The sequence below is a fragment of the Hydractinia symbiolongicarpus genome, chromosome 5 (assembly GCF_029227915.1).
Source record: "Hydractinia symbiolongicarpus strain clone_291-10 chromosome 5, HSymV2.1, whole genome shotgun sequence".
Taxonomy (NCBI): Eukaryota; Metazoa; Cnidaria; class Hydrozoa; order Anthoathecata; family Hydractiniidae; genus Hydractinia; species Hydractinia symbiolongicarpus.
The window spans coordinates 5586897-5871198 of NC_079879.1; the positions used below are offsets into that span (position 1 = coordinate 5586897).

A 284302-nucleotide genomic window follows, 5' to 3' on the forward strand; every position below is an offset into this window, starting at 1 on the left:
ATAAGGACTGGGGCGAGTTGCGCTTAAAAGTAAACAAATTTTAGGGTAGCTAGCACCAGGTTTAATAGGCATTTTAATCACATAAACCAACTTAAGGACTGGAAACTAAGTGGTTTAAATAAAATATAGTCCTATACCAATAAGATTAATTCAAATACAAAGCTATTCGCTTGTTGCCTAGCTAAAACAAAACAAAAACTTTCAACCTCCATTTTGAAGACTGTGGACACCATGCCAACTTAAAGCAAAATATTTTCAGATACGAAGTTATCCCACAGATAATTTTTATAAAAATCATTCCAAGATAGTTACGAGATACGAATAAAAAAAGAACTGTAGGTGTATCAGTACATTACGAATTGATATTGTATCAAACATTAGGTACTTTTTTTTCAAAATTTTTGTTAAAGTTCAAGATGGCTACTGGGGATTTACACCTAGCTCGGTTGAACAAGCTGTGTCGAATATGTGGAAACACTCTGCCTGGACGATCACATATTGTCCAAGAGCACATAAAGAACTTGGACAGTATTTTCAGAGCTGATTTTTATTCTGATCGGGCAGGCATTCACCCAAAAAAATTCTGTCACTCGTGCTTTGCTACAATAAGTAATGTCCTAAAACGTGACTCAGCTACCGCTATTGTGCCTGTTAAATGGTATACACATAAAGACACCGAGTGCAAAACATGCATATTAAGTGCACAAAAAAAGAGAGGTGGCAAACCTATGAAAAGAAGGGGCGGTGGTAACCCAACACACAAAGCTGTGGATTCCGCAGAAAAAACTTGGACACCCCTAGAACTTAATAAAATTTACAGAAAAACCTCTGAACTTTTTGACTATAGTGGAAACGTTCTCTCAGACATAAATATCAGTGAAGGCAACTGGGAACATCTGATTTGTGCTTTGTGTAGCAATATTTTAAAAAGGCCATTAATGATAAACCAATGTAACCACGTGTTTTGTGCCTTGTGTTTAACAAATTGGTTGGAAAATTCAAATAGATGTCCCACCTGCAGCATCCCAACAACACCCGGGGATGTCTCGCCTGGTTTGTGCATTTCCAGGATTTTAAACACACGAGTTGTCAAGGGAACATGTGGTTGTTCATTTAAACTGCTGTCTGCACAATCGCACACATGCTCTCCAGCATTGTCATTTACAACACTAGAGATGATGCAGTTGAGCCCTTCCAAGCCTGTACCGAAAAAGGTAGAAGAATGCATTGCTCATGTGGTTGGAATAAAAATGCAGCAGTCAAACTTGCCGAATAAAACTGTCCAATTGCCCAGTGGAAGTTCACAAGTAAGATTACTTATGTATGGAGTGGACTCAGTAAAAGTGATTTGACATTGACTTTTTTTAACAAGCAACTGATTTTCAAACGGCTGATAAAGCAAAAAATTTTGATCTTAGCAATTTTAAGGCTGAAATCAAAACTGAAAATAAGTTGCTTTTGTATATGTCTATATATGTGCATACCTAGGTTATCATTTTTTTACAATTCCAGTGAAATGTTTCTTATACACATTTTTTATACAAAAAACAAGCCATAATAAGAACAAGACAAATTTTAAAATGTTCAGAGTAAATAATTAAAAATAATAATAAATATAAGTAAGTGGCTAGAGGGGTCACAGAATATAGGAAGTTTTGGGGGTCAATAAAAACCATTCTATATATTAGGAGATTTACTAAAATTTTGATGTGCCCACCCTAAATGCTAAGGCGTCTACATCGTTAAGTGATCTTATATAAAAAATGTGTATAACTACTTTATACAAAAATACAAAACTATGCTATGTTATATTAAAAATAATGTACACATAATTGTCTGTAACAATATGATAATTTTAATAGTAATATTACATTTTACATAAAACAAATTAATAACATATGTTCCATATTTTAGCCATTGACAATAACACCCATTAGAATTCCTCGCAAGTCTTCTGATGAAACATGTGAAAGGAATGTGCGGAAAAGAGCAAATACAGCCAAGGAGTTAATCCATCTGATGTCTGGTGAAGAAACCCAATCTGTCACAAAACAGACCACAGCACTGCTAAAGTCTATGGAAGAAAGTGACAGAAATACTATCATTAAAAATTTGGGTACAGAAGTCATTATTCCAGCCAATCACATCACAGCAATGAAATCAAATTTAAACATGCCATGGAATCAACTACGTGAAATATCACGTTGGTTGAAAACATTCAACATAAAAATTGAATCAGAAAAAAAAGCAAGAAGTGTCGCTGCTGAATGGGTAGGCCAAGGACTGAGAGTTGAGCTGGCTCCTCTCACCAAATTATCAGTTGGAAACAGGGTATCCGTTATACCTAGGCCCTGAGAAGAAAATCACAGAATTAGAATTAGAAATCTCAACCTTGGGAAACAACAAAAGAATTTTAGTGGGTATGATCATTTTTATTACCTAAGTAATTTTTTGTGATATTCGCAAATGTTTTTTTGTCTGGAAATTCCAAGAAATTTAATTCCCGAAAAAAAACTTTCCAAAATTATAATTTTCATTCTGATCTTATGATGCAAGCCTTATATTCTCTCCAATCTAAAGCTATGTTTAATAGTTTGTTCATCTTATTTTAGGTGTTGGTCCTTGTGCTTCTTCAATAGATAAAACGCTGCAAAAAATGGGTGTTGAACGTCAGGCCTACCATGGCCAAAGTTTTATCGGCAACCATGTACATAAATTGCTAAAGGTTTGTTAATACTAACAATAATGTAGCAATTTAAAAATAACATATTTAAAGAAAATTAAAAAAACAATCTTGCTCTTATAGAAAGAAAACATCCAAAATTTAACATCCAGCATTAAAGAGATTGTTGCAGCACAAAAGCATGATGACCAGCTTATTCACAGTGTGAATTTAGAAATGGATAAGTACGACATGTTATTTACTTACTTTGCAGAAGTTCATAACATTTACAATTCGGCAAAATATCTGTCATGTGAGGAAATACTGGCTTTAGGTGAGAAACTTGTTCCTTTTTTTAATAATAAATAAGTTTTTTTTAAAATTTCATGTGCCAAAAACAAAACAAAAAGAAAGAATAATATACATATAGTACATAATTCTAGAAATTTCAATTAATAAATTCATGATGCATCTGCGAACTAACTGGCCAAAAGTTAATATTTCACCAAAACTGCATATGCTTGAAGATCATGTCACTGAGTTCATAGCAAAATGGAATGTTGGATTTGGGTTTTATGGCGAACAAGGTAAACAGCCACTTAAATTTGTAACCTGGTAACACCAAAATTTGTGTTTTTTACCAAAATGTGTTATTTTTCAGAAAATGTGTAGCTAGCTAGCTTAAATGTCAAATTATAACATTTTTAAGGTGGAGAAAGCTTGCATCATGAAATCAACAGGATGTCGAGCAGGTACAGCTGCATCAAAAACCCAGTCGAGCGGTTACGAAATACATTAAAGCAACATTTTGTTAATGTAAATCCTGAATCGAGCCAATTAAAACCAAAAATTAAAAAAAGAAAAATTGCACGTGAAGAATAACTTTTAGACTTACAGCTTAGATAGCTAGTTATATCTTTAACTGCATATTAGCATTACTTTGCAAGCTCCTTTAGTCTTTGCATTATTTCAAAGGTGGATCAGCTGGTCTAGAAAGAAAAAGAATTGAACAGTTAATTAGCTTACTACATGCATAGTTCATTTTTATTTGACTTTTTGTCGAGCTTACGTTAGTAGTGTATGAGACGCAGAAACCTTATTTAGAGTTACAGAATTGTTTATATAGAATGTTGTTTAGTGTTGTTATTCTGTGAAATATTAGCTTAGTAAACTACAACAGTTTTAATGCCTACAATAAATCATACAGTAGATTATGTCAAAGAGGGAGTTAAAATTTTCAGGTTTTACACTAACTTTTATTGCCAGAATTCAGCGCTCTAGCATTCTTTCAGAAGTACTGATACAGTTTTTTCGTTTTTCTTACCTTGTAGATGAGCCTTTCAGCTTTCCAAAAATATATAATACACCAGCCACATAACTTCGCAACGTCCACAAAACCAAAAATTAGTTGGAACAAGTTGCCATGTTAATTTTAACAAAAAAAAGTATGCCTTCAAAACTGCCACAGTATTACTCCAACAGCATGCTTGTCGCAAAGGTAAAAGAAAGATTTAGCTTCCAGCGTGTTGAAATGCTTTAAAAAACTAAATTAAATCCACTGAAATAGATTCTATCATGCAAAAGCGATTTCAAAAAGTTAGTTACTTATTTATCATGATTGTTTTTATTTGCGCCCGCCATCTTGCGCCTCAACGTGGCCGTAATTATTGACGCATGCGCAGTCTTAGTTTCCGCTCTGAAACAGCCGTGACAACAAAAGTCCTATGTTTTATCGTAGGAAATTTCCTAGTAAAAGGCCGTGGAACACCCAGCGATCAACACCGGCCTGTCCCTAATAATTTCAAGGTTTAAAAGAGTGAACAAGTGTTGGGGTTGTGTTGAATCTCTGTGAAATACTTTTTTAGGAAGTTCCAGGTGTGGCAGTTTGGGATAACAACAACAATAATATTTGTATAGATTGTAAAAAAAAAGTATGTTAATATTTATACATAAAATCCAAAAAAACTGGCAGTAATGAATTAGTAACACAATATTTAAGTGGCTAAACAGATGTGTACATCGTACATTACCGTTTTAAACATCTTAGGTCCTAGATTCCTGGATACGAGGAATGTTTTGTTTTAGATAATTTTGTTCAACGGTAATGCTTGCCACCAGGATTTTTTAATACATTATCAGGCTAAGATACTTTGAAAAGTGTTTAGGAATTCGTTTCAGTAAGGTAAGCGTTTTGTACTTTCTCTCTCTTACACCCCTGTTTGTAACTACCCATATTTCCTATAAAAACAGGAAAAATAGAACCAGGGTAACAAAAAAATAAAACGTGCTGGGCACGAAATGGCATTTAAAATTGTTTTCTGAAATAATAAAAAACTAACGCAAGAAAACCTTTCTGCTAAAATGTTTTTTGTAAATAAATCTAAATAAATCTAGCAAATAAACATAGCAAAAAAACTGCATAAGATTTTTTCTTGACATATTATATTAATCAAGAATATTTATAAAACGATCAATTCCCCCTACCTGTGCATTTTACATTTTCAGTGCGATTCATAAGCATTTTAAGCGTCATTATAAGTCATCATCATGCGATTTAGCTGTGTTTTAGTATTTTTAGTTGTTGCTATGGTTGCAGGTTCGTTGCACTTATTTTTTAGGATAAGAGTCTGTCATACTTTGAGAACGACTGGACAATTTATACAATATAATGATAAATTGTGAATTTGAGATGACATTAATTAAGTATAGAGAGTATTCGGAAACAGGTTTATAAAGGCTAATTCAGTGGTCTAAATACAGCTCTCGCTATCAAGTGATGTGTACTTAACATACGCGTGTATCAATCTTTTTAGTTTTTTTAGTTTATATAATTATTCTATATTTCTTTCTTTTATGTTATAGGCACTATGGCCGGTGGGTGTCCATCCGGTTGTCCATTTCATTACGCTCCTGTCTGTGCTTCCAATGGAGAAACATACACAAACCAATGTCTGATGGAGCTTGCAGCATGTGAACTCAAAGTCGAGTTATTTGTGATAAGAGATGAACCCTGTGGTAAGGTTTTTTTCATATTTACGGTTTTCATTTTTTACGCTTTTAGGAACCTTTAATTTTTTTTCAAAATTGCTTACTTTTAACCTATTTTTGTGCCCAAAGAATGCCGGTTGTGAAAATCCGTATTTACGTTTTTATTTTTAGAAAAAAAGAAGTGAGCTGGAACGAGTGAAAAGTTTATAACGAAACAAAACATTTTATGAAATATGTTGTTTTCTTTTGTTTAAATAGTTTTTTAGTTTTTTTCCCGCCAAACAAAACTAAGACAAACCAAGATTCCCTAAACATGGATTTAAAAGAGAGTTCACATAATATCTACAAGGGATCAAAACTAGCACATCACTTGCCATAAGTTATTGTTTGGCTGATTCTATCAAGAAATATAATCTGTGGGTCTATACATTTTGACATCTGAAATCGTAGACGAGAAATAAACCCATGTTTTGTAAACGTTCAAAAACTACAGCGCTAACAAGAGATAGACCCAGGTTGATTTTGATTTTTGGAAGTTTATTATCAACGGAGGGCCGGGTTTTTTTGTATGGACTTGAATTCTGGTGTACAGCTTCGGTGCTATTTTATATATGTTTTCGCGAAACCAAAACAGCGGTACACTTTGGGAGATCATTTTCACTTACTCGAGCATGTGTGTTTTAGATGATCAGCTCCAGTAGTCGCTACGTAGGGACGAGTTGTCGCCGATGGTGAATAGTTAGTATCGGCGAAAGTAATACGGTAGGGCAGGTCCACGCGCGTAGGTGATCGCACTGGTGTGTCATCACACTAGTTGTAGTTTACAAAAAACGCACAGGCCTTGAAAAAATGGCGTGATATCACAGTAGGATAAAATAAGGACCAGATGAGTCTGTGAACTCGCAATAATATGTAGATTTATATAGCGTTCAAAAACCCCGTCACAATAGTAAAAAAAGGTGGAATTGACCGTAATCATTCGAATGGATAAAACGCGTACTCGTGACACGTTATATTTTCTTTCCAACTTTGGTAACCAAGAAATGTGCAGATGAAACGTTCTAACGATCACGAGCAACGTCGATGACGTAAAAAAAGCCACTTGAATTTTCATCACCTGAATAAACAACTCTGTTAAAAAAAACTTCTTAAAAATTATGTAAACAACAATAAACAGTGAAAAATTGTTTTGTTGGAATATAATGAAGTGTTTTATCAAACTTCTCAAACGCGATTCTGTATTCGACATGAAGAAAATATATCTGTTTTGTATCTTTTTTTCTCTTGCTGGCTTTGCCATAGGTAAGGAGAAACTAATTTTTCACTACAATTGTTTTCAAATCACGCGTCTGCTTTCTTTCGCAGTGCGTTTTACAACAATCAAGTTGTAGTTTTGAACAAGCCTTAATACATCAAACTTTATCAAACTTTAACCCTTTTGAAAACCCACGAAAATAAACAGAACAAGAAGATTCTTTTTCACATTTATAATTGCAGGACGCAGCGACGAAAAATGTTCCAGAGGCTGTCCATTCAACTACGAGCTCGTCTGCGCCTCCAATGGCCAGAGTTACGACAATATATGTTTGATGGAGCTCGCTGCTTGTGAATCGAAAACAGAACTTCACGTGGTGAAACATGGAAAATGTGGTACGCCATTCTTTTCTTTAAAAGGAATGACCATTTTAAATATTTCAACCATAGATGAATTAAGAAAAGCCTCCTTAAGTTATGTAAGTTTTTAAAAAGTGCAGATGTTTGTGATAAAATTGCAAAAAACTCGAAGATAACTTCGACCTAACCATTGTCGGTCCTACGTAAAGAGATTTTGAAGTGACAAAAAGTCTGATAACGAGGATTTTGTGCAACTGCAACTGGTATAAACACATTTCTCTACTTTTAGATGGTGAATCATGATTCGTAATTGGTGACGGTTGAAAGAAAGGAAGATTATATGTACAAATAATATTTTTTTCATAAAATATTTTCGAAATAATCGGGTTTGTTTTATTTTTTTATTTGAACTAGTAAATAATCGTCAATTAGTTTCGACCATATCCTTGCTTGACAAACACTTCTGGCTGTGCGTAAAAAACAAAGAGAGAAAACTTAACATTTTGTAGCGTTTTATGTAATTCGATAAAACCAGATAAAAATACTCAACAATTCACACATTACTCTCTCACCGACTGTTTATAACCGAAATATTCCTAGTTTACCAAACACTTTATGACGCACTGCAAGTCTTTCCAATTCGAATAATTTGAAAGCTATGAAAAAGTAACAAAGTTCTCTTTAGCGACATGCAAACATAATTTTGATTCATCTCTCTTAAAAAACTTTTGGTTATAATTTGAAATAAAGCCTGATATATATAATCTCAATGGACTCAGTTTATGGCTTTTAGTTTCTTTTTCGGTTCCACTTCATGCTCGTATTCTATCTCAATCTTTTTCCTTCTCTTGCTCGAAGATGGAGTGTCTTTTTGAACTTCCTCTTTATCGCTTTCTTCCGTGGAATATTCGTAATCCTGAAAAAAAGACCATCGTACTTCATCTTTAAGCAGCCGTTGGAATATACAGACGGGGACGGTAAACTCATTTGTTCAATAATATAGATTGATAAGAAACTAAAAGAATCCAGAAAAATAGATGTACTCATACCTCCATATCACTTTCGCTCTCCTCAAGTTCGTCATCTTCAACAAATTCGGGTACATCTTCCTCCTAGTTGGAGTAAATAAAAAAATTGCAAGGACTCACAATATTTAAGAAATCAATCAATCAATCAACCAAAGGTAGCCATAGAGACAAAATTAAAATGGAAGCACTTATTTATCCGTGCTACTTCTAAGAAATGAATAAACAGACCTCGGATTCTTCTGGTTCTTCTAGCTCGTTCTATAACAAAATCATAAGCAAATACAAATACTCTAATTCTTAAAATAACGTTCCCAAACCCCTCGATTAAACGCCTCCTTTAAAACTTTATTCCAACAAACGCCCCCTTTCAAGACTTTGTCTCAAATAGCCGTGTGGACTATCTGTCGTGACAAAAATGTTGACGTTAAAGTTAAACTTTAACTTGCACGACTGGTGTCCATATCTTCATACGAACAAAACAATATATGTTTTGAAACACAAATATGACGTACGGTGCGTATTTTTCTGATTCTGATAAGTACAAAAAAAGTGGTACAGGCAGAAAATAGCAATAAGGAGTTTAAAACAGAATAAGATAAATAGTTATCAGAGAAATTGTTGCAAAGCAAAAAAAAAAAAAAACAGAGCATTGAACACTGCTTCAGTATATCAACACACCACCAAATACATGGAGATGGATAATAGTTATCCCAAAGATACATAATTTCGACTTTTTTGAACATCCTAAATTGGATCAAGTATTAAAAGGAAATTTAACACAAAAATAATATAAAATATAAAGTATTTGAGAGAAACTGTAGAAAGGGTTGCTTTAGAACCATATCATAAGTATATAACAAAAAAACAAACAAAGTAATTCTATAAAAGTCAACTGTCGACCCATACATTTCACAACTTTAAAAAACTAAAAAATAACAATTTAAAATTTATAACAACACAAACCTCTTCCTCCTCGTCCTCACCATGATCAGATTCAATTTCTTGGTCTTCTAAAACTTTATCGAAAGCTGTTTCTGGAAAGTTGTAGATATCCCCATACTAAAAAATCACAACGAATGTTTCAGACACTTTTGCAAATTAAACCCCTCTATCGTCGTAGTCTTAAATTTTAATGCGCTTGGTAACTTGAACTCTGTGTAGTAGTAAAGGTTTTCCCATATAATGGTTATTTAAATTGCAGCTCCATTCTATGAAGTGGCTGTACTATATTATATAAATCGTTATTCCTTACTGTTCCTTTCTTTAACCTTTCCAGCAATTCTTTTTCAATATTTTTTTCAATTTGCGCAGCTACAAGCGCTTTCGCCTAAACAAAAATGAGTAACAACATAGAACAATCAAACATGGCATTCTCAACACAAACACAAAACTAAAACCATTTACCTCTCTTCCTTTTTCTCTGCGTTCAATTTTTTTATTAACAGTCACCAATTTTTTCCTGAAAAAAGTAGTATATTATAAGACTACATCCCTATGTGATATATTTGTTTCAGGCCAGCTCTTATGGCTGTCCACAAACTTTGGAGAAGAATGAGTAAAGATAGATTGGCAGATAGCATACCACAATATCATACACGGATTGGTAGCTGACAAATAAATAACCCAACTTACTGTGTTTTAAGCTTTAGTTTTCTCATTCGAATTAAGTACTGTGTGATACGAGTAAATCTCTGTTTACATTTATGTATGATGTAGTTTGGCCAGTAAATTAAATGTCTATCAATTTGTTCTAGAGCTTTCTCATAATTTCTATTCAATTTAATTCTCTCCCATAATTTTGCTGGACTGTGAGCACGTTCTATTGTTTTCATATAGAGATAACATACACCTAAAAATGACAGTAACGCAGACAAGAATGAAATATTAATACCATATGCATGTGAATTTAAACCAGACTGGTGTTTGTAATGACAGTGCATCAATTTATTCTAATTCTCGTGGAAATGTCCATTAATGAACAAGCAATGCATCTAAACATCATTTAAGCATATACACAACATATTAAAATTATTACTTACCATCAATTTCTTTAATTGTCGCATATCTGCTGTTTGCGAGTGGGCATGATTGTCGGTTACATAATCCAGTTAAATTATATTCGTTTCTACATAACGCTTTCTGTTCGGTTCTATTGACCATAAAAAAAATTAGTAATCTCTGCCGACCAATAATAAATAGTAATTTTAAAACCAAAAGTTTTTCTTACTTTATTTTAAACGAGCAAAATCCTCGATTAATTAGTTGCCAAATTACCTAAAAAGAAGCCAATAATCACAGCTTTATTGTCACTAACGATATACTTATACATGGGTTTTTTCAAGTTAAAATAACCTCTAAATATGCACAAGTGCTTTTAAATAACCTAAGGCATATTGGGACATCATTTTTGGAGCTTCCTTTTTTTCCTGAAGCATGTACTTTCATCAAATCTTTGTATTTTTATAGAGATGATAAATAAAGATTTTCTGACTAAGAAAACCTACAAATATTATTTAAAAAACATCCTGTATAACTAATTAGGACAAATTTTATGAAATAGTAACTACTACAAGCAGTATACATTTTTTTATTATTATTCTTTAACACTATGAACCCATGTAGGTGTTGTGGAGGGTGGAGTCCATTTCCTTGTTTCCATGTATAGGAAAAGCTTCCCAACGGTATTTAAAATACCTTAAAAGACAGTTGTTAAGAAGAATATCTAAAACAATTTTTTCTTTAAAATTTCAAAAATTCTGGCTCATGAAAGGTTTAAAATATCATTTACACAAAAAATGATTTTCCTACCTCGTCATGTTGCATGTCTTTGCAGAATTACAAAGTAAAATTGTAGACTGTATATATATTAACCTACATAGAAAAGCTAAATATATATATATATATATATATATATATATATATATATATATATATATATATATATATATATATATATATATATATATATATATATATATATATATATATATATATATATATATATATATATATATATATATATATATATATATATAGTTGATTTTTTTCCAGTATTGGTAACGGCTGGAATTTCCTAACTGTTACTTTCAGACCTTAATTCATTTTCTTTGATCAAACTCAATGCAATCACAACTCAAATCAATTCGTATGCAAACCTCAATTCTATGGTGAACACATTCAGATCATTTTGAAAAGTATAAAGAATGAAATGCATTGCCTTCATGGAATATTTAAACATTCAATTTTGGTGTTTTATATGTTGGGTAATCAATTGGAGAGAAAGTAGTCACTTTGGAAAACACAGCTACATTTAAAAGGACTATGTTTCCTTAATAATTTGCTTTTAACTCAATTTGAACAAATACATAAAAAAGGTTTATGTCATATTTTTTTTAAAAAAAAATGATAGGTAGGTTACGTAATGGGGACAACACATTTTGGCATGACATGTGAAGCAGTTTAATTTTGTTAATAATACAGTAAAAAAGTAATGATCAGGGTTGGAATAAGTAACATTGCTAAATTTTTATCATCTTACCCCTATTTTTCATTCGAACACATTCTGAAGGCTAATGAGCAGAGTTCAAAATGTTAAAATGGACAGGTAAATTTTCAAGCAATGTCTATTTTTCCTCACTGAAAACAAATACCTTTTGTACAACACTCAAGGAAGTTTTTGACATCAGGGAAAACTGGTAAGCCTGTAACAAGAAAGTTACCTGATACAGGAAAATTATACCGTATATATATATTATTTGCTTAAATTACCACATTTTACTTTGATGTTGAGTCTTTTAATGTATTTCCATAACCTTAAGGTAGTGCATTGTTGTTTCAAAAGCAGTATAAATTGAAACAGTTAATTATACCATATACAGCTAATTATGTGGTAAAAGCTGCCATATTTGTTATGATGATGCTGAGGCCAAGTAGTGTTAAAAAATTCGCTTTTTTATATACAGCTAATTAGCCAGTATCAGTTTTGTTTTTTATTGAATCATAACATGGTGAAACTAGATAGGTGGCTATGATCGATATCGAAGAAAATTGTGGAATTTAAGCAAAAAAGATCTCTACAATAAACTAGCACTATAAGCAGCTAATTATACTGTATGTGCTGTATAATTATCCTGCATCGGTAACTATCCTGAGTTCTTCCTCTGAATATTAAGGCATGTCGAACAGGCTCTGAGGGAATGAGGCTGGTCTAAACGCATCTCTTGTCCGTCCCTTTTCTCTGTTTTATATAAGACATGGCAAACAGAGACAATAGGTAAGTAAGTTAGTAATTTTTATTTTTCATGATATAAAGCTATAGCTAGCTATAAATGAGTTTCAAAGTTTTACGTTCTTACTGTATTCTTGGGCATACAATGGTGCCGATAAGCGCATACGCCGTAGGAGTGCGGCCGTTTTTGACATGCCCAAAAAAAGCGCCTTCTTCCAACTGTCGACAGCATGGTATGTTATGAAGAATTGCATTTCGGAAAGGCTCCAGGCGATTTGGGCGGTTTCTGAGGAAAACCGCCAATTTAATTCAAAAAGTCGCCTGAACTCATCCTTTTATATGCAGGCATTTTCTCTTTCGCGCCCCATCTCTTTTGGGAATGCGCGGAAAAAATCAGAAATATCCACAGGCAAAAAATGCAGAAATTATGGTTAAAAACTGAGGCTACTAGCACCTTTTCACTGATATATGATCTAAATCTAAACTATATGCAGCAAGCTACAGTACAGTCCAGATGTAAGCGTACGCATACGCTCAAGTTTCACACCTTTTTCTCGGAGGCAGTAGTTGTTTGTCTTTTGTTCTTATTAATTATCTTGCGAGTCTTGTAAGTCATTAACTTGCGCGTAATAAACAAAAGATTATTGAAGAAAAAATAGCTTATTATAACTGCGCGTAGCTATTGTTAAATAGTGTTAACATAACTATTCCCAATAGCATAATTGCAAATGTTATCAACTCTATCAATGTGACACGAAGAGCCATTGTTTAATATTTTTATTACACAAATGTTGTGCCTGTAAACTAAATAAACTAGCGAGAAGGCATTGTTGGTTGCGCGGGTTAAATAAAGCTTTTAAGCGATAGAAATTATTATATTTTAACAAAGATTGAAACTTTAATTTTAATAGAAATGTTTTTTTAGATTGCATTTTAAAACTTTAAAAACGAAAAACAGCGATAGAAATGTTTTTCTAGATCGCATTTTAAAAGTTTAAAAACGGCGATAGAAATGTTTTTTTAGATCGCATTTTAAAAGTTTATAAAACGAAAAACGGCGATAGAAATGTTTTTAGATAGCATTTTAAAAGTTTTAAAACGGAAAACGCCGATAGAAATTTTTTTTTAGATCACATTTTAAAAGTTTAAAAACGAAAAACGGCGATAGAAATGTTTTTTAGATTGCATTTTGAAAGTAAGAGCTTGTGTTTCGTTGTTAAAAAAAATAAAATTCAATGGCCTTTGCGTTTAATTTATTCTCGCGCAGAGTATTGTTTTTAAACAATGTTTCTTGCTATGCTTTTGTTTTTAACACGAAGCAATTATTTTCGCGCAATTTGAAAGGAAGTTGCTATCCTATTGTTTTTTTAATGAAAGCAATTATTTTTGCAAGTTGAGCGTACGCGTACGCTTACATCTGGACTGTACTGTATATTCTAATTTCAAGATCAAAAGATGCCTCTAGCTACCTGAAAATAAAGTGTGGAATGGACTGGTCCATGGCTTACCGCCTGCATTATTGTGCTTGTGGCAAAATAATGCCTATATTTTAAGGCATGTAATAAAAGAGGTCTGGGGATTACAAACAACACACATCACACTGAAAGTCATCTATACCACGTTATAAATACATATGGGAAAATAACAAAAGCTAGTAAAGAAAACCACTGTCAACTGAGAAAAGTTTTGTCAGGTCAGCATTGTCAAATAGCTAGCTACATACTAAAATTTACTAAAAACATCAAAAGGAGAGGAGAGAAAATAAAGCACAGAACTTCAACTTAGTGATTCCTTAACTAGCTTGTGCTACTAGTATGCTGGCCAAAATCAGATATTATGTTGTGCTTCCATAAGCCTTGATTTACCGCCTGTACCTCCTCTATTTACTTTGTCAAAAGACCTCTTCTCTTTAACATCATAAACGTAGAACCATAGCCAATGTGGCTGCCATCTTTTAAAGAAAGCATGCACAAGGCCTGAACAATAGGATTAAATGACTGCAAAGCAAAGATGATATATGTGCATATTTAACATGGCCAGCCTCACAAATATTGAGGGATATACCCTGTCTATTATTTCCAGGAGGGGCCATGGCTTGGATGGAGAGTCCTAGAGTATTTAATGCTCTTTTTGAGCTACGCAAACCTAGCTAGCTATGTTGCAAAAAGATGGGATAAACACCCTAAATTTTCTCATTGTGCATATATTTTACATGGCTAGCTAATGGAATAATCCCTGAATACATGCACAAGTTGACAAACAGTTCTAGTTTACAATTGTTTAAATAAATATTTCTTTTGTTACAGTGCTCCTATTGAGAATTGAATCAATATATTAAGAGTTGCAGAGCAGGAACAGTTGGGTTGGATGCAGCACATTTTGCAACATTGTTTCCTCAGTGCCCCTCCTCAAGATCTCAAGATGTCTGTTCAGAATCTTTAAAACTTCCTCTTAAGTCTAGTACTATGAGCATTTATTTTCAGTGAGTAATAGGAGGCGCATACACATTGCAAGAAAATTGATTCTTTACAAAAGTGTACAAGTAATATGACAAGGAAAAATTATAGCTATACTTTGCATATTTTTACATAAAGAGAAAACTACTGTCTACATTTTCTTGTAGTCAGTACATCTGCCTAAAAAAACTCAACAAATTACTAAAAATACATCCACATCCAGGACACATGAAACATGTATAGCAAGGTCAAAATGTATCTGCTATCCTTGATTTTTTTTCAAAATTATTTAGTTCTAAACATGTTTAGTCTGCTTGAACATTTTATTGCTTATCCATTTTATGGTGTAAAGAAATAAAACAAACCACAATATAAATCAATAAGCAACTAAAACTAAAATTACTTCCTAAGTCCTGAAAGCATAGATAAAAAATTTAAAAGAAACCTGAATCCGGATGCAAGTATATAAATTACTTTGAATTAGAAGGGCTAGAAATACGCATTTCCTTCAATGTATATATATTTCCAAACTACATATAGCAATACACTAAGCAAACAATATATATGTAATGTGAACCAATCCAGTGTCAAACTGTTAAAATGGAAATGTGTCTATATTATATGTGATATTTATTTAGAAATTTATAAATATGAGTAATCATGGACAGAATCAAGGTATATATTATACATGTATATATTAATATTCCTCCAAAGCACCACCAAATGTATACTTTTTTCTTTTAGGAAGTCATATACGCTTTAACGACAATGTTTCTTTTGATCCCCATGCTGTCCACTGTGTGTTACATGACCCATCCTGTGGAGAAGTACACTTAGGCTTGTTACAAGCTTTACACACTTATATTGTATCATTTGATATGCCACATCAACTGGGCAACTTGGCTATACCACCACTTCAGACTCCAACTGTTACAGTTATGTCATTAAGACCTATTGGTATGTGTATATTTTTTCTAGTTGCAAAACCCTCTTTTATGAGAAGATTTTTTAACAACACACAAGCATTGAAGCTAACAGTTGAAACATAATAAAAAAACAAAGTAAGCAGCGTTTACACAATTCAACTTCGAGATTCAATTTTAAGTTGTAAGTTGCTTTAACTGATTAAATCTTGTAAACATACAGTTAAAAGCAAATTTCTTACATTGAAACCTGTTTCAACCGGTTAAAAAAGCTCAACTTTTTAACAATTTGAAAGGAAGTTCCTATTGTTTTTGGGTAGACCATTTGATATTATTGATATTAGAACTTGATGGTATATAGCAATTATGTAGTAAAAAATAGCATGTATATTTAAAAAATAAAAATAACGAAGGACTTATAGCTGCATGATGGTGGTCGTAGCGAAATGTAAAAAGTAAAAGTTTAAAATAAATTTGCGTTAAGGGTGTTCAACGATTTGTGGCATACACCTGCTCTATAAGATAGATAGATAGATGTGCATATTTTACATGGCTAGCCTCACTAATATCGAGGGATATACCCTGTCTATTATTTCCAGAAGGGGCCATTGCTTAGATGGAGAGTCCTAGAGTATTTAATGCTTGTTTTGAGCTAAGCAGACTCAATTAAGGCCCGCATTCTACTAGACAACTCCCAGCAACATCCAACGGCCCACACATAGAGCCATCTCCCCAATTTCCCTCACATGGCTTAGGTTAACCATGGTAACATTCACTCGCCCATGTTGAATCGCTGTCAAGAGGAATCGAACCCAGTCTCCTGCACAGAGCACAAGAGCTATAACCATTAATTTACGGTGCCACTATTTGTCACCTATTTGCCATCTATTATATGTACTTAAGGCTTCACCACATTCCCCTCTTCTTTCTTTCCACAAAACAAAACATGTTACGCTATTGTGAAAAAACTTAGTTTTCCTAGGTTTTTCCTTTGTTTCATAAGTTTTCCTTTAACAAATTTTACAAGTTACTACTTGTTGTAAAATAGTCTTTTTTAACTGCCTTAATTTGACCATTTTCCCCAAAGACTTATTATTGCGAGGTTGGAAAATATATATTTTGCAAATGAACCGTTTAAAGGTTTTTCTGAAGAATTATTTTCATAAATCTAAATCCAGTAATATCAGAAAAGTTTTTAGAAATCTTTGCCTAGACGAATTTTCATAAATGTGGATAAAAAACTATTCTTTACGAAAATTAATTAACTTAAGGTATAGCTGGCCTTTTGTTATAAACAATATTTTTCGTGAAAAAAGGTAAATTCGAGTGGATACTTCCATGACCCCAAAAATAATTCTGATTCAAACATCATCAAGATACAGATGCTCTCCTGCTGTGATGTTTATGCAAATATTTTAAGCACAACAACAGTAACATTCAATCATTCTGTTTTAGAAGATCAATGTGGCCACCATGTCACTTTGGAAGTGAAATGTAACGAAGACGGATTTCTGGATGAAGCAATCGTGTTTGAAAACAAAAGTGAGCAAACATTTACACTTAAGATACGTTCCAAATTAATGGGAAACCACATGGGTACACCGGCATTAAAATCTGGTGTGAAGTTGTTGCACAAAGCGCTGGATGTGTCGTCAGATGCTGCGTCAGACTGGCAGGGCTTTGAATGATCTTTTTAAGAATTTAGTATTTTGGCAATAAATAGGTTATATTTGAATTAAATATTAAAAAACAAAATATTGTGCACTTTAAGACGTAAAAGTTAATTTTGTATGAATCTTAGACATGTTTGTATTATGTTAGTTTAGAGTTGTAACGTATAGTTTCATTCTCACAACAATGTCATATTAATATGTACGATACTTAGGATTGTGTACATACAAACTGTTAGCATTGTGAAAGTTTATTTGGAACTTCTCATCATTTGCTGCGACTTTAGCTGACGTAATGTTTTTTATTATTATTTTTTATGTACATAACGTTGTGTAAATTTAAACACGTGAATATATAAGAGACCATAGTGGTTGTAATGTTATTTAGAGTTTCCACAGAAATCCGCAAAATCTCTAAAAATTAATTCGATAAGGATAGGTTGCATCAGTCACTATTTTATTTGCTTATTAAGTGTGGAAATTTCGTAAAGGAATAAGTTACGCTCAACCGAAAATAACTATTTATTTTCAATTTTCTAAGAAGTCTTCGCAACAATTTCGAGACTTCTTAGGTTATAGATTTTTCATAAAATCTCTTACTAGAATAGGCTCCATAAGAGATGAATCAACTTTTTGAACGCTTAAACAACAAGCAAAAAGGAGAACGTAAGAAACTGAAATTAAGTCTGAAAGATGTTGCACTGGTTGGAATCGACGTTGACAAGAGGCGGGGGAATGCAACCGATGCAATGTCAGTAATTTTTGGATAAGAACGAAATTTTTTGATGCGTTAGGCTGTTGCATTTATTACCCAATATGCGTTGCCACAAAATAACAAAACGTCTGATAATTTCGCTGAAGTCTCACTTTGCAGTAGCATTTTCTCGAACTGCTGCGAATAAACTTTAATACCGCTTCAGACAATTCAGAATGACCTTTGTTAAAGCTCCGAGGTTTACGACACCGCTTCGAATAGTGCGTTAAGTCAAACGTTTAACTGACACCAATACCCTTTAAATCGGTCAATCATTTACTGTTATCACTTCCAAGTCAGGGCTAGAGAAATTATGTTGCGCGTTTTTGTTCTTTTTGTTAAATAACAAATTTTGCGCATGCGCAGGCAACCTCCTTGAAATTGATAAAAATGAAAGTAACACTTTATAGATTGAATTTTCGAAAATACTTCTTAAATGTACAACTCACGTTGATATTCAACCGCAGCCACATACATCCATATATGGTAGTTAACAAGTAGTTTTATTTATAGCTTTGCATCTAATCACATTTGTGGTTACCATAATTATTGTAATTACTTGGAAGGAAATCGTTAACCATAAAATTGTAAAGGGAGTAATTCTTATTTCCTTCATCAGGAAATCTGATTTTTTCCTCGCATACTATATTTTGCACGCCTTGCCTTTCGCTCGTCTGCAATGCAATTTTTTTAACGTTTTGAATAAAAAGGTAAAGCAATGGTTTCTATGTGACAATCCGTGTGTAAACAAATGCTGAACAATATTTTAAATATTACTCATATTTATGAATGTGGGTAATCAATTGGAGAGAAAGTAGTCACTTTGGAAAACACAGCTACATTTAAAAGGACTATGTTTCCTTAATAATTTGCTTTTAACTCAATTTGAACAAATACATAAAAAAGGTTTATGTCATATTTTTTTTAAAAAAAAATGATAGGTAGGTTACGTAATGGGGACAACACATTTTGGCATGACATGTGAAGCAGTTTAATTTTGTTAATAATACAGTAAAAAAGTAATGATCAGGGTTGGAATAAGTAACATTGCTAAATTTTTATCATCTTACCCCTATTTTTCATTCGAACACATTCTGAAGGCTAATGAGCAGAGTTCAAAATGTTAAAATGGACAGGTAAATTTTCAAGCAATGTCTATTTTTCCTCACTGAAAACAAATACCTTTTGTACAACACTCAAGGAAGTTTTTGACATCAGGGAAAACTGGTAAGCCTGTAACAAGAAAGTTACCTGATACAGGAAAATTATACCGTATATATATATTATTTGCTTAAATTACCACATTTTACTTTGATGTTGAGTCTTTTAATGTATTTCCATAACCTTAAGGTAGTGCATTGTTGTTTCAAAAGCAGTATAAATTGAAACAGTTAATTATACCATATACAGCTAATTATGTGGTAAAAGCTGCCATATTTGTTATGATGATGCTGAGGCCAAGTAGTGTTAAAAAATTCGCTTTTTTATATACAGCTAATTAGCCAGTATCAGTTTTGTTTTTTATTGAATCATAACATGGTGAAACTAGATAGGTGGCTATGATCGATATCGAAGAAAATTGTGGAATTTAAGCAAAAAAGATCTCTACAATAAACTAGCACTATAAGCAGCTAATTATACTGTATGTGCTGTATAATTATCCTGCATCGGTAACTATCCTGAGTTCTTCCTCTGAATATTAAGGCATGTCGAACAGGCTCTGAGGGAATGAGGCTGGTCTAAACGCATCTCTTGTCCGTCCCTTTTCTCTGTTTTATATAAGACATGGCAAACAGAGACAATAGGTAAGTAAGTTAGTAATTTTTATTTTTCATGATATAAAGCTATAGCTAGCTATAAATGAGTTTCAAAGTTTTACGTTCTTACTGTATTCTTGGGCATACAATGGTGCCGATAAGCGCATACGCCGTAGGAGTGCGGCCGTTTTTGACATGCCCAAAAAAAGCGCCTTCTTCCAACTGTCGACAGCATGGTATGTTATGAAGAATTGCATTTCGGAAAGGCTCCAGGCGATTTGGGCGGTTTCTGAGGAAAACCGCCAATTTAATTCAAAAAGTCGCCTGAACTCATCCTTTTATATGCAGGCATTTTCTCTTTCGCGCCCCATCTCTTTTGGGAATGCGCGGAAAAAATCAGAAATATCCACAGGCAAAAAATGCAGAAATTATGGTTAAAAACTGAGGCTACTAGCACCTTTTCACTGATATATGATCTAAATCTAAACTATATGCAGCAAGCTACAGTACAGTCCAGATGTAAGCGTACGCATACGCTCAAGTTTCACACCTTTTTCTCGGAGGCAGTAGTTGTTTGTCTTTTGTTCTTATTAATTATCTTGCGAGTCTTGTAAGTCATTAACTTGCGCGTAATAAACAAAAGATTATTGAAGAAAAAATAGCTTATTATAACTGCGCGTAGCTATTGTTAAATAGCGTTAACATAACTATTCCCAATAGCATAATTGCAAATGTTATCAACTCTATCAATGTGACACGAAGAGCCATTGTTTAATATTTTTATTACACAAATGTTGTGCCTGTAAACTAAATAAACTAGCGAGAAGGCATTGTTGGTTGCGCGGGTTAAATAAAGCTTTTAAGCGATAGAAATTATTATATTTTAACAAAGATTGAAACTTTAATTTTAATAGAAATGTTTTTTTAGATTGCATTTTAAAACTTTAAAAACGAAAAACAGCGATAGAAATGTTTTTCTAGATCGCATTTTAAAAGTTTAAAAACGGCGATAGAAATGTTTTTTTAGATCGCATTTTAAAAGTTTATAAAACGAAAAACGGCGATAGAAATGTTTTTAGATAGCATTTTAAAAGTTTTAAAACGGAAAACGCCGATAGAAATTTTTTTTTAGATCACATTTTAAAAGTTTAAAAACGAAAAACGGCGATAGAAATGTTTTTTAGATTGCATTTTGAAAGTAAGAGCTTGTGTTTCGTTGTTAAAAAAAATAAAATTCAATGGCCTTTGCGTTTAATTTATTCTCGCGCAGAGTATTGTTTTTAAACAATGTTTCTTGCTATGCTTTTGTTTTTAACACGAAGCAATTATTTTCGCGCAATTTGAAAGGAAGTTGCTATCCTATTGTTTTTTTAATGAAAGCAATTATTTTTGCAAGTTGAGCGTACGCGTACGCTTACATCTGGACTGTACTGTATATTCTAATTTCAAGATCAAAAGATGCCTCTAGCTACCTGAAAATAAAGTGTGGAATGGACTGGTCCATGGCTTACCGCCTGCATTATTGTGCTTGTGGCAAAATAATGCCTATATTTTAAGGCATGTAATAAAAGAGGTCTGGGGATTACAAACAACACACATCACACTGAAAGTCATCTATACCACGTTATAAATACATATGGGAAAATAACAAAAGCTAGTAAAGAAAACCACTGTCAACTGAGAAAAGTTTTGTCAGGTCAGCATTGTCAAATAGCTAGCTACATACTAAAATTTACTAAAAACATCAAAAGGAGAGGAGAGAAAATAAAGCACAGAACTTCAACTTAGTGATTCCTTAACTAGCTTGTGCTACTAGTATGCTGGCCAAAATCAGATATTATGTTGTGCTTCCATAAGCCTTGATTTACCGCCTGTACCTCCTCTATTTACTTTGTCAAAAGACCTCTTCTCTTTAACATCATAAACGTAGAACCATAGCCAATGTGGCTGCCATCTTTTAAAGAAAGCATGCACAAGGCCTGAACAATAGGATTAAATGACTGCAAAGCAAAGATGATATATGTGCATATTTAACATGGCCAGCCTCACAAATATTGAGGGATATACCCTGTCTATTATTTCCAGGAGGGGCCATGGCTTGGATGGAGAGTCCTAGAGTATTTAATGCTCTTTTTGAGCTACGCAAACCTAGCTAGCTATGTTGCAAAAAGATGGGATAAACACCCTAAATTTTCTCATTGTGCATATATTTTACATGGCTAGCTAATGGAATAATCCCTGAATACATGCACAAGTTGACAAACAGTTCTAGTTTACAATTGTTTAAATAAATATTTCTTTTGTTACAGTGCTCCTATTGAGAATTGAATCAATATATTAAGAGTTGCAGAGCAGGAACAGTTGGGTTGGATGCAGCACATTTTGCAACATTGTTTCCTCAGTGCCCCTCCTCAAGATCTCAAGATGTCTGTTCAGAATCTTTAAAACTTCCTCTTAAGTCTAGTACTATGAGCATTTATTTTCAGTGAGTAATAGGAGGCGCATACACATTGCAAGAAAATTGATTCTTTACAAAAGTGTACAAGTAATATGACAAGGAAAAATTATAGCTATACTTTGCATATTTTTACATAAAGAGAAAACTACTGTCTACATTTTCTTGTAGTCAGTACATCTGCCTAAAAAAACTCAACAAATTACTAAAAATACATCCACATCCAGGACACATGAAACATGTATAGCAAGGTCAAAATGTATCTGCTATCCTTGATTTTTTTTCAAAATTATTTAGTTCTAAACATGTTTAGTCTGCTTGAACATTTTATTGCTTATCCATTTTATGGTGTAAAGAAATAAAACAAACCACAATATAAATCAATAAGCAACTAAAACTAAAATTACTTCCTAAGTCCTGAAAGCATAGATAAAAAATTTAAAAGAAACCTGAATCCGGATGCAAGTATATAAATTACTTTGAATTAGAAGGGCTAGAAATACGCATTTCCTTCAATGTATATATATTTCCAAACTACATATAGCAATACACTAAGCAAACAATATATATGTAATGTGAACCAATCCAGTGTCAAACTGTTAAAATGGAAATGTGTCTATATTATATGTGATATTTATTTAGAAATTTATAAATATGAGTAATCATGGACAGAATCAAGGTATATATTATACATGTATATATTAATATTCCTCCAAAGCACCACCAAATGTATACTTTTTTCTTTTAGGAAGTCATATACGCTTTAACGACAATGTTTCTTTTGATCCCCATGCTGTCCACTGTGTGTTACATGACCCATCCTGTGGAGAAGTACACTTAGGCTTGTTACAAGCTTTACACACTTATATTGTATCATTTGATATGCCACATCAACTGGGCAACTTGGCTATACCACCACTTCAGACTCCAACTGTTACAGTTATGTCATTAAGACCTATTGGTATGTGTATATTTTTTCTAGTTGCAAAACCCTCTTTTATGAGAAGATTTTTTAACAACACACAAGCATTGAAGCTAACAGTTGAAACATAATAAAAAAACAAAGTAAGCAGCGTTTACACAATTCAACTTCGAGATTCAATTTTAAGTTGTAAGTTGCTTTAACTGATTAAATCTTGTAAACATACAGTTAAAAGCAAATTTCTTACATTGAAACCTGTTTCAACCGGTTAAAAAAGCTCAACTTTTTAACAATTTGAAAGGAAGTTCCTATTGTTTTTGGGTAGACCATTTGATATTATTGATATTAGAACTTGATGGTATATAGCAATTATGTAGTAAAAAATAGCATGTATATTTAAAAAATAAAAATAACGAAGGACTTATAGCTGCATGATGGTGGTCGTAGCGAAATGTAAAAAGTAAAAGTTTAAAATAAATTTGCGTTAAGGGTGTTCAACGATTTGTGGCATACACCTGCTCTATAAGATAGATAGATAGATGTGCATATTTTACATGGCTAGCCTCACTAATATCGAGGGATATACCCTGTCTATTATTTCCAGAAGGGGCCATTGCTTAGATGGAGAGTCCTAGAGTATTTAATGCTTGTTTTGAGCTAAGCAGACTCAATTAAGGCCCGCATTCTACTAGACAACTCCCAGCAACATCCAACGGCCCACACATAGAGCCATCTCCCCAATTTCCCTCACATGGCTTAGGTTAACCATGGTAACATTCACTCGCCCATGTTGAATCGCTGTCAAGAGGAATCGAACCCAGTCTCCTGCACAGAGCACAAGAGCTATAACCATTAATTTACGGTGCCACTATTTGTCACCTATTTGCCATCTATTATATGTACTTAAGGCTTCACCACATTCCCCTCTTCTTTCTTTCCACAAAACAAAACATGTTACGCTATTGTGAAAAAACTTAGTTTTCCTAGGTTTTTCCTTTGTTTCATAAGTTTTCCTTTAACAAATTTTACAAGTTACTACTTGTTGTAAAATAGTCTTTTTTAACTGCCTTAATTTGACCATTTTCCCCAAAGACTTATTATTGCGAGGTTGGAAAATATATATTTTGCAAATGAACCGTTTAAAGGTTTTTCTGAAGAATTATTTTCATAAATCTAAATCCAGTAATATCAGAAAAGTTTTTAGAAATCTTTGCCTAGACGAATTTTCATAAATGTGGATAAAAAACTATTCTTTACGAAAATTAATTAACTTAAGGTATAGCTGGCCTTTTGTTATAAACAATATTTTTCGTGAAAAAAGGTAAATTCGAGTGGATACTTCCATGACCCCAAAAATAATTCTGATTCAAACATCATCAAGATACAGATGCTCTCCTGCTGTGATGTTTATGCAAATATTTTAAGCACAACAACAGTAACATTCAATCATTCTGTTTTAGAAGATCAATGTGGCCACCATGTCACTTTGGAAGTGAAATGTAACGAAGACGGATTTCTGGATGAAGCAATCGTGTTTGAAAACAAAAGTGAGCAAACATTTACACTTAAGATACGTTCCAAATTAATGGGAAACCACATGGGTACACCGGCATTAAAATCTGGTGTGAAGTTGTTGCACAAAGCGCTGGATGTGTCGTCAGATGCTGCGTCAGACTGGCAGGGCTTTGAATGATCTTTTTAAGAATTTAGTATTTTGGCAATAAATAGGTTATATTTGAATTAAATATTAAAAAACAAAATATTGTGCACTTTAAGACGTAAAAGTTAATTTTGTATGAATCTTAGACATGTTTGTATTATGTTAGTTTAGAGTTGTAACGTATAGTTTCATTCTCACAACAATGTCATATTAATATGTACGATACTTAGGATTGTGTACATACAAACTGTTAGCATTGTGAAAGTTTATTTGGAACTTCTCATCATTTGCTGCGACTTTAGCTGACGTAATGTTTTTTATTATTATTTTTTATGTACATAACGTTGTGTAAATTTAAACACGTGAATATATAAGAGACCATAGTGGTTGTAATGTTATTTAGAGTTTCCACAGAAATCCGCAAAATCTCTAAAAATTAATTCGATAAGGATAGGTTGCATCAGTCACTATTTTATTTGCTTATTAAGTGTGGAAATTTCGTAAAGGAATAAGTTACGCTCAACCGAAAATAACTATTTATTTTCAATTTTCTAAGAAGTCTTCGCAACAATTTCGAGACTTCTTAGGTTATAGATTTTTCATAAAATCTCTTACTAGAATAGGCTCCATAAGAGATGAATCAACTTTTTGAACGCTTAAACAACAAGCAAAAAGGAGAACGTAAGAAACTGAAATTAAGTCTGAAAGATGTTGCACTGGTTGGAATCGACGTTGACAAGAGGCGGGGGAATGCAACCGATGCAATGTCAGTAATTTTTGGATAAGAACGAAATTTTTTGATGCGTTAGGCTGTTGCATTTATTACCCAATATGCGTTGCCACAAAATAACAAAACGTCTGATAATTTCGCTGAAGTCTCACTTTGCAGTAGCATTTTCTCGAACTGCTGCGAATAAACTTTAATACCGCTTCAGACAATTCAGAATGACCTTTGTTAAAGCTCCGAGGTTTACGACACCGCTTCGAATAGTGCGTTAAGTCAAACGTTTAACTGACACCAATACCCTTTAAATCGGTCAATCATTTACTGTTATCACTTCCAAGTCAGGGCTAGAGAAATTATGTTGCGCGTTTTTGTTCTTTTTGTTAAATAACAAATTTTGCGCATGCGCAGGCAACCTCCTTGAAATTGATAAAAATGAAAGTAACACTTTATAGATTGAATTTTCGAAAATACTTCTTAAATGTACAACTCACGTTGATATTCAACCGCAGCCACATACATCCATATATGGTAGTTAACAAGTAGTTTTATTTATAGCTTTGCATCTAATCACATTTGTGGTTACCATAATTATTGTAATTACTTGGAAGGAAATCGTTAACCATAAAATTGTAAAGGGAGTAATTCTTATTTCCTTCATCAGGAAATCTGATTTTTTCCTCGCATACTATATTTTGCACGCCTTGCCTTTCGCTCGTCTGCAATGCAATTTTTTTAACGTTTTGAATAAAAAGGTAAAGCAATGGTTTCTATGTGACAATCCGTGTGTAAACAAATGCTGAACAATATTTTAAATATTACTCATATTATTTTATTTAGTCCGTTAGTCAGAGGGAAATCAACCTTCCTATCAGAGGTACAAACTCTTACCTGTAATAAAAGGTAAAAGTTTGATGACACCAAAAGTTTGCACATGTGTATGACTTTCTGGAATCTATTGTAGTCGTATGTTTTAAAGATCAAAATGAAAGTTAGCTTTATGTACTTTATTGTGATAAATATTCACGGAAGGCTACTTTTCAGATTACCGCGGGGGACTTAATTTCGCATATAAGGCTAAAATCCGTCGAAGTCCGCGAAATTTAATCCCCGCGAAAATTGATCCCAATTACTCTCTAAGTGAGATTTTGAATGTAACATTGAAAAACTACTTATACTTCTGCATAGAACGATATGTTGAATTTACTTATTGTTTTATAGAACTATAGGCCATAGTGCTCCAAAACAGTCTAAATCTTTGTGAAGATGTCATCATTTCTGGTAGAATGTTAAAAAATTTAATGCAGTGAAAGAGAACTATAAAGTGATTCTAAAATACACCAACCCGACGAGCTGGGCTACCATTTTGTATTGCGGCGCGGTCTTGAGACTGGGCACGAAGAAGGGGTGAAAAATTAGTTGAGAGAGGAGCAAACAGAGTGAAAAGAAAGAAGAAAATCAATATAGCCATAAACAAACTGTTATTTTATTAAGGAGATATGTCATGTTAAAAATAATGGTGAAATTAAAAGCAAATTATGTTGACTCTGCACATTTTTTAAATAGCACCTGTATTTAATACTTCGTTTATATTTTAATTATACAACCTCAAAAAAAGAATGAATATATTCTATATAAACACATATTATTAAAACTGGATTTTTTTCCCAATCAACGCATATTTATAATGTTCATATTGACAATCGTCAACACAGACTTGACGTCAGGACAACAAGTTTACAAATTGGATTCTTTTGCATCTGCTAGTAAGCTGTCAATCTCCTGAGGAGAGCAATTGAAAGATGTCAAAATCGTATCCTCATTAAAATAGCCATCAATCCCATCCAAGCTACCCATATCCATCAGCCCAGAATCTATCGTGGGCGAACTTCCTGATGTGATATTTTGAACAAGATTAAATGTGGGTTGAAGGAGATTAAGAATGACTGGAGGCTTTGCAGCATTTCTAGTACTTGAGACATCAGAGATGCGTCTCCCATTGATATCGTTAGCGATCGGTTTAGCGTTGCCATAACAATCAACATCACTTAGCGCATTTGTGACGCCACTGTGAGAGCGATATCGCATGATAGATGACATAGCAGTAGCTAATGACGCTTCTGGAGCATTTGCGTTGATATCGCGAACTTCTTTTTTGCTAATACATTTAAATAGAATTGATTTGAAGGCTTGCTTAAAATTGACGTTAAAGTAACCGTAGACAAATGGATTACAACAGCTGTTGAAATACTGCAACAACTTGACTACGCTATGCACGTGATCAAAACCACGTGAGTGGAAAAATTCACAGTTGAGACAATATTGATATAAAATTTGAATTACGTAAAATGGCGTCCAACACACAACAAATAACGAAATAACGATTAAAATTGTTCTTGCCAGCATCCACTCTTGCGATAACGCATTGCTCAATTTGCGTTTAGAATGCTCCTTTATTGTGATAAATATGACAATATAAGCGGCACTTATCAAGAATAAAGGCAACGCGAAACCAAACATAAAGTTAAATATAATATAGTGTCTGAAGTTAGGAATAAGTTTTACGACAGCCACGACGATGCTGTAAAACCAGACGGCAAGAATGGACGTCACCGCAATAGTCTCAGTCATTAAAGTTTTGTGTCTTAACGGCATGACAATTCCAAAATACCTGTCGATACTTATAGCAGTGAGATTGGCGATGGATGAAACGCAACAGATAATATCAATCACATCAATAAATTGATAGAGTTTGAACAAATCGATCCAAGCCGGTAAACTTGCCCAACCCGTTAATTCGTAAGCTAAGAACAAGGGCATCGATATTGTGGCCACAAGTAGATCACTCACCGCTAGTGAGAATACAAAATAGTTTGTAATGATTCTCAAGCGGCGAAACTGACAAAATGCAATGCAGACCAGTGCGTTTCCAATGAAAGTTGTTATAATCAGCACCACGAGGAAGAACGATGAAACGATTTTTCCTTTCGTGATCACATAATCCATCTCAAAGTATTCTTCTTCAAACCAATATGTGTCGTTCTCCATTTTGAATCTAAAAAGAAACCAACCTTTGAACAAACAAGTAAATAAAAACAACAACAACAGGAACAACAAGTTAACACAATTTGAATCTGCAGCCTTCGGTCTGTCACTAGAACATAAACTGACCTAATCAATACAGACTTTTATATTTGCATATTTCTATTTTTAGACTTCCTTTAATTTTAATTATATGTTGAATTTATTTATTTCCTTTCCTTAGAAATGGTATCCATAACTTTCTGTTTAACGACTTAACAAATTTCGTGTGGTGGTTTTGAAATTCTAATGTTCTGTGAAATTCGATTTCCGAAACAATCAAAGCTTGATAACCGCAACCTTTAGTTCTCGATCCAGCTCCTATCACTTGAGTAATTTTTAATCTACATGAGGACAAAACTGCACTTGGAACTTTACACAATGAAACAACTTTTCTAGTTTCCTTAATATCTTGTTGCGTGAAATAACTGAAAAATATAAAAATTTCTTTCCTCTTGAAACTTGTGTGTTTGAAATAATTTAAAATATAATTTCGCGTGAAAAATTTTCTTAAATTTAAAAATCCACTTGAAACGTTATCCACGTAGGGCAGGACAAGGGACATATTTAACTCTTATCGAGAAAATATTGACGTCATTGTCTCGTAGACTGATAAACAGAGCCAAATATCATTTTATCATTATTAATTCGTGTTAACATATTTAGGTGCAATATGGTTCAATCAAGCATGAAGATGGTTTAATGAAGGGATCGTTATGTACCTTACAAAACTTGGGTGTGAAGATTAGCCATGGATTTTTAATATATGCCAAACCTTCCTTTAATTGCGAAAATTATAACCGAAACATATATTTTACTTCAGTTGCTAAAAAAATTACCTTACATTTGATCAAAAAGTTAAGCAAGCGCATCCAACATCTTATCCGATATTTAATTTCTGTGTTGGATGAAATTTTGGATGAAAAATCAAACATTAGATGAAATCAAATTCAAACTTGTGGCGATCCAACAATAATGTTCGTTCTAAAATTCAAGATGGCGGATAAGTGTATGTCAACAGTGTTTGTTGTGATAAACGAACTAATAGAATTTGACAATGAAAAGAGAAATCCAATTCAGTCCTGCTCTCGTCACTTGTTAAAATGTTTTGCTTTTTGTGATATCTTGATCGAGTATTCGATTGTCCAAAACGTTCGAAAAAACGCTCCGTCTGATATGTTTTGCACTAACGTAGGGATAAAAAAACAAATGTTGAATTAAGCTACTATCCTCGCATCCAACATGAAAATCTTGTTGAATGGACCAGAGAGTGTTGGATGAAAAGTTGATTGAGAAGAAACTTAATCCAACTTCATCCAGCACGATGTTTTCATCCTTTTTCATTTTTAAAAATTTTTAAACCTCTTATTGAATCCAACATTTCATCTAACATTAAAATTATCCATGTTGGATGAAATGTTGGATGGGTTTGATTACTAAATGGGAAAAACTTTAAGAGCCTTTAATAAATAAATTATCGGTTTTGGGCCATTCTTAACAATATCAAAGCTAAGTAGTTATTTTGTTTACGAGAAAAAGACTGTTCCATGAATAAGTATAACCATTATCTTAGTGTATGAGAAAAAAAGCTTAACATTGTCAAATCGCATTTTCAAAACTGCGACCAAAACTTAAAGCGTTACTTGTATCTAATGTTGCTGATACTAAAGTTGCTTAGAAATCTTGTAGAATTTTTTACAAATTGTACAAAATTCGTGGTTGCTTATAAAAAATACAGTAATACAGTGTTACCAGGATTTGATCATGGTTGCCGAAATTAGGAGAATTACTAATGAAACCGCTACCACCTTATCCGGATATCATGTATCAACTGATGTAATATTACTCGTGGCTTATGTGTGTTGATAATTCTAGCTGAGGACGATTCATCCTGATCGGAACTCGTGTGAAATATTGGTTTGAGCCACGTGGTTCACTATCTTTGAAAGAAAAAACAACCAAAAGTTGCAGAGGAAGTACGATTTGAAGTCATTGACAATTGGGTAGAGAAGAAAAACCCAATAAGGAAAAATTAAATTTAATGATCAATTTTTTTATACTTGCTAAGCAGATAAAAAAATGTGGGATGGTGTCAACAAAACCAGTGTGATTTGATATTATGAAATAAGTCATTTTTTTTTTACAATAAAGTAATGGAAAAAAAAAACAGAAAATGGAGGTGTAGAATAATTAATTTGAATTCTCCTACTTTATTCTGCATTTTTTCTATCATTGTTTACATTAATTATTATATATTTGTTTAATTTTTTTCAACTTTATTCGCTATTCGCTTTCGTGATGCAATTTAAAATGTTTTATTTACATCATAATTTCTGTCATTTCATCCACTTATCAGCTAATTATTGCTCATAGTTTATTTTGGATTACTTCAAAACAAATAAGGTAGTGAACTATGGAGGGACCGAGAACTTTTTGCCTGCAATATTTTTTTCGTTTCTGTTAAAAAAGGGTTTTTGTACTTAAACTTTTGGAAATCTATGTAACTATTATTTATATCCGGCGGCCATTATGAATAACTTAGAATCAAAACTTTTTTTCTAAACAAACCATGTTGGGGCAATCAGGCTTTACATGGGACATCTTCGACTCTCTACTTTGAAAACTGTGCAACGACTAACAGTGACGATAATTATTAAGGTCGATACTGTGTGAAACAAGATTAGACGAAAAATGTAAAATACACTATGAGACGTTTGCTGATTGCAACCCGCTTATGAAGAATTTTTGTCGCATGTTAGATAATATATTTTTAGCAGTATCGCGAAAGTGTTGATATATTTTGGTAACCATTTTTTTTACTAACTTCATTCTGGCAACGAGGTTTTCAAAATGTTGTATTTATAAGGCGTTAAATCAACATAAAATACCGTATACAGAAGGTATGAATGCTGTGCCAAACTCAATATTCATGAAAATATATTTGATAATTTTGCATCAAAAGAACTAACAGTGAAGCAAAATTTAAACTCTGGACTGAATTTTTGAAATATTTTTGCCTGAGCTAAATAAAAAAAAACTAAAATAAAAAATACTGAGGAACATTAAAAATTATTTATACCAACCTTAGGTGTGTGTGTAACATCTGTCTGGCAAATGTGTTTTTTCTTCCAAAGGTGGTCTCTTAAAAGACGGTCTGTATTCAGATTTTGATTGCCACATTATTTGTTAATAACCTCATTAACCTTGTAATTAGGTACTCTGTTTAATTCTTGAACGGGTATTTAGGATTATGATGTTTCAAACAATGGATTTTGTTGATTACTTGAATTTCAAGTTTCCTGTTCCCAAAGACACAAACTTTTCTTCACAAACGGACAAACAAGCAAGTCATTAAATCATTAAAAACTTTCTTACCATTTTTTTTTTACTGAGTTATCTATTAAAAATAAAAAAGGGCCTGGTATCTACATTATTAACTTTTGAGCAATGATGTCATAAGAAAATGGGAGGTATTACAATAGCATGAGAAAAATGTGGAATGACTGAAACAAATCAATCAATACAAGCACCGCATGAACAGCAGAAGAAAAATATTTTGGAAAATTATGAAAATTCTACCTATACTTCACGGAATTTTATATTTTTCAGACTTGCTGTAAAGGCGCTGATTAGAGCTTGCACATTCCTTCAGCGCCCATATGGCGGTTACTTATTGTTTTATTTGCTTTATTTTTTACTACAATGCTGCAAATGCTTCTTCACGAAGAAACTTGTCCGACCTTTGAATTACAACTTTTTTTTCTTTTGGACGAATTTAAAATTTTTCGACCTACGCAATCTTTTTACCGCTGATGAATTAATTGTTTAACATTTTTAATGGATATAAACCATACAACATCCTTCCCATGTTGCTTGGAAAAAGGCGTTTTATTGCGCATGCGTAAAACAACTTACATCTTATCAGAAAATTGATGTCTACGTTAGACGGCGTTACTTTCCCATCTGTTTGATCTGTTTTTACCTAAGTGGATAATATTTGTTTACTGAGCTTAAACGAAAACAATTTGTCGGCTTATTAAGACGTCAGTCGGCGTTTGAACTCTCTTAAACTTATAAAGAATTGTATAATTGGTTGCGTAAAATTATATCACGAAGTGAAATTGTCTAAGCTAAAGCGCCAGACAGAGATAAGTCAATATAAAAACAAACTGAGTCAGCAGATATTTCCTAAGTAATTTATTGATTGTTTAAGTGATCAGTATTACTTTCACACGATACTAAATACTTATTGGTTACCATTATGAATGAGATATCGCAAGTGAAAGTAAATACGGTATAGACTCGACTCCTCCCTTACAATAAGCAGACATCAATGGGACCTCAAGGAAGCATTGCCCTACAAATAGGTTTTTCTTGTATTGGTTTAACTTCAAAAGCCTGATTTTGGGTATTAGAGTATAGTGAAATCGACCGCAAATTCTAAGAAGCCAGCTTTAGCAGAAGAAGAAACCTTGACGCAATATACTGTGAATGTTTTCTCCTTCATCCATAAAATAGTATAACAGACTGAAGACATTTTTACGAGTTTTCATTTGTATGGCTATAAAAAATCTACAAAATGGATAAAAAATTTAATGAAACTATAAAACATTGTCGTCTTTTTATAGTAACGCTTCTCTATCGCTGGCCGAGCAATGGTGAAACCCTTATAACAAAAATCTCCATAGCAGATACTTTATAACGAACATCTCGTTAGTAGTTCCATTTCAAGTTTCTAAATTACGATTCATCCTAGCGGCCACGCTCAACGATAAGTTATAAAAAACAAATCCAATCACAAGTTTATTTATACTTTACAAGACAATTAAAAGTTTTGTGCGTCTTAAATCTACTTTGCCCGACCTCGTAATAACGGCTCGGGGACAACATGACAATGGGAACGAGGTTGAATTTTACTCTTTGAATAAAAACTGGCATATTTACTACATATTTCCTTTAGGTTTTCTTTTTAATGCCAAAACTAGGCTCTTGTCACGTTATAGAGTCTATTATAGAGAAGTCTTACGGTGTTTAAAAAAGACTGTCTTCGACTGTATACTGTGAAATAAATTTAGATGATTTTATTTTCAAAGAAAAAGCATTATTCCAAATGTTTTCCAAACTTTCAATGTTCTGTCACCGCCTGCTTACCTATTTTCAGAAACCAATTTTCTTCATACAGATTTGGCATTCTAATCATTTTTTTCGTTTCCGCTTTGAAATTTTATGAGAATTTAAAGAATGTGTTATGCACAGAGAACTTGAAGTCTCGTGAACAAGCAAGCACATGTGAAGTTGCGCAAATGTTAGCTAAGGGAGATAATATATGAGGTACATTATTGCAGTCAGAAGTAAAAAAATCAAACACAAGTTGGCACAATGATAAAGAAAGTTTTTGTTTTCAAAATAAATTCTTCAGAAAACGTAAATAGTACGTCAAACTTGGTGTAAAAACTTGGCAGCCATGGAATCCCGAAATCTTTGAATCTGCAAGAAGGGTTTTTATTTTCTTAGTTCTTTAATTTAGTTTTTCAAAATGCGCTGTTGTAATGTTGATAAACATGAAAGTACAGCAAAGAGGAAATAAATAATTTTTATTTTGGCGTGTATAGCTTTGGACAAATTGATCTCAATTTAAAGATAATTGTTTTCCATCAAGCTTCTCTCTATGGTAGTGACTTTCTTAAAGAACATATCAAAAACAAACACAATTTATCATCCATCCAGCCTTGCTTGACAACTGGGACAATACACCAATGACATTCACGCCCGATTTTGAATTTAATGCGCGTTCAGGGGTCTAGGACAAAGATAGTGTACACAGGGATTTGTTTTGGTATACGCTGGAAGGCTGAAACAAGCCATTTTTGTTGTAATCAAAGTAATTTGGTGCATATACTTTGGTTTATTTTGTAGTTACATTTAGTATGGGTCCATCACAATGTGCTGGTGTAAAGTGTCTTAAAAATAAAAGAAAACTTGACAAGTTGGTGAATTTAGAATGCAATATACATGCTGGAAAAAGAAAAGCAGACTGCCTTTTTGTTTGTTTTCTTTTCCTGGGCCTAAATTGGACCAAGATCGAAGACAGAGGTGGGTTCAATTAATGAAAAGAACAACTGCCAAAAATGCTCCCTTGTTATCAAAGCTAAGTGATAGAGTTTGTTCACTTCATTTTTTTAATAACGAGCCCACACTTCCGCACCCTAATTCTTCTTCGCATCTTAGCTATAACACAGCTCCAGTGAATCTGAGACGAACACTATTCCGTCACCCTTGTCCAAAAAGAGAAGGTCGTCATTAACTGATTACGCCAATTCTTTGTTAGATGAATTTGGTAGCTCCACAGCACCCGGTGATTTCAGTAGCTTATTACCTCCCAGTGAACCATTTTCATCTCCTGTCTTGGCAGACCATGATTATTCGGAAAACAAAAAAGAATGCCCTGGTTGCAAAGACAAAGGTTATCTCCTCCAGTCTTTAAATAAGAAAATCAATTTGTTATCACTGGAAAACAAAGTTTTAAAAAGGAAGCTTGCATTTAATAAAGCCAAAGCATCTATTTTCACCTGAAGAAAGATTACAAGGGATAAAAGAATGAACTTTTACACCGGTATTACAACAATTGCTGGGTTTAATTCTCTGTTTTCCTTGGTCGAGCCTCACTTGTCAAAAGTTAAATACTGGAGGGGTGTTAAGTCTCGTTTCCAGTAAAGCGCTAGAAATTTGTGTACACTAACTTTCCCCCAGACCCCTTTTCCCGCACGGTCCCGGGAGATGTCGGATTGGTGTATAAAAGTTATGGTGCGTTAGTTCGCGCGCGTACTCATAATGCCTCGCGGAAATATTTTTCTTTTTTTATGCAACGCACCAACACTGACTAAAAATTATGTCTTTTGCTTCGTCTTTTCTATCCAATTAAAATACAAATGGGCCTTGTACACTACATGCGATATTGTACCAAATCTCTAGTCCAACAAACATAAAAAATAGCGATAGAATATTATCTTTTTGTACATTTATTAGCCGAAACAGGACATGAGATTATTGCACTTAAGAAAGTTTGCTGTGTGAATACCGTAAATCTCCAAATAAACGCCCTGGGCGTTTATTTAATTTTCCGAGTTTTGAGGGGGGCGTTTATTAGAGGGAGGCGTTTAAAAGAGGGAGGCGTTTATTTAATTTCAGTTATATTTCTTTTACACAACAGTTAAAAAATCATCTTCTTCATCTTCATCTGAAGATCATTTGCAACCTCGATGTCAGAATCGGTAGGTTCGAATGGGTTGACTTTATTAGCATCGGTATTATTTACCACCTTAGTTTGGTCTGATGCACCGGCAGAACAAGGTTGGGTACTTTTGAAGCAATGAATATTGTTGTCTTCACTCCCGTCGTTTTTTAGATTTAGGGCACAACCCTTAAATGAATCAATGATGAGATCTTTTTTCATCATTTCCCAAGCACGTAAAATCCATTCTACAACTGTGCGTCGGGGGGCTTGTTTCATGTTTCCTCCTACCGTATATTGGTGGACACCATTATCCAACCATTCATCGTACATATCAGAAATAAATCCTTTAAACGGTTTATTCCAGTACACATCTGGGGCCTGAATGTACTTTATACACTCACCTGGAATTAGAGCACTTTCGACTTTCATTTTTTTCAATGAAACTTTAACCTCGTCGGTCATATGAACTTCGAATGTATCCCACACAAGAAGCCTTTTACCGAAGGAGAAAGATCCAACAACTTGTTTGTACCACTGTAGCGTAAGTTCCTCGTTCATCTAACCATTTCCTGATGATGCAACGATACATTTTGCATCATTACATCTATTACACGCCCCTCTAGAGGCCTTAGTTTGGTCTGATGCACCGGCAGAACAAGGTTGGGTACTTTTGAAGCAATGAATATTGTTGTCTTCACTCCCGTCGTTTTTTAGATTTAGGGCACAACCCTTAAATGAATCAATGATGAGATCTTTTTTCATCATTTCCCAAGCACGTAAAATCCATTCTACAACTGTGCGTCGGGGGGCTTGTTTCATGTTTCCTCCTACCGTATATTGGTGGACACCATTATCCAACCATTCATCGTACATATCAGAAATAAATCCTTTAAACGGTTTATTCCAGTACACATCTGGGGCCTGAATGTACTTTATACACTCACCTGGAATTAGAGCACTTTCGACTTTCATTTTTTTCAATGAAACTTTAACCTCGTCGGTCATATGAACTTCGAATGTATCCCACACAAGAAGCCTTTTACCGAAGGAGAAAGATCCAACAACTTGTTTGTACCACTGTAGCGTAAGTTCCTCGTTCATCTAACCATTTCCTGATGATGCAACGATACATTTTGCATCATTACATCTATTACACGCCCCTCTAGAGGGAGGGGCGTTTAATAGAGGGGGCGTTTAAAAGAGGGAGGTTATAAAATATTTCGGTTAAGGGGGGCGTTTATTAGAGGGGGAGGCGTTTAAAAGATGGGGGGGTTATAAAATATTTCGGTTAAGGGGGGCGTTTATTAGAGGGGGAGGCGTTTAAAAGATGGGGGCGTTTATTTGGAGATTTACGGTAACTATTTTGCATGTTAGAAATTGTTGCAGCATGCATTCTCATATCAGAAAGGCAACGGGAGTGTTTGCAAAAAGAAAATTCCCATCTATAGTCCTACTGGTACTCAAAAATAATACAAATATAAAATAATACATTTCGCCAAAAATTTGTCCGCAAAATTTTTGATACGTAGACGTGCATCATTCGTCTTTAGCAAAACCTGCAAGTGTTGTTTTGGACGTAGCACATTGTAAAAAGTTTGGGAAGAGTATATTTCAGTAAAATAAACAATTACGCATTATGTACACAATTTCAGGTTGCAAGATATTTGCAACCTAAACTCCTTCTGAACACTACTATATTTACAATCTCTCGATCAGAAATTTTACATTAACACAAAATCAGAAATGCGATAGATAGTTTTTTAAAAAAATACAACATTTTAACTTATAATTTCGAAATTTCCCAAATTTCAGGTTTTTAAGGTCGCTGGTCAAAGGCAAGTTTTCTGTGAATAAAATAAAGTACCCTAAAAAAGTAAAAGATTTTTAGAAATAATTATCTATATTTACAACTTTAAAAATAACAGTTAAATAATGCTATAGATATGTTCTATGTGATCAACGAGAAAGACTATTTCATATGCATAAAATAACTTCTCATAATCTTACTTGTCAAAAGCTACACATATGTTTAATCTATTGCCAAGCTATTCTCTAGAACTATTGGAAGTTTTACGCAACATGAATATTGAAGTTTTCATTTTCAGCAAACTCGTATTTACCAAATAAAAACTCTTCTTCGGGTATATTAGCCAAACCATCATGGTAACCTCGCTGCGAATCCTCGTTTGAACTAGTTTGACTGCTGTTTTCAGAGTGACAGTCATCTGTTTCCATACTGTCATCAATGTGTCTCTTTTGGAAGACATCGTCAACAGGACTGTGTAGAAAAAAAATATTACTTTTGAACATTCTTGGTTAAAGTTACAAAAAATAAATACAAAATCAGCACCAAATACATGACATAAAACGAATACATCAATAAATAGAAATACCACATTGTACACATTAAACTACAGAACAAGGCAATGTCTACCTTGAGGGGATGTTGCAAAAACTGTTTTCGTTTTGTGCAACCAAACTTGGTGGATCCCAGAAATGAAGTTTTCGTCTCCAGATTCTCATTATTCCACTCCAAGATCTAGTACTACATACAGTGAACTTGTTTGGGGTCCAAGGATGATCTTTTGTCCTTTCTCTTCTAATAAATAGAAATCAAGGTGTTACTTAAATATATCCTTATATGCGATCCTTAAGAAAATAATAAATTGGTAAAATTCGAACGCATTACCTTGTTACCTCAGCGACATATTTTCTATAACCTTCAGTATTTTTTCCGATATCGATTTGTCTCTGTCTTGTGGATAATCTTTTCTCATCCGTTTCAATAGGTTTCGCAATAGCGCGTGATTTAACATGCTCGTAACGCTTAGGGAATTGATTCGAATTCACCTCAGACAGTGGCATTTTGCGTCTTGCCCTACTAAGAAAACAAAGAAACTATTTTGTTATGGAAATTTTTAATATGAAAATAAATTCCACAAAATAGTTGTATATTACTCTGATCTATTTCCTTGTGATCTGCTTCGTTCATTTTGCCGCCTGTCTTCATCCTCCATAATGTCACCCCATGATTTTGATGCACTGCTGGAGGGACTGCTGTTTTTCGGAGTATAGCTGTGACACGAAAAGTAATTTTATCTTAACTAGCTAGCTTTTTTATTGATTGGAAAAGAATTAATCACTACTTTAACGGAAATACTTTTCGCAGGTAGATGATTTAGTGGGTGAAAAGTTACATTTGGTGGGTGTTAATTTTTGTGACTGTTTGGAAAAATTTTTGCAGGTATTAATTTTTGCACTTTTTCTTTGCTATGCAAATAAAAATTATGATTTCTCAAAAAAAACTATAATTTCAAAAAATTTGTTGTTGTTTCCAAACTGCTCTATTTTGATAAGTTGACCCTTAAACTCAATATATATATATATTATCTTCCCATTATATATTTATATTTTTATAATGTATACTAGCCAAATTCCCGTGGAAGAATCCACTAAATCTCTTATTGAGTCCTTTTCAGGGGTGCCAAATAAAAACATAGAACTCAGTAATTTGAATTTTCAAAACTCACATTTCGACCTCGACCCCGGGCTCTTTGTCTCTTTTATAAAGGGGTGGCAAAAAGAGAAAAAAGCCCTGGGATCAAGGTTGCTCACAATCTGCATTATTCTCTGTTTATAACCGCAGATGTGCAACAAAAAAGAATTATGAAATAAAAATGGAAAATGTCCAAAAAAATCAAAGGCGTCTAACAACCGTTACGTAAAAAGCGAAGTACGCAAAAACTATACACTTGCTTTGCCATTCTAGAAATACACCAGGGGAAAAAAGGATACTAAACATAAAAAAAAATCCAACATTTTTCAAAGTCATACAAAATCAGCTTTTTAGTGTATTGCAAACGGCAAACCTTCCAAAATTATACTCAAAATATAAGAAATTAATAGTTGAAAACAAAAAGAGAAATATAAAAACTTGAATCATTTAGTATGTTGTACATCTATTGAAATATTTCAATCCGAAATATTAAAAGAACAGACCCAACTATAGTTAGGATCACGCTTAAAATCAAAGAAGATAACAATGCAGCGTTTTCGAATTTAAGAATCGAATATATTATCGAATATATTTATATATATAGAGAAAGGGCTGAAGGTAAACACAGCAAAGTCTAAAGTCATGATAAGTAGCATTGCAGCCAAGTGTGACCTTGTAGTTGGAAAGTGGCCTTGTGGAGTTTGCAGGAAAGGGGTTGGTAGTAACTCAATTTTTTGTCAGACTTGCAAGCATTGGGTACATAAGAAGTGCAGTAGTATTAGTGGAAGGTTAAGAGCTGGCATACAGTTTGTATGCAAGCGTTGCAAAGGTGAGATTATAGAGAATAAAGTATTTCCAGCTTTAATGATGTACAACAGTGGATCGTTAGAGATAGTTAAGCAGAAAGATCTTGACCGTTTAGAAAGGAATGATATGAGAATGGTTAGGTGGATGTGTAATGCCAGTCTGAGAGACAGAAAGAGTTCAGATGAGCTGAGAAGCAGGCTAAGTCTCCGTAGAATTAAAGATGTTATCCAGATAAGAAGATTGAATTGGCTGGGGCACTTGGAAAGAATGGAGGAGGATAATTGGGTAAGAAAGTGTAGAGACTTGATAATTCCTGGGGCAAAGCCCAGAGGCAGACCAAGAAAGACTTGGCAGGAGGTTATAAGGACAGACTTGATAGAGAGGAAGTTGAGTATAGATCTAACACAGTCTAGATCAGATTGGAAGAGGGTCATTAATATACCCCGTCCAACCCATGCTAGCATGGAAAACGGACGTTAAGCCGAGAATGATGATGATGATGATGATATATTTCAAACGGCAACGTAACAGATGTAAACATTGATTTAAGTTTAGGTTTTAGGTTTAGTTTAAATTTCTTTGACAAATGCTATCCTCATTATTCTCAATATGTTCTTAACATGACTATGGCCTGAAAACATCTAATGCCTTAATGAAAAAAAAGCATGCCATAAGTTACTATGGCTAGGTAATGTCAATTCTACTACATGTAGCGGCCCATTGCTTGGACAAAAAAAGTTCAGTTCGTTTGATATACAATAAAAAAAGTAAACTTCTAATCAATTTTGTGCGTCATACAAATCTTCATATTTAAAACAAACTATTAAGCTTACACATATTTTTAGGATATTCTAAACTTCTGACCCATTTTCAGAGTATGTACTTACAAAATAAGTGCTTAAAGAAAATATTTTCTAAACAACGAACCTGCTTTTCTTTTACTTCTCAGTAGGTAGCTTGCTAGCGTTCTCCTAATAAAACTCCAATCAGTTTTTTATACTAATACTTTTTAATACTAAACTTCGTTTCATCCCAAAGAGAACAAGTTGAAGATGCATACAATTGCCCGAAACATTTCCAATCAGTTCTCTTTGTGATGTTAAATCATCGTACGTTAGAAACATTTCTAACTACAAACACCAACTTCGTTTGACAACAACACAACGGTTTGTTTTTTACATTTCAGATTCGAATTACATTCATATTCGAATCCAATAGGATTTTTATAAAAGGAAGAAACCTCGGTTCCAAAACACACAAATGGAAAATATAGAAAAACAAATATAAGCTTTAATCTAACCTCATGATGAGTAAACAATGTTTGAAATAACTTTTTTTCAGGATTACTTTGAAAAACAGACAACCTTCTTTGCTCCGCTTTTCTTTTTTCAGTTTATAAACAACTTGTTTCCGCTAGATACGGCATGGACATTAATCCGGGGTTAAAATTAAACTATTATATTTATAACGACTCCGTGGGGCTTAAAATAAAAACAAAACAAATAAAAACGTTTAAAAATAAAAAAATTAGTTTCAATAAAATAAAGTTTTCAGTAAAATAGAGTTTTATTTTTTAAGAAAGAAGAATTAAATGATTATATAGTAACCCCTAATTTGCGTTGTTTTTTTAACTTGGTAAATTTTAGCGTAACGCCACATCATAAAAAAGTGACCTGTACTTTGCGTGTGTAACATGGCTACTCACACAAGTGTATTATTATATAGATAATGGATTTTGCCAGTGGCTCCTTGCTAAAATTTAAAAAGTTTAAAAACAAAGGCTGGATAATCTTACAAACAACCTGAACTGTATAAATTAAATGCATATCTGAAATTATATAAATTTCAAGATTATCTTTACCAACCATTAAGCAACTTAGGCCGAAGTAAAACTTTTCTCTAGCAATACAGGTTTCTTAAATAAAAAGTAAAGAGAACATGTACGCCAATTTATAGTGATAAAAAATGCTGGTCATACCTGGTGTAACTTTCAAAGTGTTCCACTGTATATTTTAGTTCTGGATATTCATCAATATTATAGGAGTATTTGTTGCCCCTGCTGGACTTCTTCCTACTATCACCAGCATATTCTTGCTTGCGTTTTTTATCACCAGTTTTATGACGAGAACTGCTAAAAAAATAATAAAAAAAGTTTAACGATTTAACACTGATTTAACAAAAAAAACAATGTGATAATTGTCATAATTGTTAATTCAGCAACCTGATCCAACTATATATGTAAAAATGTAAACCAAAGAAAGAAGCAAGAAAAGGAACATTTTTTAAAAAATATTTTTACATTTGCACATTGATTTAAATCATAATTGTGTATAAGCTGGAACTCAATCCATGTATCCATGTTATCTTCTTTTGTATAATGAAATGACTTGTTTACAAAACAACCTAAACCATTATTAACAAATTATTCTGCACTATTGTTACATCAACCTATTTTTTAAGCTTTTTAAATTTTTTTAAACAAAAACAGCATCCATACCAAGACACAAAATATATTTGATTGACTGATGTTTTTACTCTCGATAGGCAATATCAAAATGTGGCGAAGTAGCTATGAAGGCAATGAACAATGCGAACCTTTATAAAACAAGTTAAGGATTGTGTGGTTTAATGAAGGCTTTTGAGGTCAGGAAGGCCATAGTATATAATATGTGCATCCTGAATTCCTGTATGTGACTGGCCAGATATAAAAATATCACAATAGCATTAAGAAATGGCGCTAAGATTGAGTTTGGGAGGATTGTTGATAGTTATGGATCAATTATTTTTATTATGTAAATAGGTGTCTCAGAGGCTGCGAACATAGCGTATACCTACCAAATTATGTGTACGTCCTAATCCCGTGATTTCACCTTTCTCTGTAACTTTCTCTTTAAACTGGCAACAATAGATGGATATGACACGATATCCTGAGCCTTACGTCTATAACGTACTATTATTGCCATATTCACTGGCACCAAAACTTTACAGAACAGATACCCTAAACATTGCTGGAGTAGATCACAGATAAGAAAAGTTTTGTGGGTGGGGAAATGACATGCAATGATTCATTAAATACCAAACAAACCTATATTATTATTAAACTAGACAAGCTGGGAAATATTTTTAAGGAAAAAAAATTATTAACACATCTCCTCCACAATAATATGCTTCACCAAGTTTTCCTAATGTGACATTTGTTTTTGAGCATCAGAAAAAGGTACATGGCGATGTTTTAAGCAGCTATTAGCTCCATCTGAGACAAGTTGCCAAGTATTACACCCATTTTAATTATAAATGGACTTATAAATAATTCCAGTGGATCTCACATTGGAAAAAAACACATCACAAAATTAAAACGTAAATCACAGAAATAGGACATTTTATTCTTTTTTGCTCAACCCTGTGCCAACGCACACATTGTTCACCAGCATATTCATATTCATAGCATATCCAGCATACTCTGTACAACTCCGTTCACCATATGTGGTGAACGAAGTTGCAGGATCGTCACTCTAGAGCTCTTTGTTTAGGTATATAATCACGTAACTTAGGACGTCATAGAGTATATAGCTAAAGGTCCTTTTAGGTAGGGGGTGAATGACTTCTACAGGATGGGGGTTAATGATTTTTGACAATAAGTTGGTGAGGACGGTTGTTTTGAGGTCTGATTAATTGTAAATGGAAGAAAAAGTGGGGGAAAGACGCCTGTGAGTAGCTAGCTAGATAACTGTAAAAATAGATTAAAATAAATAAATATACTTGTAATTATCGCTCATTGTTTCGATGAAAATTTTTAACAGCTATGCTATCGTTCTGTCTCTTCCGTGAAGCTCTGTACTCCTGTCTTCTCGCTTCTTGTGCTACTTCACTTCACTTCACCAAACAAAAACTTTTGCGCCTGAATTTTCCCGCTTGTTCTATCAAAAACTGGCAATTAAACTACATAACATGCACTTTACGTTTAGATATACATTTTTGTATATACACATATACATTGTATTTTGACCACTCTTTCTTAACAGTTTTAATAATAAAAAGAAAAATTGATTAATTAAAAAAACAAATGGCCATTCGAATTTCTCAATATCGTCATAGACTCCTCCTAATAAAAAAGTGATCTACAAAAAATTATCGCTATTGTGTGGAGGCCAGCATGACTGTTTGTTATTGTTTTGGAAGACTAGTAATTTAAATATGGTGGATTTTTGAAGCGTGATTTTATTTTCTAAAATAACTATAGCCAAATTAAATGGACTATTTATGTGGCGTTGTTGAAGGTATTATTTGAGAAGTGTTATTATTTCTAGACAAGACTATAGCCAGATAGATATAAAGTAAAGCCATCCATGTTTGACAACAAACAGTTAATGTTATTTAGCTTCAGCTAAACAAAGCTAAACAAGATTTTTCATAAAATTCATCATCCTTTTGTGACAAATTTTAAATAAATAACTTTGCCGAAAAAGTTTATTCACTTTGTTCTTCCTTCAAAAGATGGATTAAAACCTGTAACAAATTTTTTTATCCAAGACAATAAGTGTGTGTTTTTCAGAAAAAAATATTTATCTTATCAATACTTTGCTATAGTTAAAATCGCCTTAAAGGTATAAAAATGAGCACCCTAGCCTGTTCACAATATTGATTCGCAGAATATGACTTGGTGGAGGAGTGTGTTTAAAAAATATGTGACACTAATCAATAAGGCCCGTGGAAAAATCCACTGAGCCAGGATAAAAATGAAAAAGAAGCGTTACAGGCCTTTTCATGAGTCGCGAGCAATTGCTCGCGCCTGCGTAGTGCTCACATAAATGCTTGTTACCAGAGCATTCTATTGCTCACGTAAATATTAACATTTGAGATAATTGTAAACGTTTTTCTTAAGAATTGATTGGTCTTTTAAGTGACATTCCTGCACGAACGCTCGACCTGAAACTGAAAAGATATTTGGTGTGATTATTTTCCACCCATTGTGCAAAAGTTCATTGGCCATTTTGAAAAACTCGTGCGATACAGGTATTAAGGTTAATCTTTGTTGTGCATTCATTTTTTAGTAGGAAAGTGGGGAACGTTTTAAATTGTGAACCCCAAACACGATGATCGAGCGTCTACTGGTATAGCGACTCTCTCAATCTTAACTTCCTTTTCTACATGTCCGAAATAGTATGCATGACTATACTGTCGTTTTCATAAATTTATTGTTTATTTTTCAGCAAATAGGAAAAAATATGTTTCGTTTTCAAATTAAAAAAATCTTTATCTGCACGGTTCAAATAAAACTTCCAAATTCATTCAAAAAGTTCAGGTACACGTCAGGTACATAAAATTTATACAGAAAAAAAAATTATACCGCATGTGGGTTTCGTTTTTAAAATTGTTTGAATAACAGTTGCGGCATAAAGAAAATAATCCATGAAATTTGGACTGCTATGGTTTCCAATTGTTTCGTCAAATGAAGAAATTATCTACAATTAAACCCATGATAAATTGTCTGTTCCGCCTCAAAGTGCAGTTTTGCAGACTTGCGTCATCCGTGCTCCGTCGGCTTTCACCTCCGCATTAGTTAAGAACCGCATGGCTGGATTTCTTGTGTACTAAGACTTGGTTACCAAAAGACGAATGGGCCAGGCAAAAGAGATTTATGTCTATGTAGTTCTTTTAACTAAGTCAGGAGTCGGTGAATTAGCTAGGATGGTCAGGTTGGCTATGAATAGGCTTGCTCGTGGATTTCAAGGACCAGGACTATTCAATAATTCTGAGATCTAAAAGTGTCCGACCAAGACGGAAATCTATCGGACGTTTTAACCGACGAAAGTTCTAAACGAGCCACGGACATGTCCGACCAAACTGGAAATGTGGCAGGCATTTTAATCACACACCTGAAACGATTTAGGTGTGTGCCAAGGCGCACGCTTCTCCTGAAAAAGATGGCCTGAGAGACTAAATGTAAAGTTTTTTTAGCGAAAAATATGGCGAGCAAAATTGCTCGTGTGGACACTCTGACGTGAGCAATTAATTGCTCGGGAGGTTATTTGCTCATGGCAAGGCCTGCGTTATTTGAATTTTAATGACGTCAACAACCCATCCACAAAAAAAATAATTCAGAAGCTTGTTTTACGTTGCGTCTATTGTGTAGAGGTTAAAGCGTTGATCAAGAAAATGTATAGAATCATGTACTTTTGATAAATGGTTGCAGAGATGTTAGGGTTTAAAGGTTTTTTCATGACGTTATCAACCCGTCCATTCCGAAACGGATTCGGGGATCCAGGTTTGTGAAACTTACCCAAATTGGTCCCAAGTGGTCCCTAGTTACCCATGCAGTGAAAAATTATTGACATCACCACCTCGTTTCCAAGTTATTCTCACACAAATTTTTTTTTTCAGAAATGTGTATGCCTGTTGCCTTCATTGTATAGATCTTGAAATGCTGATCAAGAAAATGTATAGGATCGTGTACTTTTGACAAACGGATGCAGAGATGTTAGGGTTAAAAAGTTCTTTGATGACTTTATTAACCTGTCCATTCCGAAACGGATTCGGTGACCCAGGTTTGGAAAACTTACCCAAATTGGTCACAGGTAGTCCCTAGTTACCCACACAGGAGATGACGTCAGTTATTCCCACCTGTTTCCAAGTTATTTACCCTTAAATTAAAAAGTGAAATGCAAAGGCTTCACTAATCATAATATACATTCCTTTGACGTCAATATTGCTCTAACGTCAAAGTTTGGTAATTTACAAAACAAATCTATAGGTGATGTTTTATAGACTTTATCCACTTCGCAAAAGTCACAGACAGAACTGGCGTATTATTATATAGATACAGACTTTTAAAATTTCATTTTTCAGTCTTTTACATAAAAGTGCATAAACAAGACTTACTTATATAGCTAGAGGTTAAAAAGTTTGTTAACAAGTCTTTTTAAATATTTTACTATGAAATAACTTTCAAAATACAACATCATATACCAAGTAGCTGGCAGTTGAAAATGTATACATCTTTTATTGCAGTCAATGAGTCTTTGAATTAATAAAATTAAAAAGTATTTATAAATTTTTCTAGCAAATTCAGTGAACTAATTAGATTAGTTTAGTAATTCTATTGTCGCACAAGCCAAGTGACACCACATTAAGCATGTTATAATAAAACGTTTGTTTGGCATACTCCCCTACAACACTTAAAAGTTCATTTCTATCTCTAGTATAAGTATGGATTTTTTGTACAAAAAGAATGTTATATTGTTAAAAATGAAACAAATGTTAAGTTGATTTAGATAAAATTGTTTTGTCATGGAAAGTAAACTTAAATATTTTTTGACAGGAAACATTGACACAATGGTGTGAGCTTTGCAAATTGAATTTTAAACGTGTGTAAGAGTGAAAATAACTGTCACATGCCAAATGTGAGAAGTGATCGTATAAAATGGATTTATGTTCAATTCTGAAAAATTACTATCCAATGTGTAGATGTAATTTTGTAAAAAAATAAATGAAGGTAATTGCAAAAAAGTCAAAACAATTGCTTTATTAGAAACAGACTTTATAACCATAATTTTAATGTTTTTTCTCTTTAGGTTTTTATGGAACACCATGGAGATGTTCAGAAAGAAAAGAACTGTTTGTCAGGTAAGCTTTTACCTCTTGCAATATATTATTGTATCCTCTGGATTTCACGAGATGTGTGTGATGAGCCACACATGCAGAAAAGTTATCAAGGCATGCAACTAATCTTACTATGCTCAAAGTGCTTTTTCTTAAGATAAAATGAAGACACAAATACAACGAAGGAAAATGAATTATTTTTCTGTAGAGTGTAGTTAGGTTGCCTTCCTTATACTGTAATGTACACAGATGCTATATAAAAAAATAAAAAAACAAAAAATCAAGTTTGGAAATCAACTTGAAATGAAAACTCAACTATAGTAATGAAACACAGTTGAGTTTCTAAAAAAATAGAACTAGCACACTTAACTTATTTTTATAAAAGTGTGTAGTTACTAATCATAAGAAATTGGAATTATGTCAAGCTGATAAAGAATTTGTATATATTTGATTTAACTTTTTTAAAGGTTGCAGTTGTTAGGCTTAAATACATACATGTACGCTCCCAAAGATGATGCCAAACATAGAAGGTTGTGGCGAGAAAAGTACACTAAAGCTGAAATAGGTAAATTTTAACATTGTGAAAGGCCTATGTGTCAAGCCCTTTAGATAATCCATTCACTCTGTCACATATAGGTATATAATTTTTTTTAACCCCTAGAAAATAACTTACATGAGAATAATACTTTTATTAATTATTAATTAACCCTCTTTTGGTCAGTGCATATACTGTTTATTTTTTAAAAAAACTACCTATTTACAAAAACTACACTTTTGAAATGACTGAAAAATTTAAAAAAAGATGATGAAGAACATAGCTGAATGTTTATCAGCATATATATTAATATTTAATAAAAATAATTTTTGTGTCATTAAGAAACCAAAATGTATTTAACACACTGATCCAATAGGGATTGTTGAGACTGTCTGTCCCGCATACGTGATCTGTATATATACATGCATATAGCAAAGTAGGCATGTCTCACATCTCCCTAATACAATAATACAAATAAATAACAAAATAAATGCTTAACCAATCTCTGGAATGCAATAGAACGTTTCAAATACAAATTGTTGATAACTATAAAAGTCAAATAAAGTTTCTTATAAATCTAATAGTTTGGGCTTCTTTGATAGTCGACCAGATTTTATTATGTAAACACTACTCTTCTCTTTTTCTTGTATGTTTTTGCTTGTCTCGTCTCACTACTTGTTAACTCGTTGCTTTTGTCTGTGTCGTATGAAATTGTACCTGAACTGTCACTGTCATTTTCGTGTTCAGGCAACAACCTAGGGACCTTTAATCAGGGCGCACAGGAGGCTGAGATTGTATACAACTTTCTATGGCTAATTTGGGTTTTGGCGTGTTATGTGTCTGTTTTCCATTTGGATGTATTAAAAGATAAATGTATGGAATAAATGTATGGAATAATCTGACCTCTTAATGTCCATTCTTTCATCTCGTTGTGCTGTACTGCTATTCATTGACCTGGTACAAAACGGTTAGTTGGCTTTAATGCTATGGTAGCATTTCGATCGTAGTAGCTTTTTTGAATGACTCGGTTTTTAATCAATTCACAGTGATGAGCTGTTTTGGCATTTTATGTACAGAACTTTGTTGGCAACATAAGTAAGTTATCATCTATCTCTCAGTAGGTGACCATATATAACCTCTGCTGGAGAAAGTCCAGTGGCAGTTGGTATATTTCGCAAAATTAGTAAGCCTTTGAGCACATCTTTAGTTTTTTTTATGAGCATCTTAACTTTTTTAACAGTTGCTTCCGCCAAGCCATTCGACTTGGGATAATATGGGCTACTGATTTTGTGCAAAAATTGCCATTTCTTTGAAAACATTTGAAATTTTAATGACTTATACTGAGGCACATTGTCACTTATCATTTCTTGTGGGATACTATGCTGGGAAAATGCATCTTTGCAAGCTGCAATAACTTTTTCTAAGGTAGCAGTTTGAAGCAGATATACCTCCGGCCACAGTGAAAAATAATCAACAACAATAAGGTAATCCTTTTTTCCATAGTGGAAAAAGTCAGTTAACTTTTGCTGTGGCCGTGTTGGTAACTCATGTGGTTTTAATGATTCTTTTTTCTTAGATGGCAGGTAGGTTAGACAGGTCTCACATCGATGTATCAAATTTGAATTGCTTCCACTTTTGAATGTAATGGTGTAATACCTTCTGTTGTGATGCAGTGTCCCAAAAATTTTACTTCTGTTTGGTAGAAAGAACATTTCTCTATGTTGAGGGTAACATTATTTTCTGCTAGTTTTGTTAATGTTTCTGACAAATTTTTATTGTATTTAGTGTCATCTTTTCCAAAAACCAGGAAATCATCCATGCTTTTTACGACCCCAGGTTATCCCTGTATAATGTTGTCGAGTTTTTTTGTGAACATTTATGGCAAAGAATTTACTCCAAAGGGACCTCGTGTTGGACAATATCTGCCGAAAGGTGTGGTGAATGTACACAACTGTTGAGATTCTTTGTTCAATGGCATCTGCCAATATCCTGAATTGGCATCGAGTTTTGTTATGATTTTACAGTTGTTACCAAGTTGTGCTAGTGTTTCGTCAACACTTGGTAGTTTATAACACTCTCTTTTTGTTCCTTTGTTTAACTGTGTGAGATCTATGCAAACACGTAATTTGACATTTGGTTTTTAAACTGTGACTATGGGATGGCACTAATCTGTTGGTTAGTCTACGGCTCTAATAACCCCCATTTGTTCCATTCTAATTAATTTTGCTTTCAGGGGTGCAAGCAACCGTATGGGGACTCGCCTAGGCGCGCCTAAATGGTATGGAATTGTTGATTACTTTAATTCAATATGAATAGGTTTTCCCTTTATTTTACCCAGTCCAATAAAAAGGTCAGGAAATATTTTCATTATCTTTTTTTGGTGGTATATAATTATCGATGCACATAAAAGTTAGCTGGGATTTCAACTTTCACAATATTGAGAGCTTCTTAAGCTGTCTTTGTAGTGTCTTGTAATTGTTTTTTGTGAATTTCAAACTTTTTGAGGTGGTTTTTGCCAATTACTGTAACTTTTGCGCCTGTGTCTTCTTTAAAGTTAATTTCGCCATGCTTTGCCAAAACTTTAATTTCGTACATATTTCCACCTATTCCCGCCTGAACCCTATTAAGCTACGCTGCATTCTCTGCCCCCACGCGTCCTAAAAATAGCGCCCCAAGGTGTCCCTGTTCATTCACACCCTGGTGTAAAATTTCGTCCACTTTTCGACAAACTACGCTTTTTGCAAAATGGTTGTGTAAACCGCACTCTCTACATTTCTGTCCCCATGCAGTACATGACTCTCACCCGAAAGATGTTTTCGTAAACAAAATTTGCACATAATCATTTTAGGATTCTTGCCTCTGCCGATCTGTTTATCATTTTTATATTTATTGCTGATGTAACAAACCTCTGTATTGTTCTTTAGCGCAGACATACCATCAGTAGCTTTTTCAGCCGATTTGCATATTTCCACTGCAGTCTCCAGTGTCAGTTTCTTTTCTGCCAATAACTTTTCTCTGGTTTGGTCGCTACTAAGTCCCCCGGCAACTCTCACGCTGTAAACTTTAGTAACATAATGCTGTTTGGCATAAATTACAGTTTTGTACTAATAATTTGATCTCTGTGAAAAAGTCATCGAAACCTTCTACCTCTTCCTGCCTTTTTTGGAAAAACTTATGTCTCTCTAACCTTTCAATAACAATACTCCTCCATTTTCTGTAAAATTATTACTGGATTCTTCTTTTTATCTGCATTAAAACTTAAGGACTCGTAAATATTTCTTGTCTCTGTTGAGAATGTATATCTCAACATAGCTGCCTGATATTCCTCGTCTTTGTCTGCAAGACTTGTTATAAGAACATAATCACTCTATTTCTCTTTCCAACTATGAAAAGCTGCAAATCTGTCCACTGAAGACAGATTTTCATTTGTCTCTCATTTTTAAAATCGCTATCTGATTCCTTAAATAATGAAAAATATCAGATTCTTCTTTTCAGCTTTTAAAACTTCTTCTTAAATTACTGCTCACAGCGCCATGTTATATTTGAGACTGTTAGTCCCCAATACCTGACCTGTTTATATACATTCATATAGCAAAGTAGACATGTCTCACAGGGATCAAAAAGCCAAACATTTGTTTTACACCTTTTTTGTGATATAAGTTAGATCATTATGAGGTGGCATGATGTGTAGAAAAAAAGGCTTAGGTTTGTGTTGTCACTTATGACCAAACACTTCTAAATTTTTTTTTATATATAATCAGACACACTTAAAGAATTGATTGCTGCTGCTCAATTAAATCACATAGATTTTGTTTATTCAATATCACCTGGATTGGATATCATATTTTCCAGTCCAGAAGATGTGAAACTATTGCACGAAAAGCTAAAACAGGTATGATTCTTCATTAAGTTAACCTAGATCATTATTAGAAGACAAGTTGGTGGCCCGTGGATAAATCCACAGGTTCGCCCATTCATTTTTACTGCATTTTGTATGTCTTGCTACTTGAGGTATCATCTTGCACAGAGACAAACAGAATATGGTTATTATTATAGATAAGGTCATTAATATACCAAACTCATGGTAGCATGTAAAACAGACGTAAAGTAAAAGATGGTAACGATGACCAGTTTAAAAATATTTTTGACCTTTTTAGGTGTATGGTATTGGTTGTCATTCATTTGCTATCCTCTTTGATGATATTGATCCTGAGTTGTGTCTCACTGATAAGTTAGAATTCGCTTCATCTGGTGATGCACAAGTTTACATTACAAACAAGTTGTACGAATGGTTTGACAACCTGAAAACTGTTTTATTTTGTCCAACAGGTGTGGTACAAAGTATAAATAATTATAAGCAAGAACTCACAAATGGATTTAATAATGTATAAATTTTGTTCTGTTTTCAGAATATTGTACAACTCGAGCTAAACCAAGTATCGAATTGTCAAAATACCTTGAAACATTGGGTTCTAAAATGCACTCAGGTGTGCATATATTATGGACAGGTAAAAGTTGTTGTATTTTTGGTTTATTGGTTTTTTGTTGAAACTTGTTGTCTTTTTAAAATATACTGTGACACTTTTCAATGGGAATGTTTTACAAGTTAAATTATTAGCAATAGTACCGTTTGGAAATTACTTAAGATTTTACTTATGTTTTTCGTGCAAACTATCGCCATGGAGATTTATCGAAAATGTATAAAAGAGAATTTTTGTAATCTTGTTTAACAATGTACCCATTTACTGTAAAACAAAGATAAATTACTGTAAAACAAAGATAAAACAAAGAGCATATTCAATATTTTCTTTGCTTCTGAAAAAACTTCAGAACAAGCAATGGTATAAACCTACTGCAAAATTATTTTATTAACAAAAACCTGGAAATATATATCCATAAAAATATACTCAGATTTTCTCATTTAATTATCCTACATTCGTCCTACTATAATTATTTATTTTGTCTATTGTGCAAAAGTGTTTTGGTTCTTATGGTATTTTGGAGCGGTCATAGACTCTCTATGCTATTGCCAAGACACTTTCCAAATTGATGTTGTGGTTGTTGTTTTTTGAATCCTTTACTTAAAATATTCTGCTAACTGAAATAACGTTGTTTTATGTTTAGGTCCCAAAGTTATTTCAGAAACAATATCCAGCAAGTCACTGGATGAACTTATGAATGTATTAAAACGAAAACCAGTCATTTGGGACAATATACATGCAAATGATTATGACCACAGACGCGTATTTCTTGGTCCATATAAAGGTCGACAAATGGAAATCTATAACAAAACTTCAGGAATATTAACCAATCCGAACTGTGAATATGAGTGTAATTATGTAGCCATCCATTCTTTAGGTAGTTGGCTCAAAAATGCCAAAGAGTTGCGTTCGTTGAATAAGGACTTACTAGAATTAAAAGAAGGCAATTTTGCGAAATCAGAGGAAAATATATTGGAGTATGACTCAAAGAAGGCAATGTTTGATGCAGTGTTGAGTTGGATGGACATGTTTAAACTCTCAAAAGATTCTTTTCAAGGATCACCATATGACAATAACAAACTTACGTTTAATGCTAATATGAACTCTTTAATTAATGAAATAAAAAAAGACGAACAAATTGAAAGGATAGAAGATGATGCACGCACAAAATCAGATGTTACAGTTGTGAACGGATGTGATACCGAATCAGGGGGTATGTTAGTAAGTTCTGTTTTTGTGCCACCTCACTACCTTCCTGTGTGGCGGTCCTTTTTTATGAGCACCTAAGTGTAAATTTGAAAAATACATTTAACATATTTTTTTATTGCCTTCTTGTAAAAGAAAGACTCTAGCTGAAATACAGTTTGCTAGTGTTAAAAGTGATTCATTTTTTCGATCGTATGTGAGCATTAGCAAAAAAGAACTTTAAATAATTATGTATCCTCACAGTAAATTTTTAGCGAGTTGATTCGAGTAACTTTTTTATCTTAGAAATTTCCTCACCACATAAAAAGGCAAAGTCTTCCATAATCACAGTTGATGACGTTTCATTGTTATGTGATCTTTTTCATCTACCCTACGAACATGGCGAGAAGGGGCAGAAAATTATCACGGAGTTTAAATGGTTGAAAGAAAATGCGATTGATTACAAAAACCCACCGCCTCAAAATGTGGTATGCAACCGGTTCACAGAGCCGTTTTCGTTAGCACAGGAAATAGTTAACATCAGTAGACTTGTGAATATTTACAAGTTGAAAAGTGAAACCTTCTTGACCATAGCGACTGACTAAAGTTAATTTTTTTACAATCTAGGTCCTTTTTTTCTTTATCCATGAATACAGAGTTTTCGTTTTGTGAGATCAGCAGCAGAGTATTTTCTTTATTTTAGATTGATATGTGGACAAAACAATGTGCTGAATTTCAAGATTTATGTAACAACGTTGAGATTTTGTTCGATCGTATGCAAGATATCTCCAACAAAAGATTACTGCAACAGCTGTATCCATACATTTATGACGTAAAAGAGGTCGTACATTTGCTGTCATCATTCGCCAAATGGCTTGGTAAGTTGTCAAGTTGAACTAATGAAAGAACTACAGAAGAGTTTCGAACCAAGTGTATCTACCCACGAGACCAATCTCACACATGACTACTTTTGTCAAATTTGTTCCAAACTGAACATAAGTTCGAATGTGTTTTTCTTTCCTTTACTAATTTCTTTAACAATACAGTCATGTGGCAAATAACCATTTAATACTTTATATTGCTGAAACTCGTTAGAGGTCTTTCAAGATTTTTGTATTCTTTTTTTTTTTCAGGGTCAGAGAAACGTCAGAAAGGGGAAAGTTTTATTTCAAAAGACCCAGAAGCTTGGATGTTTAGAGGAGGCATTGCAGCAGAAATGGAGGTAGGACATGTGTTGCAATAGCTAGATAATTAACTAATAGCCATTGTTAACATATCTAGTGTGAAATCCTTTTGAAAGCAATGTAATCTTAAGTTATGGTGGTGCTACGTGAAAAGATAATACTGAAAACAGTAAATTAAGGGCCCTGTGTGTTTATTAAAAATAGCATCTCGATTGTGGCAGTTACTTTCGAGATGAACTTACCAAAGAAATCATTTTCTCAATTCAATTTTATTAACATTAAAAGTCATATTAATTAACATATCTTTTTTACTACTGAGTCCTGATTTATAACGGCGTGGCGCGTGGCCTTGTGGTTATAGAGTTTGTTTCGTAAATACAAGGTCTGCGGTTTAGTCCACAGCGCGGGCATGTTTCCCATGCCATGTGAGGGAAATTGGGTAGGCAATGCCGATGTATAGTTTTTATATACATTCAGAACACAGGACCCACATTGATAACAGTGTTTCCAACACTGAAGTGGCTATATCCTGTATAAATATTCGGAATACTATTAATAATAAAATGACGTCTCACGAACACAAGAATCGGATAACTTGCTCTCTGTACAGCATTCGCTTTTAAATCACGATGTCTCTGGTTAAAATCAGCGCGTAAGTAAGAAACTGGGAAATTGCGGTAGGTGTGGTGCAAACAAAAAGAAAATAGATTCCCTCGCTGTTTAGTCGATACCACAATTACTCATTTGCTTATAAATTCAAGCTAGAATCATTTAGGTTAAAATCTAAATAAAAAAGAAATTAGTATCCGTCCTTGTAAATTCAAATCTCTCTGTGTATGCTGTGGATTTCTTGTTGATAACGCGAAACAGCAGTGGGTATATGTGTGGGACAGGAGGCTGGTCTGATTAGTTATTCAAAAGAAATATCCGTACGCGTTCTCAAATCACTAAAAGTTGTTTTCTTGTTTTAGAGTTTGCTTCCTTCGAAGGAGAATGTGAGTGACAACAGTGGTAAAAATCTAAAAGTGCAAACAATTCGCCCGTATCTTCCACAAGACAAGGTTATTTATTTATTTATTTATTTATTTTAAATACTATTTCTTTTTTAAACCTCCCTTCTAACTGCATGCGACGGTGTGTTTTCTAAGAAAATCAATTAATGGTTTAACATGGTGCAGATGCGACCTAGATAAATCAAAAAATGAACGTGGTAATTTATCTACTCATTTTTGTGTGCATTCTGAAAGAGATGTGTTTTATTTTTTAGCAATGCCTTTACAAGTTCTGTCGAGAGTTATTGGAAAACCCAGATGAATTTAAAGACTCCCCTGATCTGCCTGGAGATAGGTATGTTTAACAACATGAAATGTCAAAAAGTCATGACGTCTCAAAACTGATCCATAGGTATTTATGTAATTTTTTCTTTCAGTTTGTTGGGTGCTTATTTGGAATTTTCACCCTCTTATGTGTTTGTGGTGGAGAAGAATGATGATATTTGCGGATTCGTCGCCGCTCATAGCAACGCCAAGATTTTTCACGAACAAATCAAAGAAAAGTTTATACCTTTAGTGAGTTTGACCACGCACTTATGTCATCCTTTATACTGTAGCTACAAATCTGTTGTGTCGTTTTGTTTTTTGGTTACTCAGGTTTAAAACTTTTCACTCAGATTTTGCGAAGAAAAAAAACGCAAACTTTTAGGGGTTTGCTTTCGCGAAAAAAACTTTCGCGTTTAACTTAAAGAGTGAATTGCGAGTGGGATAATCTTTCGCGATGTTCGTTTTTGTACAATTTTTTTCATTACATATTTTGAATTTTTAACAAATAAAACAGAGATTTGTTTACATCAAACATAGATTTTTTAAAATCAGGTTGCTTGCTTGTTTGTTCGTTTACTTTTTAACATAGTCTTGGAATTTTCGCCTAGGATCCTTAAAATATGCGGATCGTCATTGTTAGTATAAGCGAGTATGTTAATATTGCTACAAAATTATTTTTGGTACCGAAAATATGATTAATTTGTTTGAATGTTATACTTTAAGATAAAATGAAGTAGGGTAGATCTACTTTAAGTTTACATCCTGTTTTAAGAAGTTTTATGCAACTAGGTTTTTACTGGAATAGTTTGTATGAATGATTTTAATTGTTTTCGCCTTAGATGCAATCAAAGTATAAACAGCCAGCCAGCACAGCTCATTGTTTAACATCTGCGGAGGAGCTTATTAATAGATTTTATCATCACGAGATGAATGTACCAGACGAAGTGTTGGATACTTACGCAGCAGTTTTGACGACGAGAATACAAGAATCAACTGAAGTAAAACAAAATATTTACTTCTTTTTATTATGATGTTCGATGTATGATTTTGAAGTCGTTGTCAGAGAAAAGTGTATTTTCTTTTTAACACTACATTAAGAAGCAAAATCTTCGGCGGAAAAACTTTCGGACACTATTTTTTTATTTTAGCGGAAAAAATTTCGTACAAGTCTTTTGAGCGAATTTTAACCAAATTTCAAAAATAATGATTACGGGCAATGACACAAAAAGAAGGCTAGAAGCATTTATAGTGTACATATATTTAATCAAGATCTAAAAAAGAGTCTTCAGGATCCAACTCTAAAGATAGAGCGTCAGAAATGCAGGCTTCGTCGAAACCATTGCAAATTATGGCTGTATTATTCCGTAAATGGTAGTGTAATAGCCCAATTAGCGTGGATGGGTTTCAAAATTGACAACTTGAGCGATATATCGATAAAATTAGACGATAAAATTAAAAAAATAAAATTTCGGACAGAAAAGCATTGGCAGGCACAAATTTCAGACGGAAAAATTTCCGGACAAAAAAAATCCGAAAGTTTTTCCGTCCATAAATGTTCGTTCCTTTGTCTACGTGTTTAAACATTTCATAAAGAATGATTTGATAGCTATGTTAGACATTTGCACCTATATTACTTTTGGAGTTCTTCGTTGTTCACAATAAGTACTGAAAAATGCCAATTATTTTATGCCTCAAGACCTACCATACGTGAACAGGTTATCATAGTAAAAAAGAGTTTGTTTTTCTTTCTAGGTTTCGCTAACAGCCGATCGCTTATTGAAATGCATCTTCTCGCTCCTTAAAACCAACGTATACTGTGAACTAACACCTGCGATGAAAGAAAGTTATAAAGAATTTTTAAAGCAGGCTGGTTTCTTTGAAATCTTACTAACCACACCGTGTGTTGGAGTATACTATGGTCACACAATCTAAATAATATGCTGAAGCAGTCAGCCTTATAATAAATATTGTACCATAAAGAATGAGTTTTTGTAAAAGTTTGTATTTCATGTAAGATATAACCCAGGGTTGTCATCAAACCTGAAAAATAGAAAATAGCCTAACGAAATACTCGCAGACGTTTAAAATGTTTGTTTTTTTCCATGTTGTTTTTTTTTTGTTCTTTTTCTGCCTGAAATCTCAGCGTATTACTTGGTTCATATATTCGTTATTTCCCAACGTATTATTACTAATAAAAAAAAGTTCATCGCAAGAAAAAAAATTTTGAAAGTAAAATTTGATTTTCTTAAAAGTATTTTACCAACCAGGTCGTGGCAGATGTATGCCACGAAAATAAAAATATCCTCCATGAAGCCCTGCGCTGCATGTTATACATAGATGAATTAAACCTGAAAAAGTATTATTGCATCTAGGTAGAGCCATTATCATTTTTTTTATATCAAAGCTTTGGTGGTTTTTATAATTTCCAAGAAAAGAACAAGCTAGGTACTTGTACTTCTACGTTCTTTGTCTTTCTTTACTATGCTTTTCTGCGTGCGCATACGAATTACATAATGTTATGACATGTGCGCGCAGTATTTTTTTGAAACTGTGAGCCCGTGTATTAATCGCTTATAACCTTATATTTTTCTTGTAAAAAGCTTGAACAACAGCAGCTATAGGAATTTTAATTTCGCGGCGTCTTTAAATGTTTCTCCTTCAATTCTAAAAGTGTTGCGTGGGTCCGGATTTAGCTTGGTTAGTCAGTTTTAGGAGTGGTCATGAAACTAGTTACAGAAGAATTAATAACAGCATGTAAAAAACATTTTTACACACGGGACTTAGATAACAAAAAATCCAAATTTAGATATTACGCTCGTCTTCAGCCTTTTTTTTGTTCGTTTATGTTTAATTTTGCCAGAAACATCATATTTAGCACTGCACCAAAATTTGTTAAAACCAAGGTAATTTTAATTTTTTGGCGATTTTTGATCTGAATGGTATGGCAAAAAAATACCTTTTTTTTGTTCATCGTTCTAAATTTAATCACGAAGGAAGCATAACACTATCCACCGTATATCAAAAGGAAACAGTCATCGTGGAATGGAGTCATTTGACTGACACAGTCACAAAAGCTATCTTAATATGGCAGGATAAGGTTGTTTCAAAAATGTCTCTTTTATTTCATTCCGTCCCATAAAAGATTACGACAGACTTTTCATTTTTTACCATAAATATTGCTTCCTAAGAAAACTACAAAAAGCCGGTTTTATTTTTAAAATATTTGCCCAAACTCGACCCCCAGCACCCTTTACTTTAACGGAGATTCCGCTAGAGCTATCAGTAAGCGCAACACCGTGAAGAAGCAAATAGTCCCGGAGGCGAGTTATTGTCTTGATATTTCTCATTAACGCGAAGATAAAATATTCTTAAAATATTATAGCATGTAAATTCTCTCCAAACTCGTTCTTAGCGCTCCTTAGGTTTTTTTCATTGGGCCAATGAAAAAAAAAACTTTGACCGCGAGCAACTTCCGCTTAAAAAGTGCTTTTTAAGCGAAAGTTACTCGCTCGCACTTACGTGACAAAAAATAATTGTGGATTGTTTAATAGTTTGTCCAATAATGTGAATACGTCAACACGTTGAACATGATTATAAATAATAATGAAACAGCAAGATTTTTAAAAACAGTAAGTATTACAATGCAATACGAATAATAATTTTATCAATACATTCTTTCCCTCCTACGCTTGTACAGATGCTAAAGCTGCAGCGCTTAGTTTGATATCAAAGCGCCGTTTGCTTTATTATATGCCAAATAGCAACAACTATTCGTTTATCGTCGAAGATTCAGGAGATTCAATAAAGGATCGATTGTTGTAAACTCTTGGTGTGCCTACAGTCTTGTAATCTAAACCTTCTAATGTACTGTCGAATGTCATCGTGTGGCGACGTTCACTCTGCGTACTTTCAGTTTGAAACCAAATGACCCATACCTTGTATCCAAACATAACACTTAGAAGAAAGAAGTTCGTGGAGAAAATAAAAATAAATCTCACGAACGTCTTTGTAGTTGCGTCCTGTGCATACTGTGTGAGAAAAATAATTAAAACCATGTTTACACTAGATACAAACACAGCATACATGATAAAGCTCCCTTCGTTAAATATATCCGGTAATTTTCGCGCTCGGAAGGCTTGAAAGCCACATATTAAGGACAACAGTATTAAGTAAATCACTGTGGCTGACAAATGCATGTCAAAGTCACATGTGATTTCTTTGCGTTTATTTGCGAAATCAAAAATTTCTTTAACTACGATAGGTCGTTCTTGGTATAAAATAATCTGAATTAAAGAGAATGTTAAAGTTGCACATGCTACTATTCCAAATTCCATTGACGTTGTAACACGTGCGTGAGTTTTATTAATTCGAAATTTTGCGTTAAATATTCGTAGTAATAACTCCGCTTTGATGAGTATGATGGAGAATGTGATAACAAGTAGTAAACCATTTAAGTACAATTTTATTGCACATATTGCGTCTGTTATCTCCGCAAAGACAAGCAGAAGTGAGCAAAACAACAGTAACTGCATGACAATCTGGATGATGGAGAACCTTGTGTTTCCAGACCGTATGATAACTCTATTTCTGTATTTTAAAAATGTAAACAATACAAAACAACTTGAAATCATGCCGAATACTGATAGAGACAGCATAATCACTCCATTATTAGATGCTATTCTGTGGTTATAAAGTTCTAATTTTACGCATTTTTTGCCATTATCAGCCACACTGTTTTTCGGACAGGAAGTACAATTTCCATGGCCGTGACCAATTTTTACTAAGCCTTTTTGACATTTTACACAGTCCCAACAACATGGTTTGCTTTTGTCGTACAGCGTATAAAATCCCGGTTTGCATGTATCAGAACATTGTGATCTTGGTTTAACATGGGTTGCCCATACCACACGTTGTACATCGATTGTTAATCCTTTCTTCTGCGTCCATTCTGCTATTGGATGTAAAACAAAACTATTGTCTTTCCGTTGCATATTTTGTATTTTGTACACTGCTGTGGTGATATCTCCATTCTCATCAAAGGTCACCGTCTCTCCAAGCAATCCGGTAAAGGCTACTGGCTGGACATACTTTTCATTAAACAACTCTCGATTTGATAGAGAAGGTAAAGATGTGCAATTTTCGAATTCGCATTGATCTTTTATGAATTCTTCTAGCGCCACTATATATGCTACAATGGCGTTACGAGTGTTTCCTATTTTATCTCCTTTAAACTTCGATTTAAAATCTTTTAAAGTTACGTTTTCTGAATTCGTTGAATTAATTCCATGAATGTTAAAGAATATCTTCAGGTACGGATTTTCATCTGCTTCAGCGTAAGATAAGTTCCAAAAATAATTTTCAAACCCGTTGTCACTACCAGTGTATGGTGTAATGGCAAAAGCTCCGGTCAGAACATTTGGTTCGATCTCATCGCTCCATATTTTTCGACCGGTTACTCCTTCAGTCAAAATCCAAGTTTTTTTAAATAATTTTAAATTCGAAGCGTGATCAAAAAGCATTTTACTTGGGGTTGATAATGCAAACAAAACAATCACTTCGGCTGCCGTAGAACTATCCAGTAAGGTTTTAACAACCTTTTTAATTTCAACGTCGCTATACGGGACACCAAAGAATATTTGCACGCCAACACAGATGTTGTGTTTTTTAAAAAGCTCAAGAAGTTTATCTGTACCGTCTCGTCCGTAAGAATTATCAGAAGCTACGATAGATATATATGTCCAGTTAAAATGTAAAATTAGATCGATTATGACTTGCACTTGAAAGGTATCACTTGGTATAGTTCTCATGAAGTTAGGATAGTCAATTTTATCGCTAAGAGTTGGGCTTGTTGAACCATAGCTAATAATCTGCAACTTTTCATTAGACAAAAAGTTGCTAGTTTTTCTCGAAACTGATGATGACGCCGGTCCCACTATACCAAGATGGCGGCTTCCGTACGATTCTGATTGGCAGTAGCACGTACCTTCTTTATTTGAACGCATGTCAATTTCTGATGTTGTGTTTTTTTGCCAGAAATAAAACGAATCTCCGAGCAGCATATCTGTTATGATTTCAGTGGTAATATCTAGCTGCGCTTCCCCACACGTGTCGTAAAACACATAACCAATTTTATATGAGGAATTTTTGTTTGCTAAGTTTAACGTATATTTTATAACTTCAGAGTATTGTAATCCGTTTGAATTATATCTGGAAGGGGCTGTGTTGTACATCGGGAACAAACCTGTCACGTAATAATCAGACTTCCCACTCCTAATTCTGCTGACGTAGTTACATTTTTCTACTCCTTCAACTTCCACTAATAAAGTTAGCGATAAGAAGCAAAGTGAGATCACAAATCCAACCATTGCATCTCATTTCTGTAACCAAAATAACACTAAAAACAAAATAATTTTTGTTTTTGCACAGTTGTTCTTTCAAAATTCTTTTTATATACGACAAAAAAAGTATAAAGTAAATTGGCAGTGATCGTTAACGATTAAATTGTTTTGATCATTAATCCAATTTGATGATTTTAATTAACCTAGAAAATATTTAGTTTCTGGACGGTGATATGTGTCTTATGAAAATAACTGCAAGGATGGGGGAGAGAGGCTAGTGGTGGCAGTGTCAGAAAGGTCTCATAACCGGGAGGGAATTTTGTTTACATTTGTCTCTCTAATTATGAGACACGTGCAAAAAATCTGTCCGCTAATTAAAGGTGTCTGCATTTTAGAAAGTTGATATGTTGAAGCTTATTTTCGATAAATAGAGTACATCTTAAGTTGTTTTGAAGTGTTTAGGGGGTTGCCTGATTGTTCCAGGCAAAAAAAGATAACAAAAAAACAGAAAAGGAGTTAAATTGTATTGTTTCTAGATGTTTAGAATAGCAAAAAAATGAATATCCTAATATTGTTTCTTCGTTCATTATTTTTTCACAGAAACAATTCAAAGAGCAGATGCATGTTTTTTTCAGGTGCCTGCTTATTAGAAGGAAAAAAATTCTAAATATACAAATATCGCGTATAAAATATGTCCGTTAATTACTTGTCTGGTGTAACGAAATGCACACACGAAATACATGCATGTAGTAATACCGTTTGTAGACTAATTATTCTGTTTATATATTACGTACAGGTCTTATAGGTACGCAATAGTCCACAAGGATCCACAATAGAATTGGTAGACGTATCAAGAGAGTAATCCCATCTTGTGTGGTGAATAGAATTCGTAGAGAATATCCTGCACCCGATGGTATTTACGTGGGTTACAAAGATGAACAAGGAGATCCAGATGCTATTAGCGAGGTCAATTTGATCTGGGCTTTTAAAGATTATATATTTATGCTTTTTTTACGTTTATTTTTTCATACGCCTATTTTTATTGGATTACAAAATAGTTTCCTCTCGACGAGGTCGTTTCTATGATATAGGTGATAAAAGCAAACGTCGTTTTCTCAATAGTCGCCTTTCTTTCAATGTTTTATCACTATCAACAGCTCTAAAGTAAAGAGATGTTATAATGTCGCATGAAAGTGTAGTTTGTAAAGTTTTTTATAGGACCAGGGGGTAAATTCAAAAATCCGTACTATGTGTGGTTTAGCGTAGTTGCACTTGTCCGCTAGCATGTGCTGCATACTCATTACGTCAGTGTAAATTTTTGTTTTTTTTTAATGGCGGCGGTCGAAGCTCTGAGAGACTGAATAAATGGTCATAGCTATACTTAATTATGTGTACAAGTTTTAAAAAACTATTGCTGGATTGTTTTATAGTAATGTATTTCGAGTTGATATAGGCATATTTATTTTTCTTCTGGAGGTAACCTTAAAGGCGCTACGAAACGATTCAATAAGGTCAATCCCCGCAATTTCCGAAGAATGGCGTGTAATAAACGGACCGCTCAAAAGGTCAAGGTGCAAGTAATTATATACACTTTAGAACCATATATTTAGAACCGCCTAGACCACCTGTTTATCAATAGTTATTTCATTTTTTATGCTAAGAAAAAAAATCAGTATTCTTTTTAGCGGTAAAATAAGCCACGGTCTGCAAAATATATTAAATATCAGTAAATCCAAAGTTTGCTTTGACAGGGACAAGACGAGGAGCTGTGTTTCTATCCATATGCAAAATTCGAAGGATATAGCTAGCCCAAGCTAGTTTAAGGTTTGAAAGAAGTTTATTAATTAGTAAGTTTGAGTTCAAAGCAAGGTAAGTACTGGCAATCCAATATATGTAGGGAACTTATCTATCATTTTAAGTTATATTTGGTTGCTCAATATAATATTTAGGATGATTTAAGTTGTTGTTTTTGTCCTCAGTGATTATAAATTTTTCCATCTCCATTAGCTCAACAGTCGTGTAAGTCTCTAAATTTTAAAACTAACAGCCGTTTCGTAGCCCCTTTAACGAATAATGATAGCTTAATACAGTTCGTGGTTGAACCCTAGATGACAGGATATCTCCGTGGGGACTGACCTTTTTTGGAACATTGTACTACAGATAGTAATCCCACCTGTTCTAACTATTATTTTTAATTGTTCGGATCTTTTTATATTTGCGTGATTGGTCTTTAATATGTTAAGTACGAGTATAACGCTTCGTTGTATTAAAAAAAATAATTTACAAAAGATGTTCAACCAGCACTTTTGTTCATAGTAACGCAGGAATACAACTTTCTAAAGATGATAAATTATTCGTTAAAGTTACTAAATATGGTGACAGAAAAATATTGTAATAATTTAATTTACGTTCAAATACACTATGAGTTATTCAATAAATTATTTCTCATCTGTTAAGTTTCATACGTCATAGCTTCATTCATTTTCACTAAATTCATTTGAAAATATCATTTAGCCGAGATCACGGTAAACGGGCTGGCCCTGTAAACGGACTAGCTCGGCTTCCTTATAAACAGCTTTTTGTTGAAAGTTTGTCGAAAACCGAGCAACATTTGATCAAACGATGAATAATGAATGATATTAGATGAGCTTATTCACGCCGTTTGCACATGGAATGCAACAAGCTAAATTGAACAAATGTCCAATCATTCGTTTATTCTTATCCAAACAAATGTCGACTGACACGATGCTACCGATATTGCTCTCAGAGCTAATTGACTCTGATAATGAAAAGAATCATAAGGGCAAAGCACGTGATTGGATTAAGGCATGAGCTAGGTGCGTACCAAAACATAAATAAAGAACTTATGAATTTGCCTTTGATTCAGAACTCTGCTTCGTCTTCACTGCCCATTTTGTTTCTCAATGCGAAAAAAGTTCCTTTTGCGAAGTCTGTTGTAAATGTTTTGAAATTGAAAGATGAATTTTGTGATGATTCGAATTCGAAAAGACGTTCGAAACCTTATTAATGAATAATGAAAAAGGTGCACAAACGGATCTTAACAAGTAAAATTGTCTTGGATGAAAGTTTATCCGCAATCAAACTTCATCCAACACGTTTTTTTCTTCTTTTTACGTGTTTTGTACTTGCGCAAACTGGTCCAGCATTTTATCCTAAAATTTAGCATGAATATTGGATGAAATATTGGATCAGTTCTGTTCACAACATTTACAAAAAATGTCGTACCAATACACTTGGAGTAGTACCACTCAGTCCTAGTCTCAGTATTAGAAATGTCGGCGACAAAAATTTTTTTTCATAGATTACAGAAGCCAGGCATTTATACACGTTTTATATGAATATAAGCAAATCTGAGCGGGCAGGTTTGCCTTGACAATTTTGTCATTTTGTGTTTTACTGCAGAGGTTTTTCAAGTTTATAGAATATCATTTTACCTTTTGAAGTTAAAACATGCTTAACATATCGAATGACTGTCCTAATGATTTCTTGATTTGGTAAAGAAGTAACTCTTATTTTTAAAAGTTTGGTGCAAATTTCCTCTTATTATAAAGATAAATAAATATATAAACATACCTGTCGCAATCGATAGCAACTTACTGGACTGCAAAAATTTCTAACTATTTCGTTCCATCTAAGAGGAAACCACTTTAAATTTTGATTTCAATGTAACGAGGGTGGTATAAAATCTAACAACGATTCACAACTTTTAAAATGCGGTTAAAAAGAAATTAATTTAAATCAATAATATGAATTATATAAACAAACCTATTGGGTTCCTATAGCTACATACCAAACATGTAATAATTTATCAAGGAGGTTTTTTTTATCAATCCAGTAGTGAATAAACTCTTTTATATATACTATTTCACAACATAAAGAAATACAACGAAAATCAGAAAAGGTTACAAAACTTGCCAATTGGAGATACAGTGCCGCTAGTTAGTGATCAAGCGATATACTTTAAATCACGTTATAGCCTGCTATCACCACCTCGTTCCCATGGCAATTTTTCGCTTTTTTGATATCCCAGCGAGATTGCCAAAAAGGGAAAAATGGGCCTGGGGACGAGGTTGACTGCTAGCACATAACCACAATATGCTAGCAGGTTTATTTCAATTTCGTGAACCAATCAATCTAGGTCAAGTGTATATTTAATCACTCAGAACATCTAAAAGTGAAAAGAATCAGGGAAAAGAAATCTTTTTGATTATCGCCAGGATAATTATGTTACAGATTTTACCTCCCCCGTGTCTCTTTTTGTTTTGTTTTGTTTTGGTTGTTTTTTTTAATTTAATTAATAATGAAGTGATAACGTACACGCGAATCACAAAGGTATACAATTGAATTAAAAAATTGAATAAACATATACTAAGTTGGATGTTGCAGTCCTATGTTGCTTTTTGTTTGCTGATATCAGCAGCGAGAAAATCTTGAAATGTGAATAATTGTCGCGAAAAAGAAAATTTAAAAATGGCGGAAACAAAGGATGAAAACAAAAAATGTGCGAACACGGTAGTCTCGATGGCGACGGGTTTCTGCAAAGATTGACAGTTGTATCCAAAAATGTTTCCTTGCTTTTCTGCCTGGGTTAAATCTAATGATATATCAACTTTGAATAAAACATCAGATATACGATTTTCTGCGATTCGTCTGCTGTGTTTATCTAATTTTGTCAATTTTTCGTTTACATAAGTTGCACAGTTTAAAATCTTTTGAGCCAGTGGTTCTAAAGGAGAAACTGCTTTGAATGTGAGTGCATCTGCACATTTAGACAACAAGTCTAGCTTCTTTTTCCGATGGACTTTTTTTAAGTAAGTTTTTTTTAGTCTCCCCCTATTTCTCTGTTGCCTTCTCAGCTAAACATTTTCTTTTTAAAGTGTCTCTAGCACCGATAACTGGTATAAAAAAAAACAGTTTATCGTAATGGATCCGGTTGCTTTTGCATAACTCGTCCGTACTTTGACCGCCTTTTCTTTAGTCATCTTCCGTCCTAACCGTTCCTTTAAGCCGTTTATCTTCGTTTTTACGGAAGTATTCTTCGTTTTCAACTCTGTGGCAATCTTTCTGTACCCTATCTCCTTCATGTCTTGTCTTAGATAATCAGGATGGTATATGTCCCATAAACAGGGTTTAGATTCTAGCATATCAATCAGCAGGATCAACTCGTCGTCGTTCCATTTTTTGGTTGCTTTTCTTCTACTTTTGAGTTCATTTTTTCTTTCTTTCTTAAAGCTGCCATTCTGTCCTCCTCCTATGCCGACTGTTCAAGAAATTCTTACTACGGATTTTTGTTCCAGAAATGTTCCAGAAAAAAACATCCCATTGTCAAAAAAAATTTGTGTTGGATGTATGAAAAAATGTTCGATGAAATATTTAGAGTTCAAACTTTATCCAACAATATCCAAAACGATTTTTTTTCTTCTTTTTTTATTTTGTAGAAAAACTTAAAGCCTCTCAAATACATCCAACATGCGACATCTTCGATGTTGGATGAAATGTTGAATGTATTATTTGCCCCAACCTCTACGTAAGGTTTTTTTCACATGTACGTAAGTCAGTTACGTAACTCACTTAATTTTACTTGTTTTTTAGTGCTGCTATGTTTTTAACATGGCAGCACTCAACAAATATCTCGTTTTACATACTGTTTCTGTTGCGTTGAGATGAATACGTCACGATCTTCAAAAAAAGCAAGTGAAGCATATCTTGAAAAAAGATCATGGGTTGGATCTACAAATCTTGATAGAACTCGCAGTGTTGTCTTTGTCTTAACGTTTCTTTCTGCAACACAAAGCTCTTCCTCGTTATGCAAAGACAATTTTTTTATATCTTGCTTTCGTGTTAATTGAAGTTCTTAAATTGCAGACCTTTAAAAATAGAATCAGAGCACTCTTTTTCTTCTTTGTCATTTTTTGGCTTATGTGCAGTTTCCTACGAACAAAAGTTTTTGTTCGTAAGAAAATCTACCTAAGCACTTACTAAACTCCGTAGAGGTTGATGTACATCCTGATAAAAATGTCACAGTACGTAAATATTTTACGTAACGTAAGAGAATAAATGAACACCAGTCATTCCGTACGTACATGTGAATGCGGCAGTATGAGTAGTATCACAATTAGCCAGAAACCCGTTGCTGAAGCGCCTAGTTAAACCCGCGTTTCGGTCGCCGTATGTATTGTTGTATCGATAGTCAATCTGCAGATATAATGCGGATAATACATTCTGGTCAACCTATTATAAAACTAGCAACAATATTGACGATCATCATCTACCTGTAAGCAAATTGATCTGTCGAATAATTTTAGATATTCATTTGGAAAGCACTCTATTGTTTTGAATAACTTCAAAGGAGTATAAAGAAGGGAAAAACTTGTATTATAAATTTAATATCAAACATTCTGTGCTAATTCGTCGAAATATTCTATCTTAAAATGGATGATAAAACAGATACCTTAAGGGAACTTATTTTGGCGGGAACTAATTTTGGCGGACGAAGGAAATCTAAAAAAAATTTAATTTTGGCGGGAACTAATTTTGGCGGATCAACGAAATTTTTAATTTTGGCGGGAACTTATTTTGGCGGGTGGCGGTTTTTTTTAATTTTGGCGGGAACTTATTTTGGCGGGTCAGCGGATTTTTTAATTTTGGCGGGAACTAATTTTGGCGAGTGAAGGATTTTTTCAAATTTCAACGAAAATTTTCTTTGGTAAAGATGTAGAAATAAGCATTACAAAGCAAAGAATTTTAAAACAAATACTAAAAATCTACTCTTCTTCATCGTCTATGATAATGTCAAATGCATTCCGACTAAAGTCTATGTCATCCTCGTCACGCGTGTACTCCTCTTTTTTTCTTCCGCACCACCATGAATCGCAACATATTTTCCGATATCAAATCTTTCTTTTTCTGACCAACGGTTGTATGATTTTTTGCCACTGGATTTAACATTTTCAGTCGCGTCTGTAACAGCTTCGTAGTCTAACGAACCAAGGGATGATTCTTGCTGGAAGTCAGTTGGTTGTGGGCCTAAAATGAATAAAACGAACCACTATGTAATTGCGAATTTTGACCAAAAATTAAAAATTTTCAAACAAAGAAAGAAACTTCTTCGCAGGTAGGTATAACAAAAAAAAACATCAAAGAGAAATACTTACTTTGTTCCCTAGAACTGTTTGAAGGTGTTTCGTCTGAAGTTTTTTCCTTTTCAGCGGCCCTTTGTTGAGCTTCTTTCTCTTGTAATTTAGCTAACTTCCTGATGTAAGACATTTTGAAAGCCGGGAGATAAAAAAGGAAACGTAAGTTATCTGTATCCTGTATATTTACTCGAACATAAACATTCCATTCACTTGGCCTATATTTACACTAAAAATCGAACAAAAACATTCTTTTTTTCTTGGCTAAGGCCCGTTTAGACTACCCAATCGAACAAAAACATTCTTTTTTTCTTCGCTAAGGCCCGTTTAGACTAACCAATCGAACAAAAACATTCTATTTAATTGGGAAAGTTCGGTCTACACTGACAAATAGAACAAAAACGTTCTATTTTCATGCTAGGCAATTAAAAAATCGATCGATTGACATTTTTGTTTTTCATCAGAGCTAGAAAAGAAAAGACGTCCATATGGCTTACAACAAGACGTTCGAGTTTACAGCTGCTGTCAGAGGATTCCATTATTATAAAACTTATTGGAAACCTGAGGAAAATCAATCACTGGACTGCTTTCATGAGAACAACAATGTTTTCGATAGATTTGCAATCAAAGTTTGTGAATTCGGAAATGACAAACCAGTTGGCCATTTACCCAAAGAAATCTCAAGGGTTACAAAATTTCTTCTGGACAGAGGAGCGTCTATGAAATCCACGTTGACAAGTGTACACTATCGAAGATCACCTCTCGTTCAAGGAGGCTTGGAGATCCCCTGTAAAATAACTGTTACTTTACCAGGGACAGTAAACAATCTTTTGGTTCTTGCAAGATACCAACAACTTGTAGAAGCCTTGTATACAGAGCCGAAAGAGGAATTGATTCTTGGTTCGTTCTTACATATTGCAGTTATTTTAGATGTCGTGGTTCCAACCGAAGAGAGACCAAAGCGTAAAAAAAATACAGCCAAAAGCCAAAGCAAAGAGACGAAAAAGCAAAAAGATATTCGAAACTTTTTTGGAAACACCTCAGCTGCACCAGCCCCAAAAAGGCAAAAAGTTAACAACAAACCTAAAAAGTCGTCACCATCGTCAAGCAAGGACTTAGAAATCATAAATATTGATTAAAAATTATCTTGTATTAGAGGTTTATTATGACATAATATTTCTAGCGCAAAGGTATATTTCTAAAAGATATAAAAAATTGAAAAAAAGTTGATTTTTGTCGATTTTTTAAGGGGAACTTATTTTGGCGGATCAACGAAATTTTTAATTTTGGCGGGAACTAATTTTGGCGGGTGAGTAAAATATTTAATTTTGGCGGGAACTAATTTTGGCGGATTTTGCCCCAATCCGCCAAATCCGCCAAAATTAGTTCCCGCCAAAATAAGTTCCCTTAAGGTATTGATTTCCTGTGAAAACAGATAAAGGAATTATTTAGTCTCGCTTTGATGATATTCAACTCAGCTGCGCCTTGTCGAATATCACAAGCTCGACTGAATAATTTTCCATATTCGAATCTACCTCATCTAATAGCAGCTGCAAAATATTTTTTGCTAATTTCGAATGTTGAAAATTCGAATTTTGCATTGAAAGCTAGGCGCAAACTGATCCAACATTTCATCCAACATGCCCAATTTTACATATTGAATGAAATTTGATCACGATCAAACTTTTCATCCAGCATTTATTGCTCATCCAACACGATTTTACTTGTTGGATCCGTTTGCGCACTCTTTCATTCAACATTCGAATATGATTACGTAATTATTAGTTTTCGAGCGTCTTTTCAGATTCGCATCATCGCAAATTTATTTTTCACTTTCAAAACATTCACAACAGACTTTGAAAAACAAACATTTTTTTGCACGGAAAAACAAAATAGGAAGCGAAGACAAGCAAGCAGAATTCCAAGTCAAAAGCAACGCCGAAACATGTGTTTGAAACCAAAACTATTTTTGACCATTAGTTCTTTGATTATGCTTTGCTTTTTTGATGCTTTTCGTCATCAGAGTCAAATAGCTCTGAGAGCAATATCAGTAGCATCATGTCAAAATCATGTTTAAAATTGAAAATTGAAATCAACTAGGGGAAAGACAAGGAGCTGGGTAAAATGAAGAAAAGGGATATTTTAGGAATATAATTTAAGAACTCAGGATGTTTCCTACTCTGCAGATTTGTTTACAAAATGTTCAATAAAAAACGTTCGATTGTCTTCGAAAATTCGAAAATTACAAAACGCACTGAGAAAATTATGAAATGTTGGATGAAATTTAACTTTATCCAACATAAAAGTGTGTTGGATGAGGGAGAAAATGTGGGATAAGTTTAAACGATGTCCAGCTTTATCCAACCCGATTTTTTTCTTGTTTTTTTATTTTTTAAAAAATATAAGTCAACCCAAATGAATCCAACATTTCATCCAACATGTAAAATGTGGCACGTTGGATGCATTTGAACCCACCTTAAAGGCAGAGGCAAACCAGTCCAGCATTTCATCCAACACGCTTCTCCCATGTTAGGTAAGATTTTAGGTTTGTGGGGCAAAAAATATTTTTTGTCTTCCTTATTTTTCTTGTAACTGGCCTCTTTTCCTTCTTTTGAACTTTTCTTCGATATAACAACCTTCAACATTCCGTTAATAAATTCAAATGTTTTCGAACGACGTTTCGAACATTTAAACGTTCGAAATTCACAGAGTTTGTAGATGCTGGACATAACATACCACCAAACCTACCCAACATGAAAAATGACGTATTCCAAAGACTTTCTTTGATCTTGCCGAAATTGTTAAATAAAATGTTTTGACAGCGATCAAGCTTCATCCAACATCATCCAACACAATTTTTTCCTTTTTTTAAAAAAATGCGCAAAAACCAACACTGGTTTGCCTCGGCCTTAATGAGCAACTGATATAACATTTGAGAAGCAGTGCAGGCCAGCGTGAATAGGCCATTTTTAATATTCTGAATCCGGCTAGCTATCTATTATATTTCAACATGTTGACCTAGACCTTGAAGACAAGCCTACAGACATCAGATTTATTTATAACATATTATAAAAGTTTAAGTGTAAAAAACACATAAAATACATACATCGGATTGCTCATGACAATAAAACATTATACAGTGACCTTGTTCCAAGGGCATTTTGCCTTGTTGATAGCGGCGAAGAGATCACTGAAATAAACTACAATAAACCCAACAATCAAACGGTTTACGATAAAAACATTTGCGGATTTTTTTGCGATACGATAAAACGGTATCATAATAAATGTTAATTTGTTTGACGATAGAAAAAGGTGATTTGAAATTAATTTTTTTCTGATGTTATCCCAACATAATTGAAGATAAGAAAAATCCATTCTTGAGTGATCTTATAACTAGATCGTGCTTTCCAGGCTGTACACGTGTGGCTACTGCGGCTACAATGCTTCCATAAGCATATTTCTCCGTCTCGATGACACGACTGTATTTACTATCCAAAAAGAATACCGCACCACCAAAGTTGGAATATGAACCAATTAAAATCATCCAATCTTTCAACGAGCTTTCCACGTGGTTCGGTACGTTTATTTGTAAATGCAACTCTACGTTGGGGTTTTTAGTTCTTAGTCCTTCAGTCTTGTCCTTACGTACCAAGAAACCGTGAGCGGTAGAAATGACGAAACCATCGTTACGAATTACGCGTAACATTTTTTTACGATTATGAGGCATTTGACCACTACTGGGTAAATTAAACGTGAAACAAATTGAGTCTTCAGCAACAAGTTGTGTTTTAATAAAAACTGGTTTCGGTATCGGTTCAACGGTTATTTCAAGTAAATTTAAATCTGTTGAATCGGTAAACTTTTCTGACGTTGTAAGAATTATATCATCGATAACACGCAAAAACATTTTACGAAACAAATGAATCAATAGATACCCCATTTGCGCATGGCCAAGAACACTAGGATGGGATGAGTCTCGAGCGAAAAGCTTTTTAAAACTCAACCTCTCGGTTGCAACGAGTCTTCTACAAACTAGCTGTCTCCAGCTAACAGAGGGGAGTTTATAATACATCGATAAATAATTTGCTCCGTCTGATTCCAAGTTATTACACTCCAATTCTTTCTTATAATCCTTTCCGCGAAAAAAATGAGCGTATATTACACCTGGTTGTTTTTCTAATCGCAAAATACTTCGTGTTAACAATTCTAGAGGTAAAGTTGGTGGAACGTCTCGGTTGTCAAATCGGTGGTAATCATTGGCAGACAATTCCCATATCACTAAATCTGTTTCATTTCCTTGAACATAATTTTCTAAACAATACGAGTAAAAATCACTTCCAATTGCACCAATTGCAATATTTCGCATCAACATCTTTGAACCAGTAATTGGAAACACAACGTCGTTCCAGAATTTTTTCAACGCGTAAAAAAATATTTTATCTTCGTTATTATCCTTATATAATGTCGCCCCAGCAGATATCGAACCCCCTAGCACAGCTACTGTTATGTTTTCGCCATTCACAGCACGATAAAATACGTTCTTGATACGATTAGCTAACTGGTGCGGGCTATGCACTGAACGGTTAACAGCGGCGTAGTGAATTCCTAACTCAGGTAAGGACCTATAAAGATCTTTATACAACCATTCATGCATTGCATTGTTAACCAACTTGTCTTTTAATTTATACAATGTGTTTATAGAAGAACAACCGAAGAATGGCAAGAACAACAAAAGAAGCAGGGGGTATCGTTCTTCTCCCTTCATAATGGTGCAAACATATTCCAATGAAACACTTCGCTATCGATTTATGTTTATGTAATTTTTCGTAAGCACAAATTTTTTTGCTCCAACCCTACAAACAAGATTCGGTATGAAAACTTGTTCGTTAAACAAATTACTAAAAATCTATTTTCACATATCTTCACAGCTTGTTCTACCATCTTTTACGCTGGGTTAACACCTTGTCTTCATTTCAGAATTAAGATTATGCGGAAGAAATGTCTTTTTCGTCGCCATTGATATGCTTCACAGCATGTGTAATGGGACGTGAAATGTTTGATAGCAGCTTTTTATGTTGGAAGGTAATCAACCGAGAAATTTAGTTTTATATTTTAAATAAGAAACGCACCTTTAAAGTGAATTCAGATTTAAAGAAAAATCTGACGCTATTTTTTGAAAAAAAAATACGAAACGAAAGAGAAAAGCTAAATTGATTTTAGAAAGAGAATTTAATATTTTTTTTACACATTGTTTTTCATAACAAAGTTCGTATTAAGAAATCGGATTTTCTCGAACATCTGTAAAAACATCCCCAAATTCTGAATCCATCTTTTCCCCCTTGTACGCACCCAAATGATTTTACTCTGAATTTAAAAAAAGAAGTCTAGATCTCTGTCAAATCGGACCAGATACAAACCTGTCCGAAAAGCATTTTTGCACGATGACAGCTACTAACATAAATGAAATATGCAACATCGGTGACTTTTTTTACGTTTTTATCAAAATACATGTCAACTACGAGTCCATCCATGTTCACATCTGCTAATAAAATGTAAATTGTTTTACTTGACTTGTTATTGTTTCGTCAACTAAACTGATGTTATATGGGAAAACTGCAAAATGTATTTTACTTTAAAAATATTACCACTCATCTGTTTAGTCATTTTCATTGAATATATGGTCAAAGTTAGTTTAGGCTACGTTTCGACATCTACAGCTGCCATCGACTGGAAATGATCGAAATTATATTTGTCAATATTAGTTGAAGAGATAATCAAAGGATTGAAATCAACCAATCAGATTACAGCAGTTAAAGTAATTTACTTTTTTACGGACCCGGATAAAAACAATATATTGATTAAAATCTTTGCTTTAGCTAAAAGTTCGCTTAATGTTACGTTCCTATTTCTAAAGGTTTGCTTTATGCTAAGTTTTTCTCGAAGCGTTTTATATTCTCTTTCCGAAGTGTGGATAACAATATTTCATTTGATAGTGATATGAGTGTTTTTTTCTACACTATTTATGATTTCTTTCACCTTTTGTTGCTGGTCAACCGAACTCTTGGTCATGATCTTTTTATTATCTCAGTAAATATGATCATTCTTCCAGCTATAGTCCACAATCTCATTATTTGTCTGTTTTTGCAATGCGTACACGTTGCTTAAACATTCGTATGGTTATTGTCTCTGGTATATATAACATACACACTGTAGCTCTTGGATCATTTTCTGCATTCTCTCCGTTAACGTTCCTATCAGTTCTGTTCCTGAGTTCTCTTTCAAGTAAGGCATTGTTTTTGAGCATAACTCTTTCTTTCAGTAAGGTCTGTTCAGTCATGAGTACACTAAACTTTCCTTGCAGAACATTTGATAAGAAATTGTAAAGAAATATTCCTGCCTCTCCAAAATTTGCATCCAGAATTGCTGTATATTTTATCAACAGTAACTTACTGTAAGGGGACGAATTATCTGCAAAAGAAATTTTTGTGGAACTTTTTTTTGCGGAACTTATTCAAATCCGAAAAAAAAATTCCACATCTGCAAAAATTTATTTAGCAAAATGTTCTATTCCTGGTATGTGCAACAATTTCTTCCACAAAATTTTTCATTTTTTTATACTTTGATTTTCTTCAAAAACTCGTCATTTCTTTATGCCTTTATTTGTGAAAGCTATGTCAGACAAAATACCGATTTTGCCTGTACCAAAATTACTATGGGAAAATATTGTCATCTGCACAAATATATTCCATAAAATCCATACAAACTATAAATTTTTTCAAAAACATTTTATGTTTATCACAAGCCCCAATAAAAGTTAAGAAAAGTCACAAAATTCCGGCATTAAATTGCATGCGTAACCAAAGTTAAGAACTTGATACCCCTTTCCTCGTGCTAATTGAGATATGCATGCAAATTCCTTATTCTGATTGAGTAGTAATTATTCTCACTGAACGAACAAATTCGGCCAACCAATCACATTTAACCTTATTCTGCAACCTCGTCCCCAGGGTATTTTGTCTTTTTGACACCGTGGTCGTTAGCCGTCAAGTAAACGCTTCTGGATAATGCACATTGCAAAAATTATTATATCGCAATTTTTCGCATTTTTTGCTGACGTTTGTAAAGTTTTTTGGCAATCAGGCAGTTCCTACAGTAGACATGTCACTCTTGTCCTCTTTGCTTCCTACGGATCTGATCTTTTATTTAATAGCAGGAAGCAGGCTAATTTTCGTAACTATGGTGACGGGACAGCATAAGACGAAGCGACAAGGTGTAATGCTGATATTTAAATTATATAAAAACTTAGAAATTATATTTATGAAATATGCAATTAAAAACCTAAAAAATATATATACATGTTTTAACGAGGTTTTATAAAATATTTTATTTTGCAAAAATATTACTAAATCAAAATTATGTAGTATTTTAAACAACAATAGATAGAACTTAGCAATAGATAGAACTTAAAGAGAGGATGAAAGAAATGGTATGAAATGTCAAATTTAATTGTCGTATTAGACTTGCTATGCCAGTAGCTATGTCTGTTAAAATTTGTAAAAAAAATAAATGCAATCACTTGGAAGTGGAAAAAAACATTTCAAAAAATTGTTTTTCTATTTTATGACTTTCCGTTAAAAAGATAAAATGTCAAAAAGCAAAGAAAACTACACGAAAATATACTTTACGAACGTATGTCAAATGTTTACACATGTTTACACATTTTTTTTTGCAAAAAAATATTACTAAATCAAATATAATCTATGTACAATTTTAATCTATTTTTGCGCCATTTCAAGCGACAGTCGTAAAAAGTATTTTCATTAGAAGCCATAATAGAGAGCTTACAAAACAACAACGGTGACGTCGTGACGCCAAATTATTCTACTGCGCAAGCGCTGGGCTGGGTAAATCTACAACCGTTTTCTTTATGGCGGACTGACTTGAAAAGCTTTATTCTCACGAGAGAACGTGACTTTTGCGTTGTTGTATATGGGCTTAAAAACTTAATTTATAAAGATATACCAGAATTTTTAAGATGATTTGTACATGTGTTTTGTTGTATATCAACATATTGTTTGCATATTTATATTTTTGGAAATTATGTAGCTCCGTCTTTCCGACTAAATCCTTATCTACAAATGTTATTTATGTTATATATTTTGTGATTTTAAAATGTCCCCTGTTTAGTTACCACTTAAGAGGTCGCTGTTGTCGTTGTTAACTCGTAAGCTCCGTAATTTATTTTAGATACAACTTATTAAATCTTTGTTTTTTTCATCGCCTTTTTCAATGCTTCAAAATCCTACTTTTAATAACGTTTCAACATAATATGATATGAAAAAAAAAACAGAAAAAGCTACGTACCTGTCCTTTATCCTGAAACAATACAGTGCTAGTTTATTCGAACTAGATCATACTGCAGCCTTTTCTATACTGCAAATTACATTTTAAATTTTAATCATGCAAACTCCTAGCGCAAAATTGATCGCAAAAAACTAATTTCTCCAACTTTTGTTTTCAAAATTTTTTAAAAAACAAATTGTACATGAAAAAAATACACAAAAATTCAGAATAAAACTCGTTTGTCTTAACTTCTTTTTGACCGTGTAAAAGAAGTGTTATTCAAAAAGTTTTTGTTGCACAACTTGTTGCAATATATGGAATTGGTCTGTCAGATTATACATTGACCGGAGAATGTATAATAAAAGGATTTAAACATTACTAGCCTCAAGTTCAAATCTTTATATAATTTACAATGAAAATAAATTCGTACTTTTCTTTACTCGGTTTCGTCATCTGTACAAACGCAAGCTTCAAGAAGAGCTGAAACAAGAAACAAGAAACGATTAATTCTTCCATAAAAAAAACACTTCGAAAACTGCATATTTTATTTTTTTTGGCGAATTCCGCACATTGTAATCACGTATGTGGGTTTTAAAAAAATGACGTATGAATTTTATATAAAAATTAAAAAAATCACAATCATTCGCTTTATACAGTCGTTGTTTTTGTTTATGCTCTATGAAAAATTTGACGTAGTTATACTTTCTAGGAGCAAATATCCTATATTCATCACAACCTTTGTGGTAAGTTGTTCTTGACAGGTCAAGCTTTTCACGCGTTTTTCGTAACAAGCTTCCACAATGTTCCCTTCTTTTTGTATGTAGTACCATCATGGAGAAAACGTGAACAAACGCAAGTGTGCCGAAATCTGTGCATATCTGGTAAACTTTGCACCTCGCATAGTTTCAAAGGATACCACTTTTGATAGAAATTTGAATAAAATATAAAATGGACGGTTCGTGAGTTGTATCTCCTGTCCTTTTATACCTCCATGGCTTTATCTGTAGGTTTACAGATCGTATTCCTAAGGTCCTTTTCTTTTTACAATGCTTTGTTATAATTATTCTAAGGTTCTCATTCAGAAAATTTATTTGCAAGCTTTAGAGCTTTTGACACTAGAAACTCTTTTGTTTTATTTAAAGTGGCTTAGTCTTTTTGACATTACGTACAAACATTACTTAAACTAAGATATTAAAATCCTGTCTGCCATTGAAAATTTGGAACCTGCGAGTTTTCAAGAGCTTTTTTTTTGTGTAAATTGACATATACGGACATACTGCAAAGAATCAAAAAAAAAAATAAAAAAATATAATGCATAACTTTCAAAAAATGTTAACAAAAACTCTGAAGTGCTAGCTTTCGAAACTGCGCATTTGGAGAAAAACATCATCGCAATATGACTGGTAGGATGTTATATCAAAATTACAAGTAATAAACAAAAGAAATATTTTTATGCTAGAATAGTTCTAAAGGCAATGAAGTAATGCTTCTGATGATAGGAGGCTTTTAACGGTAATAAGTAAGCTCTCCTCCAGGCTTGACTTAAAATTATTACTGTCACTGCAAGACACAGTAAAATTACAAAGTGAAGGAGCATAACCACGGTGTCCATTAAGCAAGCTCAGAAAGTGAAAAATAACCGTAAGAAAACGGATATAACGCGACATACCTGGACGTCTATCTTTCGGTACTCTCCTTCTTATCAATTTCCATGCAAGAAAAATAAAAAAGAGGACCAAGGGTGGCCACATCAACACTTGCATCACATCATGCAGAATTTCGTCCATTGGATCGAAGGTATAGAGGCTTCGTTTACCATTGCTAAGTAAAGCTATCGCTGATAAATTCACCAACACAAACATGTCAAAATTATTGATGCGATTTTTTTTGTATGGCTTAAGGACTGAAAAGATAGCTAACACAAAAATGCAAATAACAGCCAATCGTGTCAGTTGGGCCTGATCTTTGGGAGATAATATGGAAACAGCAAGTAAAATACAACGACATACAAAATAGTAGGACGGAAAAAGCTGACTAATAAACGTATCCTTGAAGCAATAATTAAACAAGTCAAAAATTGGCTTGAAGTGTACGAATTTGCAGGAGAGTATTAAGTTTGCGAACATCAGTAATAACGGAAATCCAATCACAACAACAACAAGAAATACAATGGCAATTGATCCAATGTAAAGATGCTCATCTTTAAAAAACCTAACATCGCCATAAATGTACAATCGTGTGGAGTTTTCAGATGTATCTACAACACCTTTATGTAACAAGCTGAATGTAATCCGTGTAATGTCGCTATATGCCCAGGTCATCACAAACACGAAGGCACGAAGACACTTTGTTTTATTGAAATAAAAATCTCTTTTGCAGGTTCCGATTAGGGTTATTACACCCAACCAAACTATCATTATAAACGGTATGATATAATTAAAAGCCATTTTTTGCATGTCGTTGAAGCCGTCCCAAACACATATTGATGAATCCTCTGACACGTGAAGTCCATCTAAGTTTATTATTCCACTAAAGAAACGCATGACAGGATCATATTTCTGCGTTGGTGTTCTCGTTAAATGGGCAACTTGGTAGAAAAAAAATATAACGCTTATATAGTTGTCATAAATGTCAAAATTTGCTAACAACACAAATACAATGATAATGCCAAAAAATATTACCAAGGAGGGTACCAGCCAAATAATAAACCACCATTTTGCTCTGCAATCTGCACATCTTTCTGATCCAAAGGTGACAGAGTAGTTTATTCTACATTTTCCACACAGAGTAGAATTTTGATCGCGACCGTTTTTACATTGGTTATATTTTTGATAAAGACATTCTACTTTATTGATAGAATTATTTGGTGGTTTGCAGTCATCATTACAATAACCCTGGGGACAATATAATATTTTCTCCGCATCATGCTGTTGAGCCTCCTGATGAGGTTTCGCCCACATGTTATCAAACAAATATACATTTTCCCCGATACACTGGGAAATACCTCTCTCCAAATTTTGACTGCAAACACATTCTCTTTTGGAAAAGGAGTATCCAAATGGACAAGATAACAATTGAATATTCTTGATTGTTCGCGCTTGAGCTTTCCCGGAAGAACTATGAATTGTGACATTAAAAATCTGCCTTCGACTATTAGACAAAACAGTCAATTTGATTTCTTCATTAGTAACAACAAACCGTGTAAAATCATTCCTAAGAGACATACCACTGGGTGACAACCTTATATCAACAGTTGCTAATACTGACTTCAGCGTTTCATCAATCACCTTCATTTTTGGTTTAAACAGTTTTCCAGGCCAAATGTTTTCCCAGTATTGATCGTATAGAATAATGTCTAAGGGGTCAGTAGCAATGGATTGATGCGATGTAAAATTAAAATGTCTCCATGCTGTAAAAACAGCGGATGCATTTTTTTCATTATTGCGTAAACAATCTTGCAATGTTGTGGCATGTATTGCATTTCCGTCTTCTTTAGACGCTACGTTGTCAATAAAAGTTACGTTTCCATTGAATGTATCCGCAGATGTGTTTTTAAATAATAAGAAGCAGTTATAAAGATGTAGGTTTTGTTGGTACTTGAACTTTATCTTTGGACCTGACTGCTTCATATAAATTGCACCTCCTTTGTTCGCTGTATTTCCTTGGAATAAAAGTTCCGTTAAATCTGTGAGATAAATTTTAGAATGCTCATACAAAGCTATAGCACCACCTGTGTCACCATTGTTGCTTACAAATGTAAATTTTCCATCTACAGTTAAGGTACTATAATCCAATACAAGAACTGTTTTATAATTGCGCAAGGCTTCATTGTTACCACCAACAGCGATCTTGCTTCTATATGAATATAAGACACCAACGGCAGTTTCATTCACAACAGCCTCTCTTGTTGGATAGTTGTTCTCCTTAAACTTTAAATTTATAAAAGAAGCAGCAGATTGCTCCAAATACATTGCTGCCCCTAACCGCGCTTGATTTACTGAAAAAATGCATTCTGTGAAGGTTAAATCGACTGATTGCTTAAAGAAACCATCTGAAGATAAAACACGACCACGGTATTGACTAAACCCACCTCCAACCCTAGCATAATTTGCCTGAAAATCAGTTTCCGTTAACTTTACAACATTATTGGAGAACAATTTATTATCATTATCATCAACAATTCTCATTCCTCCTCCAGATAAAGACGCATTGTTTTTAGCAAATAGGGTGCCTTCTGTAACATTAATTACGTTGTTATTCGAATATTTTCCAAAACTAACATATAAGCCAGCCCCCCATGAAGCCCTATTTACTTCAAAAGTACCTGTTCTAATAGTGACAGAATTATTGTTGGCTGATCCCATAAAAAAGATGGACATGCCAGCTCCGCGACCAAAAGGTGTATAGTTCTCAGTATCAGCTGAATAGCTCTCTCCCACATTACGAACATAATAGCATTCATGAAAATCAATCATGTTATTTGACGCTTCTGCATGACTGCTAGATGTATATTCTAAATAAACTCCGCCTCCAGATGTATAACCATCATAAACTTTACCATCCGAAGTAACGAACGGAACAGGAGTGTTTGACTCGAAGTGTGATTTTTGAAACCTTATAGGTCCTCCGCAGTCGTACATTGTAACTGCATAACCCATACTTCCAATAATGTGTGTTTCAGAAAATAATATATTGTTTGACTGTTTAAAATGCAAAGCCGTTGATATATAAGGTATGTGATTGGTCCCGTCTGGTGGTGCAGATGTTGATGGAAATTTACCTCCGCATCCAGTAAATATTATATTGGTAATAGAAATAGAGGAGGAGTTTTCAAATGACAATCCAACAGAAGCATTCTCATGATTGCAGCAACAATTAAAGTTATTCCCAATCAAAATAAAGTTATGTACATTAAGTAATGGGATAGTTTGATATAAAGTTTGTGATTCAAGCAATTTTATACAAGTGCCATTTAAATTTTTTTCTGATAAAGCTGAAGTTAGATTGGGGCATATCATATGTCCTTTGTCTTGTTCGCACTGTACTGCACCAGCCTTGCTAGTGACAATGATGACACGAGTTGACGAGTTACATGACATCTTATCCAAGCAATGACATGTGTGAACGAATAGTATGAACAGCAATAACTTTGTCGCCAGCATGATTGAAATATTTACACAGTCCTAAATGACCAAAAAAAATTTTACCATGCAGCATGTACCAGAAAGGATAAAACCGCATACTAAACACCTGTCATGTGCAGCAACTCCTTATTTCAAGGAGTTGCTGCACATGACAGGCAACAACACAAGAGAATAAAATTTGCGAGAAATAACTGTCAAAAAAAAAGAATTTTCACGAGAAATATTTTTCGCAAAGTTTCCTAATTTAAAACGTTTTAAATAACTTTTTTATTACAAGCCATAAAAATACCTATATTATGTATAATGCTGTGCAGATTAGAAGAAAGCGTTAAATGTTTTTTTTTTCAAGTAAAGAAATCCAAATTTTTGCCAAAGCAATTTTGCTGCTAATTTTTGCGGAAATTAATTTTCACAAAATTAATTCCCGAAGGTACATAATTTCTAACTAATTAAAAAATCTAAAACACCTTAAGATGTAAGTGGAAAGTTACATTATTTAAAGTAACCGCTAATGCAGTTGTTTCTCCTAACTGATAATTTCCCATTTAAAGAAACACTCCACTAAATTTTACGGATGCCGAACAAGTAGTACTTTAAATAAAATAGATTTTTACCAAGATAAGGAAACAATCGGAAAAATAGATGCCAGTCTTTAAACTATAAACATAACATACAAATAATAGGAATATAAAAATAAGTAAAATACATATTAGAAATACATCTGTCTATCGGGAAAGCTACCCTTGTGTGACAATACTATTAACATAAAATAACAAGATCGTGATTTAAATTTTCACAAATTCGAGAAGCTGTTACACAAGAAGTTATGATGTAATTAACATTGCATCAAATACACTTTTTTTTAAAAAATTCCTCTGATTTGCAGTGATGTATAAAAACACGTTATTGTTTCACACATGAACAAAAAGCAGATAAAGCTATTTAAATAAATTCAGAACCGATCAAACGAATGTAGCTTTCCACATTCACATCAACTGCCTGCTTAGCTTTTATCAAGCATAGTCTTCTTAAATAAGTTTAAGAAAATGCATAGTAAACCAAAATAAATTCATTTACCATAAAAATACAATAAAAAATACAATTCTATTTATGGAATCGCATATTAAAGTCACCAAACACTAAACTTCATTAACATCAGCCTGAATCACACGACCGAATAAAATAATAAGTCTAAATAATAATAATAATAAATTAATCTAAATCTGGTGAATCTGGGTAATTACGGTGAATTCATTACACCTCTAATATTGAATCTGGAAATGATTAATCTGTGTGACTTCAGCAAACTATTTCTTTATTGAATTTATTAGAAAATTAAGATTAGTTACTCCTTGCAGTGAATCTTGTTTCATTACATGGATTCATCAGATGAAAATTAATTAATTGAACACATTAATTAATTAATTCCATGTGAAGGCTGTTGTTGACATTATATGAAATAAAAATCCCAGTGTCCAAATAAAATTTTGCCACAAATTTACGCAACGGTGTGAGAAATACTTTAATGTTTGCACCTTCATCAATAGCAAACAAACTGCATCTGATTCGCAAGAAAGTATGAAGTAAAGTATTTAAACTGAACCCCGTATCCTCGATTTAGCGCTTGGGGACAGAGGTATGATTTTTTGAAAACAGGCACTTCTATAGAATCCAAGGTAATAATGAAAAAATAAAAATAAATAAAAAACGCATTAAAACGGAGCATAAATTTTGTTTATTTCTATATTTTTTTGGTTACCTTATTTACCATCCTTCCTGAGACAAAACATACATGAAAAAAAAAATCTTACAAGTCGTTTTGACTAAAGTTCGTAAATACATCTGTTTCTTCAAGTGTTGTTTCACCATTGCACCGTCAATCAGTAATAAGGACCTTTATAAAAGTCTTTAACATTAAAAAAAATTTTTTGGGATACGGGAAAAAAACAAACAATAAAACAATGAAATTTTTTACGCGAGCTTGAAGAGTACAGAAATATTTTTCTTTCTTATTTATATAAATTTTTATTTCTAGTTTTAAAGAAGGAAACGCGTAGCTTTAGATGAAATGTTTAAAAATGTAGCGTGTGATCTGTACCTCATAAGATAAGATATATTCGTACAGTTTTTTTTACCTTTACGATAAGTTTTATTTATTCCTGGAAAAGAATGTCAATAACTCACAGCAAACAATAATAGGACAGACACATAATGGGGATCAAGATTTCCTGAAATTCTGTTAAAAATGCGTCAAAACTAAAAAGCTAAAAAACGTAAACAAACACACAAGTTCTAAAAAATGTGTGTATAGCCAGTGAAGCATCGGGCATAGTTTTAAATAACACCACTTCCAATAGAAGTTTGAATAAATTTAAATGATCTCTTTGCGTGTTGTATCTCCTTCTGTTTTGTTTCTATGTGCAGTATTACAATTTTAATAGTTAAATATGTAAATACAAAATATTCTAACAAAAATTATTATGTAAAAAAAATAATTTCAAAATTAAAATTCACTATAAAAATAAACATTTAAAACTTCAACATGGTAAATTAAATGCTTATAATAAATAAAAACTTTTAAAAATAAATACTAAAACTAACAACTACAAAGTTGAAAATAACCATAACCAATAAAAAGGATATCTAACGTGTTTATATACAACGGTTAATATTCATGTCTAACATTCATCACTCACTACCACCATATACATCTCTGACAGCTTTAATTCTATAAAAAACAAACAAAAACAAATTAAACCAGAAGTAAAAGCGAAAAAACAGAAATTTGAAAATTATGTGAAATGAAGAATAGCCACGGAAAAAGTGCAGTTGAAATGTTGTCAAATATAAACCATGTAATCGACAAAAAAAGTGCAAATTGTAATTTTGTTAAAAGTTTATGTTCTACGAACAACTGTGCATATGTGAGATATATTGGTATAGGTGCTCGCATGCCGAGCGATAACTCTTCTAGCCACCGACAAAAAAACATGTTGAAATAATGTTGTCAAATGTTGAATTTTTAGTTATTAAAAAAATAAATTCTGGTAGCAATTTTGTCAAATGTTTTATTTTCTAGTCACCGAAAAGAAATCCATGTTGAAATGTTGTCAAATGTTCATTTTTTAGTTATCCAAAAATAAATTCTAGATACAACCGTGTCAAATGTTGTATCTTCTAGCCACCGAAAAATTCCATGTTGAAATGTTGTCAAATAAAAAACCTTTAAAATTTTTTTTGTTAAATGTTGATCTTTAGTCAATAAAATGAGAGAAAATTGTGTCAGCAAGGACTTTTTATCATTTAAATTAGTGTTGGTATAGCATTCAAATGTCAGAATAATAAGCATAAAGTAAAAACCTATCTGCCTTCGTCTTAACAAAAGCTTATAAATTAACATGCACACAATTTGGGATCACAGCTCTTACGTGTAAAAGAATCTATTATTCTGGAATGTTATCAGAAGAATTCTTTTTATCACTATACCTTACCAACATATACGTTTTAGTTTAATGATTTTATTCTGGCCTGATATTTTTTTGCTGCAGTCACTACACATAAATGAAAATAAAAACTCACACTATAAAGCTTCATAGCCTTTTCTTTGTTCCATCTCAAACGTCTCTGAAAGTGTTAAAATTTCTATAAAAATAAACATTGATAGTATCACGAAACAGAAAGCTGTGATTATTAAATGCTGTACTCACAAAAAGACAGGGCTATTTAAAGGTATATCAGTAAATCCAATGCCATAAAAATCTTATATTAGAAGAGATTAATTCCTTAAGGTAAAGTCAAGTGTAATTTCCTACGCCTTCCTCATTCATCTATTTGTTTACGTTTTCTTGCAATTCGATTGCCTAGCGTGAACTTCTTGCGTTTTTGTCAAAACTTTGAACATTGAGTGTATATGCTGCTCGCCTTTGCGTGGCAACTATGAGCAAGGTTGTTAATACGAAACCTTAAAAATTAACATATTGTAGCCAGACTCCCATCAGTCAAAACTAAAAATGCAATCTACCAATAAAACATATATAATATAAATATATAATTCTAATGCGTGATTTTAAAGGAAATATGTACTACTTACTTGACTTTAGACTCGAACACTTAATCTTCCTTTGTACCAAGCAAATTAAAAAACATACCAGCGGTGGCCACATTAGGAACTGAATTAAATGATATAACAATTTATCACTTGGATCAAAAACACTTAACTTTCTTCTGCCGTTAGTTAGCACACCAATTGCAGCTAAATTGCATAGCACAATCATGTCAAAATAATTCAATCGTTCTTCCTTGTACGGTTGCACTAATGAAAATATCAATAACACGTGAATACATATTACTGCAAGTACTAGTAACTGCTTGTGATCAGTATCTGTCATTACGTATACTGCCAACATAACACAACGACAAACAAAATAATACGATGTGAACAACTGACAAACCAAAGTTTCTTTGAAAGGATAACTGAATGAATCATATATAGGTTTGAACTTAACACAGCAAGATGTCGATAAAAGTAATGATGAAAACATCAGCAATAATGGGAATCCAATGACAACAATAACAAGAACAAGTATTGCAAATATTGCAACAGGATAATGATCACCGTTGAAAAATCGAGCTTCGCCATAAATATACAACCGTGTTGTATATTCATTGTCGAAACTATCTATATCTGCTTTATTTAACAAGTTAAAAGTGACTCTGGTAATATTCCCATAAGATAACATTGTTAAAAATGCTACAGCTCTAAAACAGCGCACTCTGTTAAAGTAGAAATCTCTCTTGAAATTCCCAATTGCTACAACTATCACTAAAATCGTTATTCCAACAAAGGGATAGAAATAATTAAAAAGCATCTTGTACATGTCATTAAACCCATCGAAGAAGCAAATTCCTTTAAAGTTGTATATTTGAATAATATTTAAATTGATAATTCCGGAAATCGCTTTCATAACTACATCATATTCTTGTGTTGGTGTTTTTAGCAAGTGAGCTACTTGATAGAAATATAATGTACTGTTTAGATAATTATCAAACAAATCGAAGTTTAGCCACAGCACAATAAACACAAATCCAGCAACAAAAATGGTTATTCCCAACAGAATAAAAAAAGCAATATACTGTTTGTTTGAGCAGTCTAGACAATTACTGGAACCAAATGCAACTGATGTTTTGCCTTTACAACGTCCACATAATATTGAATACTGATCACGTCCACTTCTGCACTGGTGACTTTTATTGTAGAGAGCGTCCATATCATCAAACAGAGTGTCTTTTTTACTACATTTTCTATCACAAAAATCAAATGGACATATTAAAGGTCTTTCAAGTCCAGCAGGACTCACCCAAATATGCCTAAGTACGTAGATACGGTCATGAATACATCCTGTTACCACTCGATCTGTGGATTTATAAGAATAGCAGACACATCTTTTAGTAGAATTTTTGAAGAAATAACCAAAGGGACATTTGGCAAGCTTAACATTTATTTTTATTGGAGGGGCTGTACCAGTTTGGGTACCAATGTTAATATTAAAATTTGGGATTTGTGCAATTGCTAAAATAGTTAATTCAATTTTTCCTATTTCCTTTGTAACAACAAACCGTTTGAAATCATTGGCTAATGATATTACACCTTCTGGTTCAATATCGATATCAACAATGCCGCTTACATAATTGTTTGTTTCATCTATCAGTTGGATTGTCGGTGTTATTTCTTTACCAGGCCAAACATTGTGCCACATTTCTTCATTTAAATTCACAACAATTCTAACTGGGTCAGTTGATATAACCTGATCATCGTCAAAATTCATGTTTGGCCAATTTTTAATTCTGTGTATAGTATCATTACTTTTTTCACTGGGACAGTAGGATATAGTAGTAGCAAATATGGCATTGCCATTCTCCTTTGCAGTGTTGTTTACAAATCGAACTGCCCCATTCAATTTAGTAGGTCTTGCAACATTGTTGATGAAGCAGTGATATTCTTGCAAAGAAGCTATTTCAGGTGATAGTAACCAAGGTCCAGATACAAATATGGCACCACCTGTTTTTGCAGTATTTTCACGATATACAAGTCTTGTTGATTCATAGAGAAATATCCTAGAATGCTGATACATTGCCATTGCTCCTCCATTTTCACCACTATTAGCAACAAAGGTTAATGTTCCGTTAACAATTAAAAAAGAATAGTCAAGTATAACGCCTGTGTAAAAATTGTTTGATATATTGTTTGTGCCACAAAATATAATGTGACTTCTATATGCATACAAAGTACCAAGGGCCTGAAATGCTTTTTGAAAATACCTTCTATGAGTAGTATGGTGTGTCAAACTTACATTACAGAAAGACACCTCAGTACTGTCTATATAGCATGCTGATCCAAGTAGAGCCATATTTCCAGAAAAATTGCACGATACAAAAAATGATTCCGGGTTTTGTAGTACAGTAGAAGTAAATAATGCTCTATGAAACTGATAAAAAGCTCCTCCAATAATTGCACTGTTTTTAATAAAACTTGTTTTTATAAAACGAATAATGTTAAATTGTAAACTTTCTCCCAGACTAACAACACGAACTGCACCACCGGAATAAACAGCATGATTTTTAGTGAAACTACAGTTCTTAATTATAAAGCTATTAAAACAAGATGATTTTTCAAATGTTATGTGTAATGCAGCACCATATAATCCTTTGTTAGATAAAAATATTGTATTAAGAATTTTTATTTTATTGTTACTGCTCCCAACTAAGAAAGTAAATGTAATTCCAGCCCCTTGACCATTGGATGTGTCACCCCCTTCAGCATTCAATGAAAAATTGCATCTTTCAAATTTGATGATACTTGTTAAATTTATGATTGTGTCTTTGTGTGATTTTTGCTCAATGTATACGCCTCCACCATGTTTGACACCCTTCTCAACAAAATAATTAATTTTACCACTATGCATTACCTTGACTTCAAAGAAATTTAAAAACTTCCCACAATCATACAATGTAATGCCATAACCAAAACTATTAAGAATCTTTACACCAATAAAAGATATCTGAGTGGTTCTTTTAAAATGCAAAGCTGTTGATATATAAGGTATTTGATTGGTCTCTTCTGGTGATAAAGATGTTGATGGGAATATTCCTCCGCATCCAGTAAATATTATATTGGTAATAGAAATAGAGGAGGAGTTTTCAAATGACAATCCAACAGAAGCATTCTCATGATTGCAGGAACAATTAAAGTTGTTTCCAATTAAAACAAAGTTATGTACATTAAGTAATGGGATAGTTTGATTTAAAGTTTGTGATTCAAGTAAGTTTATACAAGTGCCATTTAAATTCTTTTGTAATAAGGCTGATGTTAGATTGGGACATGTGATAGTTCTGTTTCCTTGGTTGCACTGTACTGCACCAGCCTCTACATTAATGACACGAGTTGACGAGTTACATGACACTTCATCCAAGCAATCATAGATGTTAAAGAATGCTATGAACAGTAACACATTTGCTTCCAACATGACTTAATTTATTCAGAGAGAGAGGTATACTATTTCTATAATGACAAATGCCAAATTGAAACAAAGAAGGACAAAATCATACTTTATTAACTGATAGTTATTTGCAAACAGTTTATACGAGAAATCTCCTGTACTGATGGCCTTACAGCCTTCACCACTGGCTTACAACTTCACCAGAGAATGGTAACATAACTGGCTACATACAGACTAAAAAATCAACTTACAGTAAATCCAAATCCGGGTATTACTCTGCCAAAAGAACAACAAGGAATCTTGATGATTTTAAATTCACTGCAAGCAAAATAGCCTCAATTTGTGTGATAGATTTTGACAAATAATAAACTTCAGAAAACGCTTACAAATATATATATATGGATATACCAATATTTTGTTTTCTCCTTTATTATTACAATAATTATTACAATGAACGTTGAATTGAATGTTTTCTTTCTTTATGAACACCTGATTTTCATGACCTTTTCACAATTACAAACTCAAACAAAGAAGCTATCAGTTAATAAATACTATATAAACTGTTTATCTATCCCTTTCAAGAAATATTACACTCGGTCAGCTTTTTGACCTTGCAAGCTCGGTCCATATTTTTCACCTTAGGTAATATTGCTAGGTATAGATAGACAAAACAGTTTATTTCTATAATAATACGACAGTTCTGTCTATCTGTGACTTTTGCAAAGTGGATAAAATTTCTTTGATAAAGTCTATAAAACATCGCCTATAAATTTGTTCTGTAAATTAGCAAACTTTGACGTTAAAGCAATATCGACGTCAAAGGAAAGTATATTAAGATTAAATTTAAGGCTAAATAAATTGGAAACGAGTGGAAATAACTGACATCACCTCCTGTGTGGGTAACTAGGGACTACCTGGGACCAATTTGGGTAAGTTTCCTAAACCTAGGTCCCCAAATCCAGTTCGGAATGGATGGGTTGATGACGTCATAAAAAAAACCTTCAAACCCTAATATCTTTGCAACCGTTTGCAAAGATATTAGGGTTTGAAGGATGATGCATAATCCTATACATTTTTTTCATCAGCGTTTCAAGATCTATACAATAAAGGTAACGGGTATACAAATCTTTTTGTTGTCTTTTCGCAGGTCTTTGCTGACGTATTGCTTAAACCCTTATATAGTCAGATGATGTAATCATTACGCACATGCAATCATTACGCAGTTACTTAAAGGCCAATTTTCTCCTTATAAAAGTTCTGAAACAAAGAAAAAAACAATACAATAAATACTACAATTTTAGCCCTATATCATTCTGAAATATAACAAATAATTATTTAACAGAAGCACAAAAAACTACAAATCTCTTAGAGTGCTTCATATACCACCAATATCAACTTCACTGCGCCATGTTTGAATTTTCAGCTACAGCTTCATGTAAGCATGTGAGTACAATCAGAATACGGCTTGCTATTGGCTAGTTCGTAAAGCCGTGGGTTTAACACTATGTTTTGGATTATATTTCCCGGGGTAGTGAAAATAGTATGCGTAATGAATTGTGCCGATAATGAATGTTACTATTTTAATCATTACGCATGTTTTAAATGATGAAGAAGAGCTAGTTCGAAAGCTTAAAACAAAAAACCTAACTCTTTTTTGGCCGAAACTAAAACCTAAATTTAGACATCCAATCATAGGGCTTAAAGAGCACATGTTTCTTAGGCGCTTAAAAAACTTTTTCTTTTTCAAGTAGCAGTCAAACAGATTGGTTATCTCAGCTTCTTCAGCAAAATTTTAAACAAAAAAATGAGACGTGGAGGTAGTCGTAAGGTGCAAAAGAAGGTGGCTAATGCTTGGTCAGAGGAAGATGTACAAAATGCCCTTCATGAGCTTGATTCTGTACCAGGTGAAAATGGTTTGCTTCTATTTATTTATACATAACATTGCTACTCTTGCTTAACTTATTGCAATTTGATTCTTCTTCTTGTTAGGGTGGATGGATGCTGGTGTTTTTGTGGAATGGTTTAACTATTTTGCCGATACTGTCCCCGAAAAACCTCTTTTGCTTCTGCTAGATAGCCATCTCACCCACATATTCATTCAAGTGATCTATCGTGCCCTAGAAAAAAATATAGTTATTATCAAATTTCCACCTCACGTAACAGACCTGATGCAGCCTTTGGATGTGGCATGTTTTGGTGTGCTTAAACGACGCTGGGAGAAAGTGTTACAAGAGAGAGTAAACACATTTGGCCCAAAACAACAGTTATCACAATCTGATTTTGTAAATCAACTTTGCTTTATTTGGAAAGATCAACTGGTATAAAGATTAATCTCCTATTGGATGTTTTGACAAAAAACTAAATACAGTCCTTGCTGATTTGAACATGCGCCTTATTTGTTTATAGGTATTTGGCCAATCAATCGAACGAAATACCCGAAACACCGGTTGGAGTTGTTTCTAAATACGAGGAGTGGAAAAATACCGGAAAAGAATTGGACTGGGATCACCTAGCAGAAGAGTGAGTTTATTTCAAACTAAAACCATAAATCAGAGTTTAACATACTATGACATTGTAGATTAAATTTGCATTAAAGTTGTATTTTTTGACGTGCGTAACAATTAATATCTACTGCGTAGGCCAGATTTTTATAGATTGCGCACAACAATTTTTTTTATTACGCACCTGTGCAACGGATAAAAAAAATGCGTAATGATTGAAGATCTTTCGATTTAATCCTTACGCACTCAAAAACCTGTGATATTGACCGTTTAGTTGCTTAAAAGGTTAGGATTTAACATTTTCTGGTGTAAAAAAAAAGGTTGAGTAGTATAAACGCAGCAACTCAGCATTTATCGCGCGCCGATGTAAGTTAAAAGGAAAAGTTGCTGAGATGCGTAATGATTACATCGTCTGATTAATTTCATTAAGCGCTCATTAGAAACACATTTCATTTTCTTGATCAGCAGTTAAGCTTTACACAATAGAGGCAACGTGAAAACAAGGTTATTAAAATTTCTTTTGGAGATGTCATCATCTCATCATCATTTTGCGGATGTCATCAAAATTTAAGTGATGGTCCTTTTTTTCCGTTGTTCTCCTGCCTAAGTGGATTTTCCCACGGGTTTTATCGACTAGTGTTGTAATAATAGTGCTAAACCAGCATAGTCTACAGCTAAAATATCCAGTAACCAATAATAATGATAAAATTGTCTCAGACTAGTTACAAGTTCAGTTCTCTGAATAAAAAAAATAGCAGTAGAAAAAAGCTAGTTTTTAGTTATTTGGCTATAAAGTTATAACTGCATTGTAATGACTTTGCTAATTTGAATAAAGTTATTAAGTGTTCTTAAAATTTATGTTAAATTAATGTTATTAAGTGTTTAATTTAACTTCTCTAAAAAAAGTTAAAAAAGATATTGTATAAAGTTAGCTAGTTTGTGTTTTTTACTGTTGTGTACTGTATTTTTCAGTATATAACCAGCGGATAAGTTAATTCTTACGACTTTCACTGTTGGTGCGGGTTATATGATTAGTTCTATACTTTCTGTCATTTATTGTAACATTTAAAGTTTATACATTTACTGGTGCAAGCAAGTAACAGTTTCCTTTTTTTAAACAGAACCTTTGTGTATTGTTTTCTGTTTATTTGTAGTACTAACAATCTTATATAATAGCGCAGAATAAAAGAAAGCAGACATTGCACAACTCGGACAGGAAATGGTCGAACAATTCAAAATGGCTGCAAAGAAAACGGTCATGCTCTTGCAGCTGGCTATAAATATCTTAACTATAACTGCGATAGGTATAATATCATTAGGGATAAAGAAGAAATAAATGCTACACTTCTTCTTATATTCTGGGCTTAAATTTTGATACTGTAAATATAGTAGAGAAAAGAGAGAATTTCTTTACGTTAACTTTATGACTTCACAGCAGAAAGTTCAGATACAAGTCTCGCTCAAGATATTTATACTTTGATATACTACTTTTACTTTGTGGAGATATTGAGCAGTGCCCGAGACCTGGTAATCTCCGATCGAACCCTGACCTAGAAAGAATTACATCACTGAAAGGACTGCACTTATTTCGTCATAACGTAAGAGGATTATGGAATAATATAAACATTACAGACCTTTGTTCAAGTTTTAAAAATATTGATGTGCTGACCCTCAGTGAAACAAACATACAAACATCACCGAACTGGCAGAGCTGTTTAAATTAAATAATTATTCTTTTGTAAGAAGAGATCGAACTAAAGGTATTGGTGGCGCTGTTGCAGCATACATCCCAATTAATTTTGTTAATCGAGAACACTGGAAAAGAAGAGAAGATCTTAAAAATAATGAAATTGAAGCTCTGTAGCTGGAAATAATGCCTCCAAAGTCAAAATCATTTTTGATTTGTATTGTTTACTGACCCCAGGATAACTTAACATACTTACATCACAACTTTTGTGAAATATTTTACGAGACGTTATCAAATGCAAACACACACTGCAATGAGATGATTGTTATGGGAGATTTTAATGTTAATTGAAGAGTGGTAATCATTACGACATAAAAGCTACGCTACAAGTCTTTGGTCTCAAACAGCTCATAAAAAGCGCTACTCGTATAGACACTAATTGACATAATAGCATCAAATAATCCATTATCTATTAGAGAATCAATATTAATACCTACATCATACAGTGATCATGACATGGTTGGCTGCACCCGGAAAATTAATCATATCAAATATAAACACAAAACAATAAAATGCAGGAACATGAACCCTAAAAAACTCTGTAGTGACTTAGATAAAGGTTATAATTCAACGAGCGCTGACAAAGCATGGAGTATCATGAAAAAGTTTATGCAAATATCTATTGATCCAATGATTCCAAATACAACCAAAAAAGTACAAGGGAAGCCAAGCCCTTGGTTAACTGACACCATAAAACGTAAAATGGACAAAAGAGATCAACTGTATCGGAAATCAAGGAAAAGTCAATCCAAGAATAATTAATGTGACTTTATTAAAATGCGTAACCATGTGAATAACGTTGTCAGGAAAGCTAAAGCTGACTGCCATCATAACTTAATGAAAGAAAACGAAAATAATCCAGATAACTTAAAATGGCTCAACATCCGAACCTGAGCAAATCTGGAATGCTTTTAGTCAATTTTTCTCATTGAATTTCCACGCCCAAAGGCGTAGAAAATTCTTTAAAACCGTCGTTTTTTTCTTTCTGAGCTTTTTTTAAGAAAAAATCGACACTGGGTTTTCACGCTCCTCTGAGAGGAGGATAGTATTGGTATAACTGACTAACTAACTCACCCTGACCCAAATGGTCAATTGCAACGTCACAGATTTAAACTTCCTACCCAAGCTCCCTAAGTACTGGGAAGTCATCTAAATGACGTTTCAGGCCAAAATTGGTATTTGTTTTCGACAAAATTTGGCACAGTTAACAAAAAAGTATGCTGAACATAATGGTGACATCATAATTTTGATTTTTGTCACCTAAATGTCATTTTAGGCCAAAATTGGTCCAAAAATTAAAACTACTTTATTTTTGACAAAATGTGGCACAGTTAACCAAAAAAGTATGCAGAACATGATGGTGACATCAAAATTTTGGTTTTTTGTCAACTAAATGCAGTTGAAGACCATAAAGGTTTCAATCGCAAGACTTTCAACCATGAATGATAGGCTGTATTTTGTGTTAGCAATTTCTTTTAAAATGTGAGTTTATTATGACACGATTCGTTTTGTTTGCGTTTGTTGTAAGATATGTCATTTGTGTGCTTTATCTTCAAAGCTTTATGCACCAAACCTCTTCGAATGTTTGGCACGATAACACAACGAATTAGCAGGTTTCATCAAATATTTTGGTAACAAGTGGAAATTCTTAGAGCCCCCAAGGCTTCTTGTTCATTATTAAGACGCTAAAATGTTTATCAATGCCGTTACATAACTTTGCCTGGCAATGTCACTTTAGAATTAAAAGTTGCACGACTAATTGTTTCAAGCTATAACTAGTATCCGTCGAGACTGTAATGAAAATTATGAAATCTTTATATAAACGTATACACATATAAACTCCATTAACGTACGTGATAAACTGGTTCCATTATTGAAGATATTATTTCGGTTTGTCTGTTCAGTATTTATATTACTGTGGAAAGTTTATCATTTCTTGAACATGATAGTTTAGTAGGCGACGTTTCGGGAGATCCTTCTCCCATCATCGGGCAAAGTAAAATGATGTTGCGCATGTATTTATATAATTGCAGAGGATCGAAATTCATAAAAATTAACCAATCAGAAACGAGCTGATAATTACAGTTAATTACGGTAATTAACATTTTCGGACCTGGATGTAGGTAACTACTTCTTCTGTAGGGCTGGTAACCAAATCTCAGGAAGTTGATACGAGATGCTGTTTATGTGTTTGTTACGTTCTACACTGTTGATGGTTTCTTTAATCTTCCTGGCCGTTGTTCTGGATTCTCTGTCAATGATTTTCTTCTCATCCCAATTAAACTGATGACTTCTGCTCCAGCTGTGGTCCGCAATTTCGTTTTTCTTCACATCTCCGTTTCTCACTGCGCGCATATGTTCTTGTACTCGTTGCTTAAACTTTCTTTTTGTTTCGCCTATATACACTGCATCACAATCTTTACACGGGATTTCGTAAACAACATTGTTTTGCTCTTCCAGGTTTATTTTGTCTTTTGGTTTAGACAAAGTGCTTCTTAGGGTGTCTTTAGAGGTAAGAATGCATTTGATGTTGTGTTGCCTTAAAACTCGACGAAGGATCTCGCTGGTACCTGGTACGAAGGGTAGGAATGCTGATGCGATAAATTCCTCTGATGTTTCCTTGTTGTCTCCGTTGCATCTTCTCTTCATTTTATTTTTTCTACTTGCGTGATGACTTTATGACTGTATCCATTTGTGATACAGTCATGGTTCCATTAGCTTGGAAAACAGCGAAAATCATACAAAAGTGGACCAAACTGTAATTTTGACAACTATCGACATAATTCTGTAAAACCAGCGATAGCAAAAATCATTGAGAAAATAGTTCATGGTCAATTGATTAATTATCTTGAAATGAACAACCTTCATCATAATCAATATGGTTTCAGAGCAGGAAGATCCACCAATCTGGCAACCATGTCTTTCACTGATAGTATAAGACATCATGTAGATAGAGAAATTGTTGGAGCGGTTCACATAGATTTAAGTAAAGCATTCGATATGTTAAGCCATAGCAAACTCTTGTCAAAGCTTACTGCTTATGGTATATATGGGAAAGTGATCTTTTATGGTTCACTGACTACTTGTTTAGATATGAACAGTCTGTTGTCTATAATGGTGTACTTTCAGGAAGGAGCACCTCACTGTTGGTGTACCCCAGGGAACAATTTTAGGTCCGCTGTTGTTTTTGTTGTATTTTAACGATCTTGCTGACAACTTGAAACATTCTGAAATAATCAAATACGCCGATGATACTGTTTTGTACCATCCATGAACATTTGTTTGACGAGAATGCTATAAAAAGAACTGTTGTCTTCTAGTATGAAAAAGTATAGAAAGTATATATGTGAGAACCTTAATGACTATTTTGTATTAATGAATCACAGCCATAGCACCAGAAATGCGAATACAATGCTATTCCTGCATATGCCACAGAATATGGCTGTCATGCATTTAAGTTTATGGCAAGTAAAATATATAACACCTTGCCAAAAGACATTTCAAACGATAGTAATACAACTAGTTTCAGAAAATTATCTTAGCATTTTAAGTAATTTATTTTTTCCAAACTTTTTTTGACATGTTCTACTCAGTGTTTAATCCATGGCTGTCTAGGCTTTCCTTTATTTTCAGTGGTTCTTTTTGATTTTTAACATACATACATTAACTTATTTGTTTTTACAATTTATAACTGTTTTCATATCCTTGTCATTTGCTTTCACTTTTTATCAGAATTTATTGTGGTTTTAGTTTTTTCTTACCCACTTTAACGACTTCTATGGCATGCATACTTTCTCTTTTTCCCTTCAGTCAGTTAGTTCATTTTTAGCTTCTTTTTTTAAAGTGTTGATATTTATATATAATCATATATATTTTTATTTCTTATTTTTTCCAAACAAGACCCTAATCGATAGCAGTAAAAAATGTATTTTTATAATGGAGCTAAACTGCAAGTTTTGCTCATGTTAATTGTGGTGACATAAGTACATTTTTTTAGCATTGTGGTTGATATACATTAGGTTCACCTTAGTCACTGAGAATGTCATGTAGAGCCTGGCACAGTGGAGGTTTCTACCTATAGACCTGATCTTAAATGTTGCCAGGGATATTAGTCTCACTTGCTGTAAAAGAACTGGACCCTACCCAGGTCTTGATTATTAATGGTTGCATATAAGAACCCAAAACCCACACTGCACAAGTTCTTCAGATGTACCTGACAGTTATGAGCAGTTGGGAAGCCAAATCTATCTATCTAGTCATCATCTTTCTATCTACATATTGGATTATATTGCACAAGAGGCATCAGATAAAAAGCTTTGGATATTTATCTTGAGAACAAAAAGAGCTTTTTAATAAATTTAAAAAGACTTCTTAGGTAACTTTTCAAGCTCTATAATATAAGTCCAACATCATTTTATACCTTGGGTTCCCTTTAAGAAACATTTAAGAAACATTACCAGGCTGAATTGTTAAGGAACACAAAAGACACAATTCTCACAAAAATGAGTATCTGCAAACAAGTCAAAGATCCTGCCATTGTGAAGGGTTCTTAAGTTAAAAAGGCTGTTAAAAAGGAGTTTAGCTTTCAAGATGACTTAATCTAAACAATAAATAGGGTAACATTAACAAACATCAATGTTAAATGCAAATTTTGTGTATAAAACTAGACAGGCTTTCCTTGTAATTCTATTTGTATTAGCAAACATCCATGGTTGCAAGTAGGTTTTCTTCAAAATTAAGGGAATGCATATTAACTTTATCATGCTTTTGCTATGACTTTATAACGTTCACTCGTTTTAAGAATAATAAATACACATTTTTTTTTGCAATCATCACACAATTTTGTTACAATCATATAAATAAGATCACCAAGTGTTTGGAAATCAGGAAATAAATTTTTAAACACGGTTCTAGATGTAAGTAAGTGAAGGTATAAATATGGTCAGGCTTTCCATTTACGTGAATCCTATATTGGGAAACATCCATAGTGACAAGGGGGGGTCTTTAAAAGAAAAGGAAATGTATATTAAACATTTTATTATGTTGGTATTTCACCTTTGGTGCTTATTTTAACAAAATTGTATGTAAGTATTGATAATAAGTCGTGTGACAAAAAGATGGAATGATATGGTTCAGCAATTGTCAATCTCCTGTTTATAATTAGACTGTAAAATTAAACTTGAGAAGAGTTGTACCGTATTTTCCGGTATAAAACCTGCTGGTTATAAGTTAATTTTTACGACTTCCAGCGTTGGTGCGAGGTATAATGTGGTGCAAGTTATGTGATAAGTTTTATATTTTCTGTCATTTATTGTGAAATTTAAAGTTTATACATTCAATGAAGAAAATAGTACCAACTGGATAAAATGCATACATTAATATAACTGCATGCGCGATCCTATATCTATGTAATCTTACTTCAACTACGTGATTTAATTTTTTTCAAACAGTAAAATTTCTTTAACTTTCTATTGCTCTATTGCTCGCCAGTGCTAATATTACGAGCTCTCTCTGAAACACAATTCTTGAGATCATTTTTCTTTTGTGTTGAATGTAATTCTAACCTATTTATATCTTTGCAATCAAATTGAGCACATTAAAATGATTTGCTTCTGGTAATAGAGCAATATAGCAGGTATCACTTTTAGGTTTAATTGACAGGTATTTCACAACTTAGTGCCCAGGAGTTCATTATCCATTCCTGTTAAAAATATTGAAAAATGTGAAAATTAAAGTATAGATAATAATTTTCTTTTTCATCTTCGCTACCTTTGAGCAACAGGTGGCCACTGAAAATATCAAAAATAAATATAAAATACAATTAATAAGACACATGCAACTATCTCCGCCTCATTGCCACCATTCATTTTATCATGCACACTGTGATTGCTGAGATATAAATAGATAATAAAATTCTATAAACATTAGAAAAGAATGTTCCGTACATCGCTGTTACAGACAATAATGTGATAATTATTATGTTGTTTATTTTTATGCGAAAAAAACTTAAATATACATAAAAAACAGAGATTTTACTTTAGGTTTATAACCTGATAGAATGGTTTTTTTTGTTTTTTTGTTTAATCGCAGGGAACAACAATTATTGGCTGAAACTAATGTCTACAAATAAAAAGAAAACAGTGTTGTCTGATTTAGTACTGTCGGCATTAGCAGAAGATTGACCTCTCAAATAAATTTTAATTCATTATTATTTCGGCAATCGGAGACAAGGAAGTTAAGACTGAGAGAGTGGCTAGTTTAGATACTCGGTTCTCGTGTTTTGGGTTCACAAGTTTAAACGTCCTTCACTTGTCTACAGCATGAAAAAAACAGAACACACGCACATGCTCATAAAATGATTAGGTTAAGTAAAAATACGCTGAATTTTTTTCTTAACATGATGCGGGTTATGTAAAGGTGCAGGTAAGTAAAACACATTGACTGAAATTTTATGCGGGTTATATGAAGGTGTGGGCTATCTGATAGCATCTAGTTTATAACTCCCTAAAAAAGCTAAGCTGCGGGTTATACAATGTGTGGGTTATATACCAGAAAATATGGTATGGGTGTTAAATTTGGGTGTGTTGGGCCTCCTTCGTCAGCCGTTTAGGCAAGTAATGTGTTGATACAAGTCATTGTAGAAACATTGTAGAATACACCAGTAATTAGCATGTGCCTGACGCTCAGGACATGTCGATGCAGCTGACGCTCAGGGCATCTCTAGTGTAGTCATCATGTGAATAAGAAACATAGGACTGACACTAAGGGCATGATGAAGCCCCTGACGCTCAGGGCATCTTTCATACACCTGACGCTCAGGGTATGAATAAAAACAGCAGTAATTAGCATGTTAAAGCCTCTGACGCTCAGGACATGTTGAAGCCCCTGACTTTTAGGGCATGTTGAAGCCCCTGACATTCAGGGCATGTTGAAGCCCCCGACACTCAGGGCATCTATCATAGACCTGACACTCAGGGTATGGAAGAAAACACCATGATTAGTATGTGCCTGACGCTCAGGACATGTCGATGCATCTGACGCTCAGTGCATCTCATCTGTCTCGTGCACATGACGCTCAGGGCATAAAGACACCTATAATGCATATCCTGACACTCAGGGTATGCATTATATATTTGTACATATGACGAAGCACAAAGGAGGCACCTTCATACCTACCCATTCCACCAAAATCTCCATAAATAGTCTACGAATACTGAACGTGTTGTATCTACTCATTCCAATAGAAAGACATTGTTTCTATCAATTTGTGTTATTATTCTGGAACCCAAAGAAATTAATGTTATACTGAATAGTTCATCCTGTAAAAACATTATTTTAAATAAATAACTAAAAAAAACTTTATTTCGTCGTCCAGAATAAACTTAGATGTGTCAAGAAAGACCTCTACAAATCTGCACTGGTTATAACATTTACCGTCTACAATTGTTCCTACATTGAATGCACAATAAGTCAGGAAGTTTAAATATGATAGCATCAAATGTGAACAAGAAGCCCTGGGGGCTCTAAGAATTTCCGCTCACTACCAAAATATTTGATGACAACCTGCTAATTTGTTGTGTCATGCCAAATCATGCCAAACATTCGAAGAGGTTTGGTGCATGAAGCTCTGAAATAAAGCACACAAGTGACATTATATCTTACAACAAACGCAAACAAAACGAAACGTGTCATAATAAACTCACATTTTAAAAGAAATTGCTAACAAAAAATACAGCCTATCATTTATGGTTGAAAGTCTTTTGATTGAAACGTTTATGGTCTTAAACGGCATTTAGTTGACAAAACATCAAAATTTTGATGTGACCATCATTTTCAGCATACTTATTTATTAACTGTGCCAATTTTTGTCGAAAATAAAGTAGTTTTAATTTTTGGACAACTTTTGGCCTGAAATGACATTTAGGTGACAAAAAATCACATTTTTCTATAATCGTCATTTTCAGCATAATTTATTTGTTAACTGTGCCAAATTTGGTCGAAAATGAAGTGGTTTTAATTTTTGGACCAATTTTGGCCTATAATGGCATTTAGGTGACAAAAATCAAAATTTTGATGTCACCATCATGTTCAGAATACGTTAACTGTGTCAAATTTTGTTGAAAATAAAGTAGTTTTAATTTTTGGACCAATTTTGGCCTAAAATGACATTTAGGTGACAAAAACCAAAATTATGATGTCACCATTATGTTCAGCATACTTTTTTTGTTAACTGTGCCAAATTTTGTCAAAAACAAATACCAATATTGGCCTGAAACGTCATTTAGATGACTTCCCAGTACTTTGGGAGCTTGGGTACGAAGTTTAAATCTGTGACGTTGCAATTGACCATTTAGGACATGGTTAGTTTGTTAGTCAGTTATCTATCCTCCTCTCAGAGGAACGTGAAATCCCAGGGTCGATTTTTTCTCAAAAAATGCTCCGAAAGAAAAAAACGACGGTTTTAAAGAATTTCCTACGCCTTCGGGCGCAGAAATTCAATAAACACAGAAAAAAAGTAAACAAAATGTGAAACAGAAGTAAAACTTACTTTTATCTTTCAAAGAATTCTATGTTGTAACTACAATAAAAACCTGTAATGTTTACACAATATTTAATTTAAAAAAAAAAAATTAGTACAAATGTACGTTTCATATGGGAATAGTTTCTATAAAGACATTGTTTCTACATCCTGCTTTTCATGTTACTTTTTTTGTCGTAAAATAAAAGTTCCCAGATAATAATCTATATATGATAACTGATTATGATGACAATACCAGAGAATATTGACAGACTTCAAAGTATTGCCCAAGCTTGCGAGGGCAATGTGTGACAGAGGTCAATATTCAATATTTAGGGTTATTATCGTGCTTTACTTTATTATATTAATTGTGGGCACAATGGGTTCCGAGAGTTAGCTTAGAACCGCACATGGAAACTCTATTTAAACGAGATGTGAAACTGATCATAAAATCTTGGCATGCATTGGCATTTTCATTTATGTGTTTTTATTTGCAGACTGAACAATCCTACTTTTGGCACTCAAATGACTCTCACATTAGATATTTGTGGTGTTTGCCTTACAGAAAATTTTTATTTGAAGAACAGCTTATCTAGTATCCACAACACAGTAAAGTCCACTAATTTGACCAATTTTTTGTTGTTGCCAGCCTGGGCACAGATACAAAAGCTATGATATGGAAGTAGGGGATTTTTTTAATGTTGGTTGTTCTTGGATCGGGGTTATTAACATCAAATTTTAAAAGAGTAAATAAAAAACTTTACAGGGACATGAGTGGCAATGAGTGCTGAATTCAAATATGAGCAGAAAATTTTGTTAACCTGAATCCAAGATTAGGATGCTATCATTTAACCTAGATGTTAGAGGGACTCTTTTTGACAAATCTATCTAGCTAAAGTGACAGAATTATTTACGCAGCTTTATACACTAGGAAAAATATACACGAGTACATCATTTACAGATGACTAAGAAGTAAAAAAAAATAGATATGAACTGCCTGACATACCTGTCTTCTTTGTAGCTATTTCATTTGATCTTGTTTGTCCTGTCTGCGAAATCGAAAGTAGACCGTGTGACTGCGGAGAGGACCACACTTTTAAAACAATTAGTATATGGGTGCTTTTAAAACTGAATTTATAATTTTTAATTTTGTGAAAAACTTAGTTAATCACAAGTTTGTTCTTTACTTACTTTAGCTACATTTCAAAATATCACTAATTTCTTTTATGTGATTAAATTTGCTCTCACATTTTTCATTTTTCAATCACATTGTTAATTTAACCCCCGGGGACTATTTACTGCTTAAGTGGCCTTACGCTCTATAATAAAAATACACAAAAGTTATTATTTGATTGTTTTAGTTGTTGACCGCGGCTAGTATTTTTTTTTACTCTCAGACGAAAATTCAAAACAAAAATGGTGTTATTTCCTGAAGTGAAGTATGGCTGACGATACGGACGCTATTTTTCTGTAGCTATAGCTATATGTTTTTAATCTATATAGAAGTTTAATATTTATAAATAGCTACGTAACATAGGAGTTACTCTTTTTTTCTCTGCAACTCACACTACCAAATGCCCCTTGGCTATAAAAGTGTCTCATTTCTGTAAATAGCACCAAAAGTACAAACCTAAACATAAGGATAAAAGGATAGAGGGTTCGATAACTTTCATGAAATATGCATCTCGCTAGCTATCTTAAAGGCCATTATGTCATGCAGGCAGGAAAAATTTTTAAATATGCTATCAAAGTATAAATAAACTACAACTCCTAAAGCAGATGTCGGTTACAAGCAGCATAATATCCTAAATTCGCACACTACACTTTTGAAATTCCGTCTTTGTTTAGTTCTGAAAAGCAAGTATGTTTAGCCAAATACTAATTCAAAATAATAAAAAATTGACAAACTTTAATTATTTTTAATTATTGACACTTTAAATATTTATTATTATTATTATTAGGTAACACGCGTTTCTGCACAAAAACTTCCCTCGTTAAATATGAAACAACATTGAATCAATGTTTCCATCATTTTTTTTTATTGTAGCTAGGCGACCCTCAAACTGCGCTGCCCTACTCAGTGATATATTTTCCTGCTTCGCATTTTATACGGCAATACAAGCGAAAACCATGGGAATGACATTGACTGACAAAAATCGAACTTGAAACGGAGCTAAAAATACAGCTGGCGTACATTTTAAACAAATAACAAAATATGGCTGCGAAATACTGTATTTTTGTAATTTTTTGGGAATGTGTATTCAAACTTTATCAATGCATAGATATTATAAAGGTGAACTGATTAGTATAAAATTTTATGCCAAAATGACACTTGTTTGCTTGTCCCAGACCTCTCATTTTTTTTGCTGATAACACCATATTCTGGGATCTGTATGTCAGTTTGCAATTAAATTTTGTGAGTAAACATACAGGGCCTATACAAGCTTACCCAGAAGTTTTATTGCAAACCAACTTGCAGGTCCCAAGTCTGTAATAGAACTGTAAAAGGTCAACTCTAATTTCAGAAACTCTTTTTGTGTAAAACACTAGTTGTACCGAGGGTTGCTGTCACTATTGATTTGGGTCATTATGTGAGACTTAATGTTCATTTCTAATGTTCATTTCTTTGTAATATCCTATTTTCTGTTTTTTTTATCCGTGTTAAGGATACTGTAAGGGTATAGACACATATTCAGTATATTTATTGTTTCTCAAAAATTATGTTTTTTTTCTTTAAAATTGTTTATTGCATATAAAAGCAAATTAAATTGTCTATAGGATAATATAAATATAAAATATAATTTTTTTTCCAGGTAGCCATAAATCCACATCTTTGTTTTTCACTAAAACGTCCGAAACTCCCCTCCGTATTATTTTTTTTCTGCGTCATATTTATCAACTTTAGCATTACCATAGCGACAATACTTTGTCACATTTTTTCGAAAAAGTGTGTCGTTCATTTTTTATTTAAAAATTAGTGAAAAAATGAATTTTTGCTTGCTCTTTTGTGTTTTAACCTGTCTTTTTCTTTAAATAATCAAAATGTACATAAAATATGACAAAGTTATTTGCAGCAGGTATTGATGAGTTTTGTTGAGTTTCTCCATCGTGGAGGGGAGTTTCAGACATTTTAAGTCATGTATACATCGTGAAAAACGAAAATCTAAAATTCCTCGTAAGAGTTATTCGCAACCTGATCTTTACAACAATAGCCTATTCAAAGATGTGCAGAAGGTGTTAAGCGAACTGCCAACAACTCATTAAATATTTATATTATGTTTTAGAGAATACCAATCTCCACATATTTAAAAAAAAATTTCTTGTAAAAAAATTATTTTTATACCATTACAGTATCCTTAAATGGTCCAGTGGAAGTGTTAATTTAGAACAGCTAAATCTAGAAAGGCCATTCTTTGTAAGGCACCTAACCTCATTCTATGCAGTGTTTTTAAGTTTCATTGTTAATGCTTGAGCCTTGCCTGCTTGTCGGGACTAACATATCCTGTAATTACAGCAGTTTTTTTGCAAATTGTGATCTGGTTCTTCAGTAGTCAGTAATAATGCCACTAAACAATTTATCATTTTATGTTTTTTTTTTTTTTTCATCATTTATTCAGTTATTGAAATTAATGAGTTCTTTTAAACTCATTTTAGTTACAGCTAATAAAAAATCTTCAAACATGCACAAGCCCTTCTGTGCATAACGCAACAAAATATGGGAGGTTGTGTCAGTAACTCTAATAATAGTGATGGTTCATCTGGTATGTCATCTTCCAGACAATCAGGAAACTCTGGCCCACAAACAGGTGTGTATGCATGTTCTTATTAGTGATTTTGGTTTAATTAATTGGATTTGTACACAGAGCATCTTTATAACATCAAGCTTCTCTATAAGGTCAAAAAAAGTTATCTGTTTTATGGTAGCCTTAAAAACATATGGCTAGTGTGTTTTATTTTTCTTAAAATTGCAATTGCACCCTCATAATATAAACTAAAAAAAATAAAGATCACAGTTCCTAACATATAAAAACGTTAAGTGTGTTCCATGTACAACGAAAGAATAACTTAAATTCAAAGAAAATATTTAAATAAAAATAGTATTGGTAAATTTATTATAGTAAGATTGACAAACAGGGAATTAAATTTTAGTCTGATGAAATATAAAATAGCAAAAATACGCTGTTATAGTATAAAATCAACAAAAAAACGTAGAAGCGTGTGGTTACGTAAGTCAGAACAAACTTTCCTTGGCTTGACAAGGAAGTATAAATAGTTTTTTTATAGTTTTGTTATAAATCTCTATCTCATCAATCTCTTGTGTACAATAAAAAAAATTGTAGCAATAGGTAAGAAATAGGCACATGTCCCTTATTATTTCAACTGATCGTTCCAGCACAGTGAAACATTCTTCGACACATCTTCAGCTTTTTTCAGGAAAGGCGTTGGCACATGCCTAAATCATTTCAGGCGTGTGATTAATTGCACACCTAAAAAATAAATATTGAGTTTTCAAAATCAACCTAAAAATCCATTTTGTAGAATGCAATGGCAGCCCTCGAAATAATTTTCGGAGATACGTCAGACAAAATGTCTGATAGATTTCCATCTTGGTCGGTCACTTTCAGATCTCAGAATTATTGAATAGTCCCGATCTTTTTAATCCACAAGCAAGCCTACTCATAGCCAACCTGACCATCCTAGCTAATTCACTGAATGAAGCAAGTCTGCAAAACTGCACTTACAGGCGGAATAGACATTTTATCTGGGATTTAATTGCAGATAATTTCTTCATTTGACAAAACAATTGGAAACCATAGCAGGTCCGAATTTAATGGATTTTTTCTTTATGCCTTTAAAAACGAAACCCACCCATGCGGTATAATTCTTTTTTCTGTATAAACTTTGTTAAAATGTAGCTGAACTTTGTGAATGAATTTTGAAGTTTTATTTAAGCCACGTGGATACAGATTTTTTAATTTAAAAACAAAGCATATTTTCCCTATTTACTTGTGATGACCTGAAAAATAAACAATAAATATAAAAATGACAGTATAGTCATGCATGCTATTTCGGACATGTAGAAAAGGTAGTAAAGATTGAGAGAGTTGCTATACCAGTGTATGCTCGATTATCGTGTTTGGGTTCACGATTTAAAACGTCCCCCACTTTTCTGCCGCAAAATGAATGCGCATCAAAAATTAACCTTGGACCCCATATCGCACCCGTAACATCCTTTGCATGCACGTTTTACGTTGCACGCGTTACTTGATTTATTCATGCGAATCATCGCACACCTACTCATATATTCCAATTTTATCAATTTGCTGAATAACATTGGGAAAATGTAAATTTTGTTGGAATTAGAAAAAATGGGAAATATTTTGGGAAGGTTTTCTTCTACTTCTAAAGACTGGCACAATTATAGAGCAAGAATGATACTACGTGTAAAAATTTCTTTTATTATTAGAATATGTTTTTTCTTGTTTTCTTTTGCTTTTATTTTTATACATTGAGTTTTCAACTATTTTTTTCAACTATTCTTATTTAATATTTTGGCTTATTAAAGAGTGGGCACTTATGCTTCAGTCTCGTGTAATGAAGTTGTGGATCGCAAGGTAATAAAAAGACGTACATTAAGAAAGCACTTTACGTACACAGTTCTGCAAAAGCAGAACTGTACAGGGGGCTCAATAAATATAGAATAATAGAGCCTTCTCAATAGAACCGCTCCTTTCAAAACTAACGGCAGGTCTTACTTGTTGCCTTCTGTGTCGTGAAACAAAAAAATATGTCATGTTGGGCCTCTTTTGATACAATGTACAATATACAGTACAGTAATGGCCTAACATACCTAATATCAGGCTGATATATCTTTCGATAAACCTACTAAGTGTATTTAATTTAGTTACTGCAGTGTACACAGTATATTAAATGAGCACATTTTTTTTTTCACCATCTTTATACGAACCGCTAAAACTAAATTTCAAATGGACCGAACGAGCGTTAAGAAAAATATTAGGTATGGTACGGTTAAGATATGACTGTGTACATAGTATGGCACACTTTGTTCTAGCAAGAAAATATATTTTGCACATTAATTTTGTCTCATTCTGTCAGACTTAATTTTCTAGAAGGGAAACATCCAAAATTATTTCAAACTAGTAATTACCACGGGTTAAGTTACAATGGTATATTTCGTTTATTTTGCTTCTAACATGTCGTCATTTTACTTAGTTTTTATAAATTACAACTACATGTGTACTACATTTTGAAAGGTGTATGTAAAAAGAAATTTTACTATTTTGTTTTTTTTCAAGTATGAAAAGCCAGTATTATTCAAAATATTCTTTAATTGTGCTAATATGCGTTTTAGTAACCGTTGGTAAAAACAAACCACTTTCAAGTGACAAGCCAAAATGGAAATCGGAAACTCCTCTGACGATGGGACAGTTACGAAGCAAGCGCGATGAATACTGGGAAACACAACCTGCATTTGGTGGAAGAAGAGAAATTTGGGATGCACTCCGTGCAGCTTGCGAAACAGAAGACAATGGGTTAGCTCAAGCAATTGTGAATGGTGCTAACATTACATTACCTACTGGTTCGTCTTTTGTTATGCAAATCTTTTTTTAAACACCTTTCTCTTTTGTCGCTCCTCCTAAGTAACGAGATCCTCCCATTATAAATTGAAAATATATACTTCCTCCCCCAAATCTCCTAAAATTGTTTATATCTTTTAACGTAGTTATTCTTCGTTATCAAGTTTAAAACATTAACCAGTTTTTTTGCTAGTAATTACTATAGTATTATATGTCTCAGCACTTATTATACTTGAGAGGTATGCAACACCCCAATGCTAATCAGCATGGGGAAAAATAATCAACATCTCTCATTTAGGGAGCAAAGGGTTTGATTATTACTAGCTCTTTATTTCCTCCTAAAATTTTGCAAAAAGTTCGTAAAATATGGAATAACTTTTATACTTTTTCGCGTTTTCTAAAATTTAGACGTCAATACCTCCTAAAATTATCCAGATAGTAGTATTCTACTTTCTACCTTCTGAATCCATGCCCACAGAAATAGTTATAAACACCTAAACGCATGGTCTGAAAATCTTTTAAATGAAAATATTAGGGCGACTTGTTTGTGTTGAATTTTAGTCACACACTCTTTCAGTTTATCCTTATTTTAGTTTATTTTCAGCCACTTCTAATTTACCGACTGGTAGCCTTGTGGTAGAGCGTTCGTTTCAAGTGCGGGAGGTCTTGGGTTCAAACCCCGGCCGAGTCATGCCAGAGACTATAAAAGTGTGAATCTTTCTTTTCTGCTTAGCACTCAACATAAGAATAGGATTGATATTGTTAAGCGATTGCTGTGCTTTCACGACTTTCGTAGCTCAAATGGGAGGTTTAAATGCACTGGGACACCGTTCGCAGGACCCGTTTGGAAAGCAGCACCAATAGTAACTGAAGAGGCTATCCTGGGTAAATAATTTCAATAATAATAATAACCTAAATCTCTAATTTAGGTCTCTCAAAAGCTTACAGCGCGTGCCTTTAAAATATAAAAGGAGAAAAAAATGAGGAAACCCACAAATACATTTTCAATATATATAAAACATCAAAATAATGCATTTAAAAGAGTTGACTTCAATTAGAGAAAAAAACGATCGTGTTGGTTTAAAATTTGGATTTAAGGGCTTTATGTCTGGTCGTTACGTTCAATCAAGTTCAAAATAGCATATTGTACATTATTGTATAGCCTCAAAATTAATTTCTAAAACCTACTGACTTTTTAATAATTTATTTTACAAGTTTACAAGTTTTTACAAGTCCTGTTATGTTCTTCAATAAATCCATTTTAGGATCTCTGACTGATGCTTATGATGAGTTAGGGAACCACTATAACATACCGGTGTATTGTATAAGTTTACCGGCCAATTTAATCCAAACAGATGAGGCGTCGAATACATCCAGTGGATCAAAGGATAATCTTCCCGAACAAGCATCCGGGGAGGAAATGGTAATTAAAACCCGGCTATCGACGTCAAATAAGGACGAGAAACTGACTGTTCGAACCGGCGAGACAATAGGTAATATAAAACGCCGAATCCAAAAAGAACATGGTGTACATCCATCAAAACAAAGATGTTTTTATGCCGGCAAGTTATTGTACGACAAACTAACGATCTCAGACACGAAGATATCAAAAGGTTACGTCATTCAAATTATAGTTGCTCCTCAAGACGATTAATTATTCTGTAACACTGTGCTAACTGCATTTTTGAAAATATACAAGAGAGGCTACGAAAGCTAACACTCGAATTGCGAACGCCAAGCAGAGATGTACATACGTTACTTTTACAGTTCGCATTTAAAAGTTTTTGCACATAATTTTGCAAGCCATATTGATTTATGATGGTTTGTCTTCATGTCTGAGCAAGTTAAATGTCAAAAAGATTGTTTCCTTGCAACTACTATGACTTAAGCAGTTTTTTTTAAAAAATTTAGAATGAGTATACCTTGTTGACGACTTTGCGTGAAGAAATTAAACGAAATTTATTGTATGCAGAACATTTTTTCGTCTTCATACTTGAAACAAGTAGTACTCCTCTGTCGTTCTGCGTCACAGATAGTTCGTAAATTCGAAATAAAAGAACACAACCATAAAGCATGCCTACACTAGTCTATTAATGGCGTCAGCCTTTGTTCTTTGTTTTGGATTTAATTTCAATGCTTCTTTTCAAACGAGTATTACAACTTCAGCAAAGGTCTCCTTTTTGCTATCTTAAAACGTGTTATCGCTTGTATTTATTACTTGAATTCTTAGTCTGTTGCAACGTTGCTTCTCGGCTCAAAATCATTTTTAATAATAACCTTTTCTCCCCTTTTTTATTACGTAACATTGAAAGAGTTTACCTGATTGAAGAAGCATTGGGAATTTGTCTTCAGGTAAAACGTTACTTTCTACATTCTAGTTTCTTTTTGTTTCCTCAATCCTATTTACATTGAATCGAAGACATTCGTATCCTTATTATTTTTTGATTTGTGTCATTTTTGTTGTTTGTAGCATTTACTAACGAAATTGCTGCAGAGACTTCATAATAAAATGCAGATGATCAACCAGCATTCCAAATGTGATTCCTTTTCCAAACAAATACTAATATTCTTTCCTATCAGCATTTTACATTATTAATATGTTCTAGATTGGAAATTATTTGAAACAGATGTAATTATTATTTATTTGTTTTTTAAGTTTACTGCTACTACTTTAGAAGGCATTTTTTATAGCTATTATAATTCATTCTCACAATTTGAAATTAAATATATATATATACGTACTGAATTGATACGTTTGTAAATTACTTTCAAAGTGAACACTGGATTTCAAACATGTATAATTTTTTAAGTTTGATTCACTTCCAATAACAAAATGGACTGCAGAATACTGCGCTGAAAAAAAGGATAGTATTATTTTCATACAAAGAAACCGTCCTTCCACCTAAGAATTATTTACTAGTGTTAAAATTGATGGGGTCAAACATTTGTCTTCTTCGTTGCTGTTGCTGCTTTCTTTGAAGCCTTTTTTTTTGTGGATGAGGGTTTTTATTAGGGTGAAAATAAAATAAGGAAAAAGCGGAGGGGACATGAATAAAACGTTTTTGCTAAAATTCGTGCAATTGCTATGCTAAGAGCCCTTAAAATGTATTGATTTTTATTCATTATAGAATTCCCTTACTTAATTTTAATGTCCGCTTATACACGTAAGATAACACGACAGGCGATCTAAAAATTTCAGCAATATTTTACCATTATTGTTAATGGAAACTAATTACACTAAAAAATTTAAAGAGAAATTTAGCGCATAGATCTAACAGAAAATGAGGGGTTGTCTTTGCATATTCGAAGGCTTAATTATTATCTTTTTCTGTTGTGAAAAATGTAAAACCAGATAGGCTTGTTAGTTTATATTCGTTAGCGTAGTCATCTAAATCAAAGTTTCCTCTCTCGGTTATTGGTATGTATTCTTTTTGCTTTTCGAACTGCTTTAACAGCAGGAATATATAACGATGCTTTCCAGATCCTGCTGGTGGCGTGGGCGGATTATATTCTAGAAACAAAAACATGAATTACTGCTTTTCGCATATGACGAGCGTTGCGTTTACCAGTTGATGTAAATGAGATATATAAGATCTTAAAAAAGATCTTAAACGAAAAGGCAAATACAAACTACCCACCAACTGCGGTGAAACTGTTTTCTATGTCTGCGTCCTGTAAAAAAGAAAATCAAATATTGATAGATTGAAAAGAGAGGACTATTTATTTCATGCAAGGAAAGGTAAGAAAGCGTTAAATACAGGACAAGAAATTGGCGGAGAATTTAAACGTCATTAATTGTTTTATTTTAATTAATTGTTTTATTTTATTTTTGTGTACGTGTGCTTTTGAACCTTAAAGACAATTAATTCTGATATATATAACAACCAAATCTCGGTATAGGTTACGGGAAATAGCAAAGCATGGTTTTCCTTTGTTATGTGGCGTCATTCGTAAAGAGTGAGCCAATGACATAAATTTTTAGGACTTACGTACAGGGCACTTTGGTTACACTCATAAGCGCACGAAATGAACACATAAAATTTGGTACTTATTACAAAATTAACAATGGGTTTGTATACAAAAGAGAACAACCTCGATGTTGTTTGATGTTGTTCTTACAGGTAGCTTAGCTACTATAGTTACATTTAGGATTAAACTAGCATTTATTACTTAATACTCAGTAAAATAGGTCAAGTTTGATTATTAAACTTTTTCGCTATAGCTAGCTAGACTAAGCATGAAAGGACAAGGCTGGGCTTTTTAGCTGGGTTAAAAGTCAAAACTTAAAGAAGAAAATTACATCACATTTTTTAAGATTATACTAGCTACACATATTTTAGAACACCTGCAGGAAAATGCATTGTTCATCAAGTTATCCCATATGGCTAATATGGAAGATTTCTTCATAAAAAGCATCAGAAACTTTTTTCATGTGGATTACTTTTACATTAACAAAAATTAAAAATTTGAAGATAAACTTTTACGATTTTGTCATTCATTAGTTTTCAAATTTCTCGCTGGAAATTTTTAAGCTTTAAAACCGGTGTCTCAAGGTAACTTTTTCGTTCTTATCCTAATGCTAATACATAAGCTATGCAAGAACTTTTGCAGGAAAATAAAAACACATCAAGAGAAAAAGTTTGTTATTAAAATATTATAAATAATTTCAAACCGATTAGTCCCTGCAGTCATTTTGGTGTCAGCGGTATGAAAAACTATGCTAAAACTATACTAAGTAAAAGTCCTATTACTTCAGTAAAAATTGAAATAATGACTTGAAACTTAGTATTACATGTTTTTAGACCAGTTTAATGAAATGAACCCAAAAATTTTTTTTACTACTATTATAGTTTCTGAGTTCTTAATTTTGGCCATTTTTTGAGACGCCGATAAACTTTTTTTGACAGCATATCAGTTTTGACAAGCCATGTGTACAGATAACATTCTAAGTGATTCTCAGGATTAAAAATAATTCAAACAAATAAAATGTGTCCCAGGTTTAGGACCAAATGCCTTATCCAGCTCAGAGAAAGTGGAAATGTGCTTCTGAAGCACAGTGCTAAATACATAATCTAAATTTTATGCCGTATAAATACAAAGTGGTTAGAAAGTTATTTTTTTGTCCACCTGGATCTGCAACACGTTTACTTTGCACTAATCGCCCAGTCTGCTGCCACTCACAATTAATTTTTGAATATCCACAGGAACTTTTTATGCAAAATGAAAAAAGCTAAACAACTGTATTTGCTTTGCAGAAGTAACAATAGGCTTATCTTTATCATAAGTCCTGTGAATGTTGGTTTATGAAAAAGATATTCTTAATGCTACAAGTGCTCCACTGGATTTGTAACACATTACACTAAGTGTCCTCCTTGTGAAACAGTTTACACCTTACTAAGTCTTAACATGAAGACTTTAGGTCTTCCCACTTCAAGCGAATATTACTTCTGGCTATACTTTCCCAAATTTTGTTATTTCATAAAAGAAAACTGAAAATCTACATAATTTATTTATGGAATATAGGTTTCAGTTTGTCGTGGAAACATGTTTACCAACATGTAATGTCTTGCATACCTAACTAGCTATATACTCAAGTCTTGAATGTTCACTGCTATGGGAGGTCCAAATAACTACCTAGCTATTTTTATTTAAAATGACAGAATGCTTTGAAAAATCTTTTGTGCAGCTAGCTACATTAAAGTAATATATTTAGCTCTTGAACTTTATCACTTATTTATTTAATAACAAATGTGCCCTGGGGTGCTGGCATGGTACTGGCTAGAGGTAGCTTAAAATCACAAAATAAATATTATCCAGATGTGACCATCCCTCATCATCAGACATCGGAAAGGCGTTTCTGTTCTTTACTTCTCATTGTGGGGTACCTCAAATTCTGTAAATCCAATGAAAAAAAATTACTTAAGAATTCCTCTTCTTTCCCTTGCACTACTCATGGCATTTCTTTGCATGCCTTCAGTTTCAAGCCATGATCCCTGAGCTTCCAACCCCGTCTTAGTCACAAGTTTCAGCGCTAGCCAAAGTGACGGACAACGTTGAGGAACTCTGGGTAATTTTGAAAAATGTGGTTCTGCCTTATGATTTTCAAATATTTGCTGCTGATATCAGCATATTTTGGCCCTCAGGTGCCACACCTCCGTACATATAGGAGTTAATTATCTTTAAAATATCACAAAAATCTTATTAACCCTGAACAACACCCCAAAAACCTTGAAATTGTAAAAAAAATTTGCTGATACCCTGTATCGCTCCAAACATCCAATATATTGCAAAAAAGGTAGGGAGACATTTTGTTATATTCGCAACCTCGTCCCTAGGACTTACCAGGGTTTTTATATTTAGCCGTCCAAACAACAACAAGCCAGTCTAACAAGTTCTAGGGACGAGGTTGTAAATTATCAGGAATAAAATGTGATATTTCGGTACCATACCTGAATGTTAACAACTAACCAGTGCAGCCAACTTCGTTGAGTTGGATTATCGCGGCTTGGGGCGTCGGGATCTAACATAATCATTGTGTAATACTGATTCTAAAAAAGAAGTTAACAAATTAGATTTATGAAAACATAAAATTAACCGTACTTACTGGCACAAACAGTATAGTTTATGCCAAAAAGCTTTACGCGAAAACTGTCGCAATTCCAGATAAATATATCTATCTGAGTATGCGCATCATTTTACTAACGTTTTTGCATTAACAAGATGCAAAAGTTGCATAAACTATCTTGCTTTTCCTTTTCAGACAGTGCTTGGCGCATAGACTCGTTTTATTGCAGTATGTGCAGCCATACCTTTATCTGCCCCACGATAAATGTAATCTGAATTGTGCATATACTTATTTTTTCACGATGAATAAAATCTGCTTTGCGCTAGGACTCTTTTTTTGCACAATGTGCAACTGGTTCTTTTATTAGCTGGCGATAAATGCATCTCTCCTCTTTTCAAATTGTGGGGTATTTTGTTGTGACGGTATAATGCTTTTTGCTCGTTATTGATAGTCGCTAATCTAGCGTAGTTTCCTTCAGTCCTGACAGTAGAATCGTATAGCTGCCAGAAAACGAAATAAGAGTATAAAGTGAATAAGAGTCAAAGTAAAAAATAACAAAATTTTGGTATCGAAGAGGGCGTTGAGTGGTAGAATAGGAGAGATTACCACAGAAAGAACTTTGAATGGCGAATTCGACGGCGAGTTGAGTACCAAACGTCAGCATGCGGCGAACCTAAAATACTGAATGTAAGCACTCTTTTGGGGATTAAAAATCGTTTTAAATTCTTTTAAGTAATGAGTTTTTCTGGAAATAAACAATGAATACTGCGTTCTGATTGGTTAACAGTTTACAGGTAAATATTGCGCCGCTAAATAGAAGTAGGAACTGTTTCTACTTTTCGGCGAAACGAATTGTTTGAAGCGCAAAATGGAAACAAATTAAACTGATGCATGCTCGAATACATTTCCCCGGCAAATTTCCGTCCAATTCGCTATGTGAAAATCCCCCTAGATAAAATATACTTAATTAATGTCAATTTCTGTATATGTGGTAATATTCATTGTTTGCCCTTAAAAACTCGTTACTGAAAAGAACTCAAAATAACTGTCTGGTTTTTTAATACCCAAAAGAGTGCTTACATTCAGTATTTTAATTTCGCCACATGTTTTTTGTTTTACGAGAAAATGAAAAAGTAGTTCGCAGCTAATTCGCTTCGTGAAAATCCCCTTTAATTACCCAAGTCATAACAAAAATCTCTCTTCTGTGCGGTGCGAGATAGTAAAAAGCTCGTAGAGACGAGTCTCTCACTTTTATTATATCGCTAAAAAGATGTATTATGTAATTTCTAAACATACCACGTTAGCTCGATCAAGCACGACACTCGGCGGGTATGTAAATTTACTGATATTATAATTTTTCCCGCATTCTATTGCTTTTTCACCATATTTTACACTCATTTTTTTATCTACAGTACACATGTCGGTATTAACTGTTTCTACTTTTAACGAAATTGGAGTCCATTCAGCTCTCCTTTCCTTTTTCTGATAATCTTCTGCGCCAGTAAATGACAAATATAAGAACAAAAGACATAAATACAAGTAATTATGTATCCTGCTCCGATAATTATTTAATTGCGTCATATTTTAATTTCGAAGGGTTAACCCCGAGCTCCGATTTGTTCCTTCCTTTGAAGTTTCTCTGTAAAGTTTGTTTACATGCCACGAGAAGGTCTCTTGATTTTGTTTTAGATCTTGATCAAAGTTTGTTAAAAAAACATAATCGAGCAAAATGACGTAACCCACCCAAGATGCAATGCCACATTTGCGATACTAATCTTTTGCGCATGCGTATCTTTACGTCATCTGGGATTTTCACTGCAGTCAAAACAAACACAAAACGCGACGAAAGTTTTAAAACTGAATTAAAATTACTTTTGGGTTATTTAGTGCTAGTCAAAAACCATGTGTTAAGGTGAGTGTAGAATTTCAACATTACAGGGGTAAGGAGAAATGCTCTTGTCTTTACCATGTTGATAAGTTGGATATTTTTTTTGTTTTAGCTATAGCTAGCTAGCTAGTTGTACGACGCAGTGTTTTTTATATTCTATGTGGTTAGCTAGTCTCACTTATTTTTCTAGGAATATACCCTGATTTGTTTCCAGAAGGGGCCATAAAGATATTTTAAGCTCTCATTTGTAGGGATCAAATCTACAACTGTGTGACTATCGACTGAGCTACTGATCCCCAATGAGCTGGATAGGCTAATGGTAAAATGATCATTTTAAAAGTGTTAGCTATACAAAAGTTCGCAATTTCAGTTTTTAGGTCTTTTCTTTGTTGTATATACATGCTATTATTAAGTTTGAAAAGAGTAAAGTGTTGTATATCTAGTGATAAAGAGAAGTGAAAAAAATTACATGTTAAAGAAAAAGTATCTAGCTATAGCTAGCTATATATATTTAAAAAATACTGTAAAAACAAAAAATCTCACCCAATGTCAAAAGTTGTATTTTCAACTAACCTTTTAATCAGGTATGTAAAATGAATATGAAGAGGCCAAATTGTGTATTTTATGACTGCCAAAACACCTTTCTTATGGCTAATTTTGCTTTCAATTCAAGCAATTTCCCTCTATATTTTGCTTCTGGGGAGGTACAAGCATTCCATGGTCAAACTATAACAAAAAAGAATCCTTAATAAATAAACAATATCTATGAACTGTGTAAAATCCATTTTTATCCTTAAGCCAAACTCTGAAAATAACGACCTGTGTTTTGTTGATAAGCATCGTGATATTTTGCCAGGATGGTACAAGCAATTCTCTCCTTCGCACACATACTTCTCTATTATATTTCTACGCCATATATATTTCTTTACTGCACTTAACATATTTCTGCCTGTGATGACTTGTTTATATATATGCCACACCAGTTTCCATTGTCATTAACAAACTTTTTGCAGGTATTAACGGGCATGAATTCAACATTAAATGTAAGTTTGTGAGTGTAACTGTAAATGTAAGTTTGACTTCATTTTTCACTTAAATAGAAATAGAAAAATGACTGCTGACTAAACATAAAAACATGGTCCCAAGTTTTTTGGAATTTTTTTTAATTTTTACATGTATATTTAAAAACTTGAATAACTTTAGAAGATTTGAAAAAAAATTCGAAAGGAATTGATAAAAAATTTCTACAACATAAAAAATATCATTTTCAGCACAGGAACCCTTTAAATCACTGCAAAAAATAAGGCTATTATTATTTTTATATATCTAGCAAAACATATCCTTTGTTTACAGCAGCCAAGTGAAGGGTCTCTTTAAGAGACAAGAGAGGAGTTGAACGTCCTCCAGCATACCTTAGTTTAAAGGGGCGATTGTGGAAGTCCCATGAAATGCCACATAGTGATAGTGTCACTTTAAAATACACCCAGTCCGGTCTGTGAACGGTTAGCACTAGGAAGCGCATCCGGCTGTAAAACAATGCCAAAACTCTTTATTAATGGCTGTAAGAACAGTTGATCAGACAAACTGCGTAAACGGGACTGGAACTCTAAGGAGTGAAGGTGTTGCGCACGCTAGGACAGATGTCATGTGTGAGCAGATGTCATGTGTGGTAGTAACTCAATTTTTTGTCAGACTTGCAAGCATTGGGTACATAAAAAGTGCAGTAGTATTGGTGGAAGTTTACGAGCTGACATTCAGTTTGTATGCAAGCGTTGCAAAGGTGAGATTATAGAGAATGAAGTATTTCCAGCTTCAATAATGTACAACAGTGGCTTGTTAGAGATAGTTCAGAACTTCTGTTAAGTAGGTGATATGTTGGGCAGTGAAGGGGGTATTGGAAGAACTGTTATTGCAGGATAGGTTCTGCTTGGAAAAGGTTCAGAGAGTTACTTCCTTTGTTGACTAGCAGAGTCTTGTCAATTGAGTTAAAAGGTAGGTTGTATGAGGCCTGTGTAAGAAGTGTTATGTTGTATGGTAGTGAGACATGGGCAGTGAAGCAGGAAGATCTTGGCCGTTTAGAAAGGAATGATATGAGAATGGTTAGGTGGATGTGCAACGCCAGTCTGAGAGACAGAAAGATTTCAGATAAGCTAAGAAGCAGGCTAAGTATCCGTAGAATTAAAAATGTTATCCGGATAAGAAGATTGAATTGCTGGGGCACTTGGAAAGAATGAAGGGGGATAATTGGGTAAGAAAGTGTAGAGACTTGATAGTTTCTTGGGCAAAACCCAGAGGCAGACCGAGAAAGACTTGACAGGAGGTTATAAGGACAGATTTGCTACAGAAGAAGTTGAGTTTAGATCTAACACAGTCTAGATCAGATTGGAAGAAGGTCATTAATGTACAACGTCCAACCCATGCTAGGATGGAAAACGGATGTTAAGCCGAGAATGATGAGAATGATGATGAGCCATTATTCTGAACATCTTTTCTCCCATGCAGGAAATTGATTCCCACTATATTCAAACTTGAGGAAAAAATACTGCTGAACTTTTTCAGCTGGCGTGGAAAATATCTACCATTAAGGTAAAATTATGGTTACCTTCAATTACAAATGCACTTTCAATTCTTAATTTGAACCTAGTCATATATCTAGGTACTTTTTTATTCTGCTTTTTTTATTTAGTCATCAAAGTTACTTAGTCTTACCTGGTCGGGAAAATCCTGCTTATTGATGTCTTTACAGGTCTTAAATTGTATTTCATTTTTTCTTTGACAATTAATAATAGAAAAGTTGAAGATCCGCTATTTAGTATATTTCAAAAGACAATGTCACTTTCCCTCCTACTGCGGACAGCGTAATAGAAAACAAACGAAATTGCTATAGCCAAAATAAAATAGATCATAAAAAAGCTGAACATTGAATGTATGCTGAACGTAAATAAAAAAGTGCTGGACCTACATGGCAATAGCTAAACCAATATTTTCCAATATTTGCTACAAAAAAAACAGCCTTAACTTAGTACTGCTAAATGAGACACTTTAAGATATTTTAAAGTTGTTATACAGTTATTTAACCATTGTTTTATACCTGGAGTCCTCAGCTAAAATAAGTTAAGAAGCTTGGGATGTAATTTTGGCAAAAAAATGACCTTTATTATATCTATGCATTGATAAAGTTTAAATGCACATCCCTTAACAGGTCAAAAATTGCAGATGACAAAAAATGTCCAAATTTGCTATTAGTTAAATATGACATCATAATGTGAATAATTTAAAAACGAAAAGAAAAAAATAATTAAAAAGACTTGTTAACCAACTTTTAAAACTCTATAATATAATTTTAACATCATTTATACCTCGAGTTCCCTTCAAGTTTATAAATTTCCGGAAAGACTTATTTTTGTGTGGTCAAAAAAATGCATTTTGTGTTGCAATATAATAAAATGTAATAGTACCTTGTAACAACATTCTTTGTTTTTACTGTACAAAAGGGATTTTGAAACTAAACTATATATATTTAACTTTTAGATATTTGAACCTTTTATTCATTCATCTACTTCATTTTTTACTTCTACTTATTTTTTTTAGAAATAATGTCCTTTTTGCCAAGGCGATCATCTCGTTCCCGACCCAATTCCAGAAGCACAACACCAAATCTTGAAATTGCTTCTCCTGTTAGAAAAAGAAAAGTGAAAAACCTGAAGACTTTATATGGGAAAATGAGTGGCAAAACCATTGAAGCCCTGTCTAAAATGACAGAAAGTGCAAACAAAAAAGCAACAGACAAGTCAAGCAGTAAACAGTTTGGTGGTATAAAAAATATGAAATTATCTGACTTTTCCTTAAATGAAGATGAAATAAACGTAACAAAATCGCCTGGGACTTCAAAGTCAATATATACAGGAGCTGGTATCAAATTAGATGCATTTGACTGCTTTCATCGAGTATTAAATGAATGCGTTTATGATTACACGTTCAGCATTGCAGATGCAGCGCTCATATTAAAACAGCTTACGCCTGACATTATTAAAAAAATAGTACCGTTAATGTCTCAACAACAGTCACCAAGGAAAATTCCCCCAAAGCAAGAAGATAAAACTGAATATTATGAAGGCGCTATTGATTTAGAAGTAAGTGAAATAAACACTGAAAATAAAGAACAATTGCATAGCAGTACAAAGTATTCTATGAAGCGACCAGATGCATCTAGACCTACTAGAATGTTGTCACCAGGCAGCAACTCTTGCAGTCCAGTGTCAGCAGCGGTTCAAGCATTAATTAGCATTAGTGCACCTGTTATGGAGGATACTGTCACCCAAACAGACGTTCAATGTAAATTGGACAGTGGAGTTGCTTCCACGTCACAAACTGCGTTAAAAACTATTAATACTGAGATGACAGAGAATGCTAGCAAATTTGTTCCCTTATCGAAACCTTCATCAACATCGAATGAATATTCAGATCCAGTTTTTGCACCTATTCCAAAACCTGCAGTTGTATGCAGCACATATGCGAAGGAAGCAACTTCAAACACGAGTGCATCAAGCGAAATAGCTGAAGTTTTAATTGTGTCTAAAATGAACACAACTCAGTGCGAAACGAGCACTGTTGTCACGACTCATCAGCAAATTCTTCCTGAAATCCAGTCTGACCTGTCAAACGGCAACTTTCTTGACACAACATCAACTGTAAGTGCTTCAGTGACTTCGATGCACCATCTCAATAACCTGACAAGTCATACGCAGAAGGTCTTTGACATTAGTAATAATTTAATATCAAAAAGTTTAACACAAGACGACCCCTTGCCTCATTTTAACTTATTACTTGGCACGTCTGGTTTGCCCGTGGAATTAACCTGCGGTTTACCATCACCATACACCAATCAGTTGACAGCCTCACCAATGGCTACAGTATATGGCAGCCAACAGGATAACAGCAGTCAATCTACCGCTCAGCAAGATGTTGTTACAACTGGAGCTCTAACAAACACAAATATTCTCAACGTTGCATCAATCTCCCACACAATGTCGTATCCCGAGCAGATATCTTCCGAAGAGCAGGTGTCGCTGGCTAACAACCTTCGTTTTCCAAACCAGTTACGTCCGATTTTGCCAAAACCGTACATGGAAAACTCTGCAGCAAATTTAACTGTTGTCTCAGTTATCCCTTCGTCTGGTGTTGTGTCAGCCAACACTGTTTCCCAGTTTTCTCCTTTGGTTAAATACGATGAAAGAAAAGCCATGCAATATAGTGTACCGCCAAGTCAAATATTTACAAAATTAAACCAAGCTGGCAACACAAATCAAATATCACCTTTGCAATTTGCTGCTATGTCACCACAGCACAGAGCATTTCTCAATCCAGCTTGTATTTTACCTGGTCAGAATTTAGATGCATTATTTTACACGCAACACAAAGATTTCAAATCGTTCAGTAATAGTATTACTTTACCCGTACAAAGCGAAAATCATTTAAAAACAAAAGTTGCTATAAATCCAGGATTGTTTTTACCGTCGCAAGAAAAAAGAAGGATGTCCAATCCTGCTAAAAAAACTGAGAATAATGGAAGAGGTCATCTAGAAGTCGCGTCTGCTTTATTAAGCATGGGTACTGAGAGTGGACAAACAAATGACAACTCAAAAAGCAATGATGAAACTCAAAGTATGGAAGAAATAATTCACGACAGCCTAAAGAACGAATTCTGTCCTGTTACAGTGCAGTATACCGAGCAAGGTACCGTCAAAATTGATGATGTCGATATAGATCCAAAAAAGCACGTGATCACAAAAGGTGAGCCTACTAATTATTATGCAGACCTTGACCGTGTGCTGTACTGCTTGTATTAATTATAAAATGTTTTATCTGGAATTCAGGGTATGAGTTAAAATTTTAACTATATATTATTTGTTTTTTCAATGTTTGTATATTAGTTAAGAATCAATGCGATTGTGCTTTTTTAGATAACTTTTCTTGTGGTAAGTGTAACCGCGTATTCACGTCTGTGCTTTACCTTGCTCGTCACATCAAACGAGTGTGTCCAGACATGAGCCAACGGAAGTGGAAATGCGACCGATGCTCCAAAGCGTTTCGTCACCCATTCGGCTTGCAACAACATATTTACACACATACTGGTGAAAGACCTCATAAATGTGTGCAGTGTGCGAAGGCTTTTTATAGTGCAAACGATCTCCGCAGACATGAAAGGACACACTCAGGTTTGTTATTATTTATTGCAACTTTATTGCGATTTCAATCTTGGCCATAAAAAAGAGAAGCTCTGGTTAATTAACTATCGGAGAATTATATTTTGATTTCTGGTGACAGGAAAGTTTTTAATTTATTAATTGGCAACGGGTAAGTTCGAAGTTGGTAACATTTCGGGAATCTTTTATTGTTTTACCATACTTTAAAATTTAACCATCTTACTCTACACGGACTCTACTGGATACGTTACTTCTCTTGGTTCAGAGTTTAATGAAGTTTCTGAGTATGCAATGTCATGCAAAACACTGTTTAATGTTATAGACGCTTAAAACACTTACAATGAAGGATAAACAAACGCATGCTTGTTAGTCCTGATTAAATTCCCGCTTAAGTTATGAAAATTATGAAAACGACGATTTTAATAGTCACTAAAATTTGCAGAATTGTCCCAAGACAAATTACATTTTAGTTAAACTAAAAAAATTTGTAGTCCCATAAATTAAAGAAAATTCGTAGCCCGTTAAATTTAATTTGTGCCAAATATGTCAACCGCTTAATTATAACTCCATTAAAATTCCATTTTTCAAGTGTTTAGTTTTTCAAATTTGCTTTTCAAACTAAGGTAAAAATCTCGAAATCGAAACTTTTTGTCGTAAAATAAAACACAAAAATTTAAGAAAAGATTTTTGTGCAACGTTGGTTTTAATTTTCTTTTGAGTAAATGTTTATGATGTACTTTTCAGAAGTGTTCTTTATCTTGAAAGCAACATAAAACGTTCTATTTGCTCTTCGATTCAGGTGAACGTCCCTATCAGTGCAGCCATTGCGACAAGAGATTTTCAACTACGATCTCCTTGAGAACTCACACCTATATACACACTGGTGAGAGGCCACACAAGTGCCCACATTGCACGAAAACATTCGCAACATCATCCAAGTTAAGTCGACATATTGTAACTCATTCTGATAAGAGACCTTTTTCCTGCGACCAATGTGTAAAGACATTTAATCGATCAGGTATTATACACGTGATTGTTAGTTTATTTTTTTGTGAAACTGTTGAAAAAAGGGCAAGCTTCTTAAACTAAGCGAAGGGAAAACAAATAGCTACAGTGCTTTAAAGGAACAATTATCTGCTAAAGAAAATTTTGCGATTTTTTTTTTAACTTTTAAAAATATGTTATACGCCAAAAAAATTCTTGTTTTGTCAAAAATGACAATTTGTTTTGAAACCATTATAGGCGATCTCCGTCGTCATTATATTCAGCAGCATGGTAAAGCCCACGAACTTCTTGATTGCGACCAGTGCAATAAAGTATTTGCCACGCAGAAATGTCTACAGCATCACAAGACCACTCACAACAGAGATCATGCTCCTGTAGTCGCAAATCAACTAGTCAACACTGACCAAGAAACTTATAATTCACCTTCACAGTTTTAATCAGATCTCGCCATCGTTTCTGTTCCGGTTATTTATAAAATAATTTACATGTTACAAAAAAATCGGCAGAAAAACAGAGGATTAGTGTGCACTCTTTTCAGGGAGTTGAAACATTCGTAATCAGGTTCCTTTAATTTGTAAATACTGTTGATTTGGCGTTCCGTCCGCATTTTGTTTTTTCTTCGTTGTTATAAATCGCGCAGCATTTTTCCCCGTAAATCTTTTATTCTTATATTTTTATTAAACCAAAATATCAGTAATTTATATATTTATTTTTCTTATTATAAATGTATGTTATGTATATAACATTTTATATAGATTAATTAACAAAATTTGTAACACTGTCTAAAAGATGGGACTTTCTAAAGATATAAACTTTGTTTCAAATTTTCTTTTGAAACTTCAAATAAACCAATTATAAATTAAATTTCCGACACTTTAGTCTACTCTTATCACCTCTACTTGCAATTTTTTCGACCACAACTTTTAAACTAAATCTGCCCTGGTTATTGGTCTTTTAATCTGATTTCAAAAACATGTCCGATTAAAAAAATACATTGCCTTGTTTCGTTGCGTTATCAGAAATTCGTGCGCTGGCGTGAGAGGAAAACTAGGGAGGAGGGTGCTTTGTGTTTTTTTCCAGTCACGTAATACAAATCTTTTTCTAAGACCTTAAGCAAAGATCAAGTAGATTATCTTTTCTATCATAAACCAAAGCGTTTTCGGTGGTACAAACATATTTTCCCTGCTTTGGAGGTGTTTATTCTTTTTTCACACAATAACCAATATTAAAAAATTAACTAAAAAGTGGTTACGAATGGTGAATCCGATTTGACAAAATGTAGCCTCTATAATTTTTGATGTAACTAAATTACCCACTTTTCTTACTTCACGCTTTTGCGAAAGAAACCGTTACAACTTAGCCTTCGAAAAGATTTTGCATTCTGCAAGAAAAACGTTTGCGGTTATACGAAAACAAATTATCTTGCGGTTGATCGAAATACTGGAAAACCTTTTCCAGGATATTGCTACTACTACACGTAGTGCATACTCCGGCGCACTTTAAATGAATCGGCTTGTTACAGACGGATTTGAGGAGGAGCTGCGACCTGCATTTAAAACGTACACTTTATCATACCACCAATCTGTTAATAGTGGCAGAGAAAAGTATATTGCTTTTAAAAATATATTTCTAATATTTTTACAAAAATTTTCACATGTAAAAAGTTTTAAAACTTCAACTACTAAATTAGTTCTTCGCAGCTTAGTTTGAAAATTTCGATCCCAATTCCAGTTACTCCGACATAAATGCACCGCCTACAAATAAAGAACAAGATGCTGAAGTTGAAATTATTTCAATGTTTAAACTTTCGTAGTTTTTTTGGCAAAATCGCGAAATTAATTCTCGCACTGTCTGTCTGTCTGTCTGTTTGTCGTCTGTCTGTCTGTCTGTCTGTCTGTCTGTCTGTCTGTCTGTCTGTCTGTCTGTCTGTCTGTCTGTCTGTCTGTCTGTCTGTCTGTCTGTCTGTCTGTCTGACTACCGCCTAGTATAAAAATATAACTTTATCCTGGAAGTTTTATTCTAGCTGCATTCTAGAGAGTTTAAAAATATCACCTGTCGCTCCAAATTTCCAAATTGCTGATATCGGCAACATCTGATAGGATTTCACGAACCAGAACGAATCGAGATGGCGTCATTTTCCAAAATTTGATTCGCTGATCAATGCTGGTGGATACACATAGCTTATCGTTAATGATTTTCACAGCTAAAATCAAATTGTTTTTTTTTTACGTTAATAGACTTTACAATGAGAGTTACGTCAACTTCAAGTTTGTTGAAAATAAGTAGCAAAGAGACTTAGTTATTGGACGACCAGAAATGATAATTTTGCTATAGGAAGCTTTTATGAAAAATAAAAAAGTAGTAATAAAAATTGATTGGGAATTTTATAAGAAATTTGATAATAACAGAAGGTGGTCAATTTAAAAAATTCCAGAATTAATTCCAGAACATTTTCACAATTTAAAGAACATGATTCACGGTAGCATTATATTGATGGCAATATTAACAATATGCAAACATACATCATATGAAGTATACACCATGATAATACACAGTTTCGACGCCCATCTCTACCCACGTTCGACGGCTCCATCTTTCTCCAAAGTTTCGACGGCCCATCTCTTCCTGCATTCGACGGCCTAATCTTCCCCCACAGTTTTAAAGCCCCTTCTTTTCTAACAGTTTCGACAGCTCCACCTTTCCCCACACTTTCGACGGTCTTTCTTTTCCCACCGTTTCGACGGCCCATCTTTTCCCACCGTTTCGACGGTTCATCTTTTCCCACTTTTAACGACCCTATCTTTTCCCAGTGTCGACGATCTCATTTTCTCCCATTTAATTTTATAAACACTTATACGTCACACAAGCATTTTACAGTGAGGTTGTCCTTATGAAAGATCAAAACAATATGGTGATGAAATACTAAAGTAACAATTTCTTTAAGATTCCTACCTGATATAGATGATATATGTGCATGTATTTGAGAAAACTTTGTCTCTTCATGTAAGTCACATTCAATTTTACACATGTGTAATGCGTTATCGTCCCCACCAGACAGTAACAAGAACCCTTAAGTACGCAAGAAACAGAATCATGAAACTGATAAACATTAAACTAACCAACGTATAAACAATGTATACCTGTTGAAGTTTCAAAAACGTCCAATGCGTTTACCCCAGATTGATGTACTTTAATGGAGCAGCTAGGTTGTGTAAGACTGAATACCGGTGTATTAATGTCATGGAATTTAAATTTGTTTTGGTTCACATGATTAACGGTAGTTACATTTTCATGTCCAAATGTAGAAGTTGCAACTTCACGCTCCAGTAAGTTATCGAGGTATTCTCGCAACACTTTCGTAACATCCCAGATCGCAATCCTACCATCTGCAGCTGTCGTAAAAACGACACATCGCTCATTAGTGTTACAATGAGCGACAGTTTGCACGCAATGTTTATGAAAGTCCAACGTCGCTAATAGTTCGAATGTAGCATTGTAAAACGTGTATATCCTAGCGAATAAATATAAAGTTCAGCTGAGGCTAAGTCTAACAACAAACAAGTTCTTGTAAAAAAAAAAACTCACAACGAAGAAAACAATTATGTAGAGAAATAGTTAACATACTAGAGTGCCGATATCTTCCAATAGATTATTAAAACTTTAAGCTACTCCACACACACCCTTTACTTTAAAGCACCACGTTAGTAAAAAAGGCTACTTACCTGGCAAAACCGTCCGAGCATGCGCAAACACAGCACATCACACCTGACGTCCACATATCGGAAAAAACATCCGACAACATGAAAGCAGTACAACATAAAAATCTCATGTCATCCACCAAGTCATGATTTTTTAACTTCACTTTCTTCATGGTCGTTTCAGGATTGAAAATTTCCGCAACAAGACCACACGTTATATTACTTTGAAAATTATCAACACTACGGTTTTCTTTCTGAAAATCATTATTCCATCTTTCTAAATGTATAGTACTTTGGAAGTTATTTTGTAAAATAGCGTCATTGGTTCCATTTTGTACATCGCCCTGGTTTTTATCAAGCATGCATGTTTTATTATTTCTTAGTAAAGGACTATTGCTGTGAGCAAGCACGAATGAAGAAACCATGTAATCTTTCAAAAACCAAACTTTCAAAGATGTTCGACTTCCACAAGAAATAAAAAAACCTTCCAGTGTGTTTGTAGCTTGCTTTGATGTGGGTAAAAAGAATATATCTTTTATACCTCCAATGTGACCGGTGGCGGTGTGTATGCCGGTCAGGGATAGGCTGTCCGGATTATCTAATAACTTGTCAAGAATGCAAAGATGTAAATAGTGTACAAACATAAAGATTTGATATTTCTGTAAGAAGAGAAACCGCAGTAACTTTTGTTACATTCACTTCTCCTTTTAAACCTCTTTGTTCTGTGTAAAATGATATTGTGAAAAGGATACACAACATAAAATTGATGGTCGTATCTTCACTGCAAGTTGCTATCAAGTAATGATTTTCATTCTCTACAAGCAGAATAGAAATAAATGTGCACAGAGGTTTGACATCATGACAGTCACCTGACGTTCTGTTGTTGCTGTAACAAGTTTGGCATGCATCATGCACTTAACAGATAAAAATATCATTGATCAAATTCATCAAACTTAATTAAAAAGTTTGAACCAAAATTTATAAAAAAAAGCTGCATTATTTAAAGTTTCTCCCTTACACACATCAACGCAATTATTCTGGCGATTCTAACTGTCCAATTTTTCTTTTACGCATCTCAATAAAAAATAAATAAAAACGAAGAAACTAATAATAGAAATCAATTATAATTTGATCTACAAGCGAAAACCTACCAACTGATGTGCATCCTATTATTTTCATACACAACACTTCACGACCATGTAGATTTTCCTACAAGAAAAGGCGATAGTACAAAATTCAATTTTACTAAATAAAATCAAAAACGAATCGAACAATAGCAACAACAATGGCAACAATAAAAAAAATACCTGGATAGTTCGACCATGACTTTTCGTGTTCCAAGTACATGAAACTGCATTGATGATGGCACCTTTTAAGTAGGCAAATGATAAAATTCTATAATCCTAAAATCAAAAGTAAACTTCTAACGCACAATCAAAATTTGCAGAGCCAGTAAAATTTCGTCGTATAAATCAAACATTTTTCCCAGAGAATTTACCCAGTTCACTGTCACTGACAACTACAAGATCAGTATATAGTATTTATTTATTTATTCACTTCATTATTTACCGCATTCCACTCATACTAAACTAACCCAACGGATTGGAAACTTACGGCGGTAGGGAAGAGAACATCCCAAGATCGATACCCTCCTCCGCATTTGATTTTAAATAGCAGTTCGTTTGATTGATTGCTCCAAGCCGCGAAATAAGATTGCTAAAATGACAAAAAGCCAAACAAATTTTTATTCCACGCACAGGAGGCAGTACAACGTCGCACGTGCCGAAGAACAAACAGATCTATTTTTCTGTGAATGATAAAACAATACAGAAACTAATATACCATGTAAAAACCATAGACAATCACATCATCCTCATTGAGCCAAATACCTTCAATCCAATCCATTCCTTTGCAAGCCTGAAACATAAATATTAACGTAATAATAACTGGTAATTGTAGTTCTTGAGAGAGACTCAACTGATAATGGAACCTCGATAGTTGACACTTAATTCCTGAGAGAGACTCAACTGATAATGGAACCTGGATAAGTTGACACTTCTTTGTAATTTTTATGTTTCGTAAGATGTGTCAAAAAATCTCTATAATGTGCTGTGCAACATCTTCCTGTGAAGTTTTATTGTACAACATGTTTTTTTCAATAAAATCATTAATTTTACAGTTTGAAACAGTTTGCTCAAGATTTTTTAACTTATTAAAAAACAAACTATATGCTTGACTGTGGCCTGACCAAATCCATATGCAGTCACAACTCAGAAGCTTAAAAGAACTCTAAGCGTAAATAACATTATGATTTCAGGATTATCACTCTTAAACAAAGTGAAATTTTGTCTCGGGGTGTGACAAGGATCTCCAGAAATATTGCCGACTGAGCTTCCGTGTCCAAGAATGATAAAGCTTAATATGAATACTTCACAAATAACCCAAAAAAACAATTTCACCAAACATTCGCAACTTGCCTTTTGCTTATCAAGCAACACCATAGATTTCTTGATCGGATCTACTTCATATTTCTGATAAACACCATTCCGTCCTGTTGTATACACGCAACCATCCACAGATATAACTTGTGTAACACCAGTTTTTCCATGTACTCCCAATATTGATTGTATGGGGTCCTACAAACAACATTTTTTGTGTTTTTAGTGCCATGATTAATCTACTTAATAACGATATATGGACTCGATTAATCTGCTTGAAAACAACTTTTGTTTTAAAACCAACCTGAGAAGTCTGCTCATAAAGATGGAGAGAACCTCTCCTGTCCCCACACACTAACAAAAAATCATCCCCCAAATTTTTTTCTCTGTATTTCACCAGGCTGGCTGCAGAAACCCATCTTTGTCGCGAATGGGGTAATGAAAATGAAACTTTGATGTCGATGGTTACGGAGGTGGACGTTTTCTTGACAGCAAGCAGCTTTATTTCACCTTCAGGTCCAGTGAGAAGCAGAAAAACAGCTGTATTATGTAGGAGCCACGTTAAACTAAAGATTTTTCCACTGCATATCTTTTTAACACAGAAAATGTTAGCATTATCTATAACAAAAGATTGATGGTACAATTTTATGGCTAATTATGTTCAATTAAAGAAGGAGGCCAGCGTTTTGCAGCCAAAACGTTCATATGTGTTCTTAAACTCACCAATAAAAAAAACAACCACGACACCATTAAGATTCCCCATGGCAACCAAATTACTAGAAATATCGAAACAGCAATAGGATTGAAATTTTTTATCATCATATATTTTTGTCCATGTTTTTGATGAAAGAACATACTTCCACACGACACTAAAAGAAATGGTAATAAAGATAAATAACCATTAACTCATATATTATTTGATTCTTAGACCAATCCTTCCAATCTCTATAATAATACGCTAGGTGTGTCTGTCTGTGTGTCTGTGACAGGCAAAGTGGATGTCTTCATTTTCCTTTGATGTTGCCGAAAAATGCATGTCTAATATGTTAAATTTTCTGACGTTATGACGCGACGAAAATAACAATACTTTAACGTCAATATCCTATATTAAATTAGTGAAGCCATTACAGTGCACCTAAAACTTTTAGGCCAAATAACTTGGAAACGAGGTGGTGACGTCAATGATTTTTCACCGCGTGGGTAACTAGGGACCAACTAGGACCAATTTGGGTAATTTTCCCAAACCTGGGTCCCCGAATCCGTTTCGGAATGGACGGGTTGATAACGTCATCGAAAAACCTTCAAATCCTAATATCTCTGCAACCGTTTGTCAAAAATACGCGATCCTATACATTTTCTTGATAAGTGTTTCAAGACCTATACAATGAAGGCAGCAGGTATACAAATTTCTAAAAAAAAAATTTAGGGGGGTTGACTGGCCATTGCTGACATCAGCAAAATGTTAAAACCCTTATGTCTCATTAACTGCTTATCAAAAAGATATGATCATATACATTTTCTTGGTCAGCGTTTTAACATCTGCAAAAACCTTCAAATCCTAATATCTCTGCAACCGTTTGTCAAAAATACGCGATCCTATACATTTTCTTGATAAGTGTTTCAAGACCTATACAATGAAGGCAGCAGGTATACAAATTTCTAAAAAAAAAATTTGGCGGGTTTGACTGGCCATTGCTGACATCAGCAAAATGTTAAAACCCTTATGTCTCATTAACTGCTTATCAAAAAGATATGATCATATACATTTTCTTGGTCAGCGTTTTAACATTTGCATAGTACAGGCAACGAATAAACTAAATTTCGCCAAATATTTTTGTAATTGCACTGCTGACGTCAGCAAAAAATCTAAAACAACCTACTTTTCCATTGTCCTTCTGCCTAAGTGGATTTTTCCACGGGCCTTATCGACTAGTCTATATAATAATACGCCAGTTCCGTGTCTCTGTGACAGGCAAAGTGGATGTCTTCATTTTCCTTTGATGTTGCCGAAAAATGCATGTCTAATATGTTAAATTTTCTGACGTTACGGCGCGACGTCAATAGCACTACTTTAACGTCAATATCCTATATTAAATTAATGAAGCCATTACAGTGCACCTAAAATTTAGAGGCCAAATAACTTGGAAACGAGGTGGTGACGTCAATGATTTTTCACCGCGTGGGTAACTAGGGACCACCTATGACTAATTTGGGTAATATTTCCAAACCCGGGTCCCCAAATCCGTTTCGGAATGGACGGGTTGATGACGTCATCAAAAAACCTTCAAACCTTAATATCTCTGCAACCGTTTGTCAAAAGTACATAATCCTATACATTTTCTTGATCAGCGTTTCCAGATTTATACGATGTAGGCAACAGGTATACAAATTTCTAAAATAAATTTTTTAAGGTTTTGACGGGCCATTGCTGACGTCAGCAAAATATTTAAACCTTTATATCTTCTTAACCGTTCGTCAATAGCACATGATCATATACATTTTTTTGATCAGCAGTTTAAGCTGTACACAATGGAGGCAACGTGAAAACAAGGTTCTTTTTTTGTGGATCGGTTGCTGACTTCATTAAAATTCGAATGACGCTTCTTTTTCATATTTATCCTGCCTCAGTGGATTTTTCCACGGGCTTTATCGACTAGTGAATAAATAAATGAATGAGTGAATAAGTGAATAAATGAGTTAATGGGTCAATGAGAGAGTAACTAATTTAATGAATGAATGACCAAATGATTAAACCTCCATATAAGTTGACTAAATAAGAAACTTAAAATATAAGCCTTGAGATAATGATAACTTGACACTGGGAACTTTAATGAATGCATTACTAAAGCAAATTTAATGAGGCAAAAGGACGTGTTGAAGGATTTATAATAATACGCAAAAACAACCAATGATATTTTATCTTTTCTCATATTGTGCATACTTAACTTGATTTCACTGATTTTTTAAATAAATGTGTTTTAATCTTAGCTGGTTTCATAGACAAGAGTGAATAGTGGAGCAGAAAATATCTTTTATGGTTTCAACATACAAACATTTTTCCTTAGCTGAACTTGGAAAAGTGATGAGCAAAGTTAAATTTGGGTTGAAAGAATACTTACACCATGAAATAACATCACCTATTTGAGTGTTGCACGATTTTGTTACAAGTATGCGAACAGGTTCATTTTGTTTCATACAATAACAGTATATCCTGACAACTGGCCAACCCAAAAGGAATTTCTTCGAAGAAGGCCAACCATATGTTTAACTTATTCGGTAAAACCTCTCGTTGCATGACAAATAAAAAATAAACATTGATATAGTTGGGCATAAATACAATAATTTTTTTACCCTTCATTTGTACACGTCATAATCGCATCATGTCCACACAACTTGATAGAGCGTGGAAAATCGTCAGATTCAGTTGGTATAGAAAGCTCTAACGAAGGTCCTAGAAAAAAGTAATATACAAAACAAAATAAGATAATTTTTTGTATTGCAAGCCCCAACAAAATTTCAGTATTCAATTACATACCAAACAAAAGGTATGCCCTGTCAAAAAGACTGCAGGTGCTTTGTGCCAATCCCACTCCCCAGGTGCTAATAGGATTAAATGTTTGCTTCCTTAAACAAAGTGGATTTTTTGAAGGCTTAATCACCTAGTTTCAATAATAACAAGTTACCGTTACGTATGACGAGTTCTTCCAATGTGTCCCACCTTCTAATACCACCATCACCACCACCCGTAACAATAGTGTTTTTTGATACATCCAAACTCCAAATGCTTTTGCCTGTTGAAAGAAAATTTCTAATGATGTAACTAAAATTCCAAATTTCAAAGTAATGTTTATGAGAAAAGAATTCCAATATTAGCGAATTATGTAAAACAAGAAATCTGACCATAAGTATTTTCTTTTAACTCTTCGCTATACCTTACCTTTGTGACCACTGTATTTTTTGACTACTTGACCATCAAGGTTCCACACAAGACATACTGAATCTTCACCAACACTAACAATACCACTATCACAATATCTTGCATCCCAAACACGGGCAGCGTGACCATAGAGAACCCTTATACATGTTTCATCTTGAATGGACCATAATCGAATGCTGCGGTCATCAGATACGGACATAATTTGCTGACATGTTGAATGAAACTGAATTCCAAATATTACACCCTGGACGAAAAAAACATAATTCAAAATACATCAAGTTGAACTTCTAACCTTTATTATTCATGTCATTATTTAGCAATTATCAATGACATGCAAATGTAATCCCTGAAATTTTAAACTTTCCTGTTTCAATTTCATTAAGAACTTTCTTAAAAAGCTTAAACATTGCCGTTTTTCTTCATGACTGGAAACTTTGTTTAGTTGTTAAATTTGTCCTTCAAGAAAAGTACTATATAATCAATTTTTGTTTTGCTTCTTTAAGAATTTTGAAACATTTTGTCGGTTAGTCACTTTATTACAATTTAGGGCAGATAATGTCACGCAATTTGTCCCAACCAGCCTGACGAGAATTTAGTGATACATTTTAAAATAAACTTTAACCCTAGTACCTCATGACCAACAAACTTCTTATAAATCGGTACAAAGCTGTGCTCCTTTATGTAATCTTTAAGTTTAGGTTTCCAAAGCAAAACCTGATTGAAAACAGTCCCGGCTGCCACTACTGTATTACTATTCACGGTACCAAAAGTAGCAGAGTATCTTTGGATATGTATTAAATTAAGAAATATAAGAATGTCATTGGACATGCAAGGCAAATAGAATTGCTACGATTTAAGAATACTTAAAGTCGATATTTACCGGGAGAATCAAACAAGAAAATGCTTAACTTTGCACAAAAATAATTTATTTTTTTTTGAAAACTCTTATTGTGATTTTCAAAGTTCCACTAATTATGCATGATATCGTTAAGCAGTTTTAAGTGAGGTGCTGCATTTAACAGTCTTACTAAAGCATATATGATTACAAACGTGTTATGAAACAATTTTCATTGAAAAAGTGTTAACACAAATAAAATATTAAACTTATTGAACAAACAGACAGTGGCGAAAAGGATACAATATACATTGCTGAGTACAGCTAGAAACTAATGTGTTTTTACCAGAAAAAGGATGCCATATAAATGTTGTGTTGTGAGCAGAAATAAACAAAATGGTATCATCGCTACACCATACACCATCCCATATCCATGCTTTAAAAATATTTTCTTCACTTAAAACAGATACACTAAAAGGAAAAAGATATTTCACATAGCTATAACAAAAATAATGTTAAAGAGGAAAATTAACTATACAGAAAGTACACCAATAAGAAGACACTGATACAAGCTACCAGGTACATTATGACACAATGACCATAAACTTTATCTTTTAAACAACTGAAGCAATACATGGTTCCATATTGTTAAAAACTAGTCGGTGGCCCATGGAAAAATACACAGGATCGCAAATTTTTTTTATACTGAATTGCATGTTTCGCTATGTGTTTGTCATTTTGCGTGACAGACAGACATATGCAGATATTATAATATAGACAAGATAAGTTGCAGACAATAAAACCAATACATTTTTTAGGTAACATCAGGTTAAATGAGAGGCACACTCCCACACCCCAAATTTTTTAATAAGTTAAACACCAACGTAGCACACGTAAAAGCATTTCCAAAGTACTTAATGTGTTTTTTGCTACACTTACTCCTGAAAATGCTGTGTTTCAATTTTTTACCTGGCTTTATCCTCAGTAAATGAGATTCTCACACATCGAGCACTTCTGGCCCCCAAGATTACAAAGTTTGTTGAAAGTTTCTTTTCATCTAGAACAACAAAACAACGTTTTATGCAACAAAAACGTTTACATCTATCATTTTTTAACATACTCTTTTTCATTTTATTTCTTTCTGTTAAACACATATATGGTTAAATTGTTGTTTTAAAATCTTTTCCTACATTTATTAGAAAAAAGTCTAAAAAAGTAACTTGCTCTACCACTTTACTGAAAAAAAAGCTGAATATATATTTTATATATTTTTTATGTATTTTTATAAACCAAACCTCTAACAGGCAGGTGGTCGTCCTAAAAAACACCTCTGTAACACAGCCAGCCTCTGATATGGCCATTTCAGATAGTTTTTTCCTTTTAGTCTTCACGAACGCAATGAATTATTTGAAATTATGAAAGTACTGTGATCTGCAAGTTATGCCTACAATACTTTACTGTGAAACAGCGGGGGATGTTTTCTGTTTTGAAAAAGAAAAATAAAGTTTGCCTTACACACATTATCCTTGCCAAAAGATATATCTGGCTGTGTTACAGGTGGTATTATAGAGAAGTGTAGCAGGTTTGACTGTATATTCTGCCTAAAATCTTTTAAAATGGCTTGATATAAATTAAAATTGTAAACAGATGTAAAGGTTATAGCAAAACTATTTAAAGACGGCTAAATATTTTTACGCCTTTTTCATATTTATTTTTAGCCTAAAAGATTTAGCTGGTATGCAAAATACTTACTTTTAAAAGATGATTTGAAATGACTGTGCAATATTATGATAATTCAAAAGTAACTGCCTACTTTCTTACTTGGTGAAAAAAATAACAACAAACATAAAAACTTACTTTCACCACATATTTTGTGAACACGACTGCTTCTAAATATCTTTGTACTACTTAACTTCTTATTTGAACTTAAGGAATATATAACCAGTTTTGAACCTTGACCTAAAAAGATGTAACTATACAAGATTTTGAGCTTTCCATAAAATAATCTTTATTTTCTGTTAACTGTTCGGATTATGCAAACAGGTAATTATATTTTATATTTCCATACATGGTATATGAAACACCTTTAAGGTGCCTAATTTCCTGGCCACAAAATTTTGTGTGTGCATAGTTACCAGCTATATCATGGCTAAATTTTATAGGCCTAAACTTCACATTTAAAAAACAAATTGAATTTTTGATACAATTTTAGTATAACAATAAACCTACATATAGGTATATATTGTGAGAAAAAAAAACCGAAAAAAATTAAGGTACCAAGTTTCATGAATTTAATCAAAATTTGCAAAAATGATAAATTTGTTAATATCCATAAAATTTTATACCTTAGGGTAAACAAGTAAGTTTTTTGACACAATGAATAATAACAAAAATAGTAAAACATTTAAAGGAAACATGCATTTGTTTGTTATAGAATAACACAACTGTACTGCATTTTTATGGTTAAATCAAGGCCCAAATATTTTAGAGCTACATAATACCAACACAATTCGCTAACATACCTGTTAATAGTAAATTATTAAATATTTTTAAAGATGTAACAGGCAGTTTTGAACAAGATTCCATTCTAAACAAAAATACTTGCTGTATATATTTCTTGAAAATAATTCTACAAAAAAAATCTAATGATTAGAACTAGTCCGAAAACTTTTGGATGAGGGCCCTTCTTGACAATATAAATTTAAATAATTTTGTTTGTTTTTTCAAACTTATAGGAATGTTGTTGTTTTTACCATCAACAAATGTATGATGAATAAAAACTATGTGTAATGACACTACACAGGGTAAAAACAATTTGTCAACTCCTGAGATATTATGGTGGTTTTACTAGTGACATGAGGATAAAGCAATGGTGTCTAAATGATAATAATTAAATGATAATTAATAAAACAAAGAAATACTTACACAACTTTTATTTTCTTGGTTTACTTCCTTCTTTAATATGTTCAATCCACTCATTGGCTATTAGTTTTATGTTTGGAAGTTCCTTATAATTTTGTTCTGCAAACATTCCACCAAGTGTCCCAATAAGTGCACCAATGACAAATCTTTTGTTTATATGTGAAAACAAAACTCCAGCAATAAAACCTTTCAATAATGATGAATTTAATGGTTGCTTTTTGTTTTTTTCATCATCAGACATATCTCTCCTGTAAATAAAAATTTGAAAGAAAAAAAATTCAATCTTGATTATTAACTTCTTATGTGCACAATTAAGCATGTGAAAAGAAAAAAAGAATGCAGAGCATTCAGGTGGCTGGGAAAATCTAATTAATAATTAGTTTTTATTCTTGATTATTTACAATAAATGTGACAATAGGAAGGAAGTATTAGTAGCAGCAAATTTGCCAGGGTCCTATAAAACCAAAAGTTGTTAAACACACAAAATGGAAATCAATCAATTAAATTAAATGTAATTGATTGATTTATACTTTATATGACAAACTAAAAAAATAGTTGCCTGTTGACATGAAATAATAAGATTTTCTTTGAAAGGGGTTATTGATTAAAGGTGTGATTATTATGGTGTTTTTGGTTACAAAACCCCTGTTTTTAAATACAGGAATTAGCAGTCATATTTCATTTTTCTGCAAGTAGAGCAAGTAAAAGTAGGAACCAGCAGTATTTCAAAGTAACCACCGAAGAACCACCAGTTCTACTTTTTGGTTCCTACTTTTAGTAAAAGTCAGTTAGAATGTTAAGTTCGTGTTAAGAGGCACAACAACTTTGATTTCCTTTGTATCATATGCGTTAGTGTAGTGTTGCTATATATACATCTTGTTCTTTTAAAGACTCTAGTTATACAAACTCATTTTACCTGTCTTCCACATATACTACAGTTAAAAGGCTCTCATAAGCATCCTTGACAGTTTCATGCCAACAGAATGCCTAATTTAAAAAAAAAAAATGCTATAAAAAATTTACCAATTTTTTCACTGTAACAATCTTAGCAAGTACAAAATTCCCAGTAGCTATTTACATACATTTTTCATTCGGCAATACTTAGCTAGAGGGAACCTGAGGTATAAAATAATGTTGGAATCATATTATAGAACTTAAAATGTTGGTTAACAAGTCCTTTGAAATTAAGCTCTTTTTGCTCCCAAATAATTATTTAAAGAACTTCCGATTTAATTATCAGAAAAAATTATGATGTCCTATTTAAGTAATCTTTCTGCCTGCCACCTAGTTCATAAAGCTGAAAGAGTGTACTGTGGAAAATGTAAACATTAAAAAAGGTCTAGCTTTAGGGGACCTGCACCATAGTTTAGTGGTTATATAACTCTTGCACTTTGTGTGGGACACCGGTGTCCGATTCCCCTTTGCGGCAATTCAACATATAAACATTCAACATATCAGACCCTGTGTCTCCATAGCTTAAAATGAGCATTACTGTAGGAATTTCCATCTAAGCATGGCCCCTCCTGCTGGAAATAATGGACAGGGTATATCCCTCCAGGGTCAATATTTGTGAGGCTAGCCATGTAAAAAATATGCACATCTAACTGTTCCTGATGCTACCCCCTAACCCTTTTATATTGACGCTGATTTAGCTTTATTTTATTTTACATTCTTATAGTTCTTGGTTAACCAAAGTTGCTTCTGTGAGAGTTTGGCCGTGAACATCCGTGTTTTCCTCAACCGAAAGTTATACCACGTGGTGGGGGAGACCAGAGCGAAGCATCGAAGCATTATCAAAGCAAAATTGTGAACTATATGTTTATATCCTTCTTGTATATAATTGTAATTGTACACTAGTTACTATAATAAATTGTACAATTTTGCGTACAATATATTGTAGCAGTGGAAACTACACCCTTATAAGAGCAGACATTTCCAATTTTAGCGTTATAGTTGCTTTTGATCAACAAAACAACATTAGCCAACAAAACAAAGCTACCATATTTAGTGACAGATGGGTAAAAAACTGACGAGGATAAAATGACGATCAATAAGCCCCCAAAATACGCCCTAAATTTCAGACCGTAATGATCCGAACAAGCGCTTATTAAATTTTTGGGAAGCACTTCATGGAAGGATCCATATAGTCTGTGAATATGTCGTATACTTGAACCTCTAACACAACCTCACCTTTACCCGACATTGTCGTATTCCTTTCCTCACGACAGCTCAACTGCATCCGACACGCGACATTAAACAATTTATCAACGTCGTGATGTTGTTAATACATACTACTGCCTAATGTAATATCTTTGTAATATACAGTAATACACTGTAGTACTTAGTAATATGCCGTATTGTATACTGTAGTACTTAGTAATATGCCGTATTACTTTGTAGTATCCAGTAATACACTGTAATACCTTGTAGTATTCAGTAATACCCTGTAATACCTTGTAGTATTTAGTAATACACTGTAATACCTTGTAGTATTCGGTAATACACTGTAATACCTTGTAGTATTCAGTAATACACTGTAATGCTTAGTAATATACTGTAATATTTTGTAGTATTCAGTAATACACTGTAGTAGTATTCAGTAATATACTGTAATGCCTTGTAGTATTCGGTAATACACTGTAATACCTTGTAGTATTCAGTAATACACTGTAATACCTTGTAGTATTCGGTAATACACTGTAATACTTTGTAGTATTCAGTAGTACACTGTAATACCTTGTAGTATTCGGTAATACACTGTAATACTTTGTAGTATTCAGTAATACACTGTAATACCTTGTAGTATTCAGTAATATACTGTAATACCTTGTAGTATTCGGTAATACACTGTAATACCTTGTAGTATTCAGTAATACACTGTAATACTTTGTAGTATTCAGTAATACTTTGTAGTATTTAGTAATACACTGTAATACCTTGTAGTATTCGGTAATATACTGTAATGCCTTGTAGTATTCGGTAATACACTGTAATACCTTGTAGTATTCAGTAATACACTGTAATACCTTGTAGTATTCGGTAATACACTGTAATACTTTGTAGTATTTAGTAGTACACTGTAATACCTTGTAGTATTCAGTAATATACTGTAATGCCTTGTAGTATTCGGTAATACACTGTAATACCTTGTAGTATTCAGTAATATACTGTAATACCTTGTAGTATTCGGTAATACACTGTAATACTTTGTAGTATTCAGTAATACACTGTAATACTTTGTAGTATTCAGTAATACTTTGTAGTATTTAGTAATACACTGTAATACCTTGTAGTATTCGGTAATATACTGTAATGCCTTGTAGTATTCGGTAATACACTGTAATACCTTGTAGTATTCAGTAATACACTGTAATACCTTGTAGTATTCAGTAATATACTGTAATGCCTTGTAGTATTCGGTAATACACTGTAATACCTTGTAGTATTCGGTAATACACTGTAATACTTTGTAGTATTCAGTAATACACTGTAATACCTTGTAGTATTCGGTAATACACTGTAATACTTTGTAGTATTCAGTAGTACACTGTAATACCTTGTAGTATTCAGTAATATACTGTAATGCCTTGTAGTATTCGGTAATACACTGTAATACCTTGTAGTATTCAGTAATATACTGTAATACCTTGTAGTATTCGGTAATACACTGTAATACCTTGTAGTATTCAGTAATACACTGTAATACTTTGTAGTATTCAGTAATACTTTGTAGTATTTAGTAATACACTGTAATACCTTGTAGTATTCGGTAATATACTGTAATGCCTTGTAGTATTCGGTGATACACTGTAATACCTTGTAGTATTCAGTAATACACTGTAATACCTTGTAGTATTCAGTAATATACTGCAATGCTTTGTAGTATTCGGTAATACACTGTAATACCTTGTAGTATTCAGTAATATACTGTAATACCTTGTAGTATTCGGTAATACAATAATAGTAATACGTTGTTATATGGATTATTAAAACTTTAAACACGGTTGCTATTGCCCGCTATGACGTAAGTTGTAACCAATGACATGCCGCCCTTTACCTGGGTAATAAAGCTATATATGGGACTTTTCTGTCATTTGTATTTGGATGTCCAGTGTGATATTTAAGATGATTTAAGTTTGATGTTTTTGTCCTCAGTGATCATACATTTTCCCCCGCCATTAGCTTGACTTTCGTGTAAGTCACTAGTCAAAAACCAACAACCGTTGCAAAGAGGCTACAATAAACACTCGACGACAGCATGTTGAATAAACAGTGGTACTCTGTAGTTTGACAAATCATTAGTATTATCCCTATTGTTTTTGTTTGATTTTTTATATTTTCAAATATCTATACGCCAATAAGATGAACACTATTGCGTTACCTAAATTAGACCAAAGCTAAGTTGTTTATTTTTGAGCTTCAAAGATTATCTTTAATTTTGTAAACTTTGAGACGACAATATTTCTAATTGGGAATTTTTAACATCGATATGCGTGTGGCGTGGTGGAATGCAGAGGCAAGGGGGGATTGCGGGATTCCTACAATTTCGTATCCTGATACTATAATATGCACTAATCATTGCTCCCCATGTTAGGATATATATAACTTGCTTCAGAGGTCCTGCAGTGTTTAATACTGGCTCTAATATTCCTTGACGGTGTTCTTGTAAGTCGAAATATCAAAGTTTTTTTCGTGCATTCTTATCACCCTAATTTTTTAAAAAATGTTGCAGATTAAAACAAAATAATACCAATACACCAATTCATAACAAAACAATTACATTTCCCGTTGTAAAAACCGGCGTATAAAAAAAAATCCGACGAAATAGAATCTCTTTAGAAAATTTTTAGGCGATGTTTTATAGAACTGGAGTGTTGCACTAACTAATCGTTCATAATCTACACTTTGTGCTAAAAATGCATGAAGTATAAACTAGTATATAAATAACTAGCTGTATTATACTTCGTTTAGAAAGCGTTATACTATTTGACAGCCTGAGCGCTAATGAGAGGGTGGAAGGGAAGCGGAAAAGAAAATGAGATAAAAGACGTGCTGAATTACCTCCTTTTTTTTACTGCGTTATATTAAAATAGCAAGTGGTAACAAACTATAAAATGTCGTGCTTCTTTGTTTTGTTTAATAACTTTTTGTGTCTAGTAGCATGATTCGGACAAATACGTTTTTAAGCGTTTTAATAAATGTAGTTTACATCTTATGTAATTTTGGAGAAATCGTAGATATATATTACGTTAATTATGCTGAACCTTATTTAGTGCACAATTTGTCAAGGCTGTTATTGGTCGAAAAACAAAAAGGACATATATAAAATCACTGTTTTGTCTAGAAAGTGTTTAAAATTTAGAACGATATCTTTTTTATTTGAACTTACTTTTGTTTTGTAGTGTTGAAGTGTTTTATTTTCTTTCTATTTTGCTTATTTACATAGGTTTATTATTTTTTTTATTTTACTAAACATTTTTTACAATTACTTGGCAGAAATATTTCACAGTCCTAAAGGTTCTGGACTGATATGTAGCTCTGCCAAAATTGTTTAAAAGCACAATGTATATATGTTAGAAATCAGATTATATTTGTATCAGTTATTTTTCTGTTTATGTCTTTCTCCATGAAGTATTAACGAAAGTTCAAGAGACTCGAGAAAGTGATTTGATAAAATGAATGCTGGAGTTATCAACTGTATTGTTAACAGGCCCCAGAATAATCTGAGGCGTTTTGTACGTTAAATGACTTGGGACTGGGTCAATTTTAGCAAAAAATGGGAAAATAAAAATATCTTTTTCTCTCAGTACTTTCAGAAATGTTAACAACGTGTATGAGCTGGTCCTACCTACACCATATTTTATAACCAAAAACGTCGCCTAAGATTGTAGGTTTGGCATAGTCATGACTATTGATTGAGCGTTGTTCAAGTCAGTTCAGCCAGTTTTAATATCAATTCTCTAGTTAACTGACGTCAAAGATTAAATCTTTTTAAAACAAAATTAAGCCTGCAAAGGAATAGCGGCGGAGTGGCTTATTTCAATGCTAAGAAAGCAGAAAGGTTTAAAGCCAGTCAACTTTCAGGAACAAAAAATTTTAAAAACAAAATAATTAGCAGATATTTAATCAAATTTCAGTATTTTTATTGCTTTTTTCCGATTTGTTTGATTTTAAGTGGAAATCCACCTTAACGGAAATGGTTTTTATATTCTTATGTGGTTAAGTTTTTCTGTGATTGGTTAATGTGCACGAAATATACTTTGGAAAAACGAGTGTTTTTTCAATGCCATACTCCAGAAAGGTTACACTTTATAATTTGCTGAATATCGAGCAAAATGACAATTTGTAGAGAAATTCATTCCAAAATTTTTTACTCAAAACATTATTTTTATAAAACAGACAAACGTTCGCGGTAATGGGAAACAAAGGTCAAACTTTTTTTTTTATTTTCTTCACTTAAAATGAAGTATGATGTGACATGACAGACATGTTTTTATTATTTATTTTTACTCTAATGTTGACTAGAAGCAATTTAAAGTTTCAATGGTTATGATGTCATAGTTGCGTTAGGCTATACTCATAGTTAGTATGTAGGTCAGATCAAACAAAATTCAGTAAACCTAACAGATTATTGGAAACTTTGATATCTTACCCTGAGGCATATTTATACATAATAAATTGCTAAAATACATGTAACAGTAGAAACCTCTGTTCTCCTATAAAGAGCCTTTGAGACTCCTATAGTGAGATTTTTTAGTTCACAAAGAAACACATTAAAAGAGACCTACGTTTATCAAGATCTATGTTTAGATTCAGGATCTTTTTCAGACCATTCGCGTTTTTCTTCTCCCTTTTTATTAACTTATTTTTAGGGGATTACCGTAACATAGCCCATCATCAACCCCGCGCACACGATCCCCGAAATGTAAAGGAATGTCAAGAACCGTAATAATTTAATATTTGGATTGAAACATTTAATAACTTATGAAATATTTATAGCCATTTTTTGCTAAGGGCTGGCTTTCTTTTAGGGCTCATTTTGAGAGCGCGCTACAATGAAATTGATTACCCTTAGTAAATAATTAACGTATAGCGTCAGAAAGATTTTACACAAACAGAAAAACCTCTTCAAAATTTGTTATTGTTAACCTGACATATCCAACTTCAAGAAATAACCAGGAAGGAGATCTGGAAATAAAAAAGAAAAGTTGTTTTTTCTAAAAATACTAAATTAGAGTTTTTAACTCTAAATTTAAGTTTTTAATTTTAATACCTTTTTTAATTGCGATAGCGCGATGGTTTGGTTTCGGCTCAGCCCTACGGCATTCAAAAGTCACATTAATAAAGTTATTTTAAGATAACAAGTGCTATCTTAAGATAACTCTATTAATGTGATTTCGGAATGCGTGTATATTCACATAAATGTCTTGATTGTAAGATAACTCGAGTTATTTTAAGATAACATAAATGTGATAATTCTATCTTTTCTAATGCGCATATGTGTAAATGAACGTTGCTTAGGGTGCGGATACGTAAAGTAGCTCACAAAACAACAGCCTACATGAATTTCCGGCCGTATTGACATTTATTTTGATACGTCATTTGTATTGTCCTTGTGGTGTCGCGTATGTGCTCTGCTGTAGAGTTCGCTCTGCGGTGGAGAACAAGATGCATTTTGTTAGTTTTGTGTTGTGATGTATTGTCCCGTGTTAATTATGTAAAGAGAATAATTGTAATTTTCGTACTATTTTTAGTTAAATTTTCTGCACATCTTGCACATCTTTTTTCTGCGCATTCAGTCTTCAACATGTAATGACAGAGTCGAACATACATTTTTGTATTAAATTTGCTGTTGAGTGAAATTTTTCTTTCATACATCACAGGAGTTGTCCTGTATCTCAGCATCTGTTTTAGTTGTTTTCTCTCACATGTAGTTGGCTTGGCTTACGCCACTATATATCTAGTAAGTGTTTATTTCTTATTATATTTTATGTCATCTTACATGTGTAATTTGTTGCTTAAATTTCGTCTTGTAATTTTGTCGTTTAGCGAGTAAAAATAGTTAACTCAGTTGAAATCGTGTAAGCACCTACACTAGTCGATAAGGCCCGCAGAAAAATCTACTTAGTGAATACACAAAAAAAAAATTTTCCCCGTGTTTCCCCGTCGCCTTTATTGAGTAGAGCTTAAAACGCTGCTGAAAATAAATGTATACAGTATTCTCTTCAATTAGCGGACACTTAATTAACGGACACTCGAGCGGAAAAATTTTTTTGCACGAAATGGCAACTATAGGCTTTTTTTCTCTCCAATTAGCGTACAATCCAAAAAATTAGAGATAAGCATTTAATTTTAAAATATCTATTTTAAACACTTTAAAACTTTACAGAAAATGTCTGCTTTTACAGTCTCAATCTTCTTCGCAAACCAGTCAATCAATTTTTCTTGTCCATAAAACTTATACACAACTGGTATTTCCAGACCATATCCACCTCCACGATTAACTCTCTTTCCACAAACCTAAGCTGTAATCGAAGTGTTCGAGACTTTCAAGAACATGAAAAATATTTTTGATATGTTTTGTGGCATGTGTACAACAATGCTTTCGTTTTGTAAAGAATCAGTTCTTATTATTGCTATTGCATTTCCGTCCACTTCGTTAGATGGCTCATGCCTGAATTGTAACAGCTCCCTGTAATAGTACTCATTCCAATCCTTTTCGATGAGTATGGGTATGTTGACCTCAAAATCTATGTTAAACGACAGTTTGAGCGTTAAATGCAGTTAAACCCTGCCATTCATCTAGTGATTAGTGCAGATATACGTTATACTAAAACTCTGTTGAGTTGTTATAGAAAGAAGTTTTCTGCAAGTGCGATTCAAATAAAATTGAGTTATTTATAAGACATTGAATGCCAGTTGGATCACTTAAACCGTCACACATCATGGCGGAGTGCTTTATTCAGATGTACTGTACCCCCTACCTGAACATATATTTTAAAATCTCACAAGTAGCGGTGAAAAAAGCACGAAATAACTACACCATATTAAAACCTTTTCCAGCAGGATTAGCCACCAAACATTTTCTATTTTGCAAAACGTTGTCACGATGGCTCAAGACACATAAAAATTAGTCTGTTAACTATAAACCCAACATACATTTTAAAAATCAGGGAACATTTTTTTGTTTTTTTTAAGAAAAAATACAGAATTTATGTCAATATTTCTTTGTGTATCAAAGCTACATTGGCCAAACATGCGTTTCCTACTGATCACAGTGTTTGTATTCCGTGAATTATGTTTAGCATGGGTAAAATTCATGGTATTGTTGTTTAAAAAAATTGTCAAATTAAGTCCACTTGAGATATTTGAACTAAGTCTGTCTACAAAAAACAGTTATTCACATTAATTAATCAGCTCAAAAAAAATCTGCAAACTAATTACAGACGATGTGGCATCCACAAAAAAAAATAGTCCACATGGAATTTAATTCATGTGAAACATAATTCAGTGGTTCTATATTGTTATCCATTAACATCTTAGCTTTAACTGATTAACTGTACAGAGTCAAGCATGGTATTCCAATATTCCCGCATATACTTAATGAAAATCATACTATATATCACAAAACTTTGTTAAAATTTAATTGAAATGGAGTTCTCTAATAGTCTGGATGTAATACAATTTTCTCAATGAATGTGTAGTCTACGAAGTCTGTTATTTCTATTTGTCTTTTTGTGACCATGTCAACAGAATTGAAAACATTGTTTGGATTTTTATAAAGCAATAAGGAAAAAAGAATCAACAAGCATTGCAGTTAGTGAGTGACATACATCGCTACTTTTTGGCCACAATGGACCAGTGTCAGTGTTGCAAGTGTTTGATTGTGCGTCAAAACTAATACATATGTGTTCAGGCTGAAAATATAATCAACAAGTCACCAAGCCCAAAAAATACCGTCAATGAAGAAACTTTATGAAGTTCCTGAAACTTGTACTTGAAAAGAGCAATTGGCTTTTAAAAATTGATTCTGGACCTATTTGTATTCATGAAAACGGCACACAGTTATAACCTATGGTATAAAGCCAATAGCACTAGTGGAACAAATACTCCACATAAATGTTTTTCTTTTTGATTCAGCCTAAAAAACAGCAAAAATGCAATGTGTACCAACTAGGATTTTTCTATAAAAAAAATTTTTTTCAATTAAGAACAACGAGTTTCCATTCATTACTATCTGCATGCATGAATAGATGGGTTTTTTTATTTATATATTTCCAGCATTAAAAAATAATTATTTGAGGAAACTTCTTAAATGTTTCCATTCATTACTATTTGCATATATATAAATGTTTTTATATTTCTTATTTTTGCAACGTTAAAAATAATTATTTGAGGAAATTTCTTAAATGTTTGTTAAACTTTCACACAACTGTTTAAAAAGTTATGCAGACTTTTACTTTGGACTAAAACGTTCTTTTACTTTATATTTTTATTGTACATGAAGCAGAGACCAGTGTCCTTCTAGGGTTATTAAAAAATATTTACGTTATATTTAGGTTAAATCTTGGCATTCATTTTTTTGCTTTGCTAAATTGTATTTTTGGTAATATAGAACAGACAGCCAATTACTGATATGAAAAATCGTAAGAATAATATTAAACGAAGATCCATACAATGTAAATGTAAGTCCTTGCTTTTTTATTGCTTTAGACTCCTCAAATAGAAATATGTGAACACATCTTTTAGAGTACTATTAGACCTCTATGTATTGTCTGCAAATTCCGGAGAATTGCTTCAATATTTTATTGTTTTGTGTTTTGTTTTTTAGTGGAGAAACTGATTACATTACAACGAACGAGTGAATGATCAGTGAAAAACAATCTAAGAAATGTATGGATGCTGAGTCGTTTACAACACATGTAAAAAAGTGCGCCAAATATAATTTTTTTAAAAAAATCTGCCGAATTTATGGATACTGTGTCGTTGATAGCAAGCACAAACTGTGTATTTGCTTTCCCCTCTTGAAAATTTTAGCGAATGTGTGCATGAGAGTTCTGTAACCATGGAACCAATATACGTCTTATGTGCCTTTAACAGAACACTGTGTGGTGAAAATCAATATAAGAATTGCGTCAATGCTGTGGCGGTTTCACGCGCTGTTAGTAAAAGTATGGATGCTGTTTCTAACAAAACCTTATAATCAATGCAAAATGTTATTTTTACATTTGTTAATGCTCGGGAACTGCAATCTTTCTAAAAAGAGTATGAATGTCATGTCAAGCAAAAAAGGTGTACTAAGCTATGTTGTGGAAATCATTGCAGCAAATATAAGGTCGTGTTCCCATAAGTTCTTAAAAAGATGATGGATTTAGTGCAGCTCTGTCGGTAGAGCGTTTGAATCATCTCCTCTACTTGAGATTATAAGTTCAATGTCCCCCCATTGTCTAGTTAGTTTGTCATTTCATAAAGATTTTTGTAGCAATGGGAGCTAAACACTGGAAACCTGGTCCATCCTGAAATCCATTGAGCACAGACGACATTAAATATAAATCACCATCAGTGGTTTGAGGCAGAATTGTAAGAGAATTTACATACTGGATGGTTCTTTTGTTATGAAAGTTTTTTTGCAGTAACTTTAATGACTAAGGTGTCTTTTTATGCCACTACCTGTACACATGATAGAGCTTAAAAGTACTGCCAAACTCTTTTTCCATGTATTGGAATAAAATGTTAGTGTTGATCATGTTGTTGTTATTTGTTTCTTTACAATACATATTATGACTGCTAGGTGATATATTTCTCTGTTTGCTATTACTTTTCCTAAAATTCATAGTTTCCAAATTAATTGTATTCATTTCCAAAGTTTTTTCGTGTAACATTTCTGTGATCTAATAGCAAGATTCTTAAAGATTAATTGTTTTTAGTGAAGAAGCTGATTATTGAAATCCACTAGCTGTTACTGTTTTGCCAATTTATATAACCAAAAATTGCAGCAAGCTCAACTGACATCCAGTTATACAATGGCAAGTGCCTTAGCACAAGCAGATCGATATTAACAAATATGTTCTTGCTTAATTAGTCTTATATATTAATTCGGTATATAACTTCACAATAAAAATAAATACGAGAAGTTTGATTGATGATGACATTTTTTATTTTATTTTAACGGATATTTCGTCTTGTTACTACAAGACAATTATCAACGTAAATTGTTACAATTATCTCAAAAGTTTTTTAAATATAATTTTCAACAACTACGCAATACACAGAGGACGTATAAAACAATACTTAACGAAACATATAACACATAACGGCATACCCAAAGGTATATAAACTATATACCGTTGGTGAGGGTAACGTCCACCGCGCGGTGCACAAATGCACTCCTCCCCTTGTTGACTATAAATAATATTTATCTTAAAACAATTTTAATGGAACAGATAATCCCTGTACATTAAGCGTGGGACTGTTATCACAAATATACATGGCCTCAGCTATTTTTTTCTTTTTAAAGTGGTGAACATTATCTATCAAAATACTGAAGTTCTTTTGTTCACCAAGTTGGTAATTCTCAATGACTGAATGTTTTAGTATGTGAGAGTTCTTATCGCGTTTTTGGTGGTCTATCTTTCATTAAGCCTCCTGGCTGTTTCACCAATGTATGTAGCATCGCACTATTCCACCGGACAAGTATATTTGTACACAACACCATGTTGTGTTCATCCTTGGTTCTATTTCACAGAAAATAGCAAACATAACATTTTACATTGATCAGCAATGCGTGGCTTGACATTGGCTGATAGAAACTGTTTAAAAGTGTTAGACGCTTTACTAAGCAGTTACCATTATTTTCTAATTCGCTTTTCTTAAACGAAATTAACCTTATTTATTTTCCCGTAGCCAGACTTGACAGAATAAAAACCATGAAAGGTGTTATTGGAGATTCATTGGTGTCTTCTTCAGAAACAGTGTCGGCATTTTGAATGTTGAAATTTCGCTGTGTGTTATTAATTACATTAGATACAACTGCTTCGGGATAAGTTTTTTATAAACACATTTTTTAAGTGATTTAGTTGGTATTTCAGATCTTGTGATTAAGAGCATATATTAAACGCTCTCAACACCAACCATTTAACCGTTTCAACTTTCCATGGGCGTGATGCAGATGAATTCTAGTGTATTTATATGTCAGTGTTCGTGTCTCTTCGATAAATAGATGTGTTTTTACATCAAGAAAGGCTATGTAGTTATCGTTTTTAACTTCATATGTTCACTGGATATTCGAATGGTAACTATTAAGTGTGATCAGCACATTGTTTATCTGGTTTTCATTAACAGTGTCATCTACATATTTCTTCCAAAATTTTACTGAATTTTCTAATTTTGGGACTATTTCATTCTCCAACTCAACCATGAAGATATGCTAGGACTGGTCCTAGAGGCGAGCCCATTGCTACACCATCTACCTGAATATAAGTTGGTTGTTAAAACTGAAATGTACATGTTTTGTACATGAGATTAATAGATGTTTCATTTCCTCTCGCTTAATTTTTGTTTCTATAACTTTTTCAGCATATATCTTTTGCAATATTATGTCTATCTTTTGTTCCAACGGAACGTTGGTGAATAAACTAGTGACGTCAAAAGGTACTAGTTTGTAATTATGAGGTATCTTTTCTCCTTTCAATGATAATATAAAATCTAAAGAGCTTTCAGTAGTATATGTTGACTTTGTCAGCGGTGTTAAAGATTTCGCGAGGTAGTTTGATGTGTTGTAAGTAGCAGATCCGATATTCGATATGATGGGTCGTGATGGTAAATCGTCAGCTACTGTAGAATTAGGTGGTATCTTGTGAACCTTGGCGGTACCATAAAACTGAGCAGGGCTGGAACCTTGTGGATACAACTTTTTGTATTCGTTTTCTGTGCTCTCTGAACTTGATTAATTTGTTTTCTTATTGACATTTGGTGTTATATACATAGTGGTTGTATTATAAGATGGAGCGTAAATATCTACGCAAATGTTTATCGTCGTCTTGTGTTTAATCCCCTTCTAAACTGCCTTATCCCAAAAGAGCCAAAGCTCTTTTGTTAAAATTATTCTTCTATTTGATTTTTAATATTAATTGTTAATCAACCGCATTTGATGTGGTACTTTAATATCAGATTTTTATTTCCTTAAAGGGCGGAAGAAATTTACATCTGTAAGGCTTTAACAAAAAAGTTAGGAAAGAATTGGCAAGTCAGGAGCAATCCATACACATAAAGTTGGCTAACATTTGCGAAATTGCCTTCACAAAATATTCAGGTGAGAATTCCCGATTTTAAAAGCAATCCATACAACACATTCGGTTATGTTGGTAAATCGAGCCTCTGATAAGTAAGAGATACAGTTATTTCCGCAAATTAGACCTTTGATAATCATTCAGGAAAGAGCTCCTGTTTCTAGAAGCAATCCATACATCACAGATTCGGTTATTTCGGTAAATTGAGCCATTGGTAAACATTCAGAAAAAGGATCCTGTTTCTAAAAGGAATCCGTACATAATAGATTTGATTGTTTCGGTGAGCTAGGTCGTTGAAAAAAAATTTAGGAAAATGGTCCTGTTTCTAGAAGCAATCCATACATAGCAGGTTCCGTTGTTTTGGTGAATTGGGCCTTTCATAACACCGAAGTCGGCACTTGTCTATGGCATTATCAGTTAAGCCCTGCAGATTTCTCTCGTTTCGCTTAATTTTGGCCGGAAATGAATTGTGTCTAATGTATTATCACATATACGAACTCTACTTGTCTTGTTTCGATGAATTGAGGCCTGAATACTTTTGTATATAGCGATTATCTCGTGGTTGAACGAAACCTTTTTTTGATTCACAGCATTAAAACTTGTTAACATATACTGGAATGAACTTTAGGCAAACGTGTATCACGTCGTCTTCGTTAAGGATTAATCTGTTATGCTTTCGAATATAGAAGAATCCGTTTTTTTTGTGAAACAATTGTTAATATATATTGAACGATTGTAGTTTGTAGTTGTAGTTTCTTGATGAAATGTGTTTGTGTATTTCATAGACTGAAGTTATGAATTATACTTTCAGGTTTATTGAATGGTTTTATGATGGTTCTCATAATGTATATAAATGTACTGACAGTAACTCAATTTTTCTTTGTAGTTTCCTCAAATAATTATTTTTTTCAAAAAATATGCTCATGCTCTACGAAAGTCAAAACCATTAGCATCTGTGGCATCACAGAATGTTTCACAAGAAGATTACTACTTCTTTATATATTGCTTTTTGTTAATATAGAAAGTTTTTTATGTGATTACTTCAAAAAAAATATGATCAAGCTTGTGGCCATCCTTTTTAATATATTACATAGCATGCCCGGAATGATATTTTGAAACATTCACTTTCTGTTTGATAGCCCATTGTGATTGATTTCAATTTATTTCCACAAATGAATATATATAATACAGTGCCACGTATGAGGTGAGCTAGTTTTACGTATACTATACATCTTGTATTATTATAAGAAGCAAATAAGTACTTGTTAAAAAAATATATTCTACAAATAGTTGAAATAGTATACAGCTAATAGTTTTGATTGAAGTAGAATGAAATGAATGCGGGCTAAAAGACTTTGGAACAAACTCAATTTCTTTATTCCCTTTATAGTTCAGAAACATATTTTAATGACTTGACACAAGTTGATAATATAAATTGATTACAAACAATAGAACATGCTGCGTGGAGTGAGTGAGGAGGAGAAGAAAACTGTTTTCAACATAAACGATGAAGATCCGTCTCGGAGATGGAGACCCGTCACGTCACATTAATTTTAATTGGGTTTTTATAGTTTTTTCGCGCACTTTCACATTGTCTTCTAATCTCCGTACAAATAGGACAAGCGTGTGGTAAAAGTGAGAATCGAAAATATCGTAGTTCTTGATTGAAATCTTAACGTAAAGAGTTTCTTCAAGCAGCAAAAAGGAAGCAAGTAGCTAGACATTTCTTTTTTGAGTATGCCGACTTCTTCTTCACATCTTTTCAACAGCTCTAATTCAATCAGAACAACTCTTTTAAATTTCATCAACAATCCTTTAAAAAATACGATGTAGTATATATTGGGAGATATTTTTGTGTAACAATATTTTCGTTGTTGCCACTATTTTTTGAGCCCTACAGTACCTCTATCCGAATGTTTTCACAATAAATTTAAAATCGTGATATACGAAGTGTCAAGAAATGTAACAACAATTCTACTTACCATCAATTCCGGTATTTTCCATCCATTGGGATGACACTTCATGAAGTCTACCCATAGTTGAGAACTGTTTTGTGATGGCGGCATTGTAGCCAATAAATCCAATGCTAATTGAATGTGTTCCTTCAAATATGAAAAAGTAGAAAATAAAGTATGATGACACAACATGTATCAACAAAAATGTATTGGAGTTTGTTTCACTATCCAAAATTCAAAACAACAGACAAAATGTTTTTGAATATCAAGCCAAAAAAATCTGTATATTTTGAGATAAAAATATAGTATGTTCCCTAATTCTAATAACCATATCCTAATACTGTATATATTTAGAAATAAAAACACATTGAGCAAAATATTTCAGCATCAAGCATTCGTTGTAAAATTTAAAAACTTTAAAAATTGTAAAATTTAAACCCTCTACTTCTATTTTATACATAAACAGTATTGGCTCTCAAGTTTTACTACCATACAATATAATTTTCAACATTTATAATTTTTATCAGAGTCTCCACAGATTTACATACTATGTAATTCAATTCTCCTTTTATTATCTGCCTTCTTTGTTTCTTGTTTGTCCTTATATGCATTGCTTCTGCCCATGAAATAAGGTGTCGTTGTCCTTTTCGCTAGCTGTTGTTATTTTTAAATTTTTCACGGAGCAACTTTCCCATTTTGCTAGATCTTTTTCAGAGAGAAGATATATTCAGATGATAGAATATATCTTACCTACTTTAATCATAGAAACTTTGCAAGATTGAATTGAATTGAACAAGAATTTCGAAAAGTGAAATTAAATTTCGTGAGATAAATTTTCGCCATGGCACCATTATGCGATTGTTTCATGAAAAGTACATACACATTTTCAATGTGTTTATTGAAATTTCAACACGTTCTTGTTTCAATTATTCCTTTTGAAATTCACTATATTGGTCAGGAAGGAATCATTTTTAGCTCGAAATATAATTTTTCTGCACTTCACTCACAAGCTACCTAGATATACAACCACCTTCAATCTACATTCGCTCGGCGTTCATTTTTTTTAAATAATGAAACAATATTCAGCAACCTTTCCCAACAAACTATCTGATGCTGATTAATTAAGTCTCAAATGATCCTCCATTATAGAAAACTTCATAGATTGTTATTAAACAATTGATATTTTATACTCTTAGCCTTTTACTTTGTGTTTAGTACTCTACTGTGAGTTCCTGTGTTATGATAGTTATCCTTTTTAACTCACCGCTGAAGGCAAAAAAGAAGGTGAGATAACTCTTGTACACGCCTAACTGGCTGGCCATCTCCAAAGGCTTTCAGTCTGTCTAGCCATAAATTTGGCCAGGAGACCCAGCGTTGTCCTTTCAAACCACCCTTATAATCATTTTTTCTTTCTCTATAAAAGAAAGCTTAAATAACTAGGCCAGCCATAAATTATAATATGAAATGTTGTGGAAGGTTGAGCTGGGTATCCTGGCTACAGCCTCTGCTGTCTAGTGTAAGTGGCGGCTTCTCAAGTTTGTAGATACCGATGATGGCGTAAATAAATAAATCTTAGTGTTATATTTCCTTGTCTGAAAACAGGGTAGAGGGTGGGGAACAAGGATGCAGTAGTCCGTAAACCGCGGAGCGCCCTGCAGTGCAGCGGATAGACGCAGAAGCGATGCGCTCCGCCCTGACATGGTCACCAGGTCTCTACATTATATGGATTCTTGGATCTCCTGAAAAAATCATCATTATATCCATTTTTTATACATATGGTCAATATATCAATATTTAGAAGCCCGTTCATTCCAGTGCATATGGACATAATATCCATTCTACATTATCGATATATTGTCCGTTTTTTATAGTGAGGATGTTGTAAAAACAAAGCCCTTGGAAGTCAAAAAAGTCATAACGAGGACATTTTAAACCTTGTCAAAACCCAACCCAACAACTTTACTATTTAAATCTGACTGTTCAAATCTTCGTTGTCGAACCATTAACTTTTGATTAATCACGATAGAAAATTCGAAGAGCTTAAATTTCTGATTTGTTTCCATTTTAAAAAAGCTGCAAAAGATAAATAAGAATTTCATCCATATCGTTACTTATCGGTACTGGCATGGATAGAACTTGATGATGTGGTTACAAAAGATTGCGTAACAAAAGGGTATAACTGTATGAATTTTAAATTTTGAATTGATTTGGATTATTGTTTGTTGCAGTATGAAACTAATTACTGCACACCATGTTGTTCTTCCATTTGAACTACCACCTTCAAAGATGGATTGGATTCGAACCAATAACTTTCATGGTTTTACAACAATAGACATTTGCTTGGAATTCACAAAATTCAATGTCACTTCAAATAAAAACACATCATAAAGCTTGTTGTTACAAAATTAATTGTGAGTTAAAAACCCTAGCTAAGTATTACAGGTTTATTGAAACTGTTGTCTCCTTGAATTAACAAACTTTAGACTTCGCCAAAGTTTTTATTAAAGTAAAGGGTGTAGCCAGCTATTTGAAAACTTTTGTTGCAGCCAACTGGTATTCGGCTATTTTTGCTTTTTAGGCAAATTTTTTAAAAAATTCACGTTAATTTAAATACAACCTAGACCCGGGACGAGGTTGTATTATTATAACCTCGCTACGGACGACGTTGTACTTATGAAACATAATACAAGTTAACCTGGGAAGAGGTCAGGGAAGGGCAACAAAAAGTTAGTATGTATCACCATGCTCGACAGCATGACTACATGTATTAATGTAACTGTTTCTCTTTTATTACTTGCAGAGTAATGAATTACCCAATGGGTTATAGCATATGCTTGCCATTTATAAAACAACGCCTCCATCCATGATCGTACGCATTTAATATTTTGCAACGTGAAATTCATCCTTGAACAAAATTTAAAATTTTAGGCTTACTAAATATCTTGAATTAACATTTAAGGTCGATTTTGATCACATGAAACGTGTACAACTGTTCTAAATTTTAACGAGCTTGTTCGAAAACGCATGCTGTACAAAAAAGCAAGGGGAAACTTCATTCTAGTCAATACACAAGCAAGCGAACTGAATTAAGTAATAGGGGAAGATGTCCTATTAGGGTAAATATTTAGGCAAGTAGCCAGGCCCATCCATACCTACACATACAATACTAAAAACAAAATTTAGGAAACTATTCCCGCAATAAATACGATATTGAATGTATTGTGAAGCTAAACAAGGAGAAGCTTATTCTGATTAAAAAATAATTAGACAAGTAGCGAAACCTATCAATTCATCATTAAAAAAGTATTTTGGGGAATAACCTTACGCAATATAAAAAAAGAACAGAATAAAAAAACGTCAAACGATCACTTTTTTCTATTCAAAAATCGAAAGGGCGAGTAGCACACGCGTGCGTATATCATTGCATGTGCATACATCAAAGATTTTGTTAAAGCTCTCTCGCACCAAATGAAATGTTCAATGTTCTAGCAAGCAAATAAAAAAACTTTTCTTCTACTCTGTAAACAGGCAAGGGAGCAAAAGATCCTGCAATACAACCTAACAAAGAGATCTGATAAAAACGACATCGCGAAAGGTGAAGTATTAAATCTCTTGGTCGGCCAATTCGAGACTTTATTTCACTCAGAAAACAGGCACGAGAGTGTGAGACCCATCCATACATCATTTAAAATGAGAATTTTGGAAGTTGCTTTTCACGCTGAATAAAAAGTTAGATATCCATCCATACACTACTAAAAAGGAGATTTAGATAATATCAGATGTCCTAACATGTGAATTCACAGGAAGACTTTATCCCACTCAGTAAGAAGCAGGAACGGGGGAGACTGATTCATACCACCATACAATATTAAAAGGATATTTTGCAAAATACCTTCAGGCGGAAAAAACATACAGCATGTCGTAGCAGACCTGTGTATACAACATTAGTTCTCCTCAGTAAACAACCAAGAAAATGAGAGATCCATCCATACCTTATAAAAATAGAGATTCTATCGATATACATGCATCATTTAAAAAACGCATTTTTTTAATTTACCCTTCTCGCGAATTAAAATATTCAGCACGCCAACCTGGTAGAAAACTTTATGCTAGACACTAAACAAGGAGTGATGTTTGATGCCCATCCATACACCACTAAGAAGGAGATTTTGGAAAAAAGTCGCAAATACGCTTGTACGAAATAATAAATTAGATGTTCTAACAGCTCAATTCATGGAATACTTTATTTTTTATCTTAACACAGTAAGTTTGCTGGAATGTGGGACACCTATACATACATTTATCAAAGGAGAGATATTAAAACAAACAGTAGATTTGGATAACTATCCATACACAAATAAAAACGATATTTTAGAAAAATAATTGTGTGTCATGTTTTTTTTGCTGTTTATAGGAAGCAGTGTAATTTGATTTTGAACTTTTAATATTTTTAAAACTAAAACCTCATGACAACAATGATAAAAAAGTATATGGACTTTTTTTGTTCGTAGCTGTTAGAAAAACTAATATTACTAATATTTATAGGACACATTTTAATTGCAGACGATGTTTTATACTGTATAAATATTCATTATAAATGAATGAATAAAAAATGAATAAATAAATAAATAAACTATTCGGAGGAACATAGTTATTAATATAGTGTAACTAGCTATATAAAATTGAGTTATGACTGCATCTTTCACGTTTTACCGGCAATGTTACTTGTCTACATTTATAACGACGATATGGTTGCTACGAAGTTAAGTTATATTGCGCTGTACAAGGCCCGTTCTTAAAGCTCTCTAGCCATTGAACGCTACGACTTTCTCATAACCGGTTGAAAATAGCTATTAGTTAATAATGACGATGTTTTATACTGTATAAATATTCATTATAAATAAATGAATGAATAAAAAATGAATAAATAAATAAATAAACTATTCGGAGGAACATAGTTATTAATATAGTGTAACTAGCTATATAAAATTGAGTTATGACTGCATCTTTCACATTTTACCGGCAATGTTAATTGTCTACATTTATAACGGCGATATGGTTGCTACGAAGTTAAGTTATATTGCGCTGTACAAGGCCCGTTCTTAAAGCTCTCTAGCCATTGAACGCTACGACTTTCTCATAACCGGTTGAAAATAGCTATTAGTTAATAATAGGGTAAATAGAATTTGATTTAGCTAATATTGCGTGTATTTCGACTCCTAAAAAGAAATAGTACTGTAGCATTTTTTTTGCAAAACAGGAAAATTTGTTGAGTTATTTCTAAAAGGTTTTTTAGTAACACTAATTGACCAAGGCAGTTCACAAGATAGCGTATAGCTCTGAATAGACCATTTCGGAGATTATGCGCCATTATGAATTTGCGGAACTCGGTGGTGCAAGTTGAACTTTGGACTTCACGTTTATTCAGTCATTTGCCTTGCGAAACTGCTGGCGGCAGGAAAGTTTTGATTTTTGATATCTGTTTTTATCTTTGTGATACTAATTTTATGATATATATTTTGAAAAAAACTTTTATTAGGCACTTTGTACTTTTAATTTCTTTTTGTACAATAAAGGCAACTTAATATATCCTAAAAGCCTTTAAACTAGCTAGCTAGCTAGAGGTCTCCCAAAAATGCTTTTAGGACACTGTACTGTAGCTAGCTATAAGGCTGTAATTAGTAATTAATGCTTGGTTAAAGGTAACTTCATTTTATATTTAGATATTTAAAATTGTGTAGCTACTTTGTGCATTATAAACATATTGGCATTGGATTTTAAACTTGGATTATACTTTACTTCAGAGAGAAATTTTTGATTTTGGAAATACCTTACTGGATTTGGACTTGAACTATGTTTTTGGATTTGTAAAGAAATGTTTAGGTTGTAATATTTGTAAAGATATAGAGAGTTATAATCCATTGTCAAAATACTTGTCAAAACTCTATAGTGTTATTTATTCCTAAAGTGAAACTTAAGCTCGCAAAATAATCTGGCTTCTTTTCTATAACGGATGTAAAAATTTTCAATACACTGCCCATAGAAATACGGTAACAGGTTCAGTCGCAGATTTTAGGAATAGAGTCATGAGTCATTTTAATTGCAAATAATTTTTATTATTTTGATATTTTTATAATTTTGTTTCTCGGTGTATGTTTGACCCTTGATTCGTCTACTTAAACACTCCTATCTTTGAGTCTTTCAAGAGTGGTATTAGAAAGAATACCTGTCTTTCTTCCCTGCTTCCATAGCAGAAAAAGCTATTAATTATTAATATGAGGGGTGGTAATAAATTGAAATGGGTCATAAAATTTTTCGAAATTTGGCGTTGCTTGTTCAATTTTTCAACACAAGTCAATAATAAAAAAAGGTAGGAAATTAGCTCACTGAAGAGAGAGGGGTATTTCAACTGGCAATATTACCTGTACATATAATGTGACCCTCCTGAAAGTCAATATACTGAATAAAAATTTGACTACTTATTTGAATAATTATGGTATCAAGTTAGCAATATCTCTACACTGTCTCAACTTAACAAGGATTGTCCAGATTTCAGACATTTCTAGCCTAGTTAACTAAGTTTTCTTCGAGATATTAAAATTGAGTTTCTTATTTAATAATTTTCCAGTGCAAAACCGAATTAAAATCAACCAATAAACATAAAGCCAGCATGACCACATCTAACATTAAAGATTTCTCAATACTGATCACGTGAGCAAAAAACAATAGAATTTCTTGCCTTAAAGTATTCACAAATTTCTTTCATACAAGACAAAAAATATCTTCTGAGCAATTGTATTTCAATTGGCATAACTGGTATTTTATTTAATAAAGCATGTTAACATCAAAGATAAATGTATCATAAATGTAAAAAACAACTTTTTAAGACAAAGCATTCTTACTACTAAGTGAGCACACAACACTATTCTTCTTGCTTTAAAAAATAAGATTAAAATAATTCGTTAACAAAATTCAATCTAGCTCAGGCTACAAAAAGTTAATTATATGCTTAACTCAGATATCTTTGAAAAGATGCCATACACTGCCTCTTTTTTCAACAATAAATGCAAATGCACTAGCTCTTTTGGAACATGTATTCAGTATGGAATTAGCTACCTTTCATGTTGATAGAAAATATATTTAAAAAAAGTATTCTGTTTATATAAAAAATCAACTCTGGCCTACTTTTCACCACATCAGATTTTAAAAACTAACGTTTTTCTCAAAAAAATATTTTAATTTTTTTATAAAATTATTATTCAACAGATAACCGAAAAAAACATATCAATTTAAACTTTTTAATAGCAAATTTCCAGAGTTAATGTATACTATTAATAGCATGGCTTTATTACGTATTATGACGTTTAACAGTTAAAAATTTATTGTTGCCAGAAATTGTATCCTGGAAGAATCAATTTTTATATGAAAATTATAACAATAATCATAATTTTCCTCAAAAAGTTACTTTTTGGCCTTATAACAGCAGATCACTGAGAATTTACACAACTAAAAATCTTGTGGTAACATTTTTAAAATTAAAAATCTTGATTTTGTAAACATTATATGCACAAATTTTAAAAATTATAAAAAAAAATTAAAAGTAATTGGAAATATCATCTTTTTTAAAACATCTATGGACACGCTGCGTACAAAAAAAGAATTGTATGGAGCAAAAGATCAAAATGGAACTGAAGTTTAAAAAAAATGTCTTTTAGTAAAAAACACAATCGTTACGGAGAAAATATCACTTGCCGTAAAAATATAGTCTGCGGCCATGTGGAGGGGCGGATGGACATAGCAAACAAAATAGTAGATGATCGCAGTGAATACAACATGGTATGACATAGCCCTCCCTTTGTCATGTATTCCTGCAGTATATATTTGCTATAGGTTACTTCTAACGACAAAGCAATGTGTTTCGTTAATATATTAACACTTTTAAACCACTCCATAAGTGAATAATAAAAAATAAAAAATTGCATGCGCAAATTAACAAATATAGGTTCATTCGTGTTGTTTTTTTCATGGAATTCCTGGTACAATGTGCATATGTTATACAGTGACAGTCTTATCTCTAGTTCTGATTCACTGGTGGGACTGTCAAGATTGAGGCCCTAGACGCCTCTTTAGTTTTGATCTTTAATAAATCCCAGTTAAATAAGATGTTCCAAGGGTACAATCTTAACGGCCCCATCACTGCTTCTCTGCTATCGTAATAACTCCAGTTTAAAATGGTGCCAGGAGTAATTCTTGTAAGTAGATGTTTTTTATCTTCTCTTTTTTTCTCATTTTCTGTGATCGCTTTTACTTTCGATTTTTTGTCGATTTATTATTTGTTACTTTTTCTGTTTAAAGTGTAAATGATACAGTTTCCCTGTAGTGTGTGTGGAAAACCAGTTAAAAACAACAGACATGCAATTTTAAGCAATTATTGTGATAAGTGGTCCCACTGTAATTGCAATGAAATCTATACTTTTGAATACCTATTTCATTAAACAAGGTCCAATGATCCTTGGCTATGCCTAAGTTATGTAAATCATGCCATGCCCTTTTTTTATTCCTCAGATACAAATGTCGTAAAAATATGGACAATGCTCCCACTTCCGTAATAACGAAAACAGGTAACGACTAGTCTCCGCAGAACCACCACAGAACAAGCAGCGAACCACCAGTCTCCGTAGAACAACCAGAGAACCAGCAGCGAACCGGCAGTACTATGACAGAACGAGTAGTCTTGGTTGAGAACCACCAGAAAATGTTGATGAGAAAAAACAATAGTTGAAGGAATCATCAGAATAGCGATCGCTGTAAATGCTCCATGCCTTATAAAAAAAAAAAAAAAAAACCTGCAAAATTTCGGTAGAATTTACTATCCCGCCCCTTATTTCTGGGAATATTGAGAATAAATTAGTAGTATATGTCATTATGTTCATTATATCTTTTAGGTTTATATGTACGGCTTTATGCCATAATTAAGAATAAAGATCTATTCACATTCTGGTAGCAGAGGCTAGTTAAGAAGATGGCAACTGAAACAATCATGATGGCACCAAAAGTATGGATTGCCCCAATTTTCTGAAGATGGGGATTTTATGGGAAGTAGTTACAGAACTTCCAAAGAAGAAACAAGGACCAGTTGTTTATTTGAGTTTAAATTCAGAAGTACGTCAGCCTTAACGAAAGAAGAATTGAATGAAGAAGATGGTTTAAATAAACTTGTTAATAAAATAAAAGAACTATATGGCATTACTGAAGATCAAGCAATGTTCAATGCTTACGAAAAATTTGAGACCTTTCACCGTTCCAAGACAATGTCGATTGGTGATTATGTAAATGAATTTGAACAGCTGAATCAAAAACTTAAGAGTTTTAAAATTGAGTTACCAACTGCAGTTCTTGCATATCAACTACTAAAGAATGCACATGTACCGAAAGCTACACGTGAACTAACACGTGCTACGGTTCCTTCCCTCACATACGACTCTATGAAAAAACAGATGAAAGCCATTTATGATCAACGTGCTCAAAGTGAAAGTAGTAGAGACAGTAATGATATTGGTGTTGAGCAAGAAGTATTATATGGTCAAAAGTTTGACAGACGACGTTTTAACAATTGGAACACTCGTGGACGTGGCAGAGGTGGTAAATATTTCAGTGCTAAAAGAAGCCAGTACAACCCTAATGGTCCTGATGGACATCCATTGCAATGTCACCATTGCAAATCTATAATGCATTTCATGAATGACTGTACTGATAAGAATAAAGGAAGCAAAGGGCAGGATAAAGTACATGTGCAGTTTTTCGCAAAGGGTGTGGAACAATGCTTTATGGAGCAAGTTGTGTCTGAGTCTTTGAATTGTGCTTTACTAAACTCAGGATGTTCATCGACAGTTTGTGGTAAAAATTGGCTTGACTGTTACATAGACACTATGCCAGAAGGGACAGCTTTAGCTGAAAGTAAGAGTAACAAGTCCTTTAAATTTGGGCCAGGTGGAAGCTTCCCCTCAGTTGAAAAAGTTAACATCCCTGTTAATATGGCTGGAATGCAAGCCCATATTCTTACTGATGTTGTCGATTGTGAATTACCATTATTGTTATCAAAAAAGAGTCTGAAAGCAGCTAATAGCCAACTTGATTTTGTTAATGATAAAGTCACTATGTTTGGAAGAGACATTCCTTTACAACACACGTCAAATGGCCATTACTGTATACCTCTTACACCTAAGCAAGTTGCTGTTAACAAAACATCTCCGGGTGTAAATGCCACCAGAGTTATATTCACAGTCAACGATCTCACTGTAAAATCACCTGAAGAAAAATGCAAAATAGCTACAAAGCTTCACAAACAGTTTGGACATCCCATAGACAGCAGCAAACTGAAAACTCTTCTCCAAGATGAAAATGTTGAAGATAAAGAGTTATTTCAGCAAATTGACAATGTTACAAACTCTTGTGACACATGCAGTAGATATATGAAGGCTCGATCAAGGGCCAATTGTCTCACTACCAATGGCCTCAGATGTCAATGAATGCCTTGCCATGGACCTAAAATTCCTGACAGTTAATCATAAAAAGTTAACCATACTTCATATGATTGATGTGTTCTGTAGATACAGTGCATCAACAATTATCAAATCCAAGAATAAGGAAATTATCGTAGACACAATTCTCAAGCACTGGGTTGCTATTTTTGGCACACCAAACTCGATTTTTTCAGACAACGGAGGGGAGTTCAACAATGAGCTCTTAAAAGGGCACTCCAGTGAAAAAAAATATTTGAAAAAAATGTTATTTTAAGAAGACAATACATAAATATGTCAGAATAAACCTTTTACAATCGTTAAAAATCTTTATTTATACCTTAATGGGGTCTGTAAACATCTTCAATTTTAAATAAATTTGCAAGGTTGCGTAAAGTTGAGAGGACTAGGTCCGAATAAATAGGCATACGTCACATCGTGCAGACAGTCCGTGAGCTCAGCAGCACACCTTCTAAAAGTTTGTTTACTTAGTGTTTACATTGTTCGTTGATAAAACGTCTTGTAATAATGACGAAGATTTTAACTTAGAAAACATAGAATAGGATAATTAGGATAAACATAGAATAGGATAATCTCTTCATGAAAAAGACTTTACAAAGCTACAGCCACACGACTTCGAACCTCTTGTGTCTCACAAGGGAGAAATTAATAATGATGCAAAGTGATGAGGTGTCTTCTACTAACTCAAAATAACGTTCTGAGCAAAATATTTTTTAAAGAAATAGAAAATATATTTAATTGGCTTTTTTTTAACATTCTTTTCATCACAAAAACTTTATCATTTGTTTCAGTAAAAAAACTTTCTTACTTTACAAGCCAATTTTTTTATTTCACAATTCAGCAATATTTTTCATCCGCACGTGCTTTTTTGCACACAAATGCAAACAAATTTTATGTAACGTTGAAATTTTCACCATGATGGAGGACCATTCAAATGCGTGATCGAAAGATCGAATAATGTTCGGGTCGTGATAAGTTGGTAAAACATGAGTATTAATATTGTACAAATAAAAATCATTCTTATGATTATGGTAGGTCATAAATGCGTTGCAGAAGCTACTGACTTATAAGTAGTTGTTTTGACAAAGCTGTTTTAGAAACTGCATTATCAGCATCACATGCAGACTTAAACATTACAAAGATTGAAGAAAATGAGTACATTTACCCCCTGAAAATATTCGGCATGTCCTTCCATAAAAAAAGCTTCTTTTTTGAAAAACAAAGAATAGAAACTTGATCGCTACGAAAGATGTGTAACTACTTTCTGAGTACGTATATAGCAAAAAAGAAAAAAGTGATTTTTACTGGAGTTCCCCTTTAAGAGATGTAGCAGAACTGTTAAACACAAGAGTGTATACAACAGCAGCAGAAGCTCCATGGTCAAATGGTGTATGTGAGCATCATAATTTCATCCTGGAAAATATGATTATGAAAATTGTTGACAACACTAGTTGTTCTGTTGAAAATGCACTTACATGAGCCAATTGTGCCAAGAATGCGTTGCATAATAACCGTGGATTCAGTCTCAATCAGCTTGTATTTGGACGCAATCCAAATCTCCCATCTGTGCTTACAGCCAAGCCTCCTGTTCTTCAAACAGTTACACCCAGTCAATTAATTGCGAATCATCTGAATGCCCTGCATGTTGCTCGCAAAGCATTCATTGAAAGTGAATCTTAAAACAGCACTCAGTCATCAAACACGGACATCTACCAGCAAAGATTTTTATAATGGTGAATTGGTATACATAAGCGACGTGGAGAGAAAGAGTGGAGAGGACCTCGTGTAGTCCTTGGCATTGATGGAAAACAGGTCCTTGTTAAACATGGAGGAACTTACGTTCGAGTGTCACTTGCAATCAGTGAAGGGACACCGTAGTTGTCAGGAAAGCACAAGTGGAAACCCTCAAGTGAAGAAAACTACAACCAAAGAAGAAGATTGCTTTGATGAGATTTCAAACAGCGTAGCGAATGGGTTGCTTGAAAGCGTAAACGATTTTGATATCAACACATCGTCAGAAGTTGTACTTGATGACATTCCTAGTGATCATGCCGTAAATACAAATGAGATCCCTGCTATTTCCCATGCTCAGGTTGAAACAACACATCAATCAAGCATTGAGCAAGAAGTTTCTAACACACCTCGCAATGAACAGTCATTGACAGTGACCCTTCCAAAAGTCAGGGAGAGGGTTAGGTTTATTGATCCTGATACTAATAAACTTGCTGAATTTATGGTTGTTAGTCATGCTGGTAAAGTAGGAAAATCTGGAGTTGGAGCATATAAGAATTGGTTGAATGTCAAAGATGTTAAAACCAAAGCCATGAAATCAATTGACTTTGAAAACATTTTGGATTGGGAAAAGGTAAACACAGAGTCAGTATATAATGTAGAAACGTCATGTGATGTTAGTGAAGCTCAACATAGAGAATTAACTAAATGGCGTGATTACAATGTTTATGATGAAGTTGAAGACAAAGGGCAAGACATAACCACAACCCACTGGGCGATATCTGAGAAAAGTCATGATGGTAAAACAGAAATTAAAGCACGATTAGTGGCACAAGGTTTTGAGGAGGACACTATTGGTATACGAACAGACTCGCCAACTGTAAACAAGGAAAACTTTCGTCTTGTGTGTAATATTGGTGCAACCCATGGATGGAAAATTTTACAGTCTTGATATTAAAGCTGGGTTTCTTCAAGGTGCCAAGATTGATAGAGTCTAACATCTTCTTCCACCACCAGAAGCTAACACAGACAAGTTGTGCAAACTAAAAACACCTGTTTATGGCTTGTGCGACGCTTCACGCGCTTGGTATGAGACATTATCTAACGAATTCGATAAAGTTGGAGCTACAAGAAGCATTTATGACAATGCATTATTTTTCTGGAGAAAAGAAACTCTCAAAGGTGTAATTTGCTGTCATGTTGACGATTGCTTCTTCGTTGGAAGTGATTTGTTTCATGACACTATCATTGCACATTTACGTAAGACATTCTCACTTAGTAAAGAGAATTCAAAGTCGTTTAACTGGGATTAGAAATTGAACAAGAGTGTGGTGCAGTAATTATTCATCAGCATAATTACATTAGTAACATTTCACCAATTAATTTGACCAATAGTACGTCTACAATTCCACTTACAAAATATGAAGCACGTCAAATTCAATGGGCAGCAAAACAAACTAGACCTGATGCTGCTTACGTTGCCTGTGATTTAAGCACTCGCATAAGACATGGAACAGTTGCTGATGCTCGTAGAGCTAACAAGCAGCTGAAACATCTGCAGCAAACTGAAGTAAAGATTGTTATTTCAAACACTGGAGATGTTAAAGCATCATTGCTCATACTTTTCAGTGATGCATCACATGGAAATTTAATTAATGGCGGCTCACAAGGTGGATTTGTTCTGCTACTGCATGGTGAAAGCAAAATTCTGCCAATTATTTGGAGATCTCACAAGTTAAAATGGGCTGTTAAAAGCGCCATGGGTGCGGAAACCATGGCTCTCTTAGAAGGTGCGGAACATGCTATGTTGATCAGATCCCTAATTAAAGAGATTTTTTCAGTTGATATACCAATTATCTGTATATCAGAAACTAAGTCACTTGCGGAAGCAGTCAAAAATACCAACGTCATAGAAGATAAACGATTGTATATTGATATTTGTGCACTTCGTGAGATGGTCGAAAAAGGAGAAATGAGGGAACTCATTCTTACGAAATCAAGTGATCAGATTGCTGACTGTCTTACGAAAGGCACTGCTTCAGCTGAAAACCTGCTACGTATACTATCCGGTAGAGAACAGTTGAAATACCGTTAAGTTTTGGTTAATTAAAACAAATATAACAGTATGCCAAATGACACTTTAAAAGCATTCTTACATTGTGTTCCTGCGTCTTGCAGTTTCTTTTCTTGAACATACTTTATGATTTTGTTTTATTGAGAGAGAATGTAGTGGCAAGATTGTCATTATGTTCATTATATCTTTTAGGTTTAGATGTATGGCTTTATGCTATAATAAAGAATACAGATCTATTCGCAGTATACACTATATTAGTGAAATATTATCCAAATTATACCGTTCTGGGATTAAAAAATCAAGACTCATTCTGTTTCCTTGCAATTTACTCTTCAACGCAATAAATAACAAACCAACATTTCAATCTTTTTCAGTAATTTCAATCAGGAATGCTAATGATTACCATGATAACAACAATAGCTAGAACATAGAACTCGGTAATACGACGACCATCTTTTTTTAACGAGCGTCTAAAATACATATGTTACCTCCAGCAAAACAACACTTTTCTTGCTGATTCAAATCGTGAATTTTTATGAAATGAATAACAAAAGATCGACTTTTTGTATTGTGATTATTTTTTTTTACGTAGAATGAAGTTTATAACACTTTGAGAGTCATTTTTAAAATTCACCTGCACGAGGACCGTTAGTTTGTGTACGAGGGACACGAAATAGCCAGTGGAAAGTAGGGTCTTCGACTGTTATGTATTTAATTAGCTTCGTTGCGCTCACTTTGGTGTGGAAGTTTAATAATGGAACTATTTATTCATTGGTGGTTCTGTGATGATACTGCTGGTTCGCTGTTGGTTTTCTGGTCGTTCTACAGGGACTGCTGGTTCTGTGGAGACTGGTAGTTACCTGTTTTAGTTATTACATCCCACTTCAACTAATTTACAAACCTTTGTTCAACCGATTTGGAGAGGTGAACGCAAAATGCCCTTTCTCGAAACGAAAAAAAACAGGTCATGGTCCTGGACGCGAGATGAAGAGGGATTGCGAGGATGATGTTGAAGGAAGCAATGAGGCACTATGCATGTACTGTAAAAGGTCATCTATGCATTAACCAACGTGCTGGATCACTAGCCATGTGCAAGCAATGGAGTTGGTCAAATGCGTAGACAGAAAAAAAACTTATATTGATTGGCAAACTAAGTTACAAAGTGTTGTAATACATCGAAAAATACACAAGGCTAAAAGAGCATTAAGCATAGGAGAAGAAGCAGGTCAAAGTTAACATACTAGCACTTCTTAATTATTTCCACGTCCCTTTTGGGCACAGGATGGGTAGGCGGAATAAAGGGAAAAAAGTGCGCAAAGCATCAACATTGCCATTACAGCAAAACCGAAAGGAGAATGGCAGCTGAAGTTGTGTCAGTAACAGTTGAGGGCAATATTTGTGTTCTTGTGGCCGAAATACAATCAGAGTTTCCTAATTGAGCCCTAAGGGGCCTTCAAAAATTTTTTGGGGCCCTGTTAGCGGGATATTGGCGCTAAGGGAGGGAGGGGGGTTCAAGTTTGAAAAAAGAATCCGCGAACGATTGAGAAATTTCAAAAATTTGTTTGTGGCCTGAAAATTCTTCGTTCGCGAGCATAATGTCTCATGTCATCAATTCCGATAACTTTTATCTACAAAACACGCCCCTGAGCCTTCTAAGATTTATCCAAATGTATGTATTTCACGGACAGAAATCTGCTAAAAGAGGGGGGAGGGGGTCCAAATCTTAGCGGCGATATCCCGCTAACGAGGACCAAAAAATTTTTTGAAGGCCCCTAATTTTGTCTCTAGGGAATTGCACTGGATTGCTTTTAAATCCAACTTTATCAAAATTTAAGGTTACAGACTTAGCTTTACTCTTTCTCGCAGCCAAAGTTTTGTTTTAAAGGAACATTTTTAGCTTTTTGCGGAGAGAAGCGGAGCCTATTTCCTCATTATATAAGCCAAATATAAAGGAAATGTAAGTACGGTGGAGAGTATATAGGATTTCGTCCCTATACATCCAAATTATCATGGTTACTATGGAAATATTAAAATTTCGTCCAAAGGATCACAGTAATCCAGCAATTTAATATGGTCATTCTCTAGTACATTTTTTAGTAAGCGAGACAATATGTTTTAGCACGGCGATGGAGTTTTTGTTGTTTTTTAACCAAGCGTAAATAGTGCTGTTTCCAGTTGAGATTAAGTTTGCTTACAATTTTTAGTCACGTGATACACATATTAATTTCACTAATATCACATGACTTTTTTCTCGGACACATAGCGCCTCAAACTCAAACTTTCGTTCATCTAAGCTATATCGCAGCTGACGGAAGGGCTTGTTCAAGAAAACGAAGAAAGGGTATGTTTTTAGCTAGCTAGTATATCACTATTCCTTTACATGTAATGAACTCTTTCTTATTCTCACTCACACTTAAGGCTAGCTAGCATAAAACTACTGACTGAGCTGGCTGGCATAAAATAGAGCAATAGAACAAACATATAACATATACAGCTAGCATAAAACTGGCTACAGAGCTAGCATAAATTTAACTACTTAGCTGGCATAAAATTAGCTAATTAGGCTAGCATAAAATTATCTACATAGCTAGCATAGAAAAATTCTTTTGGACAGATTTTCAATGAGATAGGCCACCTAGCTTATACTTATGACACAGTATATAAGTGATATAATTCTACTCTGATTAGGAATGTCCCATTACATAGCTTGTTCTAGCGACAATCCACAATGGTCCAATTTTAGACCAAAGTTCAAGGGCAAAAAATGTTTAGCGAAATCAGCAAAAGTACATACCTATATATAATTCTACAGATACTTCCCTTCCCACTTACGAGGTCAAGTTGGGTATTTTATAACATTGAATTTTATAGAGGGGGTGAGAGCCATATGTTCAGCTAGATATTTTGCAGATAGTAAATGTTTATATACAGGTATGTCACGTGTAATTGTTTACGTTGCTTAGCCACAAATTGGCAGTTCTTAACATTAAGGGGGAATAGAGAGCTATATTTTCGTGGACGGTTGTAGCTAGCTATATATATATTGTACACACGTCAGGAAATAAACTTTTTTAACCCTGCCGCTGAGCATACATCAGTGCGGCTTAAGTTGCAGAAGCGAAAATTATTTCAATATATATATATAAATAGATAGATAGATGTAGATGTAGATAGATATCTCGTTCAATCGTCAACATGTATTGAAAATCTCCAAGTGTATTCATTATTTTTTACCTAATTTCACGATATGTATACAAATAATGTCCCAATAATTTCTGTTTTTGTAACTTGACCCGATCCTTACACATGTGGCTCTAATGATGTTTTTGTTCAGTCTGGAATAAGAGATTTTTATCCTACTGTCATAAAAACTTGTTTGCAAACAAAACATATACTGCTATTTGATTTTTAGCTGCACAGGCTAACAACAGGCTGTTTCCGCTGTGTTTTTTTAAACCGAAGTTGCAGTAAAGGTTTTTTTAAAAATGTATTACGGCTGTTCGATTTTATGATTAATTTTTGATCTAGCACAAACTTTTCCCATAAAATATTGCAGGATTCTTTAGGAGCATAAAAACAGGTTTTAAGCAGTGTTTTTATTTTTAAATGTTACAAAAACTTTTCCGCAAAATAAAAGTGCTGCATGATTGTTTTAGCTGTGTAGGATAACAACAGGGTGTTTACTGTCTGTTTATTTGAACCAAAGTTTTTCGGATGTGCCCCACAGTATATTTGTACTAATCACTCAGCCTAGTGTTAACGACAAGCTATTACCTGTGTTTCTATTTAACAGAAGTTGTGCTAAAGTTTTTTTGAAAGGGTTTGTTTACCTATACTAATGGCGTACCACAGATTAAAGTACATATATATTTTACGTTTTACCGGGAACATTTTGTGAAACAGTTTTCGCTATGACATGGCACAATATGTAAATTGTGTTTCTATTCAAGCTAAAGTTGAAGGAAATATATATTTTGTGAATCTGAAAAATATAATTACACACCCGACACACCTTAAATGTTGTGTGTTTCACTCGATTTATGATTGTGTGGTACAGTTTAAAATTTGTATTAATTGTTCCATAAAGCGTTTAACACCAGGTAACACAGTTAATTGTGGCTTAACCAGCGTAAATTCCTAAGTGTATATAATACTCACCTGTAAAGTTTTGTATATATATTTATGTTTATGCCCTGCTGGTCTAATGGCTATGACACTCATGCAAATGAGAGATCCAGGTTCAAATCCTGGACAGGGCTAGGAAAACATAATTATCTTGCACCTACAACAACCAGGTTTTCATATAATAGGTAATCTTTAAGTAAGACTTCTCTGATTATTTCTATATCTTGACTTTTTAATGTTGTTGTCATTGGAACCAAGTTAATCTCAGATTTATCAAAAAATGATATGTCGTTATGACCGATTGTTTAAATACTTGTAATGGCTATGATTCACTGTATATTGACCTGAGATAAATTTGATAATATTGAGTATACGCAATCTTTGAGTTGTAAGGTGGAGATTTTCTATTAAAGTCATGCACCCCTGCCTTGCCGTTCCATTGCCTTGCCAGCACTGACCGTGCCTTTCTTTGCCTACCCTTCCTATGCCTTTTCTGGTGCCTGCCTACTATGTCCTTGCCTGTGGCTCCCATGCCTTGCCTACCCCTGCCTTCCTGATTCCTCTTCCTATTTCCTTGCCTGCCTTTGCCCTTTCCTTGCCGTGCTTAATGCCTTTGCCTTGGCAACCTCTCCGCAACACTTTCTATATTGATTTGTTGTAGTTGTCAGAGGGATTTTCTCCTCCTGGAGGTCAAAGTTATTGCACATGCTCCAAGGTCTGACAAATGGCTTTGTATTTTACAGGGCAGGATCAAAACCAGTCAGTAGCCATTTTATTACCTGGATTCTATTCTCGTCTTAGCAATAATCAAATTTTGCACATGATAGAATACCAATGACAAATTTCCCTCCACAACTACTTAAATTAGAATATACAGTTCGAATTTCGAAGGAAAAAAAAACATTCGAAATTACATAAGAAACGAACCAACCAAATAAGGGTATTTGTTTCATTTATTTTAAACGGACTTACCCTTCCAAACATTCCAAGTCAGCGCATCGTCTGATTCAAATGTCTTTTCGCATGTTACGCAGAAGCAAATTGTATATTCAGCAGTGGCTTTTACTTTTACTTTTTGCTCATGAGCAATCAGAGCTCTTGCAGTATTGAAGTTTGTACAAATTTTTTTGCATAGGGTCCTACTCGCATCTTTTAACTGGCCTTAGGGCTGTTTTGAGAGGTCCCCTGCTGGTTGTGATAGTTTGTTAATACTTCCTTGTATTTATTCAGTTCAATTTTTGTAAACTTTCATTCCCAGAAAAGATTATCTGTATCTGTATCTATATCTGTATCTGCAGCCAACGTTCCATGTGATATGTGAACCAGCACACAGCCCACGCTGGGAAGAAAAAATACCCAGAATGCTTTGCGCAACCGTCAAAGATCTATTACATGTATTACAGTATATTACTAAGTATTACAGTGTATTACCAAATACTACAAAATATTACAGTTAGATGTTACAAGTACTACAGTGTATTACCGAATACTACAAGGTATTACAGTGTATTACTGAATACTACAAAATATTACAGTATATTACTAAGTACTACAGTGTATTACTGAATACTACAAAGTATTACAGTGTATTACCGAATACTACAAGGTATTACAGTATATTACTAAGTACTACAGTGTATTACTGAATACTACAAAGTATTACAGTGTATTACCGAATACTACAAAGTATTACAGTGTATTACTGAATACTACAAGGTATTACAGTGTATTACTAAATACTACAAGGTATTACAGTATACTACCGAATATTACAAGGTATTACAGTGTACTACAAGGTATTACAGTGTATTACCGAATACTACAAGGTATTACAGTGTATTACTGAATACTACAAGGTATTACAGTGTATTACTGAATACTACAAAGTATTACAGTATACTACCGAATATTACAAGGTATTACAGTGTACTACAAGGTATTACAGTGTATTACCGAATACTACAAGGTATTACAGTGTATTACTGAATACTACAAGGTATTACAGTGTATTACCGAATACTACAAGGTATTACAGTATATTACCGAATACTACAAAGTATTACAGTGTATTACTAAATACTACAAGGTATTACAGTGTATTACTGTATACTACACAATATTACAGTATATTACTAAGTACTACAGTGTATTACTGAATACTACAAGGTATTACAAGGTATTACAGTGTACTACAAGGTATTACAGTGTATTACCGAATACTACAAGGTATTACAGTGTATTACTGAATACTACAAGGTATTACAGTGTATTACTGAATACTACAAAGTATTACAGTATACTACCGAATATTACAAGGTATTACAGTGTACTACAAGGTATTACAGTGTATTACCGAATACTACAAGGTATTACAGTGTATTACTGAATACTACAAGGTATTACAGTGTATTACCGAATACTACAAGGTATTACAGTATATTACCGAATACTACAAAGTATTACAGTGTATTACTAAATACTACAAGGTATTACAGTGTATTACTGTATACTACACAATATTACAGTATATTACTAAGTACTACAGTGTATTACTGAATACTACAAGGTATTACAGTGTATTACCGAATACTACAAGGTATTACAGTGTATTACTGAATACTACAAGGTATTACAGTATATTACCGAATACTACAAAGTATTACAGTATATTACTGAATACTACAAGGTATTACAGTGTAATTCTGAATATACTACAAAGTAATACAGTGTAAAATACGGGATATTACTATGTACTACACTGTATTACTGTATATTACAAAGATATTATGCTAGGCACTAGTATGTATACTAGGCAGTATTATGTGTTAACAACATTACGACGTTGGTAAATTGCTTAACGTCGTGTGTCGGATGTCGTGGGAAGAATACGACAATGTCGGATACGACATATTCACAGACTAAATGGATCCTTCCATGAAGTGCTTCCCAAATTTTTGGACTTTTTGCATGGCACCTAATCGAGGGCAAGGGGGGGGGGGCGCTTAAAAAATGCTGGGCGATTATAAATTATTCCTAATAGTGTAGCAACAAACAGTAATTTTCAATTTTGTTTTTTTTTCTGAAAAATAAAACTGAACAAATGATGTAACAAAATAAACTTTAGTTTTTCTAGGGTTCTCAATATAAAAAAGTAAAATTTTTAAATAAGCGCTCAGTTTCTCAAGGTAGTTTTCGTGTAAGCGCCCCCTTTTATGAGGTGGGCGCTTATTAAACTTTGAGGGAATTACCTGGGCGCTTATTCGAGGGGGGGAGGCGCTTAAAAAATACTGCGCGCTTAATCGGATCAATACGGTACACCAGTCCTACACAATATTTTAAATGGTTTAAAATGGAGTCATTAATTACGGCAGTTAGAACTTCTCATAGTTTAAGTTCACGAAAAAAACTCTGCATGGCAAAATAATCAGCTGCACAGCTTCAAAAACAAAATCACTGGCTGCTTTGGTTACAGGCCTAGTTTTTCTGGGGGCAAGACAAAAATACAGTCCTTTTCTGGGGCCAGACAAATTCCTTTGTACCGGCACAAAATTTTCTAAATAAGAAACAGTCAATTAAAAGACACTCTAATTAGCAGAAAATTTTATTTGCACGAGAAATGAACTTCCCCCCTAAAATTTCTATCTAACTACGGACAGCGTAAAAAACAAACAAAGAGACGTTAATTCATTTTAAACACTTTTTTCATATCATTGTTTAATTTGAGTTCTCGATTTACGGCCTTCTTTACCCACTCGATTGCTTTCTGTGGTCCTCGAGGCGTGTAGGTATCCAATCCATATCTTGCCCCTTTGTTCACACGCTTCCCCAGTGACACACGTGTTGTGGAATTTGGGAAGTTGTAAGAACTTACAAACTGCCTTGGAGAAATGAAGTGGAATATGTCCAACTACTTTTTTATTCACGAGGGCATAGCGATAAACTTCTACTGAAAACAGATCATGTTCATTTTTTTCCTTGTGCTTACAGTTCAAACCGTCTTCGCCAATTATAGGCATGAAATCTGCCCACATAATAGTCTAATAATAAATTCACACAACATGTTCTCAAAATCAGCTACAGGTAAATGGCAAATGTTTAAAATTGAAAAAACTCAAATATAAACAAAATATAAAAATAGAGCCAAATATAAAAACTTCCAAGGGAACGGTTTTAAGTACCTTCGACGAGAAAACCACAAGAAATATAAAGCGAGTCAAAACAAAATACTCTACGCTTGTTACGAGAAATGCAAGGCTTCAGCAGGCATTTATATCACTGGACATCTACTGAAAGAATAAGGCAATCGTCACCTGGAGATGCAAACCTTACTCAAGTTCCTTTTTTTTTCGAACCTAAAGTTATCAAATTTTAGGAAAGCTTAATCGTCAAATGATACATCAGAGGAGAAATGCGATATTGTTCCTAGATAACCCAACATAGTGTACCCAGAGAGCTTGATTGGTTACAGCAACAGTAAAAATTGTGTTCCTTCCTCACCCCTGTAAACCCCTTTGAATGCTGGCATAATCCACAGCTCCAGCGCAAAAAACAATCTGTGATTAAAGATCTCTTTAATAAGGTATAAGAAAGAAATCTTTGTGTTGTATTCCATTTGTCCATAAATGAATGGCAATATCTACCAGGAGCTCTTATTTCAAAATCTTTCAGTAAATAATTTCCCTAAAAAAACACTAACAATTGCGTTCTGATTGGTTTTAAATTTACAGCAAAATGCTATAAATAATTTTAAATAAAAATCCTGCGTTTTACTAATATAAAGACCTTCCTTTGAAAACACCTTTCTCTACTACCAAACGCCCTTTTTTACGGAAGCGTTTCACTGTGGGAATCGTCCCGGACAAATATTTTCAATATTTACATCACGTGATCAATTGGCGGCAAAAAAGTTTAACAACCACCACCGAAAACCGAAACACGTTCATTCCTTCAAGGATGTTTCTAACTTTTCCCAATCCTATAATTCCCAAAATAAATCAATTATATTATTTTATATTTATATTTTAAATTATTCATATTTAATGTGTTATTAACTGTCGAAAGAAGAGGTCTTCTGTCCCTGTCCTGCCTTATCCTTACAGTCAGGGTAAACACTTAATTAGGCGACACATTGTAGACTAGTTAGGCCATATGTTGCCTGGTTAAGACATTACAATATTTAATGGCTTTTCACTCATTCCCTAAGAAAAAATCGCAAACAATCTTTGTTCAACATGGATAGTCTACGCGACCATGATTCCAAAATTGTCACTTGTGCCTCAATATGTTCGCGCAAGTAAGGATTATGTTAAAATAAAATATATAACCTAATTAGGTTAAGTGTCGCCTATTTAGGTGACGATATAGTAAAATGCGCAATAATTAATAAAGATACTCTTTCACAAACAGTCAGGGTTAACACTTAATTAGGCGACGGTAGGCTAATTAGGACATACCACCTATGTAGGCGACTCATTGTGGCCTAGTTAGCCCATATGTAACCTAGTTAAGACATTACAATATTTAATGGCTTTTCACACATTCCTAAGAAAAAATCGCAAAAAATCTTTGTTCAGAATGGATAGTCTACGTGACCATAATTCCAAAATTATCACCTGTGCCTCGATATGTTCGCGCACAAGTAAGAATTATGTTAAAATAAATTATATAACCTAATTAGGTTAAGTGTCGCTTATTTAGGTGAACACTGCTACGTTTTTGTCCGCCATATTTATTTTTTCCCTGCGGTGTGAATGGCTGAAATCCATTATTTAAAGGTTTGGGCCATAAGTTACCAATGCGCCATGCAAATAAGACGATAATTGGTCAAAATTATCTGCAAAGTGGACAGATTTAATTCACATAAATATTGTATTGCGAAACGCAATGATTTCGACATATTTACAACAGAAAGTTTATGTTCCCCTAGTTAGACTACGGGTAGCCTAATTAAACTACATCATGTGGCCTAACTAAACGACTCACCTAATTAGATCATGCCGCCTAATTAGGTGTTTACCCTGACTGTCCTATGACGACCCGCTTAAAAAATTAGATACAAGCTCGTAAACATCACCTGGCATGCACCTAAAGTTTGCTTAAGGAGCACAAAAAACAGTGCACGTAGCTACAGTCTATTTTGTAACACAAAGGCATTCTTAGTACTTTTTTAAATGAATTCAAATAAATCAGAAGGCATCAATCTACACTCGAAAATTTTAACCTCTACAATCTTTTTGTGAGAAGATATCCACATAAAAAGACTTCTCTTCACCAAATCCTAGCATCTGTTTTCCTAACATGCAAATGCCAGAGCAAAGAGCTTACCGCTAAATCCCAATCACAAACCTGACATATTGTTTTTATTCATCTAGAGACCATAAATTATTAAAAATAATACATTTGGTTAAACAGTGTTTTCTTTATAACTGATTATAACTCAAACCATTTGTTCTATCCTATCCAATAACACGGATAACAGTGAAATTATATTTTCTTTCCTTATTGTGCCTACGTGCACCATATTTGAATGCTGCCGTTGTGAGATTTTTCAATTACAAGAAAATTGTGTAAACTGAATGGCACAGTCTTGGCACAGTGTGTGGCCATGCATTTTCTCCTTTGTGAATACGAAGCAACACTGTGTGTGGAAAACAGGCTTACAATCCAAGATGAGAAAAAAAAAATACCAAAATTCACTAAGAAATTTTTTGGAAGCTGCTTGACTCATGTAGCAGCTCAGAAGAAAAACATGTTCTCTTTTACAAACACTACATTTTAAAGTTTCTCTTGACTTGCAACTTCGTATCATTAAGCATATACAGCTCTCTATTACCTTGTTGTTTTGATTAATTGATGTCCATGTTGCTCCTTGAAGAAAAGAAAAGAATCTTGTTTCTACAAATTTTCTCTTAGCAAGCTATTTTTGGAGAAACATTTAACACTGATAAGGTTAGAATTAGCAGGTTGCTATTTGCAATTTACATATCAAAATGCTGTCTTTGCGAATTATGTTATGAAAAAAATGTTAAAATTGCGAATCCCATTCATCAATCATTTGTATAACCTATTTTTATATTGGTTGTTGCAACTAAATAACCATTAAGTGGCCTACAGACCTTCCCGGCCATAGCTACAAGGAGGTCTTCTCTACAATCAGCACATTTTTGTGAATTGACTTTTTTAAATCAATTTCTAAATTGAACCCTGACTAAATGACGCAATCTTCAGTTTCAGACTACATAGATCACAAAAGTCATTTTAACACATCAAGATCTTTCACATCACATAATAGCAAAAATTTAGGCCCCTTAACTTACTTACCACGCCCCAAGACCCCCTGCTCTTTCTCCCTTGGTATGCTCACTCATTATACTTGCATTGCAAATATTTATGATTGACAAAGGATTTTTTTCTTATTTCAACGCCTGCTATTAACAGTCAATTAGAACTGATAATTATCTGATGTGTAACTACACAATAGGTAGCTGATACCACATTTTTTAAGTAAACCTTCACTCTGTGACATTACTGTGCAATGTCTTTATTTCAATGTAGTTACCAAAGTCTGTCTTAGGCCAAGAGAAATTCAATGGAAAGCGATTAAGGATTGCTGTATGATCTCTTCAAAAAAAACTGTTTCAATTCGCTTAATATTTTTTTTGAAACGATTTTTATACGATTTTAAAACAAATTAAAAAAAAATACCTAAAAAATCGTTTTAAATTTGTGTCAATTCGATTCAAAATAGTTTCAAATTGCTTGGTGAATTTAAAAATCGTTTCGTAATCATTTCCAAATAGTTTCTCATTCGTTTCCCAATCGTTTCAAAAAAAATTAAAATTGATTCGTTTCAACAATTCGTTAAATTTGTTTCAGTATAATTTGTTTCAAAATCGCTTCTAATATAACACCCTAATCACACATCGCCAATCTCTAAAAAAGTTAACTTTCAAATTATGTAAATGTCTGCATTCCTTCGTCATAAAAATAACAAATCAAGATTGTAGAAAGTTAAAAGATCGCCATGGATGGTTAAAAACAATCCAACTGGATCTTAGATACCGAAAAGATCGCTGTAGATGGTTTAAAAAAATCATAAAAACAGCATCGTAGAAAGCGTAAAAGATTGACGTAGATTGTGTAGATTCAAAGAAATTAACCTTGCGTAAATTTTTTGTGACATCTGTCAAAGTGAGAAAGGAATGTCTGAAAATGTTTCCACGTTCATGTTTTTAATTGCTTTGGGGAAACTATTCGTATCAGAATTCATTTCTTAATTCGTTTTGAATTTTATTACTAGATTTGTTTTAAAATAGTTTCAAAATTGTTTCCCAATCGCTTCCACTTCGTATAATTTTTGAGCTTATCAAACAAAATAATTTACAATCGTTCCCAATTTTTTCCAACGACATGGTTGCTTCTTGCCAATGGAAAAAAATATGTGGCTTTTAAAGGGTGAAGTAACCTTTTCAAGTACTGTAAACATTTTTTTAAATAAACTATTAAACTGCATTATGTTTAAGAATAAAGAAAATCATGACGGACACACCTGGCAGTTTTCATACTCCTCCAACAAGAAGTAAGCGGAAAAAAGCAGTTAATTCACCTGCTTTGTCAGTTTCTTTTGCATTACTCCGAGAAAATGACGATGCTGAGGAAAAAAGGCTACGAAGGAAATCAAAATTGCTTACTAACAACATATTAAGTCCTGGTGGTATACAAAGCTCTCCAGGCAGGATCTTAACCGCAGAGAAAGATAAGTGAGTATCGCTTTTGAATATTAACTAGACCATGAAAACACAACTAGATGGTATCTTACTTTATTGTATTATTATTCAGCATTGTTGTTTTAGTGAATGTCTGGAAATTTTCAGTACGTGTGCTGGCAGTTACACATGTGTAACAGTCTTTGTTGCACATACTTTAATAGCACATGAAATATAGGGAGTTAACCAATGCAGCAAGCTTTTCCGAAATGTGCTTCTAAAAATCATCTAATATCACCTGACGTCAAATATATGAAAGTTGCTTTCTGCAATGCACCAGAATGTTCTTAAAAAGGGTGTTATAAGGGTGTTTTAAATTGAAGCCATTACCCTGGTGACATAAAATGGAATCTTTAAATTTAAAGTTCTTAGATGCCTCAAAAAGGCAAATTGCATGTTACATTGAAGACTAAAATTATTTACTTTTAAGGTCAAGGAAAGTTGGTTATCTCTTTCCATTTTTAAAAAACAATATAAAGCTTTAGCCTTTCATTTTTTAAATTTATAAAGTGCAGGGTTTTTGGCATTTTTAAGCAGTAAGCAGAACAAAACATACTTTGTTTATTGTTGCAGCAATGTCTAGGGCTTTCAAATATGAAAATGATGGAAATAATTTCTAGGTTAACACAAAAAAGGAAAATATGTTGGAAATAAATGCTAGCACAAAAATTTAAGCATGGAAAACGGACGTTAAGCCGAGAATGATGTACATTAGAAAAAAATGTTCTTTAATTTTGTTGTCTAAAAATGTTTTTTCTATTCTAATCTGCAAGTTCGATTATTTTGACTGCACTATTTACAGGCGAAGATCAGTTAACTTGAGCCATGCTGGAATGACAAATGTGCAGCTCAAGGAGCATTATGCCAGTTGTATCAAATTGTCTTCAGAAAATGTAAGTACCAATCTTTCTTTTGTATAACTGAAGCAAAAATGTATTTGCTTTAGTTAAAAAAAGTTGTTTCATTCTTTTCATAAAATTATTTACATCATAACCATCATCAACATTACCTTAACCCCCCTAACACCACCTTATCCTAAATTTCGGATGTAACTTCTCATAAAACATAATCCTTTTATTAATAACACTGTAGTTTGTGTGCATAGACATTGTCGGAAGCAAACTTTTGAGTGATAACAACTCTGGGTGACCATTTAGAAAAAAAATATAACTTCTGTGTTGAAAGATCATAATTTGCTACATCAGCAGTTTTATGGATATTTTTTTTTAAATTTGGATTTAACACAAAGTTATAAGTATTTTCTTTATTTCTCAGTATCAATACCGACTGGTAGCCTTGTTGTGACAGACCGATTCATGACATACTATAGAAGTATAAAGTGCTTTAGTGAATAGCATTGATATCTTAGAGGTTTTCTAGTTGAGTGAAAGTCATGCTTGTTTGCATTTCGTAACTCAAATGGGATCTTTAAATGCACTAGAATCCCTTTTACAGGACCCTAATTAATAACAGTACATCAGGAACTAAAGAGGCTATCCTGGGTGCATGTAAGTAATTATAATACAATTTAAGAATGGTATATTGTTTTAGCAAATGGTTTGGACATGATACTTAGCCTTTTCAAAATTTATGAAATAATATTTTTCTGCCCGTAAAACTGCTGGTTCCAGCAAATTTAATCTTTCAATGCAAAACCCCAGTAAGATTGTTTCTTACATGCCACACACTAAGTTTAAAAATGTTGCAATTGAATTTCACATAATCATAAACCTAGCTCTTAAAATTTGTTGCTTTAGAAAATTAATGCAAAGAATGCATTTGGTCTTCACCTGATTGATTACATGAAGGATTTACTAAAGCAAAGTCAAAAGGAAGAAACTGGGACAAATTTCCAAGTTGCTAGTTGTACCCTGGATGCTGGAGTTAAAATTTATGCTTATCGTGTTGATTCAGTTCATACAGAAGCATATAAAGTTCTTGGCAGTTTAGGAAGAGCAGTAGATAATCAGGAGAATGGTAAGTATAGCAAGTTATATTTGGTATTAAAATAGAAATAACAGGTATAGAAATAGAAAGAAAAACAGGTCCTCATCTTTTTGTATAATTATTTGTCTCAGCATGATATATAGTGTTATGACAAATCATTCTGTTTATTTGTCCCATCCTGTATTTTTCTCTTTAAAAGCTTAAAAATTTACCAAAATGCAACTTTTCTCTTTCTTATTATTATAATTGATCAATATTGAAAAGAAATCTTGAATCTATAAGTTGGTTCAGTTAACTTCTGCCAATACTGAACAACTTGTTTCACAATTTATTGTTTATACTTTGTTTTGTTTTTAGACCAAAATGCAGATGGTGAAATGATGGAAGAAGGTTCACAACAACAACAAACTAAAAAACAGCGCAAGGTAAATCCAAGCATGATTTAGCTTTCTGGTCATTAACAATGAAAAGAATTTGTTTATAAGTCATGTGAGATTATTTTTTATTTAGAAAACAGCTGGTAAAACCATTGAGAATAACTTAAAAAATATCAATTGTGAGCAGTTTGATTTGGATTTTGAAGTGAGTACCAGATTTATGTGACTCAGCAAGTACTTCTAATCATGTGCAACTGATTCTTTAGTTCTTAATTATTCAGAACGAGAAATCACAAGTAATTTTTGATGTTTTGTTGTACATTTTAGGTTGATCCATTTTTCCATAAGACATCTGCAGCATTTGATGAGGGAGGAACATCTGGACTCCTATCATTTCAGTTGAAGTCTAAATCTGATAGGAATGATTTAATGATGGATTCTTTAGCAAATGTTAATGATATCCCAACTGCAACTGTTGGTGAAAGTACACAAGATAATGAAATGGTGGATTTATCGATACTAAGGGGTACAAAATATTTTTACCTATATCAAATTTCTTTATTACTGTCTTCTTGTTTGCCCACGAATTAAATTTGTTTATGTTTTGAGTTTATCAAATTTTCTTCTAGATATGTATGGAAAGCTTTCTCTTGACACAATGGAAATCTGCCCACCATTTAGTTCTTTCACATTCAGCGGATGGGATAAGGACTCACAGGTATTGTTATCTGCTTTTAGATTTTGTAATCTTATATACTAATACTCTAATTGTGTCTGTGACAAGGGGATATGTTGCTGAAAAAACTTATGTCTTATTTCTGAACTTTTCTGACATTACGGCACCACCTCATGTATTAGACTAATGTAAATAGCATTTTTGTGATTAGTGAAGCCAATGCCTTGCACATAATAACTATGAGGTAAAATAACTCCGAAACGAGGTGTTGACGTCAGTTATTTTTCACTGTTAAGGTTACTAGGCACCACCTGACACCAACATTGTGCTAATTCCCAAAAGCTGTGCTAATTTACCTGATTCGGAATGGATGGGTAATACATCATTACAAACCATTTAAACCTAATATCTCAATAACCATCCAGAAACACATGATCCTATACATTTTCCTGATAAGAGTAACTGCTAAACAAATTTCTGGGTCTTAACTGACATCATTTTTTTTTATACTTATTTATTTTAGGACGTTGGGGGAAACCTTAATTTACCAGATGATAGTTTTACTGAAAACATTCATAGATTTGATGTGAATGCACCAGGTACAGTTATTTTTTTACAGAGCTATAAATAGGTAAGCTTTCATCCTATTCGGTATGCCATTTCCCTCAAGTAGCAGTGGTGCATTATCCAAAAATAACCAGGTTTAACTTACAAAAAAATAGAGTACCCTTGTTGTCATGCTTCCGATTTTTGTATTGTCAACATACCTGTCATGCTATGCCATGTTATCATGTCATGTCATTATTTCCAAGCTATTGTTAGCAAATTAACTTTAAAAAAGTGCTTCAATAAAATATGTAGAACCTGGTAAGTTTTAAAGTCCTACTTTTGTGATACGGTTTTGTTTATTTTCTGTCTAATTAATAGTTGTATCAGACAACATGGAAAGTTTTGATGTTGGGGGTGGTACAGATTTTGATGGTGGCTCAGATAATGAGGTAATGCCCATGTTGAAATCCTTGATGTCTCTTTTTCGTCTCATATTATATTATGATTTTGAGCTAAGTTAAAGTAATGTGCTATAACATGCAAGGAAATCTGCTATTGCAACATTGTCAATTCAAAATTTTAGTAAATTTCATTTATTTGCTTGTCTAGTTGTTGCTGGTCTTGATAAATTAATATATTTCTTCATTCAGGACGAACCATTAAACAGTTTAGGTCCAATTCAATTTGATGGACGTGCTGCAGAAGTATTGTCAAATGGCTTGTCATCACGGTAAACTTTTTAATGGTGACCTGTTGTTTTTGATTAAATGTATATTTGTTTAAATTGAAAATGAAGGATTGTACACCTATAATCTTAAAGGGCTCAAGTAAGATCATTGTCATAGAAAGTTTATTTTGATGTGGAAGCAAACACAACACAATGGGCTGTCTTATGTTAAAAATGCTATACTAAACAGCCTAAGAAGGTAATTAATACCTCTAAAAAGATTTCAAAATCATTGTTGTTGCTTCGACTAGCTTTATATGCAATGATTCGGTATGTGCAGAATTTAGCGTAAAATTGCTATCAAGCTAGGTCAAAAAAGTTTCTTTTACCAGAAAACTTGATTTACAAGTAAGGTAAGAATAAATTGTGAATATGAAAGATTTGTGGGGACTTTATTTTGGAAGGTACTTTAATGTCGTTTAAGTTTATATTTGAGTCTCAAGTATGTTATTTAAGTTGGATTTTTTTGTTCTCATTGCTCACAATTGCCCCTATCTACCAGCTTGGCTTTCGTGAAAAATTTACAGCTCTTTTTGTAACCCCTTTAATGATTTGCTGAAAAAGGACTACTATTGTTGATCAAAGAACAACTAATTAGTATGGATCAATGTCTTAATTTTAATTGTAAATAGCCTTTATTTAAACACATGATGTTTTATAACCACAGAAAGAGTATACGTTTTATATTGGGAAGGTGTAGTCTACATTAGTTTTTTACTACTATTCATCATCAGTATTTTTTTTCTTCATAGCACAATCTTTGACAGTACTGGATCAACTCACCTAGCCTTATCTCTTCAGCCCAGTGAATACTCTTACTTTAGTCAAGAGTTATTGTCAACCTGGGCGGGTCCATTGCACTGGAAAGTTAAACCAAAATCCAAAGGTAATAATCTATCTATTATATTAATTCTAAAGCCGTCTGTGACCAGCAAAATCGATTATATTTTCTACGATTTTTTTAAAAAGCAGCTTTTTAACATCACCAAAAAACTATCTTTGGTATTTTATAAAACTTTTATTTACATTTTTAATTGACTGGAATAAATCATGTGATAAAACAATTTCATTATCTAAGAATATTGTTATTCTGTTTTAATTTGCTGTGACAAGTATTAAAACGACAGGGTCAATTTAGAATTGTTACATGTTTTTTGTTATAACCATTGCGCCTATAAGCATAAGGATTTGAGGGGAAATTCTAAGCATATGCCAAGCATTATGCCGAGCCTTCAAAAATTCTTTACAATAATCTTTTTCCTGTATGTTTTTGACTTAAAAAGAAGAAAAGAGGAATATAGTACTGTACTTTATAAGCTTGACCTTGTTCATTCATTAAAATATTGTGACAAACATTCGAATTTCAAATATATAAGCATGTTTTCAGCCTGATTGGACTGTTTTTCATAAGCATATCCCATTAATTTTTTTTTTGTGATAAGGCGACTCCAACTTAATTAATTGTTCTACGGGACCGACCGACCCTAATTTTCTCGAAAACAAAAAAAATTAAAAAAGTTTTAAATAAATAAATAAAACAAACATTTTCTCATCTCATCTCGTGAAAATATTATGAGCATAGAAGATAATCAATGCTGTTATTTTTTGTTGGTTAAATGTCAATCTACAATTATAAGAAACAAGGTTAATTAATAACCTTAATTTAGGACCACCATCTGCCTCTGATATTGATAATTTCTATGTTAGGTATTCATTATGCAATTTTGTTGAAGTAAATTTCTGTGCTATAAAGTATGCTTAGTGTTTTTTATTTTGGGGGAATATTGACCTTACGTATGCTTATAAACGTTATGCTTAAAAAATCATTGTATTGTAAATCCAGCTATATGGATTTAGTTTCCCCTGTCTTTTCCTAGCCTTTCCGAAGCCTATTTCGTTTCCGTTTTTTTATCAACCTGTTTTAGAATGCTATCTTCTATTAGGAAACGTTTCAGGCATACAATTTTTTGACCATGCTCTTATGTTAATGTTTTAGACAAAAGTGCTACAACTTCAGAAGGTTCTAAAACTGTCAACAAAAAATTACCACTTCGAATCAACTATGATGACGAAATCGACTTAAAGAAATACTTTACAACTGGCAGAGTATGTATTGCTTTTATAAGAAGTTTTTTCTGTGACTTGAATCCAAACTCTCTTTTTGTCTTTTATTGTCTCTCTTGTTTTAGTCTTCAACGCATTTAAAAGAATGCACACTAGAGAAATACGCAGCTCAGATGACGGTGTTACCACCAGATTTGCACTACAAAGCAGAAAGTCTTTTCAAACTTTTCCTGCGAGATTTCATTACGGTTAGATGTTTATAGATTCATTAAACAAGTTACTGTAAATGCCGTTCTTGTTACCCTCTTATGTAAACTCTCTGTAAAGTCAGTATTTTCGTCCTGCATTTCAATCTTCTTTCCAAATCACATGAAACTTTTTAACACCGTTTTGTTTTGTTTCTGAAGTATAAACATACTTAAAGGTCGGCTTAAAGAATGGTTCCAGTATTGAATTATTTATGTTTTTTTAGATAAAGCGGCAAATGGATGCTAAACAATTAGAAAATGAAGGTACAGAATGTTTTTGTAGCAAAATAAAAAGTCTTATCAGGCTAAAAGATTTCATTTTTGGAAAATTTATTACATGCTCCCCTTTAATTTTCCTCTAAAATCATGAAAATAGCAACTTCTATTTCTTACATATCTGAATTGAAAGTTACGTACGTATTATTGTTTGTTCCTATGTAGATATTAGTAAAACTATTTTGTTGTTGTTGTCAAATAGTATTATTTGTTAAACGCACGAAGTTTTTATTCAGACCTTATTCACCATAGTTTACTTATTTACTCACTGTTGTTTAGATGATGACTGGTATGATTATAATAATAAAAATGACAGAGAGGGTTTCTGTCCTGCACTTGACGTATGTACCTCTCCGCATTTATTTATTTATTTATTTTTGCATACAATGCAATAAAGACACCATACTATTTTCTTAGATTATACCTTGAATTTAATTTTTTGCTCAAATGAATGGGCATGACATGCAGATTTCGAAAAACGACACTGATTTGTGTTTCTATAGACTTTGAATTTTTTAAAATGCCTTGAATGGAGTTCTTATATGTTGAGCTTGAACTTGTTAATTGCAGGATGGCGATGATGGTTACGATGATGATGACGCGGGTCCGGCGGACATGTCATATATTGACATGGCATCACAACAACCAGCTGATACATCTTGTTTAACTGGAGATAACCTCATCGCGCCACCGAATAAGGTATCCCCTCACAGTAGAAATAGTTAAGGTTAACTTCTGTGGCTGGTAAAATAAGAAACTTGAGCTATAACCTTGTTGATAGGTCATAATTTTTGTTGTAAACATACGATATTGGCAGCTAGAAAAAACTTTAAAAACAAAAGTATTTCTCTGCTACTGTAAGAGGAACAATATTAATCTGAACATCCGATAATATATTTTCATGTGGGTTTTGTCATTTAAAAAAATTCATTGCAAAGTGTTGAAGTTCAATCATTTCATCTAACAAAAGTATGGTGCTATCTTCAACCTTAAAAAGCTATCAGACGAGAGTTAACGTTTGATAAAAAAAGTGTTAACCCATTTTTTTCTAACTCTAAAGGTTCGGGTATTGGATATAAATTATGCTAAGTCAGCGAAACGTATCGACATAAAGAAATTAAAATCGACCATGTGGAAAATGTTGTGCAAAGATAAACCCTCTGAGAAGGTATGCATGTTTTGATTGTCGTTGTTTCTGATGAATTAAAACTCCTTAGACCTCTTTTTTTTTACTGGATAAGAAATATAAGAAATTGTTACAAAACATTTTGCGGAACTTAATGTTGCTAATTTGGCCTCAATCCGCAAAATTAAGTTCCGAAAAAACTTCATCTGTAAAATTTTTTAAAATTTTGTTGCATTTTTTATTATAAGTCTTTCTATACATGTCCCCGTAAAAATAAATAATACATACAGGCAACAGCGTAAATTGTAGTATTCACTCAACTCAAATGTTGATTTAACATGAATGTTACGGCATACATACACTAATTTTGTATATCTGCTTTAATACTCCATAAATTGATGTCGGTTTAAAAGCTTTTAGACCTTAATGTTGTTCCAAAATTGTATAATATGAGGTTTAGTTTGAAGAATTTTGTCAATACTAGTCGTTAGCCCGTGGAAAATCCACGGGTTCGCCCGTCCTTTTTATACCGCATTGCGTGCGTCTTGCTATTCGCGCGGCTAAGCTACCATTTCGCGTGACAGGACGTATACGGGTATATAATATAGATGCGCATAAAGCCTTAGTTATCCCATAATTGGAACAGTATTCGCATAAGTTGCATCATGGGAACAGTATTCGCATAATTTGCATCATGGGAACAGTAATCGCATAAGTTGCATCATGGGAACAGTATTCGCATAAGTTGCATGGTGGTAAAAGTAATTATAAAGTTGCATCATGGGTAGAGTAATGAATACCATGGTTTAATTCTTATGTACTTATAATTTTCACTTAAAACTTTTTAGGAAAATAATGAAAACAACAACCTTCCTAAGCCTTCGATAGAGATGGAAGAAAAGGAACCAACTGAAGTTCAGGGGTCTTTCTCTTTTAAATCCATGTACGACGCTCTACCTTCCAAAGTGTCGTCAAACATGGCAAAGAATCTGTCTGGACCAATCGCATTTGTTTGTTTATTATATCTTGCTAATGAAAAGGTAAAGTTAATTTATGCAGTATTTTAATTTTAATTTATGCCATCAAAACAAAGACGACGGAATTCCGAAATATTTCACGATAAATTCGATTTTCAAAACTCATTTTAGTTTAATGAAAGATTCAAATTACTGATTAGATATGTGATTTAATTTATTTATTTATTTTTTAAAAAAACTTTCGTTATAAATAGTGACTTGTCTAATTTTTGTTTAGACTTTGAAGTTGACTGGAAAAGATGATATGAGTGACATCACGATCGAGGAAGGAATATAAAGACAGTTATGTGTATAGATGGATGCTTTTTTTAAATTCTACCGAAAATCAAATGATTTTTTTATGTCCCCGGTTGCGTACTCAGTCATAAAGATTAAAGTCATTTGAGAGCATTGACGGAAAAATGATAAAAAATATATCATTCCCCTAAAATTTCGTGGATCCCCTCAAGTTTCGTGAACACACTAAAATTTTGTGGATCTACTGGAATTTCTTAGGTCCACTGGAATCTTATTGAGCCGCAGAAATTTTGTGAGTCCCCTAAAGTAATGTTAAAATTATAATTGTTTTTCCACCGTAATTTCAATGTTAATAATTTCAATCGCTATACAACCAAACTTTATAAGACAGAGTGACGCGCTAGCCAATGTTTTTAATGTATTTGTGGGCTTGTTTTGAATTAATGAAACATGTAATTATAATTTCTTTGTCAATATATTTTAGTCATAATGGAACAGGTTCTCTTTTTTCACCCATTGTGCTGCTAAGGCACGATTCACACGCCTCCTAAAAATGATAGAAAATAAAATCCTAAAAATTCTTTGTCAAAACTCCTAAAAAATGTTAGGGAACATTCCATCCTCGTCCCCAGAGCTCTTTGAGGTAGGTTCATCTAAAAAAAAAAGAGGTTTGAGAGTGGAAACATCCATTTGTCAAATTCAACTTTTGGATAACGGATTTGCTTTGGTGGAATACAACTTCAAAATAATCATACATATTGCAGTAGCTAATGCGGAAATAAATTTTCATCAATGCAATTTTTCTTCCTGTTATTTCTTATGATATTAATAGCTTTTTGTGATTCTATGCTACACTTTCACAACCATAAATAATTTTTGCGAATTAAGTTTGACTTAGCGAAAATTTCTGAAAAGGTCAATTCGCGAAATTAAAAGAAATGACTTCGTTAAAATTAATTTGCGCAATTTTAAAAACTTTCTTGATTACATTTTTCTGCTGTTGAACATTTTGCAAGTGTCTCAGTAATCCATTGGCTAATTCCAATAATTGCTAACCTCGCTCCCAGGGCATTTTTTTGCTTTTTTAATATCCGAGACAAGCGGTCCGAAGAAATACTATTTGCTTTGGGATGAAGAGCCTTGGCGATATCAATATTCGAGGTTTTTCTAAGAAAAGTACCTATGATAATCTCCTCTTTGGTGTTGACAGTTTAGTTTACTAATCACATTTTTGTTTAAAAAAATCGTCCGTTCGCCAAAAAATATTTTCGCAAAATGTATTTTTTTGACCTCGCAAAAAAAAAGTCTTGTCGAGAATTAATCAACCTATTCGAATTTTCCTGAAATCTAAATTTTTGTACGTGTTTTCCCCGTAATCGAGAAAACTTAAACACAGCTGAAATCCTCCTAAATATCCTTTATAAACACGAGTTGGTACCCCGCAAGACCTCAAATGAACAGCCTGGTAAAGAGTTTGATTTAGATTTTCATACGCCACACCATATCTTTTGTGGCGTTTTCAGCAAACAGTCGTGATTTCGCCTATTCGTAACACAAAAGATAACATATAATGCTGGTCCGTCTAGATTAATTTTAGAACTGGAGACGAGGTGGCGGCAGAGCTGAGGCTTTTGGAGACAGTATATACATGGAAGAAGATTTTGAACTTTTAGCAAATAGATTAACTGTTTTTCTATAGAGGTTTTATGCAAATATATTTAAAATGTTCAATCAAAAATGAAAAATTCTATGCGGAACAGATTGAAACTAAAAGTAGGAAACATTTTAGTGTAAATATCACGGAAATGAACGTTCCTTTAATTTCATTTTTTTGTCAAAACCCTATTTTTATTTTTTTGAGCAAAGGTTTCGATGTTTATGACGAAGAGCTTTGAAGAGGGAAATAAATACAAGCACATGGAATTTCACCCGCAAAAAACTTAGAGCATAATTGACAGATCTATCAACTATGGTTATAATGGACTTTTAGGGAGCTCTGAAAAGCAGGAAGTCACCGCTAAGTCACTATGGCAATAGGTTAACACTTTGTCGAACATTTTTTATCTTTAAGTTTTAAAAAGTTTGGCTACTATGTTAGTCTTAACTGATCGAAGAAAAATAAAATTAATAAAATCAAACCATTTTTTTAAGTAACTTATGTTGTACAAGGTTCGTTCAGGTTGTTTATCTTCCTCGTTCCCTTGGATTTTTCCATTTTTATTATAAGTCGTCTTCTCTCATATCAAAAGAGGCAAAAAACATTGGGGACGAGGTTTTTTACCAATACTATACTATTCACAGTTTTTATGTAATTTTAACACAAGTGTACAAGTGTATGGCGAGACAAGTTTCTTCTTCAAGTGACGCCTTCTATTATCAGTTTTTCGTTTCACATATGTTATTATTTGTTGGGGAACGATTGACAGCTGATTTAGATACGCTTGCTATAGAATATCTATACTTTGTTGAATAAGTACTCGACACATTCGAGGATCTGGTGTTGCGAGCATAACTATATGCGTCTCCAGGTCTTTTTTCACAGCAAAATACCCAACGAAGGATGGAAAAGGACGCTTCCTTCATTTTACCGTGTAGGAATCCATAAACAATAGGGCTTATTGCGGCATTAGAGTAAAATAAAACTTCTGAATGAAACGATACGATTCCTATATAAATGGGTGGTTTCCAACCTGTCTGCTGGCTGTGGTACCATAATAAACTCATCACATTTTGTGGTAGGTTACATAACATGAATGTTACAACGACTGTTATAAGCATCTCTATTAACTTCTTCTTCTTTAAGGATTTCTTTTTCATTTTCACCTGCACGCTTCTCGGCATGTCTCCAATACCAGGAATTTTACGAAACCAAAGAAAAATAAAAATTCTACCGTAAATAAAAAATAACACTAATAGTGGTAAAAAGTATGTCAGCACTAAAAGCGTATACGTAAACTCCAATGCCTGTTGTTTCGACCATCCATACTCATCGCATCTCTTTTCGCCTGAATATTCACCCACGCGGTACACAAATAGTGAAGGGCTGACAGTAAGCATAGCTATCGACCATATAAACAACAGGATGATAAAACAATGTTGTTTTTTGATCCTCCCTCTGAATGGAAATAATATGACCATATATCTAAAAATAGAAATGATGTAAGGAAGGGTAAGAGAAACAAAAGTAAGCTATTTGGTAAAACGATACTAATGTTGGTTCGTTTTCTCGAAATTTTAGATCTTCGCTTGCTGTAACGTGATAGGCGCATATATTTTTCGTAAATGAGTGAAAATTTATTTTGCTATAATTTCGTTTAATATAACTTTCCAACTTTTGGACCTAGTGTTTTTTTAATAAGGATTTATTCTTAATCAACAAAAGCCATATGACCTGGGTTCGCGGCTGTACTTTCCCGAATATTCTCAGACCATATTTTAATGATCGTTATTGGTGGAAATGTTTTTTTTATATAAAATCCTAGCGAGATTTTGTAAAGGTTTTTATTAGAATTATTTATTTATTTATTCTTTTTGTTGCAAAAAGACCTGGTCTGTAATAGGTGTGGTCGTCCCTTTACTTTAAGGCATGTTTTATAGACAAGTGAAGGATTACGAGTCAATCATTTTTCTGTATCATTTCATTTTTTATGTTTTTCAAATGTTCCTCGAAAAGAGTAGCCGCTTTATGAAATGTCTGTTTTATAGTGGTGCCCGCTTTAAAAAGCTTGCGCTGTGAGAGCTTTCTTAAAAATTTGTCTGGGAGAGATCAAACTGTCCGTCTTATAGGGGTCAGCAGCACGTCCTACTGTAACAATTATAGCCTTAAATTTTGAAAATTGGATTAGGGGCTTGTAGAATCAATTGATAAACAAATAAAGCAATCAAAACAGCTAAATGAAATAGTTCGCAAAAGTATTTTAAAAAATGACTACCAATCATGATAAACCACCAAAAAAACAACACAACGTTAAAACAAAACTACTAAAGCTCAACGAGAAAGAATACCTATCAATTGCCATCATGGTTAAAGTATAGATAGAACAGCATACGCTAGTTCCTTGTAGAAACGGCATTGCTTTGCAGGTGAGTTGACCAAGCATGACTGTGGGGTCAAACCATGAAGCTAAGTGGATAGGCATGCACGTCGCAGTCACCAAAAGATTCGCAATGGCAAGATTGAATAGGAAAAAATTGGTGACTTTCTTTAACCGATCCGTCATTGAGATGGTGACGACCACTATCGTGTTTCCAATCAAAGATATGAGTATGATCAGACCAAAAATTCCGTACTTGTAGTAAGCCATTTCGTTTGAACTCCATACAGCTAAATAGCTGGGTATGTGTTCCGTTCCATTTGAATTCGTTGTTGGAATAGGTGGCGGCAAAGTTGTGTTGTTGAAATTAACCATCGTAACTTTCTCAATCTGTAGAACTCCTTTCCTCACTAAAAAGAAGTTTTCTACTATGAAATCAAGGAATTTCTGTGTGTTAGCGTACTTTTAAAACCTTGTGCGATAAGATCCTTACAACATATTTTCCGTTGTGACATTTTTAATCCCGTCCTGCCATTTTAGCTAAATAATATTTCTCACATAAACTCGCAAGACTGGCACACGTTACCTAGCAAATTAGTATTCAATTTATAAACACATTTTTTATGCTTGGTATGAACATCGTGTAAAGAAAACCTATCAAATATTAAAATTTTTTTCTCATGTAATGTGTACTTTATCAGTGTTATTTTTGTAAAAAATATAGGTACATTTACACTTCGCTGATATTTTTTGTTGATACCACCTTTTCGTAAAGAGATTTTAGAGAAATTTAGCGAGGAGATGTTATGGTGTAGACAAAGCTTAATTTTCCGAAGAGTTTTTATTTCGAACTTTATTAATTTATCTGTTTTATTCTGTGAAAATTTTTAAATTTTGTTAACATGTTCGTTCTAGTGAAATTTTTAGAAGTGGAAAAGAAACGTGGGGTTTTAAAAAATGCTATTTTAAGCATCACTGAAATCTTCGTGTAACATGCGATTGAAACAAACTTAAAGATAATAAAAAACTCTTTAACTCATTGTAGCAACATATCCTTAAACCATAGCATTTCTTGGTATCAGGATTCTAAAGAAAAGGGTTTTACAACAAGGTTGACTCCCCTCCCCCCTTCTGGTTCCTACGGCACTGCAAACAAGTGGGAACATGTCGCTAAAATGACACAAAAGTGTACGGAAAATTGATGCTAACCTAAATAAGTTATTATTTTCTAAGAGATGGACCTGGATCTTGCCAGGTCAAGCTACCACAGTGCAATAAAAATAAATAATTATACTTTTTTTTAATAAAGCGGATTAAATGTAGAATTTTTACCTTAAAAATACAATTAAGATGAACGTAGATTAACCCACTTGACATCCCTACAGATTTAACTTTTGGATTACTGTCACTCACACTCAGATGCTGCAAACCTCTCGACCGGAAATATCCCAGGTTTTTTTTTTCTCGTCGGCATTGCGCTTATTAATAGGTATCGCCCGAATGCAAAAAGAGACAACAGGTCCTGGGATCAAGGTTCGAGATATCAAACTTTTTTAAGCATGTAAACAAAGCAAACATAAATTTTTATATGTGCAGCAAACTCATCCACCTACCAATAAGTCTTCACCTTTCAAATTTCCTTGAGAGATAACATCAGACATTTTTTTAAACAAATCTGTGATAAATTAAGCATAATTTCGAGGTTTGTGAATGTTTCGTGAACCTGCGGAATTTTTAATGACACCAATTTCACTTTTTATACAACATATTATCTCAAATATCTTTTCCACTTTTTGTTGATATTGCTTTAGAGAGAATCGCAAAGAAAAAGTAATCTGGATAATATCATTCCCAATTATAGGAAAATTTCCAAATTTTTCCAAAATATTTTTTCTTGATTAAAAACTATTACACGACAATGTACAGTCATCTATTTCAAAATTAGTATGTATTTAACGATCTTGATCTTGAAAATTGTGTTTTTGCCGCATTTATAATTATTTAGCCACAGAGCACACAAAATTTTGAATTAAGGTGGAGGTAACCTTTTTTAGCTGTCCAAATAGCTGAATTATTTACTCAGTGATTTATTTATACCATTTTTTTTACTATTTCCTAAAAATATAGGCCTTAATGCATAATAAAATGATTTTAACTTAACACTAAAATTGCTGTATCATAAACAAGAAAAAAATCGGCTTTTACGAGCTTCAACTTTTTACAATCTCGTTTTTTTCATCAGCTTCTGGTTTTAAATGAACCTTGGGGTTAACCGTGTTAAAAGGATGTGCGGATTTTTTTTGTTCATTCTTATAGCCTTTTTTTTTCAAAAGATTCTTTGTTAGCATCCCCTGCTGCATCGAACACTGTTAATAGAAAAATATTACGAATAAAAAGATTTCCGCACACCGCATCATGGCTGCATGGTTCACCAGCAGTCTGAAAATTTTAAAGACGAATATGCTATTAAAAGTTAAAGCGCGTGCAGTGTAGCATAGTGAAGATCGTTTTAAATTTCTACATAATGTGCCATCTTTGTTGTTATTAACGTTTCTCTTTAATAATTACGTCATTTCTTTCTGTACAATTTCGCAAGCGCGTAGACTTAAACAGTATTCGGCGGAACTAATTAATTATTCATGAGAGGAATTGTTAAGGCTGAATATTTTTGGTGAAATATAATAGTACTTTAGCCATAAAATCGTGAAAAGTGTGTTATGTCAGAAAAGAATGAATATATAGTCTGTAAACAATCTTTCGTAACTAATTATGCAAAATTCCGATTTTAAAAGGGTTACTACCACCTTAAACACTATTTCAAAAGTTGGGGACTGTTAGCTACACACTCTACAAACTAATTTTTTAACCCTGTGCTTTTTCCAGCCCCTCATTTGTTAATTTACTATGATAAGCAAAGTATTTAGCTGTTAAGTTTTATCTATGATTAAAATAAAACAGTTCATGCAAGTAGTTTAAGAAAAAGAATGATTGACGAAGTTAGTTTCATTGCAGTTAAATGTGACGTAGATGAATAAAACAATCATAAAAGCCATTTCGTTAAGTATCCATGCTTTTCCTCCCCCCCCCCCTCTCCCGCCACTGTTTTAGCCACCCAAATTGTAATTTCCGTTACATTCCTGTCCGCCTTATTTATTCCCTATTCCTCCTCTATTCGGTTTGAGCAAAGAAGAGCTGGCCTAAAAGTTTTGCTATCCTTATAAATTATATTTTTAAAAAATAAGTAAAAGAACTTGTCACCTAATATGAAATAAGGCCTGCTTCATAGTGTCAAAATATTTCAGCTGCTTTGCAATTGTCATTGAATGGTGTAAAAAAAGAATTTTATTGTGGTCAGAATTTTTGATAAGTCATTGAATAAATTAAAAGTTAAATCTAGAATAAGAAACGAGGCGAAATCCTATCGGACCTACGAGAACGCAAATACTGAGCTAAACGTTTATAGAAAAAGATTTTACCCAGCATAAACATGACATGCAAATTAAAAAAAAAAAGAAATAAAAAATAATACCAGAATTTTTGGTTAATTATAATTCTTGTCCAATGATCAGTGCCTTTTCGTTTTATTTTACTATTTCGTGTGCAGCACTTGTTTATATGTTAGGAAAAAGAAGCAAATAACATATGTGGAGGAATGGTGTGAACTTTTTGCATCTTTTTGTGAAACAGATGTATAAATTTTAATCCTATAACATTTATACATTACATGTTAAATATTTTTATTTCTTTTTCCTTTATTTTTATCACTCTTTTGCAAATACGATCTAAAATTATTTTTTTTGTCAATTTATAAATATTCTTGGTTAAAATTGTAGAAGACGCCTTTCTTTATTATCATGCACAAAGCGAATACTTAAAGAGCAGAAATTTGATTGGTTATTCTGCTAATTATTTTCCTGTTGTGCTAATTATTCTTTTGTTGTTCTAAATTTTTTGCTGTGCTGACTTTTCATTGGTAGCAGAAGAGGTTGAATAAGTAATTTTTATGTAAAAAAAGATTTAGGAAAATATTTTTTTCTTTTTAAAGCGAGAGGGATTCGTTGCCAAAAGTGAGATTTAAAATCCACTAAAAGATGACGTCATCAGTAAAGTACCAATATATTTGATTACAGTATTTTATATTTATCCAAATAATGGTGTGATTGTAATTTAAACAAACTAATTGTCCAAACTAGCCTCATTATTTTGATATCACTTCGAAGACTCAACTTAATGCAAATTTTTCCCAGGATATTTCATTTATTTATTATTTATTCGCGAATATCTATACAGGATAAAAAACTTCAGTTTCTAAATACATATTTACAAAATATTTTATATAAAGAAACTGTTATCAGTGTTTGTCCTGTTATAAGCTTAAAAATAAAATATAAACAGCATAAAGGTAGAAAAGACTAAAATGGTAAATTAAAGGGTAAAATAGGTAAGAATACTGAAAAAACATTACGAATAAGATCTGGAAAAAGACAGTGAATTGTGGAAATTAACCTCAGATAAACTCAGGAAAAATTAAGTTATGACAAACATAAGATAAAAGATAAAAGTCTGTTCAGGATACATAGAAATCGAAATAGAATAGTGTTAAAATGAGACCAGAAAAATTATTATAAAAGCGATTTTCGTTCTGTTTAAAGATAAATTATTAAATAATTTAGCACCAGCATAATAAAAACCAGATCTTGCGAATTCAAGCTTCAATGCTGGCAATTTTAGACAGAGATCGTTATTTCTCGTCCTTTTTTTGTGTCGTTGAACCTCAAAGTATTTGTCAAAGGTTTCGTGACATAACTCTTTGTTTAGACATTTTATAACCAGAAAACGGACTTGTTGTTCAATAACCTTTACGATAAGCTGAACTGGTGTTTCAACTATCCTTTCAGCACGGCGTTCAATCGAAGAGAACTTCCGTCGTTGGGTTTCGGTGAAGCAGGTCTTGATAGTTGAGCTGTTGGTTATGATCGGCAAGATCCTCATCTTGTAGATGAGAGTGGCATCCTCGATGGTCAGGCTCTTTCGTACGTTGGACAGGATTCTCAATCGACCACATGCTTTTTTGACGGCTCGATCGAAGTTGGCTGTTAAAGACAGGTGGTTATTGAACAGATTACCAAGATAGACATACTCAGTAACGAGGTTGATGCGGGTGTTGTCGTAAACGATATTGAGCTCCCTTCCGTTTTCCTTACATAGGTCGAGAAACAAACCACCGACCATGAAGCTATTATCAACATTTTTGCGAATTGTGTCACAAAACAAGGTGGTGGCGAGTTTAGTGGAACGTTTTTTACGGAATCAATATTTACAGTCACTAAGAACTTTGTTTGTCTCAAGATGCTCATACATTTGCTTGTGTACCGCTTTCTCCAGAAGCTTCGACAAAACAGGGAGCACGGAGATTGGCCGGTAGTTTTCAACAAGTTCTGCATTTCCTGATTTAAAGATGGGACATTTTTGGCAATTTTCTACACGAGAGAGCTTGTTTAAATTCATCTCTAGTAAGTGATTTAGACATAACAAAACAAGCTTCACCATTTCCACAAAAGAGAATACAAAAAATCAATACAAAACATAGAACAAATTTTCGAGAAGCAACAGCAACTGATCCCGCCGCCATCTTTGACACGGCAAGTGTATTGTATTCATTTTTACTCACGTTGAACTTGAAGTTTTAGAATACAACAAATTATCGAGATTTTTTGTGAATAAATCATTTGCTACACGAGACAGTCTCGTTCCCAGCCTTGTAAGCTTGAACGCAAATTTAAACATCAATAAAGCGAATAAATGGCTTTTAATTCGAAAACAGATGGCAGAATGCTAAAACTTGGAAATTCAACCCCTTTATTTATCCCGAAATTCAATTTAACGAACGGGAAGGATTTTCACTCGCTCACTAGTGTAGACAACATTCTATTTAAAATGTGCTATGTATATCGCATCGTATCGTATCGTATATCGTATATTCGATTTCTAGTAAACGAAAGTACCTCAATAGTACTATTTTTTTTGGATATTAATTTTTGCCCTTTCACGGATTTTAAAGTGTATCTCGCAAAGCTATGTACACGCGAAATAATCTTCAAGAAAAATAGTACCCGTGAAAAAACCAAGTCTCTAAGGCTATTCTTCAAGTATAACCTAGGGAACGGAGAAAGAGGTTCATTGAATAGCCATAGGAAACGAGGTTGTTCATTGCGTTCAATCACATTCTCGTAAGATAAAACTTGGTCCCTTAAGGCTCAAGTTGTTAAAATTACATAGCTAAACATTTTGATTTATCGACGTAACAAAAATATACAATCGTTATCTTCTTCTCCTCGACTGATATATCATTTCGAACCATTTTTTTAGTTTTTCTTTGTCTTCCGATGTCCACAACCTGATTTTAGGTTCTTCTGTATATTCTTCAGCTTCCATACTCTCATTCACTGTGCTATATTCTAAAGGGTAATCGCGTAGAAATCGGAGTCCTACTTCTGGTATTTCATTTTCCCAACGCTCATGTCGCAACACTTCGATTTTTTGAATTAACGGGTTATATATCGGATATTGGATTTCTAACGCTTCTCCCTCGATTACATTTCTTAAGATAAAGTTTGCTCCTTTTGTGTTCTGCATTGTGTTCTTATTGATACACAAGCCAACAAATCTAAAATATATAAACAGTCCTGTTATTAACTTGTTGTCAAACCGCTACAACAGATACGATAAAGACAATATCTCCGTCATAATTGCCAGTTTTTTATTGTTTACTAACTTTTTATGAGAAGCAGGTTTATAGGGGTGTTAGTACTAGAACCAGAAAAAAATAATAATTAAACTGAAAAACAAAAAAATAGAATAAAAATAATAATTTAATAGCATATTTGGAAATGCTTGTTGTATTTTATCGACAGTATAATATATTGGAGGCATTTTAAAGGACTTCTGATGCATGCTTAATTAAAGGCTTAATTCAATTACGAAATTTATTAATTCTAAAACTATACAGTATTGGAAGTTAAAAAACCTTTGGAACAAGACTCCTCGATTCTGAAAAATCTGTAGCTAAATTAATTTCTACTTCTGAACAACTTTATTTTAAAAGGTTTACATGTATTTCAAAGTCGCAATATGTTAATAGGTCGATAGGCTGCTAAAGAATTGCAGTGGCAGTGGTGATAGATCTTGAAGAGAATTTTAGTGACGTCAAAATGTCGTCAATCAAGCCTACCTTGTGAAGCCATCAGGGGCGTACATATCACCCCTGGTTACAGCTATTATACTTCCCACACAAAACTTCGGAACGTGTAACATTTTCTGACGCATCCACATATCTCGTTGTTCCAAGAAATGAACTAAATTTAAATTGGCTTCCTCTGGCGAAGCTGGAAAACTTTCACTACAATCTTGTTCTTCCCATACCATTCTAAAAAAGTGATTTATATACGGATAAAACAAATAACAAAGGAAGAAACTCGTAAACAAAAACCAGCTTACATGCAATTTTCCATAAATATTAGAAAGTAAACGAAACAACAGAACCATTATTCATTTTTGAAGATATATATACTAATTATTGCAATATGAGTAAAATATAAATTATTTTAAGTTCTTCACAATATTCCCTGTCCACCAAGGTATCAATCCTTTTCTCACAGTGAGAAGTAAGTGATCGAGATACAGCCTGAACAATCTAGCCATTCACTAAACCCTTAATAACTTGCATTGAAAGCAAGTCGTCGTTTAATCAAGCAATCCTCACACCACATTACCTAATTTTCGGCTTCTTACCGACCAGAGTTGTCTCTTTGTTCGGATAGTTGACGTATATTGATCCGGAATTGACAGTAGCATCGGTCTTTTTCACAATATTGGAAGCAAGTAGATCATGACTGAACAAAGGAGACTGAAAAAAATTAAAGTGGAATATACAACAAATAAATCAATAAACTAATAACAATAGAAGATTAATCAGGCTTTGAGTAATTTAAAGTTGAGCCGAGAGTCATAAATGTTTGATTTTGTATCAAGAACATAAATATGTATAAAAAACATAAATTTTACTAAAAAATACATACTACCTAAAAATAATGTTCTAGTTTCATTCGAACAAATAAAAATGACGATTACAACTTTACAACAACACTAAATCGAAAAGTCCTATAGTTGGATAGTGGTTACAGAGGGAAAGGTTGGACTAATTTGTTGTTTACACGCTTCTAAGGAGAGTTTGTGATTTCAGGGGTTAAAGATACTTAAATAACTTGTTTAGTGTACACTTTTATAATTTTATGTTGACCACACATAAATGAATGCATCTGAAGCTGAGGTCTTCATGGCCAGGGAATTTTAACATCCTTAATATACCCTACCTAGGAAATTCCTGTATCTACCTCTGGAAGAGGAAAATGATCTAAGATTTAAATGTTAAAAACTAGTCTCCATCACCTGATATAGAAGATGTGCAAAAATAGGGTGTAAGCATTTTTTTAGTTTCATAAGTTATCAAAATTCTTTCTGAAAATGTGCATTTCCACTGAAACTTCTGTATTTAAAAACCTCTAAACTATATACAGTCAAACCTGGCTTCTCGGTTACGCCTGCAAAAGGTCAATTTTTAAAGCACAAAATCAAAAATTATTTTTATATGACAGCCAAATTTCTAACGCAAATGTTTATGCAAACGCTTAAAATACCATGTTTAATTTTAAACAAACAACCTTAAATGCTTTCGCTCTTACTAAAGTTGAACATCTTTTTGACATACTTAATATATTAAAATCTACTTGCCTATGACATTTATTTACTATACAAGAATTATTATAACATAGTGGAATTAAAATACTCTGCTTAAGACAGCCAATGATGCAAGATTTGAATGTGGCTGTTATACAAAGATTAAGATGGCCACCAGTCCCAGACTGCCATTTATTTTCTGAGTGACCATCTTAATCAGATTTCACCGTGTAACCAAAAATTGAATCAGAAAAGAAAAAAAACATGAATATAAAATACCTTGGTTGTATTTACTTTTATCACAGTCCCTAAAAAGTAAGAAGGTGTTGAATTAATGTGAAATGCAATAGTAGGAAAAACTCCTTACCCTTAATATGTTTGAGTCAATACCTACCTACATAAAAATTAGGTTATAAAGGTTATACTTGGCTATGCACCTACACTTATACTCATGGCTGCATAGGATGATAATTCATTAAGACCTTGTAAAGGTGGTTGTAACATTCCGTTACTATCAAGAAAAAAAAATACTTATTTTATTAAGTTATTTTTCAACTTCAGTTTAAAACTTTCAATGGCACAAAAAAATCCCAAGGTACTTTTACAAGTTGGAATTACCTGAAAGATTTGCATGAGAAATTCCTAATGATAAATCCATTTCTGTTAAAACTTTGTGTGACCCCAGATATTTAGAGCTTTTAAAGTATATATTTGTTGTTTTTTTTGCTGCCTCAACTTCTATTATATATTAAAGATATGGGTTGTGAAAGGTACTTATCATTTAACATGCCACACATTTGTGTATGATTCTGCCGAGAAAACGTTTTATAACGTCAGCAGAACCAACCTTGTCTTGAAGAATTTGGAAAAATATTTCGTTTTGTCGGATTGCTCAAGAATGTTTATTATGGCCTCTCTAATAGAAAGAGACTAAAATTGTTCTGTGTATAGAAGTTTTTCAGAAGTTTTTCATCTACACTCGATAATAGTTTGAAGCCTCGACAATGTTTCCGTAGAAATATGTACGATGGCCCCTATGGTTCACTTCTCTTCCAAATCAAAATCACTTCTCTTCTATATAACGAAACACTTCTCTTCTGTATTTTGACACTTCTCTTCAGTATTTTGACACTTCTCTGCTGCACTTAACACTTCTCTGCATGTGGCTCTTTACAACTTGAATTCTAAAATCTGGTCCGCAATTTTACATCATTGGTCCGTAGTTTTAACCTTTTGTGAGGTTTATTACACGGGACCAGTCCCCTCACCATGTGACATATTTTACCAACAAGAATAAGGTCTGATGATGGTACTGAAAACTGTATTTTGGAAGCTGTTGAGATTGCATTAAGATCTCAGCATAATGACGAATATGCTGGCACTGGCAGTTTTATTGTTGGTACATCAACAACTAATTAAAGAATCGAATATTTTTGGTCACAACTTTCAAAAGACAGACCAAGTTGGTTGAGGTTATTTTTTAGAGAACTTAGGATTTTTAGATGCTCGTGATGCACTCATTGCTGAAAGTGTACGCTACTGCTTTATGGGTTTGATCAGAAAGAACCTTAATGAATTTGTGATTTGTTGGAATCAACATCTGTTAGCACCAAGCAAAGGTGCTACTGCTCCCTGTGGAAGGCCTGATACATTGTACTTTGTTCGAGAATTATATGGTTGCAAGTCTTTTAAAAAAACTTTAGATCTTAATGAGCTAGAAGAATTTAGCCAACTATCTGTACCAGATCACAATAATGAGCCTGAATTCATTGAATTTGCAGAAACAGTTCTTCCAATGGTGGGTTTCTCAAAACTTAAGCCAGATACAGCTCATGAAGCTATTAATTATTATATCGCCTTGAATTGTGCAGTAAAAAGATATATGTAATACAACACCTGTAACAATGTAAAATGCTTGGATTTTAGAAATATATATTTTGTTTTTTGAAAACCATGGGTTCTTTTCCCAACAAACATCACAATGTTTATTGCTGCAAAAAAATATTTTGGTTTTTGTAAACCACGAGTTCTGTTCCTAACAGACATCACAATCAATGTTTATTCCCGGATAAAGTAGGGTCAATTGTAAGCCGCAAAATGTTCTAGTTTCGCCGAATCGCAATTATAAAAGTTCAAAGTTAGTGGAAACTAGATAAAAAAAGCAATCTTGTATTACGCTTCTGGGACCATATAAGAATATAGCTTGAAATTTTTGCAAAGTTTTTCCCGCGAAAAATCTAATTTTGTAGAAACGTTAATATGCCCGGTAAGAATTTATGCAAACTTTACTGGGTACAAAATTTCCTATGCGCAAAACCCGGGGTGTGCCATTTATTCATAAACAAGATCTGGATAAATTCATATATTAAGGACCAGATTCAGTCTGGGAAATTTTCGAGCTTATGGAAGAGAAGTGTTCCGCACTTGGAAGAGAAGTGTTTCGCACTTGGAAGAGAAGTGTTTCGATTGGAAGAGAACTTTGGGTATCAAAGTAGAGAAGTTTCTTATAGCTACAGAAGAGAAGTGTTGTTATACAGAAGAGAAGTTTTTTGACTAAGAAGAGAAGTGTTTTTATTGAAAAGAGAAGTGAGCCATAGGGGCCATCGTAGATATGGGCTAAAAAAGACCTTTCTTCAGCAAGCTTCCACATCTTTCTGTCTTCCACACAGTTGTTAAAACCGGAAGTTCTTACTGCAAAAATGTAAACATTAAAAAAAGTCTATTGCAACAAAGAATTTAAAACGTCTTTAAAATATTACCTTCCAACTCATTTTTAATTGAATTACGTGATGACAGACTGGTGTTTCTTCGTATGTAACTAAAACTTTTACATTTTTGAAAGCATCTAGAAAAGCGTGCAGCTTTAGCAGCCATGTTTGTATCGAACGATTTTTGTCTTACTTAACATAAAAAACAACCGTTTTTAATTGCAATTATTTTGAATGAGCGAGCCTGTATAAACAAGAGGCAAAGCGGGAAATTAAAAAGCACACATTTTAGTTTTGTTTTATGCAGCTAGTTGTGTGGTTTAGATAAGATGGAATTTGAGAAAATACTACCGCAAGAAGGTTAGTCTCACATAGGGGAATCTTTATCATGGCATATTTTCACCCCATGATGATGTGTTGGCAGATTTACTAGCTATATGTTTTTGGTATTAAATAGATTTTTGGCATTAAAATAGTTTAAAGAGATTTGTTAAACTTTATTCAACATGTTTTTTCTTTGGTATTACATCACGAGAACATTCGTCCGAAAGCTGTATTAAGGTACATGACAACTAACCTCTCCCATGTTTTGGTTATATTTAACTTGCATGGGTGCGCACTCTTCTCGAAGTATTCTCTGGTGATGATAATGAAGGTCGGACTGACTTGTGGCATGGTTCAAAATGGTCTTCTGTCTTTCGAGTGTCAGCATAAGGAAAGGGGACAACTTTAATGTTCTCTATACTTTTACATTCTTCGTAACAACATCAACCTTTTTTGATGGTGGGCCTCATAAGCTTTGTGTTTTTGGTGGTGCTTATTTAGTACATTCTTTTAAAATATAAGAAAAAAATATCTTAGATAGACATGCTTTGAAAATAAAAATAAAAGCCCTCACTCGGGTATAGCAAACATATCTTTAAGTCAAGCCTTCACATGTCGTTAAATTTAATAACTTTGTACTATTACCCCACAAAAATGAGTCGGTCAAGCGTACTTTTTCCCAGGGTTTTCAGATCGGAGCAAGCAAATTTGTTCCGGTATAGCGCCACTCAACATCGTTTGTAGACCGTTTTTCACCGCCCTGTAAACTGTCTTTTATCAACAGGAGTGACTTAAAGGAATTATTTTTACCAAAATTAATTTTCACGAGTTGGCAATTTTGCATTAATTAGTTCCGGCGAAAAAATTTTCTTTTTGAAAAAAATTTCGCGAAATTTTTTCCCGGTCTTTTTCTGACTTACCGACTCGGGTTTTTATTACCAAAAGTGAGTCGGTCGGATTACGCGAACACAACATATTTTTGATGACGGCCTAATACCCAAGAGTATTTTATTTTTAAAAAGTTTTAACAACTTGCAGATAAGAAAATAAATTACTGTATTGTTTTTTCGTGAAGCTTTTGTTTAATTACTGAACGTAGCTCTGCAAACATCATTCAAGTAATTACGATAAACAAACAATAAAACAGCTTTTGACTTAAAAAGGATTTGTATAGAGCGTTTGCAAATGCTTATATTTAGACTTTACTGTAATTATATTGATTATTTGCTGTCTATTGTCTCCCAAAACAGCACAAGGTTTATGTTATGTCTAAGTATATACACAATTACACAAAGGAATGCGTGTGACTTTTGGCATGTGAGGCAAGCAAAATGTGTATTATGTCACCTGCTCAATGGATATGTGAGATGAGATATTTCTTGTTGGTGATTTATAAGTTTCTGTCTGCTGTAATGTTGAGATTTAGCATTGTGAACAATGAATATGCGTTCACATGTCATGACCCAAAAAATCCCATGAAACTATAACTTATGGCGAGGTTGTTGCAACTTATTTTTTTAAAAAATTCTGTTGCTTCAAAGGAAAATGAACTTATGGATGTTACTTACAGACAGATTTAATTGGTATTATTCTAATAGACTAATGATCCATAAAAATCCACTTGATTAGGGAAATAATTAGTTATGGAGATATATCTTGATGACATTGTCAACCAATTTATACATTTGCAGAAATGTTTAGCAACTGCTTCTGCTGTGAGCTTTAAATGACCATAAATATAATGTATATATAAAATCAAGTATATTTGGTGGATAGCTAAAGAGATATTGACATTTTATACTTATCAGTTTAATGCTTTTAATGACATCTTCTGTATAATAATACTGCTGTACCAGTTTACCTGGTATGGGACAGATATGATCCAGAATCAAGTAAATTGGCAATTTAATCAATTTTGATCCAAAAACACCACTCTGTTTCAAAGTTATTAGACCTTAAATTGATGGTGCATTGTAATTCATTCATTAATTTAAATTAACATTTCAGACATGCATTTTTTGACATAAGAAATTGAACGTACCCATCTTGCAGACAGACAGACTGACCATATTATTTTATAGTTTTTTGTAAAGAGCTTTACACATGATTAATGTCTTGATATGCTTAAACATTGTTTTTTTCATAAATAAGTATACTTCCAGGTGTAATTTTAGAATAAAAGTTTTGTCATTATACAATCTACATTATACAATCTCTTGTTTTACTTCTTTAGCTGATGAGAGTGATGATTCAGATAGCAGTCAGCTTACAAATACTTCATCCACTTCCAACACAGCCATTAATAAAACCAAACGAAAAAAGAGAAATGAATACAATTCAAAACCAAAACGAAAAGGCAAAAGACTGAATAAAAATGTTAATACCCAATTATCTACTGGAAATAAATCTAAAATGAATTACAAGTGCACAAATTTTATAAAGGTGGGACCTCTAACTATTTATGACCTTAAGTTTTCCTGGTAAGCTTTATGAAGCATGTCACCTAGCATTTTTTGGATTTTAGGAAGACCATAAACAGCCAATATTTGGTGTTCAATTTTATCAACATTTAATTGATGGTGAAGAAGACCCATTAATATTTGGAACAGTTGGTAGTAATAGGGTAAAAAATATTTAAGTTTAAACATTATAAAAAGTTAGAGATCTTAAATTGAAAAAGTATACTGTCTTTTCTTAGGCATCTATTTACAGGTGTGGTGAGGATTGTGGTCGAATCAATTTATATCAAAGCTATGCTGATGCTGACGTATCCCTTTCATTGTTGTAACTTGCAAGAAATGTAAAATGAAAAAATAAATTCTACTAGTTGTAAACTCTTTTTGGATAGATGTTATTTTTACATGAAAAGCATTGCTAAAAGTTGGAGTTATTCCCTTCATTTTTCTATCTTATTTTTTGTGTTGTTTTGTACGATTAGAGTGTTAAAGTTTGTATTGGTTCTATTATGTGATCTTGAACAAATTTTTTGATTCCTTAATCCCGTCATAGCCAGAAGAAAGTTTTTACACATGTACCTGGACATGTTTTCCTGACACAGGAGATCCAGTTTTTTGTTTTGCTGGTGCAAAAGGCATCATACATGTGTTAAAGTGAGTGATTTATCACAGAGTAATTTTGCTTTACTCCGTGCATGGTGCTTATGCATTTGCATAACCTCGCCTGCAGAGAATTTGTATTTTTTTAAATTTTTTCAGTAAACCATGAATTAATTGTATTTTGCAGCCCCGTCACAAGACAATTTGTTGTGGTGAGTTTTAATTTTACACATATGTGAAACTAGTTTAACTTTTCTTTCTTTTTTTGAATTTTGTTAGTTGCTTTAATAATTTGTTTGTGCATAACAAACCACTGGCATAATAGTTGATAACTAGTTGTTAGCCCGTGGAAAATCCACGGGTTCGCCCGTCCTTTTTATGCCGCATTGCTTGCTTCTCGCTATTGCGCAGCTAAGCTACCATTTTGCGTGACAGACAGACAGACGTATACGCGCATTATAATATAGATATCCTGGCAGGTGACCCCATAGTTTTTTAAAACGATTAAAACAAAAAGGCTATGCAAAATGAGTGTTTTAATCATTGTGCCACAACTTTAAACATTTTTTTTTGTGTCTTATTTATACGGTTTATAACAAGTTTTTAGGTCCTTTTTTATAGACATTCCAGGGTCATGGTAGTGCAATAAATGAATTAAAAACACATCCATTAGATTCATTTCTTATATTATCCACCAGTAAAGGTATGCATTTATTTTATGTAACGAAAGAAAATTTCGAGTACAAAACAATATTATAACATGCTTTCATAGATTACTTTTATCTGTGTCACTTTAATCATTCGCCCCTCCCAAGGTTGTAGTCACTACATTACACAGAAAGACAGGAATCCATACCATCCATCATCTTCACCTGAATTGCAGACAAAATCATCATCAAAGAAAACAAGCTGATGGCAGGACCTTCGGGAGATGTGACTTTTACAACTACAATTAGAGGAATTTGAACCATGACACCTTAATAATAACGCTTTACCACTAAGCTCTGCAAGTTACAAATTAAGTCTTATTAACCAGAAAAACTGGTCAAAATAAAGTAAAAAGGCTGCAAATTTTAAATCTGCCTGTACAAATCTGTTTTAATAAAATAACATTTGTTTTCGTTGTAATAAAATATTTACTGTAGATCATACACTACGACTGTGGAACATTAAAACAGATTCATGCGTTGCTGTGTTTGGCGGAGTAGACGGTCACAGAGATGAAGTATTAGGAATAGTAAGCAAACATCTCATATTTCTTTATTTTCAACGGTTAATTGTCTGCATAGACCAATATTAGGTTTTCCCTTCTAAATTATTTTGCTCCTGAAGTTATCATATTTTTCTCTGCTGTAAGGCTATTCGAATCTGCTTTAAAAAAATCTAAGAAATATTGAATAAGTTCCTTGTGCACACTCTATTGCAAGCTTTAAGCGTCTTTTTTGTTTTAGGACTTTGATATACTGGGAACAAGAATTGTATCTTGCGGTATGGATCACTCACTGAAATTTTGGTCTCTTGAGACAAAGGAAATAAAAAAGGTTGTTATTTTAATTGTATTATTCAGGTTTTGTTCTCGGTATTTTGCGTTTAACCATCAATACCTACCAAAGTTTGTCCTTTTTTGTCTAGACTATTGCTGATTCTCATAACTACTCAGCAGAGGAACAGAAAAAGTAAGTTTCAGCTGTTCTCATACTGACTTGACAATCTAGATATTTTTTATTTTAATGTTAATTTCTTTATAGGGTATTTCCTACATTGGCTGTGCATTATCCTGAATTCACAACACGTGATGTTCACAGGAATTACGTCGACTGTTGTGTATGGTTGGGGGACCTGGTCTTATCAAAGGTGATCGTTATCCCTAATATATTGTAGTTTTATTTTTTTAGGATAGATATATATGTACTAGTCGTCAACCCGTGGAAAAATTCACGGGGTCTCCCGTCCTTTATGTATCGCATTTCGTGTTTCCGTAACAGGACGCGTCTTTCGCGGACAGACAGACAGACGCTATTATTAAAGAGACTAGACGTTAACCCGTGGAAAAATTCACGGGTTCGTTTCCCTAACAAAAAGACGCACAAACAGACAAACGGAATACGGCTATTATTAAAGAGATATATATGATTTATATTCTTTTTTATTTAGTCTTGCGACAACCAAGTAGTATGTTGGCAAGCTAAGGATAGCATCGAGACAATCATGAAAAGGGTTAGTTCAAACATCTTATAGCTGAGATAACTGTGCTTCAATTGATAATGTTTTTCCAGCTTTGGCAGTGCTCCAATTCTGGAAAGCTAATTTTGACTAAAGCACTTTTAGGGAGCTGAATTGTGAGCAATTTTAGATCAATCAACTAGATTGTGGATTTCTTTGAACATCTGTCATAATAAAGAATGAATAATTATTTGGAATGATTCTACGAAGTATTCGAATAATAATTTAAATCTTTATTTTAGAAGCATAACTCTGATATAGGTGTATTCATTTTGCACAAGTAAGTTCGGCCAGGGGATTATTTGTTGTTGTTGTTGTGTTATTAAATAGGGTAAAACGAGTCATGGAATTGTTCGTTATTTCTGTTATTTGACTCCTATGTTGTTAGGTTCGATATAACTCAATGTGATATCTGGTTCATGAGATTCGCTGTTGATTATCAGCAAACAGTAAGTACTGCGTTTTTATGTTTTATTGTATTAAACGTTTCATGTAAAAGTACTAAATACCAACATAATATAAGCACAATATAAGCTTTTGGAGGCGGTATTTTACCGCCGGATTGGTATCCCAAGGGTTGTTAAAACTTCCGTTCCTTTTCTAGATTTTAGCTTTGGGAAATCAGGTTGGAAAGATATATTTATATGATTTGGAATATGAACATCCATCACTTTCAAAGTAAGTGAAACCAATGATGTTTACATTCGTGTTTATTTCGGCTGATCTTGATCTTTGTTTTTTTAGGCCAGTTTTACTACATCACAACCGATGCAACTCAGCAGTGCGACAAATAAGTTTTAGCAGTAATGCCAAGTAAGTGTGACCGTGATTGAGTTTGTCAAATATTTAAATAATGATTTAGTATTTATTTAATGTCATGAATTCTTCTTCATGACATTAAATAATCCTCTTATTAGGCCGATTTTGTTTCCTACGGAACAGCTAATTCAAAGAGTGATTAATCAAGAAGAAATCAAACAAATAACACTGACACTTGTTTTTAGAATCCTTATTGCTGTTTGTGACGATGGTACGATATGGCGATGGGATAAGCAAGTCTGAGAAGCACGTTAAAATAATCTTGCCTCCCTGCATATGAAGATATTTTCCGCGCAAGAAGAATAAACTCCGTCTAATGTTTTTACGTCGCATAAAAGAAGAAAGAAAAATCAGTTTTGTGATATGAAGATATGATATGTGATATGAAGATATGATATGTAAAATAAGCACTTAATGAAGCATTTGTAAAATAATTAACAGCTTTAAAGAAATTGTTATATGATATAACTTGTGCCTGTTGGGTATTTTTGGAATAGCCAATAGAATAACCCAAAAGCGAAAAAACCGACATGTCATATATTAGCCACAACTCGTGATCACTCAACGTTGAAATGTGGAATAATGTTGCACTTGTTTGACCAGTAATAATATATAACTGGAAAACTGATGTAGTAATACTCCACAGAGAATTCCTTATATTTTCTTTCGTTGAATAACTTGTAACATTGTCGATGACTTCGTACTAGAAAGTCAAAGAACAATTTTTTTTAAAGGTGAGTTTAACTTTTTTGTGGTTTTAAGAAGTGAGTTTATGCCGCAAATTTTAAGCACGTGAAGCGGTGTTAAGTTAAAGGCAACCTGTTAACACCACTTAAACTTCTAGTGCGAACCAATAGGTTTCATGGAGTACGCAATGCACCTTATTACCCTTAGATTCTAATCTAAGCACGCATAATTTAGAGAAATTAATTACTCCAGGCTCTTAACGTAAATTACAACAGAAAAGTAAAGACACCAGGGGCTATTGCCACTTAAACTACTTTAAGGCTATGCATGTAAGATGGGTTTTTGAACAGTGTTATATAGATTAATAACGAAATAAATAAATAAGCTATTATTTGTATTTTTGTGGAGATAAGCCCATTTTTTGTTTCAAACAAGCGACCGCGTATCAAAACTGGCGGCCGCATGTTCAGGACTGGCGGATGTAGCTATGGGTCAAACAATCTGGTCCTGCAAATACACTGTGTTTTATACCATACCATGAAATCAGGCAGCAGCTTGTTCCAATAACGCGGCCGATTGTTTAAATAGGCGGCTGCTTGCTTGAAATGAGCGACCACCTGTTTCAATAGGCAATCGGATAATGGCAAAAACATACATGTTTAATCACATCTCAACCTTCAAGATGGCAACCAGCGATGATGTCGATTCATACACGAAGGTACTGATATTTTAAATTTATTTGGGTATTTATGCTGGTATACATTCATTTTTTATGGCATAACTTTTTATCAGATGGTGTTTTTTTTATAGATTGACTCATTCTTATGTGCACGTTCTATAGATTATCTTTTACCAACCTTTATTGCAAACAAAGTCTATGATTCGCTTGCTCATCTGTGCACCGAAGAGAAAGTTTTGGAAATGGGTTTATTGTATGGTGATCTGTTGTCGTTTATACAGACATTTCCAAATATGCCTGTTAAACAAATACAAACAATAATTGAAGGTAAAAAAAATTATTGAGAAAGAGCTGGATTTGACAAAAAAAATGACATTCCTTTCGAAGAGAAAAATCTTCCCAAAGTTTCTACATCCTGTTTAAATGTTTTATTGCCTATTTAAAACATGACCGAGAAAATTGAACATAACTACTGTTTTTGGTGCAGACTTTGGTTGTGTTTAATATATTTACTTTATTAAACTATTTTTTTCTTTTGTTACTGATTTGGTCAAAGTTTTAAATTTTGTTAACTTTTTTTATGTTAAGTCCCTTTCGACACTTCCACCTGATTTTAAGGGTATCTTTTGTTAGATTTTATTCTTTTTATAATTCTTTGATACCTGTGAGAGAAGTCTTTCTGCCGTTTAAGCATCACCCTTTTTATGAATACGCGTGATAGAATATCTAATATTGATTTTTAGAAAGATATATACCGCAAAAATACTGTATACAACTATGCTTGTCTATTTCTTGTACAAAATGAAGTATAATTTACATCGAATCCATCGTTCTCAAACAGAATAAGTAGTTTCACGTAAAGGTCGAGTGCTATCTCGACATCAACACCCCTTCTATAATTCTTTATTTGTAAATAACACTCAATCAATTCGTAAATTTCGACATTCTTATCAATAGGAAAGTGCTGAATTCCCATGACATTCTCTGCAACGGCTATGTCATTATCAGTAACATCGAAGCCTTGGTCATGGTACCCAATTTGAGTAGGAATTGCATAATTGACTTTCTGCAGGAGCTGATGATGATGGACGAACGTGGCTTGTGTTCTACATGTGTGTGAATTCAGTCGCGTTGCAGGACTGGTAAGAAAACGAAGATCAAAATTCCGCGTGCGTTTCAAGATAGATGTGACTTAAAAATTCCCATTTCTCTCCATATCTTCGAAAAAGGTGATCCACCAAGATAGCCTTTCATTTCATTTTTTCAACCGTGACCAAAATGCCTCATTCCTTTGATTGCGAGTGGAAGTAGCGTGTTGAAAGCTTCGTCACGCCCAGTGAAAATTCGGTGTAGATGTTAAAACTGCCCCTGTCCATTCCTACTAATTTAGGAAAATTTTTATATTCCTTGACCAATTCGATATAAAAATTTCTAATAACCAATGGTTTATTGTTAGTAGTTGCCACTTTGAGCTAAAATAACTTCCAACTGGATCCATCTATAACTCCGTGTATACAAAATCCCCATTTCTTGAGTTCGTCGTTTTCGTCTATGTGATGCACATCGTTAGGGCCCTGAGTTTGATAGTTAGTTCGTCGTTTAGTTATGTTTCTACAATTCTGGACATAATGTTATTGAAAAAGGCCGATTTTTGGCTATTTCTCTAACTGAACAAATGGAATGCCTTGTCAAAACTCTGCAGCCGGCAGGCTGCAAAAGCTTCGCTTTGGGAGATGTGTAGGCCAGGTAAATAGCGTCGCAAATGCGCCACTGGCAGTTTCTGCCATGTCTGCATTTCAGAACAATCCACACGACGGCCTGCTAAGGTGCTAAAATTCGGGGAAACGGGGTGTGCTGACGTCAGCAAAAATTAGTATGGGTTAAGAATTTGAAACTAACCAAATAACCTGCGATCATTGACAATTAAACTTTGACAAGTTCGTAATGCCTTTGTCTATTGTAGAAACAGTGTTTATTATGACGTGCCATTAACTGATCTAAAGAATTTTGTATTCTTGGTAGAAAGATATAATGAAGAACAAAAATATGCATTTCGTTATTCCGCTGTAATAAATTGTTCTCTTCCATGAACAAAAACAAATCTATATAGCGGCTTAGAGCACAGTGCTTAGTATCATAGTGTAGCCTTTCGCTGATTGTGCACTGATGGGCCTTGAATGTATGCCCCAAACTTCCCTTGGTTGGACTGCATGTACTCCACTATTTTGACATTCTCAGAGTCATGATCACCACGAACTCTTGCAGGTATTCCAAATTTTTTCACTCCGAGCAAAAAACCTCGCAAAGCAGTATCTGCTGTGTTATCAGATGCAACCATAAGTGAGGTTATCATTCTGGAGTAACCATCAATGCATGCATGGACGACAAATCGCCAGTGAATAAGTTTATTCAAACCATCATTGTGCCACAATGAACTTTTCATTCCAACACTGTAATAAAATCTCTAACTGTTCTCTAACTTGGTATATTTCTTTTAGGACATTATATGACCCTGTTTTTTCAGCTGTAAGTAACTAAAAGATCCACAGAGTTTATGGCTGATTTAACTCTTGTCAGCATATACTTCACACTTTTTTTATTGGCATCCTCATAGCGCCTATCCGATTCATTTGTCCACCGCACAATATGTTCAAAAAATTCATTCATTAACTCTCATATATATACTCCTAATAAAAAACAGTAGGGGGGCTGAATAAAGCTGCAGAAGTTTGGAAACAATATGCACAATGATGCCAAACCTATTTCCAACCTTTCGCTATCTGATATATGCCCAGGGTAATCAGCAAATTTTATTTGAGAATAACACTGGAAACCCCCGGACTCCTTCACCAGATTGCCTGGGATTCCAGGTCTGTCCATCTTTTTTACAGTGCTATCTATAGGGTGATAATGATGAGATAATAGGCTGAATTTTTCATACTCGCTACAGAACACGAAACTCATTGTGGTCTGTCAAACAAGGCTTTGGTTTAAGGATTTGGGCAGATAGCTGTCTGTATAGAGGCTGTTTAAATAGAGGGTCTAAGGACAACCTAGAAAAGATACAGAAACTTGGAAAGCCAATGCAAAAAGACAGGGATACCTTTTTAATAAAAAAGAAAGAAAAGGGTTTATAAGAGGTATTACTGAAGTGAAAAGTAGTGGATACAAATACTAATATGGCTTAATGAACAAAAAGACGAAACAACCACCATCTTTAGTGCGCACGTGTTGTGATGTATGGTTACACCGCATATAACAACTTATTACCCGAAAACATGAATTTCAATCACCCGAAAAAATGGAAATTTTGATTACCTGAAAATATGAGATTTAATCACCCGAGAAAAAAGAACTTTTGATTAACCGAAAATATGATATTCAATCACCCGAAAAAATTGAAATTTTGATGACCCGAAAATATAAGGTTTAATCACCCGAGAAAAAAACAACTTTTGATTAACCGAAAATATATTATTTAATCTCTCGAAAAAATTGAAATTTTGAACACCCGGAAAATATGAATTTTAATCACAATCACCCGAAAAGGTAGAATTTCAAAGAAGCGAGATCATCTTCTCCCCATGTAGTGTTTTTGCAACACATGGCGCGTCATAGTTTATAACTGCTTGTGGGACGAACTTTGAAATTCGGCCGCCCTCTTTTCCAATAAATTAAGTCCGGGATTGTAGATCTTTCCTCAACACCTTCCAGATCAATGGATTTCAACACAATGCATACCTTTTATTTCGGTATAACTGTGATTAATGAATTTGGCCATTTGACGATAACCAACTTTTCTGTCCGACATTAACAGCGCGTTCGAAACAATGTCGTGCACAGTTTGGTAAGCAATAAAAGAACATTTTTTCACCCCAAGCTTTTGACGCAAGTACTTCAACCAGCGAGTTGTAATAGCTCTCTTGTGCACAGAATTCAATATGCTGCACATCTCATTAACTTCAGAATAGCGGCCGCCAGTTAATACAAGCGCTCGCTAATTTCGACTCGCACTGGCGGGCGCTAGACTTAAATAAACGGCCGCTAGCTTTAATACGCCGGTGCTAGTTTCAATACGCGATCGCTTGTTCGAAACAGGCGGCCGCTTGATTGCAACCGCGGCGGATAAAGTAAGATGGAGTTGTTCTAATCTGCGACAGTATACAGCTGTCGTAGGGCGGCTAAAATAAAACAAGACGTATGATATACGCAAACAACCTCGCCAAAAAAGTGTATAAAAAGCTAAAGTTAGACACGACATATTTTGCTATTCGGATAGGCAATAATATTGATAGAATATTTCTCGAAATTTCAATTTTCGTTAGGTCAGTCTGTAAACATGTCCTCGCGGGCGAGACAGTAAAAAGAAAAAAAAAGAAAAAATAGTTACCAAGATGAGATTCGAACACACGACTACTCCCGTGTCGGTGCTCAGAGAGGCAAAAATTTCCATTCTTGTAGGACACATTTGCGTTTTAATACAAGCTCACGAGCTTGTAACAAGCTCACGAGCTTGTAATAAAAGCAGTTTTTAATCAAAATGTCCAAACCTGCAGGGCATTTTTGTTTCGCTTCGACTCGATGACACAAAAAGAAAACACAGACAAATTTTCAAAAGAATTTACTAAATAAGAAAACAATATGGCTGCGCAGTCGGAAGCTTTATCGAAATCTTTTTCCCATTTTCGCAATCGAAACTTTGACAAGAAAACTGATGGTAAGAATATGTAATGGATTTAGCTAAGAGATAGCTATAGTTACATCTTATTTTTTACATAAAAGGGCTTACAAAAAACTTACATAAGACATCTCTCCTTCTGTAAGGTTTTGTTCACAAGTTATGTAGTGTTTTTTTCACACCTAAGGTTCTTACGTAACTCGTAGATTTGCTTGTTGTTCCTTGTTTTTTGGCTCTTTTAACTTGGCAGCGATCTACAAATCCCTTGTTTTATCAACTGTGTTAAGATAGAGAGGTTACAGTTATCAAAGCAAATGAGTCATATCTTAAAAAGAGATCATGGGTTAGACCTGGAAAACCTTGATAAAAATTCTTCTCAACATTTCTCTCTGCAAAACAAGATTCTTTCTCGTTATACGAAGACATTTTGATCATAGCTATATATATTTTGTTTTTGTTTTGATTTAAGTTTTTAAATCGTAGCCCTTCAAATATAGAATTGAATGCACAATTTTTTCGTTAGTGTATAGTGCTAATTATGTGATTGTCTAAATTAGAAGTAAGATGACGCTTAGGTAAAGCTAGCCGTACCTAACAGCCGTACCTAAGCCGTACCTTAGCCGTACGTAACTACACTTTTCTTTTTAAGGTGAGGTAATGTATTTTAATGGAAAAAACTGAGCTAATCGTAGTGGTAAATTTGTTGTGTCACTGAATTTCTGTTTCTCAATCACCAATGAACCCGCAAAATACGAAAAAATGTTAACGAAACATCTTGCTCTTATAGAAACCAAACGGGGGAGAGCGCGGGAAGGTGATTCCCAAATCGACAAATTAAGTACGGCTGGCAATAAAAAGGTGGTTAGTACGAACGGTGAACTTCAATGCGACTTATCAAGTAAAGTAAAATAAAGGGGATAGGTAAGGAAAAGAGAGGAAAAATATGAAAATTATAAGACAACATATATTTTACGGTTGGGTCCTATCATATAAGAAACAACTTTAAAATATGTACAATAAAAACGAAATTAAGTTAAGTACGGCTAGCTAAAATAAGGTACGGCTGGACCATATTAAGGTACGGCTAGGTCCTATCGTATAAGAAACATCTTCAAATGCTAAAATTGTTCCATAAAAACGAAATTAGGTTAGGTACGGCTAGCTAAAATAAGGTACGGCTCGAAAATATTAAGGTACGGCTGGGTCCTATCGTATAAGAAACATCTTCAAATGCTACAAATGTTCCATAAAAACGAAATTAAGTTAAGTACGGCTAGCTAAAATAAGGTACGGCTGGACCATATTAAGGTACGGCTAGGTCCTATCGTATAAGAAACATCTTCAAATGCTAAAATTGTTCCATAAAAACGAAATTAGGTTAGGTACGGCTAGCTAAAATAAGGTACGGCTGGAAAATATTAAGGTACGGCTGGGTCCTATCGTATAAGAAACATCTTCAAATGCTACAAATGTTCCATAAAAACGAAATTAGGTTAGGTACGGCTAGCTAAAATAAGGTACGGCTGGACCATATTAAGGTACGGCTAGGTCCTATCGTATAAGAAACATCTTCAAATGCTAAAATTGTTCCATAAAAACGAAATTAGGTTAGGTACGGCTAGCTAAAATAAGGTACGGCTGGAAAATATTAAGGTACGGCTGGGTCCTATCGTATAAGAAACATCTTCAAATGCTAAAATTGTTCCATAAAAACGAAATTAGGTTAGGTACGGCTAGCTAAAATAAGGTACGGCTGGACCATATTAAGGTACGGCTGGGTCCTATCGTATAAGAAACATCTTCAAATGCTACAAATGTTCCATAAAAACTAAATTAGGTTAGGTACGGCTAGCTAAAATAAGGTACGGCTGGACCATATTAAGGTACGGCTGGGTCCTATCGTATAAGAAACATCTTCAAATGCTAAAATATGTACAATAAAAACGAAATTAAGTTAGGTACGGCTAGGTAAAATAAGGTACGGCTGGAAAAAATTAAGGTACGGCTGGGTCCTATCGTATAAGAAACATCTTCAAATGCTACAAATGTTCCATAAAAACGAAATTAGGTTAGGTACGGCTAGCTAAAATAAGGTACGCTGGACCATATTAAGGTACGGCTGGGTCTTATCGTATAAGAAACTTCTTTAAATGCTACAAATGTTTCATAAAAACGAAATTAGGTTAGGTACGGCTACCATTGATCAAAATTAAAGTACGGCTGCATATCTATTTAAAGTAAAATAAATTGTATAGCTGAAAATATAAAAAAAATATTACCTAAGAAACAAAATGTTTTAACAAATACGAACACGATAATATATAATTATATTTTAATAAATATCACTATCAGTGTCAGATTGATTGCTTACATTCTCTAACGTTTGCATTTCTAGGACCAAATCTGTAACAGATCTATCCGATCTTGATGCAATATATCGAAACGCTAACAACTGTAAAAGAAAGATGTCGATAAAATCAAAGGTCGTAAAGAGTGATTTAGAGGTAGCTGGGATAGATACAGGCCAGTTCTGTTTAAAGTCAGTCAGTGTGACTCTTAACCCAATTGCCAAACAATTCAAAAAAATACTGGGTAAGAACTTGGCCAGGGCTTCTTTCCTTGACGCTGCTAATGACATTCTCTCCATATTACTTCGATATTGTCGACTTCTGATGATAGTGGCGATGCTTTTATCGAAGGTTTCATCATTGACTGTTGCACAACAGTAAGAACGTATAAAGGACGCTTCAGAACAAATAAATTTCAAAACATGCTTACATATATTTTAAGAAAGTTGATATGAAATATCATTTTGTAAAAGACGTTGCATGTCTTTAACTACTTTGTTTGTTGCAATCTCCTTTACAAAAAGTGTTTCGTCTGATTCAACAAGGCACGAAAAATGCGAGCTGGGATGGCTGTCCAGCGTGATCAGCTTTAAGTATGAGAAACGGGACTCTAAAAAGGCTTTAATCTGTCGTAAACAACCATCCGTATTCTCCAAATCGATTGCAATCAAACATTGAGCTACCAAAAGCAATTGCCGAAACTTATATGGATAAGTCAGGATGTTTCTCTTGTTCAGAAGACCGAATAGTACTTCGCAACAAATAGCATGTGTTTGATGAGATTGAGATGTTTCATTTTCCGATTTTTTCAATTTAACAATAGAAAATGTATCTTTTGGATAGATCCCTGTCCTTTGTAAATAAAGAACATTTGCAAAATGAATAAGTTTTACAAATGTCACACCTGAAATAGAAAATAAGAAGAAATTATATTTATGCTTTTCAAAAAACATCTCCTACTGCTTTAAATCATTTTACTAGAACGAACGTGTACGCATGTAAAGCCGTAAAACAACATAATGCATTTCTAGGTTAAAATTTAGAACAAGTTAAGAACAGTATCTTAGTAGGTAAGAACATTTGTCACAAAAATCAAAGAACCTGTGTTACCTGTTTCCTGACTTTAAAGAACGCTTCAAGAACACTTTTAGCCTTATAACCTCATTACATTTAAAAAGTTTAAAAACGCTACAAAATAGCAGTGAAGTAACAATAAAACTAACTTGAATTCAAAAACGTTTCATTGCCAATATTGTAAAATTTGACTTCGTTGATATCAATTAAAAGAACACCATATGGAAGTACAAGGAACACCAAGTCAGTCCTTAAGCTTTTCTTATCTTTTATTGCTGTCTTCGCCAACATCGATTCTAAGCTCTGGTTATCGAAATCAGTTGGTGAATTAAAAGCAAGAACGCAGCAAAATGACCCACGATGCCAGCATAATGTTGCATAATGTTGGCGAGAACAAATTTGAAACCTTGTCTTCATGAACTTGCTTTTCGATAACAGCTTTTTTTGTGTAGTACAATTGCGTGTAATGTTTTTTAAATGGAGAATCATCTGCCATTATGTATGATTGTTCCTCGGTCCCAACTTCTCGCTGCTTTTTCTTATCAGAATCAAAATCTCCGCATTCTCCTTCAATAAGGACAACTCATAACACGGGCTGACCACATTTGACAACATACCGAAAATACCAGGCGTGATTTTTCATGTTTAAACTAGTATGCCAAGAAGTGTACTTTATCTGAGCATAAAATATTTTTTAGGTGTTGAAAATAGAAAATAGTAGTGTATATTTTGCTCTTGTAATAGAAAAAAAGAGTGTGTGAGGAATGAAGTGACAGTTTTTTTTGTAAAAACCACCTAGACTTGGATTCTCTTGGTTATTATTTTTCATCTTATTTGTTAATGTGTTAGCGCATTCTCATTTTAATTCTGTCAAGAAATATTTCTTTATGTTTGTTGGTTGTTTTTAGAAAAATCAGTAAAATTTTGCCCTTGAGTATAGTTGTTATTTCGTTCTTATTTGTCAATAATTTTTAACCTTATTGTTCTTATAAAAAATTGTTTTTATAATAAGTGTATATGCTGAATTAAATCAGGACACAGTTAACACAATCAAAATTAAAAATCAAAAACCTTTACTCACACATTGTTTCGCGGCTTTATTAGGTTCTTCCTTTTTCTTATCGTTTTCCATCATTAAAATAACGTGCACTCATAAACAACAACGAATATTAAAATTTTTTAAAAGTTCTTTTGTTTTAAATAAAAAGTTTACATCTCTTCCATTAACAATAACATCCAACGAATAAAAACGCGTGTGTCCTTCAACTGGCGAAAACGTTAATTCTACTCCTTATTCAGACATTCACTGTCTATACCTCAGTTAGACAGAAGATTTACCGCATCACTTTCAAAGTAGCATTTTTTTATTTTCCTGTGCAGAAAACAATGTGGAGCCAACCTAGTAGAGCATATTGCATACAATTTTTTTCTTAACCTCGCCCGCACTTTACTTTCCAGTAAACTCTACTTCTTCTACGTACTTATTGTTTTTCGTTTATATTAATTTTTTTTTAGCATTTGAAGTTGTTTCTTATATAATAAAATCCAGCCTTACCTTAATATGGTCCAGCCGTACCTTATTTTAGCTAGCCGTACCTAACTTAATTTCGTTTTTATTGAACGTTTTTAGCATTTGAAGTTGTTTCTTATATGATAGGTCCAAGCCGTACCTTAATATTGTCCAGCCGTACCTTATTTTGGTTAGCCGTACCTAACATAATTTCGTTTTTATTGAACATTTGTAGCATTTGAAGTTTTTTCTTATATGATAGGACCCAGCCGTACCTTAATATTTTCCAGCCGTACCTTATTTTGGTTAGCCGTACCTAACTTAATTTTGTTTTTATTGAACGTTTTTAGCTTTTGAAGTTGTTTCTTATATGATAGGACCCAGCCGTACCTTAATATGGTCCAGCCGTACCTTATTTTGGCTACCCGTACCTAACATAATTTCGTTTTTATTGAACGTTTTTAGCATTTGAAATTGTTTCTTATATGATAAGACCCAGCCGTACCTTAATATTATCTAGCCGTACCTTATTTTGGCAACCGTATTCAAATTTAGCCAGCTGTAGTCACTTTTAGCGCTAGCTCTAATATTGTCCGCAGCGTAATAATGTTCAATCTTACTTTACTAATGTTTTTCATACATTCAATTTTAAAAATCTCTTTTGTATTTGTATCAAAATCATTTTATAAAAATTATAATACATGTAAGATATATTATTATCGGTGTTTCATCATTGAGGATTCCCTGGGGGTTACTGGGGCTCGACGATGGAGTGCTCCATTTTGCATCATTTTTATCGGCATAGATATTCACCTAAAAGACGAAATAAAAGTTAGACAATTTAACTTTGATATACATTAACTACTAATTTTAAGCTTAGAAGCAAGTGGTCTTACACAGAGCTGCTAATTACGAATTTTCTTAAGTACGGCTAAGGTACGGCTAAGGTGCGGCTGTTAGGTACGGCTAGCTTTACTTAACCTAAGATGACAGCTAATTACAGGCCTGCATTTATTTAGGATAAATCAATCTTTTGAGAGCCCAGTTCAACCTCAGATCAACCTTAGATCAAACCAAGCCACAAAATTAGTTGATTTACGTTCATAAATAAAACCAGGGTCTGTAATTACGCAGTAAAGTTTCTTTAACGCTTTTATTTGCAATTGTTTCACATAATTAAAGCAATGCTGAAATGTTTTAATGTTAGCAGAAAAAGCTAAATTTAGATACATTATAAAATGATTGTTTACTAACGTTGACTCTGGAAGAATTTTTTGTATTTGAAACAAATGGTTCCTCATACATTTCTTCTTGTGTTCAATTATCAAAGAGTGTGCAGTTTTGAATTTATATTAGTTTAATCGATGATTATGTTTTTCTAATTAGGAATATATAAGAATTCTATAATGTAACAGGAAATTCAACTATTGACAATTATCTAATACTAGCAGAGTTTGGATTTTCTGAATAGCTGAAAACTACATAAGTTAAAAATAAAAATAAGTTAAAATATTATTATTGTTGACTTTTCTGCATGGTATTGTCAGCTTGCAGTAAAATTATGAAGTGTGACAGTGAAGCATGAAAGAAAAACCAAAAAACTAAAAATTATTTTTTTAAAAAAAAACCAAATACAGCATGTATATATGTTTTACAATCCAAGATTCCATTTGACATGTTTGTAATTGTAAATCACATTTTTTTTTCAGATAAATTGAAGTTGCAGGGGGAAGAAATTCTTCGCAAGCATGCGCCAGAGAAAAACAAATCAAGCTGGATAAATGCACATAACGTTTTCTGGATGGTTTCAGCAATGGCTGTGTTTTATTATACAGACTTCTACATGGCATTGAGATATGATCCCAGAGTCGTCAAGTGAGATATTTTAAAACACCATCCTGAAATGTCAAGCCTATAGCAAGCAAAATATTTTGGCACAGGAGGGGGAAGGAATTGAGGTGGGGTAGGGAATGTCTTTTCTAGGATTTACCCTGATTTTCAAAATTAATAGTGTACAAAATGTGGTAATGTATTATAAGATCTTGTTGATAATTAAGGAAGACAAGTACTTTTTTTATCATACAAATTTGTCAATGATTATTTACCCAATTGCCCCTCACCCTCGTTTCCACAGAATTTTAATGCCTCAAATTGTTTAAGGTATTTTTTGTACACTATATGTCATATTGTTTGTTTTATAACAACACATACCACTGTGTTGGCTATAAAAGTTTGAACTACTTCATGTTTTTTAACAAACGCTATGAGAACAACTAAAAAAAAGAAGTATAAGAGAAGCAGTATTTATTAATTGTAAATATCTTCAATTTCAATTTTTTAGACACTACCTCTATCCTGGTTTGTGTTGTCTTGGTGCATCAGTGTCAATTGCTTTGTATTTAATCGGCTACTATCATTACTACTTGGGGATTGCTGATTATGAGAATCATTCACCTTATGCAGTCCCTTTGTCTACCATCTTGTTCTTTATTGCAATGTTATGGTAACTATTTAAATTATTATTTATTACGGTTTACATTCTTTTTTATATAAGAAAGCAACCACACTATGTAGCATGTCAAGAACAAACCCAGACTGAGTCCTTGAACACTAAAATATATAGAATACATTTATGATGACAATTTTCATGAATTATATTAATTTATATATATATATTCTTTAAGAAAGGCGCTAGCAGGTTCTGACTGGCTAAAATAAAACAGCTGGTATAAGGGAATGTATTTTCACATAACGAGTAAAAAAAAAATGTCATTTTGTCGCTTATATATATATCAGGTTAATTTACTTATGTTAAACTTATGCTCCAGACAAAATCTTTGAGAGAAGATTTAATTGTTAGACACATGACAAATATATATCAAAGGCTTCATCGATCTTTCTTATTCTCTTACCCTCATTATTTGTCTACAGAAAACAGTGTAAAGGGCAGTTACATCATTTTCTGCTGGTGTCCGCTAATTAGAAACAAAAAAGTTTAAAACAATTTCATTTTTAAAAATATGGCCGTAAATAGGATTGTCCGCTAAACATTTTTCTGCATTTTAGAAAGTTTTTTAAGACTGACCAGAATTTACCGGTTTAATAAAATCTGTACGTTGATCAGAGGTTTCCGTTTGAAACTGAAAAGCGATAAAATGCACATTTTACATGAAGATGTTTTTTTTTATCAAAAAATACTCTTTGAATGTCTATTGTCGCACGTACGGCTTCATCAGTTGACAAAGTATATTATAAAGCTTATTTTTTGCAATACAAGAATAGCTTGTACATTTTGATTTCCCGCAGTCACGCTGCGTGAATTTTACCATAAGTAATGTATACATGTTGCAAGGCCATCCTTTACTCTGCGCTACAGTAGAAACATTCGACATGTGACGTATAACGAAGTTAATCTCACCGAAATCTATTTTGCAAACAAGTTATTTTTAATGATGTATTTTGTTTTTCTGTTCCGTAAAATACACTATTCTCGATAACGACAAATATTAGAACAGGTTTGTATTCCCTCATAAAATTAGGTCTTCTTAGCCTGAAAATTACACAAAAAATCTCGTTGCAGGTACCATCTTAGTTTAACGTCAACTGAATAGAATTGGTTAAAAGTACATGCAAAGTTAAATCATGAGCAAAATTATCTTATTAAGACGTCTCCACACGGAAAATCTAATTAAAACGTCTCTACAAGGGAATCTCATTAAGACGTCCCTACAGGGGAATTTCAAAGTCGTCTCTACAAGGGAATCCCATTAATACGTCTCTACAGGGGAACCCCATTAAGACGTCTCTACAGGGGAATAAACCCGAATAGACAAAAAAAAAATTAAAAAAAAAATTATTTTCTTTTTCCAGCTTATGTGTAGCGCTGTGGCCAGTATGGAGTGTTTTGACGCCGTTTATTCTCTTTACACTGTTCATGGGTACCATCTTCCTGTTCACAATAATACCAGTTTGAAGCGAATGTTTGAAGATCGAATTATTCCGTGTGTTGCATCTTTATGAAGAAAGTCAAGGAACGGAAACTTGCTGTTCATCTACAAGATTATTATTTGTTTAAGTTCGTGCTAACAGATAAGACAGCAATTACGCTTAGATTTTTGTCACGTTTCCTCTGAAATGTTGACAAGAAATGACGACATTTTATATGTGGTTGGTTGGACATAGTTATTGAAAGGTTAAATTGTAATATTTATTCGTTTGTTTCAATTGAATTTAAAGAAACACAGAAGGTTTTATTCGGTTTTACCACCGGCTCTGTTCTGCATGTTTTAAAAAAAACTTTTCGTTTAAAATATTTTTATCCTATACAAAATACCTTACTAGAATTTTAATCAAAATTGATACAGGCAACTTTATTCACAGGGCTCTTTTTTCTTTTTTTGGATCAGAGCTGCACAAATTGTTATAGATCTAATTAGCGATAGATGAATTTTAGATAACCGTCGCCACGATGCGGGGAGAAATCTTTAATATTAGCTTTCATATCTTTCGTATTTTTAAGTGTAACCGCATTACATTCTCTTTTCCTTCTATCTTTTTGTGATACAACAGTATTGAAATGCAACTTTTCCCTACTGTGTCCGCGCATTTTGCTGTAATAAAACTCTAATAAAACATTTACCCTTTCGAAAGAAAACAAGATTGCATCATTTTGTTAAGGAATCGTACAGAATATACTGTATGTCAAAAATTAGAATTTAAAATTCTTTTTGTGTTTTTACAAGGTGCATGTTACCATGCAACCTCGTTCCCAGCGCCTGTTGTCTCTTTTTTATCTCAAGACGGCGAGACGAACATTTTCGTATCGCCGTCCGATGTTGGAAACACTACGGGGACGAGGTTGGTTACCATGGGGTTAATTGAAAAAGTACGTACCTGCTGAAGGGGAGAAGTGTGTAAAAGCTTCAAGGGTGAGTAACCAACAACTGATGAATTTAGCTCGTACTTTTAAGACCCTCCCTCTCCTACTACCGTCGCAAATCATCCCGGTGAACAGGATTTCCGGCTTCAATGAAAAGTCTATATTAACCTGAGAATTGTAGTAACAAAATCAAAAGTGAGAATATTAAAGACTCGTTTCCATTCGACTGCAAAGCTAACAAGTTTTTGGCGTGTAAACACTTTGATAAAACTATACATCAGAATGTTATGTGTGGTTGATGATTAGGGACGTGTAGTATGACGTGAAAATAAAACAGCAGCAGTCAGCGTAAATTGCATGAGAAGTCGGTTGATACCTTGCACAGTCACAACATACTCTCTAATATTACAAGAGGAAATTTGAGTAAAACGAATTCAAGGTTTTCAGCTTTAAGATTTTTAAACAAACAAAATTCACAATTACAAAAATTGGAGGCCTTAAGAGTTATGAGTCAGATCAACAGCTAATCGGATAAACAACAGTCATATATTTGTTTTTTACATCATTTAATTCCGCGGCATTTAACATTTAAAAGTGGAAATCAACGTAATGGAATTTTACGATGACCCTGAAGGGACACATCACTATACAGCAATGCGCACTTCTTTTCCAACACTGCGTCTAAAGCTTCCCTCCCCCCCCCCCCCCCCCCCCCACAAACACACACACTTTTTTTGCCAAGAAGTGATGTTTTTTAAGGTTATCATGTGTTTTAAACAATTATTAATTGATCGATACATGCAAATGCTCTGTATGAGATCAACAGAAAGCGAGTATTCGGAAAATTTACAAAGGAGGACTGGTAGTTATCATATAATATAGCCTCTCTCTGCATTATCTTTAGTTTGCTTCGATGTTACTATTGTTTATTTTGAAAATATATCATACATAAAATATGGTGTTCCTATATTTCTATATATATTCTCCTGCATTTTGTGAAGGCTTTCGAGTGCAATATTTCCGTATTCAGTGTAGGCCTAAAGTTTAAAAATTTTCTTCGCCCGTCGGCCACAGCCATGGTCGGGCCTCTTGTAATACTGAATAATTTAGCCCCTCCACTTTCAAAATTGCTTCGCCGGGTCTTTGGACTATTTATATAATGATTCCAAGTAGCTGGTAATAATTTTGTACAAGTTTTAACAATCATTTCCATGTTGATATTGAAACGTAATGATTAGATGTACAAGGCAATCTCGTCCCCAGGGCATCTTGTATCTTTACTGACCCCGGGACGGCGATACGAAGTAGATACTTTTTTTTGTAATCAATGACAAGAGGAACGCTTGTGGAAGTGGGATTGCGACAATGGAAATTTTCTCATATATATTTCGGGGACCAGACAATTATTCCAAAATCCGCGAAATGTGTGTGTGTGTATGTGTGTAATCAAAAATGTCCACAATGCTATCAAGTGACACTTCGTTCAATCATACAGCATAAAAAACTCAAGTAGTTATTTTTATAAAATAACACAATTTTACATAATATAGAACATCTTATATTATGTACACATTGTCTTGAAAAACCAAAACTAATTACATTAGAAAAACAGGACAAACACTTGTTATATCCCCTAAAATTTAATATATTTTAAATATATCTTATTCAAGGAAACAGACGTTAGATAATTTAAATCACAACGAAGAAGAACAAATAAGGAGGCCATTACACAAAATTAAAAATTACAAATTCTGAATTCGGGAAGTTCATGTCTTTGTTTGCATGGAGCATACTGAACACAACAACAAATGATACCCCATAACAAAAGTTTATTACTGAACATGGAAAATGCGAGAAAACTTCCCTGGTAAAATTATTTGAATGTAACAAAAAACTAAGTCGTAATTTTACTGTAGAAAACTAAATATTTTTATTAATTTAAGAAGAGTCTCTTCTTTAAACATTCAATTCATTAAGTTCTCACGCTACGAAATATAGCTACGCATTGAAGCTACGCTCTATAGTTACTTTTGTTTGTCATAAAAGTCAGCTAACAAAATGATAAATAAGAAAATAAGCAGAGGTAGCATGCTTCGCTAATTGCTGTTGAAGGAATGCGCAAATTTCATTGAAACGCAGATAGCCAGCTCTACGATAGCTAAAGTGGTGAGGTTCGACAAAATTAAGAAGTCATGTACGGGTAAGAACGAGAGTTTGATGAACTCTTGATATTGTCTTGTGGAACATCTAAAAAGTCCCATATTAGAATAGTATCATCATGTGAACTGCTTATGACTTGGAAATCGTCGAATTGAAGTCGAAAAACGCGACCGGTGTGTTCCTATGAATAAAACATAATGCGTGAAAACAATGAACTTAACAAGCAAACAAACATAACAAATAAGGAAGGATCTGCTGATTGGAACTCAACAGTAATGTATACTTACAATCAATGTGCGAATGCAAAGAGAAGCAGGAGGTGTCCGGGGATCTAACGCAGCTTGTAAATCCCATACTTTTATTTTACCATCGTACGCACCACTGACGATATGTTTAGAATCAAATCTAATGCATCTGAAATAAGAAGAATTTTAACGGTAACTGTGAGAAAACTTTATATTAAAGATGCAGTAAAAGAAGTGAAGCTTGTGGATTAGCTGACTGAAAATATTATGCCACTAACAGTAAAGCTGGTACAAACATCCATGATTTTGCTGATTACAAATGTAACTGCCCATCTTGTAGTACAATGTCTTATTTCTCAATGACGAAAAAGAAGTCGACGAGAAAAAAGTAAGTACTGGAAAGTGAATACGTAAGAAAGATTGTCAAATATGTTTTCAACTCATGCTTTGCCAATATTTTGTCTTATCTCAAAAACGACTGCAGAATGCCAACTATCCATTACGTAATCATTCTTTGTAGCTTAAAAACGTATTTATAACAGCATTGTTGCCATTATAGGAATGTGCCAATTTGTTTTTTGTTTCTGCCCGACAAGAATAAATATCAACTTCTTTTGTAGCCGCGTAATTAAAATCAATTAAAATCTTCTCGATTACCTGACGAGCTCTTCGTGTCCTTCCAATGTGCGTAAACACGTTCCTACCTCGATGTCCCATAACCTATAAAAATTATGATATTGTTTTCAACGGAAATAATTAATAATTCACAATGACGGAAATTACTTTAAAAAAACAGCTGAAGTCATTAAACAGTACTTCAACAAAAATAAAAAGTTAATCGCGCCTAAACTAGAATGATGACCCTGGTAATTTATACGTTGGAACGTGCCCTAGATTTTCTCATAGGCTGCAATGTAATCGAGTTAATGTTACCAGTATAACGGTACCGACAACAAAAGAAACTAAGGCCACACATGTGTTGTAAGGTATTGCAATAAAGAATTAGATGAGAAAAGAAAGGCAAAAAAATTAAAGCCAACCTTATAGTAAAATCAGAGGATCCGCTTACAACCAAAGTTGCTCTGTATTGCAGACAAGCAATTCCTCGTCTATGACCATTTAATGTTCTTACAAATTCACACGTTCCTGTGTTCCAAACCTGTCATGAAAACAGTTACCAACGTTATTATGTGACGTATATTGATAAGAATAAAAAGCTAATAAAAAACAGATTAAAAGAGATTTACACAGCATATAGCTTTAGTTTTTCTAAACAAAAATGTCTGAAAGTCACGGTGAGCTTAATTAAAGGTTTGACAAAAAGTCTATTTATAAGATATTTCAAGCGTCAAAATATGGGCTTCTTTTCTAAAAGGAAGTTGGTTATTTTCTAATATGATTTAACTTCAGGAAGCTTGTTTACTTGATGTGGTTTAAACTGAACAGACGTATCCTCTCACTCAATTAAATTAAGGCTCAATTGAAGCTTCCTTAATGTTTTTTATAAATTAACATAGTTTCAAACAAACTAAACATGACAAGATCGATGACGTCGTCACCACATCACAACTAAATTTGATAAAAAACTGACTTAAAAAACACAAAAAGTGTTTGTTTTTTTGGAAAGCTAAAGTTGTTGTTTTTTTAATGCAAGAAATTTCTTCATTAGTTTTGAACACCAAAAAAAAATTTTTGCTTCCAAATATAATAATTCTCACAATAACCCAACATGTTAGAATTTAATCACTTCGTATTCCTGCAGGTGAAAAAAACTTTTACCAACCTTAATTGTTCTGTCTCCTGATGCAGACACGATGTATTTATCATCAAAGTCAACAACATTAACAGCCGCTCTGTGTCCGACCAACACTCTCCGTAGTGTAATGTCAGTAGGTGATTGCAAGTCCCACACAGCGATCGATCTATCCTTAGAACATGTAATCATAATCCCATCTTGAAAACGTAAATGAAGAACAGCTTCGCAATGATGTATTAGTGTGTTTAACATTTCGCCAGTGTGTACATCCCATATTCTTCAAAAGATAAATATTAAAAGTATACATTTCTTGCTAGAACTCGTCTATGGTCTGAAAAATTTTGTTCAACTTTGCTATTCATTAAAAAAATTATCTTAAAAAGTTGGATGTAAGCTTTAATGTTTTTAATTTACATTTAAACCCACAAAGTGGTTTAAACGTGATTCCCATAGGTGTATATATATTCTTTGCGTCATTGTTTCGAATCCATACCTTACTGTTAAACCCTTTCACAACAGAACTCTGTTTGGTTTGAGATGATTCTGACTTATAGATAAAGACCAACATCATGAATAATTTATTTAACAAAAACAAAGAGTCATGATGATGATGCATACTAACAGTTTTAATTCAGACAGGACATTTATGTTTTATGTTATGCCTTCAACACATACAGTTAGAAAAAGTAAAAATAATTATATTTTAAACTGAACTAAAATACATACAAAGTGATTTGCCACACTGTTTTCTTAATAATGAATTTAATAGAAATGAATATACCTAACAGTAGCATCACTAGATCCAGTAACAATGATTCGTTCATCATATTGAAGGCAAAGAACAGAACCTGTATGTCCATGTAAGACCTGAGTACAGTCTAAAGATTTTCGATCCCATAACTATGGTAAAAATATCGAAAAGAAGATGTCAAGCACAGATAATCTTTTAATTTTAGTTCAGGAATCAGACTAGAATAATGCCTAAAACAGCCTAACAAAACAACAATATATAATCACTACTTAACATTAGCAAGTTGTGCTCAATAAATGTTACTAAATATGGATGACTGCTACTTACCTTAATTGTATTATCCCTAAGACCACTAACTATTTTTTCATCATCGTACTGGAGACAGTATACACCTTTAATGTTTTCACTTCTACAGTGTATTTTTAGAAGACCATGTCTACCAGACCTCCAGTTTGATTCTAGTCTCTAGAGAATGAAGCCATAAAATTAATGCTATATTCCACTTCAAGAAAACTTTCCCCGAAAAGGGTATGAACAGAACAGAAAATCTACTGCTAACAATTTCGACTTATATTATTGTACACATTTAAATACAGAAGGTAAACAAACTTTGCACAATTCTCACTAAATAAAATAATCTGATTGGCTAACTAATTTTCTACCCGTCATTTATGCACAAAACGCGTTTTAACTATTAAAATTTCTACAATTTAAGTTAAGACCAGTATTGATTAGCCATAAATTCAAATTTCATCCCCACTTTTTTAACCAATTCACACTTGAAGTACATTATTCTGGGATTTCCAGTGTGTTAAGAGTCCTTAAAAATTATTGTTGCCAAGATAAACTACAACAAAATATATTTACATTAATGTCTTGGACAATCTTTGGATAAAGTGTCCTGTAGTATACATGATCAGATTTTTGTGATGGTCTGTTCATGGAGTTAATCCTAGAAATAATACAAAAATATTTATAATAACCCCCACAAAATAAAACAACAATTAAAAAGTTGCACATAACATTGTTTTTAAAAAAATTAAACAAATAAACATTTTTTACACACAAATGTCAAAAGTGAATAGAAACAAACCATTCTCTTCGTTCCCCTAATCCTTTCCACAATGGATCGTGTAACACTTTTCTATGTATTAATTTCCGCCACAGCATACCGTCAGCTATGACGCGTTGCCATTCTTTACAAACAGATTCAGCAGACCGTAGTGAGTCTGCATCCAAGTAAGATAAGATTTTTTCAGCTACAGGCTCCAGTCCTTTAGCTACAAAAGCAATTTAAGTTGCACCATAAAGATGAGTAAAAAACCAAATACTGTCTATTTTATGAACACAAGAGTTTAACATAAAAAGATATTTATAAAAGTAAATATTTTAAATTTTAACAATTTAAATACAAATAATTTTTTGCTAGAACACAAACAAGCTGAGTGTTTTTGTTAATAATGAAAGTGGGTACTATTTTGAAGTGTTTGCCAAACTACTATCAATAGAAATGTAATTAAATATTAAAATGATAAAAAGCTATAGGTGTGCACAGCAAAAACAACTTTTTATAGTCTATCCTTTTGCAATAAGAATTCAAATATTCAACTCAGTTTTTTAAAGCTGTTGTTGTTGCTTCCACAGTTTTTCTTTTTGAAAAAACTTCAATTAATAAAGTCTTAGCCATGAATACTAACCGAAATAACAATACATTAGTCAAAATTTTTAACTATATTTAAACCTATTGAAAAAAGGCCAAATTTTTAAATCAAATTTATATTATTAAATTTCGGATAAGCTATTATAACCATGTTTTTCTATAGGCGATGCTTGGTTGGCAATACAGCAGGTTAAGACTAATGCATCACTTAGCATTACATGCTTTATGTCAAAAAAAAAGGGGAAGAATGGTAAATTCTGCATCAAATTAAGAAAGTTTTAGGTATAGGTGTCTGTTGTGAAGTTATGCAAATAATTTAAATTTTGCTACATCAAAATTTATGCTTTCATTAAATTAAAAAACTAAAGTTAATCATCAGTGGTATATCCAGACTATTTACGATAATCTTTGAAATAGGACAACAGTAAGTTTTTTATGTTCATATTTTTATTTGTTGTACTGCTCTTGCTTCAAACTGTCATGGTATATGTCAGACAAGTGCATATTTAACTGTGACATCCACAAAGAAAGGGAAAGAAAAACAATGTATATCCATGTCCATGAAACACACTTATTGTGTACCAAGAGTGTATATTTAATCATTTTTTATGAGTCTTATCTTTCTAAAAGAACAGTAAAGCGAAAGAAAAACATAATTGAATAATTTTTTAAAAAAAACCTGTTTCTTTAATAATTTGACTTCCTCTTTTTGTAACAACCCAGCCAGAAAAGTAAAAAAAAATTTTTATAGATTTCAAATAAGATAAAGTGAGGCAGATATAAATTAGCAAATTTAAATTTTCTTTAGTAAAATACATAATTTGTAGAAAAAGTTCAAATCGAGAATTTGTACCCTGAAGACTATGAGTTATTTTTGAAGCAACAGAAATTTGGGGTTTTGTACTGGAATTGTCATTGAATGCATTAAATATGTTATGTTGCATCAAGAAGTCTCTACAAAAACTGGTTTGTCTATTAGTCTATTTGTTATCTTTGTAATTTTCAAATCAAAAGAAGTAAATTTGTTTCCAGGACCACAAACGACTTAGTACCACTTAGCCTCATCCTCTAAAACTTCTTTACACTTATGATATGCAGACAAAGGGGTCCCTTGTTATCTAATATAGATTTTTATCTAGAGCTGACTTTCATGTAAACTCTCACTTAATGAAAAAGTTTAAGCCAGTTGCAAGGTTTTTTGGGGATTATAACTCAAGCTGAATTGCAACACTTTGAAACTGCCTTTTCGGTCCCTCCTGGAAACAATTGACAGGCCTCTTGGAATGATGTGAATAAACCTCACAAAATATAAATCATGGCTAGGTGTTTGGCACATGTTTCAAACAAAATGCATATATTGGGTTAGACATTAACCCCAATATTAAGGTAGCTAATGCTATAACCATTAAAGTAATACATATTAACAGGCAAGATAGCCGTTTTGATTGAAAGTGATGACAAAACCAATGGTTTGCTACTTTAAAGTAATTAACAAAATTATAGCAACTAGCTATGCTTCGACTGTCTAGCTATATATTTATTTCCCCCTTCACCAGCTAGCCAGCTGCTAAAAATTTGTTTAGGCCATTGTCAAATCAAAAGTTTCTGTGTATACTGATGACCTTTAGTTATTTAAAGACACGATGACAAACTCTAGCTACCTGGTAAATTAGATATAAAGTCTCTTTGAAGCATTGGCTTTAAAAAAGTATTTATATGACCATGTTGGAAATGTGTCATACGCAGTAATAGGTCTTCTATAAAGTCTACTTGGTCTTCTGGAGACCATGAATCAAAATTTTTAAAACATTTTTCCTTTTCAAGTTCGTATCTTTCGCTACTAACATGTCTTAGCGATGAAAGGGATGTAATCTCTATATCAGCCATTCTGTTTTCAGCGTCTGTAATCATTTCATCGGATGGAATAGTGTCTGTCATTACTGGTGCCATTTCAAAATCCATAACATATATATAAATCGTTAATTACTGTACTTTCGCTGATTTCTTTCCTAATATCTCATATTTTTGATGTTAAAATGTTTATTATTTTTGGCTGCGTATATTTTCGCGTTGATCTCGATATTATGATATTCAAGTTATCAACATAGAAATGAAAATTTGTGCATCTGACGTCATGCCGAAAATATAAAACAGGGGGTAAAACATATATAAGACGATAAAAAGCAGCATAATGCACGCTAACATCAAAATAAAAATTATTAAAACAGTTTTTTAGACATCGTGTTTCCATTAGTAAAATATTTTTATAATACTTTCGCTTTTCTTGAAAAAACTAGATATAATTTTACATTGCATAAGTACCCCTTAAGAAAGCATAGTTCGACACCAGACCACCAAACAAAAATAAACATTGTTAACGCGGGTAACGCGGTACCAGTGACGTAAATTCCCTTCGTTTTACCGACGATTAGTCTGTTTTTCGCAACCCACGGGGACAATCATTTTCGCAGTTCTGTTATGAACGAGAAAAAGAAGCACGGGTGCAAGGGTATATAAAAACGTAACATCCCGGCGTGATTATCGCGTTTTAACTGAGAGTCCCTCAAAAATCGGGACAAATTTGTTCTCCCCCCCATCCTTATATCAAAAGGGCAAAAATCCTTGGGGGTGAAGGTGATTCTCCCCCCCCCCCCCCCACACACTCTCGTTTTCGCTAAAAAAGACCCACTCAGCAAAGGTTCTCAAGAAATCTAATATGCCGTTGTAATTTACTTACACAACCACGCGCCATTTTATTGACTTTGCTCCAACGGGCAATTTTCTTATATTTTTATATTTGGGAATTTAATTACTTCGTTTAACATAATCACGCACGCTTTATTATATAAGAAAACTAATTTTGGGAGCCAAAGCTTAAAGGTTGGTGTTGTCAACGAATTTCTAAATCAGCAGGATTGGTAAAACAAAGTATTACAATGAAATTTATTTTACGTACAAGATTTACAATAAATGAATCAGCAAAAAGTAGATTAGATGAAAATTTTATTTAAAACAGTAAAATCAACTATAAAATAACAACCACATTAGGTGAAGCCAACTGCCGACAAGCAGTTTAGCAGAATAAAAATATAGATATTGTAAACAAAGTATCATGATTGTGCGCAGAAAAACATCTATTCCACTCTGAGATTGCGTATGCGCTTATAGGGAAGCACAGAAATTTAAGCTTGATCACCACTTCCTTTCAGATCTGCATTACTAGCCACTTTTATCTACGCGTCCGTTTTGGAGCTTGTTCTGAATGTTCATTTGTTTTACGTTTAACCGGAGTAGGAACTGGCTTCTCCCCGAGATTTTTGACTTCTTCGATAATATAATTGAAAATTGGCGGCTTTGGATATACAGTTAAATAATCAGATATGTATTCGGGTTTTAAAATCCAAATCCCTGCCTCATGAAGCATGTTGAAATCGACATGTTTGACAGCTTGCTTTTTATCTAAAAATAGCCAAATAATATGCAACGTAAACAAAACATGAACTTTTGTCAACAATTAAACTGGGAATACCATGTTGGACGCGAACAGGGTATAAAATTAAGTACTGTCACCTACCCCCTATGAAAGCGTGAGTGACTCCATCGATTTTTTCAAATGGAGGTCGGATGTGCATCACTTTGGCACCACCAGCCTCTAGTATTCGTTTAAATCCGGGTTGTTTTGACGGTTCGATGCACAATAAAACCACCCACCCTACGAACGCACCGGCCTTCGCTTCGGGAGATTTATCATTTAGCTCGATTCTCCATCGTTTGGCAGCAGCAGCAAACTCTGAAGTACCAGATTGACTTCCCCACTCATGCTCTTCCTCGTTGACAAATTGGTTTTGCTCGCGGCTAGCCTCTAGATATGATTTATGTAAAGCCCATTTACCACAAGCAACTGTAGCCAAGTATTTCTCATTTCTAAACATAATAAAACTACTATCAATTAGTTTTGAGCGATAACGTTTTTTTTATAATAACTTACCAAGAACTTCTCATTGTAAATACTCTTCTAAAAAGCCACACAGCTATTAACTTGAACCACAAGTGGTGATGCGATAAAATGAAGTTAGAGTTGGCAAGTTTTGTTTTGAATTTACTCACATTTTTGGACAGATTTTACGGAGTTTTAATACCTTCGGGCATTTATGGCACATAGAATTACATCTTTCCAAGGTGGTCATTTTATAAAATGGTGGGTTCAATATCACTACCAGACATTTAAGTGTACGAAATGCTTACCTGCTTGGAGCACTAATCACCACATGGCTACATTGAGTGTTGAAGTATTGAACATCAAACAAAACACCTCCCAGTTTTTCAATAATGGCTCCATATTCTATCTTATCTTGGGCAGTCATTCCAGATAGTAAGAATTTGTATTTCTTTGAGTTTTCTCTCTTCTTTTTTTCTTCTTCCTCATTCTCATCATATAATAGATTTATAACTTCAGGTTTTAAAGAGTCTTTAGTAATCGGTAGAATAGCTGAATTGGCGCTGCTTGGTTTAACTTTCTAAACAAAATTTAGTTACTTACTACTTGAGTGGTATTTAAAGTCTAATTTAACGCGTATCCCAAAAAGTAAGGAAGAGAGGTTAGGTCCAGGTAATCACTACCCTCTGCATACGGCGCAGACTAGGAAATGAAGACGAGAATAACTAGTCACTGAATGCTCACCCAACTGTACTCAGAGGAAGAGGACAGTGTGAATAATAGTATTTTCCATGGCTTGTTTTAAACTAAAAAATCCATCGTTAATTTTAACCAGCGATCACTGTTGTCCTCATCTGAGCATAATTTTGTTATAAGCTCTATTAGTTTAAACTTCAAGTTCCAATAAAATGAAGCAAAGACGAAAAAAGATTTTCCCCTTAAAATTAAAAATATGGTGCCGATGTTTACCTCTTCGTGCTCAGGCTCCTTTACCTCCGGCATATCAGCCGGTGGAACGAACTCGTCCACTGCATATTGCAAACCTTCCACGTCTTGACTAGGGCTTGCTTGTTTTATTTGTGCTAAAATGCGTTCACGTTCTCGTCTTCCGGTGGGATCATCATAAGTAATGTAGTCACCTTGTGACTGCTCATTAAGATGATCTGCAGATGTTGTTTTAGCAGCAGATGGATCAGACGCAGATGAACGGGACGAGTCGTTGCTTTTCTATAGAAGAATATATTGTGGCGTAAGTTCGATAATTAACACTGTTTTTTTTTTAATTTGAGAATCTAGATGTAGTAACTACAATTCAAAACGGATATATTCACAAATATCACCTAATTTTGTTTGCAAAAGAAAATTTCATCTTTATTTCTAAAATCGCAAAAACTCATTATCACGTGCTATAACACACGTTGTAAACAAAATGTCTGATTTTTTTTTTATCCCAATCACACCTCAAGTTTTTTCACATGTCGCAGATTGAAATTATACAACAGCAAACGGTGGAACATGTAATACTAAAAAACCTTCAATTGAGGGTGCTACCTGCGATGAAGTTCTTGATCGTAGTTTTCGTGGATTGATGATGCCACTGTCATTTTTAGAAATAGAAGCACCTGTTTGACGTCTTGTTCGTCTAGATCTAGGAGCCTAAAAAAACACTTTCATGAGAGGTTGCTATTGATGAAGTTTATGCGAGAACGCAGACTACATTGCTTTCGAAATTTGAAAGTACTTAGTTTTTCCATGGCTTGAAAAATTGTTCAAAAAATTTTGCATTTCTCGCTAAATTTAAAAACAACAAACAACATCGAAAAGTCGCCATTAAGAAACAACCGACCCACAAACCTTTGTTGCTTCCATAATTTCCTCCATTTTCTTTTGAAAATCTAACTTTCCTTCTGAAGTAGAAGTTGTCGTTTCATCATGATCAGCGTCATCATTGATTGGTGGATTATTGGGCTCATCATTTCTAGGACTTAGTTTTTTTGAAAGTTTATCCAACACAGGACTCTGTTTCGGGGCTGCCTAAACATATATTGTTATAGTTATTAACTTAAACTGCCTCTCTTATCTAGCAAAATGAAAATACTCAAGTTACAAGCTGCGAATTTCTACAACAAAATATTAAAGTTTAACAAACCTACCAAGTTTATGTGTAAATGTGTGTAAATAGGTCTCATAAATATATTTATTCAGGTATGCTTAACCTCTAATTCAAAATTTAATTTCAAAATTTTCCCCAAAACAGTGTTTTTCCATTGTAATAATAATTTCCCAAATTCTTCTTTGTGCTCCAAAAAATTATTCTGGCAACCTCAAGTCTGCTTAAAGCAAAATTGAAAGTTTTTTTAAAAAAGTAAAAAAACATCATACCTTCGATCGTGTTGTTCTGCTTGAAGAGACATCAATCGATAGCCTTGGATTAAAGGTCACAGGATATTTACCTTCGTCTAATCGTGTATTCGTTTCAGCACAAACCTCTATCCAGTGAGGAGAGACTAAGAATTTTTTGTCCCTTTTAGCATCTGCATAATCTTTAGCCGTATCGTTAATCCTACCCTGTGAGACAGATAAAATATTGAAAAATGTTTAGATAAATATGATCCAGGGTTTAAAATTAGAAATATAAAGTCAAATTTTGTTGCGGGTGCGGTCTGGGAGAACCGTAGGGCATTTGCCGTTGATCCCTTGTTAAAGGAAATTTTGTTGCACCCAAAATATATAGAAATAGGTTAAAGACAAGCATTGAGGTACAATTGAATATGTGCCTTCTATTTCATTTACAGCACAGCAGAAATGTGATATCGAAAGGAGAAACTTTAAGTGGCAAAATATAAGTTTAGAAAAGGCATTTAAAAGGTGTGTAGCACTTAATCATTATGGCATACAAACCATACTATCTTGCAAAAAGTAGCCAATGGAGAATTGCGTATTTCTTAATAAGTGGTACTTACTTGATGTATAAAGTGAGTACAAGAATTATCGTACATAAATCTGGTTTCTCCACCCATATCGTTAACCAACTGATGTAATTCAAGTTGACGATTTGCAAGTTTCTTGCTGACAGCAATGACTGTACCGTTTAATATACCTTCACTGTTTATCTAAAGCAAAAAATAAATAAATAAATTCAAACTTAACCCTATTTGGTATAGGGTATGGGCACCATAAAATGCTCACGGTGCATAAGTACTGACACAGTTATGTCATAAAACTTAACAAATTTGCAGTACAAGACAATTATCAAAAGTATTTTATTGCTGACGTTAGCATTTCTGTGTGTGACATCACCAGCACTTTTAAAATCAGGGAAAAAAACATTATCTTTGAAAATGTTTGAGAAAGTTCTTGGAAATATTTTATCATTTTATTTCGATTTTCTATTAGCACATAGAAGTAAAAATGGCTCATAACATATCTTCTGCTTTCTGCACATAGCAATGTTTAAGTATTGGAAAAATCCTAAAAAAAATCAGGGAAAACGGATTCGACAGGTGGTGAAACTGAGCTAAACTGTTTAAATTAATAACATAAACACCTTGTGAAATTTTTATACTCAAATGATCATTGGTTTAGAATTTATAGCATTTCTTCTTTTATAGAGTTTACGGTGGTGCTTTTGAGCAATGTCTCGCAGCTTGTGGCGTCATCAGTAGGTGGAGTCAACATTTTTGAAAAAGATGCCAGTCAGGAGGATATTAAGTCACAAAGTTTCATATCAATGGGGCAAGTAATTCAAAAGATATAAAAAAAATTGAATTTGCTGCAGGCAGGTTATGTTCCAAATACCAAATAGGGTTTAGGGCTGTCCCAAATGTGTCACAGCGTCTCTTCTGGAAAAACCGAAGTTATATTTGTTATAAAATTCACCATTCGATTTAAAACTAGACAAGATTCCCGGTCTACTCAGCAGTATGTCAACAATTAATTAAAAACTATCTTCGTCAGTAGAAAAAACAGCACATAAAATTCTCCACAGCACCTTATAGTGCTCTCTTGACACATTGATAAATGTTGCTTCTGAGAAAATTCTTACCCACAGCTAAACTTGAAATATTGGTAAGCGAGGAAAAAGTGTTTAGGCAATAGATGTGAGGTCTAAAGGTTGCTAAGAAAGTGGCTTAACTTTTCGCCCAATTTGAATTTCGACCTTTAATAACTGGGTTATTAAGGTGGCAGTAACCCTTTTTTAGCTGTCTAAATAGCTGAATTATTTACTCAGTGATTTATTTATAGCATTTTTTTTTACTATTTCCTAAAAATATAGGCCTTAATACATAATAAAATGATTTTAACTTAACACTAAAATTGCTGTATCACAAACAAGAAAAAAATCGGCTTCTACGAGCTCCAACTTTTTACAATCTCGTTATTTTTCATCACCTTCTGTTTTTAAATGAACCTTGGGTTAACCCTGTTAAAACGGTGTGCAGGTTTTTTTTGTTCATTCTTAACAATAGCCTTTTGTTTTTTTATTAAAGATTCTTCGTTAGCATCCCCTGCTGCATCGAATGCTGTTAAAAAAAAAATATTCCAAATAAAAAGATTTCCGCACACCGTAACATGGCTGAATGATTCACCAAGCATGTCTGAAAATTTTAAAGTAAAACGAAATGCTATCGAAAGTTAAAGCTCGCGCAGTGTAGAATAATGAAGGTTGTCTTAAATTTTTACATAATGCGCCATCTTTGTTGTTATTAACGTTTCTCTTTAATAATTACGTCATTTCTTTCTGTACAATTTCGCAAGTGCGTAGACTTAAACTATATTCGGCAGAACTAATTAATCATTATGAATTTTATTTTAAAGAGGAATTGTTGAAGCTGAATATTTTTGGTGAAAAATAATCCCATTTTTAAAAGGGTTACTGCCACCTTAAATAAAAAAAATCATTCTTTAAGACTTTTTCCCTGAAAATCAAGCCCAACAACACAAAGAATTATTTTAAATAATAATGCACCATAAGTATATCAGTTTAAAAACTGTTAAATAATGTTCAAATATACTAGGTATAAAAGGTAGGAAATTTAATTTCATTGATATCGGAAAATCTTCATAGCTAGACACCATACAGGTTTAGGTGATTTGTTACTTGGTCTCCTTGACTTGTATTCCCCTGCCCATGGACCCCATGGGTCAGTTGCAACCCTGCAATGCTGAAAAATGCCGAAAGATTATTCCAATTCTCAAAAAAAAATCTGAAAATCAGGTTAGTCCTTATCAACATTTTGTGCAATGATACTTCCTGATAAATGAAAGTGATGGTGAAAGTAATAGTCAATATTCATGGCTTTGGGAGGTTTTTAAATTAACAGGAAAGTAATTGGAAAGAAATAAGATGTGGATTGCAAATAATATATTTGTTTTCTTTTGCGTTGTGTTGTGTCAGAAAGTTTCAAAGATTGTGACGTTTTATCTTTACCTGTTTTTCTTCTTGACAATCCCATGCTTTTCTGTCTTCTTCTGGTACATGCTTATCAACAGCTCTCTGTATGGCTTCTGCAAACTGAACATCGAAAGGTAAACTACCTCTGCTTCTGCGACTTTTTCTCCTTGAATCTTGTGATAACACTGCGGGTGACTGAATACTATCCAACGCATCAGTAAAGTCGAACGAATATCGAGATTTGTTCATTTCTAAAGGTGCTTTAACAGAGATAGTTGGTTCTTTCACAGATGATGGGGTTCTACTGGAAACATTTTCAGCTTCCTTTCCATAAATTGTATCAGAACTGTTCTCCAGATCACATTTCTGACTAGCTCTTTCTTTTGCTAAACTTTCATTAAAATTTGAGAAATCTGTTATGCTGTTCTGTTTTTTTGCAGTTCCTTTAATACTCTGATTTTGTTCAGAGACAGTTTCACTGATGTCATTAGATTTAGTCTTGCTCTTTTCAGTGCCATCTAACAGGGATGCCCCTCGGGTGCTAAGATCAAATGACACTAAATTACCATCCACATTGTTATGACCGAGTGTGGAGGCATATTCCACTGCAGTTACATCCTCTTCCCTCAGTATGGTGTCATCATCAAAACCCTCAGTAACAGGAAATTCAACTTCTGGCAATCTTTTCTCTGACTTGGCACATTTAAACAACCAGTTTTTAGAGATGCATGGTACACCCCATTTTAAAGACGCTGTGTACTTTGAACCTTCTGGTTTTGAGAGTATGAGATGAGTGCTGGCCTTCATAGTCGATGTTTCGTTGCGGACAAAATATTCTTGCCCAACAGCACCTGGTAAATTAAAAGAAATTAGGACTGACTGTGCTTTAACCTGTAATTAATCAATGTAAGCATGCTAAAAGTACGAGCTAGCAGCAAGTTTCTGACTGGCAGTTAAAAAGATATACTTTCAGTTTACATTTGTTGTGACAAAAAAAGGCATTGTCATGGCCAGTGCAAAGAAAAAATCCTAACGATTCACTTAATTGGCACCTGAAAAAATAGCAATATAATACCACAAATTCAATGCAGTTAACCTACGCATATATTACATTACTTAAAAAACTTAAACAAGGAGATAAACCCTTGGTCTATTTAATATACTTTTATAAGTGCTAAAAATTGTATGAAAATTAAATGAACTAACCAACAAATATATATATATATATAAACCCAAAGTTACACAAACAGATACATATCCTAGTGTTGGAAATACACAGCAGTAATGCTTTTATATTGATGTTCTATTTGAACAGCAGCAAAAGAATCATACAATAGTAAACAAATAAACAAACCTAGGAGTTCAGCTAAATGAAAAAGATGTTGTCTTTCCATCCCAGAATACTGACTTATTGTAATTACACAGTTTTCCAAAGGCTTTATCTTTTGATTAATATATATCGGACGAAAGAGAAAACTTGAAGAGGGCTTTTTAAATTCTTCTTGTTCAATACATTGCTCTAGCCAGCATAAAGTTACCTAGATCAGAAGAGTAACTTTTAAAGCATAAGCAGTGCAATAAGTTGACTTTGCACAAAGATGTTGCATAGTTATATTTCTAAAAAAACATTTCACAATACTTAAACAAGTATTTTAAAGACAAAAAAAAATACCTCTTTTTTATTAACCTTAACCTTTTTGCTACTATACGATAAAGGAACAATGATGTAATCACAATGGTTTGCCTCTTCTACTACGCTACCACTAAATTCCTGGATGAGATTCTTTACATGAAGCAACTGGTCAGGCTCAAATCTTTGAATGGAAAAGGTTTTATCTTTTAATACGGGCACAACAGTTTCTTCCATTGTGACAGTTTCATCATTATCTAAATAAACGGAATTTAATAAGCTTTAAAAAAAAGCAAAATTTCAAAATGTAAATATATTATATAATATATAAAAATTTAATTTGTCTACATATAAAACTGTACCTTTTACAGTAAGGTTGTTTATTTGTGCAGGTTCTACTTGTGACAAACGTGTACTTTCATGATTGTTAGAAACATACTGATTCAGAAGGGTATCATCATCTGCCATTTCGTCCTCAAAATTTATGTGAAGTGATGAAGCTACTGTAGGTTTAAAAGGCTTAGGGTCTGGTTTTACAAAATCATCATCAGCATTTCGGTTGTTGTTTCTGATTACTTGATTTAATAAAGAGTACTCTAAAAGTAAATAACAAATGTCTGAAAATAAAGTGTATAAATATACTGAAAGAGGTTAGTATTTAGTTTTTTGCAGAGGAGTACAGATAATTTACCAATACTATGCTAATTTTCAATGTTTTTTTCCAGACTTCAGACATGCCTGCATGTATCCAGCATATCTGGCCAAATGTTCAATCATCATATAGGGGGTTATACTGTGCAGTGTTTGTCATATAAAAAGTGCGATTGCACTTTCAATGTGCAAAATAGTGTACTCCAAAAATGTTTATTTTTATGGATAGATCGTACGCTTTGTTTACTCATTTTATTTTTTTCATGATGAAGTAAAAGCAATGCTGAAGAATAAATTTACTTTCTTAAAACATATTCAAAACATGAAAAGATCAAACAATATCAAATCAACTTTCTTAAAAATTTAGATAGATAATACATCATCCAATTTGGCTCAAATTCATTATTATTTTTCGTAAATGATTTAATTTTCTCTGTGAAGTAACTTTATTATTAGACCATCTTACAACAGTACCGCAATCGTTGAGAATGCTTAGCAAAAAACAAGCTTGATTGAGCATGAAAAAGCAATACACAAAAGAGGATATAGACTGTCTCCCGTACATGGAAACTGCACCCACAGGTTTTGTAAGGGTGGTTATATTTTCTGCAGATTAAGAGCACAAAAACGTATTGTGAAAACATTATGTTTAAAACTATATTGCAATGAGTTATGCAAGTATTCTTACTTAAGGTACATGTAAACACCTGTAGGGGATACTTTTTGCTAACTACTTCGAAACAAAACTTAAGCTTATTTGATTAAACGATAAAATAAAATAAAAAATTATTCTCACATCTATATTATAATACCCATATATATCTGTCCGTCTGTCACGCAAAATGGTACCGAAAGTAATGAGGCGCACGCTATGCGGTTTAAAAAAAACGGCCTACCCGTGGATTTTCCACGGGCCACCGACTAGTTTAAACAAATACATGTCTATTTTTTCATTGTTTGTAGCGTCCTGACAACCCTTTGCTCTACTTATGTCCCATTAGTTATTATTCAAAAGAAAAAATATTGCTACAATGTGTTCGTTCTTCCTATAGATTGTATACTTCAAGCATGGTTGTCACAAAAGGAAATTCTTTATTGCTTTCAAAAAATTTAAATTATGTGAGGTGATAAGCCACAAAGTTGTGGGAGATGAGTTCCATGGCTAATTTTATTTGGTAGTTGTACTTTAGGGACTGTCTTAAAATTTCCGCACATAATTGATATAAGTAGCAGTAAGAACTTTGTCTCAATTCATTAAATCTTTTGTATCATTTTATTTTTGATACAATGGTTTAAGTGTCAAATTTGTATAAAGTTGGTATAATTTGAAACAAAGTCTGTATGTATAATTCGTATGAAGAATAATAAAGTCTGTTTCATTATATGAAGTTTGTTTACATCAATTGTGCTAATCGCATTTCTTTCTTAAGAAAAAATTTTAAAGTTCGTTTCGCCATATTAAAACACGATCATCAAAAAGTGATTGCATGAAGTTTAAACAACACCATAATTTTGTTCTATAAGCATCAAAATGTGATGGTATGCAGTTTAAAAAACACCATAAATTCTTCCAAAAGTATCAAAACGCAATGGTATAAAGTTTAAACAACGCTGTATATTGTTCTAAAAGTATTAAAACACGATCGGGTGAAATTCAAACAACGCCTTATTTTGTTCTGAAAGCATCAAATCAAAATTTAAAACAAATCATATATACTATACTGCATTTAAATCTTTTGTTAAATAGCTTTGAATCAAATTATTTATGTATAATTACACTGTTACTTTTGAAGTTTGTTTTTATGTTTTTTTACTTTTAATTAATTAATTTAAATAATTAATTTTTCACATAAATGATTTTATTCTTTTATAGAAAACTTTATTCAAGTTTACATTTAAAAAAAAAGTTTGTATGAACTTTGTTTAAAATTCTTATTTAAAACAAAGCAAATTTTATGGCTTTTGTGTAACAAAACGAAGTAGTTCTTAGCATTCGTATAATGATACAAACATTTTAAGACAACCCTTAAATATAACAAAGTGCATTTAACAGGATCGGTGTGTTCATATGGCTTTAAAAATAGGTTGTTGTGATTGGTTTAAAGCTTGTTTTTTTAACCACACAACCTTCTTCACAATTGCATGCCTTCGCACACTTTTATATAATTTGGACGTGCGGTATATTACACATCTCATATTTATAAATTAATGGCCAGGCATGCAAGCCACCACTCGCCTCATTTATTCAAATAACAAAGCCTGCCATGTCTTAATAAAATATTAAACATAATAACATGTTTCTTAAATTAATCAAATTATACAAAAAATCATAAAAAGGTTTTTTTCTTTTCCCTTGCACAAAATCATTAACCAAATTAAAACAAACTCACCTGTTTCATCCACGATTGATGTATTTTTACAAGAGTTAATCAACCACAATGGAGACACAACATGAGGAAGAGGACCATCCAATTCTTGTAAATACATTTTGACTTCAACTGGCACTTGATCCCACAGAATAATATGAGTAATCGAGTCTGATAAAGTACTAAAGCGAACACCACCGCCACTGTTTATAATCTTCCGACAAGCATCTAATATTGCACCAGCTTTGTTGCACAAATAAATTTTACATCCATCTAAGTAAAAACTGTCCACTTCTTGGCATTCAAATTTATCGAGTTTTAAAACATTAGAATCAAATATCTTTATATCTATATCATTACTCATACTGGCATTTTCAATGTTCTCTAATTTTTGCAGCTTTGAGTTTTCTAAACTTTTGGCAGCAAGTTCTGCAACTTTACTTGAAGTTGACAACCTACTACTGTCCATTGGCAACAAAGATTCTCGAAATGTATTTTGTATATGACTTTTTTGATTAATGCTAGATGTATTAACAGTTGTATCAGCACCGGGCTCCACAACATAAAGTTTTTCATCCAACCAATGACCTTTCTTTAAACAGTTATAAAACCATTCTGGGGACACACAATGTAATTTCCACTGTCTTGCATAAGTATATTTTTGTCCCCTTGCATGTTCAACTAATAAATGAGTACAAGTCTTCATATTCAATTCACCAGAATATACCCCACCATTTTTCTGTACTAAGGTTTTTATACTATCTCTCGTATTGACATCAATACCTGTTACACATATTGTACAACCTTTAAAAATAGGCAAGAGAAACTCTTTTATTATGTTCCCATCACTAGCAACTACATGTTCATATTTTGATCGCATAGAAGTAGAATGTATCCATTCTGGTAAAACCACTGGTACTTTGTTGTTACAAGCCACCTGGTACTTCTTGGAACCTACCTCTTTCGCTATTAAATGTGTCACTGCTGTTGTAAAATCAGCTGTTACCTCTCCTCCCATTGCTTTGATGGATTCATGTAATTTTAGTCTCTCTTCTTTTTTCATACTGCTACAACATGCAACCACTCCTAGCATGGCAACATTGCATATTGGATAAGTTTGTTTAGGTACTGGAATTTCCAACAGTAAACAAGACAAAACACATTGTGGACCGATTATTCGATATCCTTTTTGTTTTAAGTTTTCAAAGATTTTTCCTTCAAACGGAAAGCATATGTATATTGATTGAATGTCGGTATTTTCCGACGAGGAAAGCAAAGCCTTGATATCATTTGGATTTCGAATGATTTCTACTTCAATTTGATTTGACTGTGCATAATCAGCAGCTTTGTCGATAATTTCTAAATCTTTTTCAGCATTTTCTCCACTGGAAAACCTGAGAAATTTCAAAAGTGGTCCCATCTTATTGGTCTTGCAATTTCTCCTATACTTTTTATAAGTATGTGTTAATAAAATGTAGATCACCCAATTAAAGTCAAACTTAATATGCTATATTACATATCTCTTCTAATAATAAACAACTTCTCGTACAATCCATCAGGTTTTGCATGTTTATGTGGCTACAAAAAATAAAGCATTTTTTAAATTTTTAAATAAACTCTCTTTGATCTTGAGGTTCAATTTAATACACTAATGGTCAATCCAGATTTTTATAAATGTTAGGCATTTTACATATTAATAGACTTTCATTGAAATAGCTTTACTTACCTATATATATATATATATGAGTTGTGAATGTATACAAGGTTCTAAATACGCGCACACATCCTGACAGGCGATAAAAGAAGGGCCACATAGGCCAAATTGGCTTGTTTATATTAATTTGTAGAATTTCAGAAATACAGGATTGGAAATACACTTGGATTTGTTTTTTTTCCTGATGACTGTTCGGCCTTTCTTATTCAATTTTCACCTTTTTGTTTTGTGACCGAGTATAGCTTTTTTAAATATTTAGGCAATTAAAAAGAAGCCCTAGGCGTGAAATTTTTAAGTATAAATAGTAGTATATCAGCTACACAAACAGATCACTGTCTCAAGTTGAACAGTGATAAAGTACTAAGATCAACTGCATATTATTTATCAAAATCTATCTATATGGCATCACATTCATTGTGTACACAGATAAAAAAACGTTGTAGCACTATTCAAAAATCCAACTCACAACTAAGAACAAAATGCTAGGTAATCAAATCCAGTATATATGCCCAAAGATGACAGTAAAATGGGAGACCAATACATACACTTAGTTTCCAACACCAGTCTCCCCAGTAGCACTGCCAGTTCTTGTGCAGATGAAGAAGTGTCTACAAAAACAGGACCTCCCAGACAAAGAAGTAATCACCACCTTGACTGGATTTGTTTGTCTCAAAAGACATGTTTATTCCTAACAACAAAATTGTTATGCCAGAGGCATTGAACCACTGCATGATCAATTATCGTGCCAAACATTCGAAGGGGTTCGGTGCATAAAGCTCTGAAGATAAAGCACGCAAGTGACATTATATCTTACAACAAACGCAAAGAAAAAGAAACGTGTCATAATAAACTCACATTTTAAAAGAAATTGCTAACAAAAAATACAGCTATCATTCATAGTTGAAAGTCTTGTGATTGAAACATTTATGGTCTTAAACGGCATTTAGTTGACAAAAAATCATAATTTTGATGTGACCATTATGTTCAACATACTTTTTTTGTTAACTTTGCTAAATTTTGTTGTTTAATTCTTGGACCAATTTTGGCCTAAAATGCCATTTAAGGTGGCAAAAAACCAAAATTTTGATGTCACCATCATGTTCAGCATACTTTTTTTGTTAACTGTACCAAATTTTGTCAAAAATAAAGTAGTTTTAATTTTTGGACCAATTTTGGCCTAAAATGACATTTAGATAACAAGAAATCAAAATTTTGGTGCCACTATCATGTTCAGCATATTTATTTGTTAACTGTACCAAATTTTGTCAAAAATAAAGTAGTTTTAATTTTTGGACCAATTTTGGCCTAAAATGACATTTAGGTAACAAGAAATCAAAAATTTGGAGTCACCATTATGTTCAGCATACTTTTTTTGTTAACTGTGCAAAATTTTGTCAAAAACAAATACGAATTTTGGCCTGAAACGTCATTTAGATGACTTCCCAGTACTTAGGGAGCTTGACCATTTGGGACAGGGTTAGTTAGTTAGTCAGTTATACCAATACTATCCTCCTCTCAGAGGAACGTGAAATCCCAGGGTCGATTTTTTCTCAAAAAATGCTCCGAAAGAAAAAAAACGACGGTTTTAAAGAATTTCCTACGCCTTCGGGCGCAGAAATTCAATTAATTCCTTTTCAATCTGGTATCTCTAAAATAAGCCAAAAACGTTTTACTAAAATTTATCTCTTTTGATCACATGGCTATGCTGCTTTGAAAATGCTGCATTCATAATGGCGAATTTGCTTCATAATGCAAGTTGTGATTTTTCACACGGAAAAATATGCCGAGCAAGCGGCAGAGAGGTGGACCCCCTGAGTATATTATAAAATGTTCTGTAGTTTTCAAAAACCATGCTAAAAGAATTAATAATAAGGCATTAATTATAAAACATATCTTGAAATGTATTAGGCTTTCAGTTTGAACCTTGTCGAAAAAATCGAGAGAATAAAATGAGGATAGTGATTCAAGCATTTTTTATGACAGCGGCGATGATTATGTTGATAAAGAATCCCAGCATAATCGGATCGAACAGCAGATTGATCAGTGGTGTACTTGTGAGAAGTGTGAGAGGATGCCGCTAGAGTGTGAGTGCAAATGTTGCAGGGAGAAATTTCTCAGATGACAGAGTTGGAAGGTAATTATAATCTCATTAGCACTTTCGTTCCCAGGGATTTTTGCCTTCTTGACATAAGAGAAGCAGCGTATATCAAAAGAGGCAAAAAATCCCAGGGAACAACAAGGATGTTAGTATTACGCGATTTATCGTGATGTAAAAGTTATCATTTTATTCTAGATAAAAAATGTATTATTGAACATAAAAATTTCCAAATACATCAGGATCGGTATTCCTTCCTTGATGTTTTTGTTGACCTGAAAGTTAAGGCAATTTATTAAAACAGGTAGCGCTTTAAGATTGAAATAAGATAAAATAAGAGCAAACCTGCTGTTTATGAATATTGTGGTTATGATCTAAAGCATCTGATTGAACGCCCGATATCATCTTTTCTTGTTCATAAAAAATACTTTTCGGCAAATATTGAATTCTTAATGAATGAAACACTTCTAAGTAGGTTGTAAAAATATTTTCATTTAATTTAGCAATGTCTTTTATTAGCTGCTGCAACATAATAACAGATTTTAATGTGTTGTGGGCTGGGATTCCCATCACCAACCAACATCGCTCATCGGCTCCAACTGGAATACTTGTCGTGTTTGCACTACTTTTAAAACTTTTTCCCAGAAAGGTATGCTTTTCTGAAATCTGCAATACGTACGACTAATTCATACATTCGTAATAGACACTGTGTTCAGTATCACAACTTTCTTACCAGTTCATCCAGTAATGAAAATAACTGGAGTAACAAAAAGAAAAAAACGTATACTGTGCTTACCTTGCATTAGTTTATTTCTTCAATCGATGGACTTATCAAAGCAGTTGCTTTGGAAGTGCTCCTTGCATAATTAAATAGCTTTTGGAAGATAAGTTCTTTTCATGTTTGCTATCCAAGTAGCAGTGGTGATAACTCTGGATTCCTTTTTCTATGGCTTTGACATCTACGGCAGCGCAATTCTTCGGCACCCATTCTTAAAATTTTAACTTTCTGCTAAACTTTGCGACGTCTTTTGTTATATCGCAAGAAAATTGTGATTTTTTTACTTTTGAATTAATTTTTTATTCGACAAAAATAGGAACCTGCTTGCGTGCATAAACACATTCCCTTTAAAAAACAGGGGGTTGTTTAATCCCGCTAAAGTGGTGTTCTTCATAGCCGGCTCTACGCCATTTGTTTACATTTTTCTCGCATCCGCTGAACTAGACCGTTTTGAAGAGGAAGGCCGCCATTACTGTCGAAGGCAGCACGTTTGGTAAAAATAGTAAGAAAGAGTACAATATTTCTAAGTTATACTAATGAATTATGTAAAATAATTATCGAATTTTTTAATAGGTCATCATTATCTACGATATGAAAAAAAGTTTTTTTGAGGTGGGAGGTAACCTTTAACATTATAGCTTTTGGAGTCTGTCATTTGTTTTGATTGGATAATTATGTATAATTTACAGAATAGCAGAGTAATAGATATCACCATCATGTTGATATGGCGGGAAAGTTTTACACTCTGACGTCAAGGTTCAATCCAAGTCACCAAGTGACCTAGACAATTTAATAAGGCCAAGTTGTATGGTTAAACTTATTTCAGTGTGCTTTATTAACTTACTTACATTGAAAAACACGTTTTTTCCTTTTTAGATGTAAACAATAAGTAGATAACTTAACATCTTCTGAATACCTTAGTTCTTTTAAGCTACAGCCTATCACTAACTGAAATTATTCAGGCTACAGAAATACTGTGGTGCCATTCGTTTCGAAATAATAATTGTATACCATATTAAAAAGATGTCCAGAAGTTCTATCTCCCACATGACACAGAAGGCTATAAGTCAGCCCTGACCTTAATTTTGTGAGGAGAGATGTTCTGAAAAGACTGTAACAATTGAGTCCCCTGTATATTTTTGCTTCATGTTAAACTGTGCCTGTGACAAGCATATTTGAAGCGTGTCATTGGTGACTTCTGCGATATACAACCTTTCAGTACCCCTTGTAAAAGGTTATTGATGTAAATTATTTGTAAGAAAGTTATTGTTTCTTTTTCAGAGCTTAGTTGTATTATTCACGTACGCTGCAATTCTTGGTATATAGCAGATAGATAGATAGATAGATTTGCATATTTTACATGGCTAGCCTCACAAATATCGAGGGATATACCCTGTCTATTATTTCCAGGAGGGGCCATGGCGTAGATGGAGAGTCCTAGAGTATTTAATGCTCATTTTTGAGCTACGCAGACCCAATTAGAGCCCGCGCTCTACTAGACAACTCCCGGCAACATCCAACGGCCCACACAGTGTGCCATCTTCCCAATTTCCCTCACATGGCTTGGGTTAACCCGGGGCTATGGTAACATTCACTCGCCCATGTTGAATCGCCGTCAAGAGGAATCGAACCCCAGTCTCCCGCACAGAGTACGAGAGCTATAACCACTAATCTACGGCGCCATTAAGCATAATTTTACATAATTTTACAGCGTAATAATTTTCCTCAAAGGTGTAATAATTAATAAATTTTGCCGCTAATTGTTACGCTCAATAAACTGCGAAAAAGTGCAGAACGAGTCAGTTAGGAACTAACAATTCTTTTTACTTTTAAATATGGTACCAAAACATATCACAACAAAGGAAACTTAAGTCGATTTGGGTGGGCAGAAGAACAAAGTTTTGTGATATGGTGTAATAATTACCCTCCCTCACTATACCATACACAAGCCAATGGTGAAGTGGAGCGCCTAACCTGAAAAAGGTCATTTAGATTGCGATAGCAGAAGTCAAAGGCTGGCATCTTGTAATGAAAAACTTCAGACGGCAATGAGAGAGAAAGTCAACCAGGTATTCATTGTCAATATACTACCAAAAAGATGCAAGCCAAAATCTTAATGAATAAATCCAGATGTGGCAAACCGCATCAAATCAAGGTTAACACCACAGCTTTGGCCACTTAAGTTGTAAACATAAAAATCAGTAGATACACTAGTCACTGGGACCTAAGACCTTTCGTCGTCACTGGGACCAGGACTCATCTTCATCACTGGGGTAAAAGGCAACGCGGTTTTCCCGAAGAGCGATGGTAAGGATAAAGATGTATCACACACCATGAATAACTATACATCGTGCAAACGACGAGCATCAATCGATAACAATATATTTTACTCGATTATACTAGTTTCATTTATAGCTTAAATACCACCATACCATGCTTTAGAAACACACTAGAATTACCTTTTTGTGGTCACTTTTGGAAACAATTAACGGAGTATAGCTACCCCTTGAAATTGGTGAGGCAAACCACATAAAATCATAAAATATAAACAGCTAGTTAGCTGTTTTTAACTTATGATTTCATAGCTATTTTTTTTGGAAAACAAGCTAGCTAGCTAGCTAGCTAGCTCTAGCAAAGCAGCTAGCTTGTTTTCAAAGCAGCTACACGTTTTGATATCATATACAGTGGAACGCTAACGGAAAGGCTAGCAAAACTTCACGCAGATTCCGTGCTGCTTATTTAAAGTTGAGAAACTTCTAAATCTCATAATAAACTTAAACCAAAACTGAAAGCAACTCTCCTTTTCACACGCAGCAAAGTTTGTTTTTGTTTTTATCCCCCATCATTAATTTGTTGAAAATGGCGGGAATCAGAATATGAGATACGGAATGTAAATCCGAATTTACCCGATAATCAGCTTGCTGTTTTCCACTTCCAAGAAAATTATCCGCAACGCTCTCCACGATAACGGCTTTAAGACACGTGGTTGCAATGCAATTCTATTTTTTTGGGTTGTAAGAGATTGAGGAAACGACAGCGTTATGACGTGCGTCAAATAAACGAAAGAAACCGTCTGGGGAACGGTGGAACAGAACGGACAGGAACGGAATGTGTGCAATAATAAAATTTTCTGTTCTGTTCTTGTCCGTTTCACGCACATTTCAGCACAGAAAGTAAAGTTACTTTTCGCCATTCTCACGCAATCCTGCAAAAAGGGTGGGTTTGTCACACAACGTCATAACGAAGTTCGTGATATAACTGCTCAGCTTTTGAAAGAAGTGTGTAAAGACGTACGAATTGAACCGATGCTTGCTCCACTACAAAACGAACGCTTTGACCAGAAAAGTGCGATCACATCCAATGAAGCTCGATTAGATGTTAGCGCACTTGGTTTTTGGATTCCTGGCCAACGGGTATTCTGCGATGTCAGGGTCTTTGACCTTAACGCCCAGAGGTATAGGAACACAGAAATCAAACGTTGCTATAAAAGAAATGAGCAAGAAAAGAAAAGGTTATACAACGAAAGGGTTTTGCAGGTTGAAAATGGTTCTTTTACACCTTTGGTGTTTTCTACACACGGTGGGTTAGGAAGAGAATGCAAGAGATTCTATCAACGTCTTGCTGAGTTGATAACAGATAAACGTGGTATACCAACGTCTATCGCTACGACGTTTGTCAGAACGAAAATTTGCTTTTCGTTACTCCGATCGACATTGCTATGCCTGCGTGGATCAAGATCATTTTGACCAACACACTATCGGAAATAAGGGAATTCCGATAGCCGAAATAGCATTATATATTATATATTTTGAGCGGCGGTCTCTCGCTATAGAAATAGACCAAAACAAAATTATATAAAATAACGTATGTTTGAATTTTCAAGGTATCAAGCCGAATAAACGGATGATACTATGTAATTTTATAATTTCTAAATATAATATAAAATAATCTGATTTGCTAACTCATTTTCTACCTGCCGTTTCCGCACAGAACGCAAAGAAAATGTTGAACTTGATTCTACTTCAGCTAGTATAGGGGGTCATGATGTACACACTTTTCCAAAAAACTCGGTGAAACTCTCATAAAAAATATTATACACAATTACACTTGTGACGTCGCAACTTTTCGTCACGCCCCATTGCACAAAATTCCGCTGACATCATCAAAAAATCAACGTATGCGCAGTAAAGCTCAGTGCTATCATGCGCAAGTGGAGTAAAGTCCCCATATGCGGTGCTTAGTCATGGAATTCAAGGGTAAATCCCTAACAAATGCGCAAGTTGAGTAGAGGAAAATTCCCAACATGCTTGGCAAAAAATTGAGCAAATGCCAGAGCACCGGAACTTTAAGAGTATTGCGCGCAATTGCAAGGGCCCGTGGACTATGTAGGGGGGGATGCGCAAACAGAATATAATTAAGCATATCCAAGATGATATTGCCCTTCAGGACATGTATAACAAATTAGTTGAAACACATCCCTGGACGCTAGATGATATGCCGGACCGGTTCAAAACATATGATATATGCAGCAGGACCGCCGAAAAGTATCCAATGGCGCTCGAATGTGTACCGGATCATAATCATTACGCAGGACATGTGCAACAAAGCCGTTGAAAAGGATACCCTTGCGCTCAGTGTCGTGCCAGACCGGCTTAGGACGCAAGACATGTGCAACAAGGCTGTTGAACAAATTCCCTACCTATTCAAGTATGTACCGGACCAGTTTAAGACGCACGACATGTGTAACAAGGCCGTTGAAAAGAATCCCTGCCTAATCACGTATGTGCCGGACAAGTTCAAGACGCAGGACATGTGCGGTAAGGCCGTTGAGAATTATCCCAGCCTGTTCCGGTACGTGCCGAACTGGTTTGTCACCGCGACAATGTTGAAAAATAGAAAAATTCAGGACATAGAGGATCCTCTTAATACCTTAGAATCATAATATAAATGGAACAATGTAAAGATAGTGAACGTATATTGGATTCGTACGACAGATGTACCTGCGGGCGTCGGTTCGTGGTAAAGGATAAAATGTTGTGCTGGTATTGTTATCAGGACCATATCACGTACAACGGAGGTGGCTGTGTATGTACAATGACATGCAATTCTCTGAAGTCGTTTGAAATACAATAAACAAGATGCTACAATTTGAAAATGAGCTTGTCAACCCTAAATTATTTTACTCATTTGCTGCTACCTTCACGGACATCAACGATATCAATCTGGACTACCTGACGGTGTCAGATCCCATTCCTGCTAACGGGGGTAAGTATCAACGGTACATTATAGGCTACTATACACGGGACCTTGTGGTAGCCCTCGGCGTAAAGATGTGTAAAATCTGGTCGCCGCATGGGGTCACCCGGTACAACGCCAATACAGTACCAGCAATGAGTCTCGATATTGAAGAATACCCTGATTGGGTTGCGAAGTATCGTCAAATCTGGTACAAAATCGAGGAGTTGATTTCTGAGCAATTGACGACAGAGCCCGTGAAAAAGGACCGCTATGTGAATGCTACAGTCAAATACTACAAGGACGCGATGACAACTAAATTCTACGGTATGCCAGTACCCTATCAAGCAGTACCCTATGATGAGCCCTGCCAAGCCAGTGCCATCCTAGCTATTTTATCGGTGGATGTGCAAGGTAAAAACCACTACCCTCAGGTACACATCACAGAATGTCGGTATAAGGACTTTAAAAAGGAATGGTTGCTGAGTGAGGATTAAAAACATATATTTTATAGGTCATACAAGGCCCATAAAATGTATACAAAGTAGGGTCTATACTCAGGTGGAGACTCTAGGTAGCGCTTGCATACTGCACAGACTGAAGTTTTTTTAAAACGTCATTTCTTCCCTCCTCCCTGCCCTTGGCAACTAACTGGGGGCGCTCCTGTTTGTTGATGGCATTGAATATTCTCGAAAACCGCTGCTGCATCTGTTCTTTCAATAGCATGTACCTTTCCTTTTCTCTACTAATCAAGCTGTACTCGTAGTCACTAATTACACCGTTTTCCATTGCCTTTGAGATGAGATCAATGATAGAGTTCAGTTTACTTTCCACAAGTAGCCTGATTCCCTCATGCTTTTTCGAAGCGTTCCTAAGACCGGCTTGGCCTATCCCGGCTGCAATCGTGAGTCCCCCCATCGCTATAGCTAAAGGGACTCCCAGGCCCGAGGCTATAGCTTCAATACCGAGTCGCGACGTAATCACACTCACGCCAAGTAGGTCGTGGTCACAGAAGCGTACCCACGTATTATGCATTTTAAAATTCTTAGCAAGCCTACTCCGCTCCTTGATTTCATTTCGTAGATATTGCTCTATTTTCTCAATCTTTTTTATTCTAAAGACCTGTCCTTCATCCTGTATAACGGCACCCTACGCAGGTGCACTTGGCAAAGTCGGACTTTGCTGATGTCGCTCATCTTTATTCTATCAGGATCTGCATCGTGAGTCCGGTGAACGAAGCGTTCTTCTCATGATGAAATTCATCTGTCAACATAAACTCGATGCCATCGGTTGAACCCTTCAGTGGAAGGTAAACAGGAGCGTCAAAACTCCAGGTTAACATATCTCCCCAGGCGTTTAGCCCCTTGGTGGGAAGCAAGGCCAGAATTTTAGACTTTTTACCCTCAAGCAGGCAGTCGTCTTCATCCAACTGCGGACAAACGAGTCTCAATCTATGGTAAACATCGGTCCTATAGTATGCATCATAGTCACCCTATATATAGTACTTTTTTGCGGTATCGTAGGGCAGGCCCAAGAGCTCATGTAATTGTCGATTCATCACCACCGAGTACCCATCACTGACACGGAGTCTGCAGAGTCTATTTTTCAGGACAAAAAGCTTAATCTTGTCCTCTGCTTGACTATTCACAATTGACGCCAAATCCTCTATTCTGTACAAACCATTCAGGATCTCGATCCGAGTAACTCTCTGATCGGGCCCTACCTTACGTATAGTAAACTCATTGTTATTGTACAGGTTCAGCCATATAGGCCTGATACTTATTGAGCAAAGCAAGGGCAATTCTTGTATCCTGCCCCAGGTAGTCTTCAAATAATGTAGGCTTCTCGATATCATTGATATACAGTTGCTTCATCTTTGTTTTGAAACAAAGATGAATATGTACTCATACAACCCCAAGGCAAAGTACAAAAGTAACAGGGGAGAATGGGAACTCGGTGTAACCAACTTGGAGCATCAGGGTCTGTACGTGTCTACAGACTCACATATTGAGGTGGCATTCCCCGAGTTTACCAAGTATGCTATCTCCATTCCCACTAATTTGCTGAATGACCCCGTCAGAGTGGGCTGGACAGGCCAGGTGTTGGACTACTGGAATATTCAGGTTAATTTCGCCACCCATTGCGCAACCACAGCCTTGGGCATATCTACCAAGCACATGACAGGTTCCATACCCCTTGTCAATTCGATTTTCAAATTTCACACATATTACTACATGCGCCGTATATTGGCAAGAATGAAGGTCCCAATGCCTTATGATGATGGGTTTTTCTCAGTATAAAAATCCCTACTCCACCTCCGGATATGCACAAGTGTGTCGTGAATACGGTACAGATCCTAATAGCCTGTACAAGTTTAAAGCCGTCATTTCGTCGTTGACGAATGGTAGATGGTGGCCACAGGTTGATGGCGACTGGGCCAAATTCAGGGCCTGACATCAGAGGGTCTGGCCAAGCTAAGTAAAAGTATCAGGATTTATGTGGTCTTGTTACTGGGGTCTCAAGCAGGGGCCAAGGCATCCCTAATAGGCTCCGGTGCAGACAACTATACAGCAAGGCAAATCTTATTGCAAATTTTGAGGCCATGGTACAACGCCAAGAGAATGTAAGCCATGACATTACGGAGTTCCAGAAAATGTTGCAATATGCTCGAACTCCGGTGAATTTTGCTGTCATCCTCGGCGTGTACATGCTGCCCTCAGACATGAACCTGCGCATAGTCAAATTTGTAGGATATAACAACAACATTTTGATCGCACCTGCCAATGTAAACGTGGGGTGCAGGTTGATGTAAATAACAGGCCTATTGTCAAGCATACTACGTGTCCTATGCATACTATCAAAACACCTATACATACTACACCACCCAAGCATACTATCAAAGCACCTCCAAAGCATACTACACCACCTGTACATATCACAACTCCAAAGCATACTACACCACCTATACATACCACACCTCCCAAGCATACTATCAAATCACCTCCAGATCATACTATACAGGCTATACAACCTACACCTCCAAAACATACCATGCCACCTACTATACCTGAACAACTCCCACAAAATCAACATGAGCACACCAAGGCCGCATTAATCACAATAGGGGTAGGAATCATCATAGCCTACATCTGGTTTAAATAGGCTTAGTTTCTCACGACAGCACGATAGCACGACAAAACCGGAGGCTGCCGCGATGGCCATGTACAGATGCTTGGCTGCGTAATCAACGATCTTTGAAGCTACCCTTAGAAAGAACGAGACAACCTGCGAGACAACGCTGCGTATTCAACGGTCTTTGAAGCTACCCTTAGAAAGAACGAGACAACCGTACCAATAACCCCAGGTAATGCAGCACCTGCCTTACCTGCCAAACATTTAAGGAACCTTCCTAGCCTTTCAAGTTGCCTCTCTACAAAGCCTTTTCCACCACCAGCCGAGGCACCTCCTCCTGCACCGGCCGCGGCAGAACCTCCTGTAACGGCAAGTACAATGGTGGAAACCAGTAGACCGATAGCGGAGACGATACTAGCTATGGTCAGACCCTTCTCCTTGAAGAGTATTTTAAGGTTTTCAAGCAGGGATGTGTTATCTTCGGAGATTTTCAACAGCGTATCCTTGATGTATCTCAACTGGCTGTAAATATCAGTTCTTTCACCTTTTCCTGTAAGGCTTTTCTTTCATTCTTCAAACCTTTAATTTTTTTCTCAAGATTTTCTATTATTTTTTTTATCAGTTTCAGAAATCACACCATCGTATGCCCTATCATCCTGATCCTTGAGATGTTCCAGCCTCTGTTCAAACGTGCCAATCTTGCTGTAATACGAAATTATTTTACTTGTTAGACTTTTAATGTTACCCTGTTAGGTTTGAATTTTGAGGTTAAGTCCATTTAATTCGCGTTCGGTGAATTTAGTGAATTAAGTTTCTTCTGTAAGGGTTTCTGCATCGTGTACAACCCTCCTGATATTATCTATAGTTTTCATCTGAATGATCTCACCCGGCTCCTCTTCACCCTCCTTAACAATATCATCAACTTTTAACGCGAGGTTCTGGATCGCTTCCATTTTGTTGGGCGTAGTGACATAGCTGGTAAAGCCCATATCTCGAACATCTTGAGTCGTAAGGCCATATTTTTTAATGTACTTAATGCTAGGAACCCAGTCCCATACTCTTTTGTAACCCTTATATTTTTGAAAAAAAAGCTGTTCCCCTTCACCTTCGAAGTTACCATTGGTTACGTTGATATCTATCCGGGTTTCATCCAGAGGTCCCAGGTTCCAATTATTATTAATAGGTAAATCACTTACCTCTTTTTTTAGTTTAGTTTTCATCATTCTATCAAGTGCACCTCCCTGCCGTTGTTTTCCTGACGTTGAAATCCCCGGTGTTCCAGGGAGTTGCTGCGTACCATCATCTGGTTTATCATCCTTCCCACCAACCCTATCCTCCTCCTTCTCCCCAAGATCATCTTCATGTGTAAACACTGGGTTCATCGGCATCTCTTTATTTAAAATTTCCCTTATATAATAAACATGAGTACATTTGGAACGACCCTAGACCCATACGCAGAAACGAAGCAGCTCTTTGGTATCAAGGGCAGGAAACAGAGTGTTCAAATAAGCCATATACCAAGCACGATAAACCAGAACAAGGATTTACATGTGGATATCCCAAACATGCCCCAGAATGATTTCATCTTTCCGGGGAGTCTCAAGCTCTTATTTGACCTGACGCTAACGGGGACCAATACAAAGTGTACCATTGTCAGCAATATAGGCAAAGGTCTGGTGAAGAATCTACGTATCACTTTGAATGGCAACGAGGTACAGAACATAAGTGACTACAATACCCTCGCAGTCTACTGGGACTTCTGGTTCCCCAATTTCGATCGTGATAACAACTTTATCCTAGACGGCATCAACCCGAACGACGGAACTATCAGAGCCCTACAGGTCAAGGCCAGCGATCACGTTGGGACAGATGAGGAGGAGCCAATCGTGACGGCGTACGGGAACACTTTCTGCGTGCCCCTTGGTAAGATATTTGAATTCACCGGAGACCTACCCTTTTATCCAGCAGGTTTATATGCCCGCCTCCAATTTGTCCTACATTTCACGCCGCATAGCGACGTGATCAAAGATACGAGGACGGCAGCCTCGGGGAGCACGGTGGCCAAACCAGCCGACGCTGCCTATAAGATCACCATCATCAAGCTGGAGTTTGACAAGATCACCCATGAAGGTTTCGCGAGCGCCATGATGTTAAGGTATAGCCGTCTTGCTTTGCCGTATAAGAGAATACTTCGTAGCAAAGTAGCCACCATGAAAAAAGCAGATACCAGTTATAACCTCCAAATCGACACTCCCGCGAAAAGCCTCAAAGGTTTCCTGCTATTGTTCATAGATCCCGGAAAAGTTAAGGCCTATGCCGGTGTCAACGAGGTCTTTTACAATCCAAAAATTGAAACGATTAGCGTCACTGTCGAGGGGGAGCCTAATTAACTCTACTCCCACGCCATGCTTCCCAAAGATCATCTCGAACAAGTCGTGAACCTTTTCGGTAGCCATGACTCGAACGTCACGACTGGCCAATTCTTCAATGAGAGATATGCGATCTTCATCGATTTCCGAGCCTCTCCCGATGATACCCTACATGGCTCCGAAAGACCCCTACAACGTCTAATGGCATTACCCTTCACATGACAAAGAAGGCTGACGGAGCCGGGGGTTTCAGGTGCTATGTGTACTTGTTTCAAGACGCGCAGCTGAACATCTTAGATGGCCGTTATCACTTCGTGGAGTAGTAAAGACCAAAAACTCGTGTTTGTCCCTAAGGTCAAAAACGAGTCAAAATGGATGGAAAATGTAAGTGTTCAAACTATAAACACTTTTTATCCTTGGACGGTTTCAGGATTAAAGGAAATGGTCAACTAAAAAAAATTTGCATCAAATGCCTCAATGCTAGCAAAGCGTCACGTGAACGTACAAAGTGCCCCCATGAAAGGGTGAAGGCTTTTTGCAAAGAATGCAAGGGCAGTCAGATTTGCCTCCATGAGAAATTAAAGTATCAATGCAAGGACTGTAGGGGGTGGGGGCGGGGTGGGATTTGCTATCATTGAAGGAAAAGATCTCGTTGTAAGGAGTGTAAGGGTGGTCATATTTGCCGTCATGAAAGGCGAAGATCAATATGTAAAGAATGCGGTGGTGGAAGCATCTGTAAGCACCAAGAAGAAAGGCGGCAATGCCCTATATGCGATCCTGCTGGACATCTGGCTGGTGGTGTAAGAAGCCGAACCTGCCAAGCCCTGAAAGAAAACAAAAAGAGAGCTCAGCTCCCAGGAATATCTCGGGTGCGATATGGCTACGCTGCGGGCTCATATTGAGGCTCAGTTTTCTGAGGGTATATCGATCACAAATTCCCGGTATCGAGAAAATAGCGATGATCCGACGCTTGTTGAGGTTGGTAAGGGATTGCACTACACCAACACTCAACCCATGTGGGCAAGTGAAAACATGTCAAAGGGCAATCGTTTCAGAATAAAGAGACATGGCGACAATTGCTGTTATTGTTGCAGGTGCGGCGATCAACACATTAGCGTTCAGTGGGTCAAATTATCAAAAACGGCATGATGAGGCCGTCGAAAAGCTCAATGCAGCCCAGGCCCAGTGGATTAGGAACCGGCAAGATAAGCTCCATTGGTTCGCCAAGCAAAGGGAACTGCAGCTCAAGGTTGGTAAAAGCCTCTGTGAGCTCGATGACGATATGTATCAGTATTACATGGCTTCAGAAAAAAAGGCCCCGCAATTGAAAGATTTTTACGTACCCTCCAAGCAGCAACAAGATGGGGAATTGGCATTCGTTGTTGGATCTCTATCCCTACTAGGCGTCGTGGCTTACAAGTATCTGTAAAACGTTTTCTGACATATAATAAACATGTCAGAAAAATCAACACATGTCATTACTGAGGAAGAGGCGGAAAAGCTAAGCCAAATTTACTATATGCCAGAACATCTCTGGACCGGCAGAAAAGCTATCAAATTAGTCGTGAAGGAGAGCGGTCTCTCCAAAGCTAGTAACTCACTGGCCATCCAGGCAACTGTTGTGGCTCTGGCATATCAAGGGCCCTAAAAAGATCGATTATCCACACTTCACCATTACAATACCTAACGAGATGCACCAGTTTGATCTACTCTACATGCCACATTATCGGTTGTATGGCAATACGTACAAGTACATTCTCTCAGGCATTGGCGTGGCTTCAAGGTACAAAGTAGCGAGACCTCTGTGCACCAAAAAGGCCAGCGAAGTCGCGGGGATGAGTAAAGTAGTGAGTTTAAATCGGATGTAACCAAGCTGCTGGAGGACAAGGGGGTTGAGATTAAACGGGCTACTACAAAATATCATCACACGTTTACGGCCTTTGTAGATTCGTACAACAAGATCCTCGCCGAAAGACTCTTCAAGCCTCAGGATGCGCAAGAACTGGTCTCTGGGAGCCTAGCTCCATTTGGGTCAAGCACCTGTACACTATCGTAAAAAGTCTAAACAACAGCAAGACTGCCATGATCGATATGAAACCTAACAAGGCCATCAAGCTGGATAAGATATCGCTCGTCAAAGGCGAAGAATATGCCGAGAAAAGACCCCTACCTGAGGATGGTCTCTACCTCTATCTGCTGCAACCCAGAGAGGAGCACGCTGGCTCGAAAAGACGCACCACTGACGCCTTTTGGAGCAAACACACTTACAGGTTGGACCGTATAGTAGCAGGTAGCCGTGTTTTGTAATATTTAAAGGACGGTCCTGAAAGGAGCTTTGTGTCAGAAGAACTCTTGCAGATACCGGAGGATGTTTAGGTACCTCCAGATGTTATCAAGGAGTGGTAAAATGCTTTCGCAAGTTCCTCTATTTCATCCAGATCTATTTCATCATCCTCGTCATCCTCTCTATTCGGGTACCCATGGACGATACCTTTGATAACATTAGGTTCATTCTCCAAATCAATATCGACTAGACGTCTATCTGGTATCGGAAGGTTGAGTATATCACCTATTGTTGCGATATCAGCCAATTCGGATAGGCTTAAGTCCCTATCCTTGATGACCTGGTGTTCAGAGTGCCCCATAGTTGTTCTCTTTAGCCGCAACGATATAGAGTCCTAGACGTTCAATATCATCCTCGAGATCATCATCGATCTCGCCTCTTGCAAATGTACCCCATGCTTTTTCGCCTGATGCTAATCCAGTTCAAAAGATCTTCGTCTGTGGGGTATTCAAAACCTTCGTAGTATACTCCACCCCGATATTTAAAATTGTCCAGGCAGGTTGGACAATATCCAGTCACTGACCCTGCCTTGATACAGCAATGTAGTACGGGTACCTGGATATTGTAGTTGATTGTAATTTGATTCCTTTGTAGATAGGCTTCCATCTTTTTGATATTTCAGTATCTTTTAATGATATCCCATAGGAGAGGCTGGGAACCCACCACTAAATGAGACTTTTTCGCCTTACCAAAGGGGCCATGGAAGATTCCCCACTTTTGCATATAATTTTCACTACCCGCAAGAGTAGTAAAAATTAGCGTACGGCCGGGTACACCTTGGATACCATTTATTCCGCTAGCTCCAAAAGGCGTTCATGCGTGTAATGCTCACCAAGCCTAAAATGTCTGACCCTCTCTGGGCTTACCTCGATACATCCACGTTCCCGAAGCCAATTGTAATGGAGAATAGCATTTGGTGTCTCTGCTAGTACCACAATTTCACCCTTGGGGTAGTCAACAAGCTTATTCCGTATTTTTTGCGCTACGTACCCCTGTTGAACGCTTCGGGAGGGCAGTATAAGATTGGGTTAATAGCCACAAACTGTACTTGCGGTGCCTTCCCGAAATAGCTAGTTCAAGTAGTGATTGTCGACGTTTGTCGAGGCCCTCGTCGGATATGATGTCGTCAATCACAAACAACGTGTCCTCTCCTGCCAACAATGAAAATAATTTAGATATCCACTCAAACAACTCATTTCCGGGCTCTATAAGGAACACGTAATTATCCCTCCATATTGATCCCCTCTCGAAGTAGGTACTTTTCCACCGTATAGTAGGGCATAGTATCACTATATTGTGGAAGTGCTTCTTATGCCCATTTTCGAGGAGGTTCAGGATACGCTGTGTTTTCCCGCAAGAAGTAGGGCCTGTGAAATTGCCGTATGCGCTTCTTTAATAACGTTTATTTACTAATAGTTGCTCCCCTTTCGATCATTAATTTTTTGGTATAACGTTGCACATGCCTCGCAAATCCATACACCAAAGACCCCCGGCAGGCAGGGCAGAGGTTCGTATTTTGGGTGTGGTATTCAAAGGGTAGAGGAGCATATATTAATTTCCCCTGAAGGCATCGCAGTACCTTGCGGTACCTTTTGACTAGCATTGCCTTATCTGGGCTCTCTCTGATGAGTTCGGCGTACTGTGGTATAATGTTGTATGTCAACAAGGTATACAGAAGCATGTAGTTACTATCCTGTTTGAACCCCCTAATTTCATTGTCAATGGCAAGAGGGTCTACCTCGTATTCAACGTCTTTGATGTCCTTAGTACGCCGCCTCGCCTTCGCATTAGCCAGGCAATCTATATAGCTCTTTGTCCTACTATTGACCCTGATTTTAAACTTGTCTGGGGTTAGAACGTGCCTGCATCCTTTACAACAGATAGCGTTTACATTTTGAACAATCTTGGTCCCTTCCATAACTCGTTTTTATCCTTAGGGACAAACACGAGTTTTACCGGACACTTATTTTGGCTTTGGCACGATACTTGCGGGTAGCCATCCCTTTTTAACTGCCATTTCACCACTCGCCCTACCTGCTGCGAAGTACGCAACCATTTTGAGAACGTCATTTGTATCCATTTTTGTAGATGGCCTTGTTATGCCCAAAAATTTCTTACCTGCCATGGCATAGGCAAAGGTGAAACCAAGGTCTACCACTGTCTCATAGAACATGGCCAAAATCTCCTTTTCCTTCGGTGTTACTTTGCTTGTGGTCATTTATTATTACCGCATTTTCAAAATATCGATATTTTGTTGGGTTTTGCTCTGCTTAGGCTCTGGTGCGGGGTTATGAGATTCATTTTTGCCCCTACTAAACATATACCAGACGCCAACTTCTATTGCCGATATGGCCAATCCCCCTACCCCATACATGTAGACATCTATTGACTTGCTAGGGGTTGCGGCAGGTTCTTGGTCATCTTGTGAAGAACCTTTGCCCACGTTCTTCTGTAAGTTAGCCTTGTTCTTCCGGTTCCATTCCGAATGTCTCTTGCCCGCGGCAGCACGACCCTCGTTCTTCTTGGTTATGACTCTCTCCTCTTGCTTCCCTTTCTGTTCACTCATTTGTTATAGATCCTAAAACTTATAACAAATTACTTCTTTTTTATTACAATAGAGATAGTAAGGTCTTTTATTCCTTTGAGTATGGCCTCGGGGCTGTTTAAATCCCTCTCGAAGTATATCAAGAACTCCCTAAACGTCATGGGTTCTTTCTTTGGCGGAGCTATTCCAAGCTTCTTCTCCCTCATTAGCGCCGCTAACCTGTACCCCTGAGCATCTCTTCCCGGGCGCTTTTTGTGTACTTCAACCATTTTTTCCATGGTCTCGGGCTGCTGTTGATTATGATAATGCTACACGCGCTGATCACCTTTGTTATTTTTAGTCTCCACCTCCTCCTCCTTCTTCTTGCTCATATGCCTCGCTGTATGGCCCGCTAAAATGAGTGGGGCTAAACACCTCCCGATTGTGCAGTACACAAGGATACCTAAATCCGTCATGGAGTCCCAGATTATAGGATCTTCTTCGATATCTCGACGTAATTCGTCAACACTGTCAATATCTACGATATTTTCAATCAAATTTGCGTACAGGCTAATCACGTGTGTAGTCAATGCTTTTGCCGTCTTCTCTCCCTTCTCTTGCAATTCTCGTTGTACGTACTCGGTATGTACCTTGTCGATGGCCTCTTCCGGGGCCTTGTCAACAAACCCTTTTGTACACTTTTTCAGTAAAAGGTGCCCTTTACCTTTCCTTAGAACCTCTTTCAAGGCCTGGCGTTTATCGATTGGTTTCTCTATCTGTTCGTATTCTTCAGAAGTATTCTCAAAGACTCGTGCGATATCTGACATCTTTATTAGTAGTCGTTTACACCGAAAAAGAATATAAGCGATCGGGACATAGGGTAGTATTATAGTGATATACAAACACCACACTTCCATTTAGTTATTTTGAAGAGCCCCTGGTTTTTTGTTGTTGTTACTTGAAACTCGGAAGATTTTTTGAGTTTAGGGATATTTTGAATCTTGGATTGTATCCCTGACTTATATGGAACATTTTTCACTTCCATTGGTTCAATCCAACTCCCCTGTGACCACAGTCGCCAACGCAAAAGAATCGCTCGCAATCTTTTTCCCAAGGCGTTCTTTTATTTTATCAACCTTGATGGTTAATAGCATGGGTCAAACACGCTAGAAATATAAAGACAACGTATGTACCCCATCGTCATGTACAACTCTTTTGTCGTAAAACGCCGAGAACCCGAGCTTGTTTTGTTCGTACGTAACCGTACCCTGGTTGTGTACCCGAAAACCTACGTTTTTGGCCATGTCTAAACCACCTCTCAGCGCACTCAGGTATCTACTGCAGGTCACAGCATTTTGCCTCTTTAACTTGGCTGTCAGGGCAGTCATCCGAAACCCAATAAATTTCGCTTTAAATAACCCTCCTGTTCGACTCGAGTACTTATCAGTGACAAGCCGGTTTTTTACATCCTCATTATACTCGTCAACCAGTTCGGGGCGAACGACATTCCTCAACTCTTCCGTCGACATGGCAAAATAAAGACTATCGGTGTCCATGTGAATGTATTCAAAATGTCGACGATCCACATGCTTGTCCAGAAAATTGTAGTAAAATTCCAACATACGAAGTTTGGCCAATTGATATACAGCGATACCACACTGGTAGGTGTGGTAGGTGTGTCCTTTTCATCCCACGTAAAGGTTATATTTGCGTGCCTCGCCAAATCTTCAATTATTTTGCCGTAGAACGAGCCTTTCAACTTTGCCGTATCCCCTGCAATACGCTTGTCGGGGTCTTTATCAGCCTGTCGTCGTGCATCAGCAATCTCTTCCGGGAACCATTCAAAGGGCCTACCTCTAGCATACTTTAGAACCTGGTAGAAGGCAGTCACTTTCAGCCCATCGTCAAGGTACCATTTTAGCACAGGGGTAAACAGTAGGATTTTTTCAGCCTTTAGCAATACGCGATATCGTGTTCCGATATCGTGTTCCGATGTCGGCGTAGCCATCTTGATCAGCTGTTCCTTCCCACAAGGAAAGTCTTGTATCAGGGTACTCGGGTAGAGCATATTTGCATCATACCCTAGAATGGTCCTGCACTTGTAGGGTATCTTGTACACGTGAGATCTGATACCCGTCACGTCTCGTTCGTGGTATCTACAGAATACAATCGCGGGACCACCCACAATCCCCGTCCCCAAAGGTCGTAGGCCTCATACCTCGTGCATTTTTCACATGCTTTCCGTACCTCCTTGCAGGTCTTACAGGTCTTGGTGTGGCAAGAGTCCTTACACCTACACCTATGCCTGCATGGGTCTCCCGGAGCGTATAGCTCTAACTTTGGGTTTAGCCGTAGAGCTTTGCCCAATACGTAGCGCACGCCCAGATTACTAAGCGCTTCCTTCAAAATATCTCGTCATCGTAATACTGCAACCTCGTCTTGTCCACAGCTTCAACGAATAGCTCCACATCGGCTAGGCTGTACTCACGTAACCAGTCCATCATGGTGACGCAGCCTCGCCTGTAAAACTCAGCGCAGAATGTCTCGTACTCTTCGAGAGATAGTGTGTTTTTCCCACTTAGACGGCTATAAAAGTCCCTGTGAGCCACAGGTCCAGCATGGTTCAACTTGTTGTTTTGATATCTAGAAATTTAAACCTCGAGCTGGTGAGGAACATGTAGTCATTATCTTTTTTCGCCACCTTGATCTTATTGCCTTGTGCGATCTCTTCGACAAAATAACGCTTGATCAGGTTGATGTCGTACTTGCCAGAATTAAACCCTATTACAGCTACTTGATTTACCCACTCGTTCCACAACTCCTGGTTCTTTTTGGAGAGCATGTCCAAGTCGTCAGGCTTCGGGTACATTCTCCCGACCTCTTTCACAATGAGGATATGCCTCTTTTCCAGCTCCTCCACAAACTGTTTAACCAAATTCTTAGGATTTTTCTGCTCGATGAACGTCAGGTCCCCATTCAAACTATCGGCAATACCAACGCTTACGGGAACATGTCTCGAAAGATACGTCAGATCAGAGGTTTGCTGGTAATTTAAAGGTGATAGGAGGGCCTCAAAATTAAATACAATGTAATGAGGATATGGCCTGAACTCCTTTTGGAAGTAACTCTTGATTTTGGGTGGTTTCTCGCATTCCCAAGTTGTGACGAGGTTGTACCCCTGTTCCCGCATCATTCTTTCCTTGGACCGGGTTGCAGCGTAATGAGCCCTGTCCGCTTTGGTTCTCTCGGACAGACAGGGACATCTGTGCCACCTGTAGCCGTTGTACTCGTAAACGGTGTTTGAAATAGGCTCATACCCATCTACTTTCCACTCCTTCTTACCATCACGTACAACACGCTCACCACCATGCCCACAGAGTGTATGATGTATATGTCTTCCGGTTTCCTTTGACACGTATTCCACCCATTTTGAGGCATCGTAGCTATACCCCTCATCGTAAAAGGCCTTCTCGCCCCTGCCCGACATACGTTTGACCTCCCCCCCTTTGCAGAAAATCGACGTCTTGACACCTTTGCATTAGTTTCTCTTATGCCGATTGAGGTGGTTGCTTTTGGTAAACAGTTGTTTGCATACCTCACATTCCCATTTCTGTTACGCTTTAGCTTGGGGTCTAGTACTTTCAAGCTAACGCGAGGGCTGTTTTTGTTAGACGTTCCGTTCCCCGTACTACATCTGCCCTCTCCTCTGCCGCAAGACATCTCCAAAAGCATAGGTTTTCCGTTTTCTTCACTATCCATGGCGTAAATGCACCTTTTTTTTCGCAACCAATCCGGGAGAGGGTCGCACCCCAAGAGGTTCACCTGTGCTTATCACCTTGATCTGTACGTGATCGAAGACAATTTTTACCTCATATGCCCCTAGGGTCTCGGTGGTCCTAACAGGTGGTAAATAAGCCTTAGTCCAAAACTCATAATCCTCCAGATCGAGACGCTTCATTTAGCATTCATCAATGAACCCTTCAATTTCCGATATATTTGACAGCGACCTGGAGCTCTTAGTTTTGCCGTAAATAGACACACCACCACAACCAAAACGTGCATTTCTATATGTGACGTAATTTTTTGCACAATCGCGACCTTCAGGGATTGATTCGAATGGTTGTTGAACCGCCATGTTTTGATCCTATTTCCATCCTCCAACATCTGGATATCGTTTTCAATACCCTGATACTCAATATCCTCCGTGTAATCCTCCCTTGCCTCTTGTTCAATCTCGTCGTGAAGCGTTGTCCCTGCCGAAATTTGTTCCGTTGCCTTGTTGTAGTAGAAGGCAACGGCATCCCGCACACTCTGTAGTCGATCGGCAAAGGCATCGCGAGTTGCTGCCACTGGTGCCGACACGATGCTATATAGTTTGCTGATGGCATTCTTAAACCAACTCATCTTTATTATATACACCGTTTTTTGAAAAAAATGGTGCTCTGGCATTTGCTCAATTTTTTGCCGAGCATGTTGGGAATTTTCCTGTACTCCACTTGCGCATTTGTTAGGGACTTACCCTTGAATTTCATGACTAAGCACCGCATGATGGGGACTTTACTCCACTTGTGCATGATAGCACTGAGCTTTACTGCGCATGCGTTGATTTTTTTGATGATGTCAGCGGAATTTTGTGCAATGGGACGTGACGAAAAGTTGTGACGTCACAAGTGAAATTGTGTATGATATTTTTTATGAGAGTTTGACCGTGTTTTTTGTTTACATCATGACCCCCAATACTAGCTACTTTCCCCCCCCCCCGGGAATGAAGAGGAAAATTTTCCACTCACGTGGAGTAAACATTTTACGTACGCATGCTCAGAAGCTTTTCGGTATCGTTCCGCGGAAAATTTTCATGAATAGGAAACAGCCTTTAATTAATTCGACGGCTTGAAAAATCGATTTAATTAATAAAGACTCAAAAACTGATTCGACGACTCGAAAAACGAATTATGGCGCTGCTCTTCTAACCGTTATAAATAAGATAAAAGTAAGTTATAAATAAGATATATTATTTCGTTCCGCTGTTGACTGGGCTAATCACTTTACAAGTCCTTGCATATCATATATTGTTATTTTATAATCGTCAGCACCTATTTTGGCTAATGTTGTCAAGTTGTTCACTTCACGCAGGTGGGTTACAGTTTATTTGTTTTTATTTAACATTTTCAGTTCTTATTGATCTGGTAAATAATAATGGACATCAACTTTGCGAAGTTTTTTTTTCTGTTGATATGTCATAGTTTCACAATTTGCTTTGTCTTTACCCGAAATCATCTCTGTAGTTCTTTTGCAAATTTCTTGCATTTTCTTTCATATCGTCAGAGAAAACAGGTGGCGCAAAAGAACGTGTTTGACTTCGAAATATATACGACGATTCGACAGAATGTCTATCGCGATGTTGAAGAACAGCACAAAAACTTCTAGTTATCGAACTAGATCGATCCGACGACTTGTAGAATTGAAATTAACTTCAATCGGTATCACTTCAAATCCGTCGTTCTGTTCCTTTTTAAAACATAGAAAATCAAAAAGGAAAACATCCCAGACCTTTCTTAGAAATTAAAAAACATGAAAATAACGTCTATTTTTTGTATTAATAATCTTAATAGCCTATATCTTGCCTTGACCAGTCATTGAAGAGGCAAGTCGGTCGCTGAAGATCAAGTATTTTGATACCGTGCTGAACAGCCTCTACGATAGCGGCCTTTGAAGACTCAATAGCATCGTTTAATTCAGGACTCCAGCAAGGATGGTTGAAACAATTTCATGTGGTCACAGAGCTGTGCATAATTTGATACCTGGTTGATCAACCCAACCCAATTGCGGATATCGGTAGTAGATACAGGCGTGGGAACGTCAGTATGGTATTTGGCTAGAAGACTGATTCTTTCAGCACCAATGTGAAATCCGGCAAAATTACCTTCTTTATGGACAAATTGGAATTTTTCTTGATTTAGTACAATACCGGCGAACACGTGTAAGAAAGTCAATTGTCTTTCACCAGTGTTCTTCTAAATTACTGTCGCTGAAAAAACGCAAGAATGGAGTCGAACTCTTCATTGTAACCGTTGCCAGAGGATAGGAACCAGTACTTAGTGCCTTGCGGCGGATGTCCACAATTGCAATTGCGTTTAATAAGGACGTCCCTGATGACCCCATCAGTGTAGTAGATGGTGTCATGGTACGGTGTACCACAGTTTTGACAGTCTTCATTGAAGCCAGTAGTGAACTCACACGTTTTAGCTTTCCCCTGAACGCGAACAGCAAATGTGCGAAACGGTTCCTCTGGGTCTTGTCTCAACGCCATGAGTTCAGATCTCACTACGCCAACGACTACGGGAATCACAGCGAGAGTCTTCAAGGCATTGATAGGAAAAGTGCATTGAAATATGGTCTTGCGCAAAGAACAATATTCCCCAGTTGCTCGAAGTTACACTCAAATAGCTGACTAGATGCGAAATATCTCCCAACAGGGTATAAATGCATTCAACTCTTCAGTTGTTGAGTTCGATTGGAGCTTTGGTGCGCATGGGACTGAGGCAGCACGGCTAGATGTGTTTGAGGCAACCTGTACGTGGTAGTAAACATTCAATATTGCCACTTTCATCAACTACGTCAACATCAGTTGTAGCAAAACCACATCCAGGGACAGGGCACGTCAGGATAGTCATCACATATACTCACATTTTTTCCAACTGTCTTTTGTTTTCTGCTCAATATCGAAACAAAAGCTTGAATTAATTATATCCTTCTTCTTGTATATAATTGTACACCAGTTTGCGTGCGCAATATATTGCAGCAGTGGAAACTACCCCAGGGGCGGATCTAGGATTTTTTTCTGGTTAGGCAAAATTTCATAGATTTTTTGGCAAAGTAATGTCAAGGGTTGTGGTGTTGTACGAGGTAAATCGGCCGTTTTGTGTTTTTGCTGTAAAAGGAACTAAAATTTTCCCAAAAGTAAGGTTTTTAGTTATTAAGAATCCTTCTAGATTAGAAACGAAAGTTTCTTTATAGCCAAACAAATAACAGTAACCCCCGTAGTTTTACCACTTTATCCTTGTTAAAACATGCGGATGGAAAATGCGTCTGGTTAGCAAATTCGATTTGAAACAGGGTTAGCGTTTCCATAATTTCTTTGAATCACATATTGGTATTAAGTATCTTAGCATCTTTTTTCGTTTTGCGCACATAATACGAGTACAAGTAATAAGTTGGGGATTTGCTTCATTTCAAAACATGCAATAAGTCTAATAACTAACAATACAACAAAAAATTACATTACAAGACAATTTTAGGAATAGATAGTCAACAGTAGTGCAACGTAGAAATATTGTTTGGAAAATTATAGTCTGTGGTAACAACCTGCAAATGCACAAAGAAAACCAGCATATAAAAGAATGAAAGATTTCCAGTTAGACTTACAGTGTAAGATCGCAACATATAATAAACGTGTACAAAAAGTATATAGTAATCACCTCTTCATGAAGTTAATACAGTTTAGCATTAGGGTTACTGGTGTAGTTTTGCACCAATTTCTATTAAGCATTAATTTTAATGCTATGAAATTCCCACAAGAGAAAGGCAGTTTATTAAGCCAGAAAAGAGTTAGAAATTAGAAAAATAACATCAAAACATTTAAGATGTCTCATATTATTTACCCTTACATGTCCCTGTCAACTATGTTTAAAAAATATTTTAATACTGTAAAATCTTTAAGAAAGTTTTAGTAACTATAAGCCAATTATGAAGATTCTCATATAAAAAGCAACATATATACAAATCCTACTCATATCCATAAGTTGACATGACATTTTGTTAGTTTACAGTCTGTAACAGAACGTTTTTTAACATGCAATTCTTGTTTCGATCTGTATATGTTTTACGTGAAAATCATTTCTATGATTTACTTGAATATTCACAAGTTATTTTGATTGATTTTTTTCACCAACTTTGTGGATTATACCAGATATATATCCATTGTTTACAGTTTTCCAATATTATAAGGATTCAGAACAAATCTTCTGTGTTATTTACTTGAATATTCATCATAGGTACCAGGGTGACATCAAAATACAAATTATTTTGATTGATTTTTTTCACCTTCTTAGTTCCTCTTATGAAACACAACTTTGTGGATTATACCAGATATATATCCATTGTTTACAGTTTTCCAATATTATAAGGATTAACAAATCTGTGTTCTTTTAATTGATGGTGATTTTCATTGTCAGAAGAATATTCATCTTAGGTACCAGGGTGACATCAAAATATCTTATCCTAAAACAAAATTATATCAATGTATTGCTCAGCAAGATGAGAATAAGAAATATTATAAAACAAACTTGGACTATTCTTAGATTAGGTATTGCTTCATTCTTTTGTTTTTAGCAATATTATTACAATTAAAAGTAACATGGGAAAGTCAAAGAGATCTTCTCGTGTTCTTAAAAGTTTTAAAATGAGCAGTGGGATGTTGCATATAAAATGCACTGTTTAAAAGTTCCCACAAAGTCAAAGTTCTTAGGGACAATCACAATAAAAAAGTATATGCTAAGCGTATAAATTTGGCGGTGGGACGAGGTAGAATCCTTTGACGTTTAATTATATCTCATACTGTATACATCGATTTCTTAGAGAACAGAAAGAATTAATAACTTTTAGTGTCTACCTGCTTAGCAGGGACACATGGATGAGTGCTTATGGTTTCAAGGACTGACAACATTCAAAGATTACCTTTTCTGATTTGATGTTTAGGGGAGGGAAAGGGGATCTGCAGATCTATTAACATTTAGCTTGGACTTTTGCGTTCATGAAAGAGCTGTCCCTTAGTTATCTTACAAGAATGTATTCTCTCCCAAACAGAAACAAAGATACACAGTTGCATAAACGGCTACACGAAGCCTACACGAAGCCAGTGACCCTTAAGACGTTAAAGAAAAAAAACTAACAAAATTCCAACTAATACACATACAGGTAGCTAGTAATACTCTATACCGAATTTAACATACACATCAAAACATCTTTCGACCGCCAAGACAGTGTTTACATAAATTGCCTCCGTTAGCTATCTCGTTTGGCATTGGGCTTTTATGTTTTTAAACAATGCATTTGATCAAGGCCAAGTTAAAACCTTTTGTTTTGATAAGAAAAAGATTTAAATTACACGTTTTGTAAGAACATCTGGTGGTTTACCACTTTTAAGAATAGTTCTTGACACAAAAGTGCCTAAAATTCAGGAGCAGCTAACACTAAAATATTTCAAGTATTACTGAATTTATTGTCTCTTGCAGAGGAAGATAAAGGTTTGGTTTGAGACAACAACACGGCACACGTGGCCAAAATACTTCTCTCCAGCATTTCCAATCCTTTCAATATCTGAAAAGGTTTCCAAATTCAAAACTTCTTTATTTAACTTAGGTGGCATACAATTGCTTTAATATTCTAGACATTTGAAGTGCTCCCTGCAATTGGACCTGATCCAGGTAAACCATGTTGAAAAAGAAACATCCACTCCATGTAACCGTACCCGTGGTCGTTTTAGGCGTTTAAACTTTAAAACCCACGGACGTTTTAGGCGTTTTTTCTTCACATTCCAGAATTTCATTCATTGGAACTTGAAAACCCGCGGACGTTTTAGGCGTTTTTTCTTCCATCTGTGATTTTCATTCATTCGGAACTTTAAAACCCGCGGACGTTTTAGGCGAATAGACATTTTGCCTAAGATCGCCCCGAGTTTGCTTATTTGAGTAAAAGAAAACACGCACGCCGCGCATCGTCATAGTCGAAATCGGCGGATGCCAAAAATAAATTGATAAAAATAATTTAGTTTTTTTTTAGATTATTCTATCTATAGAGAATTTTTTTTCTAGTTCACAAAACTAGGCTTAGGCAATTGCCTAGGCTGCCTAACCCTAGATCCGCCCCTGTACCCTTTTTATAAAAATATAAAAAAGGTGATTTCTGAACGCCTTTTAAAACGCGACGTACGTTTAAGAAACGGCCGCCCTCTTAAAGGGCGTAAGGCCTAAGACAGAACGGGGGAGCGTTTTAAATAGGGATGGCGCTTACAGCCTGGACGGAACATTGTAATAACGTAGCTAAGCTTGCAGGTTGTGCTGGTGTTCCGATTTCATCATCTTTTTTAAGATGATGAAATAATTTCCCTTACATAACGTCTCTGTCCCTGTTATATTCTTGTTTTCTGTTCCATGTGTGTGAGTTTTCCACATTTACTTTTGTGCGATTTGTTTCCTAAATGTAATTTGTGATTTGTTTTAAAAGTACTTTGTGGATTGTTTGTAAATATACCTTGTGCTTTACCTGGAAAACTCTAATAACAAGTGCCAGGTCGGAGGTTTATAAAAAACAATATTTTCGAAGAGTTTACACAAGTTGTTTGGAATATCTAACAGACTATGCCCCTACGGCTTGAACACCCACGCCGAATAAATAAAAACCCTTTCGTTTGTTTTTTGTTTTTGTTTTCTTAAGAGATTAAAGTTACAACAAAGACTTTTTACACTTTTTGCAATACCAATTTTGGTTGGACTTCGTAAAAACGCTGTTCGGTATGTTTTCGCACATTTCGTGAAATCATTTTTTGCACTTGTCACACTGCACCATCCTTTCATTTCCAAAAATTCCACAACACACACACAAAGTTCCAAAACCAAACATTTAAGTTTGCAACGCAATATCCGTTTTGATGATCTTAGTAAGGGTGACATATTTAATGTCACATTAATGCACTCCAAAAAGTGCTTTCCCAGGAGTGCATCTTCGTATGTTACCTCTTCCGGATTTTCTCCAAATGCCAGCAAGGTTGTACAAGCAATGGAAAATAAGCCACAGTCAACACCACTATTTGGAGGACTTTAACATACAGCTGAGAATCGTGGTGAAAACAGAAGTCAGTAATTTGTTTCAAAGAATGGTTATTCACTATGTCATTATTTAAACTGTTGTATAACAGGACATTTTCATTGTTTGATTTCTGCTTGTCCAGTGAAGCTGATTAGTATTTAGGTAAACCTTTGGTGAGGCTTCACTGATTTAAATTCGCCAGTTGGCCCAACCACTGTGTCCTGAAGTCCATCAATTTCGGAAAACTGTTTTTGATGCAAACACTGCACAGTTTCAATCGATTCAATGGTTAGCATATGGTTATTCATAATTTTCTCTATTTCACGCAAAGTCAACAATTCTTTTCCACTCGGGAGCTGGCCCGAGACAATGTCTGTTTTTCCTGTCTTCTCGGGTGAGATCAAATTAATGACAAGTGGCGATTGAGGCAGAGTTACAGAATTACAATCTATCACATTGTCGATGAACTCCTCTACAATAATCGCGTCCTGTTTCGGCTTGTTTGCTGGCAAATTGATGATATTGCTTACACCGACACGTCCAACGTAACGTTCCTTTTTGCGAGGTAATGCTTGTTATGCACTTTGTGACAAGGCAACCAAGTAGTGGAAATCCATCTTCCGAATTTGTTACTGTTTGGATAACTTATTTCCACACTTAATTAAAATTTAATTTAAATCACATTTTATGTAGCTATATTCTATTAAATATTTAGTCAAAACTTACTGTCTGCACCGAAAGGATGTTCCGGTTTCTATTTCATGTTGCTGAATTATTTCTTTAGCTTCTCGTAAGGATTCTACACATTCTGTCCAACTTTCTAAAGCAATAAAGTTTCATTAATTAGGAGAAATGTCTACGACGGTATAACATAACAAGTTTTTGTAAAGACAGTGAAATGGTGTTAAAACGTCATTAAGAAAGCCTTGTTCTAAGTTTGTGACCAAATTGTAGCTAATGCAAACAAGTAAAAGTTGGTAGTAAAATAATACGTTTTCTTTGCACTTTGTCTACAATCTCTCGGTTTTTTTCCAATTCCATATCAGATTTACTTTCATGTTTTTGCTCACCATTCTTTCTATAAAACAAAACAATGATTATTTTAACAAAAGGATAATAAAGGATAAAATGCGCGATATTATAGCTACCGTAGAAGAAATTTAATAATGTATAAATACAAAAATAAAAGATATATTTCTTTACATTGCATCAGATTTAAAGAACGAATCATCTTTTTCGTCACTTGAAAATAGTCATTTTCCATCATATTCTACAACACAAGTATGTCAAAAATGACTTTTTTTCCATGATAAACAGAAAAAAAAAATGAAATAAAAAAACAGTGAATTCACCTTAGAAATCATCGAATTTGTTTTGGTGGTTTTAAAATAGCCTGTTGACACAAGTATGTGCGTTAGAAAGGTGCATTAGTGTTTCTATATGCTACAAATTCAAAAAAAAAGATATTTACTCCCAACAAAAGCATCGCGATAGATTGAGACCAACCATCAAGGACACTATCGCAGGTGTCACATGAGTTTTACAGCAAAAAGCTATCATTTGCAGTACTTTTTTTGAAAGCTTTTAATATGAAAGTACAAAGCACTGTTGAGAAGCAAATGTGGAAAATAGTCACACTAAATATCTTTTCAGTTATCTCAAAATGTTAATATTTACGCGAGCAGTAGAATGCTTGGCTAACGAGCATTGACGCGAGCACTACGCGGGCGCGAGCAATTGCTCGCGACTCATGGCAAGGCCTGCAGTACTGTGAAAAGGTTTGTTAACATCATGGTTCGTGTTTATTTTATGTTACGCACGAACCACAATAACCCACGATGCTATTTTTTTAACAATCGTGGACCTCGGATGATGTTTCGTGGACTACACGAACAACTTCTATTGTAAAACAACAAAGACCGCATTAGTTTATCAATTAAATCAAAACCGACGGGAAAAAAATAAATTAACACTTGTTGTTTTAATTCGTTGTCAAAAAGCTAGCTATATAATAGATTTTAATCGTTCGTGAATCAAAATGCGACGTAAAAAACATTTCTATCGCCGCTTTTTGTTTATAAACTTTTAAAACGCGATCTA

General features: G+C 34.1%; 26 protein-coding genes and 2 long non-coding RNA genes across 34 annotated transcripts; 12 read left to right on the forward strand and 16 right to left on the reverse strand.

Annotated features, from left to right (window-relative positions):
- The first annotated feature begins 6784 nt into the window (after positions 1 to 6784).
- LOC130644376 (turripeptide Pal9.2-like) lies at positions 6785 to 7646 on the forward strand. 2 transcript variants are annotated; one of them, XM_057449960.1, is made up of 3 exons: positions 6785 to 6952; positions 7148 to 7383; positions 7554 to 7646. In XM_057449960.1, exons 1-3 carry the CDS (start codon positions 6853 to 6855, stop codon positions 7572 to 7574), a joined length of 357 nt encoding a protein of 118 aa, XP_057305943.1. In that variant the 5' UTR covers positions 6785 to 6852; the 3' UTR covers positions 7575 to 7646. The 2 variants fall into 2 exon arrangements, with proteins under 2 accessions (XP_057305943.1, XP_057305944.1); XM_057449961.1 differs by having other exon boundaries at positions 6792 to 6952; positions 7148 to 7300.
- Positions 7647 to 7765: 119 nt separating this feature from the next.
- On the reverse strand, positions 7766 to 11186 carry LOC130644375 (protein MAK16 homolog). The gene is made up of 10 exons (XM_057449959.1): positions 11101 to 11186; positions 10520 to 10566; positions 10332 to 10441; positions 9925 to 10141; positions 9697 to 9751; positions 9545 to 9619; positions 9256 to 9351; positions 8521 to 8550; positions 8314 to 8376; positions 7766 to 8180 (listed from the first exon to the last, which is right to left on the reverse strand). The coding sequence occupies exons 1-10, from the start codon at positions 11113 to 11115 to the stop codon at positions 8040 to 8042; spliced, it is 849 nt and encodes a 282-aa protein (XP_057305942.1). The 5' UTR covers positions 11116 to 11186; the 3' UTR covers positions 7766 to 8039.
- Positions 11187 to 15417: 4231 nt separating this feature from the next.
- On the forward strand, positions 15418 to 17937 carry LOC130644380 (uncharacterized). The gene is made up of 3 exons (XM_057449964.1): positions 15418 to 15651; positions 15721 to 15933; positions 17355 to 17937. The coding sequence occupies exons 1-3, from the start codon at positions 15627 to 15629 to the stop codon at positions 17585 to 17587; spliced, it is 471 nt and encodes a 156-aa protein (XP_057305947.1). The 5' UTR covers positions 15418 to 15626; the 3' UTR covers positions 17588 to 17937.
- A 5040-nt stretch (positions 17938 to 22977) lies between these two features.
- LOC130644379 (uncharacterized) lies at positions 22978 to 25500 on the forward strand. The gene is made up of 3 exons (XM_057449963.1): positions 22978 to 23214; positions 23284 to 23496; positions 24918 to 25500. Exons 1-3 carry the CDS (start codon positions 23190 to 23192, stop codon positions 25148 to 25150), a joined length of 471 nt encoding a protein of 156 aa, XP_057305946.1. The 5' UTR covers positions 22978 to 23189; the 3' UTR covers positions 25151 to 25500.
- A 1833-nt stretch (positions 25501 to 27333) lies between these two features.
- LOC130644377 (D(2) dopamine receptor A-like) lies at positions 27334 to 33450 on the reverse strand. Its single transcript, XM_057449962.1, has 2 exons — positions 32006 to 33450; positions 27334 to 28896 (listed from the first exon to the last, which is right to left on the reverse strand). Exons 1-2 carry the CDS (start codon positions 32023 to 32025, stop codon positions 27579 to 27581), a joined length of 1338 nt encoding a protein of 445 aa, XP_057305945.1. The 5' UTR covers positions 32026 to 33450; the 3' UTR covers positions 27334 to 27578.
- A 2359-nt stretch (positions 33451 to 35809) lies between these two features.
- Positions 35810 to 36714, reverse strand: LOC130645921 (uncharacterized). The gene is made up of 2 exons (XM_057452046.1): positions 36178 to 36714; positions 35810 to 35890 (listed from the first exon to the last, which is right to left on the reverse strand). The coding sequence occupies exons 1-2, from the start codon at positions 36712 to 36714 to the stop codon at positions 35810 to 35812; spliced, it is 618 nt and encodes a 205-aa protein (XP_057308029.1).
- Positions 36715 to 37740: 1026 nt separating this feature from the next.
- LOC130644383 (histone RNA hairpin-binding protein-like) lies at positions 37741 to 44498 on the reverse strand. Of its 3 annotated transcripts, none has more exons than XM_057449969.1 (6): positions 44219 to 44498; positions 42438 to 42587; positions 39115 to 39231; positions 38846 to 39037; positions 38591 to 38755; positions 37741 to 38434 (listed from the first exon to the last, which is right to left on the reverse strand). In XM_057449969.1, exons 1-6 carry the CDS (start codon positions 44233 to 44235, stop codon positions 38227 to 38229), a joined length of 849 nt encoding a protein of 282 aa, XP_057305952.1. In that variant the 5' UTR covers positions 44236 to 44498; the 3' UTR covers positions 37741 to 38226. The 3 variants fall into 3 exon arrangements, with proteins under 3 accessions (XP_057305952.1, XP_057305953.1, XP_057305951.1); XM_057449970.1 differs by having other exon boundaries at positions 38846 to 39034; positions 42438 to 42590; XM_057449968.1 differs by having other exon boundaries at positions 42438 to 42590.
- A 71-nt stretch (positions 44499 to 44569) lies between these two features.
- On the forward strand, positions 44570 to 58865 carry LOC130644382 (protein O-GlcNAcase-like). The gene is made up of 15 exons (XM_057449967.1): positions 44570 to 44736; positions 48031 to 48082; positions 48526 to 48623; positions 52355 to 52485; positions 52751 to 52922; positions 53003 to 53101; positions 53718 to 54287; positions 54566 to 54747; positions 54963 to 55137; positions 55393 to 55481; positions 56415 to 56504; positions 56711 to 56790; positions 56873 to 57011; positions 57602 to 57760; positions 58515 to 58865. Exons 1-15 carry the CDS (start codon positions 44709 to 44711, stop codon positions 58692 to 58694), a joined length of 2244 nt encoding a protein of 747 aa, XP_057305950.1. The 5' UTR covers positions 44570 to 44708; the 3' UTR covers positions 58695 to 58865.
- A 1498-nt stretch (positions 58866 to 60363) lies between these two features.
- Positions 60364 to 63665, reverse strand: LOC130644381 (metabotropic glutamate receptor 8-like). Its single transcript, XM_057449965.1, has one exon. It carries the CDS (start codon positions 63125 to 63127, stop codon positions 60530 to 60532), a length of 2598 nt encoding a protein of 865 aa, XP_057305948.1. The 5' UTR covers positions 63128 to 63665; the 3' UTR covers positions 60364 to 60529.
- Positions 63666 to 69885: 6220 nt separating this feature from the next.
- LOC130645922 (uncharacterized) lies at positions 69886 to 70608 on the reverse strand. The gene is made up of 4 exons (XM_057452048.1): positions 70592 to 70608; positions 70276 to 70472; positions 69962 to 70147; positions 69886 to 69902 (listed from the first exon to the last, which is right to left on the reverse strand). Exons 1-4 carry the CDS (start codon positions 70606 to 70608, stop codon positions 69886 to 69888), a joined length of 417 nt encoding a protein of 138 aa, XP_057308031.1.
- LOC130644384 (uncharacterized) lies at positions 70032 to 71482 on the forward strand. Its single transcript, XM_057449971.1, has 2 exons — positions 70032 to 70416; positions 70719 to 71482. Exon 2 carries the CDS (start codon positions 70743 to 70745, stop codon positions 71391 to 71393), a length of 651 nt encoding a protein of 216 aa, XP_057305954.1. The 5' UTR covers positions 70032 to 70416; positions 70719 to 70742; the 3' UTR covers positions 71394 to 71482.
- Positions 71483 to 73581: 2099 nt separating this feature from the next.
- On the reverse strand, positions 73582 to 75495 carry LOC130644389 (uncharacterized). Its single transcript, XM_057449980.1, has one exon. The coding sequence runs from the start codon at positions 75017 to 75019 to the stop codon at positions 73595 to 73597; it is 1425 nt and encodes a 474-aa protein (XP_057305963.1). The 5' UTR covers positions 75020 to 75495; the 3' UTR covers positions 73582 to 73594.
- Positions 75496 to 77520: 2025 nt separating this feature from the next.
- LOC130644387 (uncharacterized) lies at positions 77521 to 84455 on the reverse strand. The gene is made up of 3 exons (XM_057449977.1): positions 84356 to 84455; positions 80267 to 83780; positions 77521 to 79077 (listed from the first exon to the last, which is right to left on the reverse strand). Exons 2-3 carry the CDS (start codon positions 83757 to 83759, stop codon positions 79034 to 79036), a joined length of 3537 nt encoding a protein of 1178 aa, XP_057305960.1. The 5' UTR covers positions 83760 to 83780; positions 84356 to 84455; the 3' UTR covers positions 77521 to 79033.
- Positions 84456 to 84792: 337 nt separating this feature from the next.
- Positions 84793 to 105564, reverse strand: LOC130644385 (uncharacterized). Of its 3 annotated transcripts, XM_057449973.1 has the most exons (5): positions 105010 to 105564; positions 104034 to 104063; positions 87832 to 103112; positions 87321 to 87383; positions 84793 to 86469 (listed from the first exon to the last, which is right to left on the reverse strand). In XM_057449973.1, the coding sequence occupies exons 3-4, from the start codon at positions 91262 to 91264 to the stop codon at positions 87322 to 87324; spliced, it is 3495 nt and encodes a 1164-aa protein (XP_057305956.1). In that variant the 5' UTR covers positions 91265 to 103112; positions 104034 to 104063; positions 105010 to 105564; the 3' UTR covers positions 84793 to 86469; position 87321. The 3 variants fall into 3 exon arrangements, with proteins under 3 accessions (XP_057305956.1, XP_057305955.1, XP_057305957.1); XM_057449972.1 differs by lacking the exon at positions 104034 to 104063 and having other exon boundaries at positions 87832 to 93354; XM_057449974.1 differs by lacking the exon at positions 105010 to 105564 and having other exon boundaries at positions 87832 to 93354.
- LOC130645923 (uncharacterized) lies at positions 96263 to 98759 on the forward strand. Its single transcript, XM_057452049.1, has 3 exons — positions 96263 to 96274; positions 98204 to 98487; positions 98615 to 98759. The coding sequence occupies exons 1-3, from the start codon at positions 96263 to 96265 to the stop codon at positions 98757 to 98759; spliced, it is 441 nt and encodes a 146-aa protein (XP_057308032.1).
- Positions 105565 to 107459: 1895 nt separating the features above from the next.
- LOC130644390 (ubiquitin domain-containing protein 1-like) lies at positions 107460 to 113403 on the forward strand. The gene is made up of 3 exons (XM_057449981.1): positions 107460 to 107809; positions 110377 to 110604; positions 111868 to 113403. Exons 1-3 carry the CDS (start codon positions 107719 to 107721, stop codon positions 112254 to 112256), a joined length of 708 nt encoding a protein of 235 aa, XP_057305964.1. The 5' UTR covers positions 107460 to 107718; the 3' UTR covers positions 112257 to 113403.
- A 386-nt stretch (positions 113404 to 113789) lies between these two features.
- LOC130644391 (protein D2-like) lies at positions 113790 to 118857 on the reverse strand. Its single transcript, XM_057449982.1, has 4 exons — positions 118464 to 118857; positions 117052 to 117150; positions 114241 to 114274; positions 113790 to 114113 (listed from the first exon to the last, which is right to left on the reverse strand). Exons 1-4 carry the CDS (start codon positions 118746 to 118748, stop codon positions 113914 to 113916), a joined length of 618 nt encoding a protein of 205 aa, XP_057305965.1. The 5' UTR covers positions 118749 to 118857; the 3' UTR covers positions 113790 to 113913.
- Positions 118858 to 118969: 112 nt separating this feature from the next.
- LOC130644388 (uncharacterized) lies at positions 118970 to 127090 on the forward strand. Of its 2 annotated transcripts, XM_057449978.1 has the most exons (5): positions 118970 to 119079; positions 122647 to 124848; positions 125019 to 125273; positions 126061 to 126279; positions 126504 to 127090. In XM_057449978.1, the coding sequence occupies exons 2-5, from the start codon at positions 122652 to 122654 to the stop codon at positions 126701 to 126703; spliced, it is 2871 nt and encodes a 956-aa protein (XP_057305961.1). In that variant the 5' UTR covers positions 118970 to 119079; positions 122647 to 122651; the 3' UTR covers positions 126704 to 127090. The 2 variants fall into 2 exon arrangements, with proteins under 2 accessions (XP_057305961.1, XP_057305962.1); XM_057449979.1 differs by lacking the exon at positions 118970 to 119079 and having other exon boundaries at positions 120345 to 124848.
- A 785-nt stretch (positions 127091 to 127875) lies between these two features.
- LOC130644386 (WD repeat-containing protein 6-like) lies at positions 127876 to 141193 on the reverse strand. The gene is made up of 23 exons (XM_057449976.1): positions 141013 to 141193; positions 140100 to 140344; positions 139697 to 139761; positions 139032 to 139133; positions 138144 to 138231; positions 137478 to 137645; positions 136970 to 137120; positions 136340 to 136583; positions 136086 to 136193; positions 135754 to 135853; positions 133126 to 133271; positions 132707 to 133020; positions 132442 to 132600; positions 131807 to 131881; positions 131579 to 131680; positions 131272 to 131367; positions 131116 to 131173; positions 130717 to 130779; positions 129989 to 130562; positions 129407 to 129777; positions 129219 to 129335; positions 128319 to 128469; positions 127876 to 128020 (listed from the first exon to the last, which is right to left on the reverse strand). Exons 3-23 carry the CDS (start codon positions 139758 to 139760, stop codon positions 127948 to 127950), a joined length of 3324 nt encoding a protein of 1107 aa, XP_057305959.1. The 5' UTR covers position 139761; positions 140100 to 140344; positions 141013 to 141193; the 3' UTR covers positions 127876 to 127947.
- Positions 141194 to 146799: 5606 nt separating this feature from the next.
- Positions 146800 to 151072, forward strand: LOC130644400 (uncharacterized). The gene is made up of 3 exons (XR_008982599.1): positions 146800 to 148059; positions 150656 to 150781; positions 150928 to 151072. It is a non-coding gene; the product is annotated as an uncharacterized LOC130644400 (long non-coding RNA).
- Positions 151073 to 183314: 32242 nt separating this feature from the next.
- On the forward strand, positions 183315 to 193334 carry LOC130644393 (condensin complex subunit 2-like). The gene is made up of 19 exons (XM_057449985.1): positions 183315 to 183569; positions 184378 to 184468; positions 185333 to 185552; positions 185880 to 185947; positions 186033 to 186104; positions 186227 to 186425; positions 186529 to 186617; positions 187099 to 187174; positions 187503 to 187573; positions 187775 to 187854; positions 188604 to 188737; positions 189848 to 189957; positions 190041 to 190163; positions 190388 to 190427; positions 190719 to 190780; positions 191010 to 191138; positions 191500 to 191607; positions 192414 to 192605; positions 192820 to 193334. The coding sequence occupies exons 1-19, from the start codon at positions 183346 to 183348 to the stop codon at positions 192877 to 192879; spliced, it is 2148 nt and encodes a 715-aa protein (XP_057305968.1). The 5' UTR covers positions 183315 to 183345; the 3' UTR covers positions 192880 to 193334.
- A 1689-nt stretch (positions 193335 to 195023) lies between these two features.
- On the reverse strand, positions 195024 to 200633 carry LOC130644396 (RYamide receptor-like). The gene is made up of 3 exons (XM_057449988.1): positions 200403 to 200633; positions 196845 to 197283; positions 195024 to 195981 (listed from the first exon to the last, which is right to left on the reverse strand). The coding sequence occupies exons 2-3, from the start codon at positions 197246 to 197248 to the stop codon at positions 195216 to 195218; spliced, it is 1170 nt and encodes a 389-aa protein (XP_057305971.1). The 5' UTR covers positions 197249 to 197283; positions 200403 to 200633; the 3' UTR covers positions 195024 to 195215.
- A 2516-nt stretch (positions 200634 to 203149) lies between these two features.
- On the reverse strand, positions 203150 to 208502 carry LOC130644397 (39S ribosomal protein L19, mitochondrial-like). The gene is made up of 5 exons (XM_057449989.1): positions 208369 to 208502; positions 205889 to 205917; positions 204646 to 204779; positions 204105 to 204299; positions 203150 to 203540 (listed from the first exon to the last, which is right to left on the reverse strand). Exons 1-5 carry the CDS (start codon positions 208481 to 208483, stop codon positions 203195 to 203197), a joined length of 819 nt encoding a protein of 272 aa, XP_057305972.1. The 5' UTR covers positions 208484 to 208502; the 3' UTR covers positions 203150 to 203194.
- Positions 208503 to 208536: 34 nt separating this feature from the next.
- Positions 208537 to 215212, forward strand: LOC130644395 (polycomb protein EED-like). The gene is made up of 17 exons (XM_057449987.1): positions 208537 to 208677; positions 210875 to 211083; positions 211166 to 211264; positions 211340 to 211408; positions 211651 to 211751; positions 211885 to 211909; positions 212319 to 212400; positions 212843 to 212934; positions 213149 to 213238; positions 213330 to 213373; positions 213446 to 213551; positions 213852 to 213914; positions 214163 to 214200; positions 214309 to 214369; positions 214525 to 214598; positions 214665 to 214733; positions 214925 to 215212. Exons 1-17 carry the CDS (start codon positions 208647 to 208649, stop codon positions 214980 to 214982), a joined length of 1311 nt encoding a protein of 436 aa, XP_057305970.1. The 5' UTR covers positions 208537 to 208646; the 3' UTR covers positions 214983 to 215212.
- A 5366-nt stretch (positions 215213 to 220578) lies between these two features.
- Positions 220579 to 229954, forward strand: LOC130644398 (transmembrane protein 128-like). The gene is made up of 4 exons (XM_057449990.1): positions 220579 to 220822; positions 227425 to 227590; positions 228057 to 228218; positions 229586 to 229954. The coding sequence occupies exons 1-4, from the start codon at positions 220747 to 220749 to the stop codon at positions 229686 to 229688; spliced, it is 507 nt and encodes a 168-aa protein (XP_057305973.1). The 5' UTR covers positions 220579 to 220746; the 3' UTR covers positions 229689 to 229954.
- LOC130644401 (uncharacterized) lies at positions 226454 to 226697 on the reverse strand. Its single transcript, XR_008982600.1, has 2 exons — positions 226612 to 226697; positions 226454 to 226528 (listed from the first exon to the last, which is right to left on the reverse strand). It is a non-coding gene; the product is annotated as an uncharacterized LOC130644401 (long non-coding RNA).
- Positions 229955 to 232096: 2142 nt separating the features above from the next.
- LOC130644394 (F-box/WD repeat-containing protein 11-like) lies at positions 232097 to 239262 on the reverse strand. Its single transcript, XM_057449986.1, has 10 exons — positions 238828 to 239262; positions 236600 to 236786; positions 236374 to 236458; positions 235834 to 235971; positions 235537 to 235655; positions 234783 to 235032; positions 234040 to 234158; positions 233657 to 233719; positions 233042 to 233168; positions 232097 to 232935 (listed from the first exon to the last, which is right to left on the reverse strand). The coding sequence occupies exons 1-10, from the start codon at positions 239126 to 239128 to the stop codon at positions 232777 to 232779; spliced, it is 1548 nt and encodes a 515-aa protein (XP_057305969.1). The 5' UTR covers positions 239129 to 239262; the 3' UTR covers positions 232097 to 232776.
- An 833-nt stretch (positions 239263 to 240095) lies between these two features.
- LOC130644392 (DNA topoisomerase 2-binding protein 1-A-like) lies at positions 240096 to 252723 on the reverse strand. Its single transcript, XM_057449984.1, has 13 exons — positions 251170 to 252723; positions 248491 to 248724; positions 248171 to 248385; positions 247853 to 248036; positions 246535 to 247349; positions 244067 to 244216; positions 243486 to 243671; positions 242958 to 243137; positions 242655 to 242759; positions 242073 to 242330; positions 241412 to 241683; positions 240741 to 241090; positions 240096 to 240625 (listed from the first exon to the last, which is right to left on the reverse strand). Exons 1-13 carry the CDS (start codon positions 252563 to 252565, stop codon positions 240396 to 240398), a joined length of 4575 nt encoding a protein of 1524 aa, XP_057305967.1. The 5' UTR covers positions 252566 to 252723; the 3' UTR covers positions 240096 to 240395.
- Between the last annotated feature and the right edge of the window lie 31579 nt (positions 252724 to 284302).

Excerpts from the sequence above, each read along its gene's own strand:
- LOC130645922 (XM_057452048.1), bottom strand. Across the intron at positions 70,148-70,275 it reads AAACAGTTCTAGGGAACAAA|GCCCACAACCAACTGACTTC; the intron begins GTAAGTATTTCT and ends TATTCATTTTAG.
- LOC130644394 (XM_057449986.1), bottom strand. The coding sequence starts at position 239,128 with ATGGATTTTGAAATGGCACCAGTAATGACAGACACTATTCCATCCGAT. Across the intron at positions 236,787-238,827 it reads CTTTATATCTAATTTACCAG|CTAAAGGACTGGAGCCTGTA; the intron begins GTAGCTAGAGTT and ends TTGCTTTTGTAG. Across the intron at positions 235,972-236,373 it reads AGATTGTCCAAGACATTAAT|AGACTAGAATCAAACTGGAG; the intron begins GTAAATATATTT and ends TTCATTCTCTAG.
- LOC130644396 (XM_057449988.1), bottom strand. The coding sequence starts at position 197,248 with ATGGTTAATTTCAACAACACAACTTTGCCGCCACCTATTCCAACAACG. Across the intron at positions 195,982-196,844 it reads ACCATGATGGCAATTGATAG|ATATATGGTCATATTATTTC; the intron begins GTATTCTTTCTC and ends TTCTATTTTTAG.
- LOC130644384 (XM_057449971.1), top strand. The coding sequence starts at position 70,743 with ATGGCTTACAACAAGACGTTCGAGTTTACAGCTGCTGTCAGAGGATTC.
- LOC130644387 (XM_057449977.1), bottom strand. The coding sequence starts at position 83,759 with ATGCTGGCGACAAAGTTATTGCTGTTCATACTATTCGTTCACACATGT. Across the intron at positions 79,078-80,266 it reads ACCGAAAGATAGACGTCCAG|CTCTTCTTGAAGCTTGCGTT; the intron begins GTATGTCGCGTT and ends TTCTTGTTTCAG.
- LOC130644379 (XM_057449963.1), top strand. The coding sequence starts at position 23,190 with ATGAGTAATCATGGACAGAATCAAG. Across the intron at positions 23,215-23,283 it reads TAATCATGGACAGAATCAAG|GAAGTCATATACGCTTTAAC; the intron begins GTATATATTATA and ends TTTTTCTTTTAG. Across the intron at positions 23,497-24,917 it reads TATGTCATTAAGACCTATTG|AAGATCAATGTGGCCACCAT; the intron begins GTATGTGTATAT and ends ATTCTGTTTTAG.
- LOC130644375 (XM_057449959.1), bottom strand. Across the intron at positions 9,752-9,924 it reads AAACTAAAGCTTAAAACACA|GAAAAAATTGGTGACTGTTA; the intron begins GTAAGTTGGGTT and ends TACTTTTTTCAG. Across the intron at positions 9,352-9,544 it reads AAAGGTTAAAGAAAGGAACA|TATGGGGATATCTACAACTT; the intron begins GTAAGGAATAAC and ends GTGATTTTTTAG.
- LOC130644386 (XM_057449976.1), bottom strand. The coding sequence starts at position 139,760 with ATGGAATCTTGTTCAAAACTGCCTGTTACATCTTTAAAAATATTTAAT. Across the intron at positions 137,646-138,143 it reads TTTACTGAGGATAAAGCCAG|TGTATCTGTTTTAAGTGAAG; the intron begins GTAAAAAATTGA and ends TTTTCCTTTTAG. Across the intron at positions 131,368-131,578 it reads ATGTTCTCTTCCCTACCGCC|GATTATAGAATTTTATCATT; the intron begins GTAAGTTTCCAA and ends TTTTGATTTTAG.
- LOC130644391 (XM_057449982.1), bottom strand. The coding sequence starts at position 118,748 with ATGACGCAATTAAATAATTATCGGAGCAGGATACATAATTACTTGTAT. Across the intron at positions 114,275-117,051 it reads GGTTAGTTGTTAACATTCAG|GACGCAGACATAGAAAACAG; the intron begins GTATGGTACCGA and ends TCTTTTTTACAG. Across the intron at positions 114,114-114,240 it reads AAACAGTTTCACCGCAGTTG|AATATAATCCGCCCACGCCA; the intron begins GTGGGTAGTTTG and ends TTTTGTTTCTAG.
- LOC130644382 (XM_057449967.1), top strand. The coding sequence starts at position 44,709 with ATGGACTATTTATGTGGCGTTGTTGAAG. Across the intron at positions 53,102-53,717 it reads TGTGCATATATTATGGACAG|GTCCCAAAGTTATTTCAGAA; the intron begins GTAAAAGTTGTT and ends TTTTATGTTTAG. Across the intron at positions 56,791-56,872 it reads CCTGATCTGCCTGGAGATAG|TTTGTTGGGTGCTTATTTGG; the intron begins GTATGTTTAACA and ends TTTTTCTTTCAG.
- LOC130644393 (XM_057449985.1), top strand. The coding sequence starts at position 183,346 with ATGACGGACACACCTGGCAGTTTTCATACTCCTCCAACAAGAAGTAAG. Across the intron at positions 190,164-190,387 it reads TCCTGCGAGATTTCATTACG|ATAAAGCGGCAAATGGATGC; the intron begins GTTAGATGTTTA and ends ATGTTTTTTTAG. Across the intron at positions 190,781-191,009 it reads GTTTCTGTCCTGCACTTGAC|GATGGCGATGATGGTTACGA; the intron begins GTATGTACCTCT and ends TGTTAATTGCAG.
- LOC130644377 (XM_057449962.1), bottom strand. The coding sequence starts at position 32,025 with ATGTTACACACACACCTAAG. Across the intron at positions 28,897-32,005 it reads ATGTTACACACACACCTAAG|ATTCAAAATGGAGAACGACA; the intron begins GTTGGTATAAAT and ends GTTTCTTTTTAG.
- LOC130644385 (XM_057449972.1), bottom strand. The coding sequence starts at position 91,264 with ATGTTGGAAGCAAATGTGTTACTGTTCATAGCATTCTTTAACATCTAT. Across the intron at positions 87,384-87,831 it reads GTGTTCGAGTCTAAAGTCAA|AAATTTTAACACTTTCAGAG; the intron begins GTAAGTAGTACA and ends TTATTTTTATAG.
- LOC130644388 (XM_057449978.1), top strand. The coding sequence starts at position 122,652 with ATGTCCTTTTTGCCAAGGCGATCATCTCGTTCCCGACCCAATTCCAGA. Across the intron at positions 125,274-126,060 it reads ACATGAAAGGACACACTCAG|GTGAACGTCCCTATCAGTGC; the intron begins GTTTGTTATTAT and ends TCTTCGATTCAG. Across the intron at positions 126,280-126,503 it reads AAAGACATTTAATCGATCAG|GCGATCTCCGTCGTCATTAT; the intron begins GTATTATACACG and ends AAACCATTATAG.
- LOC130644390 (XM_057449981.1), top strand. The coding sequence starts at position 107,719 with ATGGGAGGTTGTGTCAGTAACTCTAATAATAGTGATGGTTCATCTGGT. Across the intron at positions 107,810-110,376 it reads AAACTCTGGCCCACAAACAG|TAACCGTTGGTAAAAACAAA; the intron begins GTGTGTATGCAT and ends TATGCGTTTTAG. Across the intron at positions 110,605-111,867 it reads TAACATTACATTACCTACTG|GATCTCTGACTGATGCTTAT; the intron begins GTTCGTCTTTTG and ends AATCCATTTTAG.
- LOC130645923 (XM_057452049.1), top strand. Across the intron at positions 98,488-98,614 it reads TTAAGTAAAGCATTCGATAT|GAAGGAGCACCTCACTGTTG; the intron begins GTTAAGCCATAG and ends GTGTACTTTCAG.
- LOC130644392 (XM_057449984.1), bottom strand. The coding sequence starts at position 252,565 with ATGGGACCACTTTTGAAATTTCTCAGGTTTTCCAGTGGAGAAAATGCT. Across the intron at positions 248,037-248,170 it reads TTAAGGTTAATAAAAAAGAG|GTAACTTTATGCTGGCTAGA; the intron begins GTATTTTTTTTT and ends CTTCTGATCTAG. Across the intron at positions 242,331-242,654 it reads GATCAAGAACTTCATCGCAG|AAAAGCAACGACTCGTCCCG; the intron begins GTAGCACCCTCA and ends ATTCTTCTATAG.
- LOC130644381 (XM_057449965.1), bottom strand. The coding sequence starts at position 63,127 with ATGGTTGGATTTGTGATCTCACTTTGCTTCTTATCGCTAACTTTATTA.
- LOC130645921 (XM_057452046.1), bottom strand. The coding sequence starts at position 36,714 with ATGAACGAGGAACTTACGCTACAGTGGTACAAACAAGTTGTTGGATCT. Across the intron at positions 35,891-36,177 it reads CTACCGATTCTGACATCGAG|AGATTTGGTACAATATCGCA; the intron begins GTTGCAAATGAT and ends TTGTTGGACTAG.
- LOC130644398 (XM_057449990.1), top strand. The coding sequence starts at position 220,747 with ATGGCTGCGCAGTCGGAAGCTTTATCGAAATCTTTTTCCCATTTTCGC. Across the intron at positions 227,591-228,056 it reads TATGATCCCAGAGTCGTCAA|ACACTACCTCTATCCTGGTT; the intron begins GTGAGATATTTT and ends TCAATTTTTTAG. Across the intron at positions 228,219-229,585 it reads TTCTTTATTGCAATGTTATG|CTTATGTGTAGCGCTGTGGC; the intron begins GTAACTATTTAA and ends TTCTTTTTCCAG.
- LOC130644397 (XM_057449989.1), bottom strand. The coding sequence starts at position 208,483 with ATGGCTGCTAAAGCTGCACGCTTTTCTAGATGCTTTCAAAAATGTAAA. Across the intron at positions 205,918-208,368 it reads AATTAAAAATGAGTTGGAAG|GGACTGTGATAAAAGTAAAT; the intron begins GTAATATTTTAA and ends CTTACTTTTTAG. Across the intron at positions 204,300-204,645 it reads GGTAAGAAGCCGAAAATTAG|AATGGTATGGGAAGAACAAG; the intron begins GTAATGTGGTGT and ends TCACTTTTTTAG.
- LOC130644389 (XM_057449980.1), bottom strand. The coding sequence starts at position 75,019 with ATGAAGGGAGAAGAACGATACCCCCTGCTTCTTTTGTTGTTCTTGCCA.
- LOC130644380 (XM_057449964.1), top strand. The coding sequence starts at position 15,627 with ATGAGTAATCATGGACAGAATCAAG. Across the intron at positions 15,652-15,720 it reads TAATCATGGACAGAATCAAG|GAAGTCATATACGCTTTAAC; the intron begins GTATATATTATA and ends TTTTTCTTTTAG. Across the intron at positions 15,934-17,354 it reads TATGTCATTAAGACCTATTG|AAGATCAATGTGGCCACCAT; the intron begins GTATGTGTATAT and ends ATTCTGTTTTAG.
- LOC130644395 (XM_057449987.1), top strand. The coding sequence starts at position 208,647 with ATGGAATTTGAGAAAATACTACCGCAAGAAG. Across the intron at positions 213,552-213,851 it reads GGGACCTGGTCTTATCAAAG|TCTTGCGACAACCAAGTAGT; the intron begins GTGATCGTTATC and ends TTTTTTATTTAG. Across the intron at positions 214,599-214,664 it reads GAACATCCATCACTTTCAAA|GCCAGTTTTACTACATCACA; the intron begins GTAAGTGAAACC and ends TTGTTTTTTTAG.
- LOC130644383 (XM_057449968.1), bottom strand. Across the intron at positions 39,038-39,114 it reads TCACAAGGAAATAGATCAGA|TAGGGCAAGACGCAAAATGC; the intron begins GTAATATACAAC and ends TTGTTTTCTTAG. Across the intron at positions 38,756-38,845 it reads TATGTCGCTGAGGTAACAAG|AAGAGAAAGGACAAAAGATC; the intron begins GTAATGCGTTCG and ends TCTATTTATTAG.
- LOC130644376 (XM_057449960.1), top strand. The coding sequence starts at position 6,853 with ATGAAGTGTTTTATCAAACTTCTCAAACGCGATTCTGTATTCGACATG. Across the intron at positions 6,953-7,147 it reads TCTTGCTGGCTTTGCCATAG|GACGCAGCGACGAAAAATGT; the intron begins GTAAGGAGAAAC and ends TTATAATTGCAG. Across the intron at positions 7,384-7,553 it reads GAAAAGCCTCCTTAAGTTAT|ATGGTGAATCATGATTCGTA; the intron begins GTAAGTTTTTAA and ends CTCTACTTTTAG.